The 288,358-nt window shown below is 42.3% G+C and overlaps 3 protein-coding genes across 7 annotated transcripts; 2 read left to right on the forward strand and 1 right to left on the reverse strand.

The window, feature by feature from the left end:
- Positions 1 to 5,998: 5,998 nt before the first annotated feature.
- On the reverse strand, positions 5,999 to 159,193 carry JMJD1C (jumonji domain containing 1C). Of its 4 annotated transcripts, XM_084290058.1 has the most exons (26): positions 158,857 to 159,193; positions 109,810 to 109,974; positions 61,808 to 61,921; positions 44,877 to 44,982; positions 39,922 to 40,046; positions 38,527 to 38,670; positions 38,216 to 38,408; positions 36,453 to 38,128; positions 33,238 to 33,410; positions 30,326 to 32,535; positions 27,157 to 27,358; positions 25,327 to 25,541; positions 24,374 to 24,526; positions 21,642 to 21,731; positions 20,136 to 20,263; positions 19,741 to 19,954; positions 19,041 to 19,255; positions 18,302 to 18,580; positions 17,723 to 17,891; positions 17,200 to 17,290; positions 16,952 to 17,082; positions 15,997 to 16,119; positions 14,856 to 14,995; positions 12,785 to 12,961; positions 7,492 to 7,623; positions 5,999 to 7,126 (listed from the first exon to the last, which is right to left on the reverse strand). In XM_084290058.1, exons 1-26 carry the CDS (start codon positions 159,007 to 159,009, stop codon positions 7,037 to 7,039), a joined length of 7,608 nt encoding a protein of 2,535 aa, XP_084146184.1. In that variant the 5' UTR covers positions 159,010 to 159,193; the 3' UTR covers positions 5,999 to 7,036. The 4 variants fall into 4 exon arrangements, with proteins under 4 accessions (XP_084146184.1, XP_084146183.1, XP_084146185.1 ...); XM_084290057.1 differs by lacking the exon at positions 5,999 to 7,126 and having other exon boundaries at positions 7,180 to 7,623; XM_084290060.1 differs by lacking the exons at positions 5,999 to 7,126; positions 109,810 to 109,974; positions 158,857 to 159,193 and adding an exon at positions 66,253 to 66,357 and having other exon boundaries at positions 7,183 to 7,623; positions 36,453 to 36,551; positions 37,170 to 38,128.
- Positions 159,194 to 176,577: 17,384 nt separating this feature from the next.
- REEP3 (receptor accessory protein 3) lies at positions 176,578 to 215,181 on the forward strand. 2 transcript variants are annotated; one of them, XM_084290481.1, is made up of 8 exons: positions 176,578 to 176,662; positions 193,238 to 193,310; positions 197,697 to 197,773; positions 198,298 to 198,418; positions 199,783 to 199,896; positions 206,863 to 207,010; positions 210,311 to 210,462; positions 211,184 to 215,181. In XM_084290481.1, the coding sequence occupies exons 1-8, from the start codon at positions 176,631 to 176,633 to the stop codon at positions 211,238 to 211,240; spliced, it is 774 nt and encodes a 257-aa protein (XP_084146607.1). In that variant the 5' UTR covers positions 176,578 to 176,630; the 3' UTR covers positions 211,241 to 215,181. The 2 variants fall into 2 exon arrangements, with proteins under 2 accessions (XP_084146607.1, XP_084146606.1); XM_084290480.1 differs by lacking the exon at positions 176,578 to 176,662 and adding an exon at positions 191,597 to 191,672.
- A 2,149-nt stretch (positions 215,182 to 217,330) lies between these two features.
- Positions 217,331 to 240,966, forward strand: LOC311211157 (solute carrier family 22 member 15-like; the record flags this gene model as incomplete). Its single annotated transcript, XM_084289706.1, has 12 exons — positions 217,331 to 217,420; positions 218,499 to 218,645; positions 222,442 to 222,574; positions 223,200 to 223,364; positions 225,022 to 225,151; positions 226,154 to 226,375; positions 227,160 to 227,300; positions 229,083 to 229,168; positions 233,075 to 233,183; positions 237,555 to 237,627; positions 238,114 to 238,272; positions 239,270 to 240,966. 12 exons carry the CDS (start codon positions 217,331 to 217,333, stop codon positions 239,294 to 239,296), a joined length of 1,482 nt encoding a protein of 493 aa, XP_084145832.1. The 3' UTR covers positions 239,297 to 240,966.
- Between the last annotated feature and the right edge of the window lie 47,392 nt (positions 240,967 to 288,358).

Raw genomic sequence — 288,358 nt, forward strand, 5'->3', positions numbered from 1 at the left:
GATACCACTCAAGAGTCAGACCATGGCCTAGCAAAGAAGTTGATGTGCTCCTGGTGATGAAAGAGCCCTCCCAGGCACTGCCGGACTCTTCCTCCCTCCCTTCCACGCAGCGCTGTGGTCAGCCAGCCACAAAGCTTGCCAGGAGAGAGATGTGGGAGCAGATGGGATCATCCCTCCTGGCACCATGGGACGTTTGTAAAAAACAGCTTACAGCTGAGAAGCCATGAATAATGACTTTTTACGAAGTGCTTTAAATTCTGGGCAAAAAGCCAAGTGTATGGAATAAGACAGAATGTCAACTTTTCTAAGAAAGGAATGTTTCAATATGTGTTTAGGGCGAAGCAGTCACATGGCCCATTTAAATAATGACAAGTCATATGGAGAATACTATGAGAGAACAAGTTTTAAGGATACATGGTGATACATCCAAGGAAATTCTCTTCAAGGTCTATCAGCAACTAGTTTATGCCCCAACAATTTAGAACTGTTTGAAATAATGACCACCTTTCAGCTTGTTTGGGCTGCACTGTGAAATGACAAAGAGCAGCACCCAATTTTCGTTCCCTGCGCCGCTGGGTTAGTTTGCATTGCTGTTTACACGCCTTCCTCCCAGGACAGCTGTCTTTTCCTACCACCTCACCAAAAGATGGGGTTTGGAGAGCTGTGCTTGGAGGAGCCACCGCTCAGCTGCAGATGTTCTCTCCTCCAGCCCCTGCTTGTGGGCGCCGCTCCGCCTGCTGGGCGTTTTGTTGCCACCGACTGCCACCTGGTGGCCGCGCGGCGCCTTGCTCGGCTCCTAGTGAGACACAGAGACCCCCCTTGTGTCTTACCGGGTCTTTGCCTTGCTATTACCATTCCCCATTCTTGCTTATTCCCCAGGTCCTTCAAGAATGACGAAAAGATGCAGTATGTGAATACTGTACAGAAAGTAAGCAAAGCAATTGTCATGCACTGTAGCAGCAGCAACAAAGTGGTAAGTTATAAATGGGCACACGCTGCAACCAAAGCCTCCCGCAGGAAGTGGAAGGGTTCCCATGGGCTTTAAATCGGATCTGCATTGTTTTATAGGACATAACAAAAGATGCTGCGGTCCATTATTTCAAAGTGTCTCACCAAGAACCAATTTTAACGTGTCCAGACACTGACTTCTATTCATAGACTTTGCTTTACCACAGAAACCTCTCTTGTCTTGGAACACAGAAATATTATCCCTGTTGAATATAGCCAACATATGCTTTGCGAAAAAGAAATTGTAATTACCTGGTCTCTGACTGTATCCCCACAGAACAGGAAACCAAAGAAAGGCAGCTGGGAAGCAATGTGGAGTCTCCTGGGAATAAAATCTGCAGACTGCGCCACCAGTTGATACTTAAAATGACAGCTAAAACCAAAATATGGAAGTGTTGGGTTTTACATTTCGGACTTACATAAAGGGAAAATTGGATCTTGTGACCTCTTCCTCTCGAGAGCGTTTTCATTTTCAGGAACTCTCTGGCCGTGAACTCCTTCCTACTCTCATGTCAACAGCAGCTCTTCACCCATCTGCAATTCCTTTTGACCTGTTTTCAGTGAGTGACAGGGACTGCCCTGTCAGAAACCCATACCTGACATGAGTCATCTAGAAAACTAGTGGCAGCCATATAAATACAACATCTCTTCCAGTCACAGCTTGGAATAAACCCAGATTTATTTCACATCTATCCTCCCTGTTTTAAGAGAAAAACATGTTGAAGGAGAGTTCTTTAAAGATATGAAAATGAAAACAGGCGAGAAAAATAGATGACAAAATCCCTTATTTGTTAAGACTAAAAATACTGCAGAAAACAAACAGTAAAATGTCTAAAAGTAACCAGAGCGGTAATGTGCTACCACAAGTCAGGTAAAGCCAGACAATGCTTACCAAAACTTTCTGCCTGAATGCAATGTGAAGTTTAACTGTATACAAAAAATCATTGCTTTCCAAAGGCTCAGAGCTACAGCCATCTTTTCCCACACCTCCTTTCTCTCCCATGTTTGTTTTACAATCCAGAAGTAACCTAAACTTACACAGACTTTTTCTCCTGTAATCATTTGAAATGTTCCCCCAGACTATTTGTTGCAGGAGTTAAGGTATTATTGAGATCAAACAACATAAAATCCTTAGAGCTGTAAAAATACAGGATTTCCTGCCTTAGAGCTACTAAAGCCTCCTCTTTAATTCCACTAAGGAAGCACAGAACTATGATAAAACCACATGCCCTGGGACTGGAAAAAGCAACGGGCATCTGTGTCAAGAATACAGTGTATGGTATGGCTGGAAGGTACCAGGAATGTTCACTTTGATGCGTAACAACAAAAATCCCATCTACCATTTAGTTTTAGAAAGGTCCATGTTTAAAAAGCAACTGTTTGCAGACAACGCGTCAGGTAAAACTTATCTTCAATTTGCTCTGAGGCAACATTTTCCTACTAGCTATATATAGATGGTAACTTCCTTTTCAAAACCTAGAAAAACAAATGAAAAAAGTACAGAGGTTAGGTTGTGTGCACGTCTAATGCTACAAATCATTTGCCCCTTGGTCAGAGTTTCCTAGGTCGCCCTGCTGAGATGGAAAGAAAAGGATGTGGCCACGTACGCTGCATCAGAGCAGCCCCCACGCCACTGCGTGCTCCCCTGGCCTCCGGGGGCACGCGCATCATGGGAACAAAAAGACAGAGAAGGACAACTGGCACTCCTGCGAACAAAGAGCAAGTCAAAAGGTGGGAAGCAGGAGCAGAGTGGAAAGCTGACGGTCTTTGAGGCAGAACTGGGGGAGCTAGGAGGAGAAAGCGTAGCAAAGCCCGAGTGTGAGAGTCTCAACGGGGAGAGGCAGTGTATCCAGTGCGGATGTGGGGGAGAGCACAAACATCCTGCACGGGAAAGCAGCAGAACGGGGCACGGTGGCTGTGGAAGGAGGAAGGAAGGGAAATTCCCAGTTAGGGCGCTGGGCGGAGACGGCTGTCAGTTGTGAGAGCAGGAGAGGGCTTCACAGGATGTCACGGGAGAGGGTACGAACAAAATTACCACCTACCGAGAAGGTCAGAGAGCATGAGAACGTAGCGCTGATCAGATGGAGGTTTGGTTTACACACACAGATCTGAGCAATTTCCGTCAAGCTGCAAGAGTAAACAGATTTTCAAATCAGATTGTTACAACCCCGTATTGTTTGACGTGTAACAGGGCCATTACACCGCCAGCGATTCCAGTAATCCAGCAACTTCTGTTTGAGCTGAAACATGTACACAGACATCCATCCGTGCCAAAATAGTTCAGGTCATAGCAGCCCTGCTTTGTTCTTCGCTGATTGCTTACTCTTTGCTTGTGACCTCTGCAGTTACGATAGGAAGTGCGCCCGTTTAATGTATGGCTCTGCCCCGGATGGCAACGAGGAGCTGGAAAGGGGCGAGTCAAGGAGGGTGTACATGGAGAGGAGGAGTTGCAGTTTGGATGAGTTTGAGATGTGAACTTTCACAGGATAGGGAAGAAGAAAAAGAAAGAGAAAGGAAGTTTCATGGAGAGCAAAGTAGATCAAGAGAGCTTGTTCTGAATAGGAAGGTGGTAAAAAGACAACATAGTACTTCGTGTTCTTGTTCTAGAAGTTGACAGTGTTCCTGCAAACAGCTGCAGCTGTTATCTTTGAGTACTTCTGGCAACATTAGAACTGTTCAGACCAGAAAACCTGAAAAGTTTTTGGGAAAGGAAGATGAGAAGAACATGCCCACCGGTGCAGCCTCAGAGAACACAGAAATGGTCAAGAGGAAGAAGCTAATCTGCAAACAACGCCTTACACACACACAGACACTTTCAGTCTCAGACATCAGCTATGACAATCTCACTTTGTACCAGCCGTAATGCTAACTCTGCTTCCTGCACTGATTTCCTGTATAGGAGCTTAACTTCATTGTGAAGGAGCCAGAAACCTTAGGACACTGAATAAACTAAGTTTGGGAAACCAAGTATTTAAGATAACAGAATTTTGGCCTCTTTTACTGGTACTGGGAGTAGCCAATTACCTTTAACAGTTCTTGTGGTCTGCTAATGCACACAGCATGTGACTCACAGTCTCTTTGAGTTGATGGCAGAGGCGCTTTACAGCGCTCCCCGTTGTGCTGTTTCTTTCACGTTTACCTTGTTCACTCGCTCCTGGCTTCTTCCCCTCCCATTAGTTACTGGGGAAACACTGTCGCTGTTGCAGGCAGTTCATAGACATCTCCACGTGCAGCACAAAGTCAATTCAGAAACTGATTTGCAAAATGCATCAGGTGGTTTTTACGCACTGCAAACCATCGGATATACCCATTCTCCATGTCTTTCAAACTATTTCTGGCATGACCACCCATCAATTTACTTCACATCAACTCTACTAAGCAAATCAAGTAGATAGTTAAACTCTACAGTGACTCTACGAGAAATCCTATTTACGCAGTTAAAACTACTTTTTTAATCTTATCAACTTATCTTTGCTAAGAAAGCAGCAAAGGTCTACTTACCCCAGTGGCTGTGCAACATGCCATGAAGCTTGATCCCATCAGTTCAGCCTCTCTCCAAAATGAGATTTTTATTTTCAAACCTGTCCATCTCCCTGCCTTTTCTTTAGGAGGATTCTCACTGCTTCTCCACCCATTTCAACCACGTTTTCGCAGTATAATGTCTTTGCCATATACTTACAGATTCACCAGCAAAGGTGGGAGAGGAACAGGTGGCCACAAAGAACTTTAATAGCCGCACGTGGAAGTAACCGTCAGCCTCTGTTCAGCTGCTCACTCAGATCCCAGCTGAGGTAAGAATTTACATCTTCAGCCTCGGTGCCCCAGGTGGGCACGGCTCCCCTGCTGCCCAAGTCCCACAGGGGCTCCCCACAGGGCGAAAGCTCAGGCCTCCAGAAGCACTCATGTGCTCTGTGCTGAGCAGTTCGGGACAGCAAAGCACCTGGGTACGATTAAGAGGTGGAGCAGGAAGCCAGGACAGACACAGTAACTGCTTTCTGTCAGGAGCTGGAGAAACAGCTCCATTCCATTCAGCTCCGCTACAAAGAGGAGCCCAGCACAAAGAGCGAGCTGTGATGACAGCCCATGGACCGTGCCCTAACAACTGCGCTTTGTGTGGGGAAAAAGAAGCGGGGGGAAGAGAATCTGACCTGCCGCTCTGCAGCAGGAATGCACGTTTCGGTGACCTCAAGACATTGCACAGATGTTTCATGTACTGCACCGAAGCTCAGAGAAGAAACACTTATACTTGAGATTAAAATTCACTCATTTACACATTCTAAACTTTAAAGGAAGTGCAGCAGTCTGGTTCTGTGCTATACACAGCTTAAGTTCATTTGCTGCATTTAACTGGGTATGAATTTGAGAATCAGCTGCCAAGCACAGTAACGTTAACCCCAACATTGCAACTTCAAATGAATTAAAACCCGTTCAACAACAAACTTTTGGAGCCCCAAATCACCTTTGTTTCTCTTAAGATACTGTCTTAAGGCTGTCTCTTAAGAAAACTCACAAGACTACTTTTATTTTTATCTATCAGACTTTGTCACCCTCATATGCAACTACTTTTTTTTTTTTTTTTTTTTTTTTTAATCTATCAGACTGTCACCCTCAGAGCAGTAAGTGGGATACTTCCCGTCCCTTTATGGCCAAACAAGCTACCTAATGGCTGCATCTAACAGTACAGAAAACGAAACATTTGGATAGTTTGAATAATTTAAAAAGTTTATGTACAATTTAGCTCTTCAGACAAACCCCGAAGAGCCGGAATGCTGCTCAACTGCCTAACAAAATTTATTGTTATTAAATAAAAGCAGACTGTTGTTTTGTTTTGTTTTTAATGTCATTATTTTGCTCTATTACTTGAGCTGCAAAAAGCCAAGATGCTATTTTTTTTCCTGTAGAAATCCCTTTCCCCCTTCACCCAAAATACGTGTTGGATTATTAAAGACAGAACATAAGCAATGTTTAAATTGTTTTATTCTGAGCGAGGCTCTTTTTGGCTCAGCCATTTGAACTGTGCTCCAGCACTTCCCTTCGCAGTTTTGTTTCAAACCCAGAGAGGGCAGAACGGCGCACATCAACCACGGCAGAACATTTCAAGCGTTACAATAAACGACATCGAAGCAGAGATGCACTGGCAATTACTGTGAATGAACGACTCGGGCTGTCACAAATATGCCACCAACATGAAAAACAAACACAACGAGACAACATTTGATAAAGTTCTTTTAATGGAAAATGTAAAACCCCTTTCAACTTCAATGTACAAAGCATGTGTAACACTTGCACTTTTAACAAATTAAAGCAAGCCAATGTTTTAAAAAAATACATCATTGAATGTATATATGTATATATTTACATAGCATATTAAGTTTAATATTTAGCTTTAAAAGTTCACATAAATTTTACCAAAATGAGACAATTTTTAAATAAATTACACCTTTTGAAAACGTTTAATTGTACACTGAATAGCTTCAATAAAATACTGAAGTGTCTGTATTTAATATCTACTTTATATACTTTATATTTTACAAAGTTTACAATTATTTGGCAGTAATTTTCAGATTATGACATGACTGCTGTGCGGACTCAGCAAGATCCCAAATGCAGGCAATAGCTGGTGTTTGTGTCCTACTCTCACAGTAACTGTCTCAATGTAGTGAAAAATATCTGAATTATTTTAGCAAACTGTACAAGTCACATTTACATTTGATCAACAATATAGCATAGAATTTTGTGTTTTTTTCCAAAAATAAATACATCATCTTAAATCTTTGACATTTCACAAACTTCATGTACATTATAATACAGGACAGCAGAACGCTGCTTCATTGTTTGCAAGTCTAACACGTAATCACAGTGGCTGTGATATGAAGCTCTACCGTTGCAGTGTCATTAGCAAGTAAATACGATGACTATATTTTCTTGGCACTGATGGTTTGTGAAGCTTAAATTAGTGTGCATACTGTTCATATATTAGAAAAAAAATAACCTCCATTTGATGTTAACACAAAAAAGCAGAGAGCGCTTAGTTCTCTTCCATATCTTCCATTTCACTTTCATGAATCTTCAGCGCTCTCACCATTTCTTTAACTGCATGATACAAGATATTTTTAACCTGCAAGAACATCAGACATTTTAGTAAGGCTTACTCCTAAGGAACTCCTAAAAGTAACTACGGTTAGGACTAAGCTTAATGGATGTTAAAAAAAAAAAAAAAAAAAAAAAAAAAAGGAAGGCTGAAGAATCAAGTCAGTGCAAAAGGAAACACCTTTTTACACATTTTAAAACATTATGTGAAATAAATAAATAGAAACAGCAATTCAAGGCAGAGTCATTTACACCCTGGCATTCATACTGCTGCTCATTGTTATTCTGTGTGAACAGCAGCGAGGAAGTAGCTCCACGCACTGCTCCGCATTTCAATGAGCCCGAGCATGCCCTGCCTTCACAACAGCTTCCAGAGCCGAATTCATTTCCTACCTGCAGTTTATCATCATAATTGATTTCTTCCTTTGACAGCCGCAGCTCCTGCGTTAAATGAAATGACTGTACAAGATGTTCTGGAGACACAAAGTCTTCAGTTACTTGAACGCAGCTGTGAAAATTTTGCACCTATCCAAAATAAAAATAAGAGTGATAATTAGTATTTTGGGGTTGTTCTTTGGCAGAGACACCTGAGAAAAGAGTGGGACTTGAGATCTCTAAAACCACGTGCTTATCAGACTGAAGGATGCCTTTATACATTTTATATCAAGAGCAATTAAGCCTATTCAACTTAGGTAAGCTGGCTTCTGGTAGAAGACGCTGAACAGTAACACGTTTGTCAGTGCTCTAGCACTTCTTCCTGCAGTCAGCTCCCACATTTGTTCAGCATACCCTGATGTGCGATTCCCCCCTCTTAGCAGCTGTACAGGAACTGCTGCTGTGTAGCACTGCTGCGCAGCCACTGCCAAAACACTGCGCAGGCACCACAGCCCGACTCAGCTGCAGCCCTGCCTGACAGACCCGGCTCCTTGGGCCACTTGGGCACGCTGCAAGCTGCCACCAAACTTGGCCAGGCAGAACTTGCTGTGCTCACTGACAAGTAATTCCTGGTCAAAATATTTAAAAGGAAAAAAGAAGCCATGGATAAAGCAGCAGGTCCACAAAGGACAAAAATGCTTCTTTTTCCCTTAATGTTTCCTTTACTGATGAGAGGAACCTGCAGAGAGAAATGGACACCATCTCCTGCCACCAGGTCAGATCTGGAGGGCAAGAAAAGGGAAACTGCTTCCTGGTTGTGACCCATTGGCTCCTGTTCGTCTTATTCAGAAATAATATTCGTTACCACGATTCACCCTCAAACCTCTACAAATTACACCACTTCTGTGGCATGTCAGAAACCTCCCTTCCCCAAGTTCTAACAGCTGCTCACCAAGTTGTGCAACATCAATTCTGCAAACTTAGCAAAGCTCTGGGGAGTGGGGAGGGGTGCCTCTGCTACTGGAGCAAACAACAATCCCACCCTGCTCATTACTGATACAGCTCCCAGATTTTAAGCTTGCATCTAGTAACATCCAGATTTTTTTAATGTGGTGTCTGAAGTTTCTCTTGTGCTGCCTGACGTTCAAACCTTCATGGCCTACACAGCTGAGGACACAGCACTTTATTTTGAAATTATTTTCTTTTTCAGAAACACTGCCAGAGTCTTTGTAAGGTGGCTTACCCCTTTACAGACGAAATCCTAGAGATTAACATGTAGCTTGATGCTAGCATTGCACATCAGGCTTCTGCAACCTCATACTCATCAGGAAAGACAAGGCAGTAGAGTTTCCTTCTGTGTATGCATCAGAAGTGAAGCAATCCAGGAACTGAAGAGGGCTTGTTGATGCCACATGGCCTCAACTTCCAGAGAGCAAAAAAGCCACGGTGAGGGAAGAGCTGCAAAGGTGCCGCCACGAGGCGCTCGGGGAGTTTCCTAGAGCTTCAGGTGAAATGTCTGAGCTCTGTGCAGACGGGTGGCTGGCTCCAGCCCCCTCTCCTCCCTCGCAGGCTTTTCACCTGTTTCAAGTCCATACCTGCCCTTGTTTTGCTTTTCACCCCATGCAAATCCCACACAGCTCGTTCACTTTCTCCTCACTGAGGCAGGATGTTACCAATTCCATCTCGCTGCCTCCCTTCATCACAGAGCTGACAGGATTCGCTGCTGTCACATCATTCATTTTGCTGTGCCTTAAACCTTCCCAGCCAGTGCCTGTCTTATCGGTCTTTGGGGGGAAGACAGATCTTACCTTGCCTGTCTGGTGCTTAACATGGGAATGCCCCGCTGACAGCCCCCAGGCAGTTCTGCTTACACGGATTGAGAATGCCAACCGCTATCATGACACACTCATAAATATGTTTAGCAACGATTCCCCTGAGGTTCGCAGGGCGAGGACTACAACACTCCCACGACTGTGCCAGTTGCAGCTGAGCTGAGAGCGTGGCTTCACCCTCAGCCCACGTGAAGCAGAGATTTCCCTGCAGGGCGCAGGAGATGGGTGAGCATCTGAACAGCCCCAGACCTCAGCCAGGCTGGAGGAAAGGGCGGTCCAACCCCTGCCTCCCTCCTGTCCTCATGCTGTGCATCAGCCATTTCCTGCACGGCCGGACCCCAGGGCTAGCACGCAGCCCGGCAGCTCTGCATACGCAGCTCCCAGGCCCTTCACATACCTGCTTATCCTAATATCTCCAGGATGTCCTATTACCTGCAGCATGTTATTTTGCAATATATAATTCCGCTGTTAATCAAGATAATACAGTTATAAAAAAACAACATTATAATAACCTGTTCTACTAAAGCAATTTTTGCATTTAGTCTGAACAACACATTTCCACCACTGACTCAAGTCTTGCTATCTTTCAATTTATCACTAAAATATTTTGCAAATTTGGGTAAGAATCGCCAAATTAAAACCAAGGAGGACATCCCTGGCAGAAGGCTGTGATACAGGCTGACCCAGAATGGAGCTGCAGAAAGAGCATATCCTTCAAAAGAACAAGAACAAAGGTGGGTTTTTAGCTAAGAATGTTTGCAGGAGAGCTGAGGGCGCGTTTGTTGCAAGCACTGGAGAAAGAATGAGACCCCGATCTTAGCAAAGCAGAGGACACTTCTGAGCTCCTCTACCTGTACAGCCAAGGGGACAAAAACCTACAGAGAAACACTCAAGGTACATTAAAGGGAAGCATCCATACAGCGGCAAATCCAACACTACACCCTAAATCCCCCCACCCTTTTTTTTTTTTCAGAAAGCAAGAGGAATTGTTTATGCTACTATAAAATACTAACAACAAGTTACTTTAAGCCAGATGTGAATCCACAGAAGCTGGAAAGAAAAAAGGAGATATAAAAAAACCTAAACCTCCCTCACATTAAGAGCGGTAAAATTCTAGACCAGCACATCGGAATAAGTATGAGACAACAAACCTAACAGGTTCCAGGCTAAAAGTGTCTGACTACACCACACAGTGATCACAGGCAACTGGGCTCCCTAGCTCCACACATTGCCCTTATTTCCTCTGTTCCACAACATTACAGATGAGCAAATAAAAATGCTAATTTACCACCAAATTTACTATCAACTGTCATCCAGTTTTAGTCATTAAGCATTCATGATATGCATGTAAATCTGAAACGCTTAACATGTAAACCTAAAATGCTTAACATGTAAACTTAACCTGGTACGTATTCTTGTTCAGACTTATTTTTAAGTGTTTAAATGTGCTTTGTATATATGAAGTGTTGGTGCTGCTCCCTAAGGTCAGTATTTATGCATCTCTATAGAGAAAGAGTACTGTACATGTACATGAAAGAACACGATGCTTTCATTTCCTCCTACGTGGCAGATTCACAGGAACTTACTGAAGATGAAAAGGTTCTCAGCTTCACCCACTACGGTTTTAAAAACACCATGTTATTAACTCCTTGGTGCCAGAAGCTAGAGCATTACCACTTCAAAAGCAATTTGGAGTTTGAAGCCAACGAGATAAAGATAACAGTGGTCTTATTTTTGGCCCTGAAACCTGCAAACTCTAGGGAAGCCTGGAACTGTCCCACAACTTCATGTTTTATATTCTGCATACCTTATATAAATGCCTCATGCTATGTAAAACAATTTTCCTAGTATGTTTATGATTTTCTGTGGGTTCCCTTTTCAGTCTATCTGGGATGATCTCCCTTGTTTCAAGAGATCAGAGTAAGGTTAATGGAGAATGCAACACAAATCCTACTGACTATGGGAATCCAAACTGCTTTAACCTGACAAGAGCTAAGAATATCAGCAACACCAGACATTCCTTCACCTTTTTGTAAGGGCTTAGAAAGTGCCAGCCACTGGAGACATGTCAAAGGGAAAGGCAATTTACAACCCAGTATTTGGGGTTTGTCTGTTTGCTTGCTTGCTTCGTTTGTTTTTGGTGCAAACAAATCCACGCAGATCATCCTGGGTTAACACAGCCAAGTGAAACTGAGTGATGAAGGAATCTAGTCTGGGTAAGATACCTGTTGCTTTCAACGGACAAGCAACTGCCATAGCCAGCAGACAGAGCAGGGACATGACACTTGTCATCACCACAACCCAGTCATCTTTTTGTCACGCAGAAAACCCCAGTGCTCTGGTCACGGTGACACAGCAAGCCACTGCTCCCTCTGTGCTCCGAAGAGCTGGAAGCTGATCTGCAGATCAGAAACCAAACCGTGGCGTCTTCAGAAAGGCCTCACCTCGCTTGAACCCAAGTGCAGATCACTGATGAATCTTTAATAACGAGATGGTTTACAACCCCTACTGCAGGGAGGGGATGTTCCTCATTCCTTGACTGTCAGCTACCTAAATAGTGGTGCTTGACAGCTGGCAAGGCAGCAAGAAAGCAGGTTCCCTTTCCTGTTTTAAAAGGACAAAATTCATATGGGGGAGGACAGATAGACAGACTGACTAGAACAATGTAAAAAAATCACATGTAAACAATCGTGCTTTCTTCCTCTTTCCACTAAAGAGGTGAAATTTGCAGACTGTGAGGGAAAAAAAACAGTAACAAGATTTATGTGCAGGGAGGACTAAAGCTTGCTGCACAAATTCATAAAACTTCCTGTAAGACTGCTCTACTGGTAGTACTTTCTCTTACAGAACTGAGAAAAAAAAATCAGCCAGCTCTGCCAAAGCAGAACCACTCCTGATGGCAAGAAAAGCTGCTGAAGGGACAGTGCTAACTCCTGGTGATTGATGTACCTTCTGTGGATAAAGGAACTCAATATGGTGCAGAAAACCAACACCCAAACCCTGTTGCATAACCATCTTGTTAACTATACACAAACTTTCTCTGCTATTCCCTGTAGCTGAAGGCAGAAAACAAGAGGACACTTGACATCTAGGTGTTTATCTTTTTGGGTTCCTTCCCCGTGCCTCTCCAGGGGTTAAGTTACCTTGGGTTTAGAAGAAGACAGGTTAACTTAATACTCTCCTAGCTAGCACCAGTTTATTTAGAAAGTTACTCATGAAATAAGGGAAAAAAGTAATAATGGTCTGATCATTTTTCATTTTAGAAGAAGAAATATACAGTATTTCAAATGTTTGAATTGTTTGTTAGTACTGGCTAGTTATCTATACAAACAGATAGAGCTTGTAACACATTCCTATACACTAACACTTACCAGTAAGAAAATCTAACCTGAAAATAAGTGCACTCTGTTTTTGAAAAAAGGTATTTGATGACATATATGTTATTTAATCCTTTATGTCTTTAAACCTGTGCATTTTACCTGATGAAGTGCTCCTGCTGGTAGAATAATAGCATCACCAAGGAACTGAATAACCGTACAGGTTTTTACTCCGTATTCTTCAAGAAGTCTTTGCCGAAGCTTTTTGTTCACATACCAACTCTGATCACGTATTGGATCATGCTCTGGTAAAACTTCTAAGCCTTGCTCTTTTGCTATCTGGAAGTACAGAAAGGATCCCAAGTTACTTTTATAAGAAGCTGAAACTTTTGCTACTTAAGTTGTACACGTACCTACATATACTTAACTTACAAAGCTACAGTACTGCTCATGATGGACAGTGAAAAATAATAAATAAAAAAAACAACTTCCTGACAAAGCATTAGACTTAACCATCAACAGCCTTTTCTTATGAGGTTAATCACAAGGGAAAAAGTATTACCCTTAATCAATTGCTAACTGATGAATCACAGTGACTACAGAAAAAAAAAAAAAAAAAAACATATATCCAATCCATCTGTCATGACTCCAGAGACAATTATCTCATGGAAAACATACATTTTTTATTCATAATAATGTTAAATATACTTAATTATGTGATGAAGGACTTGAAACTGTTCCTGTGTACTAATCACCTCTCTCCTGTACTAAACGAGTTACTGAGATTTTCTCTCTTATAAACAAAGTGGTCCCGTGGTCCATTCATCAATTGATCTGCAATTACGTATTTCAAAAATACCACCACAGCAAAAATAGAAGGCGGCATGAGATTCAGTTCTGGATACTGTGGCAAGCTCTGGTAGCAAATGACAAACCTAGTGACACAGCATCTTAAATACTTCTTTCTGTTTCTACCTGTTGCTCCAAGAGTTCCACAGTGTCCCTTAATTGCTCTAAAGAAGAAACTCCGAATAATATGCATTGCCCACCCTTCCCTTGTGTTCACTCTTTTGTTCACCACAGCCACCCCCAGCTTTCTTGTCCAAACCTAAGAGCCACCACCTCTACTTTAGGAGCATCAAGTTTTTGAATATACAGAAAAGCCTGGATGTACAATTCATATTTTCCTGGCATTAGCTGTAATTTTGTTCTTTAGTGCTAATTTTTCCCCACAGTTCAGCTTGCCAAAGAGCGAATGTTTGAGTCACCAGAGGATGGAGGCCATGGGACTGAAATACAGGTTTACAGTCCAAGAGAATTTTTACTGCTAGATTTCCTATGCTTTTCCTGCTTGTGGTAGAAACGGTCTCCAGATCATTTATGGCCCCCTTTTGTTTACCCAGCTAAAACTCATCTAAATTACTGCCACAGCAGAAGACAGTTAAGATTTCTTTTGATGATTTTTTCCTTGAGCAACTGCTTCAGTTTTATTATTGGCAATTTGAGGTCATCCATCAAGACCACCTTCTAGAATGTGAAAACTTGCTAAAAGCAGGGCTCAGAAAGTCAATTCCAGTATGGTATCTCTAAATGTACTGGCACTGATTGTTGCCAGTGACCAATGGTGACCATTGGTCCTACGTTGTAAGTAATGACCTGGGAGGTTCTAAGGTGGCTCTGACTTGTTCATCACACGCTGAATGAAGAGTAACCTGTGCAGTAGGTCACGTTGTAGAATTTTGTCCTTGGGTACGTTATCCCCACTGCTTTCAAGTTCATTAAGAGACAAGGCAGTTTTTTTGTCTGAGCTAATGAAGATTGGTCCCTAAGAAGATCAGTGGTTGTTGGACTGAAGGTTGTTTTTTTGTTTTTAATAGGAAAATTCACAAATATTTCAGCATTTGGTAACACAAGCATTTGGGAAAAGCATTATCATTTAAATCCTAATAAATAAGAATAACTTTAAAAAAAAAAATTACATTAGAAAAGAGTAAGAATAATCTCTATGTTCTCCTGAACCTTCGGACTACCTGTAACTCTTAAGACATGAGTACATACCACATTATGTATTTCATTCATTGACTGATGCAACAGTTGATTTTAATTTATGGATATAAAAAAGAGAATTTTGCTTCCACCCCTATGCTATGCAAGGTGGGAGGGTTTGGAGGTTTTGCCCCACACCCCCTTTAACAGTTACTTAAATTTTATAAACATCCACTGTAAATCTAACCTTTTGCAGAAATTCCCTTATCTTGTCAGCATCTTTGCCAGCGTAAATGTGCCATAAAGCACCAGGTAATTCACTTGAATCTTTCAACCGCTTCCTTAAGAGGTCATCCAAATCTTCTTCTTCAAACTTCTTCAGTACTCCTAGGATTTTACAACAATATTTTTCAAGAGCGAGACAGTGGAAGAACTGAAGCAAAACATCTTTCCAAATTTGTCACGTGAGACTACACAGATAGAAGTTTGGTGAACACAACAGAATGATCTTTTTGTTCATTTTCTTTAATTAGAACATTATAACACAAATGCTGTAATTACCTTTAAAGCCACATTTAATTTTTAATCTCCCTTTTACATCTCTCCAATTTGTTAGAATACATTTCTCCTACCAGAAATAAACAAGCAGGTTTGGGACCAAAAAATTAAGACGAAAAAGATGTTCTTCTGCAGTCAGTAGTAGTAGTGTTTTTCATACCGTTCTGCAGCAGCTAGTCAATAAACTAGACTTCCCTCCATTTGCTGAAGTTTTGCTGGTTTAACTTGGTGCATACACAAGCAACTCCAAAGCAAATCAAAGACAGCAAACCTTACACTGCAGTTCTGTTAGTTGCACCCTTAATCTACATTTGCTGATTATGGAATCAGAGGACAACAGAGCAGGGAAAGGAAATACAACTATTTCAGTGATTTAAGGATATTCACATAGGCAATGAACCTCATAGAGAGAGCTAACATACAAAAACTTAAGCTCCCCAGTGCTGAAAAATTACATTATAGCCCAAACAGAATAAAGCGAACACAGTGCATCCACAGGGAGCAGAATAAACAGAGGGTTTGGCAAATACATCATCTGACATAAACGTTAGAACTTTCTTTATCTCTACCAACCCACCACAGGAATGGAACATCAATTACAGGTAATAAATAGCATAAATAGATAAATAACTAAATAAATTTAATGAGTTTGAGATACCACGTCCTAATTCATAAACTGCAGTGTATTTTAGGCAGAATTTATTTGCTGACAATCTTGAGACAATGAAGCTCCCCAGTTTAAGCTAGTACTTCACGCACTTCAAGAAAGCAGTGTCAAATTTAAAAGTGACACCTTCAGTCTATTTACACCGATTTACAATGAGCTTTACCTGACTTGGAAAGTACTCCATTGCCTTTTGCTATGCCAACATACACAAGGATGTTCACTACATCAGAAACTTCAATATGGAGGTTTGTAGTTCCTATATCATGGTCTTTAGTAGCAGCCACACCTATGTTACAAATAAAAATTTGGGGTAAAATTAAAGTCAATACAAAAGCAATCAAAGCCTTAATTTTATGCCTGGCTATAAACCAAGTTCCTATTTAAAATAAATCCCCAAAGAGGAAAATTATTTTTAGTTCTAAGAGGTGACAAAATATATGCTCAAGTCAAAAGGACATGTCAGAACACTACACCTTAGAGCAGTATTACATATAATTGTCATTAATGACTCAGTTCTTCAGACCAATTCTTAATTGCTATCTTTTATGTGTTCATTTTAAAGGACATCTAGATTTATTTTTATTTTTTATTTTTTTAAATCAAAACCATTATGCCACAAATTACAACTCATTTCTTATGCCATTAAAACAGTTTGTAAACCAGAGTTGAACAAGCTTGTTTGCAAAAGAAGGAGCAGCTGGAAAAGGTCTGAGGGAAACAATCTTTTCTAAACAGATTTTTGAGTGTACAATATACAACACAGATAAAAATTACAAGAAAAGTTCTGAGATTTGTTTATGACTAGAATTATAAACACTAATATTTCATGAAGTCCTTTGTCATATGGAATTACTGAAGATGGGAACTCTGTGTTAAAGTAACTAATCATTTATCTCCTTCAGAAGACTGTAACAACACAAGAAAAGACCAACTCAGAAGCACATAAACTCTCATGGCTGAGGTACACGTACTGTTAACATCCCAGTCAGTAAAGGATTTCTCCAACGTTCAGTCAGTAACCATCCTCTATGCAAGTTCAGCTTTCTATCAAGCACTAACAAATGATATCTCTAATTTTAAGGGAAGAGGTAACTGCTACACTTCTAGGGCATACTCACCATATGCACTGCATAGTCTGGGTCCCAAATCTGGACGGACAAAAAATCCTGGCAGATGAGAAGCCAAATTTAGTTTTCCTTCTGGACTACAGTATTCAGGCAAGGGTAAACTTTTCAGTAAGTCCTCATATCTGGAGAAGAAAATAAAAAATAATTTGTGAATTTGTGTCATTACACAGAGAGAAAAAAAAAAAAAAAAAAAAACCAACAGATTGACTTAAGAATATCTAAATATTAAACTCCAATACCTTGCTGGCATCATAGCCTTGAAATCTTCACCAGAAGGCCAATCTTTCAATTTTAGTAGAGCTGTTTCCCCATTTTTTACTTTCTGCCGTTCTGCAAGTAACACAGAAATTACTATGAACTAATACACCACAGGTGTTTTACTTTATTCAACTAAAACATACAACTGAAATATTAAGCTGTATATAAAGGCTTCATGTGTAAAATGGGATTAAGTTAGAGATTCAAGAAAGACACAAAACACACTTAAGTAATTAAGGAACCGGTGAAGTTGTTCATTTTCTTAGTCAGACCTAACTGAGGAGATAGTATATTAGTACAAAATAGAAGTTTTCATCACATTCTCTTGAAACGGATTATCTACAGCTTTCTTTTTAAATTAAAATTTCTTCAAAGCCTTGAGATCCAAAATAATGCTTTAAATTGCAGTTTCTAACACTGACTATGTTTAGAATCTATGGAACAATACATGATAATAATTAAGCTTATAATAATCTTCCATGATAGTAATTCAAAACAACTTACTTGAAACATCTTCAAAACCATCCCAGAACTCTTTGACGCTGGAGTTTGAAATAATACTGTCTTTGCAATTCAAGATATCAGCCTGCTGGTTTCCAAAATCTAGACTAATTGACTCAGCTTTCCACAGGCTGAAGTTCATTTTCTTATGCATACCGGACACTAGAACAGGCTGTTAGAAAAAAAGAAAAAAAAGTAGTAATTATCCTTTATAAAGAAAACACCTCCTTGAATTAAAACTGTAATAGAAATCTATCTGAAAAGTACACTGAAGGTTTTGGTCACACTGAGCTGTTATAGAAACTTCCATCAACAGCAACCATACCCAAGACATCACACATCTTTTCAGAGGTTCTATCTCCGTAGCAGTGGCTCCTTATTAATTACTAGCAGTTAAGTGAAGTTTCAACTACACAAGGTTCCTATGTGGAATATACCTGACTAGCTTTTAGCTGTATTAGCTGTAACAAAATGTGCTAATAACATGTTTTCAGATGTGGGGTTACACAAACTTTGTCCTGTAACACGTCCTCCAGAGTTCATACTGAGGTCACTTTATAGACCAAACTGCTTAATACCTACCCTCCCCTGTTTCCAGCACTCTTTGAAAAGCTTCCAGTTGTTAATGTTTTTATGGTCTCTGAGCCACAAAACATGCTTATCGCAGATCCAAGAATACTGAATATCACTGTACAACTTGTTGCCGTCATCCTGAACACATTTCCTTTCATCCTTTGGCTCATCTTTTATTTCGGATTTTACATTTATCTTTGGTGCTCTATTTGGTGGAATCTTATTTTCTACCACTGAAGCAATTATGTCATCGAGAATGTTTGGCATAGTCCGACCACTCTTGCCACTCTATTAGAAAACAAACAAAAGTGTGTTTAAACAAAGTGAAAGAAAATAAAATTAATGTGGTACCTTTTTTTTCCAGATGAATGACATTTCATTGTCAATTAGAAGCTTACAGTTACATACTTCCTGTGTAGAGAACCACAAGCTTTCTTACATGGAACAAGTTAAAAATATACAGTTAAAACAAAACTCAGAATATTAGAATCTTCCTTCATGTTGCCAAGTAAATGCTTTATCTAGCTTCACAGACATTTTCTTCATAGTACGTATCAATTATCACTACATATATACATTTTAAGCAAACATGTATGTACATATATGCATATAAACGCTAATTCCTTTGAGAAAACTTGGGGAAAAAAAGGCAATTCACCTGTCACTATCACTATGCTTTAACTATCATAACAAGTGCCACACATTTTCAAATCCTGACATAAAAAACATGCATCTTGTAAACACTTACTGCTGTTCCTGTAGAGTAAACTGGAGCAAAAGCAATACCAGCATCTGTAGAACCTAGACGCAGTTTGCCTGCTGTTGTTGTTAACAAATCTCGTAAGGTTGAGCCCTGCTCATTGTTCTGGGATGCAGGAGGGGAGCTTCTACAGTTTTGGGACTCCAAATTATCCTGGTCTTTCTCCTCCTTTGAATGTTTTCCAGAAGGACACTCTTTGTTCTCTAAAACAAAAATAATCATTGGGAGTTTACACTGGTGTATCATGAGGCAGGCATAGGAACACAATAGTACCCTGCATTTTATAGTGCTCATTAATATACTGTAGCACTAGCGCACCTGAAAACACACCAGAGGATGAACTAGATCCTTCAAAATGCAGACAAACACTGTGACCATGAAAAGGCCTTCCTCAGCATCTCAGACATGCAGCTGAGTGAGTACCTGTCACAAATGAGAGATGCTGGAGCTGGAAATACTGCCATATTACACATGCATTCTACCAGTGGCTTCTCTGGTAACTAATTTTGATGCCACCAGGAGAAGGCATTGAAGTTTCAAGACTAAAATTAAGGGGAAAAAAGAGCATCACCTTTTCTTTTTGCTGAACAGAAAGTAAGAGTGATTTTTCTCTAGTGCATTGAATTACTTTGTTACTGGTGCCCCCAAAATCATGCACATGGTATAACAATATCAAGCATATACCTACCTTTCTTTTCTTCTCTGGCTTTCTGCTCTGCAAGATCAGCTAACCAATGCAGTGGTGACTGCGATTCAGGAGGTGTTAACTTGCTGTCTGTGCTCACATCACTCCTTGGACTTGTGTTACCATTTGTCTCAGACTTTTGAGGGGTATTCTGCTGTTGAGACTCAGGCATGCACAGAGAAATTTTATTACTGTGATTAAGGACATTCTGCAAAACCTGTAAAGAACAAATTTATTTTTAAGTATGTAACTTTGCCTTAATGTATTTCAAAGACACTGATATCATTTAAACATTGCATATGCAAACTAAAATGTGACTTATACTGTTCAAATACGAAAATCCACAAGTATCAGAACATCTGAACAGACAGCCGTGTCTACACACATTTTGGACTCACCTGAGACACACCATTCATTGCAGGGAGCTTGCCAGCTTGCGTGTTCTGCTTGCTGGTACACTGACAATGGGATTTAATTTCAAATTTTTCTCTAATATTGTGCATAGCATCTAGAAGATCTGTCAAAACTAGAAGACAATTGAGAAGGAAGACATTAGCAGTTCTTGTCAATCGTTTTGTGGCCTACTGTACAGTACATGCTGTGATAAGATGCTACCCACAAACCTTTTAAAAACATAAGCTATTAAAAATGCTAGATTTAACACTCAAAACTACTATAAAAGGACTGTAAAGCTCACACTAAAAGAGCCAAGATCTTTAATTAAATAATTGCATACTACTCTTTTGAATAATATGAACGTCACTCCACATTCCCATCATGTGGCACGCAACAAGCCAGCCATTCATTATTTACTCCTCACTGTTCAACAGGTGCAGTGTTGCTTCATTTAATAAAACCATCAAACTACAACAGACCGAAGCGAGCCATGTCTTGACAAAAAAAATTAGTATGTGATCATGTAATGTAAGACTGTTTGGTAATGGATATGCACAGAAGAAGAGAACTGAGGTTACACAGGCAGTCTTCTCTGTGCCATTTCCAGATGAGCGGTTCACTTCACAATTTAAAATTAAAACCAGTTTCAGAATGGAGCCTGTTCTGGGGAATGTCACAATTTGAATATATTATGGAATCTAACCAGCCTTTATTTCTACCTGAACTAACATGCAACAAACCATAAAAATAATGACTGGATCTGTATTTCCAGCTTAAAATAACTTGGGAATTTATTTAACAGGTTTAAAGGCACATTTGGGTTTTCTCTGCTCTGCATCAATGCTACCAGACATTACAAAAACAATGCTAACAATGACCACACCTAACCATGCTTCTTTATAAGGCTTGCATGTAAGAAAAATTCTGAACTTTACTAGGTTTAGAATCACTGCTGTTTTTCATTAATTGCAAGCTCCTTCACTGCTTTCTGCCTTATGATGCTCGATCAGACTTCCAACCAAAACTGTGAATTTTTTTATTTTTTTTTTAAAACCCCAAGGGCAGGGAGGAACAGAAAACAAATTTGACAGTATGTGATATAAATGAACAGTGAGAAACAAATCGCCCCTAAACTGGTGCCCCATAATGCTCCTTGACAGCACTGTTCTAAAATTTTCTTTTAATAGATGAGGTCAGATTCATTAGTACATTCTGGCTTCTTCATTCTGCTTCGGAAAGGTACAAACATTCTCAACAAACACCCTGAGTTTCCACACTGCCTGTCGCCAAACCCCTTCAGACACCTGTCAGCCTACATCTCCTCCTCTCTTCTTCATCTGCGCCCCTCACTGTTCAGCTGCCCAGAATCACTTGCCTTCCTGCAATGATTTGACACAATTTGCAGATTTCTAAATGGCAAATGAGAAGTTTCAAGAAGCTACTGTGGCCTCTCTTCACAGAAAGACCTGGGAGAAAAACACATCTTGCTTGTTCACAGGAGGTCTTACCAGAGCCTGGAATAATTTGTGTTGGCATCAGGTGTTTGTGATCATGAGGCTGTCCCTTCACACACTTCATCCAGGCATACAACTCCTTATCTGTAAAATAACATTGCCAATTGTTTTACTTTACTTACAATGATACACAGACAGAGATAACGTATTTGGATTGGTTTTAGTTAGAAACGGTTTTTTACACTCTGTAAGTCTTTTGTACTGGTATCCTGCATGACAGGTATTTGCATACAACAGCTACTTTTCAAAGAAAATAAAAGAATAAAGGCGTTTTAATACTACTAAAACCTAAAATAGCAGCATTTGTAATGTAGACCCTTATCAATAACCATGGAGCTTCCAAGTATATTCCACTTTATTGAATTTAGGGAGCTGCCAACTAAAAGTGGCTGTCCTCCACCCAGAGAGGGCTGACCACACCAAGAAGATGGATTTTCAACTGAATCGATTCTCTGATCTGGCCCTACTATGCAGCTGCATTAAGGTTACTGGTGGCACAAAGGAGAGGGAAGTTGCATCGTGGATTTCTGTCAGATTAAAGCAACCATGAAACCACAAGTGTGTATGTACTGGTTAAGAATCATTTGTGGCATCAGGGAGGGCCGAGTTGGTGAGAGAGAGAGGCTCTGTACAAAATTTCAGGAAGCCTGTCCCTGCCAGAAAAAAAGTGCAATGTAAAGACAAGACAGAGAAAGAATGAGAGTGAAAAATGTCTGGCCAAGCAACTGGTCACCGATCTGCTATGTGATTTTGGGCAGCAAAAGGAACGCAGTTTCTCTCTCAATTCCCAGTCTTACATCCTCCCCATTGAACTGCTACTTTTAAGAGATTCTTCAGATCTTTTTACCAGTTTGCTCAGCTCTTCACTTAGAAATGCAAACTAAAGAGAGTGCACCAAAAGATGCAGGGAGCATGTTTAAAGTATTATTTTCTTGCTGTAACATACACACATCCTATCAGATGTTCCTTTCAGACAGGTAGTAGATTCGTTAGCTATACCACTGAACATGGACATAAATCAAAACAACGTATCACATGCATGCACCTCCCTAATGAATCTGATCACTAAAATGCCGTAACACAGCATTCCACTTGATGGTGCCAGGAACTGCCCGAAGGTAACAACGGAAGCACATTCATCCGTGTACTGAAGTAATAAGAAAAGTCATTGATAAATACCTAAATATTGAATATTTAAACCTCTAACATTCCTGCTGAAGCAGCGGGAAACCAGTGTATTCTCCATTACATCTAGCAACTGTAAAAACAACTGCCAGTTCCAGGAAAAATGGTGTAATATAAAGTGGTATTATATAGAGAAGGGTGGGTGGTTCTCAACTTTGTAAGAGTGCCAAAGTAGAGGTCTGCTTCACACGAACCCTACAGAAGCATTAGAAATAAAACTGGGGAGAGGGAAGATATACTTCTGCCTGTAATGCTGTGATGAACAGTAAGGAGAAAGTCTTCCTGCTGGAAGACTGAAAAGAAGCCTGCTTCTGTATACTGTTTTTTTAAACTTTGAAGACATTTTACTAAAATTTTCCTGGCTGGTTAACACACACGCACTATAAAAAGCCTCTGACTGCATGTTCCCACTAGGGTAAATAGCGTTCAGAGTATATCCCAAGCCACGTCAGATGGATGCACACACATGCGCACACACAGACTTAAGCCAGTTAAGGGCTGTTGGAGCAGCCTCCCACATGAAAGCATTAACGACTGCACTCGGTGTTGGAAAACACCAGAGTCAGTTCCCTAGAAACTTCAGGCTTTGATGAAAATCTCAGGGAACATCTTACAACCGCGGTGTAGGAGGCCCCTCACTGACAGCCAAGGACAAAGTGGATGGGAGTCTCTCCATTTACTAAAGATTTGCCATCTAATACTTACACATTATTTTACTAACCTTTCACATATGTGACATTATGTTGCTATGACAAACATGGAAATGCTTTTCAAAACAGCATTATATTTTAATCTGTTCCTGGCACAGTATTTCACTGCAGTACTGTGCCAGGGCACAACGCCTGCCACCCAGGGGAAGGCAGCTCTTTCGAATAAGCAGCCCGAGCAGGAATGTTACAGCAGGGAGCTGAATGACCAGATCTATCTTCCAAGCCACTCCCTGTTTCAATTTTAAACAACCTGGGTAACTCAGAAAGCACAGGTTTGTAAGTCAGTCCTGTTACACCTCTCTACAAACCAAGTTAGACTTTTCCATTAAAACACAGGAATTAGATTAAAATGAGTACATGCATAGACTTTTGGTTTTTAAAACCTCCATTTACAGTCATTTTAAATTCTTTGCAAAGCTTTTCTTAATAATAAAAGGTAAGCTAAGGTGAAGATAAAGAATGCATTTCTGAAGGGAAGACTCCAGAAAGCCCTCAGATCAAGCCCTAGCAGCAATGAGTTACCATAAAACAGGGAGGTGGAATGCCAGTCCTGCAGTGGATGAACAAGATTCAACCCTGCAAGGCACACGTGAGCCAAGACAATGCACAGAAGACTGAAAAGTGGACAAAGACTTAAAGTAGCCCCACAGCAGTTACTTTCTGAATGATTTTACACTTACAAAAAAGAGGCAAAAAAGATTTAAGAGATACCAAAACACACAAGTAGTAATTAAATGCTTTACAGAAAGTCAGTTACATGTAGGGATCAGTAGCTCTACAGCAAGTGAGAATAAACAGCATATACAACACTCTAGTTCATAAAGAACTGACCTCTAGAACTTTTTCTTTCCTTTGCCTTGTAACAATCCAGGCAGACCACAAATCCACATTTTTGGCAGACCCAGTGAATGTTAAATAATGTGGCTTCGCATGCATCACACATCTCACGGACTCCTCTCACCGCTCTCTTCCATGCGATTTTGGCTGAAATACAAAATAAGCAGAATAAAAGGCCTGAAATTTAAATGCAAGACACAGAATGAATGGTCGTAATAGATGAAGCATTCGTGATTTTCCCCTCAGATGCAGCCAGGGGTGGAGGAAGAAAATGATCCCTCATGAACAGGCCATCAACATATACCCCCTTAGCTGCATTACGCAGCAACCCCTCAGTGTCCGTGTCAAGACACTAGAGAGAGATTAAAAAACAAAGACTAAAGTAATACAGGAAGAATACTGCTGCTCTACATGGGAGCTACAAGTACGTCCTCCTTGCACTGGGGGGAATTAGCAGAGCCCCTACCCAGCTCCCAGCCTGCACCCACGTGCTGTGGACCAGAACAGAGCAACCACGGCTTCGGTGGGGAGGAGGCCCATGCGCTGCAAGGCCCACGCTGTTGCATTCTGCTCCGTGCTTCTGCAGAGAAGGCACGTTGGAAGCACAACATCTGTTGGCAGGAAGCACTACTGGCTCGCTGCGGGCCTTGGCTTGGAGCTGGCTGGAGAGCTGGCGGCCACGCTGGGAAGCGAGGCTGCTCCAGCCCCAGCGGCAGCCTGGCCCTGGCCCAGCAGCACCACCCACCAAGGCCTGCAGCCCAGCCCCAAAGCCCACCGAGGGAGGCTGCTGCCCCTTCCCAACGGAACAACACGGCCTGTTTCAATCAAAAGGTGACAGCCTGGTACTGCAAGCAGCTCAGAAGGGGGCAGGGGGTCACGGCCAACACAAACACCTCAACAGAACTGCACAACACCAAAACCAGAAAGAGCATGTGAGATTTCCTTACCGTCTTTTTTCACCCAGGACATGGCTGTTTTCTCGGATGTTACCAACTGACAAAATTTATCTCCTATGATATCTAAAATATATTTAGAAGTTTCTAGGTCCAGTTCATCATCTTCATAGTTTTCGTGTGTCCATAAACTCAGCGCCTCATCATCATATTGATCAGGAGAGGAGAAACCATCTATTCTAACCACTCCATTCTTACTAAAAGATAACCTAAAACCGAAAACAAATAGTTTAACTGCACATCCTACAAGGTGGCTTAGTTTACCTACTAATTACAGAAATTACAGAAAATGGCCTTAAAGCAGACAGTAAGGAAACATGGAAATTAGGAGTAACTTTTTAGGCAGAACACTGGATCCAGTATAGTCATCACTCACTCTCTGTAACATTTACCACTGCTTTAACATTGCAGATGGAAAGTTATCTTCTCCTTCTTGTTTGGCCAAAGTTTGGGTCCACCTACTCCTCACCTTTAATTTTCACAGCATCTGTGTCAGCAATCACTCAGTCTGACTCATATTTTCAATCCTACTGCTCTCACTCTCAGAGAATAGGAGTTAAAACACTGCATTCAAGTCTTTCCAGGCAGAACAGATCACTACTACAAAATACTGTTTACATACCACCTTTAAAATAACTGAAGGTTTTCCTGTGATCCTACCCAAAGCCATTCTACTAACCCCACCTATAATCAGCAACAATTAATTATTCCATCTCTCTCACGTAATACGAGGTAATTCATTATTCACAGGCGATTATCACAGCAGTTAAGGAATTTTACAGTATTGTCAGTAAAGCAGTCACAAAAACAGAAGTATCAAAAATGATATCCAGATGGGTATTAAATGAACAATTTGAAGAAAAGATGAGTTTTCTTTTACAGTAACGACTTCCAACAGTAGTGCAAACTTCATTAGATTCAAGCCCTAGTATGCAATCATAATGAAAATTATTAAAATGCTGTGAACTGTACCCCACGAAATTCAAAACAAATTCCATGCCTGTGTTTGAAAATGTTGAAAGAAATTTTATCACTGATGTTCTCTTTTTCACACAGAAGCAGCAGCTCACAATCTAACTCTGCCACACTGGGAATCAAATATTTTTATACAGAAGGTATTCTGAGTCCAACCTTAAAACAAATCCTCGTAGGTCTACTGGCTCTTGTAACTAAAGCTTCAATCCAAAAGAATTAAAGTCAATTCAGGGAACAGCAATGTCCTTTCCAAAACATGTTGGCTCTATATTGCCAACACAGCCCACGTGCAAATTAACGCCATTTGGATCTGTGTTGACAGCCATGCTGCCTGTGCCACGCACGCTATGCTGCATTCTGGGAACTTCCTTCCCCATTTACGAGTTTCCTCGATTTGCCATAATTGTAAAAAGGGAAGGCAGAACTCCTCTGTCCTCAGAAAACTCCCATAAACCTCAAGCAGCATTCCCACCATCTACTGGCACAAGAACAATTATGAATTAGCGCAACTCTGTGGTTGTACAACTTGTCCAGAGTAATTGAAGCCTGCCTTTTGAAAATCCCACTTCAAATGTCAGACACCTGTGTGATGGTGATGCATTACATCTTCTGCTTGCCTAAGGTACACTGGGCAGCTGTTCTGATGTCTTTGCTATAAAGCTTCAAACAGCAATGAAGTCAATCCACAAAAGAAGTAAGAAATACAAATGTAAATACTGCTAAATTAGGCAGTGTCTTTTATCAGGCAAACTGAGCCAGAAAAATCAGACACGCTTTCAGGCACACAAGTCCTTTGTCAGTATTACTTTTAAGTTAAAACACCGCGTATCAGGAGACAGCTGCACTTACCGTCGAAAGTAGTAAAATCTACAAAACACTGGTGAGTGAGTTGGTTCTTCACCTTTCTTGCTTCTTATTAGCCTACATTCTCTGCATTTCTGCAAATTTGGTCCTATTTCAGAGCAGGAATCATCCTGCAAGAAGGACTCTCCTGTTTGCTTCAGCTTCTTCACTTTGCGCCAATCTTTTAACACTGAGCGAGGTATACCAGCTGCAAAAGCAAGAGTGGTGTCAGAAGATGTACCGCAGGCCCTTATACTCAGAACACAGTTAGATCACTCTGCATTCAGTACTTCTCAAAGTGCATTTGTTGTGTTCATAACATACTTCATTATTACTTCTGTTTTTCCACCCATTAGACTTATGCATGCAGGAGTACAGTTACCTATTTGCTGAGCTACAAGGAACACCCAGGACTTGCTATTTTCTCTTAAATTAGGTGTACAGTTCACCAAATATTCCACTCTACTTTGTGGAACTGCAGAGAGAACCTCACTCTTACAAACACGTAAAATAACACAATATGCCAAGAAGGAAAGGTTTGCAGTTTGTTTCAAGTGAAAATGTATGCAAGAAGGCAGTAATTTAATGAATTAAAGCAGAGCTTTAAAAAAAAAAAAAAAAAAAGACATCCTGCTTCTTTGGAATTTACTTTGCTGAGGGTTGTACAGTTATAATTACAGAAGAACAGTCCTATTCACGTGTAACTCATCTGAGCTTAGTGTAAAGTATCAGGCATAAGGAAACAGAGAATTCATTTACTTTCTTTCAAATTTGTTGGCTTTGGAAAACAAGAAGTAAAATTCTGTTTTCAATATCAAAGTCAGTCAGCCTGACCCTGAGTAACACAAGGAGCAGCTCTATTGAGTAATACGTGCAATTTTCACATACGCGTTTTGAAACTGAACCCTGTTGTTATTTAACCAGGCTTTCGATTTAATGACTTTTATAAGTGGCACCAGTTTCATCTGCAGATAGATAGGAGTATCTGTCATTTAATCTACTGCTACTCTTGAAAGTTCATGTCCTGTAAACACGGATCTGATGCAGGGTGAAAGAGGTTAGGGTGCTAACTTTGGACTTGGTACCTGGGTTCAGATCTGTATTTTGCCAGACTTCTTGTGTAAACTTTGCAGGTGACAGACTCTTTATGCCTCAGTTCATTGCCTAGATAACGCATTCCCAACTCACCTGATGAGCACAAAGGTAACTGGATTAAAGCTTGAGAGTAGAAAAGGCCAAAGTGCAGACTTGTTAGCCCAAAAGAAACTGTTTTCTGCCTTGGATCCAGAGACCCCTGGAGTCATCTGGGAGCTGCCAGACTTCACATTTTGGGGGCAGGAACTTGGAAGACCCCCAGTGCCTGCAGAAGTGTAACATTCCTCGCTTTGCGGGAGGGAGCCTTGCAGCCCGGAGCTCTGAGCACTCTGGCTAGCACAAGGGCTCCCAGGGCTTCCAGCAATGGCAGCGGGACAAAGCAGCTTTCAGCCCTGCCAGTATCCAGATACCACCCACGTGGCCACTGCCACCGAGCCCCAGATGCTGAAGCAGAATTATCTTCAGCAACCTAAAGGGAGCCCAGGCAGCCGCTCCCCGGGGACCTTCTCTTTCCTGAAAGCTCAGAGCTAAGTATGTTTTTGGGTAAACCTTTGGGGAAAGTCCTCCACTTAACAAGATCTCTGACCAGCTCTCTCAGAAATTGTAATGATGCTGACCCAAGACAAACTGCTAGAAGTATCAGAAATGCTCATCTATTTAATGGGTCATGGAGAAGAAACAGAAACCCCCCTGGGTCTATTGAGATGTCAGGAAAGGAAGGCAAGCACGGAAAACTGCTACCATGGGACAGACTCAATACGTCAAGGTACAGAACACATGCTGTGCTAGGGACAAAATAACAGAATACCCGAAACTCCTACCCATTTTTGGACCTGAATCCCATGAAACAATACCATAATGTGTTACAACATACTGCTTTCATACTCTTGTAACACTAGCCAAGGAGACACTGCCTTCCCTTAAGTTATCGAATGAACCCCTCTAAAACAAACCCATGAAAAAAATCCTTTGCAACAATACAAAGATCACAAAGACCTAGCCTGCTACACGTATATGTATAATATATGTATATCTACAGTTCACTTTTTTTTAAAAAAAAGAGAGGGTGTGTTCTCCTTGATCTTCCCCTTAAGTTGGAAGAAAAAAAAAAAAAAAAGAAAAAGTAATAATGCTATCACTGGACCCAAGCCAAAATACCTCAGACAGATTGCATCACTGCCAGGACACAGTAGGACTTCGGCATCAAGTGTTCTCGGATACTACAAGAACAACTTCATACACTAGGCAGTGAAAAGCCAAAGAATGTAATTACAGGGAGCAGTGCTCATTTTCTTCCTAACTGTACTTAAAAATTCTTGCAAAAAGTAGCCGTAGACTTTCTCATACTCAACTAAACCAGAACAAAGACAAAAGAATACTGCACGGAGAAGAATAAATTAGGATAAAAAATAAGGTAAGTTCTTAAATAAAATCACTCCGGTTGGCAGACCAGTTTCTCTTTTTTAGACAAATCTAGTTACAATGTGGTACACACAACAGCATTACATATAAATTGAAATTCCTATTTCCCTAAATTTCCTTAAACAAGAGGGATGTTAACACCATATAATACACACGCTAGTCGAGAGTGTGAAATGACTCTCCCTCAAACCTTTCATTAAATTAACCAAATTGTAGCAGAGCGGCATCAGGCTCTCAAGGAACTGCCTTTGGCTTTCTGATCAAAGGATGAATTCAAGTTCAACAATAGAGAACCTCTCCCCCTGTAGCACTCTAAAAATAAATGCACTAGACTTTAAAAAAAAAAAAAAATCAGTACAAGTAACATAACTCTCTGCGCTAGTCTGGTGAATTACGATGGACAGCATAAACCAGTTTGTTTGCTGCCTATTTTTAGGCCGAGAACCAGTTTGTACACATATACACAGAATGCTCAATTTCTTAACCCAAGATATTTCAGAGGACCTCAAGACCGATAAATCTGGATCCAGGCTTTTTCACAAGCATGCTCTTGAAATCTTTTCCCAGCTATTGCACATAGCGTGCACAAACCCTCCAGGATTAACGCTGCTGGAGTTCACATTAGTTTGTCTTTTCCAAATCAGATTAATATACTCACTGCTGTTACTGCTGCTCTGTAACTTCAGCTTGCTTTTTTCTTTGGCACTCCGGCTAAGAACACCATTCGGTTTTACTTCTTCCTCCGTATCACCCTTTTTTTTCTGCAAATCATTTTGTTTCTTTTTGTAAGTTGGCTTGGGCTGCCGTTTAGTCCTTTGCTCTGACTTGCTCTCACTTTCATCAGAGTCTCCACTTTCAGAGCCAGACTCGTAAGTTCGTTTTGCTTTTCTCCTAGGGTGCTTATCTTCCTTCACAAACTTATCTGCCAAGATTTTACTATCTATGTTATTTTGCAAATCATTTGATGTAGAAGCTATTAAATTGACAGTACATGGCTTAATAATTTCTGAAACACTGTTCCCTGAATTCTCCTTTTTATTAGTGTTTTTATCTTCCTCTGAATGCCTTGTTAGCCAAGCCTTTTTCAGTTTAGTGTGGTAGTTTGGCTGACTTGTCTGGGAAGTTTGCCCACTGCCTACAGAGTTTGCTTTGTTTATTGTATTGCAGACGATAGCACTGTCTAGGGGGAGAGAGGTTGAAAATGTCTGATTTTTCACAGAGTTGGCCTCTGTCTCACTGGTGTTACTACTTTTAAACTGAGCCGCAGCCAACGCTGCCTTGTGCTTTTTCAAATGGACGAAGTCGCTGGAGGTGGAGAATCCCGAGCCGGGCTGAGCAGCGCTGCCGGTCTTGCCAGGGGCAGGCGTAGCCGGCGCCGGGGCGCTGACCTTGCATTCCTGGGCCTGTGCCGCCGCCTGACTCGCCGCTCTCGAGGCAGCACACTCCAGCGGTGCGCAGGCCAGGACCGTGTTCGATAAGGAGTAAGTCACTTCGGAGCTGCCCCAGCTTGACACGCTGGTAGTCGTAGCCGCCGATGCGGTTACATCCGTTTTAGTACTGCAGATCATAGTTGTGGTAGGGGTGACAGAACGAGGAACGCTGCCTTGCGAGACAGCTGGAAATTTCTTTTCATACTGTGTGCGAGCACTGTCTGAGTTCATATTTGGCAGAATGATTCTTCCAGTCTCTCTGGCTTCCGCTGTTTTCAGGCAATCTGCTTGATTTGTCACAGCTGAAGATCTCTCACTGGCTCGATCTTTGGAAGCTGACTGCATTACGGCTACGCTATCATATTTCGTGCTAGAAGGAGGACGCACAATAACAGATGCCGTGGCGGACTGCGACTTTCCGCTCATTCTTTCAACATGCCAGTCCACTTTTTCATTATTTGGGGCGTTGTTAGACTTCCACATTTCAGATAAATTCTGTTCAGAAGCGCTCTTGTAAACAGTCTGAGCTTCCTTAGGTTCAGGGACTAAAGTCGGTGGTTTCTGCAATTCCTGTATTTTACCACCACCGGCATTAACGGGTTGAACAGGGGTCAGGGTGGGAGGCGAAAGGCTGCTGTAGCTGCTTTCCTTCTTCTCCAGGTTCTGGTGCACAGGGGGGTGAAACACAGGGGCTCTGTGCAAGGCAGGCATACTCCGGAGTGTATTTGAAGATGAGACTGACAGCTGAGTAGGGCTTCTGCTGTCATTTCTGAAAGAATTGACTGAGTGAGACTGCACTGACTGTGAAAGCTGCTCAGATATCTTGCTTGCAGAGCTGTCGCTCTCAGGTTGGTGCTTAATTAAAGGGGGAGGTTTTGAAAGAGAAGAAATGTAAGAAGGAAGAGACTGGGAACTAGCTGCTGTTGAAGGACAATTAGTCTGCTTCTCAACATACGCACTTGAAGCTTCCTTGGACGGGTATGATCTCGGTGGTTCATTTACTACGCTGTTAGACAAGGTGGTGAAATAGTTACTCTGCGGCAAGCTCTGTGGGACCGAATGCTTCATTTTATACAGTTCTGACACAGAGCGTTCTGCATCTTTCTCATATTTTACTGAATGGCTTTTGGGACTCGAGGATAAGGATGTTACCCTAGAGTAGTTCTCCCTCTCCCCCTCCAGTGCCTTTATTTTAGCTGTGAAAGGAGCAACTTCAATACTTTCTTGGAGTATCCGTCTATGTTCTTCTTTGTATTTGCTCAGTCGCTCCCCCGTCTCCTGCGGTGGCCTTGGCAGCTGGTTCAACATTGGATCTGCAAAATGTCTCTGCATATGGCTCTCCTTTGCTGTCTGTGTTCTGCTTTGCTCCAGCTCTGTCTTTATTGGTGCAGTTGTAACGGAACGTAAAGGTTCGATAAATGCTTTCCTCTCCAGCTCTCTGTTTGAAAAAGGTTACACAGTTTAGTTTGAATGTTCCACAACAAGCTACACAGAAGACCTTTCTTCCCATGCTCTGAACAAAGTTATCTATTAACACAAAATAAACTTTTCTTTATATTAGGCACAATTTTCAAAAGTCTTCAGATGACTCAGGAACCCAAGTACCATTCAAAGTCAACAGGGCAGAGTCTGTTTTGCAGCACACTGACAAGCTTTTCCCTATCACAGGCACCCACGTTTGCAAATAAACTAAAATGCAGCTAGAAGACAACGTCAGGGGCTGAAATACACCCTCTTGGACTGCACTCTGTTTACACCATGCACAGAGTTGGGACTGTTCAGCGTGGAGAAGAGGAGGCTCGGGGGGACCTTATCAGTGTCTGTATACACCTGAAGGTGCCATGAGGACAGAGCCAGGCTCGTTTGAGTGGTGCCCAGTGCCAGGACATGAGGCGACAGGCACACAAGAGGTTCTGTCCGAACACCTGAAGCACTTCTGTGCTGTGCGGGTGACCGAGCGCTGGCACAGGCTGCCCAGAGCGGTTGTGGAATCTCCTTGGGGATGGTCAAAAGCCACCTGGACATGACCCTGGACCCTGCTCTCGTTGGCCCTGCTCGAGCAGTGGTTGGCCCAGATGGCCTCCAGAGGTCCCTGCCAAGCCCATCCTGCGAGTCTGAGTTGGAATAACCGTGCACTTACTCTTTGTGATGCTCTACTATACTTTTGGACAACGGTGGGCTAGAATGCGCTGCCAGTTTGAGAGGTCGAAGGGGATCTGCACTGGACGGTCGCACAGGAATGTGACTCAGTAATCCAAGGCTGTCAGCTGAGGTCACAGGGGTGGGCTGGTGTAACCACGGGCTGGGAGTATTCTGTTAACACCAACACAGAAAACATCAGATTTCAACATAATCATGGGACCTTCAGCACAGCACCACAAGAGGTACTGCACCATGTCCTACCAATGAGCAGAGTGAAGTAATTTATTTTAGCATCAAATCAAATACAGTAAACACAATTTATTATTTTAAATCACTTTCTAATCACCTGGAACATCTGATTATACTTCCCTCTAGGCTTACAGCATACAAAATAAATTACATATTTCAGAAGCATTCCTAAAACAGTTTCCTATTTAAGTATTCAGTATGAATTGTCAATTACTAGAATGGGATCTCAAGGTACTTCGTCACAACTACCAAACCAATGACAGTCTGATGGTACTTTACTTCAGTTACTAATAAAAAAGACCATTAGCTGTTCAATGACTTGCAAGAAGTACTTCTTTTAAAGGAAAAATACAGTTTATTAGTTCTGGAAAACAATCTCCACGTAGGTAGCAAGTCTCAATATAAGGGACACAAACATCTCCTTCCCAGTTGGTTCCTCTCCTACTCCCAACCAAAATTAAGAATGATAATCCTAATTAATCTGCTTTATGTTGCCAGGTGTTTGTATAGGGTAATTTCATGATCAGCACACTATTAATATCATACAGGTACATATGTGCCAAACTTTGCAGTATGGCAAAAGCACAGAATGCACCATTTTGTACTGTACACCTAAATACATAAAAGCCTGGCAACGCAAATAAGCTTCTACTTGGGCATTTTCTCTGAAACTTGTAGAATAGCTCTGCAGAAGAGACCCATGAGCAGTTCTCAGGCTCTTTCCCCCTTCCCTCTCCTGTTTGAGGCTTGCTTAGGAGAAATAGGTGCTGGCTCGTGGTCTGGGCTGAAAGGGAGGGCACTCTGCTGGGGAGTGCTGGTCAAGTGCTAGGAACAGGCATGGAAGAAAGGGTGGGGACAAGAAAAAGCAGAACTCCCACTTACACCCCAAAGCCTCTCAGTGCCAATCCACCCCTAATTCCTGTTATTGCCCAGCGCTTCTTCCCTCCTCTGCTCCTCACCAGTACATCCCAGATGAGAAATGCTGCAGTAGAAGAGCAGCAAAAAGCTCTCATGGCACATGCACACAATACAAAATGGATCTGCAGGTGCTACAACTTTGAAGTTCTCATTTCTAGACTTCTGAATATTTAAAGAAACCGCTTGGGTTTTGTGCTAACAGTTTTAGTGCACACATTTGCTAGGCCAGGAGTTCCCACGCTGCGGCGAGTTCCCACGAATAGCCTGTAAGCTGCATTAAAGTATTATGCAAAAAAGACCCATCACCTTCTCCCTAGAGGAGCTGGGGAACAGCTGCTTGGGCACCAAATGTTGCCCAAACAGCCCCATGACTCCACCTGCAGCCATCCACGGCCCAGCCCAAAGCCAGGAGCTGCCCCAGTCCCCTGCAGCCACTGGGCCAAGGTGGGGTTGGGGCACGCTTCCTCCAGCAGCTCAGCACGGCTCGGCCCCGAGCCGAGGGTGGCTGCTGCTTTTGCTACAGCTGAAACACGGATTCCTGTCTACGATCACAGCAGCCATGCAAACTCTTTCTGGAAACGCCCATCCTGGGGTTTTAAGACGTATTTAAAAAAGGCCTCCAGTGCCAGAGCCAGAAGACAAGTCACCACAAGACAATTGCCACATATCAACATAATTAAAAAGCTACGTGCCTCGGTATGCATGGCTGCATACTTCAGGCAACCAAAGCGAAAACCGAGTCTATCCTACGTTCTGCAAAATGGACCTCAGTAGGGGGTGGAGCGAGTAGCAACATGAAGCAAGAAACCCATCTATAGTTTTGTCTTAAGGCTTTTCTTCCCTGCTGCATTTGACTTTATCACATTTTAGATCAAACTGACTCCGTATTACAAGGCCAACTCAAACTGAGTGTTTGGGAAAGACTCAGCCACAATGGTTTGGCTTTTCTCAAGAACGAGGCTGGGGAAGAATAGTTTTCCCCATGATGGAGAAGAAAAAAAAAATCTTTATAACCATTCAGAAACTCCCAGCTTTGACGCAAAGGCTTACAATTTGGCAGAAGGACCACTGTCAGCGACATGCCTTTTGTGGTCCCTGTGAAAATCTGCCCAAATTTGGCCAAGTTTAAGCCTCTAAAATCAGTATGCACATGCTTAGGGGAGGTTTCATGGAAGTTGGCAGCAAAGCCCTCCAAAGTTTCTGTCTGTGCTACATATGCTTCATCTTAGGCTATTCCTACAAGGTGCCTGCAATGAGCAAGCTGTATCCCAAGCCTGCAGGAGCTGAGAGAAGTTTTTCTGTAATTGCCGTGTCTGCCTGCCAACCAACACCACGGCACTGGGCACTATGCTGAAAAACAACTGATTTCTCCTGGGGCTTCAACAGTTGTACACAGTGCAGAGACAGAGGAATCTCCCTGACTCGAATACAGAGGAGTAGAAAGCAGATGAGAAGGCAAAGATGTGTGTAAACAGGAACAGAGAGGGAGAAAGGGATGTTCCAACAGAGGCTACACAGACAGATGTGTAAGGACAAGAGAAATGAGCACATAAGATTTATATATGCTAGAGTTTTTCTCCTCAGAATTTCCCACTTGGTTTAGGACTCCTTCAGTCCCAGCCTTCCCCATTATCCTGCAAACACACACAAAATTTCACTAAGCAGACAACTGCTGTACCTCTTCCAGCACTCACCTCACCTAAGGGTTTCCATAATTTAAGATGGCAAACATTCACCCCGAGGACCTTAGGTCCCAAATACACTGGCTGACCTCACCTGGTCATGAACTAAAACCAAACATTTCATCTTACTTGAAAATATGTTGGAAATCAACGTCCGGAGAACTCCCTACTCGTGGCACTGTGAAACAAAGGGTACCACTGGATCGCCACTTCTGGTTCTACGTCTACTCCCAACCACCTCCCTCACCGCACGCTTGGTGACGCGCTTGGCGTGCCCCAAACTGCTGAGCCTGTACCTAGAAAATTGCTCCTGGAAAAGACCAGCCTCAGCGAGACACGTACTCGAGAAATCAGCACAACTTACCCTTCTCAAGGAAGCCTCCGCGTTAACAGGAGTTTCCGGGTGGACCCATTTCGAGGAGGGCAGACCGAGTCCTGAGTAAGCATGTGTTCCGTTTGGATACTGCCAAATAATTGGATAAAGCCCTAGCTGATTATAGGAAGCAGAAGGATGAGCTTGTCCGAGAAGATGTGGAGACTGGTGTTGTAACATCTGTTGCTGCTGCTGGTGTGCTAATGCCAAATGGCTTAGGCTGCTAGCATGAGCAGTCTCTAGTCGCGGGTGGCCACCCAGCAAGGAGGCAGCAGGCACTCCGGGTAACACTGCAGGAAGTAGATGAGGGTGATGAACAGAATGGTGAGGTGCGCTACTAAGGGGGTGAGTGTTAATAGCGGACAAGGGAGTCTGAGTTGAAGACCCAGCTAGCAGATGGGATGAACCAGTTAATGCAGGATGATGAGCGTTTGGATTTAAACAGGCTCGGTGGGATGAGGAATGCAGAGGATAATTATGCTGATGCAAATAAGGTGAAATGTGATTAGTTCCTGTTTCTTGTCCAATCAGAGTGGGGTCCCTGTACACCGTGAAATGTTCATTCTTGTCAATGATAAGAGGACTTTTAGTAGCTTCTAGAGCACTAACTCTAGCTGGAACTGGATGAAAACTAGACCTAGGCAAATCATGATCAGTTTTATTGGCTGACCTTGTTACTCCAGTAGTATGGCTGTTTTGGGAACTAACCTTAGACTTCACAGTATCAGAAGATTGGGTGAATTTAGGCTTAACATCAGGTGACTTTGTTTTAGGATGATCAACTGAAGCACTAGGTTTGGACTTCACAGAATCAGGGACTGGACTTTGTTTACGCAGTTTACTCTCTTCTGCTAGAGAAGCTACATTTAACGAAGACATATACGAGCCATACTGCACTTTTTCCTTTTCAGGATTTAAATGTTCATTTACCGGTAATGCTTTCACAACCCCAGGTTGTATCAAATCCATTTTGTTAACAACACAGCTAACCCAACTTTGATCAGCATCCTGTTTTCGTGCTTCAAGGAAATTTGCAGCTGCAAACTGCTGTTTTAGATCACTACTGTGCGATTCTATTTTCTGAACCGTTTGCAAACCAAAGGTACTTGCAGCATTATCCTGGCTCTCCTTTTCAGACTTGTTTTCGTTAGTTATATCAACAACACATTTCGGAGTAGGAGGTCTGGGTACAAACTGCTCATTTTTTAATTCCGCAGCATGATGTTTTTCTGCATTGCACTCTTGAACATGTGGATCCTTGGAATTCTGCTCATAAGGTGTTGGCTGCTCTGCCGCATGGAGTGAAGGCTTTTCCTGCTGATCCAAGATGGATGACTTCAGTCTTTCCGTCTCTTCACGTGTTTTATCTTCCTGTGTTTCATCCCACGGAGACCGCCTATCTGTTAGTGTCTGCTCTGCTCCCTCAACAGTTTGGGATTTTCCTTCTTCTCCATTTATCTTTGAAGTGTTCTTGCTTTTTAACTCATTCTCTGAATTTTGCTCTGAGGACGAATCTGTTAATCTTTTATTTGAAATTTCTGAGTCACTGCTCTCAGAGTAATCTGAGATATTGTCTGTCCGCAGTCTCTTCATATTTAATTTCTTTTCATCCTCTTCAGGTTTTCTTCTTTTACTAAGGAAATGTTTATTTTTGTTTTTGGGGTTTTCTGTAAAAGACAAGAACATGTCTGTCACATTTTCAGGCTAGCACTGTTTTAAGCAGCTCTCCCTCCCTTTCCAGTAACCGTTCTTACCTCCTCGACCTATGTAATCATATCTTTCTTCCTTCATCTTCTCTTCATCAGGCATGCTGCTATCTGAGCCTTTCCTCTTATTTGGCCGAGTGTTCCTCTGCTGCTGGTGCTGGTGAGAATTCTGTTTTGGTGCTGCAGTTTGGGAATTCATTGCTGGTCTGGGACTATTTGCTTGTGCACGTGTATAATGACCCTAAAAATAGTTTTGTGATTAATAGACTTGAATACAACTTTAAGCAGCAACTTTAAACAGGTATTTTTAATATTCACAATATACAAAAGTATTTAGGTAAAAAGATAAATGTATCTACGTGAACTGTGTTGCTGTTCTGGTTGGAACGAGACCGCCGGCGTGAAGTGATGCCAATATTTTCACCTTTCAACAAAGAGTGAACAACATCATCTAGAAAGGTCATCTGAACCATAGAAGGATCAACATTCTGAGGTTCTAACACCTGGTTATTGAAAAAAGGGGAAAAAAATAATAACCATCAGCATATGCTCAGACATATCCAATCTATACTTTCTGTATCAGTATTCACCAGCCTACGTTGTGTGCTCAAGATTAATTAGAGAAAAGACTACTTAATCCTGACAAGCAGAACTGAAATGCCTTCTCAAAAGGCTGGGAATAGAGTAAAACCAAAGCAAACGTTATCTTTACATTTCATGGTAATGATAACTTTATTTTTTCCCTTCTTTATTTTTAAATTCCACTTCTTCACTGCTCCTTCCCTCACACTGACCTGAAAATTTGAAATTAAAAGATTCTGAGCTCTTCATAGGGGGTAATCCCTAAGTAGCAATTAAAATAAACAATCATTTTGGAAAATTTCCTGCAGAAGCACACTACAGTATTACTTCCAAATGAAGTAACTGCTGAAAGAAAGGAACCAAAACAACTAGAGAGAACTCTAAGAACAGAAGAGTGTTACTAGTGAGGGATTATCTTTCAGAAAGAAGAAAATGCTAAACAGATCTTTAACCAATATGCTGCAAAGCAAAAGGATTAATATTTGGGGACAATAATTAGAGCAAATGAAGGGAAAGAATGGACTTCAGCATGAGACTAGTCTTAAATTTCTACTGTCACACATGATTTAGTCAGTCATTTCAAGGCAGATGGGTCATTTACTATATTAATGTTGAGTCATTACTCTGGCCTCCTGAAACAGAATTAATTACTGCCACTAGAAATACCAGCATTAATTCTTTTTGTAATGTCAACTTCAGAAATACAACTAAAACCCACCATAGTAAATGCAAATTAGGGTGGCAGTAAATGCTTAATTCAATAAATGGTGGAAAGTGGGTATTTCAACTGCTTGGAAGAAGTAATTGTTACTGCAGCACTAAAGGATTTCAGCATTGAGAGAAGAAATTCTCAACAGAGCTGACAGGGAAGACCAGTTCTTAGAACTAGACCACTTTACTTCAAAGACTTAGCTCGTCTAATAGCGACAACGGAAGAAAAGCCAAACTGTAGGGCTGGAATTAATCATATCATTGCACATTCAGCTTCAGGATGGCATTAACCGCCAGTCCAGCACAAAGTCAAGCTGAATTTTCAGCAGAGGAAATAACAGACATGCCCCAATGGAAGCGGTAAGTTCAGTGCTTTCCAGGGTACTACCAAAAAGTGGAAAAGCTCCCAGCGCATGGTTTATTTAAAGGTTGTTTTCCAAGCATCACAGAGTCAAACTCACCTGGTCATTCATAACAACCATAGTGCGGGTGAAGAGATCATGATGAGTAATGATCCCAGTGAACCACTGGGTGGCAGAATCCTGTCTGTACACTCTCACCCTATAACCATTTAAGGAGTACGGACCTTTAGAAGGGGAAGAAATAAAAAAAAAAAGCCGTTGAGGAATTCAGCAAAAAAATGTATTAATAGGTTTTCCTCGGTTTTTAAGCTTCATAGCAATCATATGATGTGAATGGCATGGACAGCATGCTACAAGCTATTCTGGCACAGCGCTGCCTGTGGATTTTACGTTTATTGAGGAAGACATTTTGAAATGCAAATGGTACATTTTAAGTATGCTTTAAGGTCAATTATGCCAACATTTTCAACACACAATTTTCTTATCTAACTAAATCTTTTTGCAACCATAATGACAAATGATGGGAAAATTCCTGCCTACAAACAGCAACCATACAAAAGTAATCTGAAAGGCAGAAAGTGGCAGCAGCAGGTTATACAGAAGCTATTTAATAGGCTAGTCACATGCCCAGATGATTTGCTGGCAAAACAATTTAGATCTTGGTGTTTAGGCTCTGCATCTGCCAAGTCTTTCCCATAAGTGACCACAGAGCTTCTCTCTATTACAACAGTCAAAAGGCAGCTGAGCGATCCAAGCCCTGCTATGGCCCCACAAAACATTCAGAAATACACACACTAGTAAGACTTCTGGAGTCGCTGTGCCTTAAAACAGGAGCTAAAAAAAAAAACGCACACAAAGATCAGTTTAATTCATCTCCAAGATCCCACGGGGAAGGGATGAGATGGTATGACACAATCCTCATTTTAGAGTTAGTTTCAAGACCCAGAAATTGAAGTTCCACGGTTTTATTCACGTTGGGTGTCTCACTCGACCACCAGGACTGTAAGCTTCATGGCACTTGGTGTTTATACAGCACTTGGTTTATGTAGCACTTCATGTGACCAAGCATCACCGTCACCGAGTTCAGTTTGCTGTGGTTTTCGCTACTTCCGCAACCAAACCCTAGGTCAGGCACACAGGAACTGAAGTAAAACCAGTCAGTGTCAACCTAGGAAAAGCCTAGCTTTAAAGGCTGCCGGCTGCTCGGCTGCACAGGCAGGACAGGATTCCCCTGTCTTTCCTGATGAGAGGTGTTGCTGGCCCCTGCCCAGCAAGCTTCAACACCTGGAACAGAGCAGGGACCTCGCAGGTGACAGCTTTCTCCACTAAAATACCCACGTGCACACTTCTGGGGCTCTTCTGCACTCTGCACAACAAAGCACATGATCATGAAGACTGTTTTCGAGGCCAACATTTAAGAGGTCAATTGAAGTGCAAGACAGTACTAATTTAGACGTTTCCTACGTGTTCTTGAGGCTGAATTTAGGAACCTTAGCAAGACTTTATCTAGGTTTTCAAACAGCTGAGAGGAACAGAAACTCCATGCAACGGCAACCTTCTTCCACCCACATCCACATCATTCACTGCAGCGCTGCAAACTCGAGCCCCGCCAAGCCATCCGAGCTGCTGCACTCAGCTCGCCCCCAGAGCACGTTGCCAGCTACACAGCCAGGGCTCAGCACAGCACCAGCGCAGTCTCTGCCTCTCACAGACACGTATGGGCAGAAAAAGAGCAGGAATCTAAAAGCTTATGTCTCACATTCCTGCTCTCGGACTAGACGGGGTTCCCGTGGGGACACATTTCCTGATGGCTTCTCGCCAATCCTTGTTCTGAATGCCCGTGCAAAATGCCTCCAGCTCAGCTCCCACACTTCTGTCTGACCCAACTGCATTCTCCGTGTCTCAAGCCTTTCACAGCTGTCCCAAAGCTCTGCCTCACTCAGACAAGTCTCCGTTAACCTCTGCCCGTGTCTCTTCATGCAACGTTCCCATTCCTACTTTTCCGATCCCAGCTCTTCCTCTTTTCCACCCTCCTGCTAATTGCACGACAATTTTCAGTCTTGGTCTCTTGCTTAACCAGATCCAGCCTCTCCTCCCTCCCCAGCTTCTTGTCTCATTTTAGCATTTACGATTCCAGGCCACTGGCTTCCAAGTCCTTTCCCAGTCTTCTCAGTTTACAAGCTCCATCCCTCCCTCCTCCATCCACTGCCAGCTTCTCTCGTATTCATCTGCACTGACCCCGTGCCAATTTTTTCCCTCTTACTCCCTGTCCTAATCTGTGTCTGTCCTTCATCCCAGTTTTTATCCTACCTATTTTTAAAACCGACTTTATCTGCCTTTAAAAACTGGGTGTTTTTCTTTTCTTAAGTGCTGCTGGGGTGTCAGGAAGGGGAAAGATTAAACTGCGGTCATGCGACACAGGACAGCCCAGCCCAGCCCAGCCACAAGCAGCCATTACAGGAAAAGCCTGGCTTTGTCTCCGGCCCCTGGCTGAATCATGCTCGGCTACGCATCGTTGAAACAGCATGTGCAGTACTATCAGGAAGTATCTTCAGGGCCGAGGCACACACAGCCTTTCACGAGGATTGTTAAATATTCAGCCTCAGAGATTGCAGTGACAATAAACCTAATACGGAAAAAGAAATCTAAGATTTTAAACGTTAAAAATCAAAGGCACTTTACTGAGCAAGTTCCTTGAACTGGTTTAATTTTTCCCCAAAGCTTTCAGCTTAGCCAAGTTTGGGAGTTGTTTGTTTTAAACAAGGAACAAACTACTTTCCGGCCAAACCTCCAGTCTCTACTCTGAAGTGTGCTGCATACTGCTATCCAAGGAAAAGGTCACCTGGACCATTTTTTTTCCTTAGTCTCAATTCTTGTAAGGAAATGGACTGGTTTCGACTAAATTACCCCCTCCTCAAACTGGTGTGCTTCTTTCTAAACAGTTGGAACCAGATTTTAATGTTCTTCTCCAACTCTCCTCTCCCAGAAACGAGTTTAAAGTGGAACGGCCACATAGAAAATGTGGCTGCAGAACACACTCCGATATGAGATGACTTCGGTCAGCATCAGAGCCAATGAAGAAAAGGTTGGATACTAAAAATGCTGTGGAAGTTGAAGTAACTGAGTATGGCAGCAACCTTAGCAGAGGGGTTTGATGAGGCCAGAACTGAAAATGTTGCCCAAGCTGCAGGGAACAGGAAAATGGTGATAGAGAGGGTGATGAAAAAGAGAATGGAGGGGAGGAAAAAGGAAGGATTACGTGGCTAGATGACAGCAGCTAGCACTACGAGACAGAAATCTGTAAGTCACTGAAAGGTTTGTGCAAAACGCATGTCCTCCTCATCTGGGAGCAGTCTACATGCCAGGAGAAGGTGAGAGCAGTCCCTGCCAGCTGACCAGCACCATTGGGGCGGCTGGCACGTCACTGCCCATGGGGGCACACTGCTGCCCATGGGGGCACGGCTTTCCTCAGGCCACCCCATGCCATGGGAAGTAAGCAAGGGGATCTGAAGGGAAACTTCTCTGCAGATGAGGAGAGATGGTCTGTCAGGACACCGTTTGTTTCATGTCTTCATCTAAAATACTCCTACTTTGGTGCACTCGAAGCGTCTGTTCCATACATTTTATACATATATATATATACATACACACGACAAAAATACAGTTCCTGGAACAATGGGATGCAAGCGAGTGTTGTGTACGACATGTTGGCGGTTTCATTCAGATGACTATTTTGATGTGGCCGGGGCTTTGCTGAGGTACTGATTCTGTACCAGTGTGGACAGGGCTCGTTCTAATTGTCTTTTTATCGTTACTCTAATAAAATGCAATGAACAAGCTTAATCTTAGTTTCCTTTCCATACAACCCTAACTTGATTTTACATCACCTCCCAGTCCAGTTTTGGCTGCAATTCTCAGCCTATTAATTCACATTGTAACTGATGATATTAAGATAAAATCTCAAATGACTAATACTGACGTACCAACTCCCTATCTACACAGTTCCGTGCATTGCTTCTTCAGCATCTTTTCACTGTGGCCCATAAGAAAAAAATTATATCTAGGCAAATTAAAAGCTCCACAGCAAGGAAGATGAAGATATGGGATTTTTGTTTGGTTGTTGTTGGTTGGTTGTTTTTTTTTGTTACTGTAACTTCAGTATTATACTTACCATATTCCTTTGGCCTTCTTATCTTAGTTTATCTAAGAAACCTGACAGCAAGCAAACCTCAGTCCCATCCTTAAAATACCAGGTTATTTACTGCTCCCTTCCCAATCTTAATTTATAGAGTGACTGCTTAAGCATTTTTGTCCCACAGTTGCTTTACTGTTGAGCCAGGGATTTTAGCCCAGACCCACAAAGGTTAGCTTCTGTCTCCCATTGCTAGAAAAGCCTCTATAGAGCAGGCTGGCTGTCAGTTCTGCAAAAAGTTAATGAATACACTGCAAACATATATAATATTTAAAATGTTAGCAAGACTGGACCAAAATAATGTATCCTAATCCACACTAATTTTCATGTAACTTGTAACTATGCTGTAAAAACTACATGTTTGCTGCAACCTTTCAGCATGAGAATTGAGTTAAAAATTGTAACTGATTTGAAAGATGATTTTCAACTGGGGCCGGGTCAATCTGAAAGCATTCACCTGTGACAGAACTGTGAAGAACCAGAAACAAACAGGTAGCTGAGAAGTTATCACACAGAATAGTAACACTAACAGCGCAAATAACAGTTTTACACACACTAAAGAGGGTGTGGTTTCCCTTCATACTCTTCACAACCGGTGTTATAAAACATGTACATTAAGACTAATGATATTCAGCTGTCCTGTAATCACTAAGACATCAAACAAGTTAAGTACAGTCTGAAGAAGTCATGCACAGCTTCTTACATGGTCTTGTTTTCTCTTTTAAACAAATACTTCCCAAAGCACCAGGTTAGAAATATATTCTCCATTATACCGCAAACGCTATGGGAAGAGCCCCACGCAACTAATGGCCTTAAACTAGCTAACACAGAATAAAAATAACACAATTTCCCAAATAATTACCTTGCATAAAAATCTCCTGAACCTTTTGTTCCTTTACCCAGGCTTTTACTTCCTCATGTAACTGCGGGTTATCCCTGAGAACTGGGTTTAGACTGTCTACGTCGTCCTAAAGTAGAGATTAAAAAAAGAACCATATGTTATGTTTACTTGCAACATTTCTGGTTATTTTCCTAAATATATTTTAGAGTACAATATTAAGTAGCTTGATGCTAATTTTACCGATTCCCTATAAATCCCTGTGTTGTCTTCAGAAAAAAAAAACTTTTCAGTGCAACATAGCGCTAGAAGTTATTTCATGGGAACACAGTATGTCAGATCCTGCATGTGGCCAGACTTGTAAGCTATTAATAGGATCACACTTTCATAAATACTGTCTTACTACAAGCTAAAAATAGCCTATAAAGACTTCAGTGTTTACAGGTATGCAGAAGGAATTAAGCAATGATTAAATGAGTCAAATTTTTTTTCCTTGTTTTGCATATTTGAAAAATTTAATATGGACATATTGAGCATAAACACAGACTGAAAAACCCACAGAGATAAAGCATAAGAGATACCTGTATAGCAAGAGAAACAAACAGCATTACTGATTTTCCATAGGTAGGCCTTTGTTAATTAGGTAATTTCAAGTAAGGCATGCTTTAATTTTTATCTCACTTCTCCTGGATTCTCACTCACTATTTCAGTAAGACAAAATCTGGGAAATTAAGGCTTATTTAGCAGCATCATCCTTGTAGCAAGGGAAAACTAGGTACAAAATCCATTCCATATCCCTGAAAGCATGGCTTAAATCATCATTCGTCGCTGGACTCTTTGCATAACTATTTCTCAGAACTTCAGAGAAGATTTGCTATTTCTGCCTTTCAAGCAGTGGTGGAGAAATAAAGCTGCACTGCAGCTTGGTGCCTCCTCATGCAGAAGGCGGCCTTGGAAATCCAGGAGCTGCGGGAACATTCATTTGTGCTGAGAGAAATTCAGACAGCTAAAATAATCAGAGTGATTCTCGACATACAAAATGTAAAACGTTTTATCAGTACTGCAGCTGAGATCAAGTAATTTCTTTCCTTGATCTCCAACAAGTTCCTTGATGTTTCACAATTTATTATGAAGAGCTCTAGCCATAGAATATGAAGATACAAGCAACACTCAGAGAATCATGCATTGCTGCCAGGCCCTCGAGTGACATGAGCAATTTCTCTCCATTCATCTGAATGAGATTATTCCTGCTAACTCCCTGATCACAGGATGTCTATTTCAAATTCAGAATTCACTTCCTGACACTTGAAGATTTGCCGTGCTCCATTACGGAGAGTGCATCAATGCTCTGGCTATTAGAGAAAATGACTGTCTTTCCTCGCGCTTTTGAAAAGGATACAGCCTCAGATGCAAAAGGAACGGTCACGGTGCTCTTTGTAATAACACGTCACATGGAACAAAGTAAAAGTGAGGAGGAAGTCAACGGGGCCTCCACCACCAAGTTAGAAACACCGACCAGGCAAGCGTGTTGCTAACTTTGTCAGAGGCACAAGAGGGTCCACACCAGAATTTATTCAAGAATAGCAGACTAGCAAAATGCTTCCTCTCCTGGGGAACCTGAAATGGTTATATTAGCTGTTTTATTTTCCTTTGCAAATCCATCTCTGGATTGATCCTGCGTACAGAAGTAACACCACCACTGGAAAGGGGGAATGCTTTGCCAGGGGAGGCCAGCAGGCCCTGGAGCCGGGTGGCGACCAACCTTCTGTCCTCCTTCCCACGCGCTCTTTCGCAGTAGCTGCGGGAGATTCCCCTACTGAGAGTTTCACCTCTCAGGTCCACAAACATTAGGGCTAAGCAGTGGTCTGAGGCACTGCAACACTGGAGGTCTGGCTGACCTAAAAATGCAAATAACATGCAGAGCTTGTACGTTTTCAGTAACCACTTCAGTTCCTCTAAGAAAATCAGTATCTTTGTTTCAAGACTGCACATGGTGATCATGTACCCTGAAATCAGACCCGTTACCCTAACGATATTCTACTTCCCTGAGTTCTTTATGCAGTTTCTGAGCCTTTACTTTTTCTTCTAACACATTACTTTTGATTAGCCCTGCTTCTGAAGGCAAAATACACCGCTGCTGTTCTCATTTTTAGATTTCACACCCTTCCTAACGTCTTTGCCTTCTTTGAAATTAACACTGAGGATACTGCGAACCTCCTGACAATACTTTTTTGTTCTGTCCCCTATTCAGACGCATGACGTACTGGTACCTTTGATTGAATGCTTCATGTGAACACTTAGAAAACGAGACTGCAAAGTCCACTTTGTGTTTTTCTCCTCATTCTTGGAAGAGGATGAGCTCATGTCAAAAATGAGCTACAAAGAGCCCTAAAGAGGTTGAAGATCCATTACCCAAACTGCACGCAGGTATGACTCGGATTATGCAGAGGACATCAAAGTGAACCTAAGGTTTCTGAGCACCTGCACACACAATACACGTTTAACATGTTATCAGTCACCGCACTAGAGGAAGCGTCTTGCTTCTAGATGTGAGCATGCTACGTGCTGGTCAATGGAAATCAGAATAGCAAAGCAAAATTGTAACTGACAAGCAAAGCTCAACGCCAAGATACTTAAAAGATTCCTGAAATCTCAAAACATGCTTCTTTTGTGTATATATTACCTACATCTATGAAAAAACGTGCCATGACTGATGGTTTTTCAACGTTAACCTCAAATTTGAAAGTCTAGAAATCAGCAAATCCATTACATAATATAAGGTGACGGCCTTAAGCAAATGGGTTTACTGCATACCCCGATCTTCAGCAAAACCAGACAGGGCAACGAGCAGAAGGCTGATGACTCGCAGTCTCCTCTCTGTCATAGCACTGCAGATGAGCAAATGACTCCCCTGCAGCACGCAGTCTTTTCCCTTAACCTGCATGTATGTTGTTCAAGAAAACACAACTCTTGTCTATTGACTTAAACCTTGGCAATTAAGACTTTCAGTTTTCCCTTCCTTCTTGGCTGGACTGGAAAGATCGACAGACTAACCCACAGAAGAATTAAATGCCCTGCAGGGTTTTCCTCTGTAGCATGTTCCTCATTTGAAACGAGTTTTATTCGCAAAAATAAATACGGTGCCTCTTTCAGACTAGTTTTTCTACAAGGTTTGGAATATATCCTGCACAAAGATGTTCACGCTGATTTGAAGCCCTTATGAAATGCAAATCAAAATGCAAATACATGGGACTGCAATTTTATTTTTTAAATATACTGTAGAATGTTCTTTATATACTTCATCCAGCAGTGGTCCCTGCTCCAAGAATGACGATATACTGCAGAGAAGACAAAGGGCTTATGGGCCAGAAAAATACAGTAGGAGTAACTCTTCCTGCCCTTGTGGGAGCCAGTCACACGAAGCAATACAACTACCTGAAGTCTGCCAACCTATGCCAGGTCTTACAGATCTCTGCTGCTATTTTATTTTGCCTTTGTTCCAGATCGACAGAGGAATTCACTTCTGGTGGAATGGACTTTTCCACTTAATGATCTGAAGAATACTTGAATCTGCCTCAAGTCTCTTAAAGTGAGAATTCTCAGGTGCTGGCAACGTGCTGGACTCCTGGAAGTCATAAGGAGCAAAAAGAATGAAATTTTCCCAAATAAGTAAGTGATCCAGTGTTTTTCTGAGGATACCTTCTTCTCTCTTCTGGTGCATTAGAGCAGAGCAAGTTGGAAGCTACAGAGCACACCATCAGGTTAAGACACCATAATGCTTCAACCAGACCCACTGCTCGCTCCTGGCAGGAAGCAGAAATCTTTGTTTGGAGAAGCATTCTCAGAGTTTATTTAGCCAAACACAAGGTGTCATTCAAAGTCACAGGTGAACAAGTACAGATCACTCACAGTGCTTCTAAACTCCTTTCAGTCAAACTCAAACAGGAATTTCAAAGCAAGTATTCACAGAAAAAACAAGTCAAAATCTAAATACAAAGAGAATTCGCCTTTAAGCCCCATCCACAAACAAAATATTGTTTGAGATACTGACAGGCATCCGTGGATGACCAGAATCTGCATGCTGTCCAACAGGCAGCACACAAAGCTCCTTCTGAAAGGCTTGAGTGACTGCAAGCTCCTTTTCCTTTTTGGGTAGCCGGACATGTCTGTGGTGGGAACACTTCCGCAGCTCTCTAGCTCTCCAATAAGCCTTGTGCTATTAAACCAAGATGTTTCCTCAGCAATTTAAACTGTATTTTAAAGTCACTCTTCATAACCTTGAGGGGCGGAAACAAGTTCATTAAATTGAGAGGTGAAAGCCCAGAGCATGAAACAAAACCTCAAGAACGCATTCAAGTACAACTGCCACCCGCCCCCCCAAACACGCAGCCTGCGTGCTGCATATAGGAAGGTGTGGAAACTCCACCATCGGCTGTCAACCCTTCCTTTTCAGTGAAGGAGAGGAGGAGAACTGACGATATGTATTCCAGGAAAACCAGCCCTGGAAAAACTGTGGCTTTTGGCACTAAGAAGGCTTAAAGTGAAGCCTTGAAGACCAAGTCTCAACACACATCATGCAGTAAACCCTGCAAACGTTTACTTGGGAGAGCGCCTTCCTTAGCCACAGTGTCTACATTTGGCTTCAATGCATAAAAGGCATCTTTTTAGGATCAGTAGGAACTCATTTCAGCTAGTGTTTTACAGAGAACGACTAAGTAGATTTTGCAGTCCTCACAAAGGTCAACACCACATTAGTCCTCACCATCTGTGGCTTAATTAACTATAGCTTCCTCTGGCTGCTTAGAGGTTTTCTGATGATTTAGGACACGAATTAAATGAAAACTCGTACGTAACCAACCTGAGAATCATGTTTACAATGTTGACACAGTATGAGCTGCACACTAAAATAAGCATTTCATTAGTACTTTAATGGTAGAGGGACCACATTTAAATTCAAACAGTGCCCATGAAAAATTCGAGATCAAAGAGTCAGGAGCTTGAACCTTCAGTTTCCTGATCACATGCATTTACCCAGCTCAAATCATTTTCTGCTCAGATTTCCCCGTGTTTCCGACCACACAACTTATCAACACTGCTTGAGCTTACTGCACATTGAGAATTGCATTAAGTCATTTGACACACTGCTTGGCGTACTGCCCTTTGACTTTAGCCATACCTGCATACTTCAAAACGAAGTGAAAGATGCCTCAGAAATAGTCATTTCACCTTGAAGATTTCCCAAATGTATATTCATAAGAATTCCACGACCGTGCCTCCTTTTACTCATCCAAAACATGTGCACAATCCTCTCCTTTCATTCCTTGACAACTAGCCTTCATTTATTTATTCCCTCTTCCTTCCTCTTTTATCTTTCACTTATTATATCACCTGACATATATCTGATTATATCACTATCTGTAATAGCCTTTCTGTGGTTACAATTCTAACAAACCTTCAAACTTAATACTGATGTGCCTGATGCCAAGCTTAAAAAATAAATAAAACCACCAAGAAACAGTGACATAAAATCTAGACAGGCAGGTTATCAACATTCTTCACATTACCTATGAATTGATAACGTCCCTGTGCCATGCCACAAGTTTATTTTTTTTTTTCCAGTGGCAAAAGATGAGAATTCGTCTAGAGCAGAGAAACTAGCCGCAACTGGCACCAGCTGCATCCCCTGGAGCAGGCGGGGCCGTGGCCAAATGGACCACGGCAAATCCCTACAAAGCAACAATTAACTTTAACTGCAACTAAAACTAATAGATCTGCTGGGCCGCACATCTTTGTGAGCGCGTGCATCGCCCACCGGTGTGTTCTTTTTAACTCGCTGCTTTCTGACAAGTCCCCGGCCACCGGCAGAAGGCTGAGAAGTTCTGGGGGGAGATGCTAACTTCCCAGTTTACCTTAAACGGCTTTGTCTGAGCGAAGAGGAGAGGCTCAGGCTTACCAGGCGATGTTAGTGCTTTCTATGTAAACCCAGCCCACACTTGACCTATTTTCTGGTGCTGCTGAGTGCCCGGTCACCATTTGCCTCATTCCAACGCGGCAGCTGCTGGGCTATGTCTGAACCGGTCAAGCCAAGCCTGAAGGCGCAGCCCTGGCCCCTAGACCAGGACCAAAGTCAGGATGAGGCCGGCCGTGCCCGCAGGTGCACGGAGGTGACGCAGGGACCGTGCTTGCCCTACCTGCGCAGGCACAGGATGGGAACACCAACCATTTATCACTTTACAAGAGGCTCCGAACGCGCTGTTAACAAAGGGACAAACATGCATAGATATTTTAGACCACATACATTTAAGACTGCCGGTTATTTTCAGTATGTAACAGCAGTACCTATGAATAGAAAGTTGACGCTACAGGAAAAGAAGATGAAGCCTAAAAATTTAGTAATATTTCAACTGTCAGTGAACTTCACATCTGTCAGGAAAAGCTATCAATTTTTCTTTTGCTCCCCACTCTTCCTTATGCCTAATACTTGTCCCCACACACCCTTACTTCCTTCCTCATTTCATCTGTACAATTAAAGAGTTGACGCTGACTTTAAATTATAATTATCAGGTTTGAGAATTAGGGGGAGTAGGGCTGTGCACATTTCTCCAAATCATGATTTCAGGCTTGGAAAAGCATCATGGCACTGATTAGTTCAGTTCTGCTGGAATAATTAACATCCCTAAGAACAACAAAAAAATCTATGGAAAAAATATAAAACTATGAAAGATTATGCTATGAAAAATGTATTAAACTTGGGAACATAAATTATACAGGAGAAAATCTAGCTCATCGTCAAGTATTTTAACTTACAAACACAAAAACAGAGATACTTGCCTTCCTGTAAGAGTACTGATGTCTCAGGTGAAACACACATGTTGGAAAACCTGCTTTTTTACAAGTCAGCTCACTAATCCCATAGCTGTAGATGAGAATCCAGGATGGAAAGGCAAAAGGAAGACAAGAGCAGCACACGGAACAAGCATGCAGCAGGGAAGCAAGCAGCCATCAATGCAGAAGCAAAAGCAAACCTGAGCCAGGCAGATGTTGCAACAATCGACTTAGAAACCGCTCTGGTAACTTCTCCAACAGTCCCACATTTGAAAACCAGGGATTAAAGAGAAGAGATGACCCTTACGCTGACGGGTTATGTCACCCTCCCCCTGAGCAGCTGGGACGAAGTGCTGTCACTCTAATTCCAATCTGGGTCCTGATCTGATTTGCAGATTAGGAAGGAAACAGAAAAACTATTTGGCTGGGCTGAGTGGGATGGAAAGCGGAATCTCCTGACGTGACATCTCAGTTCGCATCTGATCTGACAACTTCCCCAAAGAAGGGGCTTCTACCCACTGAACTGCTGGCCTGACAGCTTGCCTTTAGAAAGCCACAGTAACCGTGTGGCATTTATGCACGGAAAATAACATAAAGCTCAAGTGCACAGTACTCCTCCATGCCCATTTCCTCCCTCATTTTGGGGAGGCAGCCACACGCTTGCTTTTCTTTCACTGTCCATGCCAACAGCCAACAACCCTCCAGTGACATGGGGACACCGGACCAAGCCTTGAAGTCACCTACCAAGCAACACGATGCCGCTACCACAGCTGTCTATGGGAAAAGAAACCTCAAAGCGCAGACATTTCCCTGAAGCAAACCATTAGCAGAGACAAGTCAATGCTAACAAGGAAAGTAACAAAATGAGCAGATAGAAAAAAATCTTTTGTACATTGATATTCAAATTTAAAGCTAGACCCAGACACCTCGTGAAGCATGAAGAGCGTTCAGAAGGTATCTAACAACTCTCCAAGTCATATCCCTTCAAGGACAAGCTGTATGGATGGAGATGCCTTTAGGCAACAAAAGGAGGTGTATTCCTTTGATCATCAGTGGTCTGAACAAATGGGCCGCTAGAGAGGCGGCCTAACATCCCTAGAAATCAAGCCACGAGTTCAGTTCTTGCTCAGAGACAGACAGTTTCATCAGACACATCTACCTGGCATCGGGGACAGAAGTCCCTTGCGGCAGCTTCTACTGGCCGGGCTGCAAAGCCACACGCTGTCAGCACAGGTAATGACAGAGCAGCTCCCTCACCTCTTATCTAAGGGTAGTTACCTCCAGCACGTCTTTTATACCTCGCATTACTCAGCAAGACGGTGTTCATTGACAAGACTACTGCTAACTAAAACCTTAAGGTATTAAAAAAGCAAAGTTCTCTCAATTCCAGTCTGCAGAACACTATCCAGTACACGGTAGATTGAGAAAAGCTCTTACCACCACCTCCTGAAACATTCATTCGAGTACACGTCACTGCTGTGAACCACTCGGCTCTGTAATTTGAACTGCCATTAGCTTAGCCCAGCAGCAGCTGCAGAACCTTCTGCAAATGTGCTCAATTTTATCTCCCAAACCTGAATTCTTCAGGAGCTCTGGGAAAGCTGGGTTGGGAAAACAAGTTGGACATTTTCTTGCAGACTTTCATTCCCAACACTGCACTTTCCTGGTGTCAGGGACACGGTGCAGAAGCTGGGCATGCAACACCGTGCAAACGTGGAAATGCTGCCTCTGCTCCATGACAATATTCAGAGCAGAGGAGCCATCATCAAGCACTTTTTCACGCTAAGGGCTCTGTTCTGACCTGCGGGAGCCATTTTAGGTGTTTTCCCTATAAATAACAGAGGCCTGACCAGCTGGGATGCACATCATATTTGGATCAACGCTGCAGCTCTGTCCAACTCCAGAGAAAGCAGTGGCCGTGCCTTTTTATGGAACAGATGAATAATGGTCTTGCAGACAGGAAAGATTAAATTGCTAATCAGAAAACGCGGGTATTTCAGTTGTTGCTGCAATAAACACGTCGGGGTAAACCTGGCAGAGTCATTCAGTGGTTAAAATTGACACAGTGCTCATCAATTTCACAACATCTGTCCGTTGATAGAACTACTTGCACTCAGAACCAAACCCCAACCAAAAACATCATTCAAGACTGTATTACATCACTTGAGGGGGAAAAAAAAGCAGCTTGTCAAGCACCATACTTTAGCTACAAAGTCTTATGTATCCTAAAATCTGCTTTAACCTGATTTTGCTCGTTGTATACCAATGCAGTGGGAAGAACGCATTCACACAGCCTCTGTGGGTGAAATATAATTTCTATATTGTGTGTTTACAACTCACTAAATAAAGTTATAAAATACGAAGTAGTTTGTGAGATACATGGAAATTAATGTGCTTCAAACCCACTTGCTCAGCAAAAGCATACTGAAATACTATAATGCTGGCAGACACACACAAGAAGAGGGGGATGCAAGGAAAAACAGGAATAGTTAATTTTAAATCCATTCAAAAGACAGGAAATGTTTGCTAGATTGAACAGGACAAAAAACCTGTATAATCAGTATTTACAAACAATGGTAGTAAAAAAAAAATAGAACTATATTTAATCTTGTAGTATACTGTTAGGAAAAAAAGCTTGATGAGGAAAAACACTGGAAACCAAGCTCTCTAACGTCAAAACAAATACCGCACTTTTATTGGCAAAGTTTTCCCAATGTCTACGCAAACAATAGTATTTGTACTTGTTTTCATTTTTTAAAAAGAAACCAAGTTCGGATAAAATCACAAGTTTCTTCAAAGATATCCGGCCTGAAAAAGGGCTTCCACTTCCACACTTTGTCCATTCCATCTGGAAGTGCTGCAGAGCTCAACTAGTACCATTGTAAGTTGCTGAAGGCTGCAGAGCACAAACCCGAGGCTGCAAATCAGTACATCTGCTAGGTGTCATTCCAAACACAGCAGAAAGTTATGAAGACACTACAATTAGCTGGGGTACTCCATTTCCCCTCCTACCATACCTCTGCAGAAGCTGATTGCACACACTACCTCGCAGACCTCTTAATGATAAAGATTGCACAACGCTGAGGAAGTCCAAGTCTGACCTCCCCTTTCAAGTAATTCATGGATCTCTGTGTAAGTGAGGTTTTCAACACGCACAGCCTCCTGCGAGGACAACGTAAGATGCCTGCCCATCACCGTTCATTACCTCCAATCTCTCAGCTGTACAGCCTGTCCCCCAGCTTGGAAAGGTGCTTGGTTTTCTCAATGCAGAGTTGTTCCCATAAAATACTGTACGTTCCCCGTTTAAAAGCATAATAAAAACTATGGAGTGTCGTACTGTTCTGCAGCACATGCATCAACAGTTCAATGTTACATCAGAGGAAGGAGCAAAACCAAACAAAGCCACGAACACCTCATCAGATCAGCTATATTTATCAGGTCAAATGCAAGATAACAATTTTTTCTTGTAAAAATTGAGTTCAATGAACTGAGAGTTCTCCCCCCAACTGAACTGCAATAAAGACTGCTCTTCCCCCCCCTACATAAGCACTCCCATGCAAGGGCTGCAGGATTTTACCCCCATTTAAGCTTCAGAGCTCCCCAGGGCATTGGAATTCCCAATCCCAGCAGATGGCAACTATGTGGCAAAGTGCCAGCTGGATATAAAAAAAAAAGTCAAACTGACTTTTGCAGGAGCTGTGTGTCTGCGTTATGAAAACGGGGGTGGTCACAGTGCCACCTAAGAAAAACACTCGTGAAAAAAAAAAAAATGGTTTTTAATCGATCGAATGTGAAGATTGGAATTGCTGAAGGACACAGAAGCAAGGATAAGGACTCCTCCTCCTTCTTCCGAGCAATATTTCCATGGGCTTTTACTGGTGAAAAAGTAATAATTTCTATCAAACAGGGAAGTTCCCTACCCAGGCTAAAGGGCTAAGTAAGCCCTTTCTCCTTAAGAGATCGAGCTAAAAGAGGCACACAGTTTCATTCCACCCACTGTGAGAATAAAGCCAGGTCAAGTCCTGGGGTACGCAGCAGCTTTGAAGGGAGGCCCAAATGCAGGCCGAGGAGACGACCTGCATCTCCTATTCTGCAAATGGAGGGTGCGACTCCCTCGCTCACTCCTCTCTCCTTGCGACTGCTCCGATCAAAGTCTTCTCTGTCCCACACTCGTAGCAGGCAGGGAAGACTGGCATGAGTCATCTGACCCACTTCTAGCTGCATTTAGCCTTTTGCTTCCCCTCACGTTGGAAACGTACACTGAAACATAGATGTGTCACCATCGAGCTGTTCAGACCGGCGCTCTTTACAAGGCTGCCAGAAAAGGCAGCTGGACTGCCGATGGGTGGTCCAGACACCAGAGACACGGAAAAAGAGGGAGGCAGCTCTTCAAGACAACGCTGAGAAGAGTTAAAGATGCAGAAAGTTGTGTGCTTCTCTGTCAGCCGTGGAGGAAACGAAACCGGGAGCGGAGCACATGATGGCCACGGCCGCCAGCTGGCCGGCACCCGGAGTTCCCGAGCTGCCTGTGTCAACCTCAAAGGGTGGGACAAGCCCAGCAGCTCCCGCCTGCCCGGTCAGAGGAGGTACAAGCTGATGGGAACAGCAGTTTGCAGCTGCAGTAGCTATTTTTAAGCCTGAAGGAGAAGTCTGAAAGAAGTCTGCACTGTATGATCATGGGCTGCTTAAAATACATGCAGAAAGATACCTTATTTTATTCCCTCTTTCAACACGCTTCAAGATCTTTTTCCATGTATACACGTTATTGCTACACAAGGCCTGCCACACCACTGGTTTGTTTGTATGAGCAAGGCAATGATGCAAAAGCATGCAGGCCTGAAATACCCACTACCTGTCCGTAAGAGACAGAAAAGGAGAGTAGTGGAGTTGCACAACACCCTTTTCTCACGCCTTACCTCATGGCGTACAGAACTGGGATTTGTAATGTATCTAGGAGTATTTCATTCCTCAATCTGGGGTTGTATTTCTTGATTAGTAGGCAAGTTTATTATTATTATTACTCGAACAATCTTCAAGGTGTGTTAGACATTTGATCTGTCAGCTCTCAAGTATGCAGTGCACATTTAGAAGACCGAAGTACACACACCTATCATTTTGCATGTAACACCTCCCACGGGGGATTTCTCGGTGCCATATCTTTACATCTGGAACCTTCAGTACAGAAGTAGACGGGCTGACCTTACCATTTTGAAATACTGAGGCAATCAGCCTTGTCTGAAAAAAAAAAAATTTACATGAGTTGTCCTTAAGGAGAAGGTGAGTAAGTAGGTTGGACTGAAGAAAAATTCCACCACAGAGAAGAACTGAACTGTGTTTGGTTTGATTCCTTTTTTTTTTTTTTTTTTTAAACCAATACGCAGGGGACTTTCAGAATATTGTGTGCACACCCTTCCACTTCCTTCCTTGAGTGGTGAAATACCCCCTTGCAGGAAGCGTAATGCTTGTGAAGGAACTTCGTTTGAATTCTCTGCCCTGCCTTACCCGTGCACGTTTGTTCCAGCGCTGTGTGCTCACAACCCCAACACAGACACACAAATGGGATGAGGCAGCACCACGAGCCCCACACCAGCGAGCAGCCACCCCAGGAGGCAGCGAGCCAGCACGACCGCAGCACTGGGCAAGCCACAGGCTCACCCCTGCCCGGCAGAGAGCTGTAAAGCACCAACTGCTGCGGCGAGGCACATTGACTGCTGGTCTTTGCACACTTGTATGGAAAAATACAGTGTAAACTGCTTTTTGTTATTCTTTATTTGCTTGGCCAAAGTGTAACGCAACTGGCTCCAGCTCTTCAGCTGGCTCCAGCAGCTGAGCGCAAAGCCCAGGCTCCAACCCACCAGCGCTGTGAGCGGTAGGACCCAAGGCCAGGCTGCTGAGATCGCGCACACCGTACACTGAGCTCCACTTCTTCACAGCCCCGTCTCGGGTCCTTCAAGAAAACTGCCACGCTTGAACAACCGAAGGCACGATCTGCTGCTTACCTTACTACATGTAACATAACTGACGGATATGTAGCTGTACCATTCTGGGGCCAGCTAAGTTGTTGCTATTGCAGAAAACAATTTTAGTTTTAATTATTTTTTTAAGTTATACCTGCATTTGCATAGGCTCACTGTGGTTTTGCTTAACATATTTTTACAAGAGATGTATTTGGAAGCATGTTTGTTTTCAATCTATAGCAAAAGCCATCACAAAACTCACCAAATTTGTTGAGTTTTATTTCCCGAGCAATCGCAAAATATACATGATATATTGTGAATGCAAAGCAGAACAATACTAGAAACCTGTAGTCTTGAAATGTGGTATGTAAGTCCACTCTTTCAGATGCTAGTTTAAGACCAAAAAAAATGCTTGTTGCAAATTTTATGTCTATCACTTCCTGCAAAGGAGCATTATTTGCTTAGCAATGACATGAAAATAACCACGGCAAACACATTTACATCTGCTTTCTCCTCAAGATCCTCTTGTCACCACCATAAAAAGAACTACATGACTAAATGGCCTGACCAACCCAGATTAATGAATGAGTCATTCTCAGTCACACACAAGTTTCACGTAGACAATAATACCGTTTGTATCCTCCGTGAAGCAACAGAGATAAAAGGCACCGGAAACAAGATGTAGGTTGGCATTTAAGGCACCGCACACCAATTCAGAGGCATTTTTGTGGAGAAGGGCACGATTCAAGGCAGACGTATGGGAAAAAGAAAAGTCGCATACCGTTTTTAGATGTAAAGTACAAGTTCACTCACCGGTGGAACACTTGCTACATAAAACATCGTGAAGATAGGAAAAATGGAAAAAGGCCGGTATAGTGCAGCTGCACAACCTGCTTTTACTAATGATATTCATCTAGCTCTTACGAAGGTTGCTGAATCTCTAACAATTGAAATATGTTTATTTATGCAAAGAGCAGACATGGCATGGGAATCTGTGGTTCATGATTCCCCAGCGAGTCCTGCCAAAGTTTCTTTACTCTTGTTCTGGAAGAACCACTTCTGGTAACAAGAGTAATTTACTTCTTTGCCTACTCCAACTTTGTTTTTCCTGCCAAGACTAGAAGCATGCCAAGTGTGCTGTTTTCTTTGCCCTGAGCAGTTGTCACCTTCAAACCGGACAGCACCACCTTATTCATGAAGCCCTTTAGCCCAGTGGTTACTTTACAGAGCACTGTGTTTTGATCAGAGCTCATCTGAGCAGAATTCATACCAAATGCTTGCCTGCTGCCCATTACTAATATTACAAGTACACGCAACGATGGGAAAAATTACTCAGTAGTTAAGAATTGTATCTGAAGTGAAATGGAGTCTTCCCACACAGATTCAAACTTTGTTTGCTTTGGCAGAAAGGTACTGGAATTTTAGGCACTAGCAGCAAAAGGCAATAAAAAAAGTGTTTAGATCACCATGGCCTCTGAGGACTTGGTATTGAAAATGCACAGCCATAAGAGCTTAAAGCAAAAACTAAATACATTTAGAAAGACAAAGTTAACTCATCTCTGCAAAAATTAGTCCCTCACTTTTGTTCTTCTGCTCAAAAACAAGTTAGCAGCGTTCCAGACCAAACAAGGAAACAAAAAGGCTGTTTTTTCTACTTTTGAGAAAACAGATTTTCACAGGAAATTCAACAAGGACTTATCTAGGATCTGTTCTCATGGCAAAGAAAAAGAAGGCCTTCTGGAAAAAAAAAAAAAAAAAAAGTGTACAAAACTACCTTACAGTGACTTAGGGTTAAAAATGTGCAGGCTGATTTCCAGAATTAACCAAAAATAACAAGCAAAACAGAGACAATTTTCCCATTTAGGAGTATTTTAGGAGAAAACAGTCCCATGATCAAATTCTTATTTCTGTCTAACGCATTGCTGGTAACATTCAGTTAACATTTAAAAAATGGTTTCTGTTCTCTTAAAGACATTATCATCCAGTGAGTTTCTCATCTGTACAATTAAATTGTAGAATTCAGCAATGGGACATTGGTAGGCCTGCAAAGAGACATTCCTAAGAACGTAGTTTCCAAAACTTATCGTCAATCAAATAATAATAATTTAAAAATCTCTGTGCTATTCATCAGTGAGCTCAACGTTCTTTCATGCATCTACATTTGATATCTGAGCAATATACAGCTAAGACACATTTTGGATGTCTTTTTACTTATAAGGAGTCTCCATCAGCAACCTTCTTGCAATGATAAAATGAAGAGAGAATTTAGGCTTCTGTTATCACCAAGCTACTTATAAGTGATACAGATCAGCAGTCTCCATCTCAGGCTTTAATAGGCAGCTGCTTGCTCCATGAAGGGTGGAACAACCTCACCTCTCACACAGCAGTTGCCCTCCGTGTGCCAAAATAAAAGGCACAGAGTTAGGCAGATGAAGCTTGCATTTGGAACATTTCTCACAAGTTTCTGCGTTCTACCAGCTTTTAGTGAACACCTCTTTTAAAACCGAAGTTGTTAAAGCTGTTAATTACAGTATTACCTACCGAGATGATATACAGCTAGCTGTTCACGACAGACACTTTCAAAAATGACACCTTCAATTTCTATGCACCTTCCCAAATTAAAGTGCTTTTGTGTCTAAGACTCCAGCAGTGAGCATTCCCTAAAATGAAGGGCCTAAAACGCATACAGCACAGTTACGTTACTGCCAGCCTGGCTTGGCAACGGGCTGTTTTTAAAAAAAGGCAGTCCTTCTCAGAGATTCAATTTGTTTTGCCCAGCTCGTCTTGTGAGAAATGATCCATTGCCAAAAGGAGACTGATTACTGTTACCGGAATGAACGTTATCAGAGACACGATCTTGACAGATTTCACACAAAGGACAGACGCTAGCGCAAGTATTTGCTTTGTAAAATGAATCTGTAAGATTGCGGCTGGACTCTGAGGGTGAATTTACACTTCATGGCTCAGCTGATTTAAGAGGCTGCCGCTGCCAAAGGAGGATATCCCACTCTGTGTTGCGTCATCCTGACCCCCCCCCAGGAGGCCGCAGCACTCCTGCACCCTCTGCTAATCCAGCTCTGCTCATTAGCAACACGCTTCCCCCCTCCTTTTTGCAAGTCAAGGTTGTGCTGCTTTAGAAGGCTGAACTAGCTAGCGTGGGGTCTGATAATGGGAACTGTCCTTTTCAGCAAGGCCAGGCTGTTAGAGCAGCTCGAGTCATAACATGTAACTTCATCCTGACGAGAAGCGATGAACTCCTTCAGCTTCCCCACCGTGGACACACAAAAGCAGCAGCCCTGCCACACAGCGAGCCTCCCTCTCCTTTCCCCAGCTTTCTGTCGCTTCTCGTTTTCTAGCTCTATATTTGGCACTGGGAAAAAAAGATCTTGGTGAAGGAGGAGGGAAGAAGGGGTGTCAGGACAAAATTACATAGCGTTTATTCAGGGCCATCTGTTATTCCAAGTCTCAAAGCACTATTTCTGTATCACTGCAGTGTACCATCCCAGCCGTGAGAAAGAATTCATGGCGATTCTAATTGCAATCAGTCCGGTGCAAGCTGAAATACCCACGGTTTTCTATTTGTCATAGAAGAGATTTTTTTTTTGGGGGGGGGGGGGGGGGTAAAAAATTCATTGCTTTTACTCTTCTTTAAATACATGCACATTAATATACAAATGTGTTTTTAATTAATGAAGTAGGCATTAAAATCACGGATATTAGAACTTTTAGTAGTCTTACAAACCACAGCATGGAGAAGTATTTCTCTTTTTTCAAAAAAAATAACATTTTCTGCTATCCATTCTCAGAGAAACAAGAAGTCAAACATCAATGTAGCATTGCAAAGGCCTAGAAATCAAAGCCTGGCTTCAGAAGGATGGCTACTATCTTTTATCTGCTCTACAATTAACTGCGCTGATTAACCTTTAAAGGGATCAGATAATTTCACTTGAAAGGTGGTTCAGTAATATTAGCTGCATACTACTCACTCCTCAGCATCATCAAATTCCCCAGAACCAGACATAATCTTTCACAGAACAAGGAATATTCACTGTCAATAATCAATAGGAAATCGTTCCTGTAACATAGGACTTGACTGTAAAAAGGACTTTTAACAAACACAAGAATATAAGTAAGCTAAATGAGCAGTACTTGCACAGTAACCAAATTTCTTACCTGATAGGGCTGAAAGGCACTATCTTCAGTTATAAAATCCAGCTGTTTGTCCACAAGGAATTCTACTGCAGTAATTGAATTGTATACACTTTTTCCAACCAAGGGCTTGAATGTCTGTTGAAAAACAAGAAAGAGAATTAACGAATTAAAAAAGGCTCAGCACATCAAGCCCCTAGGACTGTATAAACACTGACATAGCAGTTCTTCCATCAAAACAAGTTAAAACAGAGTAACAATTGCTATTTATACAAGAACGGAGAGTTAGGTGTTTTTCGGTTTTCCTCTGTGCCGTTGGTGGAAAAACTAGCAAGAAAAGGGAACTGCAACATACATTCTTCCTTTCCCTCATTGTTCTTGAGCAAGAGTGTTTACCACAGAAGCTCAAAGTACAGGAGCACGATTATATCTTAAACATACAGCTTAGCACGCAGATCCTCTCCTTCTGCCTGCAGGACTAGCTAGCGCAGTGGTAATTATACTGAGGACACTGAGGTGGAAACAACTGCAGACACGAAAACGCTCCCCTTCCTGTTCTGAAATCGTTCACCTTGCCTCAAGTCAACCATCTCATTTCCCTGCCCGTCTCTGCATCTATTCTGACTGCTGCCGTCCTCCCCCGCAGCCGCTCCTCCCTGCAGCACCCGGCTGCTCCGACTGCTCGCCTGACAGCTCGCCCCGTGCCCCCAGCCCCACGCCGAGGAGCGGGACTCCTCCTGATCCGCGCTGCCAAGCGAGGGCGAGCCGCGGGGAGTGGAGAGAGGCGAGCAGCAGGCTCTGGAGCAGGCCCTCGGTGCCATCTGGCCGTGTATTTGCACAAAGCGCCCTGCCTCTCGCGGCCCCCCCGCAGCGAGGCGCAGCGAGCTTTGCGCAGGCGAGTGGGCAGGGAGCGCGATGACGGAAAAAGCTCTCCCCGAAGAGGGGCCGAGCGGTCCCGCTGGCGCTGGCAGGGTTTCCTGGAACAGAAGCGCAATGCAAGCGCGACTGAGCGGGGATGTACCAAAAGGAGATGAGTCAGGTGAAAAGGAAATCCCAGCGGATGGAGGAGAGAAAATGCAGCTCTGAAGGCAGACGGCGAGCAGTAAGAGGAAGGCGCTAATGAACAGCAGAAAGAACAAGCAGGATGTAAGGAGAACAAACACAGAGGAACAGAAAAAACAGGAACCTTATTCGACAGGATGGAAAACAGGGATGGGGGGAAAGAGCGAAAAGAAACGTACCCTCTGAGCCCCGACTCTACGGCCAGAATTCAGGAGGAAGAGCCAAAGAGGAGAAACAAAGGCAGGTCAAACCAGACGCCGCGCCGCACGAGCGCTGCCCAACATCTGTGCGGTGCCGCCGTCCCCGCAGGACACCGCCGGCTCATGTGCCCGCCCGCAGCAGGAGAGCCGGGTTAGACAGGGGAGCCCAGGGTCGCCTCCGCCCTTCGCAGACGGGGAAACTGAGGCACGTAGCGCTTACGTAACTCGGCAGAAGCCACCTCAGCAGGGCAGCCGCAGAGCTGGTGACCTGCCTTCAGCCCGTCCACGTGTCAGCCGCAGAGACAGAGGTCGTCAGAGACGCACTCAACATTTTATCAGGCTTCATTACCTACTTTGCAAAGGTGTTGCCTTGCGATTAGTCCAAATATAACCCAAGTCCCTACGGAGCTTAAGCTGGGGCCCTCGTTAAACAAATGAGAGCATTTTATCAGAGCTACACAATACTTTCTAATAAATATATCCAACTCACAAACGTCCAGGTTTAACACGCCGCACTCTCATTTCTATTTTATTTAAGGTTTCACTTCAGTTGTTACCTTCCTTGTGCCAGCAAGGGGGGGGGGGGGGGGGGGAAACACCCAACAACCTATCAGGCAGCCAGCCAGCCATCTCAGTAACATGGTAACTAGATGAAAGGGCTGGGAGGGCAGAGGAATATGATAATATGCTAACTACCCAGTCCGAATAGCAAATAATTATTTAACCTCTAAGAGTTCAGAAAGGGCCTTTGCTCTTGCATCACTTTTCTAGAATGGATCTTGTATTGCTAATGGCTTGAGTTAAGAGAGGGTGGAGCTCACATGAAATCGCAAAGCATGAGTGCATAAACCCACAAGTGGATAAACTTTTCTTCAAAAAAGTCAGCGTTGTAGTCTTTCAGTTTTTAGTCTGCCCCCACATCTCAGCAGACACTGCTCTACTTTTTCACACCGATTCCCTTCTAACTTTCCGTCCTATTATTCAGGTCAGGAAACACGGTTCTGAGTACAAACAGGACATACCACATCATTAGCTGAAACGAAACCGTGTGGAATGCGGCTTGCAGTTATCGTTCAGGATTTAGACAACACGACAGATTAAGGTATGTGTGAGCCACCGGTTTATCTTACTGCTGGTATTAAAAGAACCAGTTCCAAATATAGATCTGTGAGCGTGATTATGCTGAGAAGAGAAACGTAATGCCTCCTCATTTGCTTTCATAGATCTAAGCCTCTAGACAGGCCAACGCCCCCAAAATACACATGTGAAGGATGCAGACTATCCCACAAGCACAGAGGAAAAATATGTAAATAAATAAAGCAAAACTATGCCATGTCACACACCTCCTCCTATGGGGACGGCTGCTCAGCTGCATGCAACTTGCCATTTTTCAGGCACTATTAGAAAACCTTCCCCCTATCAAAGACCAACAAAACCCCACCCTTTAAAAAAAACTGGCCTTCTGGGGAAAGCAAAGTCCAGACTCCATCAGCTCGGAGCGATACGCAGGCCACCACCGAGGTACCCAAAGAGGGACAGGCTGGGGACTGGAACAACCCTTGTACAAAAGACGTGACCAAACTTCACAGCACGCATCACATATGCACAAAGAAAAAACGACTAAGAGCACGGCAGGCAAGAGTCAGCTACCGGAGGCAAGCATGCAAGGCATGTAACGACATGAAACCCGAATTAAGAAGGTCCAACGAGCTCCCTGCAAGCTTTCAGGGGAAGGCGCTCCCTCTTTCCATTCCCAAAGCGGAGGACAAGTCTAGGGAGAATCAGGCATACTGGCTGAAACCAGTAAAAACCAAACGTCTTTAAACTCAAACCTCCCTTTCAAGCTTGCATAAAGCTTCCTTTTACCATCCACGTTAACCCAGCTCCCTCTAGACCACAATTAAGCAAAGGGCTCGAGCACACACTCAATTTTAAGTGACACTGGATTCCAGCACTCTCCTAAGCTACTACTTAAAGAAAATAATAATACTTTTTTTCACCAAATTAAAACTCCCACTTGGCCAAATGGCTCTCTGTGAACGCAAACACTCGGGCTGCTTGGCTAGCAAGCCCCCTCACGCCGCCGAGAGTTTCTTTCTTTCCTAGCACCTCCCCTCCCCCCCACCCCCAGTGCTTTTACCCCAGCTCACACGAGAAATAACCTGCCTGCAGGAGGCCCCCGGCCCGGCTCTCAGACAGCGAGGAACACTCGGTTTGGGACTTTCCTGAAACCCAAACGTGTTTTGAGAAAATCCTGAGCGCCGTCACTTCGCAGCAAGCCACCACAGCACATTTTGCTGGCGCTCGCCAACCCTTCCCCCGTGCCGCCGATTACTCACGGCCTGCTTCTCCCAGCCGAGCCGTCTGTTTATTTCTCCTCGCAGACGCCCCGTGGCAGCCGCGGCCCCGAGGGGCACGGAGCGGGCTCTGGGCCCTGCCCAGCCCCGGGAAGAGGCCGGGGCCGGGGACCTGGCGAGGGCAGAGCCCGGCCGAGCCCTGGCTGGCACCCAGCACCAAACGAGCTTCGGAGCCCGTCTGCCTTCGTACAGAGAGGGCGTTCGCTTTCTTAAGTTGTTTAAAAAAGAAAAAATTCCCTCTGGAGGGATTTGTACCACCGAGAAAACACCCCCAAAAAAATAAAAATGAACCCAAGGAGCCTCCCCCGGGTACTACCTGCAGCGTCGCTATCCACCAGCGCGGGCAGCCTCCTCAGAGCACCCCAAAAGCCGAGCAGCTGCTCTAAAGGTAATTTATGCGCGCTGTTAAGCAAACTTTTCCCCGGATCGTTTCGTAGCCCGGCTGCTCAGCCCGCAGCAGCGCAAGCCCTGGCCCCTTCTCGTTATGACACTGAACCACTGAGCTCCCCGGCAGCCCCGCTTCTCCCCCCCCGTGCTGCGGGCTGCCTTGTGCTCCAGTTGGGGCAGGGAAGCGAAACGCAGCTCCCCGGGAGCCCCAACCCTCGGGCTGCGGGCGCGGAGCCCCCCGTGAGGGGCGCAGCCGGCGGCCGCCCCAGCCGTTGCCCCGCACCGGCCGCCAACGGCCGCCCAACGGCCGCGCTCCCCCCACAGCTCCCGCATGGCCGGGCCCGGCCGCGGGGCGAACAAAGGAGCGCGGCCGGGGGGCCCCGGGGAGGGGCCGGGGAAGGGGAGCGGGGGAAGGGGGGGTCCCGCCGAGCCGCCGCCGTCCCCCCCCCCGGCCCCTACGCACCTGGCTCCGCGCCCCGCGGCGCGGCCCGGCCCGGCCCGCGGGAGCTCCGCGCCCGCCTCCGCCTTTGAAAGGGCAGGGAAAATGGAGCCGCGCCGCTTCCGGGTCGGGCCGGGCCGCGCCGCGCCGGGGGCGGGGACGGCGCAGGGGGAGGAGGAGGAGGAGGAGGAGGAGGAGGAGGAGGAGGAGGAGGAGGAGGAGGAAGGCCGGGTCCAGCTCCCACCTCCCCAACTTGCACACGCCGCAGCACGAGTTTTGATGCCAGGAAAAGCCAAGCGTTGAGTTCTGCCCCTCACGGAGCACGGCGCGCTCCCTCTGCCACCGCCACCCGAGCGGGCTGTGGCAATGTGGCGGTGGTGATACCCGAGGCAGACACCGCTAAAATACACAGCACAGGACCGCCTGCAGGGCTGCCCCTTGGCACAAAGCTTTATTAATAGCCTGCGACTCAGTAACAACGAGTATTAATACCCCGCGCAGCAGCACCTATTCGTTACCACGCAGGGATTGTGCTAAAAATTCCCAAGTGGCAGCGGCCCTGCCGGGAATACGAACCGGCCATCCCCATCTTCAATCAGCAATTCCCATCTTAAAACAGCAATTTTGAAAATGAGTGTCTTGAGTTAATTGTCCTGAAGCCTATGGAAAATAATTGTATCAGGTTTGGTTATGACATTTACAAAACAGCACGCTTTGGAGCAGCTCGTTTAATAGTCACATTATTTTAGCGGTGTTTCCAACTACTGTTTGCTTCGTCTCACAATCGGGCCTGAACTCTGCCAAACGAGCCATACTATAAGCTTGCAAAACAGAGCTGCCTTTGTTCTTGGGCACTGCCAGTCCCCTATGGAACAGGCAGCGCACAGCACTGCACTCAGCAAACAATCCATGACCTTCAATTACTGTCCTGGCTCACTGCCACAGGATACATGTATTGCTGCTAACACAGCCTGCCCTATTTTGCAGATAGTCGCTAGAACCACAGATAATCACTGAAATTGATGGAGAAAGGCAAACATTCCCTTCTTCAAATCGCAGTTGCAAGTTCAGCTACGGCACAGCCCTGAGCGGCTGCAGCAGCACCCCCGGGCTGAGCACGAAGCCACGTGTGCGGGAAGGGCAATACTGCGGGTTTTGTATTTTTAGAGACCACACGAAAAATTCCAGGTGACGTATCACTTCGCCTTCCTCGTCAGGAGGTTTTGGGTTTGTTTTGTTTGTTTAGAGGTGGAAAGCACACTGGCTTGCATTGGCACAGCCTCACGAGAGCTGCCTCCCCCTCTCCCTTCACCCCCTCTCTTCTGTTTTTGTTTGGATTTTTTGGCTTCCCCCCTCCCAGAAGCCCTTAAAAGCCGTGCAGCTCCTCCGCCGAGCACATGGCCGTGCGGTGGAGGCAGGCTGGGGAGCGGAGCCAGGCACGGGGCCAGCTGCAGCCCCTGCACCCGCAGGCTGGCCGCCCGCCAGCGCCCAGCCCCGAGCCACCGGCCTTCTGCTAGGCCACCGGCACGGCGCAGCCGGAGACACAACAAGGGCGCAGGGAAACGACAGCACGCACGCAGGCCGAGGGGGGTCTGGCTCCAGCCTGTTTTCGTTACTCGAACGCAGGGCGCAGCAGAGGGATTTACCCGTAAAACACGGTCCTTCCCCACGTGTAACCCGAGAAACGCATGCGTGGGCTGCTGCTGGCAAGGAAAGAACACATGTGAATGTCATGAATGAATAAATATTTAAACTTTAAAACAAACAAATGAAAGTTATTTAAATCGGCCCTCATGATTTAAATTAGCCTTTCTCTACTTATCTTCTCGCTGTGCACGCTGTCCCACATTTCCCTAGCGGGGCTGGCTGCACCGCAGCGCTGCTCCTGCAGAAAGAGCGCCGTGTGCGAGCAGAGCTACGGGCGGTCCCACCAGCTCTTGGATTACCTACCCACAAGTGCAAACGGCGTGCTTCCGTGCAGAAAGCAAAGTCCAAAGGAGGAATTAGCGTGCATGAAACAATCGTTACGACTCAGGCTGCGGCACGGAAAATAGAGCAACCGACATTTGGGTGCCATTTCCATTGGCAAACTCGCCTTTTTGGTTACGAAGAAGGACAAAGACTATTTGGAGACAGCCACACATGCAAGAACTTCACCGGGCCATCTTTAGTAATTTTTCACAATTGTGAAGCAGAAGACAACACGCACATGGAGGAACACAAGCAACAGCACAATACCCTACGCTACAAGAGTGCTGTTTTTACACTTACTTAAAATTGATCTGATTTCAAATTTGGTTTCTAACCTGTGCAAAATTTTCAGCCAACTTCTGAAATCACTTTCGTCCTTCCACAGGCAACCATCATGGCTTGTGGTGCTGCATGCATCAACGTGACTGTGCAACTTTCCCCATTACTTCATCTGACACCAGCGCTGTAATCGCAGCTCTGGCAATAAGCTCTGTTTGTAAACTTTGCTATTTTTGTGGTTGAATCAGTGTCCCTGCTGCAACAGACCAATAATCTTGGTAAAGGAAAAAACAAAAGCATGGCATTAAAGAAGAAAATAACAAAAGCCATTGAAGGCAATGGTATTGCCTGAGCTAGCTACCAAGGTTTAAATGATCAGCAAGCTTCAGAAACTACACATTTTTAATGTTCACAAATAATTTCAGAGATGGTTGCTTTCGTTTCTCCCATGACAAGTCACAATTCTTTAAACAAATTCAACTTGCTCTTTCAGGTCTTCAGTAGGTTTTTGTTTGTTTCTACAATTGCTGTAGTTTCGTTTCTTCCTAGCCCATTCGTACCTTCCACTGGCTCGGTTTCCATTTGCAGGCTGTCGCTAACATTTTCTCTACCTCGCCTCTGCATTATGCCATTTACAGGCACAAACCCTTTCTGTAGGAAACCTGCAGAACTGTGCTCTAATGCCAGATTTATGATTTACATCCAGAGACAAAATATTGAGCAGTTTCTCGCACTTCCCTTTGTGGATGTCTGTCATCTCAGGCCCGGTGCTGCTGTAGCAGACTCGCCTTTTCCTATTCCCTCTCTCTTCGTTAGCTGAACAGAAGTGCCACGACCTTGCCACTCACTCAAGTCCAACAACATCAGCGTCATCTTCAAGCGTGTGACCTCCTCTCCCTCAGTGCTGGGTCCAGATTATGTGAAAATTCTTGCAGAGCTTATAAAACACAGGAGATTTTTACCCATTCCCACAGGTAAAAGCACCATCCCATACATTCTGATGACTCAAGCCCCTGCTCTCTGGCCTTAATTAACGCCACGTGCCCAGCTCAGACCTGCCCAAACTGCTGCCACAGCCACCCCCAGCCCACCAAGCCCACTATTTGCCCTCCCATCGCATCAAACCGTGCCTTTGGAAGCGGTGTCTCCCGATCCTACTGGTGCTCATTTATCAATTTTGAGAACAGCTTGCTGGCAGCACTTGCAGAGCCGATTCATTAACATCTTTGTTTTCTCCTTAAAAGTCTTGCCTGCTGTAATGACCTCTAAAACCTTGAGGATGCCTTGGCCACTGCTTTATAGAAGCCTCATCTTCCCTCATAAGCAATGCCTGTTTCCCACCTGCCTGTCTACATGTGTTTTCTGCTCTTGACTTACTCAGGCATTTTAACTCTTTTGAGCAAAGAGCCCTTTTCATGCCACGTTCATTCTACAATTGATTGCACAATGAAATCCTGGGCTTTCATACGGGTTTCCAAGTGCCATGGTAACGTGCCACAACAGTAATTAACCTTGGGACTGGATTCTGTCTTCCACAAAGCCAGCACGACAGTTTCAGGATCATAATGTTCTTACCCACACTCCTTCTGCAATATTCATCAACCCCTTTTTAACTTGGGTGCCATCCATGTTTTTCAGTTTTCACACTTCTTCAGCCTTCTTGCTTCCCTCACAATAATGCCAAACTCCCTCCAGCTCATTTCTTGGCTTTATTCTCTCCTTCCAACCCCATCACCAACATTCACAACATTCTTGCATCCCTTCCCCTGCACTTACTGGCTGCAATGTGCATTTACAGGGCCTCCTTCCAGCCTCACCTCCAGCAAAACAACCCGACCCAGAACACCAGCGCTGGGCTTCTGACACGCGCTGGATTGCTGCTCGGCTGATTCAGCATCCGGCACTGCCTCTCATAGTTCCCACTAGCTGAAGTCCATTACAGGGCCGGACTCCACCTTTCCCCCTCCCACTGCTTCCTGCCTCCTCTCAGACTGCACTCCCCAGCGCTCCTTTGAAGTGCCCCGCGCTTCCTGAGAGTCACCCGAGCTGCCAGGCCGAGGCTCCCTCTGGTTTTCCCCCTGGAGCCACCTACCCGCCTCACTCACCTTTTACCATCTCACCCCCTACATCCTCATTAACGTCAGCTTCCAGAGCAGTATTTTTCCCCCAGTTGTGCTGCCCTGCCTCTCCCTCTGTCCTCCCCTTCCAAAGCCCAAGGCACACCACGGACCAGCTCGGCCAGCCTCCTCCCCGTGCCGTGGGCTGTATTCCAGCTTGCATTTTTCTCTTTGCTCTTCTCCAAAACAACCTGGGGGGCACCCTCGTGACGTAAAAGCCAGCTTCCCACTGCGGTGCCGGCTCTCTGACCACTCAGGCTGCCAGCAGCCCCTCTGACCCAGGGCCCTCTTTTGGGAACGGGCTGGGTGCTCCCCAAGGCAGCGCCTCGCTCCAGACATCCCTTCTGCTGGTACTGCAGCGGTGAGAGCACGCCCGTGCTGATATTTTCCATTCCCACAGTCTTACAGCAGTATCCAAGCAACTCTTGTAATAGCAAATGCTCCCCGTGAGCCTGACGCCACACCCAGGACACGCAACAGATTTTGACATCACGCTGTAAAATGGTCACTTGGGCCGGCCCCAACAGCTCTGGTAGGCAGAAAATCTCCTCAGGGAGAGGAACTGGCTCCTGAAACGTAGCTGGGATGAGGAAAAAAGGTATTTCCAATGGGAGCTCCTGTTTGGAGCTGTCTGGGATAACAAAAGCCTCAGAAGCACACAAAACGTGAATGTAAGAATCTCAAAACAAAGCTTAAGGACAGGGAGCAGGATTTCAGAAGAACACGTCCTTCAGAAGCTGCGAGAGGGAAAGACCTGCTTCGGGTTATCACGTGAAACAAGCTGTCACACAGAAATTCAGATTCAGTTGCTGTGAAGCCAAAGCCTCCGTACCAAGGCCACCCCTTCCCCCTCACTCCTGTACTGACAGCCGTGTGTTTCGCTGTTAGAAGAGGAAGAGCCGTGGAATCAGCGCACCGCATTCGCAATACATTCAGAAGGGCGTTGGGTTTTTTTTGGGAGTACTGCTGAGAAGGCTGCAACTTCTACTCCCTCCTCCTTCCCTGCCTCCCCTGTCCCCCCCAAAGGATCACAAATGGCATTCGCCAGTTCCGTACTTTCTATATGGGCCTCTCGGGTTCCCGTACCAGGGAATGGCCACTGCAGGTGGGCAGGGATTGCTCTGGCTTGGGAACCACCACCTCTGTGCTCTGGGACACTTCTCTGCTTTCCAACGCTTCTTTTTTCCTTTTTATATCCTGAGCACGGACACAAAGCACAACAGTATCTTGACAGTACCATTTTCCAATTTCTAAACACTGAGATTTAAATTTTAAGCCACACAGACACAGCACGTTTCAATCATCTTTGTAAAATGTCCCCCCTTGCGGAGACAACACTCCAGTCCGTACTCCTCAATAAAAACACCGGACGATTCACCTCACCTTCACGTGCCATGGAACCACGGAGAGATACAATCTAGTTTCGGATTATAATCAGAAACATCTTTTAACCTTTTTGAGCAGTGTTTTCCCTGCTATGTCTGTTCTATAATAATATTGTGACTGTGTCAGAATTCCTCCACCGCCACGCAGCTGTCAATTCGCTGCTTTGATGCCTGACTATGCCGTGTAGAAGGCTTGGGAGAACCTCTCAAAGAGGGAATTTATTTCTTTCAGGACAAATTATAAGCATAAACCACCAAGACGTCAAGGTTAAAAGTTTACGCTTGCTAATAAACAGTCTAACGGAATAGACAGTGTTTCAGTCAATAAAGGCCTGCATCAGAATAATGCTGAAATATGTTGAAATAAACACCAGCATTATCTAGTAAAAAAATAAAAAAAAAAGAAAAAGAAAAAAAGAAAATAACCTAGATATCATACTGGACTACCCCCTCTCCCTGTGTTATTTTTAGATTCTCACATCTGCCCTTGTACACGCTCATCCAGCAACAACCTTGATGGACAAACACTCTCTTTTCTTTCAGGAAAACACAGGACAGATGGTGTTGAAACTATTTCTCCCTGAGATAACAAGTTTTCCATTTTTTATAAATTCACTCATCTTCAAACTGTGACAGCTGTGAGCTTAAAGATAAAATCAAAATGATCCAGATCTTGTTCATCTCCTTTCTCTAGGGTCTCTGAAAGGTCACACGAGTGTGTCTCACTTCAGTTTCCCTCTAAATGAGAAACGCATTTCTTTTGCAAGCCCAAACGTACTGGTTAGTAGAAAGAAGCTATACAACCCTCTGTGTGTTTGTTTCGTTTTGGGGGGTCAGGTTTTTTCCTAATTTGTGTCTCCGGCCTGCACTGTAAATTCAGGATCTTCAAGATCCATTTGTGTAGGGTATCAGACAGTACTTACCTCCGACACCTATTTATAGTACTGACTACAGTGCCCCGTTCCTCCTATAGCAGCACACATGGCACTGTTACTATCCCACACCGAGTGCTCCCACCTAGTCCTCTTGGTCCCTGCAGTCCCACACCTGGTTGTCAGTCCTCCCGTGTATCCTGTCAAGTCTGAATTTCTCTCCCAGCAATGCTGACAGAATTATACATCTTACTTTAAAAACCAGTCTGGGGGCAGTTGTACGGGGGCACTGGCACACCCCTACTCCAGGAGCACATCTCGTGCACCGGGCGTCACGCAGCAGGCTCGCAGCCCTCCTCTGCCTGAGCAGAAGGGCCAGACCTCCACCGAGCCAGGGCTTCCAGTGCATAAGCTCTCATCTATGCTTGCCATCTGCTCCTAAATGCACGACTTGGTTTTATACAGCAACATTTTGTTCCCCTTCTATTACTTCATTTCTCAAGGACATTCTATTTTAGTTGCATAAAAAAGCCCTCAGCCTCTGCGTGAATGGATCCTCCTATTTCATGCCATCTGCAGATTGAATCAAATGTAATCAATTAGCCCAAACATTTTAGTGAAAACACTAAGCAAGTCATTCCCAAAATGTGTGAACAGCAATTGGTAGCCAGACCTATTTCACCACTACACAGCTCCACCTATTTCAACACTACATAGCTAATGTCTTGTAAGCTAATTCCTATCTCAGTTACTGTTCACACTACTAATCCCCGTCTTCCTCTGATTGTTCATCACTTGCCATATTGTGGAATGCATTACAGAAGTCATGATGAATGATATTAATCGCATTTTCTTGCCTCAGAACAAAGGCAACCAGCTTTTTCGTTCAAGTGGGTCCATGATACAGCTTTTCAAGTTGCTGATGACGAGAACAGCCCATGATTAGGGGGAAGGGGAGGAAATACACAGCAGATATAATCAGTCTATTAGTAAGCACTTGAAAGAAAACAAAGTGAAGAGTAAAAACCATCAAGAATTCAAAAAGAATAAAATAATCTCAAAGCAAATATCCTTTCTGAAGAGAAGAGCGGAGCTGAGAAGCAGATCTTTTCACACCATCTCCTGTGATGCTCACGTATGCAAACTGAAGAGGTTAGACCCCAATGAAACCACAGTAATGTGGGTGCACGTCAAGAATAAAAAACAGTCAGAAAACATCACTAGCTGTCACAGTGTCAAAATATGTATCCAGAACGGAGCTCCCAAAGTCACCTACACTGGGGCTGCTCTTATTTGCTATTTTCATTAGTGACCCAGATGATAGAACACAGACCACATTTATTAAATTGACAAACAACCAGCTTGGTGGGACTGCAAATTATACTGAAGGACAAAAAGACAAACTGGAAAAGGGTCTGAGCAAAAAATGAAAGGCAAAGCATTGCACATAAGCAGGAGCAGCCAGCTGGAGAACAACAAAGCAGCGAATGACTGGCTAAGGAGGAATTTCATGTGAACAGAGACAGGTTGTGTTCAACTCACGAGCTCCTCCGAGTTAGCAGTACAACGCTGTTGAAGTGCAAACCCAGTACTGGAACACATGAATGTTAGTACACCCTGTCCTCAGCACTCATAAAGCCTCAGTTTAGCGCTACGAAATGAGTTTTGGACATCGTTCTTCAGGCCAGGTATGTGTTCCAAAGGGAGCAATAAAAGTGATGAATACAGACTGAAGAGACTGGGAGGGGAAAAAGCACAGGGTGTGTCTTCATGTATGAAAACAGGATGCTACAAGGAATAATTTCTTAATCTCTACAGCAGACACAACAAGCTCCAACAGCCTTAATTTAGATTAGATGATCTCAAGGTCTTTTTCAGTCTTATGATTGCAGAGTATCTGCAGGGTCACTCACAAATAAACCAGCATTTGGAAACACATGCCCAAATTAATGCGGTATTTAAGGCCGCTTTTATTAAGCCACCTCCCTCTTGGCTCAGCTCCTCTGATCACCACCGCCTCCTTCGTGGCTTCTCCCAACAGCCACACGCTGCTGTCCTTTGGGGGCTGCACCGCAGAAGGACCCTATTCCCTGGCAGAAATACTCCGGCACTTCCCAATGTTTTGAGGTACCAGCTTCTCCCTGCTCTAATCCCATCTCTGGACTCCCACCGATGGAGCTGAATGCCAAGACCTACCTGCAGAGCTTGGGAAAGGTTTTGGCAGATCATGCCTGGCACGAAGGCCACCGGCTGGCCTTCCTTATCTAGAAAATTTGTTCTTCTGAATGGAAGGTACCGGGCCGCTAACAATCTCCTTGGAAGAATTATGCTGTATTTTACTCCATTTTCTTTAATCTCCCAAGCCCTTGATTATTCTTTCTTTCAAGCACGCTTTCCAAAGCTTTACATGTTTACACAGAGGGCGGACTGACAGTCGTTCAACTGCCTGCAGAAGTCTTCCCTTCCCCCTCCTTACGCAGGGAATGCTTTCTCCAATCACTGGTACCACCCTAGGGGAAAGATTAGCTAAAATAGTTACAATCAGGACTAAATCTTTCCTAATTCTGAGATGGAAACTTCTGTGTCTGAGTATTTTATGATCCTTAAGTTCCTCCTTCTGGTGGTACTAATTTCCATTCTCTTCTTCTCATTATGTCTTGCCTTTTCCTCCATAACTCTCATCATCCTTACTGAAAATTGAGCCAAAAATATTAAATGTTTTATATTGTAGTTGTGCTTTATCATTATTCTCTACCCTTCTCACCATACAAAAGCTTATTCTTTTTGTTTTCACATCTTTTTTAACATCAAGTTCAGCTTTTAGAAACAAAGATATAAAAAATAAGTCTGTTTTTTGTTGTTGTTGTTGTTTTGTTTTGTGTTTTTTTTCCTCCCATTTATCAGAGGCTTCCTGCGTTAGTCTTACTGGCCATCTTCAGGCTGGCTGTTCATCCATTTCGGCCTGCACATCGCATTCAGTTTCCAGACAAGCTGTAAGTATCTCTGACTTGAAAATACTGCATCCTTGGGCTCCTTATGTTGCTGGTCATTTTTTAACTTGTTTAACTTTGCCACTAAGATTCAAAACCCGAATTCCAACCAACTTTCCTTTATTTCCTCCATGCTTTTTATTCTGAGCCAACCCACGATTACTCGGGGTGCAATTTTAGGTTGCATCCAGCCTGGCTGCTGTCGATGGCCACTGGACGGGGGCCCCAGGGGCTGGCCCCACAGAGCTCCCTGGTGGACTCGTGGCTCTCGGTCACCTTGCTGGCATAACTCACATCTTGGCTGCACGGCTGCTGGGATCAGCTAGGCAGGGGCAGGAGCAGTGAAGCCAGCCCTTTCGGCAGCTGATTAAGCATAAAGTGAAACTGAATTCTCGATCCAAAATGATTTTCCAGAGTAACTTTACTGCTTTTCAAAATGAAGTCTGAAGCAGCAATGATTTCCTGCTGGTTCAGGGACGAGTTTAAGAAACCTGCCAGCAATCACATCCAGGAATGCCTCGGCCCTATCATTTCTTCTCTAATCTGTACCTGGGAAAGTAAACCACCTCCTAACAAGCAGTATTTATCTAACAACACTACAGAGATCGCTATCCCTATTCAAGTCTAACCCTGGGGCTAATAACAGATTCTTTACTCCCTCTGTCATCTTTCTCCAAAGTGATTTTGAGCCAAACTGATTTTGGTCTGTCCTTCTTACACCAAGACATTTTTTCTCGTCTACCATGTAATTACTACTGCACAACTTTTGCTTTTGATCAGCTATTTCTGAACAGCACAAAGCACCTTGATACACGTAGGCCAATTACTAGTAGCATTTTACCATACTTCTGATACTCAGCATTTTATCCCAAACTCTCAGAAGCTCCAACGCCTCCATTTTGTTGTCCAGGGTCTCTACATGTATACCAAACGTTTCAGTTGTTTCTTAGTAACTACATGCTATTATCCAGCCGAAACCTTTCCCTAGCTGCAATGCCTGACTGTCATTTTCCTTAACCTTGGAGCTTTCCCTTCTCCATGAGTTCTCCATGCCTTCTACCCACTGGCACCTCTCCATACGCCGAGACAGAAAGAAGGGTTTACCTGACAGCTCCCTGCTGGGAGCTAAAGACTGCATGCGAGTCACATGGGTTGAGCAAAGCTTTTTTCCTGACAGGGAGGTTCCCAGCCATCGCACTCACCGTCTTCTCTAAAGGCAACTTCATGGTATAGTTTGGATAGAGCCTGGCTGTGAGAGTGGTCTCCTCAGGGCCCTCCTCCCTCCCAAGGACCAGAATCCCACTTAAGATCACCCCAAGATCTACTTTCTGGCTTCCAGTACGGTTTGCACATCTGTAATCCACCATGGCAGAAAATTTGCTGTCATTTATCCTATCATGAATGCTAATGAGGGAGTCTTTCCTTCCCACTCCCACTCAAATCCCTTCAGGATCTTTCTCAGCTTTCTCATTCTTCCTTATCTCCTCATTCAGCAACATCAAAAGTCCCACCAAGCCGCCTGCTACTCCCCAGCCACATGAGCATCCTCTTAATGCCTGGATCTGGTTTAAGTGCCAGCATCAGCTCCGGTTGCATCTTGAGCCTCCCCCTACTTTCTGATTTTTTTCCTGCCACTTTTCAGCTCTATTAGTGATTTCATGCGTACTATATTTAGTCATCTTTATTAAATCTGCCATTCTTCAGGTTTCCTCCGCTGCTCCCTTGATTATAACTGTCACCCCTTTCATGTCCTTGCCTTCAAGAAGGACACACACTGAACTCCCTTGATATATTCACCAGTTACACAGCAACTGCTTTATCAGCTGCTTGACTTTTGAAACCTTTTGTCTGAAGCGGTCTGAACCCTTCAATTACTTTAGCTGGGATTAGCAGCAGGAATCAATTTCATATTCAAGTTCAAATGCTGTCCGTAAATTACATCCCAACCAAACGCCCGTCAGAAGATGCACTCGTGCACCAGTCCTCAGGAAACAGATGTGCCTTTTTCTCTCCCCCTGCAAAGGGGTCCTGTGCTGGCTCTGTTGACCTTTACTAAAACCTCAACGCTTGATAACAAACTACATATGTCAAAGATGTTTTGGCTACGCCTGGGGAAGTCTATCCAGATTTGGCAGAGTTAGAGGCCTCTGGAAAAAAAAGTAATTAAGAAAATATTTGAGTTCACAGATATTTACCTGAGAAATGCTAGTGAGGGGCTGCCTCCTCTCCTTGCAGTCACTGCTCCTGAGCAGCGAGGCTTGTCTCGGAGATCAGAGCACCGAGTGTCACACGCTGCCCTCAGCCAGCACGAAAGGAGTAAGCTGAGGAGAAGGCACAGGGGACAGGAAAAGAACCGCGAGAAGGACGAGGAGGAGTAAATGGGGACAAGAGCTGGTACTGCATTAATGAGAACAGAAAGCTCCGCGCGCTGCCACCACGGCGCCTCCTGGAACTTGGAACCGCACCGAGAAATCCCACGTGGCATCCCTCTGTTTTCTACCGAGATGACTTTCATGCTTTTTTTGTACCTGGGCCACAAAACCAACCAGCCGATTGATGTGAAAAACAACAAAAAAAAAAGCTTAGCTCTGTAAAACCCAGTAACTGCTGAGCGCAGGGACCAAGCTGCTCTCTCCTCACCTCCTCTCCATCACCCCAGACAGCCCTGGTAGGGAACACCCCTCCCCAAGCAGAGCAAAGGAGCGGTGCTCGACTTCCCAAAACTACTGCCTGTGTTGCGTAAGAGCAACAGAGAAACCACAAAACCAGACGTGCCCCCTCTGCACCCTCCCCACACACTGTTGTTTCACACCTTCCACCCTTCTCTGGCCCGCGTGGCACATCGATACTTTCACCATTTGCAAGATGCAGCGCATTGTAGGTGAGGACCAGCCTTTTTTTCTGCCTTTCAACTTAGTATAGCTACTGCACATTTTATTATTATTCTCCCAATCGTGTTCAACTTTTTGTACCAGTATTTCGATTCACTTCTGAAATTAAACTCTTCTGGTTTGCCCTACCAAACCACGCAAAGCTGATCCAAAACAATGAATAAATCAGCAGCAGCAAAGTTAGGACTATTCACAAGTTTTGTTGTTTCTTTTCTCCCATCCACTCAAGTTCCACTTATTCAAGATATAAAGCAAGCAATGGGTGGAAAATTAAAAACGAAGCATCCTTTTATATTATCATTTCTCCAAAATGATTTTAAGAACTTTATTCCCTCCCCCACAGCCAGAAGAGAGAGCTTCACATTAGTTAGGTACTGAGGGAACAAAAGAGTAACTCTCTCTGGCAGGTTTTTATTTTTCTGTAAAAGAGACCTCTTTCAGAGCAAGACCCACAAATGGAGCTAGACAACAGGGCAAGCACTAAATCTCCAGGACACTTTTTTCTCTCTATTTCATAGCTCTGTAACACCGCACAGTATATTACTTTAGGAGAATCTATAAAATGAATGACCCATTTCTGGTCCAAAATCCCAGCTGCGAATCACACAGCCATTTAGCCTATAAAAAGCAAAAATCATAAGGTTTTTTCACCCCAAAAAAAGCTGTTCTGGTACAAAAAAAAAAAAAAAAATGCAGCTATTTTCCAATGAATATAAAAGATAAGAAATTTGAGAAAGAAGTACAACTACTTTTAGGGCTTTTTTTTTTTTTTTTTTTTTTTTTACCCTATATAAAAAAAAACACTCCAGTTTACCTGCACAGGAGTGTTTCATTTCTCTCTCCCAGGCGCTATTCAGTTTCTGAACCAGTAAATTTCCCTATAAATATACCAAGATCCGTTAATCCCAAAAAGAAAAGGGGGTTAAGAAAAATATATCCACAAATATGAGTTTATTTCAGCAGAACAGGCTTTGTACTAAGTAGCTACACCAGTGGCTTTAATGAAAGCTTACATATTTGTCTGGTTTAGTGAAGTGAAATAGAATTATTCTGGCTGTGGAAGATACCTCAAACTCAAATGTACTTATACAAACTGCACCTTCACCCCCAGCTGCAAGTTCTTCTTCGACTTCAAGCTCAAAGCTGACTTAAGAAACATACCAATGGACTTCGGAAATAAATATCTCATCAACATAATGAAGAAGAAATGGGCAACTACTTGTCATAGCAAGAATCTAAATTAGGTTTCTATATTTAGAACACCACCTTTCTTTTGAGGACAGTAATATACCGCAGTTGAAGGGCAAGAGAATTTGGCCAAAGTTGGTGGAGGAGCTCCTGAACACGAGTACAGGTGGCAAAAGACAGGAAAGTGAAAGAAATTTGTATGTAATGACTGGAATTGTCAAATGTAATTATAACACCAAAATTAAAACTAATCTTGTAGAAGATGGGAGGCATATGAAATATGAAAGTGACGTTTAACTAGTTAAGTTCTAGATCTTTAAAGAAATTAAAAGGACAAAGCTATTCATTCCATTATGAACTTTTTATTTATGACCTGTCAAACAGAAATGAATTAAAACATGATAATGACACCAGATACCTGTTATAGTAGTAGTGTCGTAGTTATTAAGATCTACAGATGAAGATTGACACATCTATTTCAGAACAGAAGAAGAATTTGCATTATTAAAGCTTAGTGGTTTAATTCCTTCTACATCTGTCAATGCAGTAAAATATATTAACTCTTCCACAAGCCTTATTCCGCCTATTATTTTACAGAAACGTTGCGGATTCTTCTTCCATTGCATATTTATGTTTTTCCTAACCCTCAGTTACTCCTTTGCTTTTGGTCGTTGACAGAGACTTTACAAAACTGATTGTCTGTAAGCAAAACACAGTATTTTAAAGTAAACCCTTGGAATGAAAATTATTCCTACTTCATTTTTGTCTTTCATTTGGTCTTGTTCTCTTTGTCACACAAATGCTCCTAGTCTGCAGTTATTAAAAATAGTCAAGGTGACCCTAACTCATTTATTTAGTATCTACAACATCCAGCAACTCCAGATGTTCTGCTCCAAATATATCCAATACACTTTCATTTCAATTTTAACCAGATATCACATACTCTGGGCCAGATAAAGAGAAAAAATGCAACTTGTTGAGCAAAGCTGCAGTATCCGAAAAGATCGCACTAGGCAAACTGGGATGGACTTAATATTAGAAACTTCAACTCATACCTTCATATGCAGAAGGAAGGTAAGAAGTAATATAAAAGATATTGAAGTCACCACAAGACTGGTATATGACTATTAATTAGGCAAAAAAAAGTAATTCCCAATAGTATCCAACATGTATGTCATCTTAACACTTGACCATGAAGAGGAACTGAGCCGTTACCTAGGTGTTTAAACATTTAGCAGCACATTGGCAAGGTACTGAAATACTTCTCTGGCTTCTTTCTAAGCCTCCCTGCCAACTCTAATTTCAGCGTATGTTCTTCCAGCCATCATTATTTAGAGAAAAAATGAAAGCCATTCTTTTTGTCCTCCAGTCTGGTAATACCTTGCAGCTCTACTTCGTACACGTGAACACCGACAGCTTTGTCTCTTTCTAAGGGACAAAAAGGCTTTCTCTATGATGCACGGGCACATCTCACCGAACTGTAGATTATAATTGCTTTAATAATACAAAAGACTTCATTGGTGTTGGCATTCTGCAGCACGAGCTCGCTTTTCCAAACAGAGAACTCTTAACACGAAGCTGAGATCTATGGTTTAAGAGTCAAAGTAGCTCGATGAAGACAGGAAAGAGGAAAAAAAAAACACATTCTTGGAAACTTAGCTGAGGAGGCTGGTAAGCAGGACGCAGGTGGCCCACATGACCCCTTTCTCTGCTGCACCCTCCCAGAGGGCACGATGGCCATTTACAGGCGTTTATCAGCAGTGCAGCTCTGGAAGTGCAAGGAATTCACTTGGCTTTTTATTGCTCTTCTTCCCCGGTATTTTTGAAACACAACTCTCATTCAAGAGGAGGGCACTCCATACGAAAGGCTGATGTCTGTAAATGCTTCCTAAGAGATGCAGCTCAGAGAAATGTACTTTAATATATTTTAATTGTGTATCATTTTCAGAATTATAAAGCAAGGACAAAAACTTGAATTTAGCTTGCTGATTGATGAATTCAGCACAGGTTACTAGGAGCACTCCAACAAGATCCTGCATTATTTGCAAAACAGCCATTTAAGCATTGACCCGAGAGCCTCCTTTCCTGCCCCCTGGGATGGCTGGGGGGGAACGATGGTTGAATTAACAGAGCAAAACGCCACCCATTTCTTCCTTTTAGTGAAATTTGTTGAAAGAATTTAGAGAGAGGAAAAAAGCAAGCAAACAAATGAGATTACACAGAGACAGCACGCTTATCTTTCCTGGTACTGGTAACATCTCCTTTGCTCATTTTAGCAGCTACTAGAGAGGATAAGCTTCTCCCTTGAGACTGAGTAATGTGTAACACCTCCTACAATATAGGTCATTCCTCCTTTAGCTTAAGGAAGAGAAGCTTAATAGAAAAAGGTGATCAACTCTGTATTCTTGCACATTTACAGAGTTGGGATTCCTTCAAGTTTTATCTACTAGCAAAGCAAACCTGCTAACACACCGAACCTAACTCCTGCTCCACGCCAACCTCTGAGGCTCTGACGTTGCCCAAACCGCTTGCTGGCTGTTCTGCCCATTGCACAAAGGGCAAGGGAGCAGTGGGATACAGATGTCTGAAAAGGGAAGCCCGGTTTCGAGATCCTCTTATGTCTGCTTCAGAGATGTTTCACTCCTCCTGACCCCGCACTAGGAACCTGAACCTCTCTCCTCCTCCTCAAGGAAAGGGACTGCTGGACCAAGCAGCCTCTGGGTGAAGGTTTGCATGAGACTTCTCTGGGCTTTAACAACAGTTTATTTTCCAAAAAGTCTACTTCCGTGGCTATGTCGACCATCTAACAATGGCTGATGGTCTAATCCAGACTGGTTTACTAGCTTAAATGGACTTCTCTGTTGGAAACTAAAGATCTTTCGACCTCTACCATGTCATTACAGCTGACTGAGGGAGAAAAGAAGCCAAAAATGAAAATTAGAACAAAGAATATTATTCTCCATAGCAGAAAGTACTGATATTAGATGGTGTCAACCATCAAACCTGGGTTATGTACAGACTTCAGTGAAGGCTGGCATTTAATCCAGAGAAGAGAGATTTCAGACCAACTTGTACAAACCCATTTCCCATGGGTTGTCTGTTTTGACAACAGTTACCACACTGGGACATCTGCAATCACTACAGTCTTGCCCACACTGAAAGCGGAGCCTAGATGACCATCGATTTCTGAAATATTAATGTTTGTTAATTACTCATACGTTCATATCGACAAAGAAAGAGGGTTGAAATGGAACCCATCAAAACTCCCTGAACTTCTGAAAGCATGAGTTTGATACTGTGCAGAATATCCCTGGGCCTGCTGCATGAATAGAAAAGGCTTATTGTGTTATAGCATCAATTTAGCTAGCTAAAAATTCATGTATGTAAATGACTTTTTGTCCCCTAAAAGATCACAAAAAAGCATTAAATAAGATCTGCTGCTTCTCAGAAAAGCATGCCTGAGAAAAGATCTGTTCCTATACTAAGAAGCCAACTAGAACAGGTCTGGTGAAGAGTGACCAAGTTAAAACTTTTTGCAGACACCCTTCAAGCTTCAGGCCCTTGTAAATATACACGTGATATAAATTAGGAAGAAACTAACTTCTGCTTCAGATTATTTTCCTGAACTGCAAGTGATTTAACAGACTCGTGGCTCATCGGTACAAGCCTGTCCATGAAATTCATCTCTTAACATCCAGGTGGTGGAAGCAGACAGATGCATTCACTGCCTTTACCTCTCTGCTCAGAGCCAGGCTGACGGAGCTGCCAGCTTGGCACAGAGGGGACCTCAGGGACAAACCCCCAGGCCAGGCCCCACACGCCTGCATGCAGAGAGCCGTGCCAGACATGCTCCCAACCAGCTCCTGCCACTGCTGGGAGCCCAGGCCCAGAAGATGAGACAGCAGCAGCCCCAGCGAGCACACGGTGAGGATATGACAGCCTCCTCACCTGCCGTGCTGCTGGGACACACCATTCGCTCCCTTGGGCGCAGGCTCTGCTCTGATCAGCACCGCAGGGTCACAAGCTGCTCCCAGCCCCGAAACTGCACGGTAAGTGCTTCTCTCCTCCAGCAGCAGGCACGGCACCACGCTGCCTCTGTGTTCAACGCATCAGCAGCCCTCCCCTGTCTGCAAGTAGCAAAAATTCACATCCTCTTCAGTGGCACGCTTTTGATGTGAGGAAATCTTAACCTTAGCACAAAGGCCAGGAAGTCCCGGGCTAGGCTGGTAACTGCACACTTCTTGCTCCTACAAGAAGCCTTCTGTTGGGCTGGGGCTGGCAGGGCTCCCTGCGAAGCCACGTGTTTTGGCACTTACTTTATTGCAGTATATGGTTCCTCTTATAACTTCTCGGTCTACTGCTTCTGCTTCTCTGAAGAACCGAGCAGATGCCCCTGTATCCATTACCTTCACACCACACTGTGGGGTTTCATTTCCAAACACAAGATCTTTTTTCTTTTTTTTTTTTTTCCAGAAATAAAGAATAAAGACCCTGCCTTCCTCAAAGCTGCAGGTGTGAGGGAGCAGACCAAAGCACTACCTGCACCAACCCCTCGCAGTTCAGAGAAACCTTCTCCAGCCCCACAAAGATAATCACCCTGGCTGAGAAACCTCAAACATGAGAAACGCTCTGACTGACAAAGGTAACCCGGGGCGGGGCTGGAAAAAAGCAGCTTTTAATCACAGGTCTCAGCACGCAGCGCTGCTATCAAAACATCCACGCCGCTATCAGAAAACACAAGCCATGCCAGCTGGCACGGTTACTCACGGTACATGAGAAATGTGAACTGCCCGGGATCGTTCCTCCAGCGGTGGGGAGCTCGATGCTGCCACAGCCCCCGGTGGCTCCGCTGCCCAGCTTCTGGCCGTGGCTCAGCTGAGGAGCCCTATCAGAAAGGCTCTGGGTTTGTACACTACGCCCACCTGAGCTGACCAAAATGTGTTTATTCACCTACAACATACGTAGAAACCTGACCAGTGGAAGCATGTTGTGGTTGAGAGGACATCTGTATTTAACTGAGAGGCAGGATTCAGGTGTGGAGGTGGACTTGTGGTATGCTCCCTCCACACAGACAGTCAAAGCTGTGGGGGTATTTTTGTAGATCAGAAGTGTAACTGAGGACTGTACGTCACGTCTCTCCTCAGATCTTACAGATAAGGCTTCAAAATACTGACCTACAACTTCACAAGTTTGATCCCTATCCCTACTCTCCCCAGAAGGAAAAGTTGCTTCCCTCTATCAGTTTGATCAGTACCTGAGATTTCAAGCTGTCTTTTGGCAAGGCTTTGCTGCTGCTAATGCAGCGGTCACCTTAGCTGGTGCCTTCACCTGGCATCCCCTCCAATTCTTCTGCCTTCCTGATGCTTTCGAAGCAGCTGATTGATTGCCCAAGTCTGTTAACAGGGCCGGATGGCAGGAAGCTGCCTTCCAGTAGCTCCATTCTTCCCGTGGAGATGCACCCAGCAGTGGTGGATAATGGTGCATTCAGACCAGCCGCCCTCACAAAGTGCCCGAGGCTCCAGCTGGTGAAGCTCTGTGCGCCCTGGCCTCAGGGATGAAACGCCGGCTTTTATCCCTGCCCCACCAACACCTACAGGTACCGTAGCCCTCAACATAGACTGGATAGATGGCTTTGAAGCTCAGCCTCTGTAATGGCTTCTTCTTTCTTTCCACTCCCCTCCTCTGCCCCCCAAACTAATTCAGTCTGGAAAAGAAAAGCTCTTTTGCATCTCCAACGTTCAAAACAAAACCATATCTAAACTTGGTGATTATGTGGATTTCCCACCAAAATCACAGTGACCGCAAGCCAAAAACAACAGAATATTTTGTCTTGCTGTATGCATTAGTTTTTCAGCATACTTCTTCTAACCAGTTGCAGAAGATCTGAATGAGACTTATTTGCCAGAAAGCCAGGCTCGGATGTGTGTCACGCTTTGAGGTCTTAGGTAGGAAATTCTTCAGGCTGACAAATACCCAGGGCCCTGAACAGCAGCTAAAGCTAGGGAATTCAAGCTGTGATGGTCACGAGGGGGCTGGGGGAGTAATGGGCATTAACAGCCCAGCCGGCTGCTGAGGCAGTGCTAATAAACTTCTGCTTGTAGTAAGGGCAAGGAAGGAATATCGGCAAGGCACGGAAATTTGACTTTACAGCTTAATTTCTTGGCTTTGTTGATGTTGTCTATCCTGTCTTCATGGGGGAGGTTGAAATCACTACAGAGAGTTCTTCACTTTAATACAGGGGCACAAAGAGAAACTTCTGGGAGGGCAGAGAAAGAGCTGAAAAAGGCATGTCAAAGTGGAACAGCCCAATTCCCTCGCTGACCACACGTACAGCTCCCATAAACCACATCAAAGAACGTTAAGAGCAAGAAGTACCAGAAACCTAAAAGGAAATAGAAAAGGCAACCTTTCCTAAAGCAGCTACCTGATAAAACTTGTTGAAGTGGCATGTAGCAGCAGCAGGACCTGCTAGCTACTTTTATTCCCCTTTTCCTTCAGAGCAGGATGAGCCGTGGGTCAGAGCAGGTCCCTGCCTGGCCCCAGCCCTCCCCACACACAGGACCCCCCCGTTCGAGGCACAAGGGGGATGCAGGATGACCTAGCAGCTCCTGGCGCACAGCGGTTTACGGACCAACTTCCTGAGCCAGACCCGCATCCTATTTCATCGTCTCCTCCGTGAGTCAGCACAACCGCTTTCTGTATCCACCTACCTTTTTTTTTTTTTTCAACCACAGTAGCACAGCAGTCTGCGGCAAGGGCGACGTGACAGTAACTTTATTGCTCCCTCTCTGGATAAAGCACTTCCTTATGCTCCTTGTGAACCTGCTGCTCCACTGGCTGGCTGGGCATCCACCGGCACTTCACGGCAATTCATTGCAGGACAAAAGTCCGCCACCCCCCTGCCATCAGCTCTCTTCCAAGCTCAAGACTGCAAATCCATTTAAGGCTCCTGATGCGAAGTTATTACCTCCTCATTATTTTCTTTTCATCCTCTTCGCTTTTACAGTTCCGCTATACAATCCTTGAGGCAAGCAGACTGCATTCACTGTGCTGGGCAGACATGCACTGCTAGTTTCTGCAGTGGCATAATTATTATTTTGGCTTCGTTCCTTATTCTTATTCTATCCCTTGCTCTATTCAACTGATTACTAAAGCTAAAACCAAGACCAAAACAGCAGGCCACGATAAAGGTCAAATAAGGACACGCAACCACTTTATTTTCTAGAATGATGGTAAAATACTCGGTAAAACAATCAAATGTACATATAGACTTAATGATTTTAGAGGGCTAGTGGTATTCCACTACCAAAATATATATATTTTTTATGTAATCAGCCCACTTCAGAATAAAAAAGCACTTCACACAGCCAACACTTGCATGAAATCAATGGCTCATTTAGGAGACAGCTAACAAGCCAAAATAACATAACATTTTAAGATGATGCTATTACTCTATGCTCCTGAAATAAGTTCGCCTTTGTAAAGATCTACATTTCTTGAGACAGAAGTCTACAGTAACAGTTTTACCTCTCTTGTTAACGTCAATACTTAACAAGATTGCTTACATTAATATTTTAATGCATTTATTATATGCACGTTAAGAAGTCTCCAATAAAAGCTTTTCCCAAAGAAAAGCTTAATAATTAAATTTACTGTATAATCTTCATAATCTTACAGATTAGATATTAGAAGAAAACATTAGCAAGACAGAGCTGATAGCGAGAGACGGTATCAAAAGGTACTGCTATAAAATGGCAGCAAACCAACTGATGAGTTACACGAGGACATCACGCACTATCTTCAGACCATCACAAGTCCAGGTCTCTCTTCAGAGGAAAAAGCAATACTTTTTCCAGTTTCATTACCTTATTTTACAAACACATTTTTGTGCTGATAATCTTGCCTTCATGTCCCGCACAAACACCAAACAATGTTTTGATTAATTTTCTTGGGTGAACTTCACATGAGAATACTTCCTAGGGTGGGCTGTTCAAAAAGAAATTTGCCAACAAAGCAGTTTGTACAAATGCACACAGAACAGAAGAAAGAGACATATTATTTTCAATATCATACAAAAGACCCCTTTACACTTCAGCCGAGGAAGAGAAAAAAATCCTTTATGTTTCTGGAAAGTTTAAAGACAGCATTTATAAAGTTCTAGATTGTAAGAGCGCATTCCTAATGGCAGCAACACCCTGTCAAGCATCTATTGACAGAGCCTTTTGGAAACAAAAGGCAATGTACTTATTGTAGCTTATTCTCTACCAATGAGTTTTATATAAATAAAAAATATTTTTCTTTCGCAGAATTGACAAACGTACTCGATTCTGTGCTATGCTCGCTTAAAACAATCACTTGATCTGACTTCAATTTCATCTGGACACAAAGCGTTATTGCTACAAATTTTTATAAAGGGGGAACACAAAACTATAGCTGTCTCATTATTAATGCTTTTTGACCGGAAAACTACTCCATGCATTAGAAAGTAGAGCAGAAATCACATCTGAAGAATGCCATGGATAAGCCTTAAATAGCTGTTGACCTACAGTAAACCTTAAATAGATGATTGTCTTAAAAAGATACCAGATCATTTCTCCTTTTAGAGCATCAGTGATGGAACTGAACAACTGAAGTCTCAATTAATAGAAAATGTATCAAAATACTACCTGCTCAGCTTTTTCTTATTTTTTTTTTCCCTGAGTTCAGCAATAATACTATTTGTGTTAATTTTTCAGTGGCTGTCTTTGCAGCATAAACAGTGGCTTTAAAAGTGAGAGTTGTTTTGCCTCTGATCGCAAACTGAAAATAGAAACCAATAATACTGAAACTCAACCATGGGGAAGTCGACTGACCTCACAGAGATCACTAGTCTAATTTGAGCTTTAATATTCCACTTACCTACCAAGTGAAGTAAATGCAAAGTGTGGCAGACATCGGGGCCCCTAACTAGAACTACCTATATTCTCTTACTCCAAGAAACTCTCTCCTAAAACACAATGAGAATCAGAGGTTAGGATCTCCTTGCTCTTCCCCGACCGAATACCAAGTGTTTTGCTGCTCAGAAGCCAAGCAGCTATGCTCCTCCAAGCAACTGAGGAGCCGGAGACCCTGGCAGGCTGCCACAGAACACAAAGCCAGAAGACCTTGCTCAAAACCAACCTACCTGGTCAGCTGCCTTTTTTGCTAAGGAGCCTAAAAACCTGTGCTGCAAGGCAACCACAGAAGCTGGCACGGTGTTTAAGCAGAAGACTGTTCAGACCAGTCCCTAGAAGGAGATGAAAGACTATGTAAACGAGTTTCATAATTATTTGGTAGACAAGTTTTGGTACTCAGGACTTACAGGTTTTATTTTTAGTTCTGATAGGAAGTACGTTTTTTTTTTTAAGGTACATAACCCTTTGCCTGGTCAATCCCAGTCAGCCTTTTTCTACTTTCATAGCTCTTGCCACTTTAGCAAGGGAAATTACAGTACTTCTCAAAGGTATTCCCATACCGGTTACATGAAACTGGGATGACTTCATACTCACGTTGTTATTCACACGATTATATATGAGAGAGGTGCTGCAACCAGAATTAACGCATAATTAATTTTATACTTGTGCTTCCTACAAACTACTGGATTTACATTTAAAGAATTATCTGCTCAGCTCAGCTGACAAGACTGCACATGGTACGGGAGTTTTATTAGCCAGATTTAACATAACGAACAGCTAAGTCTCAGAGAAATGGAACGGCTAGACCGTGGACACAAGAAATCTTTCCACCTGCAAACGAGTCCCTCACGACCTAGAAATACGACATAACAGAGATATTCCCCCCTTACAGCCATTCATCTTTTTCTTTTGAAGCAATCACAGCACTTGACTCGTCTGTTAAATGATTTTCTTATGCCCCAGAGCCCCGGGGCTGGTGCTGCAGCCGCATGTGGCCCCGCTGGCTGGCAGCCCGGAGGCAGCAGCGGGTGACTCAGGGTCCCCGTCCCCTCACGTAACCTCCCGGCTGTTCCGACAAGGCGGGCGCTGCAGCAAACGCGCTGGCTGCTGACTCAAACAGATGCAAGACGCACGGCCCCGTTCCCTCGCAGAGCGCAGTGCCTGCTCTGTGCCATTAGCTATGATTCATCCGCAGCGCAGTGCCAGAATCAAAAGAACAGATCAACATTAGCAGACAGCAAATTCCAAGTCTGCTCCTCTCTGAATACTGCATGCAAATCACCTCCAGCACAATTCCGCATATAGCAACTTGCCTTTCAACCTCAGGAAGCACGGTACAAATTTACCACCTTCAGTTTGTACAAGCACACGTCTGTTTTGACCACGCAAGCACCCGAAGAAACACCAGAGATGCCTGACACCGAAGTAAGGTAAATAGATGTCAGCGTTTTGCATCAGCTGGTCCTTCCTAGCAGATGGTGGTGATATACTGACACTGAAAGACAAAGCTGAGTCCCTCCAAAGCAGACCTCATTTCACAGAATCGAACTTGCACTTGGTCCCCTCAACAAATGAACCGATACATTTGTTAGAAAGGGAGAAAGGAAGACATGGCACAGAAGAGCTTTTGAGCAATGCTGTCGGAGAGCGTGGCACGAAGCGGTTCCAGTCTTGACAAGCAAGCCAGAGAGAGACAGGCTTGGCGAGTAATCCCAGCCTTTTCAGCGAGACAGGATGTGGTTCCACAATAGAGCCAATACCGACTCCATTAACCAACAGCGCTGGAAACAAGTCATGAAAAATGTATTAATTTCCAGTGCTCATTACAACCCCCAAAATAGCTGCTGCATGCTTACATACATACCGTTTGCATTTTTTTTTTCCAAGAGAACTCTTGTCGAGAGAGCAGCGAGTTCTACCTAATGTTCTCTTTCAAATGTGCAAGTTAAATCAAGTCCTTTTATCCTTCTGATATTTATACACCTGAGGAGTTAGTCCCTTCCTATGGCAGAAAGCAAAGAGCCAAACTAGAAGAATCAAAGCTGCTGCCTAGAAGTTAAGGGCTTCATTAGCGACAAGTTTCATTTTTAGTTTGTACTGATGTAAAACTGTCTTCTCCCCAGTACCCCCACCCCCAAGTACAGCACTGAGTAACTGGGTCAGGACAAATAATTTGAGGTTGGTGAATAATTAATATGGCTACCAAATAATTAAAATGTGTATATATTTTATGTGGCTACAGTTTGAAATCTGTACCATAACCTGTAAATATAAATACATAACTCATTTTTTCCCCCAAAAAAAGTTAATTAAAGGATGATGTGAACCACATGAGTAATACATACTGGTCTTCAGCATCTTCATGGCTTGATAAAAAGAAAAATATACATACATTTGCATAGATATCTGTATACCTATCAGTATCTGTTTAGCCCTTCCCCTATAAATTTCCCCCATAAATTCAAAGTGTGTTAAGTCATCATGCTACTTCGGTATTCAGCTTCCTGAGCTTTTTCCTGCCTCCTCCTGCTTTTACAGTGAGTAAGAGCCCTGTAAAGTAAAGACAGCCTGCATATTGTAATATCCATTTACCATGCTTTCGGAATCAAAAGCATGTAGAGAAACTGTCGATATAGAGGAAAAATGTCTTCAAAAACAACAACCTGTTAACTTTTCTGATGTATTTCTCAGCCTTCTGTCCTCTTGGAGTAACTTACTCCCTGCCAACCAAATCCTGCTCCTCCCTCCCTTGAACTGAACATGACCAAGAGGCTTTAACATCACGTTCAGCATCACAGGACTGTGACGGGCTCTGTGGTCATACTCCAACGCACAGAAACTGCAGCGAATCCTCCTCCCAGAGCCGTAATTCGTTCCCGTTCCACGTCAGAGCACAGCCCTTCGGGGATTGCAGCAACAAGCCCGGGTGGGCTGCTGCGAGGAGTCAGCTCCCGCTGCGGGCTACCCGAGCGCCCAGCCCTGACTCACCGCGGGCGAGTGGCTCCGCCAGCACCCCAGCCACGCAGGGCCCTGGGTGCAGCGAGGTGAGCTGCTCACACAGCCCCAAACCCACTTCCCTCCGCCGGAGGCCCCGCGGCAGCTTTCTTACCAGCAGAGGCACACAGGCAGACCTGGGAACAGCCCGCGCCTTAGCCCTGGAGAGCGCAGCCGTCAGGCAGCTGAGCACGCACGCTGCCTCGTGTAAATGCGGTCCTTTCAGAGGAGGTTTTCTGAGCAGCTGCCCGTGGACCGGCTGGCTTGCCCACGAGCATGCTATTCAACTGGGAAAAGGAAACCACGGAGAGGAATTGAGCCGAATGACTGAAAAATTCTGTGCTCAGAAGGTAACCAAGACTACTCCGAAGAGCTATACAGTGCTAGCATGTCTGTACGCCCCAGAAAATGCAAAGGTTTTCTTCCACCGCCCCTGGGCTGATCAACAAAGGAGCCCCAGAGCCGAGGGGCAGCTACAAGGAGCCACGAGAAGCCAGCTGAAAGAGGGGATGGAGGACCCGGGGCACCGAGTAAATACCAAATGGCTCCAGGGATTTGTAACGGGAACGCGAGAGAAGGAACAAATGGCACACAGGCATGTTGCGTCTACGTGTCATGTCTGCTTTTTTTTTTTTTTTCTGGCTTTGTCTAGACTATTATTATGGCTCCTGAATTCTTAGTAGACTGTGGAACCAGAGCTCCCACAAGGGGAGCACTCTGAGAAGGAAGACCTGAAGCTAAAGAGGAACCTGTAAGGTACTAGAGAGGAGGCGTTAAGAAGTCCTGGCTTTAAGACAAAGTTCTGGCAAACGTGAGGGGGCAGAGGGCAAGGTCCCTGTACCCGACCTCAAAGAGCATATTCTACCCACAAACCACATTGCATACGAAGGATTCAGAAGCAATGTCCACAGGACCGGTGATCTGTTATGGCCACAGGAAGAAATTCATTGCAAGACTACACACCTCTGTACTTCCTTAGAAATGTTAGCCTCTTCTAAAACAATTTAAGATATTGAGCAGCCACTTTTCAGGCCCTGCAGGGCTAGGAACTACCAGGAATGAAAAGCTTTCTCTGTCTTATGTGAGGAAGATCTATCCGGCTGAGATGACCTCCCTACAGCCATCAGTCTTCTGAAACACATCCTTGCACGAGACCTGCCAAAATGAGGAAGAGAGCTGAGGATGAAGAAGACAACGGAGCAGAACAGTGTATCCCCACAGCATCACGTTTGTTGGAGGTGAAAGATACATAAAGAAGGGGTCAGTGAAGCCAGGAAAAACCCTCTGGACCCTATTTTCTTCTGATCAGCCATCTTCTGCGGCACCGATAATCCTCCTTTCACAGGTAAGATGGAGGCAACAGCTACCAGCAGCAGTACTTCACCCAGCTGGTAGGATCTACGTGCTGCAGTGAAGGAGCACAACCGAACCACCTTCAGTCTCTCCTTGATGTGAGCACAAAGACTCCCTCTTTCGACACCAGTGAGCTTCTGCATCAGTCCTCTCAATTTGGAAGACGATGACCCTATATTCCGGCAGTCACCTGCCTGAAAAATCTGCGTGTTAGCATATACCTCACTCTGGCTGCAGGTAGCAAAAGAAAGTTTACCAGCAATTCCTAGAGACTAAGTCTGATGAGATAAATTCAATCTAGACAAACAAAAGCTGATGCTGAAACAATAGAAGAAAGAAAAAAAAAATCAACCTGAAAAAAATGGTAAACAGCACAACTATGCTGCCATGTTTGCATTCCTTACCCAATACCCCTCACACCCACTTTTTTTTCCCTTTTTATTCCTTTGCTGAATTCCCAATTCCCTCTTTCCTGCCAGCAACCTCTATCCCAACACAAGCCCCTCTGGCAGCTCTAGAAGTGCTGATATTGCCTGCAGTTTTATCAAACAGCTGCAGAGAATTAGAGCAGGCACCAGTCAGAACGTGGAATCAAATATGGGCAGTTCAAGCAGACAACCCTACCACTTCCACACCTATCTCGTTACTGATGGTATCTCCTTTCCAGCAGCAAGACAGAGCCTCTTAGGTCAAAACAAGCAGCACATCCTGGGGGCAAAAGGAGAAGTGACTGAATCCTCCTTTCCCAGCTGAGCAGCCAGCCCAGTAGACAAAAGCAAAGATGCTGATTAACACAGTCAAATTTTTTGATGATTGCTAAAATCTTATCAAAACTGGAAATCAGCCAAGATAAAAGACAAAAAAGCCTTCCCTATTCCCATACCCAGGGATCCTAAGAAATGACAGCCCACCTCATGTCTTGCCACAACACTACTCAAGAAAATGACTGCTCAGTAATAAAATTACTTTTCCAGCCTTCAAGTTGCAAGCTGAGCCTGACACTCCTGACAGGCTGCAAATCATTGCTTGCATGAGTCTAGAGAAATGACTCAGATCTCAAACTTCCCCATTAATCTCAGGGCAGAGCACTACTGAGTCCACGTTCATGTGGCGAGAAGTCTGGCCTTTCTCCACGTAGAGCATAAAGATGAAGTTTTTGCTAAGGAGTTGGATCGCCTCGCTGCAGTCTGGAACAACCTTATTTCCCCTGCTCCACAACAGCTCCCACCTGCAAGCTTGTCCCTCAGACGGTGACTGACCTGCAAGACAGGTCGATGAGCAGTAAGATGTAAAAACAGAGAGTGCACGTTTTGTCTGCAAGGCAGGAGAGGCAGAAACATGGGCTGGTGAGCCGATCAAAGCCTACAAGGAAGGGGAGAGTGGGGAAAGATTCAGTGATGGGAGATGCAAGCTACAGTCAGTGACACAGGACACCCAAGGCACTGCTGAACATAAAATCAGTGCAGAATAAATGACTTGGAAGAGCATGATGATAAAGCCACTGGCCAAGAAATACAACTGATGAAAACACACAGGACTGAAAATCGTGTTGCATATGGTTCTTGTTTTTATTAGTATTTCTTATCTCAGCTACTCTGATGGGAAGGCTGTTTGAAGAACCCCCTGCTTTAACAAAAAATGGAAGACTAATTAGCCTTACTTATTACAGTTAATTTGTGGGTGGTTTATACCCATATTCTCATACCTAGCATAAAAACTGTGAAAGTAAGCCTCAGTTTCTGATAAATTATAACTGCTGTTTTTACCTACGTACTTGGTTAGCAGTACACTTTGGCTCTTCACAGTTTTGTACCATGGCTGAAAATAAGATTTCAAGTGAGCAGCAAGTATCTGCTTTGGCCTAATAAGTTATTTTCCATACGAAATTTGATACAAACAGTTACTGGTTTTTCTTCATTTACTTTTTATAGTCAAAATATTATTGCTGGCCAACGTAACAGTATTCAAAATTTATTGTGTTTTATAAATCTTGCAATGACTTTCCTGTTATCTCCCATCTTCATCTCTCACTTATGAAAATAAACAGATCTTTCAGTTCATTTCAGAGAATCTCTAAAGGCAACTAGCAAAAATCTGGATTACATTATATTAAGGAACTATACTGAAACTGTACTAGAAAAGCAAGCTATAGTTGACGCTTCAAATTCGTGAAGTATATGCTAAGACCCTGGTCAGAACCAGTGAAAAAACATCACTATATGTTAAAGGAAAACATTTCCCAATGGGAAGCATTGACTACCTTTCATAGCCTCACTGTGCCAAAAACTTCCACAGCTGATTAACAGACCTGTACTTTCTTTAAACAACAAAAACAAAAAGCAAACAAAACAAGAAATCAGTGCCACATTGTGAATACGTTAGCTAAAGCATATGTTAAAATGCCATGAATATATCCAGGGAAATGTCTTGAATCCTACAAGAACTTGCAGAGGGAGGAAAAAGGTCACTGTCTCCTGTGCTATCCAAAATTTGCTTAAAACAACACAAACAGAAACCTCTGCATAACAGGGGTGATAGAAGAAAAAAAAAAAAAAAAAAAAAAAAAAAGCTGGCAGAACCTGCAATCACTTCAAGTTCTACTAATTCTCTTGGTAGCTAAGGATGTCCTACGCTACATTACAAAAAAGGCAGACAGTTATGGCAGTGAAATGACAGCCAACAGAGCTAACCTTCCCTGTCTGGACACTTGGAGCAGTTGTCCTTTCTGCTTTCAGTTATACTTCGTGCGTGCATTTTGCATTCATCAAGTTTAAAGAGATGACACCGGTCACTTTGCCTCTTCAAAAACAAGCTTGTTTTAGATATTTGGAGGAGAGTTTTAAAAGCCCAATAAAAGGTACAGTGGTTATTCTAATAAATAATCTAGTATACAACGCTGTATGTGCCAATAATGTCATTTGTATTGAAGGAACTCCAAGTACGTCTATCGTTAAAATATTGTGCAATTGCAGCAGCCAAAGATGTCGAAATCGACATTCTACGGCAGTGGCAGTCATTTCAGAGCCCTGTGCCAAAACATGATTAATCACAGTTCACTGGGTATTTTGATAGTAACAAAGGAAAATAGCTCATTGTAGAAAAAACATATGATCAATTAGGAATGCCATCAAGCACAACTGTAAGCTTCATCTTCAAGTAATATGAATACCACAGCGCTTATATACACAGATCAACTGCCAATACAGAGAATATATATAAAACAAAGAAAATCAAAACTGTTAGTAAGGAAGCATTTGAAAATATGTAAATATTGTTTTCTTCTCTATGAAAATTTGTTTTCTTCTCTATGAAAAGCTCGTCTGAGACTAAGCGTGTCCAAAGGAAGCCTGAATCGCTGCACATTCAGAAAGACAACAGATCTGCATTTCTACCTTTTGGAAGAGGATGAAAAGAAGTGAAGAAAAAATCACAGCAGGTTCTCTACAAGCTGCACATACTGGTCAGACTGAATCATCTACAATCCCTTCCCCTGCAAATCAAGTCAACCACATCATCATTGTGCTAGGACCACACCAGCCCTGCCTACTCAGCTATTACTGCTGTCTGCTGCCAGCTTCACCAGCAAACTCAACGGTGCTAAGCTGAGGTTCATACAAGTCTTTCTAGGTGATGCCTGGCACGTTATTGTTTGCTACAAACAAATGCTGATGCAATCTCAACTCCATAATGCTTTTGCCACAGGACAGGAGCTACTATCTTACCAGAAAGTAGGAAAACATCTACAAGGATTTAAGTACCTGATAAAATAAATGCACAGTGATTCCACTTTATTTTTGTATTATTTCCAGCACAACAACATTCCATAAGATTACCCTGACAATGCAATTCCTCCACAATCTTTGGTAAATGGCCACGAATATTACTCAATTTCCACGTAGGAATTAATTGCACCATGGATCTTAACAGATGACCACACTCAAATACCTGTGGCTTCACTTAGCAATAAGAGATAAAAAGAGAATTCTTTACCAGTTCTGAAATTTAAAAAAAACATGTTTCTTGTCCCAGAATTAGAAGAGTATTGATTAAGTCTGTCCTAAGAAATCTACATCTGAAGGATACACTCTGAAAGCTGAAGGTGCTGCCCAAGTCTTCAGGACTAAAGCTATTAGTATTATGCCTCAAAATTTAGTAAGGATCTGATGCTACCAAATCTGTAGCCGCTGTTTACAGAGGTACTGAGACCTCTTCACGTACTCAATCCATTATTAAAAAGGTTTCTTAAAGGGAATGAATGCATTTTGATGCACCTTCAAACTGTCCTTTCTGTAAGCTACAAAGATATATCCTGGCATTTCAGTAGTACTTCTGATAATAACATGAAAAGAAAGCCTGCTGTAAATTTAAAAGCAATTTTTTAAGGTGTTTCATGAATCATTTAGAGTATTTAAAGCATGATGGGTAATAAAACTATTGTAGTTTAAAATAGTAAAGGTACTGTAAGTAATCCATACCTGGATGAATAGAAAAACCAACGCACTAGCTTGGTAACAGAGCCACTGGTAGCTGGTTAGAGAAAAATACAGCCTACTCCAGCCAAATATACCAAACTGCACGCAAACGTTCTCTGAAAAGACTCTTATACTCATAAATGCAAAATTAATGTAAAAAAACCTCTATACAGCACATTAATGGATTTTGGTTGTATTCATGTAAATACATAGCTTTATTATTATACTTTCAAAACAGCTAAATTCATCAACCAACTATAATAAGTACTATTGGGCTCATTTCAGGATTCAGCCAAGTGTTTCAGTGATTCCAAAAGGCATCTATTCAGTCAGCTCTACAAAACAGTATTGTATTCCTATTGTGATGGCACTAATACAGTTTGTACCAATTCAATATACGCCTTTAAAAACCCAGCAAAGCCCTTCACTGAAATACATAAGAATTTTTCAAAGCCATCTAAAACTGAAGCCATGAAAGGAAATATAATTGTGCATCTTTAAAAAAAAAATAAAAATAAATAAGGTACTTACCCAATGACTTAGTCTCAGAACCGATGAGAAATTTCAAATTAAAATACTTGTTCAAGAGTTTTTTAGAACGATGAAAAATCTTTCATTATACATAAGAATGGTTCGTTTCTTTTCTTAAATAATTCTGTTCAAAAATTGAATATTGAGAGGTTTCATATAAGTTTCTGACAATTGTTTAACTAATAGACCAAATCTTTTTCATAAAGAAATCAAAATGGAGGACAAAAGCAGCTAATAGAAGACGAAAAAGATTAATAAAATACTTTTTTCTGCCCATGACTGGTGTAGACCCTATGACAGTCAGTAGACAAAAAATAAACACTATATCTTTATTCACATTAATAATTCACCTATTTGTAAACAAGAAGTCAGACTCACTCAGGGTGAGTTGAGGTCAGTCATGTTTCTCTAGTAAAATATTAATTACTGCTAAAGGATATTATTTTCAAACAAAGGCCCATTCCCTAATCAATGGAATAAAAGAATCTGAACCTGAGACTAATGGACTATTTTGATTGCTTATAAAGTCATTCTGATGAATATTTTTCTGGAATTGTTTTGGTTCCTAAAGGCTTTATATAGCTCTACACTGACAGTTCTTAGCATTACATTGATTTCCTTACAGGTATTAAAGATGTTGCTTTATGTAATGGCTCTTTAAACCTGCAATGCATGCTAAAAGATTAAGATAAAGTAACTTATACAATTACCAATAACTATTGTAAAAGCAACCCCTATGCTTTACTGCAACTAAGAGCGGATATGACAGAAAAATATACAACATCTGATTTTATGTTCTGCCCTCGTTTACGTGGACATTCCTTGTCGAAGAAGGTAGAAAGGCAGAAGTGTTGTAAAACCACAGATATGACAGCGACTGTTTCACAATACCTAATGGGTCTTAAAGAAATTAAATGGTTTCAGCAGTGTTCTTCATTTGCTTAGGACAGACACCGTATCCTTGTAGGGAACACATTCCAAAGAAAAATGCAAACACCTTCAGTTTAACTCTGTGTGTTTTCTTTTAAGGAGTCACTGAAAGTGTATTTACCATGTGTAGCCCTTGACTCAACTTCCTGATTTGGCCCAGGGCTGGAAGGGTGTTAATCTGAGGGCACGAGAAAGGAAGTGGTAAAACAATACGCTCCCGGCCCCAGCCTCCAACGTGCTCACGGAGAAAATGGACCTTGAACCCATTACAGGTGACTGGATAGGGCACAAAGTAAAAACGTTTTTCTTCTTCTACTGAAAGAAAGAAAAAAAAATCTGCTCAGAAGAAACAAGTCTGCCTTCGGCAGCTTCCTCCTCCACCCTCCTCTCCCCATTAATACTCCTTCATAATTCCCATTAGCCGGTGGCCTAATCACCTGCTAACTCCTCCTCATTGCCAGGGGACTGACCTGTGCACAACCACAGCTTCTGCTCCTCCCGTCCAACTGGGACACGTGCAAACCCACCAAACCCGAAAAGGGCTTCCCAAACACCGATGAAATCCCTATCAACTGCAACACGGAGTTCAGGCAGTCACATATTTCCCTACAGACACACACCTGTTGGGAACAGGCACCTCTGGAGACTGCTGTTACGACAATGAAACCAGGCACAGAGGACATTCTGGTTTTACTACTTACAGCTCGGTTTTCAGGAGATAAGAACGAGTCACCTCGTCAAAAAATGAAGTTACCTGAAACCGTAGACGCCGAAGTCGTAAATCACTAATCCTATCCCAGCTAGCATCCTCATGCAGGTAAGTACCTGTAGCTGGCAGGCCCTTCCCGAACTACTTTCCTGTGTTCAGCCTTTTCCACGAGCTAATATAAACTAAAAATAATAACAGATGTACATCATCAAGTTATTGCCAGAACAACTTACACAGTATTTGAGGTTACTGTGGAGAATTTGTCTTCTTGTGGTTCACAAGAACCTGTCACATACGATGAAGAAAACACAGATCGTTCATGATAAATTCATCACGGAGAAGCCATTTACAATGCTTTAGCGTCTATGACAAAGAAGAAATTAAGACTGCCTTTTGCTACAAGCACTGGATGTAATCTGTTTTAATGTAACTGAAAGCCTGCAACATCTGCCAGCAGAGACGTTCCTGTTAATGGCAGCTAGCTGAGATCTCTTGCTGTAAAAGCTTTTTTTCAGCTGCAGAGCCCTAAGAGCACAGAATGGCACAATGAAATCAAAATATAATAAGGCAGAAATGATCAATATGATTCAAGTACAGACAACATGTAACAGTAATAAACAACAGGACCTCATTTTCACATACATCCCTGCCTACCTCACAAGCACTTGGTATTTTTTTTTGTTTGTTTGTTAGCAAAAGTACAGAGAAGTGGCAGTAGTAGCACTGTCCCTTTCAGCAGTGAGATAGGCTAAATTCACTGCAAAACCACATCTGTAGCAGATTGAACTGAAAGTTAATTCATTGATGATGATGTTTTTAACCTGTTTATGGAGCAGCATCACTTCAAAATGCCTACCATCGCATTACTGAGCTCCAGTTCTGGGCAGCAGAGTGAGATTTTTCCAGGCTCTGTCAAAATCACAGAGGACAAACCTTTCCCTCCAACAACATACCAGCAACCCAAGAAACACATTAACCCCATAAGGTGATGTAACTATCCTTTCAATTCAATTTTCTTGTTTTTCCCAAATAATGTCCTTTTTTAACACCACAAGGACTCAAAGCATCAAAGTCTTCCACAACCCACGTTGTCAACTCTCCTCTTCAACTGAGCAATACAAGATCCTCCACCACCACTTATCTTGGTTCTTCAAAATCATGAAGGATCCTACACAGCAAGAACACTCCTGTTGCTACTTCTGTAAAAAATATAAATTAAAAAAAAAAAAAGTGCTATGGAAATTCCCAGAAATCAAGAGAATATTGTTTCGTGGGTACTGGTTCTAGAGTGGACCGAGAAGCTGAAATACGGTGATACAATTATAATGTGACAAAAATGCCATATGGACTCCACAGAAACGATAACCTCAGAGCAAACTGTTTCCTTGTTTACGTGCTAATAACCAATACTCAGGTGGTCAAAAAGCTTCCTTCAGATTCTCGGTGCTTTGCACTATGCAGAACTTTTAACCTAGCCTCGTGAAATGGCCCTGACTGTAACGTTTTGACTTCATCCAGACACTGATTTTACCCGGCAGCTCGCACATCTCAGCTACAATAGGACAGACTCATTTGCACAAGGCCACATGTATCCAAATAGCGATGGACAAACCGTAGCAGTATTTTTTCAGAAGATGCACTTTGCATTTTGGGTGGGTTTTCCATGCTGCTATATGGTGAAGGCAGATATTGAGACAGCACACCATGGGATTCACAACAAAACCCAGCAGAAGCTGCTGAAATTCTGGGAAAGGAGAAAAAGAAACTCATAAAACTCTAATTATGCCTTCCATAAGTCATCTTACTCAAGTCAGCATGAAGAGAGCAGTGCTTCAGTACTGCACAGCTGACAAGTCATTAATGCACAGAAGCAGCAGTGGAGATTTTAACAGTGGGTGGCTTTCAAAATTAGCTGCCAAGTGGATTTGACAGGTGTAAAACCCAGCTGCTCCTCCCCGCTACCACAAGAAAAACACCGAGCAGTTGCTTGTCGATGGAAGTCTTCTGGCACAGCTTTGCTCATCCTGGGCAGCCACCATTTGGACGGAGGACAAGTACCATGCTGACATCCTTCCCTCGCTGTACAGCCTTCTCAACAGGTATGGGGCAGAGACTTCATTATCATTATTATTTATATACGTGTGTGTTTGTATATACACATATATAAAAACATATACATATGATATTATAAAAGTATAAGTTATGTATTATATATCTGTAAGTTAGCATTTATATAAACAGCAACAAACAGACTGAGTGACCAGACTGATGGAGATGCACAAAAGGCACTGCAAGCATTCAATTATTCCTCCAAAAAAGGAGAGTTGGATTTCCAAAGCACTGTGCTGAACCAGCCAGCAGTGCCCACGTGCCCTGTATTCTCTCACTACCGCATCTCCAAAGTTGAGCTGATGCTTCTGCTTCCAAGGAGTTCAGATGATCGACAGGGCTACAAAGTCGTTTGTTTCCTTCAGCACAAATGGAAAATCTGTTCTCATAAATGCTATGAAAAATCAAAGACTAAGACTTCCCAGCCCATCCCAGAGGCTCCAGCATAGCTTCTGAGTTTCAGATCTGACGAAGCTAACTTTGAGCCAGCTAACTGGGATTTCACCAGCAGGATAACCACCGCAATATAGGTTTTAGCACCAGATACAAAACCAACATGCAAGCAGGTATCCTGCACCGAGCTTCCTGCAACCGTGGCTGCTCTGCTACTGCAACCTGCGCTGCCCAGCTTGAAGATGGAACCTCATCAAACTCCATTTGTACCTTTTATAGGAATAGATACGAGGTACCGCCAGTATTTCATCACCATCTTTTGAACAGGTGCAAGTGACAGCAGCGCAGTCAACTGGGAGCACTGCTTAATGTTACAGTTGAAGGGTGATAAACAATATCGAGTTATTCTGTGTAATCCTTGGAGAACAAAATGAAATGCTTTACCTGCAGGAAGCAATCCGAACTATAGAGATCTCCAGGATGCTGTGACATACTAAAGAAGCTTTCTCTAGAGGAACTGCCAAAATGGCAACTCCCAGGCCGATGTGATCAAAGTGACTTGGGGTGCTGTTACCTTAAGGCTAACATTTTTTAAAAAACACGCAAACAAAACAAAGAGACCACCACACAATGTTTTCTTTGGAATTCCAGCACTCTTCTGGAATGAATTTGACATTAAAAACAACTCACTGCATAGAACTTAATTGAAAAACACAGCCTACATACTTTATGCATGGAAGCATGCTTTTAGAAAACTAAACCCTGTCCAAGAGCGGTCTTCGTTCCTTAGAAGTTCAAATTTAGCGATCAAGTAAAACATCACCCCTACCAAAAAGCACAAGCTTGCTGTTAGGCAACACCTTCAGACAGAACTTGGGAACAAACAATTGCTTGCAGCAGTGTGAAGTGAGCAAGAAGCAGGAGGGCCACCACGTACAACCCCTCCCCGCAGCGTGGCTTTCCGCTCTTCTCCCGAGTGGGAAGCCGTGGGACAACACCCGTATTTCACAACTGGGGAGACAGATCTCAGCTTACTGCTGTTCGTTTGGGGCACGTCCTGGGAAGGTAATGGCCTCTGCTTCGAAGCCTGTGTGGAGAGCACTGGCTCCCAGTAAGCAGTAGTTGAAAAGAGCAAGTGCCAAAGCACACAGGCGGGCTGTGGTACTGCTTGAGACGCTGATGTTGTGTGGGAACATTACAGCAACGCACACTCCAGCAAAATAATCTTTGAACCATCTCCAAGTGCTGTTTCTGCATGTTACTGTCTTTCACAATGCAGCAAAAATCAGGTCACTTATGCTCTGCTGAGTCAGTTACTTGAATTTTCTCTTCCCCAAACTCTAACTGTCCTAAATCTCTCCTAAGAAGCTGACAGTTTCCAAGCATTTTCTCCTCTCCTGCATATATCTCATCATGACCCCAGATTAGCAAGGGATACAAGCAATGAAATTCAGACACAGGGAATAGGGAAGCTGAAAAAATCCACTTGCAGTTTTTCCCTGGCTCCCCTGGAAGTATTTCCTGCCCTCAAATTTGAGAAATCCTTACATTTTTTCATATTTATTTAAAAAATTCACATGACTCCGGAGACTGAGCTTACTCTCTTCCCTACCTTCCACATACATAGTAATCCCTTTTGTGAATTTATTCTCTCTTACTGCTAGAATATTTTGAACGTCTACTGATTTACTTGCAGTATCTACCCACGTATACTTCATTTTTCATTGTGCAGAGGGAAGAGAAGAGGCCACAGTGAAATGAGTGAGCATGCAGGGGGGCAAGTGAGCAGTATCTAAATCAACTCCTTACTTTGAAAGGCATCAGTCTGATTCATGGGACCAACATGTAAAACAAGTTTGCTAAAAACATTAAAATTTGGCCATCAAGGCATTAAATAAAACAATTTATTGAGAGACTTAAATAGTTGTGAAAAACTTTTTCTCGAGCAAAAGGGTTCTGCAAGGGACAGCTAGGGCAGACAGAGAGGAGGGAGGTGGAAAAGGCTACATAAGGTCAGAGGACGAGTCTATCCTCAACACGTCCACAAACCTAACCTACATTTTGCCACCAAGTGCCATGGCAGTTAGTCAGCACGTGAACACGTGGATTTGTTCACATCTAATCAGAACAAATGCACGCAGAACAAATCTCATCTCCTGCTGCAGGACAACCTCATTAGGATGATGGTCAGACCCAAGGCCCATGGTCCCACAGGTGCCACCGGCACTGTCTGCTGTAAATCAGCTGTGGGTTCTCACCCTGCAAAAGAGTTACTGAGCACCAATGAAGAACCACTCTTTGTCCCTGGTTTTGTCCCAAGCCTGGCTAAAGCTCTGTATTCTCACACAGCCCTGGGCAGAGTCCCAGGAAAGGCTGTTCCCAAGCCACTGGTTTAGCAATGACTTCACTTCTTCCAAGAAAAAGTCAGGCAAGCACACACACACTTTCTTTTTGGTGGGCTGGGGAATTGAGTTGCTCCTAAAGCCATCCTTCCTTAGGCAATGAGCATATTCAGGGCCTCCTCATTAAACACATTTTAGTTTTAAAATACATATTCTTCAGAAAAACACCACTGGAAGAGAACTGGTTCTTGCTGTCTGCCAGCCCTGGAACTGGAAGCGATGGAGTTACTGCAGGACTTTGTACTAGCTGAGACCTCTTGGTTTGACAAGGTGAGTGCTGTAAAGCTGGCGAAGCTCAGTCTCCACATTCAAACCATTAGAGAATTAGTATGGATTCTTCTGATTTATTATACATGAGCTTATACTGAATCCACAAGTAAACTCTGGAGACAGCACTGTTTTATTTATAGCTATAACAGGCACCACGCACTTCCCAAAACAAGCTGTACTCAGCAGAACACACAAAGACCCCGACGACCACCTGTGCCCGTACGGAACCGCCCCAGGTACCCAGCTCTGGCCCTCCAGCTAAATGAACCATTCCCCCATCCCAATTCTCACTGCATCTGACTGTCAAATCATTCCTTCCTTCTTCTGGCTTCTATCCCACAGAAGGCTGCCAGTTTCTTCCAAAAGGAAATGGCCAAAATAAAATTACTTTTTATTCTCCTGTTCTGCAGAAGTCTCTTCCTTTCTTGCTGTAAGTGCAGCAGTTCCTCCCATGTTCTGCCATTCAATGCATTTGCTTTCCCTTGCCTCCAATTCCAATCCTTTTCTTCGCAGCCTCTTGCACTCTCCTGGCTCCTTTTCCTCAGAAACCTACCATAATCTATCCATCTTAAACTCATTTAATCTTAATTACTTTTTCAATTACCTTTCTTCCCTTATTTTCTTTCCAAGATGATAGAACATGTCCTTTAAGATGGATGCCTAAAACGTCTTTCGTTTCTATCTGTAGACCTTCAAAGATAAACTTTAATTTCTACACATTATTAAGTTTCCAATACTCTTCCTAAATAAAATCATTTGGAAAAAAAAGAAGAAATTTGGTCCAGTCCTTCCTACTCCTTGAATACAAAGTTGATGTTGTCAACTAAAAGAACCCACAGTTTAGTTTTCCACCTTGGTGTGCTCCCCCAGGTAGCCTATCACCTTAAACCTGTCTTCCACATTATTTTACCATTCTCTAAAAGTCTCTCGTGGCTTCTGTCCTTAATTCCCACTTTTTTTTCCCTCTACACTTTATTTCTAGATATTTTTATGTTCAGGTGAAGAGTGAATAATTAAATTAAAATTGACAGCTCACAAAAGCATCCTGTTTGGTCCATATTAATACCTTGGCTCCACGCTGTCACCCTGCCCACACGCTGACTTGTCTCCCTCGTTGCCTGCTAAGGAGACACCGTCGCACTCAAGCCTGAACTGTATCATAGGCATGACTTCATCACGGATCTGTAACATCCTAATACCCAGACTATTTCTAAACCAGGGAGAAGAAATTAATCACCCTAAAATACAACTCTTCTTTTCCACCCACAGATCAAAAAAAATTTATCATCTCAGTTGCTTCAAAGTTGTCTTCTGAAGAATTCAAAAGCAATTTCACCTCATTTATAAAGTATTAGCAATTCTCCTAGCCCGCCACTTTGAGCCTGTCACTTTTTTTTTTTGTATCATTGATTTGTAGCCCCCTTGTTTACCAAGCTAAGCTGATGCCTTCAATTTCAACATGTTTTACAGGCTACTTTTCTTAATCCTTTAATGTGCAAAGACACACTTCTACTACCCACTTGCTAAGTTCTCAAAATCTGTACTTTCTTCCCCATGCTACGCTGTTGGCAGAGTTTTCTCTGCACTGACATCTGTAGAGCATCTCCAGTAGTTACTTGCAATACTTATCCCTAATTTCTAGGCTGACATCACTTGTCATCACTGTGTATTTATGCTTCTCTCTTTACCTGCGCTAACTTTTGTTTGTTATATTGCCTGTAAGCTCCCTAAGATAGGGATAATCTTTTCTTCTGTGGTTGCATGGTACCCAGGAAGCTGAGCAGAGCTTGAACTCAAAAACACTGTGGCTAATGCTGCCTACATTCCTATAAAGCTATTTATGAGCCAGTGCCTTTAAAGCTTCATTTGTGTGAGCATTCACACGCTGTGCTGTGAGCGCTCACCTCTGTCGCTAGCTCCAGAAGCCACCCTGCAGGGTGGCTTGCAGTGACAGCAGTCAGCTAGGCAGCCAAGAAGTTCTTCTCCAACCTGTCCAGAAGAATCATCTTCACAAGAAGGAAAAGCATTTGATTAGGGCATGAACAGGCCAAGGCCTTCCACCTCCTTTCCTTTGCACACAGGTTTTCACAGGTACCTAGTCAACGTTGTCAGTGACCCCGACACGACGAAGCACGTTGATGCCAGTGGGACTCTAGGCTCATCTGCTGTCAATTTGCCACCTCTGGAGTGAATGAGGCAAGAACCCAACCATGAGAAAGGATAAACTCATAGTGAAAGAAACTGAGCTGAGAATCTATCCCTGCCTATGTTACAGTTTCTAAACAAGGCGAAAGAGGTGATACTTCTCATTTCCTTTCTTTCTCAGTACCTGGTTGAAAGGAATATAATCTTAAGAGCACAGCTGGACAAGGTCAGCAGAAGCTGTGCTCTCAGTAACAGCTACACCTCAGGCATCCCAACTAGGACGTGTTGTGACCAAGCTGCATTCTAGCAATTTCATCTATGAAGTGCTCTTTACATTGCATCACGCAATGAATACTAAAAGAAATCAGTAATTGAGCGGTGATGATTGCCCCCAGAAAAGCCCACAGGAAATTACAGACCTTATCTTCTGATCAGGTTTGAACACCACACAGTAAGTACAGAATATGTTGATCAAAGAAGAGCAAAACAAAAGGTGATTAGCATCTAAATAAACAAGTGCTTTCCATTCATTAATAAGGCAAAGATGATGTAGAAAATACTACATAACATACACCTCAATATTACTTTGCTGCATATATACTGCATCCAAAATAAAGTATAAGATTACAAAATTGTCAAATACATGAATGACTTCCCAGTATGGTTGCATGCATGAGAAAGGTTGAGATTTCTCATTCAGTAACTATTCCAGGACTCAACTTCCAGAAAACATGCATTATCATATCCACACTGAGGACTTCACACGGAAGTGCTGTTGGCAATCAACATTTTTAGTACTTTTTCCATTACTTCTCCATTTTTTATGAGAGTTCTTCTGACTTAAAAAATAAAAATAAAAAATGCCCCTTTAAAGAAGTCACCCACTTCGCTACAACAGAGTGTTCAGATGGTCTGGAAGCAACAGAATTATGATGGCCATCTGGGCACCCTCCCAGATTTCAGGCCTCCCAGAGGCCTGGCATGCTCTTGACAAGGAGCAGAGCTCCAGGAGGTCTCTGTGGAAGGCATCTGCTCCAATATGAGTTAATATTCTGTATCTGCACTTTCCCTCAGACATGGGTTTTCTGGAACGGGGATGGATGACCAGAGGGTTTGACTCAGAAAACAATTGTTAGAACAATTGCAAGCAGGCCAGGCACAAATGCTGAGACCTTGTCTTCTTTAGCATCTGGAAACTGCGACCTAACAAGCTGCTTGAGCCCCACTTTGGACTACGTGATTTCAATCTCTTTTTGAAATGTAAAAACAAGAGGTGGATGTAAAGTAACAAAGTACATAGATAATAAATTCTAGCTTGCTAGCAGATTTTAAAATACTGATCTCAACCAAGGAGACATGGGTAGTTTCAAAGAGCAAGTGACACGACTCTAAAACTAAAAATTCTTGCTCAAGGATTTAATAACATGAAACGGAGTATTTGCCTTTGCAAGCTAGTACGTGAAAGAGCCTGTACATCCAAAACATTATCATTTCACACATTAACACAAACATAATAAATGAGTCAAGTAGGAATATTAAGAGAAAAAAGTCCCATCCTGAACCATTTATGCATCTCTGCTACCAGCAACCTTGCTTGAACAGCTTGCCCCATGACATTCAGAATGATGGTTCTAGCCACAGCTCCAGGGAAATACACATAGATTTTAGAAAGTCCCCAGAGGCAAGAACACAAAACGAATACTTAAAGAAGCACAGAGACACAGCTAAGATCCAGAGAAAAGACATCTAAATCCATTACAACAACAAATTTATAAAAACCCAGGACTGAAGTTACAGATACTGAACTTCACGTCAAATATTGATAACACTTCTCCCATTCTCTTCACCATTTTGACAAACCTGGGGGGAGCTTCCTTTTTAACCGACGATTTTAGTGATCTTTCCCAACCCTCTACAGTGGAAAAATACCAACAGGTTCCTGAAGTCTCTTATCTACTGATCTTCTAAAGACTTTGACAGCACTACAATTTTTTTTGGAGCAAAAAAAAAGGAATACACAGTCATTCCTCAACAGATTATCTCATCAGATTCTTGATATTCATCAGGTCTACCTAAAGGCGTGTCAAAAACAAACAGAACCTCCTAGCAATTCTCTCAGCAGCTTTATATCTGGGCATTGATCCAGGGAGAGGAAGAGTCACAAGTATCACCTCATAAGCCAGGAAAACAATCGTCACAGTATTGATCTTTTTTTTCACTTTTCTCACCTTTCTGAACTTGGACCCAAATTCAGCTCCCACAAAAAAGGTGGGTTTTGTTTAAGGGTTTATTTTGCACCTCAGTTTCAATCTTCCAGACAACAGATCATACGTTGCCAGCTACTAAGTTAATATTTATAAAATGCTTTGACTACGCAAAGCGACAGTAATTCTACTATGTCACTCCGACTAGTTTTGCCATGCTCTAAGTCGATTCAAAAATGAATGACTTAGCGCATATTACACCCACCCTTTCAACCCAAGCATGATTTATTAATATCTTCTTATCCTTTTTTTCCTCTCTTCCCCCTCCATGCTCACCTCTTTCCACCACCACCATAACCAAAGTAAACTAGACAGTTTCCCAAGGAGGACAGCATTACAGAGATTAAAATCATTTAGTAAACAGGATTGCGCAAGTGTCTTACCAATGCAGGCCATTGAATTTGTTTGATCTTTGATCCCTGAGTCTGGCTTGGGTCCTTTCTTTTCGCCCAGACCAGCTGGTACTCCACCAAGAAGGTTGCAAAATCTTCATAAACTTTAACCCATTCTCGCTTTTCCCATTCAAGGTCATCAAATTCCACATATACCTGGAGGGATGTAAAAACAGGAAGATGTATGTTATCGTATGTACACAGCACGTGTGCATCTACATGCACTTTTGAAAGCATGTGTTGTAAAATGTAATGTAAGAGCTTAATATTATCCCTTTTAATGTTATGGTATTGAAATAATACCATAATTAATTCAGTTCCTGCATAGAATTTTTTCTTAGCGGAACATGTGTGCTAAAGAGAGAAAGGGTACATTTGCCAAAACATTACTGTGAATATTGGGTGTCTTATGCCATGAAAGAAAAGTGTACCACTAAATACTTACTAGAATAATTCAATGCATACAGCTATTTATATAAGTACGTTCAGAGAATACCTCCCGTTATCCATTCAAATATTTCTCATACTTAAAAGCAATTAATGCAAACTAATCAACCAAACAAAAAGCACAGTTTCAAAGAAAAAACCCGCCAGCTGGAACAGCACCAGAAAGGCCACCATAATCCTGCTGCTCCTGCAGCTCCGTGCAACTCCAACACGCAGTACCCAACTCCAAGCTCCACCAGCAGAAGCAGCTCAGTATCTTGACATTTCTGTCCTGCTGGGATCCCACTCACAGAATCCTTCTGGGTTAAAACAAAACCCTCCTTTTGGGTTAAAACAAAAGGAAAAGAAACAAACAACAACAACAAAAAACATAATTTTTGTCTCCAGCTAAATTAACACAGAGCCAATTTGCATCTATTTGATCTTTTGTCACCCCTGCCCTATACATTATACACTTCTCCCCAACACGTACTTGGAGAACCACCTTGGCTGCATTTACTAAGCTGAACATGCCAAGCCTTTTGTCTCCTCTAATAAAAAAAAGAAGGGTACTTGCAGGCCAAAAGCTATCCAAAGGTTACCCGCACTAGAATGCAAACTTTTATAAATGCATTGCATTTCAAAATTAGAGAATTAGAAAAAACACACGCATAATTTGGGAAACAGAATGATTAAGAGACATCAGTGTATTTTACAATGCCAGGAAGAAGAGACATCCAGCACTGTAACAAACATCACTGTTTGTCAGAAAGGGAAGATGCTCTGCTACGCTCCTCAATTTTGTCTCTTAGTCACACCCAGGGCAAATTCTGAAATTGGAGTTTCTTCCTCTATCTCCTTCTGAGAACTTACATCACTGCCACCAAGAAAATCGTCTCTTTAACTTCGGTTAATTTTAGGCCTGCAACATACTTCCTTGTCTAGACTTTCTGTCTCACACTTCCAAAATGTGTGCTATGTAGTGCTCCTTCTCATCTCTTCCTTCTCCCTTCTGCGTGCACAACTTCAGGTTATGCCAAGCCTCCTCGCACTCCTGCATCAGGATTCACCACCCCAGTCCTCCCCGCTCTCAGCCCTTCTTTTTTAACCCACACCACTTCCATCCTATTCCTACACGCTTCCCTCCTTTCTCTCTGAAGGCAGTGCTTGGATTACAATGACAACTTACTGCAGTTATTTGCTTCGTATCAGCTCTCCATCACATCTCCACTTAAAATCTGCCCAACCATAAGGGAAAACAGAACTGGTTTCTTCTCGTCCCACCAAGCTCCCCTCACTCCGGCTGTCCATGACCTGGGCGGTGGGAAGGCAGCCGCTGTCCCCTGCTCCTCCAGCCCTCTGCCAAACGCCGACAGCTGGACACCCGTCATCCTGAAGGCTCTTGGTCACCGCTCTCAGACCTGTGGCCGACTGCTCTTTTCACCCCTCATTTCATCTTACTTCTCTCCCCTTTGCCTCCTCGCCTGAACTCTGAGTCATGGCAGCGCGCACGGGGCAGCAGCCTTGCATCAAGTGTTCTTCCTTCCGTCTTTCCCAAGCGCAGAGTTTCCCCTCCGGACTCCCTAGATCCTCGTCTGGAGTTTCTGCTGCTTGCCCGCTGCCACTGCTCTGACATCTCAACCGCCCTGCTCAGCCACAGTCACCCCAAAACTTTGCATCACCTTGTCCATCAACACCCTACCCTTTGACCTTCTCCTTTGCCCATTTCACTCCCTGCAACTCTCCTACAGATAGAAGAGTAGTAGGAAACTACTACTAACCCTTGCAGTGACCTTTGTATCAGACCCACTGGGACAGGTCCTACAGAAAGTGATCCTCCTGCTTCAGCCTGTTCATTATTAAACCATCACCTGTTAACCCAGCAACCGAGTAGAAAGCAACAACAAAACCTCAGAAGTAAGAATTGTGAATTGACACCTCTCATTAGAGGGCACCATTCTCAAAACGGAACTAACAGAAGTTACAAAATGTATGATGAAGTTACAGAATTGTAATTTCACAACCGAAACAGATTCAACAATAAACATACTCATGCTTTAGAGCATCAGCAGAAAACCATGGTATCTCAATCATCTCAGAAACATTATCTTCAGTTTGCAGCTGCTTCGAACCCTTCTAAAGGGAAACTCTTGCAATGGAGCAAATGACAATATTTAAAGACATCCTTCAGTGAGAGTAGAGTCCAAATCATTCCCTATCATCATCTTCCTCTTGGCCCCTCTTGCCACGAATTGCACCCAACTATTCCAGGCTGGTCAAACCACTGCATTTTAGTACCTGGGAAGGCACTTTGCTTGGATAGCCTATAACAGGAGGTTGAGCGCAAGACTTCACACAGCAGCGAGTTTAAAAATAGGAGGCAAGGGGAATCGAGTCAGTAAATGTTTTTGAAAAACACAGATAAGCCTAAACTGGAGTTAGCAGTTTAGAAACCGCCACGCTAAAACATACTGCGTCTTCTGGACACTAGCCAGAGCTTGTGGATAACTGTGACACAATCTAGTGTTTGTGTGCAAGTTTTGCACCCCAAATAAACCGAAATCCGGTGCAACGGCAGTGGGAGTTATTGCTGAGCTATCTGCCGAGTCTCCTGGCACCGTATAATTAGATCTTCAAAGGAGCAGTTCCAAGAAAAGTGGAGAATGGAGCATGGCACAGAGCCAGTCTGCCATTGCCCAGGGCACCATATTCCTCCTCTAGCAAGGCACACACACAACCTTACTTGGGAATTGCTTCTGCCAGCTTTCACCACAGTCAGCTTTTGATGCCAAGACTATTAACTATATCTTCTGGCTTTTCAAAGTTCATTTCTGAAAGGCAGAAACAGCACAGACAAAACACGGAGCCCAACCCTTCACCCGTTCATTTTTATTTTTTATTTTTTTTTCGCTAGCAAATAATGGGCTTAAAACAGGAAAATGCATGACCAATTTTTCTGAGGCAAGAGTAAAGTCTCTGAAGAGAACAGGCTTCCTCTTTCTCTGGACACTGATCTACCACACGGAGAAGAGCTGTATGAATTTATGAAAGGGAGTAAAGGGAATACAAAGGGGAGAGAAGGAAAAAAGCAATCCAGCAACCTGTGCCAACAAAGCAAAACGTGCAGCCAAACTAACACCCACTAAGGAGTGTGAAGGCTGGAAATATTTGATCTCTCTTGCTTCACTGATTAAACTCTGTACAGCAAAAAAAAGTCTCCAACATCTGCCTCCTTAAGCATAGATGTTGATTTTGAGATTTTTCAGCCAAATTTTGCTTCCTTGCCTTGTCAGCTATATAGAAGTTTGTTTTGCCAGAGTGGCTCAAGCTTTCTCACCACGTATGTACTGACTTGCACAAAAAGGAGAAATTCCCACTGGGACGATATTATATTTATAATTGGCATTAATGTGCTAATTTTGTAACTCACTATTTTCCAACAGGAAGCAGCATAAGCCTTTAGCATGTTTTTCCAAGTAAAGCAAGACAACAAATTAATTTCCAGCGGAGTCAGCCAAACAATTGCAACAAACTATTGCTGTTTCAAAGCCAGAACACAACAATCAGGGGGAAATTTTCAACATCCAGCGCCGTGATCCAGACTTTTCCAGTCGCTTCTGCTCCAAATAAATACGCCTGACCAAACAAATCCTGAAACCTTTTCAAGTGGCATGAAACCAGCGCTGCCTTCCAGCGAGGTCCATGTGTGTCGCTGGGAAGCAGACCACGCGCCGTCCACTTTCTTGACCCCACCTGAGTCAGCGGCTGCTGCTCGCACCTCCTGCACACAATAGCAGCCTGTACCGCTGCCCATGGGTGGCTTTGTTTGGAAGAGGCCACTGCTAATGACCCAAAGGCTGCCTGCAAGTTAACTCAGCCCTAGCAATGGCTCCAGGCAGTGCAGCTACAGAAATCGCTAAAAATGTTGCATCATTTTAAGACAAAGCGTTCTCTATTGAGCAAATAGACTGCTGCATAACATTTGTTTACCAAGGTTCTAAGCCGATGTGTCAAAGTGATTCATTTTAGTGGATTGGTATTTAAGAGAGCACAGGTTATGTTTTCCTCCCTAAGCAAGGACAGCCGCCCAAGTCACCGTGCTTCCCGTGCCGTGCTGAGGTCTGCCTGGTGAAAGGTGACACACACGTCCCTGCTTCTCACCAAAGGAATGTCACCAAAATATTGACGTCTAGCACAATTATTATTTTTATTTTTTTTTTAATAGGGCAAATAAAACACTTACCCTCTTGTACCACACTGAATAGTCTTTCATCTACACAGATTTGACTACTGGCTTCAAGGTGAGTCCCAGGGCATATCCCACTGAGTTTTATTCTTAACATTTTCTAATTAAGAGAGATTATTACACTATGTACAACTACATTACATAAATGTAAGGGTTGAGAACTCAGAATTCAGGCGCTAAAAATTATCTGTGATAATCAAAAGTCTTCTAGGTCTATCTTTTAAGTTGTGTAACTAAATCCTAGCACGCAATTAAGCATCAAAAACTAGTTGCCAGATAGCCTGTTTCCCAACCCTGTGATACACGGTGATGCAAAAAGAAAAACATAAGCTTTCCATGTAATTTAGTAGAGGCTTGCCTGAAAACGTGTTAAGGATAAAATAGACATGTTTTCAGTGGTGATAAAAACTCAAGATTTTTATTTATTTTTATTTTTTTTTGCCACATGCAGCCATTCAGGCTTGAAATGGGCAGCGATGGTTCCCGAGGTACCAACTCCACACAGCTCTGACGTTTTGCTCAGCTCCCCTGGTCTTCCTTAGCGTTTTATGTAGTTGAAAATTAAAACCAAGTACGCTAGGCTCTGAGAAATTTCCCTGTCTACATATTGAAATGGATGCGATTGCCAAATATCTAACTGGTATAAACTAAAGCTACTCATAAGTACACAGGGAACAGAGCCAGTAAGAGTGTTTTTATAAAACTTAATCTTCCCATCCTGTTCCCAATATCCTTGCCTTCTCAGGTTTTTACAGATTGTTTCTTTGATAGCATTACCCAGCAGCCAAGACTTTCTAAATATATCTTTAACTAATCAAATGCAATCAAAGCACAATTTACTATAAAGCAAAACAGCTTAACACAGTAAAATTATTGCTCTGTTATACAAGTGCTACCCATTTCCGCATGGAAAAGCGATGAAATTGCAACCAAAGACAGCAGAAGGGTTTTGGTTTAATGAAGAGCTTGTGATGTAGTTACATACTACCAAAATTCCCCCAATCTTTCTCACTAGCATTTCAATTTTCGTAGTCACTCTACACTAAAAAAAACTTCTTAGAAGTATCATCATACTCCTTTGCTTTATATTTGAAGTGCTATATATTTATATTTTACAAACCCTACAAGCAAAACAATATAGGGGGAAAAAAAAAGTGTATTTGAAAACAGGTTGGCATCAGTCCACACAGCCTAACAACACCCTAAGCAAATGTTGGAATAGTAGCAATGGATTGGTCTTAAGCTACCACATTCTTTAGGATTAAAGGATGAGTTTTATTGCCTTTATTTATTCTTAAGAAGAGGCAGCATTTTCATTTTCACCACAAATCTGGAACAAATTTTTTAAGCACAAATATTTCACTTGTATTTGTATACCAGAAAGCATTTACTTTCAAGGAACAAAGCAATACTGAATGTACTGAGTATTTTTAGCAGGGGTGAGCAGACACCCACAGTGCCACAGTGAGCCTTTAGAAGATGTGAAAAAATTCTTGATAGAGTTAGCATACATCTATTAATCAGACTTCTGGAATTCTTCCCCCATTTAAGGAACATTATAGTTCATCTCAAAAATATAAGACCTCTGCTTTAACCCAATTACGAGGAAAAAGCTGTAGAGTAAGACCCACTTTACAGCGAAGAATGTGGAAAGTTTTTTCGAAGATGGGACAAAATAGTTACAGTCCTATGCTATTACATCACTTAATACATGTTATAGCATTAAGCCTTTGTTGTTTCAGAGCTCCCTGGAAATCTCCTTTTTAGCAAGGCGACGGCTCTAGGTCTGTGCAGCAGGAATGGAGCCCAGCACCCCACAATGAGAGGCTGCCCCCTGCCTTTTGCCACCTGCAAGAAGGAAGGAGGGTAGAGGGCATAAACACCCAGCCTGGGACCATCTGCTTAAAGCTAAGATCTATGAAAAAAACTGGATATGCACACTTGCTGGAACACATGTCAAATATATGCCATGCACAGGAGGAAACAGGAACAGATGTAGCTAAGAATACATGCTTCAATAAACATCAATTTTCAAGGTAGCTTCCTTATATCAAGCTTTAAAAATCCAACCCTGCAAATACAGAGAAGCATTTAAATAAAATCATTTATTTCATGCAACTAGTAGTCTGAAGATATACTGTTGGGAAATAATAAGCATAGAAACAATCAGCATACACAGTTTATGGTTAATTTTGAAATCCTGATTTTCCGTTCCCTGAAATGCATGCCTGAACATTGACAATAAAGTAGCTTTTGCAGAAATGCAGATAAAAATGGTTGCAAAACTGAAGAAAAATACCAGTAGTATTGCAACAACCTGCTGCAGTCTGTAGCTGGGATTGCTAAGCAACCAGCACATCATGTAGAGTGTAAAGTAGGATTGCAGGGAAGATAAGAGTACAAAAAAAGCCTCCTACTTGGACGCCTCAATGCCATCTTTGAAAAATAACAAAAAACATTTAAGACATGGATGTGTCTTTCATGCATAAATTTAAAATATGTATTCCAAACAGAATGCGGAAGAGAGAAAATATGAACTACACTGAATTGAAAAAAATATATTTATTAAATGCTGTTTAGAGTCCTCAACGCATTTCTCAGAAAGACTTTTCTCTCTAAGACAGTCCGCAGGAGTGCAAAATTTTATTTAAAAAGTTGTTTGAATCACTTATGTACTTAAAATATTTGACACATTTATTTCACAAACCTTTTCTCCAATTTCATATGGCAAAGTGAAGTGACGTGCAAACCAAAAATTAAATCATGACTGTACTGGGCTTACAAGCAAGCCTAAGCCAAGTAGTACTACTTTCAAAACGTTTTAGATGCCAAAACATACACTGAATTACTCATCTGAAATGAGAAATAAAAGTGACATTAAATTTTTAAGAATGCATTAACTATTAAATCATAGCAGCACCTAGTTAAAATATATCCATTACTCAAAAACTTCCTGGTCCTTCAGGTTCAAAAAAAGTCTTACAAATTCTTTGTCAACACACAATGTAGGGAAACTTTTCTATTATCTAAAAAACTGAATTTTTAAAAACAATTATTAGGAAACAAACACTATAGAAAGCCTGCATGCCCAGTTTAAAAACAATGTGAATTTTGTGTTTGAATCAGACAATTGCGAATTTGGATAAGGTAAGAACTGTTACACGTTTCTGTAATTACATGTATTATTTAGATGGCTAGTTAAAAGCACCATGTGCATAGAGGCCTATTTTGAAAGTCATACTACAGTTCAATTCCTGTCAGGTAATTACAAATTGAAATTTTGCAGCAATGACTTTTTAAATACATGATGCTGTTTTCAAGCTATATGCAGTATTTCACATTTGTAGATCTGACTGAGCCAACTGAGTGGGGTTTGAACCATTTAAGGCACTGGTAATTACTTACTCAATATTCATGGCTTTCAGCCCATTGTGACAGTGCAGTAGCTGGCTAACGAGGGTATGGTTAAAGTTTGTGTAGCAAGCTGTCAGGGGACGCAGAGCTCTACAGGAGGCTGGACTGAAGTGCATGGTAAAAGCAACTGGTTACTCTCCATTTAGATTTCATGATTTGCCAGTGTTCCTGAACCACAAAATCCAAGCTATGGCCAGCAGCATACCTATACATATTTATCAGCATCTATCCAGGCAGAGGTTCCATCAGTTTGGCACTGCTGCATGGAAAGTGATGTCCTCCCAAAACCACCGAACACACACCGATTTCCAACAACAAAGCTTTGTCTGAGGTTCAACCAAAACAGAGACTGTAAAAGAAAAGCAAGGGCTTGGGTTGAATTTTGGTACACGTGCCTTGAAATCCAGGCTAGAAAATGAAAAGAAAGAAGAACAAGTGCCTCAGCTTTCTGTGCATCCACACTGGTCTTAGAAGAGCAGGCCAAAGAAACCAGAAGGGGAGGGCTTGTTAGTGTTAGGTCAGAGGTTGGACTCGATCTAGAGGTCTCTTCCAACCTAGAAATTCTGTGATTCCGTGTCATTCTGTGAAATATTTGAGTAGGGAAGCTAATGTACTATATTAATTAAAGCCTAACTTTACGTCAGAGAAGAAATTTCTACCCACCGTCTTGACAATAACTTGCTGTGTCCTTTCTTCTATGTGAAGTGCTATTTATAACCCAAGTCTGCAATCTGTTTCTCCTAGTCCTGTCTAAATCAGGTCTAAGCCACCTAATAAAGACAACAAGTAGTTTCTAAATACTACCTAGCTAGGACCCTGTCATATTTTACTTCTTTTTTATTCTAGAAGTCTGAATCACAGCCTACTTACAGTCTTCCCCTCCAGCCCCGTGCCCGCCCTCAGTACCATCTCTCACGCAGATCCTCTCTCCTCGTTTTGGGCAGACTCCTTGCTGCCATTCCAGCCTTTGGGTTTCCATCTCCTCTGTAACCCATCTTTCAAAACCGCATCTCTGTTTCTTTTACATTATTCATCTTTGTCTACCCCTCTGTAGTGGCGAGCCATCCCTCACTCAGCAGTAAACGCTGATATAATCTTCCTGATCTATCTAAAAGCTCCAAGACACCTGCCAACAACGGACTGTAACCAAACTTACAGACGTCAACTTCTTTCCTATGGATTAACTTCAGCATTGGAAAAGAAAAAAAAAAAACTATACTGAAAGGCTGAAGTTTTAAAGGACCAAGATTTTTCAGGTGAGTTTGTTTTTCCTTTATTTTTCTGTTTGAAATTGAATCCCAAGGCTAAACTTCACACAGAGAAGAACTAGGTCATTACAGTTCCTATTACACCAGTGCATAAAGGTCCACAAACTGGGATCGAGGCTCATTCTAGCTCTGAACTGAGCTATCTGCAGTATTACCAAACTGGAGATGAAGACCAGGGGCACACGAGTAGATGACATCAGGAAACGTCCTGCCAAAATTAAGCACTATTTTGGGATCAGAATGAGGAGCACCAGCACAGCTTCTCCTTTTTCCTACGGTGTTTTAATCTACCTCTTGAGCCTCCTTGCCATAACAGCCACTGCTCAGTTACAGGTATCTGGCATTTGATCAGCTATCTAACCAAAAAAATGTAACTCTATAATTAGCATGTAAGCTATAAGGAAATGCAGCAGTACTATCAGTCAATTAGGCACCTTTAATCACCTTTTCCATCTCACTGTCCTATCGAGATGTTTTATATCAGAATGAAGACCCACTAGTAATGCACACAGACTGCTTGGTCCAAGTAAGTTAATCAAAGTTAATCGAATACTTATCTTTTATCAACATATTCCAGAAGACTTGTAATGGATTTGCTTTAAACAACAAACTTCAGAGATTCATATTAGAATTCAGATTTTTGGCACTGATTTCATGCCACCGAGCAAATCACAGTCTCTGCTTTAGCACCCATACTGTAAACAATCATTTCAACCCAGTTTTACCTGCTTTGACCACAAAAATTCTCTGGGAACTGACATTCTGTGTTTCTGTGACACCAAATGCAATGGAGAACTAAAGTCAGCGGGCTTCCAGGTGCTGCTGAGGTGTCCCAATCCAAGTCCCTTTGGATCACAGAAATACAAGGACTGGCTCCTCCGAACAGCTGGCCACTTCTCTGCTGCTGCTGCTGCTAAGGTCAGAGCGTAGGAAGGACTACTCCAACTAAATGGAGCTCTTAATGCATGTCAGCTGTAGCAGGGAAGGGGTGGAAAGTACTTAAGGTTACAAAAAACATTCATGAGACAGCCATGAAGACCCTCTCTCTCTCCCCACAGGATTGCCTGCTAGTGTTTTTCAGAAGATGCACTTTTGCACTCATCTTTTTTTTTTTTTAATCCTACGAATTTTTCATGTGAACAAGGCGGTTCAACATTCAGAGCCTACCTAATCTTTAGTTAGTTATTAACCAGTCTCAGTACCAAAATTCTCTGAAGTGTTTATAATTTTTGCATTAATTGCATTAAAAAAAAAAAAAAACTCAAAACATACCTTTTATTTTAGAATTACGAGTTGTCCAAATCCAGATGTGTATTACAGCTCAAAAAAGGGAAGAAAACATAATATGGGTTTTCTGCTCTCCTAGTAAATTTTTTTGCAGATTTTTAAGGCAGAACAATAGATCCATTGATAACATCAACAGTACAATAGATCCAACACATAACACCACCAAACTGTTAACACTTGAGCTCAGAAGTAAAGATGTAAGAACAAAACACTCACAATGAGTATACATCAAAAGCTGTTTAATGAATTCAACAAATAGCCTTAATTATTGCATTAGCTACCTCTGGCTAATTCACTCATGAAAACCTCAAATAGGCATTTCCCTATAACAACAGTAGGGAAAATGTTTTCAAGCAACTGGTGTTTTAAAGATTGCAATGTTAAATCAAAAGAAAGCTTGTTTATGCACAATGGTTTTATAGACTGTAACTGTAAGAGCCGTGCCTGTGTTTTAAAACAACAAAAAAATCCTCCCTGCAATTCAAAATGCATGCTAGAGAATAAAGCAGCATTAATTCAGAACTGTACATGATTTGCTCGCCATCTGTGCAAGTTTCTGGAAGAAAATAGCTTTTCTTTATGTCCAAGGCAGCTTCTAAACGCTAGAAATGATACACGATAGATTACCTACTGCACTGACTCTGATACTTAGGGAAGTTTCTTAAATCCATTAGAACTGAACAATTCAAATGTGAGGCCTGAAGTATGCGTATCAGTACTGGTACTTTCCGTCTTTCCCCTTTCTCCTCTGTTTCCCCAATAACACCTCGGCAGTTTAAAATCAAGATTTAGTTTTATGTATCCTTTGATTCAACCTTTGCTACATGCAGAAAATGCTGAACAACCTCCCCCAGATTTTTAGCACTCTGCATGTATCTGCAAGACCTTTTTTTTTTTTCCTGGGATGCTTCCCTGTTATTCTGATAATCACTTCACCATTTAGGCTTAGATTTTAAACAGAATCTTTAAGTTTCATCATTAGCAAGTTCTTCCTTGTGACAAATACCGTACCTCAGCTCCTCCAAGTTTTCTGAATGATTAAATAATGTTCCCTCCAGGAAAAGGAGCACACTACACGGAGGTATTTTTGACTGCAGCAGTCTCCAGCTGCAGAATTGTTAGTGGTGCAAGATAACAGAAGTATTTAGTGATAACAATAAAGATGTGAATCTGTTTTCAAAACAGATCAGAGAAACACACCCATGGTTTCTACTTGGCTTTACCAAATACCTTCTGCTTCACTGTACCAACAACTTAAAACCTGAATGTTATTTCTAGCAATCAGTCTCACTTCCTTCAAACTGTACATACAATAGACCACATGCTCCAGAAAACCTACTGTGAATGAAAGGAATTCATGAAATTTCACCTAAGCATCCAAGGCAAAAATATAGGACAGATGTCTTTCCTCTACTTACAACAAATATATTAATACTGTATTAAATTAAAAGAATGTGATAAATATTTTGAAGGTTATGTTCATGACTGGCTTTCCCATGGCTTTGGATACACTTGTTTCACTGCGACCTCTTGTATCATAACCTGTTAGAGGATTAAAAGCACAGCCAAGGCCCACAATCACTCAACTGTAACATGCTTGGACTAGATAATAGCTCTCACTATCACAGACAGATATGTACTCCAGTATTTTTATTCCGTGTATGTATGAAAAGCAACAGATGAAAAAAAAGACTATTTCTTTCTGTGCACTTCACTTCCCACAAAACCAGTAAGGCCACGATGCGTTACCCCCAGTCACTGGGCTGGAAAAAAGAGGGGAGGAGGGAACGCCACAGCTACAACCCGCTCCTAAATGCCCAAAGGCAGAGGTCACTGACGAAGCAGTCAGACAACAGAAACCAGTACGTAGCCCACTCAGGGAATCCCTCACAGGCGATACCATCGCTACCTCACGATCAGATCAGGAGATAAAGGTTGGACAAACAAGATTCAGAAGCAACATTAAACGTGAACACAGGCAAGGAGAGGTTTTCTAGTTTTGCCCTTAAGAAGTGGCCGGAGCACAGCGTAGAGCCAAAAACCCTTACTGTGGTTTGGTACATGAGATTATTAGATATCAAAACGAGCTGCCAAAGAACTTTGGCACAATTTCATGGGAATCAAAGAAACATACCCGGCGAGTCCCGTAACACTGCAAAAATGAAGTGTGCTTGAGCGCTGAGAGCAAAGGGCAGAGATTCCCAAGCTTTCTAACACGTGTGGCTTTTCTTACCATCACATCCCTTCCTTTCTACCTTGGATCAAAACAAACAAACGTATATTAACAGGACACACTTTGTCCAAAGGAGCCCACAATGGCAGAACTGGCTGCTTGGTTATGGTTACCACTAGCTTTCAGTACTGGCTGCTTTCCTAACATGCTTTCTGTATCCAAGATGTTAGGAAAAAAGAAATCTCCCCACCCCCAAAAAAGCACACAAAAAAGTATGCAAGTTGTCTAAAGCCAAGACGAGACCAATCCTTTTGCAATTACTTGATTTTAAAACATAAGCCCAGAAAACAGGCAAATTGGTCTTTTTTCTTTTTCCCCCTATTGAAGCTCTAATCCTTGAAATAATTTTTCTTCCCACATGCAACACACTGAAAAACAATTGTAAAGCTCTGAGGAAAGCCAGCACCTGCAGGAAAGGGCTTAATCTGGCAACTGCTGGTGTTGTTGAGTTATTCGTCACATAAATCTCTTATTAAGTCCCACCTCTTTCCTGTAGCTCTAACTGTTGGAGTTTGAGAAAACAGACCTCGTTTCATGCTCAACTCCCACCACTAAGCAGCTGAATCTCCTACGTTACTTAGAATACTGTTCGTGAGAGCAGACTTCACATGGAGTCATGCAACATCCTGTTCCAAGCCAAATGCTCCAGATGGGATATGTTTCACTGCTGCCTCCCCCTCCCCAGCCCGTTTAAGCTTGTTCTTTTTTCTTTGAAAGCATTTATCCCCAACTGATGCTCTAACAGCATGCTAAAACTGACCTTTGAAGAAAAATACAGGCGTATCACAACCTGCCTATAATCTAAATGTTCGTGCTACAAAATTAAAAAAAGAAAAGGACATTTAAATTATCAAAATATTTGCACCAGCTAATCAGTTATCAAAACCACATGTATAAGAAAATAAATTACTCGATGCAGCTCAAGAAAATCTGCCTTACTTCAGAAAGTTTGCTAATCATTTAAAAGCCTAACATTGTCACGCACGTTACTAATCTAATGGAAGTTCTCATCGACATAACAAGGAAAAAACTGTCTAGTCTGCTGATCACTCTGAATGCTGGCAATTTCTCAAACATCTGCTAAAGGTCAGATTTCCACTGCATGGAACCAATCAATGAAGCTACACAACACTCCCAGCGCCATTGGAAGTGCCAAACAAAGACCACTGTTTTACATAAGCAAAGAAACTCAGCCTGAAATCTTCCAAAACACTGCTAGCAAAGTCTTCTCTTCTGTCGCCACACACTGCTCATCTACCTGGCAAGGACTCCTAGAATTAGTGCAATTTTGCTTTTTTTTTAATCGCAAAAACAAGGCGCTGCTAACCCGGCTCTTTCTGCATTGTTTAATCGTGTGCAGCTCCTAACACGTACACAGGAACGTTAGGGAAGGAAAACTGAACATCATCTGATTTAAATGTAAAGGGTTTGTTTGGTTTTGTTTTTAATTTAAATACTAAGCATCGTATAAACGAGCAGTTTCGGAAAACTGAATATTCACAAAATTGGTGCCTTTGTTTCAGCTCAGCGACTTCAAACAAAACCCACCCCTGCTCAATTCTAAAAACAGATCTTGGAGTTAAAAATCAGGCTGAGCTCATAAAACTCTGCCCTAAAATCCTTACTAAGCAACCTCAGAAATATAATCCCAGCATCCTACCAGATTAGGGAGTTGTTGGCTCCTGCTATAAACAGCATGCTCTATATTTCAACAGCTTATCACATGCCATAAGACCGGTGTTTTAGCAAGAGCAAACACATAAGAAATAAATGATCAATTTCAATGCTGCTGAAAAGCTGAGCTTGTTCTATTTTTACAGATAAAACAATTTTATATATGGATAATCTGGCATTGATTTACAAGAAAAGCTTTCCACACACTAGATAGAAGGACCAATAACAAAACACTCTGATGCAATTTGGGGATTTCTTATTTATTCTATTTCAACTCCTGTGCGTGTTGCTAAGTGATCTTCAAACTACAATTGTACTTTTTTTTTTTTTTTTTTAAATCCACTTTACCTTCAGAGGAAACACGGATAAAAGAAGGGAGGCAGAAGTCCCTACTCACTCCAATAAATTCAACAAATGTTCCCTTGCATTCCTTCTAACGCAGCAGCTATTACAGTAAGAGCGTGGTGGTGCTGCAATCCCAATTGAAGGAAATACGCAATTTAGAATATATACCTACTAAAAAAAAACAACCAGTGAGGACATCTCCACGCAGTGAGAGCCTTGTGCCCATCCCCGGCCGTCCAACACTGCAGCCCTAGCTCTGCTGCCTCCCAGCTTTGCTCCCGAGCCTGGCGCTGCCTGCCACAGGATGGGGCACCCCAGGGGAGCCCTGCCAGGAGGAAGGCAGCTCCGAGGCGTGGGTCAGAGCAGGAGCACCGTGCCCTAAGCCAGTGCTGTCTGATGGATGCTGAAGGCTGTGAGGAAGATGAGGCCAGCTCCCCAGCCAGCCCAGGCCCACTGCAGAGCAGTGTTTCTTTCACAACAGCCATGGCGAGGCAACAAACGCACAGGCTGCTTCTGCTAATACCTACCCCAAAGCTCTAACAGCACAATGAAACTTGATGTTATCTGAGATATAAAAATGAAGTCATTAAAAATGAATTTAAATGTCTCAAAAAAAAACGCCTCTTCAATTGTATTTTATTTTATTAAAGCTGAAGAGGACGATGAGATACTTTAAGCGACAGTTATTTCTCTGCATTAGTTTCAGTTCGTGTTTGCCTTCAGGTCCTCTGAAGAGCTTCTTTTGGTGATTGTTTCTTACCTGGTCTGTTTGTGGGGTGCTCATGAGCACGGACTGTCACACTTACAGAACCGGAGGCAGCCAGCAGAAAGGCCCATCAGCACCCAGCTGCCTCCTTGCCATCGCTCCTTCGACCTTCCCCATTCAAGGGAAGCCAAGAAACGAACAAACATCTGTATGAGAGGCTTCAGGGAAGACAGCAATGGCCAGTAACAGTTTCCATCACTGCTGCTGTTTCTCCCAGCAGGTCTGTACAACTCGCCCTCACAAAGGGCTTGCTTTGAAGTCTGTTCAGCAGCAGCACATCACCCACAGGGGAAGCAGCGCAGCAGCACACGCTCCAGCAGCAATTCCGTGTAAGGATCAGGGCCCAATAACACACTGTAACCATGATGGCTTGCAGGACGGGGGTAGCTCTATTCAAACGTGAACGACCACATTCACATATCTGATGGTAGTTTTCTTCTCAACCTAAGCAGCAGCCTGGCCAGATGGGAATATAGACAACTGTAAGAGTCTAAAGCACATTGCTCACATCTCCTCACGTACAAGTGCAGGAGGGCACCGCTCTGCCACCCCCATCGCAAAGCCCTGGGCAGAAGGGAGGACGAAGGCACGGGTCAGCACCTCCCCGTACAGCAATGGCACTGTCTGCTGAAACACTTTTGGAAACCATCCCAAATGGGTTCATCTCTCCAGCTTTTCAGTTCTCACAGCACCACACCTACCTGACAGAGGTTTTACAACCTTCGAGCCAGCTTTTGGGGGGGGGTTTTGATGAAATCATACTACCCCCACAAAGCAGTAAGTTGGGGCAGCCAGCGGCTCCGCTGCCTGGCGCACCTCGATTACCTTCGCTGATTTAGCACGCAGCTTGGAGCTTGGCCAACAAGCGAGGAAGAGATGTTAAAAGCGAGCTCGAGGATCTGCAAAGACCAGTTTTATGAGCACAGGCCAACTGCCAAGGCATTACTTTGAACTCCAGGTTACCGTGGCTGCAACAGCTTAAACCCAGCTCAAGTGCATCTGCTCTGTGCTGCAGTGCACACCCAGAGACTCGTCAGCTCGCTCTGGTTTGCTCCAATTTGGGTCACTCCGGCTGCTTTCAGGGAACACACCGAGAAGGCAGTTCTGAATTCACCACAAAACCCCTTGCTGCTGTACCCGAGTTGCACTGCCACCTTATGCCGCTGGATGAGCCGTACTGAAAGGGCCAGAAATTTAGTAATTAAGCAGAGGAAACAGAAAGGAAGCTGTCTAAATGCTGCCTCCAAAAAGCTGCACAGCGAAGGACTGATCCACGCCCAGCACAACTTGCTACCATTAGGTAGACATTATCCCAAACTCAAATAGTTGGGAAGAAGTTCATCACTTAGGGTCAAGATTTAAAGCTTCTAGTCATGTGGTACTGAAGTTAACCCCTGAAGAATTACAGCATTACGTTCATTGTGTAGTGATTATTTTTTTTTTAAGCATTCTTATGAGTTCACTAGTTCAAAGCATATAAAATGTTCTTTGAAAATGTAACTACCATAATTTTTCCCCAAATCTTTTCCATGCACACAGTATCTGCGTGTACGTTTAAGATTAATATCTTCCAGTTTATGCAATGCCATGGAGAGGCCACAAAAAGAAATTTAGATTTAGCAGCAATCTTCTCCCATGGCACTTGAGAGGAAGAATACTGTTCTCCAGAGAAACTCTCAAAACAATTGCCCTTTTTCCACAACAGCTGCCATTTACTTACATTCTCACGAGGACTGAAGCCATAGGCTGCCTCTCAGCAAAGAATAACTGTCACCTCGCTTTCATCCTTTCTCAAAGTCATCATCTGTATCCCTACAGAGAGGAAGCCACTTTCTCCCCCGAGGGCAATTGGCTTCATTCCCAGTGGTGCAAACAGAAGGCAAGTGGTGGCCATCCTTGTTCAGGCAGTCGTGGCTTCAGCCCCACTGAGAAATGAGGAGTGGCAGGCACAAAGGAGGCAAGCACGCTTCTCGGACCCCTGCCCTAAAAATTCATCTCTGTCCTAAACGTCGTAAATCCCACTGCATCTGCATTAGCCAGCAAGATGGATAAATGGAAGGAGAAAGCATACGTATTGGATGAAAAGAAAGAAAAAAAATCTGGACTTCGGAAAACATCAGGAACAAAAATAAACTACAGGTCCCGCTGCCCCGAGTCAGCGAGGCAAAACAGCTGTAAATCTGTCTCGACTGGCTCTGCATTGTCCAGTTGCTTTGTGGCTGCAGAACGCATAAAGCAGCCATCAGCCGCCAGTCAATCTGCCCCTCGGAATTGTTCAAAGTCCACTTTATTCAACGTGGATTCACTCTTTAGGGATTTTCTTTTGTATGAGCTGGGTACGAACACTGCCTACACGGAGTGTGAAAGATGGGTCAAGGCAAAGAAACTGCCAGAGAGAGCTACAGGAAGACTGAGGCTAATCACTAATTTCGAATCAAAGGAAGCATTTTACTAGGGCAGACTGGGGGGAGGCGAGGGGGAAGGAAGGGAAGAGGGGATGATACGACTTACAAAACATCCTTTAAAAGTTTAAGAGATGTTATTAATTATGTGCACTGTAATTATCTGCAAAGTCAGGTAAACACAGGCTTTAAACAGAGAGACAGCTCATTTCATTTTCCTTCAATTTTTCTGTTAAAAACAAAAAAAAAAAAGAAAAGCTATGCCACAGTCTTTGAAGTACTATACTGAAGTGTATGGGCTTACTCTCGCAGTTGTTTGGGTGATGATTACATCCTCCCCCATCCTAAATTACTGATCACATTCTCCACCTTAACGTAGTAGTTCTTACTATTTCACTGCAATGCATTAAAACTACCAAGTGTGGCAGGTGGGATTATTCAGCTGGGCTGATAGCATTACCATTTCCTGACATTTTAGTGCTTCATTTTGCAACCTTTATCTTTAATTACGTTTCGCCCTGGAATAACAAAGAATACAAGACAATATGAAATGACATAAACGATACTCCTAACTAGAGCTGCCAAGATGCTTTTATCTCGGAGATGCCTGCAGGTTTTTTTGCACTTCAGTTTCATTGTTTTTTCAACATTTTCAAAAGCATGCGAGACAGCCAGCTAATTCAATGTTTTTTTTTCATTAAATATTCTGGTTGGATATTCGTGCATGTAGCACTTGTGATACTCTCCCCTCACTTGCAAGAATGTGAACAGTCAGATAGAAGAAAGTTTAATTGAAGTATCAAAGAAACAAATCAACGTAGAAAGCATAATTACACAGTAACCCTTGAGCATACAAGTGGTTAGATTTCTAGTTAAACTGTCAGCAAAAAAGGCAGTCTGTAAAGTTAATCAAGCATTACATAACAATTAGTCCAATATATTTCTCCAGAAGATTACAAAAAGCAGAACTGGAAAGAAGGAAAAACACCGCAGTCCCTGCACTACCCCTGAACTAGGAGAAAGTATTGCAGGTCCAGCAGCAGGGCAGAGCCAGAAAGCAGAACATGCTTTGGCTCTGTGCACACCAACAGGTACAGCCCCAGCTGCCACCATGCACGTGGTGCCTCTGATTTCCCTGCAGATACGATGGCTTTGATGCAGCATCTTCTGCTTATGCAGACCAGCAGAGTAAATTATCACTTTGTACGATCCACATAGTACAAAGAATATTCTCATCTTACAACACATGTACAATGCCCAGGTGGTATTCAGTGATCTCCCAGAGCAGCGTTGCAGAAACAACCTGCAAAGTGCAGTCCATCAACATAATTCATCTGTCTAAAGGAAAAAATCCCCAAAAACCGGTATTTCAATCCATTTTTGAGAGCTCTACTGTGGTATTTCAAAATCTACCTTCCCAAATTTTTGGCACTGAGCAGTTGCCAGTAACAAATGCAAGCACACAAATGACAAGGTATATCACACACAGTGAACGCTGGCCACCTTGGCAGATTTGCCTGGCTTGCATTTGTGCATAGCTCAAGCAGCAGCACAAACATATTGTGCAGTCATTAATTCCCCCAGAAATCCAGCGATACTTGAAGTTTTCAAGCTACCTGAAACAGAAAGCATCAAAGACTTCACAAACCCCACCACTCCATATAGTTGACTCTGTGCTCATTTAGGCTGTTTTGTCTCCATTTTCATTTTATGGCGCTATAACATGAAAGGCAATTTTCAGAAAGAATGAACAGATCTCCCTAAGTACACAATTCAGATTTCTTATTACATACCCTGAGCTCTCCTATGACATTTCAACAGTAAAACCTGATATTCTGTGATGTTTTCATGCCTGTATAGAGAGAACTCGTGGTAGTCCAACTTCAAATCACGTTACCTGGAAGCAGGTATTTAAAAAAAAAAAAAAAAAAAAAGAGCCCTCGATAACGTTCCCCACATCACGTACATAAACTGCTTTAGAGATTAGATCTTGCTTCATTGTTTATACTGATTAACAGCGGCTTATATAGGACAAACCTTTCTTATTGTTCCTTGCTTTATGACTTGTTTTTAAGAATTAACTTTTTCCAGAAGCTGAACTGTGGTTTCTTATGTTCCAAAATACACCCTCATCATATTACTCTAGAATCCCCCCTTCGGAGCTGCAACATTTTATTCCAGTACCTTGAGTTCCCTCTCATAATGCCCTCCAATTTCGTAGCACATCCCAGAGCTTCTTCCCCTCTCACCCTTGTAAAGGTAAGGAGACAAATTCCTGGAGATCCTTGCCATCAAAGGAGACGGGAGACAAGACCACCAGTACAGTCCTCCAGAACTGCCAGTAAGAGCAGCTAGTACGGCTGGAAGAGAAGGGCCAGAGAAAGCGAACCTCAATGCTATGGTTCGCTTCTCGTAGTTTACTCACTTGCTGTCACACGATAATGATAACCTAAAAAGATGAAAACAAATGTGAGAAGTGAGGGTTTTTCAAATCCCTCTGTATTTTTTCTTTCCAATGAAGTCTAGAAGCTTCTCGTTTCCAGGTTAATCACGATGAGGTGGAAGGGTTGTTGTTATTACATGGTTGGAACAGACTTCAAGCAGCGACAGGCCAGACACTCGTAGCCAACCAGTACCTGTTACACTACGCTATCTCTGTTTCAAGCCACACTATCACAGACTGAAATGCCTGTAAAAACGTAGAAAAGGGAAAAGGGGACAAACTTAGCACAAAAGGTCTGAATCCCTTCTTTCACTATATAACCATTTCCCAGGACAGTGCATCTACTACCTGGCGACTGACTCCCACCTACGTTAACATTTACAGAACAGGGAAGAACAGCGTTTCTCTGCCTTCTTGACAAATTCTTGGCCTGACACCCAAATACTTCCAGAGAGCAGACCTTTAAAATTATGTTTCTGCCAACTGAGAGGTGGGGAGGGCACCTTTTCTTCTTGTGAAGAATGTAGATGCGGTTCATCTAACTAATTGTTTTAAGGGGATGTCCAAGCAGCAACAACACAGGAAAATAAAGCAGAAAAAAACTAAAACAAAACAGAACAAAAAAAAAGCAATCATGGGTGATCGTACTTGGCAGAAGAGGTATAAACTCATTCAGTTACTCTTATTTGAGGTATACTCAAACCACTGTTAACCATCAAAACTATTTGCTATATAAAGACCTACATATAAAAGCCACTACTTGGAGCATCTTTCCCAACCAAAAACTCAAGTGTGACCTTCCAAATAGGCGAAAGGCCTGCCCAACAACAGCAGTGGTGATCCCACAGAAAAATGTGCTCCATACATCAGTGCTAGGACAGCAAGTTCAATTTACAGCAGCTTGGGGGGCCAGCTGGAATCAACAGCTTCTGTGTGCTGCACCAGCACTGACCCTACAGAGGGATCTGGGTATTTCTGAGACCACAGGCAGTTGTTCTGACACACTGTGAAGAAAAAATACGAGGCACAAAGAAAGCATTGAGTCAAACACTTTCTCCAAGAGGAAAAAAAAAAAAAAGAAAAAAGAAAAAAAAAAAAGAGTAAACAAACTAACAATAAACAGTAAAATTTCTGCAGCTAAAGAGCTTTTATAGCCTTCTAGAAAAGAGGGTATCTTGCAGCACCTAAAACACTCCCTTTTGTTAAAACCTCCAGGCATTTGGTTGCTACCAGTCACCTCACACACACGGGCAGGCATGCCCCAAACCTTTTTTACCCCTTTACAGCCTAAACCAGCCTCAAACAGACAAGGGCATGGTCTGAGAAAGCCAGAAACTTGCCAGAGAAGAAAAGGCAACAAGGCTTGTAAGAGCCTAGCAAATTTCCTTCTGAGATGACCGTGGCTTCCTTACCTAGGAACACTGTACCTGCCCAGGAGCACCAGACCCAAAAGACTGCAGTAGCTCGCTGATTTATCTGTGCAGAGAGATAATGCCGTACATCTGGCAAGTCAGGACTTGCAGGATGATTTACCCCCTTTGTGAAGCTGCCAAAACAGCAAGAGCCAGGCATCAGATTTCCTCCAACAATCAAATGGGTCAGACAGAAACTACCGATCAACTTTCTTCCAGAGAACAAAAATATCCCTAAAAGCAGTAGCTTTATGACCAAGAAATGCAATTTATTATTGGGTAAAAGCTCAGCATTTTAAAGTTAGATATATCGCTGCTTTAGTCTGCAAACTACCTTAATTTGAGAGCTCAAAGCAAAGGTTTACAAAGCAGTCCCTTGATAGCCCGATTTTCCTGCAGGCAGAAATCAACACAGGCATGCGACTGCAGTCAACAGGAAGAAAACATATGCCTGCATGACTAAGAAAACATCTAGGAATTGTCCCTTTAGGTGGAAAGAATTAAGCATGTTCTGGAACGACCATGCAAGAAGGCAGTAAGCATTCAGTAAACGTGCACAGGTTCTGCGTGTGAAAGTCAAAAATCATTTGAAACCGGTGAAATACGAAACTCCCGATACTAGAAAGATGGCTTTCTGTAATAAAAGTGGATATCCAAATGCAACTGGAAAGAACTGGATAATGCAGACTTCATCAGAAAAAGGGCTCATACAGCAAAACTACTGTCTCTTGAAAATGTTTGCAAACATTAAGAAGGTGGGGAAAAAGTGGAAGTGGCTAGCAATGCAAAACAACTACAGTTTAAGGTCAGTTTGGTTTTTTAGTTCCCTGCCAGTAGAAATTTGTGAGTGTCTGCTACCCTAACTTGTAAACCAAATGGCCTACCACACCTACTACACAACCTCCACGGATCAGGCCGTATTTCTTTGTCAATGTGAGCTTGAACCTTGTAAATAACATAACCTAAAGCAAGTAACATAATTCTTTAACTGGAGTAGAGAATAGCAACTGCAAGGGCCTTCTTCCAGTGCACTTGTATTTAATTCACGTGCCAGGATTGTCTTTAAAAACAAAACAAAACCCGCCAGACGTGGAAGCGTAACAACAAAGATTCTGCAGTTTCAGTAAACCTACTGAAACACTGAAACAAGAGCTTGCATCCGCTTCATTTCTGCCCAAACCATTTACACCGCAGCATAATGCCTTCAAAGCTACAAGGCTGTAATTACAATTGGGTTTATCTTACGGCTATGATTAATGCACGCACCCGATGCGAGGTCAGGAAATTCTCCTCGGCAGCCTCCGTCAGGGGTCACACTCGCTCCCTCCTGCCCTCGCACTCCTGCTCTGGAGCACATCGGGGTCAAGGCAACCCACGCTGCCGCGCCGCAAACAAACCCGAGCTGCACGAGCAGAGGGCAAGCTGCCGGATCGACAAGTACAGAACATTTCGAAGTACAATAGTTATATTAAGTAACAGCTTTGTGCTCAAGTATCCATGCATGTGACTCTCACTTAGCAGCTTGGTGGTGTAGGAGAGGGAAGCTAGAAACTCAGCTGAAAGATCAGAGCGCGAACTCTCGCTGCATCTGTTCTCAGTGCTTCCATCAGCACATTGCTCGGGGACTGCACACACGAAGGCCACGTAGCCTCTCTCCAACCCCTTGCTGCCGGGACCGTGCTGAAACGAGCTATGAAGAAGTCTGAGACGCTGCTGAACAACTTCCAGTATAGAGCTGAGCGTTTGTTAATATCATTTGTTGTTATGCCTCAGCCTGTAATCCCATTTAGTGCTGTGCGCCAAAAATTGCTCTTCCTACAGTCAAATGAAACAAAATAATCTAGGCATTAAGCAAGTAGATCTCGTTCTACACACGCACAGCATTTCAAACAACCAGACTGTACGATTTTGCTTCTGATATGAGCAAGAGACGGGTATGCTGGACTGATGGAAAAGATTCTCAGACAATTTGAAAAATAAATCTGAAGTTTGATTGTTACCTTGGCAGAAAAAAAGAACACTGCACCCTGATTTGTGTGGTTTATTGCATTTTAATGTTACATTTAATCCAGAGGTAACTGCAGTTTGCTTCCCTTGCATCAGGCCAACTGGTTATGGAAGAGAACAATCAGTAAGCTGGTCCCACGTTAAAATTGGGGCACTGGTCAGTGAAGTTTCCCTGGATCAGCCTGCAGAACAAACTCACATCACAGGGTTGGGAAATCCAACCTGAGAGAACACAGAGGGGTACGGGCCGGGAAGAAGCACCAGCACTTCTAGAGTAACCCCATACTTCCTCAGGTGCTGCATCAAACTAAGTAAAAATACTGCAGACAGCAGGTTAACTCCCAAAACCTCCCAGCCTCTAGACGCCTCCCTTGTTGGCCAGGAGCAAACAGCATCGATTCATGGGCGCTCTCACCGATTCAGTGCCATTAGCATCAAAAGTGAAGTAAACTCTGAATCGCCCTGACTAGAGGAGCCAGGTAACTAAATCTTGCTGTACAAGATCTAATCAACAAAAGCAATGAGGCCGTTCCAGAGCTGTGAGATTAGCTGCACCTTTCCCAGTCCTGCAGGAGGTGATCCATCAGCTGAGACAGCACCCACAGCCAACACCAAGCCCTTTCTGCCAGGCCACTGCTCTCTGTAGCAGAAACAGATCTACTGGAGGCATTACTCATTTGAGGGGCACTCTGGTCAGAGCAGACTGCTTGAGAGACTATTTAATGAGCCAGAGGTTTTACTGCAAAGAAGGTCTGCTGATTTGTTGATCTCTGCAGGGCTATGTAATGTTTCTGATTTACAACCCATCATTCCCATGCCTGGGCTGCTCCAGACAAGTTCCTTGCTTCCCTGCTCCCGTAACACCAGCCGACCCAGCTGTTCTTCACCTCCTCTCCATTTTCCACACTGAATCAGAAGGGAAGGTCTTTGTGTTTGCAACTGTTTCAAGAAGCTCACGTGAAATTTAATAATCATTGACCAAATGACTGGCAGGCAATCAAAGAGCCAATACATTTCCAAGACAAGTTTTCTCACAGTTTGTCCAACACCGAAAACACAATGTCTTGCAAGGTTGTTTGCTTTGGTTTTGGTTTTTAATTAAGCAGCTGACTGACCCATTCAACCCTTCTAAGTACCATTACACATGCATATATTTTAACACAGGGAATGCGATCTACTTATTGCTTGTTGTGGGTGGCTTGGAAGCTTAACAACAAATGGATTCACATGTGAAACACATCTTGATGGACACCTTTCATGCTCTGGCATCCCAAGACCACTGCAGCAAATTACACAGGCCAGGGCAGCCAGATTTGACCTTTTAGCACTGACCTGCCGGTCTCCAGGGGAAACAAATCAGGAATGACTCTGTTTTCTGACAAGACGGCTCAGGCAGCTTCGTGTCAATGGGTAACTATACCTGCAGACTTTGCTACCAACAGATAAGCCACAAAATTCTGTCAACTACGTAACCACAAAGCTGCAATGAACACATTTGAAATTCCAAACCATGCAAAAGTTTTACCCATTTTGGCACCAAGTTGATTCAAAGTTGAGTTACTGCATTACCACCTAACATCTCCTTGGGAATACCAAAACATTCCTAATCAGGAATTTCTCTTTGTAATGATACCCAGTACCTGCTACATCAAAACACTGAAATGATGCTCTGAAAATTAACCAGTACCCACAGCAATCTGGCGAAGTTTGCTATCAAGCTCCCCGTTGGTTTGTCAGAGGCATCAGTGATCGTTTCCCCAGTGCATTTTGATAGCACAGCTTAATAATCAACCATTCTGCCTGGAAAACGTGGGGGGAAAAAATAAAAAACCCTTATTGTTATCTGTCTGCCCACAAGATCAAACTTCTTTTATGCATTGTTTTCACTTCTAGTTGCCACAACTGCCAGAGTTGCAGATACTGTGAAAATACTGAAGTCTAGGGGAAGGCATCCCATTTATGTGGTTAGAACAGTGTGGTACATGGAAACAGAACATAATGGTGATCCTTGGCAGGCTTGAAAATACCCTTTTTCATGGTAAAAGTACTCTGTTTTGCACATCTGACTGCAAGGTGCTAATAACATGGTTGCTAAGAACAAAGGTGCTAACAACATGGGTTGGTGTCAGCTGGCACAGGGAGGCCTGCGTCATTTCTCAAAGAATTTCAAGGCTCTTGGTTCCTTTCAATAGCTCTTCAAAGTCCTCTATTTAAAGTTACCCAGCACAGGGGTCACCAATATACTGAGATTTCTCTCGAGACAGGATTAAGAAAAGCTTTTATGGAAATGGATCCACTCCATCTATTTTACTTCACTGATATCACTCATCTTACTGGAATCACTGCTCAGAACAAATAAATGAAGTCTTGATTTACCAGTCTACTCTGAGGGAACCATAAAATAAACTACTTTGGCAGCTACAGCCAGAGATCTGCTCTAAGGCCCACAAGAAAGGCAGGCAAAGATGCTCCTCTCCTAAAGAGGAAGACCTCATTTATATTTTCCTTTTACTAAGGACCTCAGTGCAATCACACAAAGCTTCTCTCTCATCTCAGCACTCTTCGATTCGATCTGTGTATTAATGTTCCCAGTCTATCCACTGCCACATGTTCCCCCAAGTCACAAACCCTCAGTGAGCAAACACCACCAGCCTCACTCACACCCTGTGCCTGAAAGCTAAACAAAAACGCAGCTCTTGGTAGAGTGAAAGCCAGAAAACCAGTACCAGACAAGACTTTTTGCCACACCTCTGAATATTGAGAGCCGTGGTGCTGATTAAAGCTGCTCCAAGTAAAAAGCAGCTGCACGTCTTGCTGCTGAACAAAGTTGTCTTAGATTAGGGCATGTCACAAATTAATGCAATACAAGCAGGTAGCAAACGCCCTCTCGCTGGCAATTCCAAATCTATGGGACTGTAACACCGCTGTCTGCAACATCAAAGCACATGCCAACGCTCCAGAGAGGATCAGGTTTTCATCATCTTTGTCAATGCAAGACGCAGCTTGCAATTCGCAGGTCTTCTCTTCCTTTGTCCTCGGGACAAAATTCATGATGCAGAAGATGATTTGTCTCCTCAAAACAAACAATCACTGATTACAAAAAAAATATAATTGTGAATGGGAACCGTTGAAGCCATCAAGCCAGCAGGCACAGAACCCTTTGCACACACCCTCCCAAAGCTTCTTGATGCCTCCCTGATCTGCCCTGATCTGCCCAGCTGGAACAGCCTTGTTAGGGAACACCGCTTGGGTGCAGCAGGTTTTCTGACTCTGAATCCAATTTCTTCCATTTTTACCCCTCCCTTCCCCCAAAATACCTTACTACCATAGACTTCTTGGCCTTCTGCACGTGTTCTTCTCAGAAATGAGAAGTCCACCTCTGAACTCTGCATGTCCTGGTACAGACCCCTGTTCTGGAAGAGGAACAGCGTACAAAATCTCACTGAGGGAACCAGCTACACCTTATTATTATCATCTGTTTCAGGTGGCTCCCAAACATTCTGGACCACTGACAGCATTCAGTATTTCTTCCACAGAGCACCTTAATCAAATTTAAGTTATTATCCAAATACAGGGGCAGTGAAGTTCCACAGGCATCTCGCTGCTTTTTTGGGGTCCCCCAGTGACATGCAGATCTCCGCCCTCAAACAGCCTTCCAGCCTGTGGGAGTGTGCTCTCTCTTCCTAGTCATTCACAAAAAGGACATGAAGCAGCAGCAGTCGCTGTAGCCACACAGCTTACAGGACCAAAGCCCACTGGTAGAAGGGACATAAGCTTGCTCCACCATGCTGCCCAAGCAGGTAAAACTCCCTGGCAGCTTTCCATGCCCCTCTTGTCCTTGTGAGCAGCACTCTGACATGGAGGGAGAGCCCACGTACAATCCTTCACGGAGAACTGCTGGTGAACACTTCCAAGCCTCCTATGCAAAGGGGGTCTCTCTCAAGAGTCGCCAGCTGCGACTCTTGACTTCCAGACTAACTGCACAATTCCTGTAGTAACAGCAAAGACAGCAGCTGAACATGTAAAAAAAATGATTTTTTCATTGCTTCTACGTATGGGAATGAAAGTATTTTGCAAAAATGTTCAAAGCATCGAAAATTTTTCTGCTTGAATTTATTTTCAAAATGCAAATAAGGAACTACACCCGAAGTCTGAACGCCACTGAGAACGTGAAGTCAGAGAACTAGAGAAAAACACTGATGGCCAACTGGTTCCAAAGGCTGTTTTGAAAGTCCTTCTCTTCACATGTTCTTTTTACAGCTCTTAGTAGGAAAATCTTCCATCTGGCAGCACAAAATAAACTTGTAGGACTGCTACCACGACTGCGAACATAATGCCTTTTTTCTTTAATTTCTGTTTGCAGGACAAGCTACAAATAGTCGCTTCCACAGTTTCATTGATGGCTCAATTATAGTTTACGTTGTCATGCACTTGGCACGACAATATCACCCATTCTCTGCTCTGTGAAGAGTTCACGCCTCCTCTGCCCTCAGGCCTTGAAAGAGATTGCTTACTCCTAAAAAGCAGCAGCAAAGCTGAAGTGAATCGAAACTGAAGAGATAAGAGGCGAGCACAGAGGTAAAGAAAAAAGAATGTATCGGACAAGCGGTTTTGGTGGCATTGTCCAACCAGCAAAGAAGAAAAAGCCGTGGCAATATGAAATGTTTTTCACTGTCCCCGTCCGGGGTTGTATTGTCTGCTTGGCTCCTGAAGGACAGGGAGCACAGCTGTCTTTTTCAGGGATGCCCTCGCTCCTGAAACTATCTTTAAAATGAAAGCAAATCAAGACAGCAGCGTTCCTTTTGCAAAAGAAAAAAAAAATCAATGAACGGTTTTACATTTTGTATTAATCGTATTCGTGGTTTAGAGGTTTGAGCTACCCCCCATTAGAAATTCAGATTTCCGCCGTGCTACAGCCTTTCCATAGACTTCTCTAAGTTACACAAACGATTTCTCTTCTTCCCTTCCTTCCCCTCCCCCCCGCCGCCTCTTGAGAACCGCCTGAAGGCAAATATAATTGGAACCTTGCACTCGCTGCAGACACGGCATGAGCAAGAACATAATCCAGGGTCAGCAGCAGGCTAAGGGCAGCACTGCCCTGCGAGCAGAGCAGCACGGGGATGCTGAGCATGCCTACAGGCCGGCCGTGCAGCCGAGGCAGCGCTAACAGACCTGAGAGCCAGCAGCCAGCATTGTTCTCCGGCAAGATCTGTTCCCACTCGTGCTGAGCAGCTTTCCCAGCTGAGCCATCGCATCTCGCATCTCTTCCCCCTCCGAGGCAGGAGGCTGCAACGCAAGGGCCCAAGGACTGGGAGGGTGAGGGGCAGCGGGGGGCTGAAAGCGAGGATCTGCTTCCAGCCCGAGCAGAGCATCATTAACTATTAATAACAAAAAGGCTGCAATGCAGACAGCTTGAAATCTGGTACAGCTTACTAAATCACAACTGCGTATGGGAGCGTCGTACTACAGGATACTGACAGAGCTCCACAGATCGCAGCCCTTACCTTGAAGTCTCATTGCAAATGAGAAATTCATACCTTTATATGGAGACCACACAGCGCATTTCTCCAGCCACACGGCACTTATTTGTAAGAAAGACATTTGGAAAATAATAATAAAAAAAATCTTCTGGTTAAAAATTCATTTTAAAAGCAGGTCTTTGTGAAACAGAGTGTTTTGTGCCAAACAATTTACAGACAATATTCAATAAAGCACAAGTGCAGATCTCAGGCTGCAATAACATCTGGGGAACAAAAAATGATAGCCATGCTTACCTAACACAATTCCTTCACTAGGAAGAAATGATGAGTGGCTGTCTTCTGAAAAGAGCCCTTTTAAAAGCCAGCCTGTCTCTCAAAGCCACAGTTCCAATTTCTTCCCACCCCACTTTAGCAAACCGGCAATCAGTAAGTAAATACTGCATTAATAAGCAAGGCATGGCAGAGCATTTTGCTTACTGCCAAATGGTTACTTTTTTTTTTTTTTTATTTTAATTTTATATAATGCCCAGCACACTTGTCTAGAGGGAGCCCTCTGCTCCCACCTAAGGAAATCAATTTAGCTGATCCCCACTTCCTTCCCATTCCCTGGACAGACACGTCAAAGCGTATTGACCTGCCTTTTGGGGCGCTCCTCCTTGCTGAGACACAGGATACCTACCAAGTGTTCCAGAATGACAGGAGGACAAAGGGCTAAAGGAAAACGGGGGAGACAGACTGGAGAGAAGGGCCAGATCACACTGGCACTACCATCAGCACGTAATTTGGGCAGCAGCAGGCCTCCAGAGCTCTGAGTAAACCACTGTGTTGGAGATAAATAAAAAAAAAAACACATTCAGCAAACTGTAAAAGCAGCAAGAGCCGCATCAAAACAGTCAGGGTAGAAAGCCACCAGGGCAGTGCTACAACGGCAGCTGGCAGGAGGGTGGTCCACATACTAAAACAGAAGTGAAACAAGAACCATGATAAATCTGGAGTCATAACCACATCAGAAAAAATGCTGCACGTGCTTGAAGTGTTAACTTGCCTTTTTTGGGTGTTTTATTTTATTTTGGGATTTGAATGTAGCAATTCACTACCTCTGGGAGTAAAAGTAAAAACCCTGGAAAAATATTAAAAGTTAATAAACTGGGGGAAAATTAAAAAAAAAACAAAAGCTTCTCAGGCATCAGAAGCCAGCACAGCTCACTGTTCCATTTCTTCTAGGACAGAAGCTGGCAACCTCTCAAAGCTTTCGGGACGGTATTATTTTTTCCCTTACACTTGAAGTTAAGCATGCTGGTAACATTTTTCCTCCCGCCTTCCCGATTCCCACCGAGTTTGGAACTCGGCAGGAGCCAGGAGCCTCCCTGCACAGACAGGAGACAGCAGAAGCCGCCCGTGATTTACAGGGCCTTGCCTTGGCGAGGGACGGTGCGCACCGATACCTCCTCTGAGCCCCGCAGGTCTGGGGCTCGGCAGAAGCCGGGAGGCAGCGCGTTGCAGTCGTGCCTGGCCAACAGCGGGTGACTGATGTTTCGAGAGAGCTCAGCACAAATCAGGACCTGAGAGCTGCTTCCAGTAAGAGATATGACCTGCTGCATGCAAGCCAGCGTCGGCTGGCACGCTGGAGTTGCCCTGTCAGAGCCTGCAAATTCCCTCTGGTGGGATCAAATGAGAGGGTTTGGCCTCCGTGGTCAGGGACGTTCCCGATTCCAACATACCCGGTGGAGGAGCACAGGCACACAGCCGAACACCAGAAATGCTTTATTTAGAATGGGGGATTATTTGTACGGAAAAAAAGACAAAACAGAAGAACTTCACGTTGGAAGTCGACGAACAGCTTATGCTCACCAACACTGCTCATGAGCTATTTATGTAGGGCACTGCTCTCTTGGGCTGCACAATGCCAAATGGATGAGATTTTGGAGAACAGCAGCAGATTTTTTTTTCTTATCCAACATATGTTTGTGGACTGAAGCTAAAGGACTGCAGCCATCTCTGATGCAGTCCACATTAAAAAAAAAAAAAACAAACTTGCTAGAAGTGGAGATGGACTCAGAAGAATACGAAAAAGTTACTGAATGTAAGCTGGAAAATCCATTAGTCCATATGCCCAGATCACTAACCAAGGGAGAAACTGGACTGAAACTTGCAAGTATTAGCAGGAAATACCTCACAGGAAAACAACAGACAGTAATAGGCTCCTCTGACCATGAAGCTGTACAGTCATGACCCTGGTCCTTTTCGATTTTTTATATTTCAACTCAATCCATACCCTCTGCATAAAACCAGGAGCAGGCTTTACTTCTTATCACCATGAAAATGTCTGCCTAGTCAGTAGTCCCCGAGTTACACATAGCTATTTAAGCAAGTTTCATAGAGAACTGATGTATGATTCATCTCTTCTGCTGTTTGTGAAGGCAAGGTATATTTACACGATCCAAACAAATCATCCGATGAGAATAAAAGTGATAATGCTGTCTGAGCTGCCAGGATCACAGACTTATTCAAAAAAGCATCTTCGCATGACAAAAAGCTAATGCTACGTTAGACAGCTTTTCATTAGCAGGAAGCTAATAAATTAATATCCTCAAGTAATTAATTACAAAGACTCCAGGCAACAGGAAGTCTCACGGCACACACGTACATTCGAGGTTCATACAGATGTTTAGAGTGTGAGCTCCAGTTTGGGGAAGACAGCACCAGATGCACTGAGTTTCTGAGGGGCTGCCAATCCGTGCCAGCAGTTCTCACCCTGAAAATCAAGCCAGGAACTAGTGTTGACCACTGATGCTTTGTTCCTTTGAAAAACATGAACAAAAGATTATTCATTTTAAAGCTCAGCTACGTTTTCTTTGCATCGAAAGCCTACCTCTGGACAGCAGTGGAGGTTTCCGAGATCTCATGGATTTTTCCATCTCTAAGTCACCAAGTTTTAGCACACGTACTAAAACCCAGACTCACAATAAGGTTAGGCAGAGCCTTCGTAGCATAAAGGAGAGCAGAGAGAGGAATCACAGGACCTGAAATTCACCCTGTTGTGCCTCTCAATAGGAAATACAATGCTATTTTAGGTACAATGATCAATTCCTAACAAAGGAAGATGGATTCACTGCTCAGAACCTTCAAACCAAGCCTGAATGCCTTTTGTGGAAAATATGCTTGCGTTAAACATACTCAGCAAAAAAACCCAGCAAGACAAGCAAGAATAAAACTTCATAGCTCAATTATTCAAGAGATCTTTATTACTAGATCATCTAAATGGATCACTTTTATTGCCAACAGTGCTGAACATTAATTACGATTCAGGACTTCACTCTGCTGTATGCTGCATTGACAAGAGAAAAGATACTTTTAACATAAGAAACGTTGATTTTCCTGTTTACAATTAGTTTCATTGATGTACCAGAACAGAACACACCAGCAAGTACCACTTACATTGGATCCGCAGCATCCGCAGCACAGCACTTCATTTACCTAACCAAGAGTTTGGGATCTTACCTGGCAATGGATTTATTAATCTAGAGTGCCACATCAGCAAAACAAGCAGCTAAGGAAATGTTTGAATGAAGTTGGAGGCACTAATCTGCAAACACCTAAAAATAATGCAAAGAAAATAAGCAGCAGCTGAGCATTCAAACCTACAAGTTCCCATGATTTAGTTCATCCAAATTCTCAGTCGATGCCTCACAACTGGTTAAGTTGTGTACAGGACCGATGGTGAATGAACTGTTTACTACTTACCACAAGAAACCATACATCAGTTTACCTTTTTGGTTTTGTTTTAGAAGGCTCTCTTTTGCACAAAATACTGAGCTGGCTCCTGTCCCAGCGCTTAGCAGCTCCATTAGCAGCAGACAGTGACCTGCCAACACATGTAGTGCCACCACAGCAAACACATGCTGCAGCACAGACACCAAGAGCCTGGGATCTTGCACCTGCACCGTCCAGAACGTAACGTCCCTCGTCCAGCACACGGCACGCCACGCAGAAGCTAAGCAGCCTCGGTGACAATGGAGCTCATTAAAGTGACTTTCTAAAGGACAGAAATACCCAGCTGCCTGAGCAGGACATCGCTCAGAAAATAATCATCTCTGCTCTCTCTGCCTTTATCCACAGGGGAAGCCTAAAAAATGCATTCCAAAAATGAGCCTGGGGACTAACTGCATTGAATACCAGAAACCTTGAACTCTGTAGATATGAAGTGCCATTAAGCCAGTTATTTTACTCCCCTCCATTCACCTCTTCGTGTTCCAAATGTCAAAGTACATTATTTTCCTTTCCCTGGAAGATAAACTTACTTTAGCACTTCTTTCACTCTCTCTTCCCACTCCCTCAGCTCTATTACTTCCTTTTCAAATACAAAGAAGGACTTGAATGCTGAAAAGCTTGTCCAGTTTTTTCGCCCCGCTACATCAAATTGTCTATTAATAGCTTCTCTACCTTTGAAACTTGGTTTGCCTGCACTCTAATAAAGTTAGGAAATAATGTCCGTCTTTCACGGAGTCCTGGGTTTTCTCCTCACACTTCTGCCAAATCTCCATGATCTCACTTCTCATTTGCCCTTTTAACTGACAGCCTGCACCATAAACAGAGGATACAAAACCTGGGATCAATTCAGTTCATAAAGGCGTTTCCTTAACGGATACATTGCCTCCCATCACAGCAGGGCAAGGTAGAAAAACTTGATAGATTCTCTCAGCAGTGAACTGAAAAAAAATAGAATTTGGGTTCAGTTACCGAATCAGCATTCTCTCCCAATCGTGGGGGAGCACACCTGCCTCTGAAGACACAGACACTGCAACAAACCTACACATCCATGCAATTCCCCCGATCCTGCCCTTTAACAAAACGCTCTGATACCCTGCATTAGTATCCTTCATCTAAGGGTTTAGCTTCTTTACCAAGTTTGATGCTTCAGATAAGCTTTTAAGGAACCTGTGAACAAACTGATTCCCTATTTCTCCTTAAGCACAGAGGAGACTGAGAAACAAGCCTAGAGAACGTTTTACCATCTCAGGATGACACCTAAGGCTATCTTCATTTTTCAGGCACACCCATTTTCAGGACTCCTACATCTCAGTCTGGATGCTTGAATTGTTACAGCCCACTCGTGTGAGTGGGAGTTGAAAATGGAAAAAAAAAAAAAAAAAAAAAAAACCTCTTTTTACATACTCAGCTTTGGTTCTTCTGAAAAACACCAGTCCTGCAGGCTGAATTAAAAACAAAACAACAACAAAAAAAAGCAAAGGGGAATAAAAAAATAAAATAAATAAATAAATTAAAAAAAAACAAGGGATGACAGAGTCACTGGCTTAGCAGCACTCTAATTCCCTGCCAAGACATAAAATTCTTTCTGTTCCTGCCTATTTTCCCCAGACACCTCCACCTCCTCTTCCCCGTTAAACTAAACCAATATGTTCACACAGTTAAGCGTTCCAATAACTTGGTCAATATAAAATATTCACAGGAGTTCCAAATCAATCAGACGAGGCTAATTCCTCCCTCTCCATTCAAGAGGCAGAAAGCCTCCGAGTATTGCAAGCACACTGCTGTTTCTGCCTCCCCTGGCAGCTCTGCAAGGTTGTCCTCCGGTGGAACAAATAAGAACTGAATCCTGAGGGTATTTAATGATAGCACGGTCCAGATTTCACCATGTTTTATCACTTTCGCAGGTTGGAGATGTTAAAACAAGAAGGTGTCACAAACCCTACTTAACACCTAAAATTTTGTTAGGCAAAACTGAATGAATACAGATCAGAACATATGGAGCATTTCTTCTGTCTTTCTTGATGCAACCCACAGAAGTGATTAGCTTGGCTTGTGACCAATTTGACATCTTGACAAATTAGTCAGCTCCTCACAGCAAAAGGATCTCAACTATTACATGCTTAGGCAATCCAGGTTAATTTGACTATTACTCAACTCTTCTGCCACTCCCAATTATTCAAACCTCTACAACAAGGGGAAAACCAAAAGGTCACGGCCACATCTACAACAGAACACAAGGCATATCACCACCGGCATACAGAGAAGCCTACTGGCAACCCAAGTTGCCACCAACCCTTGTCATCAGAATGCCAGTGACTGTTGGCCTGCTAAATCATCAGAAAAACATTCAAATGAAGTAATTCCAAAGCCTTTGGCGCTACAGAGCCTCGTTAGCATTCAAACTTTCTGAGATTAGCATTCACTGCAGCTCTGGCTACAAAGCTGTGAAGGCACCCCGGTTCCACTTACCACTCAGCTTCCCAGCCCACAAATGGGCTGCAGACAGCGGAGAACAGCACCAGGGGAATCCATTTCAGGAATGGCTTCCCGGGTTCATACCACAGAAACATCAGATGTGTGGTGGTGATGAAAAACACATTCTCAGTGCTGGGAGGAAAAAAAAATAACCAGACTGTCCTTAAAATAGGAGCTAAATCAGACTCCTTAGCAGAACCCTATGGTTAGGGTCACAGGCAGCACTTAAACTCACTCGCTGACACTAACTTGCATAGCTGGCACCCTCAAGCACAGCGTGGCTAAGACAGAGCTTTCAGTGTTCATCCCAGCACTGTTTCTATCAACTCCTCCAAGGTCCTTACACACAGACCTATATTTAAGGCTTACCTAGGTTCTTACCTCACTTATTACATCTTTGTTTTTTTCCCCGTGGACCTTTCTGCTCAACACACATCCTTTGACGAGGCTGCTACACAAGTAATGCTTGTATTCCGCCGCAGTGACAGCATCGGTCCCTTCTGCCTCATTCTGACTCCTTTCTCCATCAGCATAACCTACCGGGGTTGGGTTTCAAGGCCTTCAAGACGCAGCTACAAAATGCCAACGCATGCTTCTGATTCACCCTTAATCAAAACCTCTGTCATCATCTGCTTCAACAAAATTTTCCATGTGCCACCTTGGAGTTTTATCCCTGGCTATCCTGCAGGTTTGACAGATAACCGAGAAATAGCAGTAGGGCTACTTGGTTCTCCTTCAGAAATCTCTTCTCCCTCTCCTCTGTCACAAGATTTCCCAAGGTTAGGCTCCTGCACACAAACAACACATCATTATATTCTCATTCCAGCTCCCTCTCCTTGTGGATTTTGTAAACTCTGAGGCACAGATGATTTTAGTCCTGTGTTTGCACAGCACCTACCACAGGGAGGTCTTGGTCAAAGAGAGTCCTACAAAGCAAACAGAGCTGCACGGACACAGAAACACACAGAAATGGTCACCTCAGCAGTTCCAGCACCGAGGCTTGGCAGAAGCTTATCACGGGATTCGCAGGTTGTTTACCCTAGAACATCTCAGCCTTACCTTCAGACAAACAAAATGACAAATACCCAGATCTGGTTTTGAAGTTAACCACCCCCAATCTTTCAGAACCAAAATCACACCACCCCACTAAATCCGCGTTCTATTTATTGCCTGCAGGACCAAACAACCGATAGACCTGTGCAACACTCTGCTGCCAACACAAGCAGCCTTGGCGTCTTTTCTAAGATGAACGGCCACCAATTGCTGCAGTTTTAAGCTTCATATTAAAAATGGAGTGCCTAGCTGCAAATAGTATTGCCTGGGAGAAGGGAGGTTCACTGGAAGCCCTCCAACTGTAAGGACAGGATCAGATGTTTGTGAGACACCTGAAATGCCCTGACCATAGAAAGATGCAATAGACAGACCAGATCTAAAGAGAAATTAAATCTTTGCTCAGCAGGGAGGTACCAAGAAAATGCTGGACAGGCCTAGGACAACATCAGACGGAGCGTTTTGCACAGGATGATAAAAGATCCAAAGCAGGGTCAATAATTTTGACTCATGCATCTACAAGGAATGCAGCCTAAGCTTCTCCCTTTTACGCTTACATGACACAAGACATCTTTTTCCCCCGCACAACACTTGCCATTGCCAACAGTTTTATGCTACCTACCTTGGTGGTTTGCTGTTTAGAAGGGAAGTAAAAACACTGAACACAGCAAGGTGTGTGGCAATGACATTTCACAGCACGCATTTCAAAGCATCTTCACGATGCCTTCTAGCTGCAAGCGCAATTACATTAACTGCTCCATGAAGAAGTTTAAACATTTCTTTGTAATTTATTTTTACAGATAACCCGCAGAACAATTTTTGCTCTTTTTTCCTCAGGTATGCATTTCCCATAACGCACACAGAATTTAAGTTAGAAACTGCTGCAGGTTTAACCCAGACACACAGGATAGCTCCCCTTCGAACTGTTAAGCCATTTGGCATGACTCTGCTAAAGCAGGACTTCATTTCCTTTCAGATTGTTACAAAAATCACTCATTAGAGTACTTGACCGAGTATTTTCCATGCTAAATAATGTTAATAAAGTGTTAGGAAAAACTTTAAAGGTTTATACAGAAACAGCCAGTAGAGCAATAGAAAAATATTTTCAAGCACGATTTCACAGCAAACACTGCCCTTAGTCCATCATTGCTGCTCCCCGTGAGAGCCTTTACCACCACAAATGCTGTCCACCACAGAAGCCACAGCCCTGTTCTCTTCTCCTAACCACCAACACCAACAAAACCCAGCGGAGGTGAAGTCCTGCATGCTCTGTAGCATGAGCAGTACAGCAGCAATTTTCAAGTTCTCTAGCATGGCGGATACATTCATTTTTGTTTGAAATGCCTCCAACTTTTAATACCGTAAGTGCCAATTCCAAGAGACAATACCCTATTACCACACTTTTTTTTTTTTTTTACTACCTTTTGCTTCAGTTGCTAGATGTAGACTTCTTTCAAGCACATCTTCCACTCAAGACTCCCTAAAAAAATGTAAGCTACTGAACCAACTGCCTCCAAATTTCCTAAGATCTGGAAGTTTCTGTCCACAGCTGCATTTCGTATGAGAGGTGTGCAAAACACACACCACTTGCAACTCTGTTGGCTCGGCTGAGGGCGAGCTGGCTGCTGCCCCCAGGTAGCCCCTGCAGGTCCTACCTCGTGCTGCCCGGGGCCCAACTGAGGCCAAACAAAGAATGGCATGGGACGTGGGCACAGCTAACAGCAATGCAGAGAAAAAAGCTCTTGGTGTTCATTAGAAGTGGCTTTCAGTAGCACAGCTGCACGTTTAAGTTAGACACCATTGTCTTCTGAGCTCTGGAAAGAAAAAAAAAACCTCCACAGTAAGGAAGAGGTTAATTCTGCTGGTCCATCAGTTCAGACACTAAGCTCACACTCCAGAGAGATTCTGAATAGCCCGAGGGCGGATAAAGCTGCAGCCAGTTTGCACTTTACCAGCCATCTGATAAACTAATCCTCATCAAGGCTACCTGCCTGTTTGAGCTCTCGTAACCAACACAACTCAATTGCAGCCCTAGTTAAAAATCAGCTAAAAGGGAGACCCAGCAAGAAGCACAGATTCAGAGACAGCCTGACTGCATAGCACGGGCATGCTCCGAACCACCTCTCCACGTCCTGTGGGCAGTGCAGACACACCCCAGTGGCAGCCCCATCTGCCCCCAACACCATTTATTGGAGAAGCACCATCCAATTTATGAAACCTAACTTGCCAAGTCCCAGATTTAAGCTGCTGTGCTATCCTCTGCAGCACTTGGATTGCCAGTCAGCAGCCAACCATCCCAGCTACGCTGCTGTACAGAGAGCTGCGGGCTCTGCCCTGCAGACACAGCCCGTGGAAGAGAAGGGCACGCCTGCTGTGCTGCTGGTGAATCCCCCTCTCAGGGAAAACCTGCCAAGCAGATACTAGCAAGTCCTGGGAAGAAAAAATGAAACACAGCAATTAAGAAGAGCTGCAAAAATAGCTCAGTTCTACAACTGCCTTGAGAAATGCCAACCCGACAGCCTTAGCACCAAGGAGCGCCCATGGCCCTCGCTATGATTAATGGAACAGCAAATACCGGCTTCGCTGCTGCTCGGGCTCTTCGTGATCGATTCCTGACTTGAAATAATCAATGCTCTCGGAGACTTGGTTTTTCAGAGTTTTTAAGGAGCCATTACCTTTGAGTAAGACCGAATGCAGGTATTGAACTTCACAATTAAGACTTTTCTTCGCAAATTTCTCAGTATTTCCTTGTGCTAGAAAACAGATCCGTTGCTTAGAGAGCCATAAGCCTCACAGGGCGAGATGCTGCCTCTTGTGCAGAATACAGGTCAAAGAAGGAGCCTTCCTTTTGTCAATACACATCAAACTACGTATGGATTTCTACATCTGAGCTACCATGGTCCTTTCTTCTTCCTTCCTCTGGTGAGCACACACGCAAACAACCCCTAAGCACCAGTTACTCCATGTGCTTGCCCAGTCCTTCCCTAAGAAGCGCTGATCAAAGACAGCTCAAGAACTGATCAAAAGGCTTTCAGAAAAAGAAAAAATATTAAAAAAGCAAATGCAAAAAAAAATGCACCATGTTTTTTTCCCCACCCTCTCTCCCTCCAAATGCTGGCCAACTCAGTCTTCAAACCCTTAAGGGTCTTCAAACCTTAAGGGTTTGAAGATTGCATCCCCTTACATTGCCCTCTGCTCAGCTGAAGGCACGCTTGTTTAAGCGGACTTCTCTTCTGTAAGGGAAGGAAAAACACAGAAAGAGGACCAACGGCAGTGAACTCGTGAGTTCAAGGTGCCTGGAAATCGGTAGGCTGCCGTGACATAAAACACACCTCAGGAAACAGCCACGAGACGCCGTCCTTTTCCCTCAGCCAACAAACCTAAGGGCTCTCTGGAGATAGCGACGACATCCAAATGAAAGGCACCGACTGCAGAGCTCCGCCGTGTTCCCATACAAACTGCTGTTACTTGGCTTTTAATCGCTCAGTATTTCATCGGAAAAGTAACATATGGGCAAACTTCAGGCTTAACTTATATTCTGTATACCACATTGGGAACCAGTTGGTGAGCTGTGATCGACACTGCCATGTTATCCAAATGCGAGCCACACTCAAAAGCATCTGAAGGGTAAAACATTTTAAAAAAACAACTTAGATAACAGAAAATCCAATGCCAAAAGCATTTGACAAAGGAAAAATACGAGGCAAAAGGTACACACACACACACACCCCTCACTTAACCCAGACAGGACGGTATTAAAGAGCTCCCAAAAATTAAGAAGCATCAGTAAGCAATTTTTCCAACTGCCAACTGAAAGCCAAGCCTTTCCACGTTAAAACACAAAAATCTTCACCGTGTTTGATGAAAGTACTACATTCAGTTTAAAAAGAAGCCATCTGATGGAATTAGAAAGTAAGTTACTCAATGAATAATTCAACGTGCAGCCAGATTTTCCATGTTATATTTTATCGAGTTTGGGGCCTGACTGTCACCAAGTTGAAATTTTGTAAAAATCTACAGGCAACAAAAGGAACAGATTAATACAGGCAAAAATCTTCTAAAGGAAAAATACAGTCCAAAGCAGCAAAGTACTTGAACCATTTTCTATTTATACAAAGATATTGAAGCTTCTTGCAATGAGCCAAAATCAATTGTCTTTTTTAAAAGCTTATGCAGAAGCTAAGTACCCCATTACACGGAGAAGTTACCTATCAAATTAAGAAATAGTCCTGACATTGTCTAAAAATACTCACATGTCACATCCTGACCTATATACAAATGTTAAAATATGACAGTATACAGAAGGATCAGGTATATTTAGGACAGACCACCCAGATTAATAGTTCGCAAGCCAGAAGTATTTCATTATCCTTTCCCCCCCATTTTTTTTTTTTAAGCTTTACAAACTGCTTAGCAGTTATTAAACAGACCACCATGGAGGTTTGACCAACACCTGGCAGACAGAAGTACAAACGAGCCCACCACAGGCAATTCGGTACCATAATGGCCATCTCCGAGTCTCTCGGGTGAGAAATAGCGAAGGAAAGCTCCCCGTTCACATGTGCTGAGAGGGGCAGAGAAAAGCACAGCACAACGAATGAACTCATGGGCGGCGTGCAGATGGCAAACGAGGGATGACTGCTCACGTGCACCTCCCGACACAGGAACCAGATCGTGTCTGAGAGAGCTGCAAGCGATCCCACGCGCAGAGCACAGCTCCAGCCGGACCCAGCTTTGCCGCAGGACATTGATCAAGTCACCCAGATTCAAGAAGGATTCCTACAAATTCATTTAGGAAAAATCCAGCAAAGATAAGGCTCAGCAAGCTCTGCTGGATGAAGTCAGAGCTCTTTGTCCAGAAACTGCTCTCCCCACACCTTCGCTTGTGTGCACACCTACCTACACCGATCAAGCTGCCAAGGGTGACCAGGGCTGCAGAACTGAAGCCACCTAGATCTTTGTGAAGCAGAACTATGAGACAAGAAAAGCTACAGATTATCGGCAAACTCCAGCCAAAGGGAACTCCCCTTCACAAGATTATCGATAGCAACTCGTTTAAATCATCCATTTCCTATGGTTGTGCCAACAAATTTGTCTGGTTGGTAACAGTTTGGGGGCTGTTCTGTTTATTTGGAAAGGCAGTAAGTTCACATGCCGTGTTTCAGGAAGGAAGGGAAGCCAAGAAGAGGAAGAAGCAAGGAAACATGCTGGAGGACTGGCAAAGTGAGCCCCCTCTGCCAGTGTTCCTCCAAAACCCAGCTTTCTGTTCTTTCCTCAACAGCCACACGGGACTACCAAGATGGGGCTTGGGCCACCAGGCAACAACTCAGCACGTGGTCTGTCTTTCACACAGCAACCGCACGCCAGATTGTAGATGATCATTTCCTGAAGAGCCCTGTTCCCTTCACAAGGGAGTACAACCTGGTGAGCCAACATCACCGCGGGTCAGCAGCACCCATCACACCTAGCAGTGCTTGTACTGCTAACTGCAGGCACTGCGACGTCTGGGAACATGCAAACATCACATCCACGTACAAATATTGCATGCAGCACTTCACTGAGGCATCAGTGGCATGGGCTTTAACAAAGAGATGCTTAAGTTTCCCTCGGAGGGTTTGACTTCACATCTGTTTTTCCAAAACTTGCCTTTGCAAGCAAGTACAGCAGCAACAGACACGGAACGATCACGTTACACGTTGTTTGGAGATACATTTCCTTAATCGAGTGAAAGAAGAATTTATTCTTCCTGAGCGAACAAATCCCAATTCACCCGCAGCACCAACTCCCCGCGTGACAGCTGAGCAGGTTGGGACTCAAGGATTGGCTCCAGCAACCACAACTCTCAGAGGTATCTCCACCAGCTTTCAACCCCTTCGTTAGGCCACAGGTCCAGAGCCTTTTCTCCAGCTCACGCTGCTCCTGGCCTCAGCCACTTGCCGCCGGCTGATCCCACACCACCTCCCCAGCCTCGCTACCACAGCTTGGAGGGCCAGATGGTGAGCTGAAAGGAAACTGTTCAGGGTTAAAAAATTAAGCCAGCAGTGCCACCAAGAGAAATGTCTGTGGAACCACAGTCTCCAAAGCTTCTCAAAAGGTTGCCATGGGAGAGCCAAGCTAGAGGCCTTAATGTTTACCCTACATCTGCTGTGCCCACGAAGCTCCTTACGGAGCCCGTGAATTAGCACAAAACCGCTTTCTCTCTGAGGCAACAGAGGCAACTCCCTAACCACCAGGGTAAATTCCTCCATTCCACTCAATTCTGACAAGCAGTAACAGCTGCTTAAAGAGCAAAGTTAAAAAAGAAAAACCTCAGTCAATGAAAACATTCAAAAAAAAAAGTCTAGAAAAAAAACACAGCAAAATCTCTGAGATTCTTCTGGTTCCTCCACTCTCATCCTACCTTATAACGTGAAAGTTAATGGTATATGAGAATAACACACATCAACTAATGGCAGCAACTTCTGAGTAGGTCAACACGATGAAGGAACACGGCTTTCATTTAGCCACGAACGAAAGCATCTCCAGAAGGACTACACACACCCACGCGGTGCAGGCCTCAGTCCCTGCCTCAAAAAGCTGGGACAGAAAGCATTCCTGCAGCAGCACTGAACGCCAGCACCCACAGCATGAAGCCCAGCAAGGAAGTCACGTTACAGCACTGTGCCACGCTGCGACAGCCACCTTGTTGCCAGCTGCAGGGCACCTTCTGAAGATGGTCACCACTCACTTTCCTCCGGAGAAAGCAGAAGCAGCTTCTTCAGTCCTACTGAGAAGGAAGGTCAAGCCTGATCCCAGAAGAGCTTCAAGACCACTGGGGAAGTAAACATCTCTGCAGCTCGCCAAGAGTAAAGAAGAAAGAGCTGAGCTTATTTCTGGACACGTTTCAGAAGCACCACTTTCCCCTCCCACTACTTTCATTGCCATAAAAGCTCTGGTGTTCCCAAGCAGGTTTTGAGATCTCAGCATCTGCCCAGAATGAATGGCTTGTTATGAAGTGGCTGCCCATCTCTGAGAGGCCTAACGTGACTGTGCACCGGCCCGTCAAGACTCCTCCAAAACTTCACGTGAACTGCTGGAATGAGAAAAAATGATGGAATGTGAATATGGAATGACAAACTACCTGCATGCGTGGTACATCCACGCCAAGAGTGAATGCTTTCTAGATGGCCAACTACCTGATAAATCTCTATGAATGTCTTCTGAAAGATTTAAGTAGACGATCAAACCTTTCCCTTTCCACATCTCACTCTCTCACTCACTGCTGATCTACTGATTACTTTGAAACTATGTAGCAAATTAATAATCAAGCTGATTAATTAATCTGCCCCCTAGACTGGGGCACCTCAATTCTGTTTGCAATCTTGCTATTTACAAAAACCTTCCTCAAAATCCATCAGCATATTTATTTGTTGATCTACAGCCTCAAACTTCAATTAGCACAAAAGCGAAGAGGAAGAGAAGCAGGGCACAAAGCTCTGAATCCTTGCAGTCGGTAACAGGAACGCTCCCAGGTTTGATCTTTGTGTGAAATTACGAGGAAACTGAACACCAACTGGACTAACTCTGGAAGACAGATGAGGTGACATTCACAGACACAGGATGACAAACTCAATCTCATTAGAAACAGAAAGGAAAAAGGAAGTTTTCTTTACTGCTGAGCCAAGAAGAGATCACCCAGCTGATATGCACCGTAACTTACAAGACCCTGCTTGGCTTCAGCACTGATTCAGAACAGTAGAAACAACTGGTAATTGTCTAAATCCACATGGCTTTTTCTCCCACTCGTTTCAAACCAAATTCAGAACTAACACAAAATGCATCCTGCAACAATATCCCCGGTCTGGATGCAGAGGTGGCAGCGACACGATGAACCGTGGCAGGTTTTTAACATCATCTCCCCGAGCTGGAGTAAATAACGTGACAGGCTTCTCACCCACAACGTGCTCTTCATCTTTAACCCAGATGCTTGTACAGAAATATGTCGTGTTTTTAAATTCCACTAACCACCAACAAGCTATACACAACTACTTGAAAGCACATTGCTTTATTTACTTTATACAATAGTTTTATTGAAGATTTTTCTGCAGCCTTCAGATTATTACAAGGTTAACAAGTAAAAGCTGCTAAGCATGTAATACTAAAATAAGGAATGAAAAAAAAAATGCTCAATTTTAAACAGAATAGCTTAAATGCATTAAAAAAATATACTGTTTCACTCTAAATACTAGCTTAGTGAAAGGAAAACAGGAGAACATACAAACACCATGCTAAAAATGGCAGAAAACATAACACACAAGTGCAATTCCGTGCCTATGACAAAGCCATGCTGCATTCATGAAGTTTCAGATTGAACTCCAGGCCATTAAAAAAAAATGGAGAAGAACATCTCCATGCACAGGGAAAACAAATTTAACTTTTCATGAGAAACTCTCAGCATATGGAATACGTCTCAAAAATAACTCCTTTTAATTCAGAACTGATAAGTTTCCATTACGGGTTGTGAACTTGTGTTGTCCTGATGTGAGGGCAAGCCAGTCACACGACGCACAGCCCGCCACTATCCCCTTCCAATGGCTTCAGTAGGCAACTGGATTTTGAACAATTCCTTCTTAGCAAATTGCCAAAGACGAGATACCAAGAAAACATGGCTTATCCAAATCGTTAATGTATTTTGCCCCACTGTAGCTTATCAATTTTAATGTAAATGAAAGTGAAGCAATGGCTTCAAGCCCTGAATATCAGGGTTTTATGAAGGACGTACATACAAGATGTCTGACACAATGGGGATGATGACTTCTTGCCATAATGCAATGTTAAATGTTACCTCAGACCAACACGAGGCTCCCAAAGTGTTTAATTCTTTATTTTATCTTCCATTGTGTTGATGTCATGGCAGCAAAACTCACACATTAAGAGAAGCAAAGGCAATTAGAGATCACAACAACATAACTAATTCTTGTTAAGGGTTGCACGCCAGGTTTGCAAACCTGTGTCCATTCTCTCACACAGGGAAGCCATGGAGATGGATATACGACTAGATTCTATATGCGACTGCAAACCTTGAAAAGTCAAACTCTGAACTAGTTCCAGTAAGCAAAATAATTAAACTTACTTAAATATAAAAAAATATAAACACATTTTATGCACAACACAGGGAAACACATGCACCATGTTCATGTCAGACCCCAGCAGCAGTGATTAACTAGGCATTTTGTAACCTGTGCCCCAGAAAGCCATTCTTACAGGATAGCAAGGAGCAGGGAGATCAAATGGCATCAACTCCACCTCTTTCCTCCTGGCTATTTCTTTATTTGTGCAGATTTATCACTGCCATCATAGCCGTATACAGACTTTTCCAGGCAGTTAGCAGGAAGGAGAAATAAAGCTCCCAGCTACCTCTAATAACACCCACTGCTACTTGCAAACAGCAAAGTAGCTACGAATTCTCTCAATAATAATAGTGAAATATAGATAGATGGGTACACATAAATATGAGACTTCTTCCACCACGACCATCCCTCTTTAGTTTTAATAAATGCTCTCCATGCAACAGGAATGTCCAGGAATGAAAGATCAGGTGGTCTACAACTTGATCAGGATCAAGTTGAGATTCAGACCATGGAAATTATCAAGAAAACTCCTGGATTAAATTGCATCCATTGCACACGTACAGCAGGTGTTTTATCCATCTGTAAACACTACAGGATGACTAATGAAGAGGCACGGGTCCCAGACCCCGGCACAAAGGGTCTAAGCATTCAAGAACAGCAGCAGTCATCTTCCAAAGACCAACAGTACTCCCAACCAGTGCTACTTGTTCTCACTGTATTCCCCACTAGTGGTACCTCAATAGGAGAAGTGATAAACGCACATTTCAATAAAATAACGAGAGAAAAGACACTTTGGTATTTTCTTCCCCCCTCCCCTCTTTTTTTTTTTTTTTTTTTTTTTAATACTAAAGAGTACGTACCAACTATGCTGCAATCACAAGCAGCATGAGGAAGCAGTTACTTAGCATGCTTTCAGGGAGTTGGAGACACCTCTTCAGAAGAAGACACTGGGTAATGGACAATTCTTCTTTGTTTTACTACCAGGGCAGTAATTTCAACTCAGAAAATATTCAGGAATTTATTTATAAAACTACAGCCACGAAACTAAGTACCACAACTGGAGTCTCCATTTGCCTGCTCACCAGCCAAGGGGACAGTCCAGCACTCCAGGCTGCAGCTCGTGATGTAAGGGGTTGTTCTGCTGACAGCCCATCTAACAAAGCTTGGTTTCTGATGGCTTTGCTCCTACAAAGCCCTGTGGCCACTTCACACTAATTACGTCAGTTGCCTCCATGCGTTCCTAAATCCTCCACTTGAACAAACTCTCCGTTTGCCCATAAATTCCTTTCCAAGCACTCACGCCTACCCTCACGGCTTTGTTAACCCAGCTCTTTCTCGTGCCCTTCAGCCCACCTCCACCTAGCAGCAGCTCCGTCCCCCGCGGCCCACCTACCTGGGCACAGCACTGAGCGCAGGGCAGCATATGCCGGAGCGGTTTGAAGCTGTGCACATGCTGCCAGCCCAGCTGGAAGCCACCTTCGCTTCCAGGAGCAGCGCACGCAATGCCGTGACCTCCTTCCCTGTGTTTTTTTTTTTGGTGGAAAAGGGCACTCGCTTCTCAGATGTCAGCTTTCACAGGCTGAGGTGAAGGTAATCTTTTTATCAGACCACTCCATGCTCTTTACTTGGTTGAAACCAACAGAGGGGTTCACACTTACTAAGAATGAAAAGCCACCGAGATGGTGTAAATGATGCTTCCTTTTGAAGCCAGGACTAAAAAAGGTAACTCAGCTCTAGTTGCTTTGCAGCCATCTCGAAAATGCCCACTGATACCTTCCTCCTCTTCCCTTCCTGCAGAGGAGGGCATCATCTGTACTTCTGCAAAGGCCATCCAGCTCAGAGGGACCAGGAATACGCAAAATTGATATAAAAATCAGTTTTAACATCTTTATGCTGCGCCCTGTGGGCAGCAATGGAACTGTCAAGGAGAATTACCATTTCAGCCCAGTGATGAGTAACAGAAGGGTCTGCAGCTATTCCTAGGGACAACCACCTGAAAGGAAAGCCACGAAGGCTAGGAGCAGCTGTGGTGGTACGCATGGAACCGGGCCTGGCAGAAAAACACCCCTGTTCTTCACAGCGGGCAGGGGAAGCGGGTATGGCTACCAGCAAGTATCCAACTCATGAGAGCTTCACGTTAAGCACTGCTGCAGGACAGCCCAACCACCAGAAGCTACCTGTTGTTTGCAGAAACCTTATCGCTTCTCCCTCGGTGATTTATGCCCGTTTGCGCCTTGGGGACAGAGAACAGCTGAGAGCAAAACCCAACACTGCTCTCAGTGGGAGCAGCAATCCTCCAGCAGCTCAGGACGGCCTGGGACTCATTAGACCCAGACAGCATCTCCACAACCCTCGCAGGCTTCCGGCACCCCAAGTGGCCAGCAAACCCCTGCAGCGTGGCGTGGCAAGGAACCCGGGCACACAAGGAGCCCAGTGCTGCACTGCACCCAGGCACTGCCCCCAGGCTCCGTGCTCGGCTCGCAGGTAGCTTGGGTCCGTCCCCAGGGCGCTGTGCCACGCGTGGGCACACCCTGAGTCATCCTGCCCGGGGAGCCTGTCACAGCGTGACAGCTCTTCCTCCAGCATCCAGGGGTTGTAAGGAATGGGAATTTGAGGAGAAAAACCCCTCGGAGAGCAAAGTTGGGAGGAGAAGGGCAGGCTTACAGCAGGCAGCACACGTTGCCTGCTCAACGTAAGGGAGCCAAGCCCTGGGCGCCTGGCTCGAGCGCCCTTTCTCTCTTTATGGCAGCTCTGCTCGTGGAGTTTACAAATGACGGGTCTGACGTGTAAATGTTAGTACACAGCTCCCCAAACCTTACTCAGTGTTTCCATAACTGCGTGCAGCTCGTGGGGAAGACTCTCCCGCAGGAATAACACCCGGAGCAGGCTCTAAAAATAAGGTATTCTAGACTATTCTCACCGAGAGCCGAGGGGCGAACACACCGCATTCCACGCAGAGGGGCTACGGCTAGCGGGAAGGAAAAAAACAGCAGCACCACGTAGTAAAAATAAAAAATAAAAAAATAAAAAAGCGGCGATTCAAGTGCCACACGCGCTCTGCTGCACACAAAGCTCGGTGGCGGAATGCGGGGGTTGCCGGGCACCCTGCAGCCCGCCCGGCCCCCAGGCCCCGCGTCCCCGGGCGTGTCCCCGCGCCGCCCCGGGGGGGCCAAGTCCCGTCCCTGCCCGTCCCGTCCCGTCCCCCCCTGCCGCAGGCCCGGCCGCTTACCGCCAGCTCGGCGCTGCGCGAGTCCCGCTGCGACACGGCGCGGATGACCCCTGCCCGCCAGCGCCCGCTCTCCGCCGGCTCCTCGCCGCCGCCGCCGCCGCCGAGGCAGAGGAACCGCTTCCCCACCAGCTCCGGCCGCGTCTCCACCGCCATGGCCGCCGCCGCCGCCGCCGCCGCGCAGGCACCGCACCAGCCGCCGCGCCGCGCCGAGCCCGCTCCCCTACGGGCCGCCCATGGCGGGGGCAGAGCGGAGCGGAGCGGAGCGGAGCGGGGCTCGTTCGCCTCAGCCGCGGGCTCGGGTCCGCGCCCCTCGGCCGGGCCGGCGCCGCGGGGCCGCTCCGCCGCCGGCCGCCTGCCACAAACAGCCGCGGGGCCGGGGCCGGGGCCGGGGGCGCGCTCCCTCCTCCTCCTCCTCCTCCTCCTCCTCCTCCTCCTCCTCCTCCCCTCGCCGCCCGCCCTCAGCGCCGCGCTGCGGCCCCGACCACTCCGCCCCCGCAGCCCACTGCCATGGCGACCGGCACCACGCGCCGTCTCCCTCCGCCAGGCAGCGCGGGGCGGGGGGCGAGCGGCCGCCGCCGCAAAGAGTCCGCGCCCGGGGCTCCCCCCCCACCGCGGGGCCCTCAGCGCTCTGCCCGCCCCGGGAGCGGCCCCCTCGGCCCCGGGCTCGGCCCGCGGCTGCCTCAGGCCCCCCCGGGCCGCCCTTCCTCCATCTTCCCCGCACGGCCCCTGCTGAGGTGCCGCAGGCCCGCGCCCCTCAGCCGCAGCCCCCTCAGAGCCCCCCCAGCCCCTGTCACGGCCCCGCTGTGCCTCCCCCCGCTCCCCTCAGCGCTGTGCTGCGCAGCCCGGCATCAGGCCGTGGTAATCCCCCACTGAACGTATTTTCCTTCGCCTTATCTCCAGGCAGAGCTTTCACAAACTTCGGCCTTTCTTTGCTGGGCCGCTTGCTTTCAATAGAGCGAGTTAATCATCTCTCAGCCAGCACCGGGGAGTAAATTTGAACAGCGCACTTGTGAAAAATAAGATTAGGAGGCAAGGGCAATAAGTCAGGAGTGCCATCTTAGCACATTCCCAGATACTGCAGAGGGACAAATAACTTCTGGTACAAGTGAAGTTAATTAACAAAGCAAAAAACAATCAATTTGTCACCCAGCACATTTGTTCACAGCGTTGGAATAACTCGCACAACCCTCACATAAGAACCCATAGCTGCCTGAGATCGCCTCAGCAGCAGGGTAGGGATGCACATAGGACATCAGGTACAGATGTGTAAGGTGTGCTCCTTAGGATCTGCAGGACAAACCACAGCTAGACAAAAGGAGATCTTCATCCACGTTTCAAAGTAATGCTACCAGGGACCAAAAAAATGCAGTCTTGCAGAACGTGCAAAAATTATCCTTATAGACCAGTTACTCATAAGCAGTTTAAAAAAGCAGTTACAAGGACAACTAAATAAATATTAATTATATCCGAACTCTTTATAGTTTTATTAGATTCCCTCTTGTTTAGCCAAAGAGTAATTTGAGATTATTACAGAATTATACACTTAAGTAGATTACATTAGTGTGTAACAAACCATAAAATATGCCCCAAAAGCTGAGTTACATGATATAATAGACAAAGATTGGAATTTATCAGATACAACTGTATTATTAAATGTCTTCTATTCATTCCAAGAATTCATCTCAAAGTGATGACACCAGCATTACACCCTAGTATAGAGCAGAATTCACCACAGGCTATTGCTCACCACTCTATCACTTCAGTGGGATTTCCAGGCGATAAGAACTGTAAGACCAAGTTAGGTGGATGGTTAGGTGTGAATTCCCGTCACCAGCTCCCAGGTGCTGAGCGAGACGGGCAGGACCCTCGCTCAGCTCCCCAGCACACCACCGAGCACGGTGCTGCCTCTGACCAGCCTGTCACACAGCCCAGGAGAAAAAGGCTCAACAGAAGGTGTCATGGCACAGGACCAGGGCAGCCTCCATCTCCAGCCACCCTGCATCTCAAGCCCTTTTTTTTTTTTTTTTTTCCAAAGTCATCAGCCTTCAACAACTTTTGTTACCTGCCCATGCTTCGGGAATGCCAAAGTGACCGTGTTCAGGTGGATCAGTGGACAAGAAACCCCTGGGACCCGTTCTCCACCTTCAGTAACATTTTCTCAGCTCCTGTTCACTTACCCATTTCTTCTCAGCTTCTTCCTCCTCTCCTCTCCTCTCTGCCAGGTGCTGGAAACCACAGGAGCACAAGATGTTCAGGATGCAGATCAATCGACTCTCAGTCTCCAGCTGCAACCAAACATAAACCAGTAATGCTGTGCCTAAGCCCCAAAGATGCACAGAGACTAGCTTTTGGACAGCCAGTGCTCTATCACGCTGCAGTGGGATTTCTTTCTTCCTCAGAAGCTTTGCAGGCATCAAACCAATACATCAATCCCCCTTTCAAAGCAACACCTCCTCTATTTCCTTGCTTAGTATTATGCAATACTTGAACTGAAGATCCAAAACACCATAATCTGCAGGATTGAAAGGATTAAGGACAGTTTGAATTGATGCATCCTCTGAAGAAAATAGCATAAGGAAGCCTCCTCTCAAATTACTCTAAAAAGGCCAGAGAAATCATCATCCTTTTAGCTTAGCAGCAGCACTCAGAGCCAGGCACTTGCAGGCAACACCAAAACACAGCTGACATTTTCAGGTTTGGAGAATAGCAGGCAAAATCAAAGCAAAACGTCTAAACCCATAAATTAGGAGGAATCCTGACAAGCTCTCCCACTACCCCACCTTACTGCTTCTGCAGCTTCTCACTACAAAACAGAAACTAGTTGGTAAACTCTCCTGCTTCCCCAGGTCTCCACAGCTCTGGGGACCTTGGGCCACACGCCAGGTCCATGAGCCCGAGAGGCCCAGCTGTGCCCCTGTCAGCACACCCCAGATCACATTGACACTGGCTCTTGCCATTTCTGTGCAATCCCCACCCCACCTCAGGCCACCAGAACAACCCCCCCTCAGCTCACCTCCCACCCTAGCCCTTTGTAATTGAGGTGTCTGAGGCTGGACGCCAGGGTAGGGGGCTTTTCTCAGGGAGTCTACCACAGGGAAACTCTTCTGTTGTACTTGTACACGGTCCTGATGCAGCTTTAATGCAGCAACTGATTGCTTTAGGTACCAAGATTTACCGTTAAAGCAAAAAAAAAAAAAAAAAAAAAAAAAAAAAGTTCAGCCATCACAACAAAAGAAAAATCACAGTGATGCTAGGGATGCCTTGCTGGGTCAATCACTTCTCACTCAAGTCATATCTGCCCAGCATTAAGCACCTGAGCCAGTCAACTTTGCCCTGCCACAAAGGGACGGGAATAGGAAGGTGGGGGAAACCAGACTGTTTTCTATCCCTTCAAGCAACAAGAAAAGCTATTTCCATGATTTCAGAATCACAGCATCTTCCATCTTTTGCTGTAATTGGAAAGATATTGATGGTGCTGTTTCTATCTTCAGCAAATGGCTTCTATAGCTATTTACCCTACTTCAGCTGGACATTTAATCACCTGAAAAGGCTATCATGCATGTAATGTTATTAACAGTATCCTTTAAGTGGCACAGATTGCTAAATTACTTATTTATACCAAAATATTTTCAGTCCCACTTCCCTGAAACTATACACATAGGTCAGTTGCAAAATTAAGATCTTTATGAGGAGCTATTTCTAACTTTGAAGTTGAAGCATAGCACAGCCTGCGTTGGCAGTAATTGCACCTTCTGCATACGGATAAATACTACATTTAAAAATGGTTATTTCCACTTTGCAGTAAGGAAAGTTCAGCGAGGAAGGGAAAATGACTTGTCACAGTCACAACTCCTAAGCAGAACAAATGTTAGCTATACCTGAATTCAGCTATACCTGAAATTCTGTACTCTCTACTTTTAGATCTATTTTACCTTTCCTTGGAAGATAGTAAATGTCAGGTTCCTCTGAATCTGTAATTTATCAGAAACTTACCAGGTCACATTTAATGTTTCCAAAGGTTCACCACCAGGAAACCAGGAAATTAAGAATCTATACTTAGTAGCAACTTGTATTATCTGGTTTTAAAAAGTTTCCTAGCTTAAATAAAACTGTAGTCAAGATAAAAAAAAAAAAAAAAAAAAAAGTATTCCTCAAACACCAGTCATTTCCCCTAGAAAACTAAACCTAACTTCTGGTTTATACCTACATTACTTTTATGTTCTACATAGTGTCCAAGGGCTTTTCTGAATGCATCCTGCTGAAAATGCCTTCCTCGAACACGTAACAGAGTGGTGAGACAATCCTTGAGGACTTAATGGGACACAGGCTCAGTAAAAAAACATTATTTAAATGCACCGATTTAATGCATGTACAGAGAATAATGCAGAAAGTGCAGAGGTGTGTTCCCGTAAGACACGAGTCCCAGGGGATGACATCCCCAGCTCTGCCCCTAACACCCCGTGCAGTGATTCACCATGACTTACCTGGCTGACTGTCCACAGCTGCATTCAGGGCTACTGGTTGACCACTCCTGATCTCTTCCTGTCTCTTGACCTTCTTACTCATAAAATTGATGCAAATTTACTGCCGTATTTACACGACAGGTAACTACAGCACACACACACACACCCCATGCCTGGTATTACCTGCAGGACTTCCTCAACATCACCCTAGCTGTTGCCACAACACACAAAGAAAGAAGATTTCAGCTTATTGCTTTTGCAAATCACTCCAACCACAAGCGTACGAGAAAAAACTGCAGTTCACATGGTGCCCCTTTATCAACAATGACAACAGGAAGGCTTACAGTGAATTTGTAGTCTAGATTAATACTCAATATGCTGTGACTCCAGAATTTCTTTTTGTTCAAGTTAAGGAAGCATCTCCAAATGAGACCTGAATAAATTAATCTAACCTTTTATACAACCCCTTCCTCAAAAATTTGAGGACATCGTAAAACATTAACCCATCCATAACAACCCCTTTCTTCTTGTCATCCTCAAACATGTCCTATTGTTTTACAGTTGAGCCAACAAAGCAGATCTCAAGAGTACCCCCCATCTATTTTAAATACACAGTTGACCCAGCCCAACAAAGCCACAGGAGCAGTTTCTGTTGTTGCCTTGGACTTTTGCCCTAAAGCTGCAAAGCTCTGCTCACACTTTACCCACTGCTGTGGGGGCCGGCATCCTCCCTCCAGCTAGGGGACAGCACCATCTTTAGCACTTTCTGCGGTAATTATTTAATTGCAGCCTGAGGGTAGAGCATCATTAGACCAACATAAAACTTTAGTAAGAAGCAGTCTTTTGCTCCCAATACAACCAATAGAGACAAAAAAACAGGGCGGGAAGAATAGAGATAACAAAGTTGTCAGTCTGCACTTTTCCCTGAATACCTACAGGCTTAATTCCTAAGGTGAAACTTCCTGCTTTGGTCCCGCTTTGTCCCGAATCAGTGAGGCTGGATCATCCAACCTTTTGAATTTTGAATGACCTTCTGAATTTGCTTGGAGGGAAATTCTCAGGGGTTGGAAATGTTTTCATTTGCTTCAAGACAGAGATCTAGGTACTACTGTTTCGTAGCTGGCTTAATGTATGCCAGTGGAGATGGAAGCGTTCAGAGCAAGGACAGGCTGCAGCAGTGTAAAATTTGTGTGGCTACTCTGTGGCCATCTCAGTGATGTTAGGTTTCCAGGCAAGTTTCTTTCCTACCTTTCAGCGAGCTTCTGCTGCCAGCTTGAGGCTTTGGTAGTTCTTAGACACAGACTGAGCTTTAGGCACAGCACAGAAGGCATTCAGGTCTGTCAGCCCCTAACAGAGCTCTCCTACAACGTTCTCCGGGGACAATGCATGCTATAATACCCAGAAGGAAGTATAAGAACAAATTATTTTTAGCTGAGGGGATCTACCTACAGAAGTCCAGAAGAGTTGCAGCATATTCAGAGCCTGAGCAGCTTCAGCAATAGCAATGCACCAACATTCCTTCTGAAAAGGCCTTCCTTTCACCCAGCTGCCCCCAGGCACAATGCTCATTTCTTCTGTTGATTGCTCACACACCAAACCTGAAACCAATCACACTTAAAAATGAATAGATTGACTTCTCAGAAACCTTTAACTTAAGGAGAGTTTCTGCCTACGCAAACCTGAGCTGTTTAAGAACTATGAAGTGTTTCACTGCTAGTAACAGTGGATTAGGTAGCAGTATAGCTAGCTATGTGGAAATACTATTTTTCCTCACCAACTCCTAAAGCACCAACTTTGCGTTATCTAGAATGTATTTTTTATTTTTAAATAATACTAAACTTTTTTATTATTATCTCTGTATTTTTACAATGAGTAGATTTCTAATGTTAGCAGATGGACAACAATAAAAATACATGAAGACAAGTATTATTTCTACATGGTAAGCTGTCATATCGGTTTTAAGATATATCAGTGACTCAAACAGTATTGGAGAACTGAATTCTACAATGAGTGAAAGATGTTTATGTACATCACTTTATCAGTAGATACTATAGTTGCCACTAAAATAACTGTGCAGGTACTCTTTGAATTAATTAGGAGGTGGATCAGGTCTCTTCTCCTTGCTAGAGATCACTGGTACATGGTGTTAGACCCTGACTAATAAAAGCAATGTAGGAAAGTAAGCAACTAGAACCTTCTGTTCCAACTGCTTGAATTTGTAAGGTCTTAAGAGCACTTTCAACATCTCTAACATAAGGGGACAAAGCTTTATAACCTGATTAGCAGTCCATGTAAATCTCTGAATGTTTGTCCTAAAACTTCTCATGCACACTAAAAAAAAAGTCATTAGTAAGGATTGTACTGTTGTTCTCATACAAGTAACTCCCTGTCTACTGATTTTTCTTCTGGTTCATACGCATATTTCTGGGGGGTTGACGCTTGGAAGAAGGCCCTTTTGCTCACAGCTGCTTTAGGTTGAAATTGTTCTGCTGTTGTTATTACCCTGGTAAAACTAAAGCAGGTAACAGTTATAGCAAGGAAATGGCTTTGTATACTACTACACAATAAAAAGCTCATGAGAAGTTTGTGGGGCTGGCAAAGGTCTAAATCTGAGATGAAAAATAGCTGAGTTTAGCTATCGGTTATTATGTACTAACTAGGGAAAATTACCCGAACTTACTACTTATGGCTACTTCCTCTGGTGGGGGGGGGAAGAGAGGGAACAAAAATAGCTGGGTCTTTCTGAAATCAAGGTAGAAAGAGAAGTTAATAGGAAACCATTTAAAAAAAAAAAAAAAAAAGAGTTCCTTTAACACCTTTTTTTTTTTTTTAGGCTCTGTCCTATCACTCCTCCTCAACTTCTTTGTTCTGTTTGTTTTTAGCATCATTCTCTTACTACTTTGTTATACAAATCCATTTGCATTTTCTTAACGTAACTGTAGTGCTGTTGATATATCATAATCTATGTGTCATTACAAAAGGATTGGTTGATATCAGGTTTGTCCAAGCCAGTAACTATCACATCGGGTAACTACCCTTTTAACAAACCCCTCTGACTGCTTTTTTTCCAACATGAGATGATGCTTCTTCTTTCTTCCTGCCAGCAAACTGGCTCTAAATTGCATTAAAATTGATACAAGGGTTTCTTTCTTATATTCCAACTACCTGTCTTGTTAAATTTCTGTGTCAGAAAAGGCAACAAATTAGGGCTATGTTCTAGAGTTCAGTAATAGCCATTATTTAACAATGCTTACCTCTTTGACAAGGATACTCTTAATATTTCATAGTGTACAGGATGCAGCCAAATTGATGTTACTGATTCCATGCTGATTAAGCAACAGGGTTTCCTTATTTTTTTCCCCCTGGTACTGTTATCCAAATTAAAACCATCACAAATTTTCTACGGAGCCAGTAACTCCTTCAATTCATTTGCTGTTATTAGGAGTGTTCCAGGGTCTGTCTGTCACATTTGTTCAGGCTATACTTAAAACCAGCCCTGGAAAGGGAATTGATTTAAGGCTGTCCTTACTGCAAGAAGAGTAATGAAACATTACTTCTTCTAATGACAGCCTGAAAAGGTGCAGACCTACATGAGCTGAGAGATGAGGAAGGACTTGCCTGTCGTCTTGGACTAAAGAGCAGAAGATTGTGTTTGTTTGTTGCAGTGTCATTTAATTGAATAAAGAGATTGCCTCGGGGTTACAGACTAGATGATACTGGAAAGGACCTCTGGAGACTGTCTAGTCTGCCCCCCCCTGCTCAGAGCAGGACCACCCACAGCAGAGGTTGCTCAGAAACTTGTCCAGTCAGGCTTTGAATGTCTCCAAGACTGGAGACTTCACAGCCTCTCTGGGCAACCTGTTCCAGTGTTCAACTGCTCGCACAGTGGGACTTGTCTTACGTTGAGATGGGGTTTCCTGTATTTCAGTTTCAGCAACTGCTGCTATTTATATAAATATCTTCAGGTCCACATTATACAGTCCTTGATGCTGTGGTGTTGGAGACACCCACTGCTCTGTCCACATCACCACCCTGAGTTACATGTATATTCCATGTCTTCCTAGCCCAGAAATGCTACCTGCTTGCTACACCTATCCTTGCTGCCACTCTGCTAGTCTCTTATGCTTCCTTAGTCCTAGTGACTCTCTAGACTAGAATTAGTCTGTTTTCATGGTCTGGTTGGTCAAAGTTCAGCCAGCAAATATCTCTTCAGCAAACTAGCTCTGTGGATGCAGGAATAAAACAGGCAGTTATTTCTCTCCCTCAGGTAAGCCCTAACTGTAAAGGTCAACAACTTATAAAAGCATCTATGTTGCTGAAGCATCAACTGACAGTAAACATGACTGAATTGGGAAAAACCTTGTTGGATAGAAGGATTAGTGGAGAAAGAATTTACTCAGACCTCAGCAGTTGCAGGTATCTGCCTTGCTGTTTTACTCCCACAGTAAATGATGTGGGATCACATTCTTTGTATGTTTTTTTTTTTGTTTTTTTTTTTTTTTTCCTGTTGCGTGTGACTTCTGGACCTGAAATTTCTACTCGCTTTCAGAAATGGGTCTTCTCAAATTTCTATCTATACAAGCACTTATCTGGTTCCGTCCTGTGATATCTTAGAGAATGCCAAGCAGGAATCCAAAGGAACATGCTGCTTTAGGGTGTGTAGATTCTAATAGTCAAAAATTTTCTCAACACAATGTCTGCTGAAGAAACTTTAGCAAGGTGTGTGCAGGTGGCTGCGTGCAGGGCACAACCATGTGCAGGAGACCTCCCTCCCTTCAGTCTTCAGTGAGTGAACTGAAGGTGGGTTTGCTGCCAGTATCAAGCCCTAAATCTCAGAACCTGACTCCACCCTGGGGTCTGGAGTACTGTACTACTGATTCACCTCAACAACTTCTATATTCAGAATCTGATCATGCTTCAGCAGTAATAGGCCAAAACCAAGTAAGCCCTACTATTAAAAATAGCTGAAGGGAGGGAGGGGGAAAAAGGAAGAATAGCAAGTGGAAAAATCAATCTTGTGTCCTGGTTTGTCACATTTTTTTTCTTCCTTCTTCCTCTTAATCACAATGCAATTTCCACAAAACTTTGCTCTGGTATTATTGAGTTGTAGCAGTAATTAATGGGAACATTCTTCCGTATGACCACATCTAAAGAGGGCTCCAAATTATGAAACGTTGGGTTGTGATCTTAACTGCAATGAGAGAACACTTCCCTGGCACAAGCTGGCCTGTATAGAAAAGCTCTATATGCAACTTGGACTTCAGGAAATGCTTAGAGGTCAGTTCTGCTGGCATTGTAATTCCAGTGAAGCTATTTACCTGAACCAGAACTTACATGACTGAACTGAGCCTGGCTTGAGATGATTCAGAAAGGTAAAGGTCTGAGGAAGGTGGTGAGCCAGCTGGTGTGGCTACCCTGATGTCCTGGATTGGGAAGTGATATCCCTTTGTAGGACGAGGCCTCAAACAGCTCTTATTAAATCTGTAATTTGAGACTCCCTAATGCAATGCAAAACCACTGCCTTTTTTTCTTCTGAAATTACTGACAACAGAAGGACAAAATGCAAGTTCAAGGAAATGGTTATAACAAAGCACCTTGTGTAGGCCTCAAAGCCTCATGCCATTTCCCATTTTCTCATGTTTTATTCTGCTTTGAACCCTGTGCATAAGTTATATCCCAGCAATTCAATACTGTTTCATGTTGTTTACATGAACTTCATCATAAAAAATGAGGCTGAAAGCACACACCGGTAATTTCTAGTCCAACTGAAAACTGAAGTTGTTAATATAAGAGATTTTTGGTGGTGTTTGCAGTTGCAGTGCAACTCATCTGCAGGGAAATAAAGTAAAATATTAGCATCTTTTGATTTTTGTAAAAAGCAACATAACTTGTTCAATGACATGGTTCATGGAGCTTGGTACTTGTTTTTTATCTGAGAACCAAGTGGGTCAAACACTTAATCAAATTCAATGGCCACTCAGAGCCATAGAGGTGATTTCATGTTTCTTCATTCAGCTCATCAACACACCTGATTGTTGGACATCAATCGTTTGTGCAGATAGTGCTCCTAAATACTTCAGAGATCAGCTGATGAGGTTCCTGATTTTTGGGTTGCACTCTGAGATGTGTAATTGTTTTCCTGCATGCTATTTGTCTTAATATTTCTTGGTGAATTGTTCTACAGAACTGGGAGAGAGGATGGAAGAAAAAAAAAAAAAACGTGGGAAGAACTGTATCCACACAGCAATAGGGTAAAAATGAAACCATAACAAACCAGCTTCTGATTCTCATTTTGGACTTGTGGGACTGTGACTTTTGGTGTCAGTTGTCACTAACTGGCAGTTCTTTCTAGCAGCTTCTGGGAGAAAATCGGTATACAAAAAAGGGTGAACCTCTGTGGTAAGAAGTTGTGCTTTGTCTAGACAGAGCTTCCTTGACATAATCTAGGTAATTGTTCCCTAGCCTCTTGCAGGCTACCAGCATTGAGCAGCTAAAGCAGCAGAGTATTTACGCCTGTTAAACCAGAATTTCTGCCTATTGTTTTTCCTGCCTTCATCACTTTCCACTGCTATAGTCCAGCTATGTTATACCAGGACATTAAACACTCAGCATCCAGAATGTCTAGACAGGCTGAAAGACTGTCTGTGCTCCATTTTTCACGGAGGAACTACAGTCAACTTTCCTAAGAACTAAAAGGCTATTTGGAAAGAGAAGGTGGCAAAGTTCCTAGCACAAGACACATATTCTAGCTGCCTTCTGAAGCAAGTAATACAGTCTGGTATGGATTTCCAGCAATGCATAAAATTCCTGCGTGAGCCTCCCTCTGCTCCCCAGGCAGGCTTCAAACCTTGGACAATTACTGCTAATGTCTTAAACAGCTTGCAGTTGTATTCTAAGTACACAAGATTGTACAAAAACTTGCCATGTTAGCTGGTGATGTAATATTAAAATAACAGAGAAAAGAACTAAAAGGTGGCTTCCATGCCGATGAGGATGGTAAAGCAGAAATAAATTATTTCCATGTCAAGAATGGGACCTGTGAAAGAAAGATATATTTTCGTGTGCACGATCTGCAATGCTGTACAAGAAAACAAACGAAGTTTCTTTCCATATGGCCTCTGTTTTCTTCAGTGCTAGCCTCAGTCACTCTCCACAGAAGAAGTAAATACTTGTTCCCTGTGAGGTAGGAGTGAATGTTGACCCTCCAATTTTCGTAAACAGAAATTTGGACACAGTATAAGGGCAGATGATCCTGTTGCTGTTAACCTACCTGCACTCTGTGTGTGATTGTAATACATACATAGGCAAAAAAAAAAAAAAAAAAAAAGCTTTGATTGCAGACTGTCGTGGAGGTGAGCCCTCTAAGGAGAGAGATGACCAATGAAGCCTTGAGATGAACAGGCAAAGTACTGAGAAGCAGTACACAAGAAAGATGCCTGGATCATAAAGGAGAAAAAAAAAAAAGGAGCACCCAAAATGACAAAGTGATAAAATTGATAACATATTGTTACATCTATTAATGAGGGGTAAAAGGTGGGTGGTAGAACTGTCATTCAAAGTCATATGGAATCGACAGAAATCGAGTCACTGTGTCAGTATATGGAAGTGCAGTGGGGGGGAAAAGTGAATAGACCTAGGAATCTACCACAAAGCATTTAGGAACTAGAGGAAAAAAAAAAAAAAAACTGTTTAAAGATGCTTGCAGTTTACCTCATCGGAAAATTGAAAGGTGACTTAAGCATGCATAAATCATTGTGGAGAGATAATGGGTGCAAAAGCGCTCTTTAATCTATCACTTAGGGCATAGCAAGAACCCATAACTAGAAAAGACAGGCAAATTCCAAGTTTAAAAGCATGCTCCCAGTTTCCTCTAAGGGAAAAACAATTTACTGATAAAACACTGTGTTCTGATGCCTCAAATCAATATCCTTTGTCTGCAATAACTCTTCAGGAAAACAAAGGTGATCTGACTCAAAACATAAATAAAGGATTTCTGCGTCTTTGAAGTCAGATGAAATGATTTGATACTCACTTCCAGTTTTAAGATTTGTAGAAAGATCTTTACCCAATTTAGGATGGAACACAGAAGAAAATCCTTGGAACAAAAGGAACTTCAGAAATGAAGAGACAGAAGCACTGCTCCATCAAAAATCAGGATACTGTGTAATGAAATGGCTTCCTTAAATGCATTTGGTGGTCAGTAGTTTTGATTAGACCTCGTTAGGAAGAACAGGGCAGACATATGTCAGCTGGTTGAAGAGTAACTTTCAGTTGTACATAGGCTCACAGAGGTGTTCCATGTGAGTAACTCTCCTAGCTAGTTTTAAAGTTGCTGCGAAAGGAAAATAATCTTTGTTCTATATTTGTGGAAGACAGGATAAAAAGTTCTAAATATTCCTTGAGTCAGCTTAACTTTCATACTAAACCTTTCCAGCAGGGTAATGACTAGTAAATACAGCCTAGAAAAGGTATGTAATCTGTTGCTTCTACAGATATCTACTCAAATGGCATGGAATGATCCTGGTTGTGTTATTCATCAGATATCCTTTCTGGTTCTGGGACACTTCCCCCCTGCCTCGTTCGGGCTGATGGCCATGGGTTGGTGCACCGCTTAGCTGGAGGCTATGACTTTCTGCAAATGGATATTGTGCTGAACAAGGTTCTAAATGTTGCCAAAGAATGTATATCTCATCTTCATTTAAAGTAAAATCTATCAGCTAGTTCAAAAGGCAAACATTGTTCCTTGATAAAATGCAGCTGGTGTGCATATGAGCTTAGTCAGCAGACTATAAAATAGCATAAGCATAAGCATAGCGATCAGAAACATCAAAAGCAGAAAGTGTATTTAAAAAAAAAAAATCTCCAACATATTGCTATAATTATTAAATTTGATGCATCACAAGTAGCAGTGGAATATAGATGCTGAGATGATATTACCCAGACAGGAAGGAATAATGTGGCTTTGGTCTATGTCTCAGTATGCAGATTTCAAAACACAAAGAGAAGGCGGATCATCAGATACCAGGGTATGTGTATCCCATTTTTTAAAATGGGTTTGCTCTCATGAGAGGCATATATTTACTACAACATTCAGCTGCAGCTTTTGAACAAGTTGCTGTCTTTAATATCACTCTATATGGAGACAGAGGGAAAATAATTTATGCTAATCTGTTTTGTGGACAACCCTATTGAGATGTACTTGTATATAACCCTGGTGTGTGGTTACTCTTTACCTAATGAGCAATGTCTGCAGGTCTATGTGTAATGCATGTCAAAATCCTTTCTTTCTATAGCTTATCAATACTGAAGTAGGGGAGTGATAGGCATAGCAGCCTCTTGCTTTGTAAGGGTCTCTCAGGTGCTCCTGGCCATCTGGAAATGAGCTCCTCCCTGTTGCCTCTGCTCACCCTTGCAGGGCTGCATCTCACATGTTTTAAACTCCAAATGGAAGCAATAAGGTAGGATGGACATATGACTGCTGCCAGAAATACAAGTCTCAAATGGAACTGTTCTGAACTTTCCCCTTCCTTTTTAGATCACATTTCCCTCAAGAAAAAAAAAAAAAATCTAAGGGGTGCTCTTATGTTTCTGCTGGGAAACAAGGAACTGGACGTATTTAACCCATTGCAACCATCATAGCAACTGGTCTTTGAAAACTGATACAATTAATCAACACTTGTATGATATGCCTTTTAACAGCACAGTAAATTAGTTGTGCTTAAAAAAAAAAAGTACACAGAGGACATCTAATATTCGTTATTTTATACTCAGACCAGATTCTACCTGAATTGCCTGATTATATTCTATTGTGCTGCACTCAAAACCGTCTCGTGTTGGAATGATGGAAGTGATTTAGCTTTTTATTGACAGGAGGGCTGTTTTGGTGGATGAAGAGTGCTAGATATACCCCTCTGCATTCTTGTGGGGTGGGAGAAGGAGAGTGGAGAATCTCTGGGTCTGTTCTTGCATTTACTAACTTCCCTCTGCTTGAAAACAATTCCCAGTAGTATGCAGTTAGGTCATCCCATAACTTCAGTTTGATGCTTTTTTTTAACTCTAACTTCTGTATTGCTTAAAATTCAATACTAGTTAAAATTGTCAGCATCCCAAAATTCAGAAAAGTGAAGGGAAAAAAAAACAACAACCTAGACCATAAATTTACCAATATCCTGTACCTGTTGTTGTTTGAACTTTCAGATTTTGCATTTGCAGGTATATCTGCAAATATCAGGAGAAGAACTTAACTCATGAATACTGAGGCAAGAGCTTTAAAAGGAATGTCAGATGGTGAAAGATAAAATAAAACTGAGACAACAACAGTGGTTAAACCTACCAGATTAAAAAAATATGCAGAAATGGATCTCTTTTTTTTTTTTTTACTCCGTATTTAGATGTTTCTCTTTCCTAATTTGGAATATTAATACATTTCCCATTAAATAGATTTCACATTAAAATGTATTTCTGCATATAAGCTTACAGTCTCTTGGTACATTGTATATGCCTGTATTACACAAGTCCTTTAAGAGACAGCTGTGTTTGATACCAACTAGCTTTGCTATGTTCCACCGCTGTGCTGTGAGGATGTAACATATGTAAGCAAGAAGAGCCACATCCAGAATCTTTTGCAAGAGCTTCAGATGCTTTGATTTCATGAAATGCCCCCACTATTGCCCAATGGTTGCTCTTGGAGATGAAATCCCATTAAGGTAGTAGGACTACTTGGTCTGTGATCACAGCCAACCTTAGCTGTTTGTTTCATATACAGGAAAAATACATGGAGAGTTAAATATTCGAAGGTGGTACAAACCACAACCATGTTTTCATTATTAATCAGTTATGAAAAACACATCAGCCTAGAGGATTGTAAGAAAAAAAAATCATTTGTATGTCCATTTTATATTCTGTTGTTTTAACAAATGGTATAATCTGTTGCATATTCTGACTCCAAAATAACAAATTTCTCTAGTATGATTCAATGATTGTGACAAGTAGGGCTTATCTTTTTGTTTGGGCCTTGAATGAAAATTTCAAATAGTTCGGTATTTGAGACTTACTTAGAACCTGTTTATGTAAAACAATGAAGGTTATAAAAAAGAAAAAAGCACTGCAATTAACATACGTGTGGTTTGGAAGCTGCAAGGAAACGGTGTCTCTTCAGGGAGCTTATCCTCGCAGTGCAGAGACTGAACCCCATGAACTCCTTGGTCTGCAAACCAGTTTGTGTCTTCCTAAACGTTGCCCAATTCCTGTTTTCACAGCTGCAATGCCAGAAAAAAATGTTTGTTTACCTCTAAAAGAGGTGAAAGTTAAACACCATTTGTATACATACATTGTATTACACAGAAGTGGCTCAAAAAAATTGAGGGCAGCTGACCTTTACCAGTGATTTTCCAAACACTGTTATAACTATTTAAAGCGACTTCTAGCTATATTAAGTGGCTTTTGTGGGGGACTTAAAAATATCCTATAATGAGATAGCTGTAAGTCTTTTGCTTACATAAAAATAGACATATGGGTAAGACATCCCAGGTTTGAACGAGTACATGGCATGGTTTTAATTTGCTTTACCACTCCCTGTGTTTCTGCAGTGCAGGAGCATGGATTATCATTCTGTACAAAGTGGAAAACGAGGAAGTCCATGTGGTATCCTCATGCTTGTCTGCTGGGGGCCAGGCAAACATCACCAAGTTTGTTGCACTGAGTTAAGTCTCAAAATGTTCTATGAAATGAAGCATAATCTTCTTAGCAAAATAAATCACTCTTAGGAGCCATCTGCCCTTACCTTTTTCTTTTTTTTTTATTAAAAAAAAAAGCCTCTTTAAATGTAAATTTAGCTTTCCACCAGAGACAGTATTGCCATGGCAACAAACACAAGAAAAATAAATGTCTTCATACAAGAAAAGAGTGGTTTTCTCTTAACCATACTTCATACAAAATAAAATATGCAGCTATGGAATTAATGTATACACTTATCTTGGACAGTAGAAAAGAGTATCATTCTCTTCCTAGAAAGGTTCTCTGAGATACTATCAAACATAATTGCCTGGAGTAAAGGATTCTCTTATATATACTTATTTAATATGATATGAACTCAAGCTCGTGTCTTGCAGTTTGCTCTAGATGGGTTGCAATGCTACAAACTCCTGTAGAACATTATGCAGGCAGCAGGATCCACCTCTGCAGAATTGTTTACAGAAGTGGAGTCTAAAATGTCATCTCTTTGAGCCAATTCATATTTTGAATCCTTTGTTGTTCAAGTTTGTTTTGTGCGGTCTAATACCAGAAGGGCTTTTTATTCAAGGGGAATATAAATTCTGGTTCAGATTTCTGCTTTCATAGAATGCAAAATTAGGCCTGTTTCAATGATTCATGAGTGGTGTAGTCTCATTTGCCCACAACCAAACTCCTTTCTTTTTCTGTATCAGGTTCCCCCTGTAAAAGATCACAGTGTAGGGAGACACCCGAGATGGCCAGTATCATTGTCAAGATCTCAACACCTGCATGGTGAGCATACATTTGTTTTCACATTCCCGTGTACTCTTTCTGATCTCAAGCTTAAAATTTCACATTTTACAACTATAGCAAATATTTTGAGGTGTTACAATTGCTGAAACGCTCTGTGTTTATTTCCCCGCTTCTTCTTTTGATAAATCACTTTCAACCTTTTGATAAATCACTTTCGACCTTTTGACTGTGTGATTTGTGCCTGAAAGCAGCAGAGGAATGAAGATCCCTTCATTTTCTGGATTTTAGTCCTTTGAGCGGGTGAGGAATTCGGGCACTTGCCTGTGCAACAAAAACCACCTTACACTGACCTAGCGCATCTGACCTGGAAAAGCCAAAAGCTTATGAAGCGTAGGCCATTTCTTCTCACTGTATGGCATGCAAACTGTGTATTACCCCTACTTAAAGACATTTTAAAGAATTAACTCCTGTTACAGATTGCAATAGGGCCCTTGGAATGTTATTTACCATCTCAGCAAGAACGGTGGGGAGAACCACACTCTCCTGTTTCTCTACTCCAAACACTGAACGGCACGCTCAGGAGCACTGAAATGTTGGCATTTATCGCTTCTGCTACCACTTTGTGACATTTGTTAAGAGACTGAACAGAAAGGTTCAACCTCCCTCTCGGGGGGCGCTGCGGCGGGGCCGCCCTGAGGGGCCCGGCGGGCCGCGGGGCGCCTGCGCCGGGCCGCCGAGCTGAGCTGAGCCGAGCCGAGCTGGGCGGGGCCGGGCCGGGCAGGGCCGGGCGGGGCCGCGGCCATTGGGGCCCGGCTGCGGAGGGGACGCGCGGCCGCCGCCGCCGCCATGGTGTCCTGGATGATCTCCCGGGCCGTCGTGTGAGTGGGGCTGGGGAGCGCGGGCAGGCTCGGTCGGTGGGGGGCGAGCTGCGGGTGGAGCTCACGCGAGGGCTTTATCCCGGCAGGAAGCCTCCCGGTAGCGCCAGGTACGCGTCCTGGCTGCCTCCCCGCTGCCCTCCGAGGGGCTCCTGGGGTCACCGAGCCCTGCTGCGCGGACAGCCCGGTGGTTGGGGCTGGCAAGGGGCTGCGGGAAGAGCTGCCGGCCGGCCGCCCTGCCAGCGTGCTGTTCCCACGGGCAGTGCCTGGCACTGGAGGGGAGATGCATAGGCATGCTTGCTGGGAGTCAGATGTGGCTGCTGAACCTGTTCCTGCTCGGGAACAGAGGCACCAGCCAGCCAGTGCTTGGTGTAACTGCTTCGCCCACCGCGCTGGCTGTAAAAGCGGTATCAGCAGCGCTGAGCACCTCAGCTTCAGTGACCAGATTCATGTGAAGTTGCTTGGTTTCTCTGTGAAATAAGCCACTAAGGATTGCATTTGTATTTAAGCCCTTTGTGGGCCGAACCAGCGTCGTAGGGACTGCAGATCAATTTGTGCATTGGAGTACCTGTTACTGCAGGAGGTAATAAAGGACAACGTACCATGCAGTTGGGTTTGCTGGTTGATGTTGCTCCCTCGTTTGTGTGTGCTAATTATTTTTGCTAAAAAGGGAGTCTTTAATACTATTTATAAATCCTCTCCTCCTTCTTGTGCCCTTGTTTCCTAGCTGTGGGATTTAACCAGGTTGCCAGTGCCCCTCTGCCCAGGAAGAGAGGGGAGTGCTCAGTGCATCCAGGAGAGAGCTTCGTGCAGCTTGGAGTCTGTTGTTTAACTTTGCCAGGACAGGACTTAAACAATAGTCTCCAGACTGCATAAACTTTGCTTAATAAAACAACATTCACGTGGAAAGGACAGGTGAAATTAAATAGAGGCTGTGAGACGTAAGAAGTCTTCAATCAAGTGGTCTCGAGACTGCCCTCCTTGTCCTCTTTACTCAGTGTTCATTATGCAGTCTTCCTCCATCTGTTTTCCTTCCTGGTATCTTTCCAGTCTGTTCCAGTGGCTTTGTTTCCCTGACGTGTGTGTCATCAGCTGGGAAGAAGTATACTACCTTTTCCTTAAACCCTCTAAGAAAGATGAAAATACTTTTAACCAGCATATAGCCACCGAGACCAGAGGTTCTCTCCTACTTACTGTGATGTTTTAATCTTAGCTGGGTGACTTTGTCGTGTATGAGAGCCATGGAGATCCTGTGCTGTCCATGGCAAGTCCAAAAAGCTGTGTTGTCGCGTTTGTGTAGCCACCAGGATTACCTGTTTTCTTCACGAGTGCTAGTAAGGGGCAGTAGTTGCTCTAGCTGCTGCAGAATTCGTCCTCTTCTGACTGACCTACTATTTTCAGGGCCAAAAGAGCAGCAAAATGTGGATTTGTGGGGGTGTGACAGTGCCCTCTACTGACTTTTCACACGGAGGATTTTTGTGAGACACACTTGCCAAGGAAACTCACTTCTAGTTCAGTTTGAGAGTCTGTAATTTGGGGTTGATCAACTCCACTAAAAATAGTTTCCTTAAAACCTTAAGGAAGTAGGGAATAGGAGTAGTAGAGAATTAGAATTCGTAATTGCATGTGAATTGTCCTGAAGAGTCATGCATGGGGAACGGGGAGTGGTTAAAATTCGTTGCTTCATGTTATCTTTGGCAAAAGTTTGCTTTAACAATTTTTTTTCCCCTTCGCTCTCTAAGTACTTGGGCATATAAACGTGCAATACCTTGCACTAGCGTTGTGTCTTGTTTTCTGTCAAGAAGCCAAAGCCTTGAAGCACATAATTACAATACCTCCTCATTTTAAAGTTTTCCTTCTATGGGGTGCTGTTAGAGTAAGTACAGGTTATTAATTCTAAAGTACTGGCTATTGCAACAGTTTTAAGAACGATTACTGCAGTGTTTTTCCTCTTTAGCACTTCCAAAACCAACAAAAAGTTAGTAATTTGTTTCTCAGGGTCTCAGAAAGCTTCTCAAGATGGGACACCTTGTCAAGTACTTGGCCTTCAGTGGTGGGAACTTTTAAATTCGTGGCTGCCTGTCTTGTGAGCTTCTAATACAGCCTGCGTCTGACTTAGTCTGCTTTGATTGCTCATTCTTCTCGTTTGTAGGGTCTGAGCAATTGTGTACACATCAGTTGCTGAGACAGTGTATTTAATAGTAAACACACTGAGTACTTGTCAGTCACAGCCTGGTATGGATGAGATCAGACTCTTCTCTTGTGCCAAGCAAAGATGTGATGCATCCTAAATACAAAGTAGATGGCCATTTTGTTCTTGCAATCTGTTGAAGCAGACTGTCTGCTGTAATCTGTTAACTTTTTTCCCCTCCTCACTTAAAAACTAAAGTTTCCCCATCTGCGTTGCTTTGCAGCACTCTCTGCCCTTGTATTGAAGTTCTTTTTCTTTTCAGTCCAGTTATTCTGAAGTCTTGATATTTGGAAGGGGTGAGCTGTAGTAGGCCCCAGGAGAATGTGTTTTTTAGCTGCTTTTCTCTCTGCCTGTCTTAATTATACCTGTGTTCCCCACCTGCATTTTAGAGCCTTGCAAGGAGCAAGAGATGTACAAATAAACGATTCAGCAAGCGTTCCTTGGTTCTGGAGTAGTCCATAGCTACGTGGAGCTGGACCAAGACTGGGGCATGGGGGAGGTGACCTGAAGCTAAGTAGTGGTATCGGCCTTTCAGCTTCTGCTCCTTGACAGATTAGAACTGTTTATTTCATCACAGTTCCCCAGGCGTTGTCTTACTCTGCTTTTAGTATTGTATTTTTGTGTGAGTTGTCCAGACATCCAGCTGCCCCTGGAATTGCTAGACATCTGAGAGGGGACAGCTGAAGCTACAGCTCCTGTACTGATGGCACAGCCATCAGGAATCTCTGTTTTAGAGTGGTAGTGATGCTTTACGTAGCTGTGTACGCTTTGTAAACCTGGATTGTATCTTGCTCTTGAGATAGGAAGGGTTTTATTAAAAACAAGTACAAAAATACGTTCACTCAAGTTTGCTAATGAAATGGCTCTCAAACATGTTGCTTGAAGCAACGATAATTCATTATGCAGAACTGGGTAACGATACTGCCATGTGCTGTGTGGAAGTAAGAGCCCTGTACAGCCCGGTCCTCGGGGCAGAAGGGCCACTTGCGGGAGAGTTTCCTCAGCTGCTTGCAGCCTGCACTTCTTGTGGTTGGATGCTTCCAGCTGAACGAGGCCTGGAGAATGTACAGTGCTGTTGGATGCCGAGTGCCTTCCAGTGTGAAGGCCTATAAATTGCAGCTGCACTTGTTGGGGGGGGAAAGGATTTGCTGTCACAGTGAGTGACAGAGATGGAGAGAGGTGCTGAAGTTGCCGTCTGTCCACAGAACCGAGCGATTCGGTCATCGAGTGTTGGTTATCCTTGACCCTTACTGCTGTGACGAAACATCTAAGCAGCCTGTTGCAGCCTCTGCCCTCCCCTCGCCCTCTGCTCTCCGCAGGGTCCAGAAGTTGTGCGGCACAGGATGGTCCTGGTTGTTTGCCGACTGAAATGGAAGAGGAGCATCTTTGATCGGTGGCAGTGAACCGAACCGGCTCGTGCTGCTGTCACGGAGTTGCTAGGTGCCATGGAAGTGCCACGCTGAGAATGAGAAGTAGCAGGAGGAAAATAGCATTGTTTTTGGTGTCAGCATATTGCCAGGCTGCTTAAAACATGCTCTGGAGCTGCTTTCTTTGCTTGCACATTGCTGCTTATTCGTTCCTGTGCTGGATCTCGTTCCAGTAATAACAGTGCAGCTGCTCTAATCAAACAAGGTGTCAGAATTTTTAAAGGGCCTTAAATTTTATAGTGGGGAATCTGTAAGTATATCCAAGTCTAGGGATTAAATATATTGTCTATGTGAAAGTTTAAAATCCTTTATATAACTGAGCGATGAAATCATACGAGTGCTTCTATCTCTAGCTCAGCTTCGCAGTTAGGTAATCCGAATGTAGAGCAAAAAGCATGTGCTTGCTGAACTTGACTCAATACCTATTTTGCAGGCGAGTGCAGTGACAAACAAGGAGGTCTGGCAGTCTGTTGGAGATCAGTGTCCCCGCTGCCTGCCTGGCACACCTTTCCTTGTGTCAATGTTTGCTGTGCAGTCGAGCTGCTCTTTTCTCGGCCGTGCTTACGGCATTCTGCAGATGCGGAGCATGCGTGGTCAGCACTCGCAGCCTATGGCAAACTGCAGCTCGCTGGAAACAGATGGAGCACAACTAGAGGCGTGCTGCGGAGTCTGACATTCTTACTTAATGATCTTGGCATGTACTCTGTTACAAAACGTGCTGAAATCCACATCTGTGTCCTATGCGTTGCAGATAAAGGAATACCAAGAACTGCGTGGTCTGGCACAAAAGGACATTTCTAATTAAAACAAACAACCTCCGCTCTTGTATGTTCTGCAAACCAATGTCTGCTCTGTCAGAGCGTATTTTAGGATCTCAGGCAGTTCTGCAGCATAGATGGAACAGCTTGCCTCCTCGCTGGTTAGTTTGTGCATAGAGCCAACTCCTGATATGCTCTTATAAGGACATCTCTGGGGAAGGCCCCAGGCTGAATTCTGATAGTTTTATATATATGTATATATATGTGTGTGTATATATATATGTATATATATAAAAACTGCTTTGGATTAGTGCTTGTAATCCTTGATCAGAAATTCTTCAAAAATATATGTTAAAATGTGTCTGGTAAAACCTCTGTTCTGCTGTTTCACATGCAGAGCTTTCTCTGCCATTATTAATCCTTTTTTTTTTTTTTTTTTTTTTTTTTTTTCTGTTTCTGAAACTTCAAAACCTCCACCGTTGTGTGGAAGTACCTTTTAGCCCTTCTGGGTTTTTAGAGAACAAAAAGAAGAAAATACTTCAGCTGAAAATAATACGATCTGCTGTGAATCTTGCAGGCTTGCCAAAATAGATTGTAGCAATTTCCTAGTGCATAAATGAGATTAGGTATGTAAGGATCTAGGTAGGAAAGATATATTGCAGTTTTATTGCTGAACAACCTGACTTGAATCATGGCCGGCTTGGATGAGACAGGACAGCCGATGCGATGAGGTGCTTTCAGGCACGGTGGAGTTAAAACACCCCCGAGAGGCTCACTGATAGTTCCTAGCTGAGTTTGCCCCTGACCAAATAACAGGGCGTTACTTGGTTTCTGCTGCGCTCTGTGGCTAGTCAGCGAGCGTTGACGTGGAAGTAGGTTTAACTAGGTGGATGTTTTCCCTGTGTTAATCATCTCTGCTCGCATGTCCTGAAGACAGTTGGAACTTGTCTTTGGTGTTGAAAACTAATGCAGCGCAACTTCTTCAAAAAGCCTTTAACTCAGCAGTAAAATGCAGGGATCCACAGAAGGAGAACTTTCCTGAAGTGAGAAGCCTGACATAATGCTTTGCTTTCTTCTGCTAATAAAGAGAGCTGTTGGAACTTGCACTGCTGGAAGGGGAAAATCAGAAAACAGTTTGTGCTTGTGCCTTCCAACAACTGTCTGGTTTTTGTTATTTCTTCTCCCCAGCGCCTTTACTAACACATTGATCAAAACCATGTAAAGGAGGAAAATGGTCACTAGCTCAGGGATGTCTGGGTTAGTTTTGATAATAACATTACCTTAAGCTGTAATGTTAATGAGAACCTAATTCTTTGGCACTGTGCTCTTATTATTCACTTTTGTCTGCCAGTCTCTTTTTTTTTCCACACTAGGACTCAGTTTTAGAACACATGGTTTCCCTTATGTCTAAAAGCAAGTCTCCTGTTACTCAGATTACGCATGTTTACGATCAGACTGTTTTAGAAGCCATAGAAGAAGCTGACCTGTTCACATTGTTCAGCGGTGACCGGCTTAGAGTTCATTTAGAAGCCAGTAAGTCCACAGACACATAACATACCTAGCTTAGGGATGGCTTTTGTGGTCATTAGGTTGCCAGAGAAGCCATTTAAACAGTGTTGGTTTTACAGTTCAGCATATACCTCTTCCAGTGGTGGTACTTCTTGAATAATAATTAACCTTAAATGCTTCAGACAAAGTGGAATTTATATTTGTATAAGAAGATAATGTGAATTAGGCAAGTTACCTTTCCTTCACTGATGGAAAATGACACTTTAAACAGGTACACTTAAATCCACTCTGTCTTCTGGATTCCTGGCCTGTTGATACACTGCCAGTCAGGCAATAACTGAATTCTCCTCTCAGAAATGAGCCCCTGTTGGTTAGCATGGGATGCACTACTTCTCCTTAGAAACAAGATCTACTCTCAAGCCAATTTAATGCATGAGTCTCTAAAGAGAAGTCAATAAATGAGTGGGGTTCAGGACCAAGGAAATGAACTTATTTTTTAGCATGATATTTCTGACCTTAAGGTGAAGTTACTAATACAGCTATGTGAAGACGTTTCTTAGAGATCCTGCATGTTGTCGGTTCTTCACTTGGTGTCTAGCAGTATTCACAGTTTCCCTAAGCACAGGTTATAATTGAGGAAACACACATACTTAGGAACAACAAGTCCAGATGTTATCTCAGCAGTATCTGCCAATACAAATTTCATAGAAGAAGCCTTTTCCTGTGTACAATGGCAAGTTTGTTTTTTGAAGGCTCAAGGAGGCTTCAGAAATACCTTCCTGGGTCTTAATAGGAATAACAGAACTGCTTGGGAATCAGGGTCCTTAAGGAAAAAATACAGAGATAAGTAACTTCTGATGATTGAAGGCAAAAAATAGCTGTCCGAGGAAGAGATGAGACAGACTTATTTTACTTCAGTAACTGTGTGTGGTTGTGTCTGTTTTCTTTGCTCAAGTCATTGTCTTTTTTGCAGCATTTTCCTGGGAGAAACAGGACCTCGAGGCTGGTCTGCAACAGCATCTTTAGGTTATAAGATGTCTAATGATTAAGTTGGAGCATTTTGGCCTTCAGGGTATGAACTTTGCTTTCTTCTTTAAAGCCAAACATACGGATTCATGTTCCCCATATTGTGAGGTTTGTAGCAGTGTTGAATGCTTTAAATTAAAAACAAAACAGAAAACCAAACAACAACCGTATGGTAAAAGCATGGCTATGTGCAGTGTGGTTTGTCTTTCATTTACAAATGGCTCAGAACTAAAATGTGGTTTATCCTGGAACAAGCAGAAGCAATTCTTGGTTGGGACCACTTCTATTTTAAATCTCAGCTCCATATAGCAAAGCATTTTGATGTTGATGGTTCTTCAGAAATGCCAAGGGAAGATACTCTTAGAGCAGAAAGCTGTGGCATGATTGTGCATTTTAACTAGTGACGTTCTCTCAAGTTACCAGCTGATCCATTTTTTGTTAACTATTTTCTTCTGTGGTCTTGGAGGAAATGTGTCTAGGCCACAGGTGGTCTTCAGGCAGAGGCCAGGATGGTGAAACTCCAGCAGAGTGGCTAGCTTTAAAACCACATTCCAAAGCAGAAGAAAGCTTTAGACTACCCAAACAGTAAGGATAAAATGACTCTGAGAGTATATTGACGGGCTTCCTAAAATATCAACAGCGTTAGAAGTTCTAGGTAACAGAACTTCCATAGTTTCTGTGGGATGTCAGGTTTTTGCTTAACGCAGCTCTTGAGATGATAGAAGAGAACATGGTTGAACACTTAGTGCAAAGAATTTCTCCCCATCTCATGCAGTTGAGACTTGAACATCTGTGTTGTGTAATTGTGCACAGGGTTACTGTGATGGCTACCACAGCTTGATCTTGAAGATAATATAATTTAAGGTAAATAGGCCAAAGTTATTGCTGGGGAAAAAAAAATCCAGATGACCAAAATTTTCTTCTTCCCAGCACTGAAAGAAATTGCTCCAACAAAATACTGAATTACCTTGCTTTGGGACTTAGATACATTAATGAGTGAGGCTACTTGAACTGTTAAGTAGAATTGTTGTAATGATAATGTGTGTTTTGGAGCACAGTCTTATGAAATAGAGCTTATGCTACATGACTGTTTCTTTTTACATCTGTGTAGGTATCAGCTTTCATCTTTGAACTTGAAAATAATATTAATCTCAATTGTTTTCTTACTTACTCCATGGAATAAGCTTTTCCACGCATGTGCTAAATATAGATAACATCTGCTGAAAGCTAGTTTGATTTAGAAAACCAAAAACCAGCAACAATGAAAAAAGATCAACGGATCTCGTAAGTGACATCTTTAATCCAGCTGACAGTCCGAGTTGATTATTAAAAGAAAAGCATGGTTCAGTGCAAGAACACGTCTCTTGCTTGGAACAAAGTCATGCCAGGTTGTCATAAGAGCTGTGTGAAAAGCAGATGCAACCTCTCATAATTGTTGGTTAGTTCCTGGTGCTCAGTCATGCTCCTGTCTGAAGCCACAGCTGGCTGCTCTCAGGCCATAAACACTTTGGTGGCAAACAGTCAGCGGGAGGTGAATTTGGGGGGTATTAAGGTAGATACGAAGAAAGATAGCTTATTTGAAGTTCCAGTAGGTGTGAGCAGCTTTGGAAATCCCTGCGTCTCCAGCAGGGATGAAATTCTGCTTGTGAGCTGAGAGCTAGGTGGGAGATTTAAAGCTACTTAACAAGGATGACTTGGCATTGAAGGCTTTCGGTGTTGACTCTCTATCACGTGGAAATGTTGCAGGCGAATTCAGTTCCTCTGCGTGGCTGCTTGGGAGTTATGAAATCACCTGCTGAGTATTCTGCATAAATGGCTGATCTTAGTAAGCATGTAAACAGGAAGCAGTACGGGGATATTCAGGATGCTATTAGGTAGTAGTCAAACACGTCTGTTGGATCAGCTATTAGGTAGGCACGCAGAGAAGTGACTCAGGCTTGTATAACCATTTCTATTCCTACTCCAGTTTCTGTTGCTTTCCAGTACTGGCTTTTTGGAGTTTTCCATACTGCTGGGTTTGGGCTTTGGGGCTCTTCTGAACAGGATTTGAGAGGTGTTGTTTTATGAGGTGGTGATGGTATCTCCAGGCTGGTGCCTGGAGCAAGAGGTGAGTTGTTTCGCAGGGTTTATGTACAGGTAGTGCCCCGAGAAGAGAGACTGGCAGAGCTGTGCTGTCAGAGCAGGGATGCAGCACGTCCCTGTGAACGGCAGCGTCCAGGAGGACTTGGACAAGGAGGGGTAGCCTGGATTTTGCTCTGGGAGTGGTTTTGAGCTGTTCGTACTGCCAAAGGCCCTTAAGAGAGCTGTTGTAACATGCGTGCAGGAGGTTTGCTGGCAGAGTGGGACTCAGGGAGCTCGTATCTGGGGTGTGCTGCTGGCTGGCTGAACTGGCCTAGTGGGCTGCAAGCCACGGGCAGGCTCTGAGCTGGGAACTGCGAGCTGCTTCGCTCTGAAGGAGGCAGCACACCTAGTGTGGGTACAGGGATCGAGTTAAGTGTTAGGGCTTCTCTTTGATCTTTATTGTATTATCTACGGTTTTCTAGTAGCAAGTGGGATGAACAACAGGCAACCTCGGGAATGCTGTGCGAGTTGCCAGTGCTTTCAGCTCTCTGAGCATATGGGAGTTCTTAACAGAAAGCATTTAGAAGTGAATTGTAGGTGATAGTGGCAGGAAAGGGAAAGTCCTCAGGCTGGGCTCGAAGAAATTTCTCTGCAGAGTAAAGGGGTTAATTAAAGATATCAGTGTCCTCTTGGCATCTAGGCCTTGCTTTCTCTGGGAGAAACATGGCCAGCCTATGCGGATAGGCAGCCAGCCTTACTGCTGTGGGAGTAGGTCAGTAGCTCTGCACAGGTTCCAGCACAGAGCTCCCTTTATAGAAGGGTTTTTTGTTATATTTTTGTGCTGTTTTTAGACTTCTTTCGTGGTTCAGGCAGGGCTGTTTTCCGTGTTGAAAGAGCTTGAGGAGTATCTGGCAACAGGTTGCTTATTTTGGTGTAAGGCAATCCAAGAGCATTCCATACGCATGAGTGCATCGGATACACAGCTCCAGGCTCTCTTTAGTGTGTTGGGAGAAAGGCTTTAATAGTCTCCTATCGGACTGCTTGTGGTTGTTATACTCAGCATTTAACGAATGCTCCTGATACAGGAATCTCTGACTTTCTAGTGGGTTTGGTAGGGAAGTTGCTTTCCTCCTTAAAACTTCTAGGTGACTTCTGCCTGCTTGAGTAATTGTGCTAGTTTGGGTTATGCTGTGCTTTGGAAGAAGCTGGCACTTGTTTAGGAGGATTCCAGCTTTTTACACTGAAAGGTTAAAAGCCAGCTTGCTCAGCTCAAGAATGTGCTTTATTCAGACCTGTCAGTGCTTCTGGGTATATTCTTTAACTCTTGAGACTTTTTTTTCCTATGGCTTCTTGGGATATTCTCTCTGTAAGAGTGCCATGGAGGTTTTAACAGATCTGTTTCTGATTGCATTCCTGCCTTTCGTTAACTGCAGTCTCCCACAGGAGTTGAGGAGTTGAAGGTTTGCTACTGTTAACAGACGCATTCTTTCAGCAGATTTATGCGATTCCTGCGCCCGCCCCCCTTTCCCCTCCATATATCTCAGCCCTCGCATAAGGAGGGGGGAAAAAAGGGAAAAAATAGGATGCAACTCGGTGTGAAGTTCAGGAGCTTATCATCATGTTCCCCCTCCCTGTAACAGACCAGCATTTTGACCCCAAGTTGTTATTTGTAATTACTCAGGTACATGCTCTTTTACTGTAGCATGTTATGGCTAACGTCATGTATCTGAACCTGGTCCAGTAGCAAAATGCAACTCAATTCTGTCTGCTGTCGGGGATGAGTCTTTGTTTAGCGCAGTGCCTTTCAAAAGCATTCAGGACCAAAATGTCAGGCTGAGCTTTTGTTTGTCTGAACACGTGAAAACGGAGGCGAGAGCTGGCTTCGTCCAGAGCTTGCTGCCTACCCAGTCATAAACCTCGGGGGGTGCCAGGGAGGCGTGACGGAGGGGCTTGCTTTTTCCTTTGAGTTGTAGTTTTGTTCTTTTTCCTGACTAGAATTCTTACTCAAAATAAGGCATGATGAGTATTTGTATGTGTACCACACAAATGTTTAACAGTTGTAGCTTCTTTCATAACTAATTAGACTTAAATTTCACCACCCTCAAAAAAGAAAAAAAAAAATGATAGAAGTCTTAACTGCTCTCCTTTTATGAATAGCAGCGTGTAGTTTGAGCAAATGAGTTACTGCTTTTCCAGTCTGTGCTGACTGAAAACCTCAGTAGACACTTTGAGAAATATGACCATATCTTCCTCCTTAAGATCAAGAACAGCCAGCCAAAAACTCCAGCGTTGCTCTTCAGACTGTTTCATTCTACTATTTACTTTCCAGTAGGAAATTTTGCTTTCAGAAGGATTCTTGCTAAAATTAAACTCTGTAAACATGACGTGGAATAGTAGCTGTAGCAGAAGCAAAGGAAAACTAACAACATCAACCTAGTTTCTGCATCGATACAGTTCTGCAGTACAGGTAAGGCTTTGGTATCACACACAGCTGGGAGTCATCTACATTACTTGTGGTATTAGCTTGGTGCATTAGCATCTCTTGGAAAAGTTTGTGTGTGGAGGGAAGGGAAGATGCTCCTGTCGCAAATTGCAGGTAAAGACTCGTATTGGGAAGGGAAAATGGACAGGGCCAGCAAAGTAAGTGTATCAAGAATTTATACTCACTTCCATGGTGTTATGGAGACAGGCTGGATTTCTTTTTTTCTTCCATTCTCCAGCCTGCCAAGTGCTGTCAAGTGATCTTGAGGATGTAGGTACATATTTCTACTGTAGATGCACACATTAACAAATGTCTGGCTCTGTATCAGTCTGTGCCAAGATCGTCAATCTGTCAGTGGGTGGACAAATCAGTGTCATCTGTTATCAGACTTGTTAGGGAGCTTAGCAAATGGTGCTGTCCCCAAAGAATCTTACACTGAATGAGTGTCCTGAATAGCCTGTAATAGTAGGGAATAGTTGGGGCCCTTGTCTTTCTGCATTTCAGAGAAATAAATAAAAGAATTCCAGACACTTCCTTGCTTCTGGTAAGTCTTTGGCAATGTGAACAGACTGAAGTCATAAATGGACTGTTGGCTTAATGGCTTAGCATTTTGGGAGTCTCGATGCAAATAGTCCTTTTGAGAGACTTAGAGGCTTTCATTTCATATCTATCTATATTTTAGACATTAGCTTTAGTGTTGTTTACTAGCCAGACTAAATGTGTTTTGCGCTAAAGCTATGTGTGTAGAGGTGACTGTCTTGTTTTCCAGTTATCAGTCGGATGCAAACTCAGTTGCTTCACTTCAGAGATCAGTGTTTTAAATAGTTGTGCCCTTAAAAGCTATTTCAAGTATTAAAATGTACATAACCTACTGTCTTACACAACCACATGGATGTGTAAATGCATCATTCTCGGGTTTCAAGGGTTTGTTACTGGTTTTGCCTTGTTTTGATTTTCATCTCTTGGTACGTTTGAGAAACGTGTCTCTTTAAATGAGCAAAACGCCTGTAAAGGAGGTGGCTGGACCAAAAAAGGAATACTCCCCTAGCTGCTGAGTACAGCTGGAAAGCTGAAATAGCTCGGCGTACAACTGGCAGGGAAATTACATTGGTAAGCAGGATTATCCATATATCTGCTGGTGAAATACAGCAAATGACATCACGCTCAGCTGAAATCTGTTCCCATCTGTGGAAGCTGGCTTTGTTCTTATCTGCTCTGTTAGTGCAGCGTGCTAATATACACTGAGAAACACAAAGTGCCTTTTAAAAATAGCACTTGAGCTTTTACATTGGAAAAGCCTTGGGATAGTTGGGCACGTCCTTAAAGTGTGTCAGGAAGTCACTGTAAAAACAGCAGAGGAGGAGTGCGTTTATAATGTGTAGCAGGAGGTGCTGCTAACAGCTTTGAGATTTTTAGGGGTATCAGTGCAAGCAGAAGTGTTAGAAGATGCCCTGCTGTCATAGCTTTGTCTCCGAAGCTGATTGTGCCGAGGCTCCCTGCGGCTGCTCTGTGTGTTTCTGCCTCTGTCTTCAGCCAGCTGCAGCGAGCTCTCCTGCTCTTGCCTCTGTACTCTATCTGTGATTTATAGGTTGAGGGCAAATCTGAATTCGCTGACCTTCAGCCATGCTCCCTGGTGATGAGAGGGCTTTCTTACTGCTAACGTGCCTGGTAGCTTTAACCGAGGCTGAGTGACTTTGTGTGAAGGAGGTAGTGATGCCAGAGTTGACAGAGCAGTCATGGCACGCTCGATGTCAGCTCTAGGGAAGAGATAAAACTGTCACTGCACTGGGTCCTGTTATTACCAGCTAAACATGTTGATGCCTTTCTTTCTTGGTCTTATCCACCCACTTTTTGGGGAGAGGAGGAGAGAGATGGAAACTCTGTTTTTCCTCCATCAATGGACAAGTTCTGACACTTGCATTTTATGGCAGCATTGAGCACTAGTAAGTGACAGCATATTGTGTTACAGAGCTCTTTGTTCTCTGGTTTTAAAAATGAATTCCAGAACATTTTTTTTTTTTTTTTTTAAAGTTAATACTAAAAGCTGATAACCTTGCTGGCTTTTCCACCTTAACTTACTAGCTCACAGGATCTGAGTGGAGCCATGAATCAGTGATGTTGACTACTGGAAGTTTAATGGTATTTTAGATGATGCCTTACTGTTTTTAATTTCCCCCCCCCTTTTTATAATGAAAATAAGTACACTTCCCAAATAATAAATGTTGTTCCGTTTGAAATCTTCACTGTGATGTCCGTAATGTTCCCAGGCACGAACAAGTCACTTACACGAGGAGTAGGAAGCAATTCAGATTTTTCTGATTTGACCAGGTTTGAGTAAGACCGAGATTTGCTAGCTGGAAAAAACTCGCTATCGCTATGGTATTTGTCTTGTGCTCGTTACAATTCTCTTTTAACACGAGGTTGTCTTTAGCTTAGCTTTATGAACTTCTTACTCTTCCTGTAATAAACTCTCTTCTTCAAGATGGGTCGTTTCCAAAGCAGTGTACAGGAAAAAAATAAATAAATTTCACATTATCCTAATATGTTCTTCTAGCAGATTTTATAGGATGTCAAATTGGGAAAATTGCTGATTAAATTTAAAAATAAAACTAAGCTTTTATTTAAAAAGCATTATTACCTGACAGTCGAGTGAAGTGAAAACTATAGACCAAAATCTGTTAAGAAAAAGGTTGAAACTGTTTCTTTCATATGTTTTCTAGGAAGACATTTACGTGTGCATTCTTCTAGTAGCTATATAAATAACTTTGGTCTGGTTTTGAAAATCTGGGAGATGTACTTAAATGACCAGTATCTGCTGGCATATAATTATGGCATCTGGCATAATTATATTGTATTCCTAGGATGACATTCAGGAACCTCTTCTGTCTTTTCTGCTCAAAGGCATTTCCATACTTGAAGTCTTTGTTGTATTGTTTAATAAAGCTTTCCTTATGTCTGAAACCTAAAGGTTACAGTTTGAGCCAGAAGAAAGGAAGGTGAGAGGCATTGGAGCTGATGGGCTACTGAACAGGGCATTACCCAGGGACAAAGAAGAGAGGAAGAGCTCTTGTATACAGAAGTTCATCCAAACTAAGGCTGTTGGATCTAATAATGCTACTTCTGTTTCCAGATCTCACGCTGACTGGGTGAAGTGAGGTTTTTGACTGGTAGTGTCGATCTCCTAGTTAGCAGAAATAAAACCATTCAGGGTTTTTAGACAGTTGCTTTTCTTCGCCATAGGATGAAAGGTGTTTGGATTAAAGTAGAGTAATATTTAGGTAGGCTTTAACAGGTTATGCTGAACTGGAATTCAAATAGTCTGGGCTTTTTCCAAGAGACGTTTCAACATCTGAAATGTGTAGGTAAGCTCACCTGCAGTGGAATAGCAGCCTAGCCTGTTCTTGTTAAAGAGTTTCAAGATCCGCCCCTGCTAACTCCATTCAGTTAGCACAGACTGTGAAATTCTGACTGTCTGGGTCCAGATGGCAAACGACCACGTTAGGAGCTCTACTAATACCCCTCCTACCCCAGCAACAGATTTCTTTCCATAAGTTAACAGGTATGTGTTTCTTATCCTGGTGTATTTGACGTTGAAGAAAGTATCTCACCTTTGCTGTTAATAATTCCACATTTTTTTAAAAATGTAAGGTTCTGTATTCTAACTGTTGGGGATTATTTTAGTATTCAAAATGGAGTTCCTACCAAGCTGAAGACTTCTGCCTATGCATCAGAGGAGATTGGAAGATGGGGTGTATCAGAGTGATGAAACTCTCAACTGTACTCCGATGTCTTGTATACTACATGGCGGTATTTGCAATTAACATCTTGTAGAAGATGAAGGCTCTTGGAGTTTTCTAAAAATACAAAAATTGAGCTACAGTTTTTTTTTTTTTTTTTTTTGTTTTTTTGTTTTTAAAGATTTTGATTATTTTTTCAGGGCTGAAACACGAAGTAGGGCTTGGTAGCACCATGCAGTGTTCTCTGGTGGTTCCACAGGTAGAACCACTTATTTAAAGCTACCTGCCACAACTATGAAACATCAAATTTTAGTTGATTATTTACTTTGGTAAACTTGGACAATTTGAATTCAAATTTTACATGCTGCATCTTCCCCAGGTGGAGTCTTCTTTAAAATACAACATGATGCATCTTCCTACGCTTGGCTCTGAGCAGTTAATTACTGAAGAGTTCTGAATTTTTTGGGGAGATCTCTGGGTATTGTGAGATGTGCCAATTTCTCCCACATAACCATGCTGAGTGGTTTGGAAGTGCTGGTGCAGATGCAGCCAGACTTCTCCATGACTGCTGCTTTAGGCCAGCTGGAGCTAAGGGCAGGCAGTTGCCTGACTTTACAAAGTGTAACAGACTGGTGAAATGAAAGCAAAGACCTCCTGCAAGGAGGCAACAACCACAGCTGTGGCATTTATCATAAAGAACAGTGCCACTGGGCTGTGACCAAGATAGTTCTTCCTAGAAAATGCTGTATTGTAACAAAAGCTTGTTAGAGCAGATCTTTTTTCTGATGCTGCTCTCACTATGGATTGGTTGGCACGCTCCCACCTTGCTCCCTGCACCTTATGTTTGATGAATTATAGCAAAAATTGGTTGTCTGAGCAAAGTTGGATTAATTCCCATGTGCCTCCATTTCTATGTGTTGGTTTTGCAGTGTTTTAGCAAAAGGAGCTGAATTTGCTTAACTATTCTTGTTGTGTTACGATTGTTTTTGAATAATCTCCTGTTATCTGATAAAAGAAGATGCTTCTAATTTGCTATGGTAATGGTTAGAGGATTTTCAGGTGTGGGTGCACTGCTAAAATGGAAGCAGTCTTTTGGTATGGGCACAACTGGTTTTGCTCACAGCTAAACCAGAAGAGCTGCTAGTTCTGCATTATCTGCTACAGGCAGTCCTAGAAAACTGCTGTCTGTGGGGTCATACGATCTTTCTTTTGGTATTGCTTTCATTCCTGTATATTGCTAAACTTCTTCCAAGAAACCTGTAACACTGATTCTTCAAAGTATGTGAGTTTTTTTTTAAGTTGGTTAGTTTACAGTAACAGTGCATTGCCAGTCCTTTGCTACGTATGGTATAACAAGTCCTGAAAACTCTTTTTTATTTTCCAATAGGCTGGTGTTTGGGATGCTGTACCCTGCATATTATTCATACAAAGCTGTGAAGACAAAAAACGTGAAGGAATATGTAAGTCATTTTAATTGCTTAATTAAATATAGCAGTGACATTTTCATTATGCAGTGCAATAGAATATATGAAAGGTGACTTCGACTGTCTCAGTATTGGATATAAAACCTGTGTGAGTGTGATGCTAGTCCTGTGATTTCTGTTAGGAGTGCCAAAGAAGATGGCTCTAATTCCCTATGATAATGGTTAATGGTTTCTCAGACTTCCCGTATGGAAAGGCATCCAACATGCTATGCTGTATAAAGATTTGAGAGGATGTTTTTGAAACATAAACCTTAGTGTTAGCTGTATTTCAGTAGAATGCCCCAAATAATGCAATTTTGGGCAGCGAAGGGGGAAGCTTTCTAATTCTGCCAACACCTGTGGCATAAGCAATTACAGATTCAGTTCTCATTGGCGATGTGAACAGTGGCAGCATTTTAACCCTCATTGCATAGAGGTCAACAAGAGGTTCAAAATCCATCTGAGAAAAGGGTAGCCCTGGTTAATCCATCGTTCTTCAAAGCTTTAGATAAGATGATGTGGAGGAAAGAAGCAGAACATACAGAGTGAGATGGGGAAAGATACTTTTGCAGGTCAGAATTAATTTGTTAAATTGGGTACTTTCGGATGTGAACAATGATGATTAATGCAAGAATGGCATGCAGTTGCAAGCTTGGTCACTTTGTTACAGGTTAGTAGCTGAATATTAGGAAGTAGTATTAGTAGCTAAAATTAGGAAGTATTCTTACATGAACCTTCTTTTTTCCCTTCATATTTAACTCGGCTCCTTGACTTAAGACAGGGAGGCAATGCCATCGGTTATATTAATTTGGCAGTTACAGCTGTGACCTAATGCTGCTGTCTGGGGACATAATGTTGCTGCTCTGTACTTGTTGCAGTAGCAGAACACAGTAGATGTTGTTCGTCCTCTTATATCTCTTGCATTTAGCCAGGCCACTCCATCAAGGCTCTGAAGTGAGCATCATGTTCATACATACTTCTGCTTTTTTGTGTGCAAGCTGATTAAACCTTATTTGTGCACATAGGGCTACTGTCTGCCACAGGTAAGCTTCCGAGAGGAAAAATCATTGAAAATAAGAAGAGAATTTACTCTGTATTGTGTTTGCCTTACCCTGCCAGGAAAGTGTATAAATGCAAAGAGCTTAAAATCCTGTTTTCCTCCCTGATCCCTCAAAAGGGATTTGCAGGGTTAGTGGAAGATACCAGTTTTGAACTCTAATACAAGCTATCACTTTGAGGTTTCTGTTCACTCTAACAGTACATTTTCAAAAAATTAAATGTCCCTAGAATGCTGAGATTTTAACTCAAATAATCAGAACAGTTAACTGTGACTTAGCTTTTTTTTTTTTTTTTTTTTTTGAGATGTCTGTTGTTTCAACAAGACTGCTAGGAGGACCTGGAACTGTGTTTTTCCAGCTGCGTTTTCTCATCCAATTTGAAAACAATACCTTCCAGTGACCTGTGGTCTTTGACCAGTCCCTGCATCTGCAGTTGCATACAAAATGTTCATTGGGCTGAGATGAATGAAAAGCATCGCATTGTTTCTAAGCCCTCTTTATTTTTTAGCGTAACACTGTGATTTTTTTTTATAGGCAGGGAGTGACAGTGATTGCTCAGTGAATTACCACAGCGTTGCTGGTTAGGTTAAGTGTCCTGATAGATCTTAGAACGATCAATGTCTCGTCTTCCCAGCTGGATCATTTTCTCTGGAGAGGGTATAGGTTACTGCAGCCTTCCAAATGGCACAGCTCCGCTGCCAGTTATGTGCTGGCCCAAGCCCAACTTCCTTTCCAGGGCTGTGTGTGGCTCAGGACCATCTGTTTTTGTTTGCAGGATTGCAAGAGCTTTATAACAGGGTGAAATTTGGGACTTAGCCACTGCTTCCACTGGTTAACAACAATAAAAAAAGGAATCTTGATGTGATGTATATATATATATTTGCTGTCATGATGCAAAAGAATGTTCACAGAAATTTCTTAAAAATTGAGCTTTTACTGCTTCCATGTTTGATAATTTAAGACGTCTGTACTTTCAGTTCTAGAAGTTAGGATTTGCTCCTTTGAGGAGATTTATTTGTTCTTTTAATTACCCTGGGTTTAATGGAGTCGACTAAAATCTTTGAGGAATCTTTTCACTGTGTTACACCGAAGTGCCTGCAGTAAGGATCTGAAATGTAGTATGGAAGTCGACCGTCCAGTCTTCTCAATTCTTGGCTTCAAAATCCTGACTTGAAAGACTGTGATTCAGCCAAAGCCAACAAAGATGAGCTTAACACTTGATAGGAAAACACCCAGCAAAATAAATCTATAATCACCCTTTTAACATAAAAAGCAAAATCTGATCAAAGCTTCTTTAACTTTGTCTTTAAGAGTAGAGCAGCTGATGGTCTTCTGGGCAGTGTCAAAATATTTACAGAGGCCTTCTGTTTTTTTTTCCCCCTAATTTTTCTGGTATGAAAACCACTGTAAGTCACTTGCGTTCACTTGTCAGGGATACTTTTGTTACCTAATGCACTAGTTGTACTAGGGTATGATTTGTCCTGTGTTTTTGAGAGGCTGTGCCCAGACGTCAGCAGGACTCCTGGCAGATGTCACGTGCCCTTCTGCTGTGTTTGGTACTGTTCGTAGCATCCCCAGAGAAACTCCACGTCCAGTGTTGTTCGTAATTGGATAAACAGATTTAAGATTTAATACCTTGGGTAGAACATTTTGAAAAAGGTCAGTGTTTCAGGGCATTTTAAACATGCAGTTTCACACGTTTAAGATGATGGGGCAAGTGTGGGTGTTAACTTCATTTTTATTTCAGGTGTTGACTCTGGTTCATGGGAGGGTCACCAGTCTGAATGTCACATGGCCTGTCAGAGATGACTTCAGCTGTTGGGTACTTTTGCCTTAGCTTATTCAAGCCTGAAATATCTAAATCCTCTGAGAGATTGAAATGAAGAATGTCATCACATGACTGGGTTTCTTTTCAAATTGAAATGCAGAAAACTATTGAAGATAAACGGGTCTCATGACAAAGGAAGCAGTTTGAAAGCTTAATGTGGCAGCTATGAAATAAGCAGGAGTGTTGTGTTAGGTTTGGACTTCAGTTCACCACACATCCAAAAAAGTCTTAGAAGTATAGATTAAATCTGAGCCACATCCTCTGTGGGGAATCTTATCTATATTCCTCCCTTTTGAAAGAGGGTACCGTTAATTTAAGACTTCAGTTAGTGTCCCGCAAATTTGGTGGTCAATGCTTTGCGGGCATACCAGAAGAATTAGCAATCTGTATATAGCCAAAGAAAGGAAGTTATTGCATCTGTTTGCAGGAGTTGCTTTTCTTTTTCCTTTCTGCTTGTTCCTTTTTCATTTGTTTTAAGCATAGATAACATTAGAATTTAAAGAACGTGTGGGTGTTCAGTTAGTAGCAACTGAATACACGGTGGTGCTTTGCACGGATCTGTCTTGCAAATACATTTTTGTGGTTACCGATATTTTAGAAAAGACAAATGCACGGAACTACTATAATATTTGTTCTGAAATACGTAGTCAGTTCAGAAAACAAGATTTGAAACAATGTTCGAGAAAATAAGAGGCTTAATCAACTGGCTATTAAAATACAAATTTTAATTCTGCTTTTAAGACCATTGCCTGATTTTCAAACAGTGATGTATAGTCTTCATAAAAAAAAAAAAAGCACCCCCCAACAAATGAAAAAAACAAAAACCCTGAAGCATTAAGATGCTTAGATGTAAGTTCTTTTGTTAAAAAGAATTTTGTGGTTCTTGGCGTGTGAATAGAACTAAAGTTCCATGAAAATGCTTTTGTCTTGCCTTGTCCCAGTGTCAGCACCATAATGCCAAGCACACATGTAGAGCCTAATTTCAAAATATAGCTGAATTAGCTGGATAATGGATGTGGTACACTGAAAGCAAGGGCTATCTGAGTTACTGATGCTGTTTTTTTTTTTTTTTTTTTGTTGTGTGTGTGTTCTGGAAACACATGGATGAATGCTGAAGAGTGAAATATGCTTCAGTGCTACACTGGGAGTTGCACTTCACGCTTATGATAATCTACTGACTATTTACAATGTTTTGTTGTCATCATTAAAGCTTTCTAGCAGCAGAATCAAATCTGTGAAGTCGTCCTGGGTGAGGCTGTGACCCTGGAGATCCAGGCATTTCACTCAGCTCATTGATGCTGCCACCAGTTCTTAGGAACCCTTAAAACAGAAAACCCTTAGGACCTTTCTGTGATTTCTCTTGAAACCAATTTGATGCAGACCAAGACGCTGATGAAATTCTTGCTTTGATATCTTTGAACCAATGGACTGTAAAGTGCATTGTGTATTCTAAGGTGAAATAATAACTCGTACTGATGATAGTATTTTAATTTTCAGGTTCGCTGGATGATGTATTGGATTGTGTTTGCTCTTTATACAGTTACTGAGACAATAACAGACTTAACAGTCTCTTGGTAAGAGCCTGCTTTTTATGAACTCTGGATGTAACTATATTTGTTTCATATGTTCTTTGATTTGTACTGATATAATTTTATGAAGAAGTCATACTTGTAGATAGCTTTTTTTTTTCTTTCTCAGTAGAAGATTTCAGAGTGTGTATGAAGAACAACATCAGCTTCAAAGCTTGCTGTGTGCTGTTGCTTGAAGTAGTGACTATGGAATTTCTACCTTTGCTGAAGAAGCTTAGGAGGGGAAGGAAGCTCTTAGAAGTGTAGAAGATTATTCTGTTTATGATGGTGTTATGCAAAGCAGATATTTTTTCATGTGTTGCAGATAACAGTATATTTCATAAACTAAACCCATAAGTCTAATTTGTTTAATTTATTTAATATAGCTTAATATATGTGAGGAATCCTTTATATTAATATATAATTGTTTTTTTTTTTTTTTTTTTTTGAAGAGATTTCTTGTTGATTTAATTAGTACATGTCTTCTTATTCCTGGTGTTGATTTCATGCAACTTTTGGCTTGCCTTTAGGTTTCCACTGTACTATGAACTGAAGATAGCTTTTGTTATTTGGCTTCTTTCCCCATATACTAGAGGGGCAAGTTTAATCTACAGAAAATTTCTGCACCCTCTTCTTTCTTCTAAAGAAAGGGTAAGAAAAAACTTCTCATATTTTTAATGCCTAATATGGAAATACCATATGCTGAAATGCTAACCATTGCTAGATAAACGATCAGTGTGTTACTGGCTTGCAGGGCAGTGTGAACTTGGACTAGAGAAGTGCATATGAATGTCCATATATATGCCTCTGTTCAACTTGCATGAGCAGACAGTCTGTGACTTTCTATTGACATGAGATGACAGCATAGTGTTCCCTGATCTACCCAGTGCACATTGGGGAGCCCAGCTAAGTGGAAGTAATGCAGTTAAATGTTTCTGCTGGAAGAGCATGTGCAGTACTCCCTATGCAGAACCTGAGTACGAGTACAGTTTTAGCAATGGCTCTTCGTATCACCATTTTTTTCTAGCATACCTAAATAACGTAACTTCCCAGGATAAATTATGTTGGTGACTTCGGTGTGCAAAGTGAAAGGATGCGATGCGACTGAAGAATAAGGGAGGACCCATCTGCAACAGAAAATACTCAAATAGAGAATGGCTACAGGATAGTTAGATTTAGCTAAAATATGACACATCTGCATAGTTGTTTGGACATGGTGCTCAGGGACATGGTTTAGTGGGTGGTATTAATGGTAGGGGGATGGTTGGACCAGATGACCTTGGAGGTCTTTTCCAACATTAATGATTCTATGATTTGTTTTTCAGTATTGCTTCATGTGTGTAGAAAGAGCAATTAGCAAAGGTGTGAAGACTACTGCTGATAAACGTCACAGTACAGAACATAATATTTATTAATAAGGGTCAGGGCTTGACCAATATTAGGTAAAAACAGGTAGCTGACACAATTGGTACTGATTTGAGCAATCATTTTGACCGTCTGAAGGTTGAATTGCAAACAGTTTCCAACTACATAAGCTAAACGGATTTTTCTCTGTGTTTTGCTAGCTATTGTGAACTGTACTGAAGTTTTTATCTCCAACTCCAGGCATTTACCACAGCTAGAGAGAAGTGTCATGTCTGTATTGTCCTTGATACTTAACTGTGCCAAAGTTCTGGCCTCTGAAGCACTTTTTTACTTTTTTTTTTTTCTTGAACAACATTTGTCTGGCAATTTAAGCTTTCTCTGTGCTAGGAACTTGTTATGTAGCTGCAAATGTTTCTGAGTTGGACAAAACTAATCTGTTTTATCTTCTTGTTTGGTCAGACTTAATCCTTTTTAGATTGAGAGAGTGGAAGTGAATGAAAGACTAGTATACAAAGGCAAGAGTAATTGTTCCATTAAATATTTTTTTCTGGATCTCTTCTATATTCCCATATTGATGAAAAATAATACCGTGTGGGTAATATGCCTTCTATACGCACAGTCTTTTAATACTTAATTATGTTTTGCTTTAGGAAATTGATGAGTACATCGTACAAGCCAAAGAAAGAGGCTATGAGACCATGGTGAATTTTGGAAGGCAAGGCTTGAATTTGGCAGCAACTGCTGCAGTGACAGCAGCTGTAAAGGTAACCTTTTGCTTACGTTAATTGCTTTTGTCCTTGATATACTTATTGAACAGTGTGGTGGTACCAGGATTTGCCATTCCTGAATAAAAAGATGAATTCAACAAATGTGTTGAAAACCTGGAACACAATGAAAGGGTTGCAGCACTGTAGTACTCATACTATGTCTAGGATGGCTTGTAGTTACCTTTTCAATGATGGGGATCAGATCACTGTAATTCAGAAGATAGCATGCAATTTTCTATGCAGGCTTTTGGTAAAGATGACCATTGTTTCTTTTCTGTCTCCGTTGTGCTTTCTTGTTGATAAACAAACTGTTTAAAGGATTTCTGGCTTCTTTCTGCTGTTTTTCTCCAATCAACTTGAGGTAACCGCATATATGAAATAAGGCATGATAGATTACTACTACAGATAAGTTATCTTGACACAATTAACTTGTTTGCAGCTAGCTGATTGAATTAGTAAATTAATGCACTAAGCATAAGCTTGCATATTACTGCTTAGCATACTCTTGCTTTGTTGTCTAATTTCCATTAAATCATGAAGTACACTGTGGTTGTTACAGATCCAAGTTTGTACAAAACTCATAACATTCAGTTGAATTTCGAAGGGTTCTGGGTCTAGGAAAACAAAATAAGTGCTTAAGTAAGCTTCTGAGCAACTTGTGGCCCAACAGCAGGGAGTAGAACTGACTAGCATGATGATTATTTTGGCAGCGTGTATTGTACAATCATAAAAGTGTTTGGGTATCCTACTTAATACTCAATTAAAGCAAAACACAGAGGTGTGGAAAGTAAGTTGTGTATATCCTAGCTAAATGATAATCTTGAGACTATCAGGATTAATTTCCTCTAATGAATAAATGGAACTGCTGTGTTTGTAGTAGCAGGACTGAAAACTGTCAGTAGATAGCAGAAAGCACTGTAGAGATCCCAAGCTGTGACGTTGAAGGAAATACAGCTAGCGTTTAACTTAAATTTCTGTGCTCATCTGTAAACTTAGTTAATAAATCAAACTCACTTGTTAAAAATGCATTTTCAAATACTATCTTAAAAAGGTTTGGGGAAAGCCCCTGTATCTTCTTTGTTCACTTTATTTTTTTTAAGATGTATGTGGACAGTAGTTTAAAAAAAAAAACACAACACATTGTTTTAAAATATGGGCACAATGAGCCTGAAATACTGAAAACGTGGTTCAATTTGATTGCTGGCTCCTTTTTTTATTGTTCAAATTCTTAGCGTTACTTTGAGGCATGAAGTATACTCCATTTCATTCTACATTGGATACTATAATTCCTCTAGAAGTAGAGCGAAAGTAGGTTATTTAAAAGCAAAAAAAAAAACAGCAAAACCAACCTCAAAGTACTCTGGGGAAAATTTAAGAACTATGCTATTTAAACATGCCAAGAAGGTAAATTCTCTGCCAAACAGCAATCATAACTTACTCCAATGCGTGCTGTAATGATACTTAGGCTCTGTCTGTCTGGCTGGCTAAGGTAGAATATGTCCTTGTTAATTCTTATAGTGCTACAGATACATTGTGAAATAAATAATGCAAATATCTCCTCCCAGTTTCTTCTGAAGTATGAATAACTTTTGCCTAAATGTCATACATGTTTGGATTTTGTAGCTATTCAGCTGTGACTGGCAGGATGCCTGCTCTATTTTCTTAAAACTTGCTTAACACGCTCATGAATATTTGTACAGAATTATTTTGGTGCAAATGAGATGCTTGGTTAAAACAACTACTACAGTACCAGAGACCTAAAATAGACATAATTTAAACACTGAAAGAAGTGACTCTTTGAAAATCTTTATTTTGGCATGTTAAACCTCTTTTCAGTTTCTCATTCCAAAAAGCTGGGAGTGCCTGCTCTGTGCAAGCAAATGGAGACAATGCACGTGTTCTTGATTTTTGTTCCCTGTTTTTCAGGAGTTGACTGCTGCCTCCAGCAGGTGAAAAGATTATCCCTTCAGCATGAGCTGGTAGAGCATGCTATAGTATTTCAGGAATGGAATGCTATTAGTGAGGTCAGTTTTGATGGGAAGGAGACACATTCATCATCACTTTTTTTTAATAGACCAAGCATGCTTATTCTGACACATTGGATCTTAAATTAGGAGTAGAGAATGTAGGAGGTTAAAGATGAGAAGAGGTCCAAAGAAAACTTCAGCTCACTAAAGCGTTCAAGTAAATGACTCTAGGATCTCTGTGTTCTCTGACTTCAGTAAATTTGCCTGGACTTCAGTAAAATCGCTTAGAAAATCTGGAATATTTTCAAGAACAAAAGTGGGAAAGAGTGGCTTCTCCAAGGGCTGACAAAGGAAAATGGGATTAGCATTGAAAGGCTAGTTGGCTATGTAGGGAAGGCTGAAGCAGACAGGTCAGTCTACTGAAATTTGACATAGATTCAAGAGTGCTCAGCTGTAAAGTTGAAATATAATTGGCAGGAGCTGTGGCTTAGACTTTACATTCCTATACTGATATTTTTAGCTGCTGCTAGTTAGCCCCTGTTCACATAACATTTGTGTCCAGACAACACAATTTGATCGTAAAGCTACTTTTTACTTAATGTGTTGGTTAATCTACACCAGTTGAAATTCAGTGTTTCAAAACCGGCTAAATAGCATACATTAGAAAGTCAATTGTGTTACTGTCATGTTAATTTTAGAATAAAAATCTTTGAAAAATACAAATTTCAGGGTACTTAAAGATGAAGCACACTCCAGGCTAACTTTTTGCAGTGTACTAATTAAGAAAAATGAAGGTATGAAAGAATCAGCAACAAGATGCATTTAATGATATGAAAGCTGGTGGAGCTCTTCCAGCTCAGTTTTATAGGGGGGTTTGGAAATTGTCACAATGCTCAGTTCCACCAATATGTCTTGTATTTTGATGCATCTGCTTTCCAGATCTTCAGAGATGCAGCTTAACTGTACGCTGCAATTTCTGCCAACACATAAATTTGGACTTTGCAAACTACTGGGGAGCACTGTTTTTTTTCTATCACCACCAGCAGGATGGCTACTCATTATGCTCTGAAACACACTGTACTTTCTAAAAAGGTCACACAAACATTGTTCACGTGTAAATTATTTGAAAATAATTCTTATTTTGATGGCTGTATTTCTGCATGACTCTTAGTCATCCTGAATCTGCTACCTCTTTGCTGTTTTAATGCTCTTCTAATAGCCTTGCTGAACCTTCCCCTCCTTCCTGCGTAGTGCATGACAGAGGAAGGTGCCCTGCAGCCAGCTGTGGCATGCAGCCAGTATCACTATTAGCAGCTCAGCTCTCCAGCCATACTGCTTTCATCCCTCCTCCCTGCTGGGACTCCCTGGCACACTGCAGAGGTCAGTCGTGGGCCAGCAGTCCCTCTGCAGCTTGAGAGGGAGCAGAAGTCCTTCCCTGGCAGCCTGGATCGGAGTGGGGAGAGAACAGCTGGGAATGTGGGTGCTGCAGACCGCGGCTTTGCAGTCACGGCACTCCAGGCAGTTCTGTGAATGCTGAGGCCATTCAGCACTTGTCCCACTAAGCCAAGCAGCTTTGTTCAGTGATCCTGACCACTGAGGGAGCACAAGTCCAATTTAAACAACAAAAAATAGTCCCCGAGGCAGACATACTGTGTGGTGTCTGTTTACAGCAACTTCCCTGGGTTAAGTATATAGATTATAAAAATACAAGCCTAATAGCAAAGTTGAGAAGGGCATTTCATAGACGAGGGTCAGCTGCTGTGACTACATACTAATAGCTTGCTAGAATCCAGCTCGTCTCAAAGCGGTCCCTTTAGTAGGCTATCTTTGTCAAAAACTGGATTTAGAAACCCATTACAACTTTAATTGGTGCTTCAGATGTATCACTGGTAATGAATGCGGTCTCTGAAGAAGGCTTAGTATGTTTTAGGAAAAACTGGAGAATAAATAAGCGGACTCATTTTTAAGGCCTGCATTTTAAGTCTACACAAACTTCACAGTTCAAATCTCCAACATTGAAAAAAAAAAAAAAAAAAAAGCTGTAAAAATGAGCACTGGAGTCAGGAGATTCCCCATGTGCGACTGGACTGCTGTGGCCACTAATTATCTGAATTTTCTAGGCAAGGTATCAAAGGTCTTAGCATAATACAGTTCTAAATGAGAATGTTCCTTTGGAAATGGAGGATGGAAGAAGCTTCTTAAAACTTGGGATCTGTATTAGTATTTAATAAAGAACACAGCACAACAGTCCAAAAAAGTTAAACATAAAGAACATAGCACAACAGTGCACACACCCACACCCTCTCCCCTTGAAATTTGTCCTCTTTGTCTGTGTGGTGATATCAAACTGATCCTGATTTGGCTGAATTGGACCTTCCTAGGGGTGAGATGGAAACTGCTTCCTGGCAGAAGGAGACTGGTGGGGCTGTAGGAAGCATCTGCTGAAGATGCCATGGTGTGAGCATGACTGCAGCACAGTGCTGGTTCTGCAGCCTCCGTTCCTCCTCTAACTTAGGCACTTCTGCTGCTTCTCTTCTTTTTCCCTGACATCCTTCCAAAGTACTTAGTGCTTGCTCATTGTTATTTTAGGGCACGTTGGTTGACCTTTCTCCCACTTTGAAAAACACAATTCTGTATCCAAATACGCATTGAAAAATAAGGTCCAATGTTCACAGTTAGGATCTAGTCCTCTGCGTCTCCAACACAGAATAAGAAATACAGGGTTGTAATTTGAATTCTTAGCATGTTAATTACTATAATCTTAATTGTGTTACCCTGTACAATTTCAAAATGATTGCCTTGTAGTACGTGGCATGATCAGTGAACTCACTGTGCAACTTTTAAGCAAGTGTGCCTTCCTATACTGCTTAGGGCCAAATCAAGACTTTGTCCTGATGTTACAGTAGACTCTGGCCAGATTTAAAGTGAGCGGAGTCGTGCTGAATTCATACGGATTCTGCTGAGAACTGACTGGGTTTATTTCATGCATTCATCAGTGTTCAGTGATCGAGGCTGGAGCCGAGTTGCATCTGGTCAGGCAATGGACATACTCTGATCAACTGGTTTGTGTGTTGCAGCAGATAATGAAGGCTGTCCTTGCTGTCAAAAAAGCAGCCCTGTCTCTCCGTTTCTCTCTGTTTCTCTAGTGTCCTTGCAGCTGCCTGTCAGTCCTCAAACACAGCTGGTTTGTGAGTCACTTTACTGTGCAAATACTTCCTGATACAAGAACTGGGACAGTGGAAGGGCAGGATTCCTGTTGTAGTGACAGACCTGCCTTAAACACAGAATCACAGAATCACAGAATTTCTAGGTTGGAAGAGACCTCAAGATCATCGAGTCCAACCTCTGACCTAACGCTAACAGTCCCCACTAAACCATTTCCCTAAGCTCTAAACCGAGTCCTTTTAGGAAATAAAAGTAACTTTAGAGTATGTAATTTATACGCAGACCCTACCGTGTCTACAGACTGTACAGAGGTGTGTTTTAACTTAAAGGCAAGCAGCTATATCTGTGTTCTTGAGAACTGTCAGTAGGAAGAGCAAGAAAAGCAAAGGCTTCTGCTTCCCTCATAAGAGCTCCTTTCTTTTATTGTTTAATTGTGGGGTATGTGTGCTGTTGTAAGAATTAAATTAGATTATTTTTGCATGCGTAGGGCATTCAGTTTTACGTGTTGTACTAGTGAGTAGTTGTTAGAAAATGAATATCAGGTTTCAGCCACATCCTTACCCCCTCCTGCCTCCCCCCTAAGCTTTGGTGGCTGTGCCAGTTTGAGGAGTATCGCTGCACCCTCTTCACTCTATGTGGTTATTTTTAACATGAAATAATTTAACGCACTGGGCTACCATCTGCAAACAGTTGTTGGCATGAGAGTGGGAACAAATGGCTGGGGCTAGTGGTGCAAGACCTGCTTTATGCTGTTGCTGAGAAAGGTGTGTGGAACTGTATCCAAGTACATGCTACCGATACCTAACATAGCACTCAAATGAGGATTTCTACTCAAAATCTTGATTTGCAAGAACAAAATAAAATCTTGCTCAAGATGGGATTCATGCACAGGTTGGTCAACCATCCTCTGAAAGTGTGATTTTTTTTTTTTTTTTTTTGGCTTCATATGCCCAAGAATTAAATGTTGTTTTAACGTGATACTAAGTAATGTGTCTGTCTTAGTTACTTACATGCTTAAATTAATCTTTAATGCTATAATAAGATTGTATGATGTAAGATGAAAGAGCTGCTTGATGACCTTCCTTTCCAAAGGGGAACTTTCTTTATCTCCCATGTAAAAAAGATGTTAAAAAAAAGATTAGAAGAAATAGTAATGCTCAGATGTGTTAAACTATCCTTGAATGTAGTATTGGATGTTGGGTTAGTATTATGTCAGTAAAGATGCACCAGTAAGAGAAGCTACTAGTCTGTAGTCCAGGCAGGATCTCTGGTTTGTGGTTTCAGGTTTCTGTGACCTAGAGCTTTTGTAGTGCTGCCAGTTTCTCAGTTACTTGAGTTACTGTTTCAGAGTGTATTTTTAACCCTTTTTTCCCCTATGCATATTAAAATCTGGGGAGAGTAAAATAGAAAATATCTGAAGTCTTTGTCTTCAACAGCACTTCTTAAAATGGAAGTGTTAAAGCCACTGTCATGCTACCTAACACTGCGAGAGAAATATCATGTTTGAAGCAAATTGAGCATTTCTGATGGTTTTTGTTCTGTCAAACACTTCCCCTCACCCAAAAAGCCTTTATTTGTTCAGAGTAAGGGAATGAGATGAGACGTCTGTAATGAAACAGCTAGCTTATCCGTAAGTTTTTCCTCTAGAATTAACATATAGTTAAATTTGGGTAAAAGCAATACTTAAAGCAAATGTAAATTTATTGCATGCTTATGTTAGTGAATTTTGTAGTATAACAAGGAAACATGGACTTAACCATCATCAAGCCAACTTGAACATCAAAATTAAAACCTCTGCTTTGTTTTCAAAGATATTGTTGTTGTATTTCAGAGTCAGGGTGCGATAACTGAGAAACTGAGAAGTTTCAGTATGCATGATTTGACTACTATACAAGGAGATGAGCCAGTAGGACAGAGGCCCTATCAGACATTACCAGACACAAAAAAGAAAACCAGAGCCTCTGCAAACGAACCTCCAGGTAAGTATCACTCTAAAATAAAGGAATTCCATTTTCCAGCTAATAAACAATACATAGAAGACAAAAACCAGAAAGGAGTAATTTACCCCATTTAGAATATTTGAATGGAATTGGCTTGAGCATATTGCAATGTTAACAAATGGTGCACCCTGTCCCCCTAGCACAATTTTTTTGGAACCACTAACAGTTTAGTGGTTCCTCCTGTCTCTGTCAGTTAGCAACAAAAACTGGCCAAAGTAAAGCGTAATTGGAAGTTTAAAAAAAAAAAAAAAAAAGTGATTGTGTAGTGTTTCTGTGACAAAGGGACAAAAAGTTAAACAAGTTAAACATTAAAATTTATGGAATTCCATAATTAGGAAGAGAAAATCAATGGCAATGAATTCAGCAGGTCTGCAATCCTTGTTGGGTCAAAATGTAAAATCACGTGTGGTGATAGGAATAATGAAGGCATTAAATTGCCATAACATACTAATGCACATTGACACTCAAAAGATGGTGTGCAGTGACCAACTTGCTTTTGCAGAGATTTTTCTTCAGCCTGTGCTGCTTGAAGAAAGACTTCTGTGGAATGCTGTTAACCATATCTTCTTAAATGGAGAGGCTACGACGTAAAGTGGTTGATACTTCTCACAAAAGAAATAGCTCTGTTCTGCTTTCTTTTGGCCTTCCCCCTAAGTTTGTCCTTACTTCTCACCGCTCCGTTTTGGGGAGAAGTGGTGGCTATGGGCTACAAGGCATTCCAGGAATCACATGGTAGCTCAGTGTTTCTTGAGGAATAAATGGCCACCTGAATGACTCTGTGCTGAATTGCTAATTGAGCCCAGAAGGTATCCCGTGCAAGTCAGTGTAAAGTACTGGCCAGGGAAAAAGCCCGTGAATTCACCAAGAGTTGCGTTAGGGATGATGTCACTGCAGCTGTTGTGCATGAGCTGTTCCTCAGTAACAGACCATCAGTTATTTCTCTGAAGCAGCTTGAAAATGCTGAAAATTCAATTTTCAGTAAAAACTACTCAAGTACAGGTTATACCGTGTAAATAATCACCGACTCCGACATTCAGTCTCACATGTCAAAATGTTTTCTTAGAGATACTTTAACTATTTCTACTCCTGGACCGAAATCTAGTGTATACCTTTCCTGTTTTCTTTGAAGCTTCTTTAAATTAGGGATTAAAAAAAAAAACAACCACTGGTGGAGTTGGAAATGCTATGTAGCAGAATGTTATTTTTTTTGTAATGTGCGTGGGGGCTTTCTGTACAAGCCAGTTGAAAAGACCCATTTGTAGAAGGACCCTGATCATGAGGTGACTTGTGAAAAAGGCAAATGTCATTTTGATGAATCAGATGGGGTGTTAGAATTACACATAAGTATTCCTGCCATCGCAAACATCCCTAGTAAATAACTATACATAACAGATATGATTGAAAGCTTCCATGTTTAAGAGAAGGTTAATTGAAAATGTACTGGAGGCAGTGACAGGTTGATTCGAGAATGGCAGGAGGGGCAGGGCTTGATTCTAAGTTCAAGTAAAAATGAAATGACCAAAAGAAAAGAAAAAACCTGCTTAAAGAAACATTGTTTTCAGATGAAATGGTTATTGGTTGGGTTTAGTGTCCAAAAGCTGTCCCTAGGTGTTCCATCTTGTAGGTTCTGCAATGGCCTTCAAAAGTAGAGCTTGCCCAGAGCTTGACCAGACTACGTCTGGGAGCTTTACATGTTTGTGACGAGGAGTCTTGTTTTTCAGACCCTAATCTTTCCAGCACATGTTTTTAAGCAGTTTGCTCCCTCTAGTGAAAATGTTTGTTAATAACCTTGGTCTTAGTTTTGCAGGATTTAAGCAACCTTTAATAACTCACATTGGATAAGTCTAAAATGAACTTTGGTATTTAACATGCATAGAAAGATGCAAGCATGAAGAAAGATAGTAATATAAAATTAGTTTTAGATGTTAATTTCTAGTAAGTGTGAACTGAACTCTGGCAGTAAATATGAGAAGTGAAAGAGTAGGACTTGATTCTGTGGGGCAGGGAATTGGAGAAATGAAAGACTAGGATTTGTTTGAGGAGGGACGAGAAGGCTGGGTGAAGAAAAGTTATTTGGTATTGATCGATTTTATATAGAACTGAGAAGTAAATCACGAGGAACATAACATTCTTACTTTTCTTTTTAGACTTGCCACTTTTCATCTTAATGTCTCTTCTGGGGTTAAAGACAGGTCACTCAAAGTCAAAAAGTGCAGTTAAAAGATGTGTAAGTGATGTCTAAGTGAGAAATAAGACAAGACTCAGAATTCTGTCCTTGTTTTGAAGGCTGCTTTGAATTTGCCCTGAACTGAGTCTTTTGTATTAATCCCAGATTGCAAAAACTAAACATTCTTCTAAGGAAACATGAAACTTCATGGCTCCTGCTAAGATACATCAGCAAATCTGTTCTTTGGGGGGAGGGAGTCCTCTGAGAATGGAAAACCAGTATAGAACTTCTAATGGGAGTGGCAATGAGGAGGGAGGACTGGGAATAAACTGGGCAGCTGGAAACCTTCTGGCGTGTTCTTCGCGATGAGATAGTAAAACAAACACTGAAGGAAGGAATAACCAAGTAAACACATAAAGTGAAATTTAAAATGCAGCATAGATTGTAAAAGGTATAAACTGGTTTATTTCTCTACATCTGCCTGTACTTAATTATAAGTACACAGTAATTTCATAGTTCATAATAGGGCTGGTGGAGAGTCATGTCCCATTTAGTAGCCTTCAGTGTAAAAGTAGGTATTCTTTTTACAACAGATTACATTGAATGTGAAGAGGTTATTTTTGTCCAGATGCTTGGGCTTGGCATCAGTGTTACTCAGCACATTGAGTAGTGGCTGTGGAAAACTGTAAGGGACACATAAAATAAAATATAGTCAGGGGGTCAGAAGAAGCCCATCCATCTGCAAGTTTTGTTGTTGTTGTTGTTTTTTCCCCTAGAATAGCCTCCAAACAGCAGTGTCACCAGAAATCTTAAGTACTTCTCAAGAAGGCCAGTGATTTTTTTTGTAGTTCATTGTAAAGCAGAATATGGTGCCAAAGTGATGGTTTCCCTTTTGTAGTTAAGGGACTGCTGCATTACGTACCCGTGGAATGAACTGGCTTGTTTCTCACAAATGGCAGTGTGCTGCTCCTGGCAGATCACTAGATGCCTTGTTGGTTTGAAGCATCAGGAAGAGTGACGTGTCCTTTAGATGGATGCGTGTACTGCTCTCTTAGAAATAGAAAAGTTACAGGAACTTTTTATTAAAGTTTTTGTACAACTGCTTTTTAAAGGTTACAAAATTCCAATGGAAAAAAATCCTGGAGATGATAAAACAGATGAAGAGGTGGAGGGGACACATTCCGAGGATGAAATGTTTGCTCAGAGAGGCCTTCGAAGAACACAGAGCATGAAATCTGTGAAAACTATTAAAGGCCGTAAAGAGGCAAGTATAATTTTTCTTAAGAGTTTACTTTTAAAGATGTACCTTAGCATTTTTAATAATGTCAGAATTTAACTTTAATCTTAGAGGGTTTATCTGTGTTATAGAATGTGAAATGGAGAAGGAAGCGTGTGTGATAACAGTATCTAGGCTTGAAGATTTTGTACTTTGGGGTGCTTAATGAAATTATGCAGGAATTAAATGAACTACGCAAGGGAAGGGGGATGCTTGTAATCTTAATGCTGACACCACCAATCCCAAGTTCCAGAAATGGAGTACCTTGAAAGGAGTGTAGATAATGGTGTTGTCACCTGCAGTAGTGTCTTGATTGCGCATATTAAGCATCTGCTGCTTTAATGGTCTAAGATGATTCACAATTATTAGTTGGCGTAGGCATATGGCCTGCTTTGACTTGTAACCCACAAAGAGAAGATACGTATGTGGGATTCAAAGAGCTTTGTATTTGCGTATCACAAACTTAAGGACACTTCAGGATAAATATCTGTGGAATCTTGTCAAGTTTGGGAGATAACTCTGGGAACAGCTTCTTGCCTAATTCTGTTGAAAATGTCTATCATTCAGTCAGAGGCAGATCATCTGCCTGACTCTGTGGAGTGTCCGAAGCATGCTTAATGACACTATACTGGAGTAGTAGAAAGGTAAATATGTCTGTCTGAAGTGACCTTAACTCTTTTAAGTTCTACTTTTTTTTTTTTTCCCTCAGATACGGTATGGATCACTGAAATACAGAGTAAAGAAGAGACCCACCGTATACTTTTAAGTTTATTGCACAATGCCTGCAAGTCAAACTGCTGTATTATAAGAACTTGAATTCAGTACTTCAAGTGTTAAAGATCTGTGTATGATTCATATAATGGATATATATGGATAGATATGGTAGGACTTGGTTTTGTGAGCCTAAATGATTGGATAATGTATTACTCTGCTTTTCTGTAATTGCTTGTTGTTTAGACTTTAATCTGGAGAAGCTATAGGATGAATTTCATCACTGCTTAAATAAGAGTTAAATGAGTAACAGGAAACAGCTTGACTTTTTCAGAGGTACTGAGCAGACTGAAATAATTACAAGTCCAGGTGAATTAGCAGAAGCTGGAAGTGTTTGGAACTTGTGAAAGTTGAACCCATAGTGTCCTTTAGTTTACATGGAAAGTAGCTATACTTGAAATATTCTTCTGAACTACAGTTCCTGAAAAGACCTATGTGTAGTTTAAAAACATAGTTTAAAGGACAGCAGATGATATGGGGAAGGAGAAGGAAAGGTGAGATAGACAGGGAATATCCTTAAGATCATCTTCTCACATTATATTTCCAAGCTTAACAAACTTGTATAATGCTAACAGGTGCAAAATGGGGGTACGTTTAGCACTTTATGCAAAACTGGGTAGTTTTGCACACTTACTGATTTACAGCTGCACATGTCATTTTAGTTAATTCTTAGGTAGATTAGACTTATCTTTTGAATGCCAGCAATTCTGTAGTTCGTGGTCTTTTTATAACTTGATTGCTTAAGTACACTTAGGATGCTGTAGGTACATGTAAGTGCAACTAACACTTAACAATATAAGCAGGTGCCTTTCTGTGTCTTACAGGGCTGCGGGGTTATCTGTCTTTTTGGTATTGTTTTTTCTTCCCCCTTCAGCTGAGAAGATGTAACATGATTTAAGTCAGTTTTTGGTTAAAATTGTGGTAAATAAAACCTGTAGCAATTCTGGTGATAGACCTCAGGGATCTGAGCAACCCATCAACTGTGTAATATAAGTCATGCTGTCATGGTGGCACGTATGATAGATTATTCAGGCCCTGTTTTGGTTTTGCTCTGCATTTCTGTAAGAAAATATATATATATTTAGATTATGTATATGTGTATATTTCTTATCATGTGGATTCTAAATTTGGCAGTGTAGTATTTTATTGCTAAAGTTATTACTAAAATATTTACATACAAACAGCTTTTTCTGGAAGTCTAGCTCATTTACTCAGCCATGTTGTAACCTAGTGTCCATGGCATGGCTGTTTGCACAGATTAATTTTGGAATGTCATTCAAGGCAGGGACTTGTCAAAATATCCTTTTGAGGTTCCTGTTGGTTCCATTTTCTGTAATTCTGAGAAGCAGGCTGATTTTTTTTTTCTGCTGTGGATTTTGGCAAGACAGATCCACTTTCTGTAGATAGTTTTTTTTTTTATTACTTGGCATGGGTAGAGATGGTGTTAATTTTCTGTAAAGGAGTTAATTTTCTGTAAAGGAGAATGATGTGTTGTCCCTCCTATCCTTGAATCTCAGACGCCAATCCTTAAACTTTCTCCCAGGTATGACAGTCACCTGCAAGCCTACTGCAGTGCTTTCAAACGTTTTCTTAAGGGTCTGCTGCAGTGTTTTCTTTTTATTGTTACAGCCATAGCAGGTTTGCTGCTGGTGGGCACTTAATGGCCTGTTAACATAGACTGCCATTTGAAGTAGTCTTCTGTAGATTTCTTTGGGCCAGGGTTTGAATTTTATGGATAAAAATGCAGCTGGTCTGTATTGGCATTGCAATTGCAGGCATTTATAAGCAAAATGTAAAGCCTTGGAATGGAATGATACTGATAGCTTGGTGCTTATAGCATCTCCATAGAAGGTAAATGCTTTAGTAAGAAGTTGCAATATTCCATATGGGATCAGAAGGCCAAAGTTTGTTTTACTTTACTCAAAGACATCATTTCATGCAAGATGACAGGAAGCCTGCTCTCTCCCAAATGAGTATAGTGCAAAAATAAATACTGTCCTCTAACCAAAATGGCAATTTGTGATTTAGCTTTTATAAGGAACTGTTTTCAAGGGTGCGAGGAGTGGAGGGCAGTGCTCAGAAAGGGTGTGGTTCCTTGCTTCTGTCCCACAAATGTTTGCAATTCTCATCTGCTTCCCTGAATGGAGGAAACGCCCAAGCAGGAAAAGTCTGTCTGTGTGTTATGGTACGTAAGATGTTAGAGGAAACAGGCTTTTGTATTTGCATCTTGCCCCTCCTCAAAAACTAGAATAACCTGGACATAGAGTCGAATCTCTAAATGTTATTCTCCAGTTGAGCATCCTCCTTGAGCACTTGGTGCCACATCTTGCGCTAACTCATAATGTTTTTTTAATTAGTAAGCATGGCAATGAAATTGTCATTGCTTTACAAATGAGAATCCTGCGTGAAAGAGCTGGGAAAGCCCTTCTTTCAGAATTACAGTTTCTGTTTCAAGTTCATGAGATCCTGTTTCTAGGGTTGGATTCCTTTCATGCTTCCAAGGCTAGAAGACATCTGAGTAGAAGTTTAGGCTCTAGAAAGCTCGTGGTCAGTAAGTTGCTTTATGCAATGATACGTACTTAAGGCTGTAACTTCTGACAAATGTAACTTGCTAATTAAGTGGTGACAGGCTGAATAAACTCTCCCCTTTGCTGAAATATGGATGGGACTAGGGATGCTGGCAGTATTATTCATATTACTTACTGTTTGCATGTAAATGTGCGTGTTATTGCAGATACAGTCTTAAGTGATAAATCATCCAGTGTTTTCCTAGCTATTTTTTTTGTCTAGTACCCTGCTGTAGTGTCCCCTTTTTCTCCCCCCAGCTTGTTTTTGATCTTTGGATTCATCCTGAAACTGCTTCACTATTGTTATCTTAGATTTTCTTTTCCTTGCTGTTCATTGTCAGCTGATGCTTGACAGGGCACAATGGCATAATTAGCCTTCATCCAAATAATACATATTTCTCTCTGCATGTTAAATTTAGTTTAGTCTGGTTTTGAAATGTTACACTATCTTAAAATGTGTACAGAGAATTTTCAAACTTCTTTTTTGCCTTAGCAACTGCAGAGGTCATCTCTAGCTTTTGCCAGTGAACTTACTGGAAAAAAGTTAAAACATCAAAATTTGATTTAACAACCTTTTTGATTTTGGAATTTCAACTACCTACTCACGTCAAATACTCTCACAAAGTGTTTCCTGAGAATTGACTGACTGCTACCAACAGATGCTAGGATAGTTAAAGAAAAACTTACATAGGGATTAAAGTTAGTTTACAATAGGATATATATTTCTTGTAAAGTTTCGGAGTATTTCTGAAATAAATCTTAACTGACTTGGACTTCTTAGCAAGAGCCTACTGTACATGTTAAAATACACAGTTTGAGACGAGGCTTAAATTGATGGCCTCAGTTGCATATAAACTTAGGCTGGACTCTGATTACAAGGTAATTGCCAATATTAGCTACTTAATGCTAATTGCTTAGCTATGTGTAAGTAACTGAACATTATCCAAGATAGTTTTTGCAGATTATAATGAATTTTAAAATGAATACAAGATAATTTGGTTAAGCAGAACAGTGGAGTAAGTGCTAGGTGTATTTAACACATTGTTGATAACAAAAAAATGTGTTTTATTTTGGTGTTGGTTTTATTAATGGGAAGTTGGTATTTTAAAGTATTTTTCTACAAAAACACGTGTACGCAAAGGCAATACTTCAATGTTTTTCAAGAGCTCATATTTTTAAATTCTACAGACCAGAGACTGTCTACATTGAGACTGAAGTTAGTAGCTTTAAAAAATGCAATGTAAGCTTTATTTTTTATATTGTAATAATACCTTGCTGTCAACTTGTTTACATATTTGTAGGAGGGAAAATTTCATTATGCATTGACTTATCTTGATGCTGTCTTTAATAAATGCTGCTTTGAGCAGGATGCAGTGGATACTTTATTACCTGAATTATGATTTACAAACCAGTCACTCTGTAATTTGTATTTTATTATTATGATTCCTGTACTGAAACAGCTTATCTAAACTTCGATGAGACTTCTAAAATTGTTTGAAGTATGACTAAACTGTCCTTGAGGTTTTGCCATGGAGCCTGATGCTGTTTTAGACTTAAATTGAATTTAAGCTGCTAAAGGCAACTTCAAAATGCAGCAGCATTAAATATTTTCATTATATGTTCTTCTCAGAGAAAAGTTAAAATCAGATGTTTAATCTACCAAAAGAGTATGGCTTCCTAGGGAAGTGTTGGATTTTTTTTTTTTTTTAATTAAAACTTTTAAAACTTTTTCTATGCTAGCTTTTTTTTTTTTTTTTTTTTCTCCATGCAGCATTATTGTGCTTGTGCCAAAAAACAGACTTTGTTTTGTGTTTCCTAGTGAACGGAGTTCTCTGGTACACTGGAGGAGGCAGTGAATGGGAGAACTTGGGCCTTTCCTCCTTTAAATCTCACTTCTAGTAAGCTGTTAACATCCCTAGCAAAGCCCAAACAAAACACTCAATAACCTAGTTTTCTGGATCTTTTGTGCAAGGATTCACTAACTACTATTTATAGTTACCATGTTCTGTGCATTATGAAAGTATATCCTAGAAACACAGGCTATCTGTAAGGGACCCTGCAGTGATTCAATTCCCAATGTCAGAACAGTTCATGCAGCATAAACCCCCCACCTACTGAAGAAATTGTGGCTGTTGGAAAACAATGCTGATTTTTTCCTTTATTTGTTCAACTGATGTTTCACGCATAGCAGGAACATTCATGAAAGCAGCCTAAAAGCTGTCTTCCAGCTGTTCAACGTGATGCTGGTGAGACCTGCTCAAAACATGATCATGTAGTGATGTTGAAATTCTGCTGTACTTCTGTCCTAGGCTGAAGTGTTCAAGGAGAAGCAGATGCAGCGATGGTTGAGAGCTGTTTGGGGGTATTTTATGCAAGAAACCTTAAGCATTCTTTATTTTCCACAGTAAGCTGGGAACACATGACTGAGCAGGAGAAGAAACCTAACAGGTCCTGTAAAATCAGTAGACTTCGACAATTATTTTCATGCTTTCTGTTCTGCACAGGAGCAAAACGGGAGCCTGCCATGCTTAAGTCTACCTGTGGTTGCCAAGGTTCAGCAACAGGCTGCTCTGTTTGAATTAAGGTAGGAATCATGAAAGCAGATGGAGCAGAGAGACTAAGGACTATCCTAGTGTAAAACCTAGGATTTCACTACTGTCTGCTAATGTTTGGTGCCAAAAGGGGTGAGGAAGCTCAGAAATGTTTAGGAAGTCCCTGGTATCCTGCTGTCAGAGTTCCAAGGTAAGCAGCACTTTGACCCTCACTTAACGCTTCCTGGCCAACATAACCACAGTGTTGCATGGCACACACGGCCAAACCCTATTAATTTTAATTTTCCTTAACTAAGAACACTAAGGGGAGGTCATCCTAGCTTATTGCCTCAGAGGAAATGGACTTTATCATGGGGTTGAAGAGAGAGGCTTAATAGAGCAACAAAACCAAACACCTGCATAAAGGTAGTGTAATAGTAAAGCTGAATTTTCAAACCTAATGCTAGGAAAAATGCAGGCATAACCATGTGTGTTACAGTCCAGAAGGAAATCATTGCATTTAACATGCTTTTGTGTCAACTCCTCCTTTTCCCAGATCCAACTAAAAAGTAGTAGTGTCTATCCTTAATGCTAGAAAGGCCAACTTAAATAGCCACAGCTTCCTCTGTGGCCCATAGGGTTGGTCCATGGACCTTTTAGGTGCCACTGTGGAAACGGGATGAAAGCCCTAAGGGTACGAATGTTTTTGGTAGGGCTGAATGAGGCAAGCAGAGCTGACTTCCCAGGTCGGGCCCGAGCAACACTGCCCGTTGGTAGCAGCTGGACTAAAGCCTGGTGGAAAAACCCGATTTCTCTCAAAATCGCGGAGGAGGGGGGTTTCCCTGCCCTGAGAAGGGCTCCAGCCGTAGGCAGGTGGCGGCCCCATCCCGTCAGGGAGGCGAGGGGCCGGGCCGGGCCGTGCCGGGCGGGGCGAGGCGGGGCCGGGCCGGCAGCGCGGCGCTTGTGGCGGCCGCGGCCCGCGGGGCCATGGCGGCGGGGCTGGAGGAGGCCTTCGGGGCGGCGGGGGAGTTCGGCGGCGGGCAGCGGCGCCTCACCGCCTTCCTCGTGCTGCTGCAGGTGGGTGAGCCGCCGGGGGCCGGGCTGCGTGGAAGGAAGCTGCTTTATTTTTTTAATTAGCCGGAAATATCACGTCGGTGGAAGTGATATTTCACGGGGCTGTCCTTACACAACGCCCGCAGCCCTCCATGCAAACGTGGGTCTGTCGCTCCCGGCCCCGCTGTGAGAGGCGTCCTCCTGTCAGCGCGGTGCTGCAGGGGGGATTCAAGCACTGCTGGGGGGAAGGAAGCGGTGCTGCCAGGTTGTGGCTTTGTGTCTGCAGCTTGTTTCTCCGGGTACGTTCAAGGTAAGCGTCTGATAAAACAGCTGTGGAGCCCTCAGTGCAAGCCCGCCACCCCGAGATGCTCCCTGGACGTTCAGAACTGTCCCGCTGATGGCAACGTGCCAAAAATGATCACCGAGACCTAAGGGTGTCAGTTTAAGTCAAAAGAAAAAAGTCACACAAGTTGGAAGGCATTCACAACATCAAAGCCATAGGATGCGTGAATGTGCTTACAAGGATTTCTCTATGAGAATCTTTTATTCCTGAACTTCCTAGTTTTCCCAGTGATCAGGCAAGGGTTACACTCGCTGCAATGGAAAGAACAAGCAGAAGTTCAAAAACAAATGCAGGAAATCTCCCTCACATTTCTAGTACTCACTGACTTGTCACTGCAGGTTGTATTCTTTGAGTAAAGTAAGTAAAAAGATTTATTTTATTTTTTTAAAGAACCTTGGCCTTACGGTTAAATCTTAGCTGTGAAACTGTGCTGAAGTTCTTAATGCCTTCCTTTCTTATCCCTGGCTAAAAAAAAAAAACAGCAAAAAAGAGATAGAACAACTCTGGAACACACGAAGCAAGATGAAGCAGTCACTGAAGGTGCATCGGTAACTTTGGAGTGGTGCCTGTTGCTTCCAGCTGCCCTGATGATCAGGTCGTGGGCATTTAAACACAGTAGACTGATAGCACTTGGTTTGCGCTGCTGAATGAAGGGAAATTGTGCATTGTTAATTTAATGAAAAGCTTATGGTATGCCAACAGAAAGGGTGGTTTCTCTTTGGGACTGTTCAGGGTAAGTGATGTGTATCTTGTTTTAAGGTATACGTGGCTTGTCAGTCAATGCTCATCGTGCTGGTGGGAGCCATGCCTGAGTATCGTATAGACCAGGAAGGAATTCCAGCGAGCAAAGCTGAGCTTGCCAAGCATATCCATTTCACGAGCAACTTCACATCTATCGTAACTGAGGCAAGTACTTCCGTCGCGCCTGTTTTTTCTTTTCTTGGGATTTAGGCCACCAGTGCTTGAGGAAGTTGAGCAGGGCTTTCTTGTGCTATTAAAAATTACTGGAACCATCCATCTGGATCTTCTAATTTATTCTTATTTTGTTTAAACTGAAGTTTTATTATTAAATTATTAGTTGGGTTTTCCTAGTGTAAAACCAATACACTTAGTAGGTTCGTTAATTTGTTTTCAGTTTTCTTCATCTTCACATGTTTTTGAAAGTCATTGATAGTGAGAATAATCATTTAACTACTGTTTATAACTCCAGAATTTCGCATGAGATCCTCCTAACGTCTCTTTTCCACCAAGAAAAGCTTCTATTTGTCATGTCTGTGCAATCTGTGATATGTATTAAAGCTTTCCTCTGGAGTTGTTGAATTAGCTTCTCAGAGAAGATGCATCTTTAAAGATGAAAACGAGCATGAAAGGGCAGTATATGCACCACATGTCTGGGTATTCTCATGGACAGTGAGAGTGGGAGCTGGAACAGATTGATGTTCTCTGAGTGGGACAAAAGCTTGACCCTTCATCCTCATGCCTTGCGAATTCCACGCAGAAGGCTGCGTTCGCTTTTTGCTAGTCCCTGGGCTATAATCAGTCAGGGAAGTGCGAGTGACCTAAGCATTGCTGCCAGTGCCAGAAAAAAGATTGTGTGGGTGGCTTGGCTTCTAGCGTAAACTGTCAGAATTCTGCTGGCTGGGCTCTTGGAGCGGCTGTCAGTAACTTGCTAAGGCAGGATAGCTCTTGGCGTGGCTGGTGCCCAATTTTTGCTTCCTTCCCATTATCACGAATGTGACTGTGTAGTGTTTATCTTGGAAAAATGTAATGACTAAGAAATAAGAAGGAATGTTACGATATTGGGTCATATCCTCTGTCAGAAACAGATTTTCTTGATTAGCGTAATTTCCAAAATCACCCTTCAATTTGAGACTGTCAGCAGGATGCACGATATGGAGTAATGCTTAATTTACAGTCAGAAAAAAAGTAAATTTAATACTGTATTTTAAACGTAGGAGTGAGTGTGCCTATTTCCAAAAAATGTAGTGATTTTGAAGACTTCCTAAAAACAAATAAACAAACAAAACTGTTCCCATTCATTTTAGTAACTGTTTTTTTATTACATTGTTAATAAATGTGTATATATATTTTCATGTCTTAGATGCTGGCCAGCATTTTGCTGGATGTTAATGGTCTAGGAAGTAAATCAAACTGCTGTAGGGATTTTAAAGAGCTAGAGGATGGTCTGTTATGGTGATAGCAAAGTAGGCAATGTTATTGTTGGCAAGCTGCAGTTAATTTTGACAAATATTTAACCAGTTCCTTCTATGCCAGTAAAGTAGATGGATGCATTCTTTTAAAAGATATATTCTTCACAGATTATATCAGACTCAGTAAACTATGAGCATCTCCCAGTCACATACTAAGCAGCAGAAGCAACAGTTTGCAAATCAATCTTTTCTCTCGTCATCTCCTGAGAGGAAGCTGCTTTTATAAAATTTATTTCCTATATTTTGCTGACGTTACGGAGTTTAAATCGTAAATATTTTCAGTTCTGTTCTGGCTTGGCAGCAGCACCGTTCTGCTCTGAAGCTCAACAAAACTTCAGAGGAGCTCTTAAGATCTGGTTCAAGAAATAATCACTATAATCAGTTTTGGCGTAACTAAGATTTTGTAAATAACAGCTCAGGGTTTGTTTTTAGAAAATATAGTTGTTTGAGTTGCTTCTTGGATTGCCATCAGTTCAGTCCCCCTGCTTTATTTAACAGGTGATACTTAGGAAGGTGAGTTAAGGAAAATATTTTACATTGGTGTATAAATCATCCTTTAATTTTGAGAAGTTGAATTTTACAACCATATCTAGGACCTGAAAGGCTGTTTTCTGTCTCGTATCCGTCTGAAACACTGCAGATGAGAACTGGGAGTTTGAAATTTGTATGCTGTGGCGTGCTAGCACAGAGGAGGAGGACTCACGCCAGCAGTGCTCTGTGTCTTGGAGAGGACGCGCTGCAATATTTTTATCCCAGATGAAATTTCCTGAGGATTTGTGCCCAGGAATATTTTATTGCTTAAGCCTCCTCAGAAAGTTAAGAAAATGTAAGTTTTGTGAGTTATGTCTTTATCTGCCATAATAGGGTGGAATCTAATACTATACCAAGAAAGTACAGTAGTAGGAAAGTAGCTGCAAGTGCTGCTGCGCAGGAGTTTTACCATCCCAGAGTATCCAAAAATACTCCAAAACTCTGAAGTGTTGAAACTGGGTACATTCGACTAAAGTGAATGCTGTTAAGTCTCGTCCTACTCCTGCAGTCTGCTGTCTTGCAGGCTGCTGGATGGGCAGGGCACAGGTTACCAGAGTGGTGGGACAGATAGAGCCACGTCTTATCTCTACGCTGCCACTACGAGAGTCAGGATTGATGAATGAAAGCACAGGTTTCTTCAGATTGCTCTAATTACAAGTTTCTGAAAATGCCTGATACTCTGTGGGGATCTGTATTAATTCAGGGTTGAGGCTGTGGTGTGCTGTGTAGGATTCTGGTCATATGCCTCTTCCCTGATCCCTGTCACCCCTTTTAATCCTTCCATTTCTTAAAAACCAATCAAGCAAACAAACAAACAAAAAAAAAAAAACAACACAAAAACACTAAGTGGTATTAGGATCCTTCTTCCTTTAATGAAAGGAAACGCTGCAGATATCATTTAAAAAGTCAGCACAACATTGTTTTGGTTTGAATACTCATCCCCTTTCCTGTTAAGTTTCCTTGCACATTACATATAATTATTAAATATTTCTTTCTGTAAGGCTTTGCAGTGAATTAGTTAAATTGTTTTCCAGGAACATGACTTGGGATATTCTGATCACACTTCTTTCCCAGCTTCATGATGTGAGCAATATCTGTAAATCCCAGCAGCACGTTTCTGTTGCTGCTGATTGTTGTGTGTAGCAGGGGGGCTGCACAAGCCAGCTGCGTGCCTTGCCCCACCAGGACATATTTTGCTTCCTACTATTTCCCACCCACTGTCAGTTCATGCTGTTCTTTTCTGTAGAACAGATTACTTTTGCTTCAGTTTAGCTTTTGCATGAGGTAGAAAGTACATTTTATAAAGAAACCCATCATTTGTTTCTAACTCTTCTTTGTTTGGTCATAAATGTGTGCACACAATAAAATACTAAGAGGTATCCATGAGCAGTTAATAAGTATTTCGTGAAGTTCTTACAAAACAAGTCATCTTTAGGACACCTTTCCATACTCCTTTCCTGCTTCTCTTTAACACGTGTACAGTGCAGGGCAACAGCATCAGGAATTAGGGCTGCACAGCAGTAGCAGTCTCAGTACTAAAAGCATGAGCATGCTTTATTCTTGTTAATGAATAATTTTTATTACTTGTTCACTGAAATAACTAAGCTTACGTAGAAATGTCTGAGCAGTTTAAAAATTGAAAAACTAATTTTAACTTGTTACTTTGTCAAACGGGAATGGAGGTGAAAATAAGTACTTTTCGAAGAAATATCATCATAATCTAAGCTTTTGACTTGGTAAATTTAGAGGGAGATGTCTGTTAGGGAGGAAAAAATGCTAATGCTGGCCTATGCAGCAAACCTGGAACAAAAAATGAATTGGATGTAAAGAAAGCGATGGGAAATGGCACCAGGAGAATTTTGGTAGTTGTCCTTGTTTTGGAGAAAGCCAACAACTTGCTGTTAATACTTAGGACAATAAGAAAATTCTTTTATTACAATTATTATTATTGTTTTTGATAGTGGTATCTAATTGAACAAGAAGCCTACAAAGTGAGCCTTGCATCATCCCTATTTTTTGCTGGATTGCTTATTGGAAACATCACGTTTGGCCCTTTGTCAGATAGACTGGGCAGGAAACCAGTGTATATGTCAGGTAAGACTGTTAAAAGTGTTCTCATGTGTTCTGCACGGATAACAACATTGCTGGTTTGGCCCTGCCTGTGGGCCACCCTGCCGTGGCACTGATACGGAGTGCATGGTCTGGTCAAGTATTTCGTCTAGAGTAACACAGCACTAAAATTGCTTGATATGAGTGTGCTCAGCAGCACAGTGGGCTCTGGAATATCGGTGACAGATGAAAAATAACCAATTTTCGCAATGACTTTGCTATTTGAGTGCAGTGCTGCATGCATTGCCTTGCCATTTTGCACCCCAATAAAAAAATAATCACTTTTTGGGGGAGAAGATGGGGGAGAATCTGAATTTCTTTAGAGTGGATAACTTAGGTTCTGCTATTTTGTTTTCCAGCTGGGCTTGCAACAGCTGGAAAGGGGTCACTTTTAAAATTACAACATTGTCTCAAGGAAACCATATCTTTGTTATTGTAGAGCTAAAGTGTAAGACTTGCAGATGGTCGTAGTTTTCCCATAGTATGATTTCAGAAAGCCAAATGTGACAGATGAATACTGTAGACTCATTGCAGTCACTGTGCTCCATGCCTTTCTTCTGAGATCAGGCTGCATAGCATAAGTACTAATGTTATTTTATTCTCTCTGCAGGTCTATTTTTTGATGTCCTTTTTGGGTATGTTACAGCATTAGCTCCAAATTATGGCGTGTTTGCAGTTTCACGTTTCTTTGTTGGAATTGTGAATGGTGGAATGGCTCTTGTGTCTTTTGTCCTAACACAGGAATATGTAGGAAAATCATTTTGGTCATTTACAGGTGGGATTTGGGAATGTTTAATCATTATTACTCTGCCAAGTGTTGTTCTGACTGTCAATACCTTACTTGCTACAAATTAAAAAATATAAAATGTCGAGTTAGTTAGGATGTCAAATGAGCATGGTGCTGATTCATCGAAGATCTAATTTTTGTGCTTAAATAAGGAACATAGGATTGGGTTTGCCTGATAAGTAGCAAAAGTAGGGTTTTTAAGTGGTGTCCTGGTCTGTCCTAACTGAAACCACGACAAGTGGGTACACTGATTCCAAAAATTTCCTGTATTTGTGCATTGCATTACACTGAAAAAAAAAATAAATAAAAAGGCAGATCCTGCCAGTTCTGAATGGTGCTGTACAGTATCTTGGGAAAATATTCTTCAAAGTTTTCTTTGGAATTTCTCTGACCACAAAATGATTGTGGTTTTTACTTCTATTGGATGTGCTGACCCTCCAGTATTTTTAAATGTCCTTTTTCTATGCCACTGCCAAGACTTAAAGTAAATTTAACACTTGCGTGTTGTGCTGTTTTAAAACTGAAGTAGCTCAGACTGAAAAACCTTTTCAGCCAGCGCAGCATGGGGAAAAACTCGGTCCAAGTGCTGACTCGCTGTGACCGTGAGCGTATTCCTCTCTGTTCTCCAGTTACCTCATTCTGCTATTTTCTCATTTCTCCTCTGGACTCTTGGGGATGTAGGAGGCAGTTGTGGTTTGTTGATAGCTTTCTGTTTCAGTTGTGTTTTTTCAAGTACTGAGTTTTCTTCTCCCACATTCACTTTTTTGACTCACGTCATCTCTCTCCCTCCCCTCCTTCCCCCTTGCCCTTGTCTCTATCTCAGCTCTCCCCAGCCTTTCTCCCTGCAGGGCCAGCCTCCTGAAGGACCGACGAGACAGTCCGCTTCCTGCCGCTTGTCACTTTAGGTGCTTTATTCTAGTTCTGCTCAGCTGTTGGCAAAGAGGTGCTGCACAACTGATCAGGGGCCGAAGGAGAGGAAGCTGCTGAATGCTGCTCAGCAGCGTTAAAGAAGCTCTCCTAGGTGCTGCCTGTGAACTAGGCTGTGTGTGCGATAGCTGAGAGCTTCGGGGTTAGTACGAGACCTCCTGTGTTAGCCTGCAGAAGGTTTGCTGGTAGGCTTTTGGAATGGAAGTTGACCCTGTGTTTTTAAAGGTTTTATTTACACTTGTTCATCAGAAGCTTGCTGTAGCGTACCTCCGGTTTGCAGCTGTTGATATACTGACCTCAGTCCTTGTGTTTTCATAGCTTCCTTGCAATTTCTGTTCCAGCTTGCCACCTCTATTCAAGATTATCTTAAAGACCTAAATAAATCAGTTGCAATGCTTCCCCTTCCTGTCTTTGGGTTTTCTCTTTGGTCTGTAGGTTTTTGTTGGTTTCTTGATCTGTTCTATGCACCGCCCTTTATTTTTGAAAGGAAACCAGCCCTGCTCGCCTTCCCCCACTCACCCAGTTATACAAAGGCGTTCGTCAGTAGGATTGCACAATACACTTAAGCCAGCTGGTTCACAGAGTGCCATAAAGATACTGTAAGGATTGCAGTGCTATTTTATTTAGATCTATCAAGGGATAGTGATCTGAGGTTTCTACTTAAGTTTGGTTTTGGTTTTTGGTATCTGTAGTCACTTTTTTGCTCTTGTATTTCCAGGTTCATTAACTAATTTGACGTTTGCAGTTGGCATTGCTGTTTATGCTTTACTGGGTTACTGTGTAAGAGAGTGGCGTCACCTGGCATTGGTATCAAACACTCCAGGAGTCATCTTCCTTCTTCTTTCGTTGTAAGTAGTTCCCGTGCATTGTAATGATAAAAATTATGCACTGATTTAACGGTTATTTTTCTTATCATAGTTCAGAAGAGCGGTATAAACGAGGATGATATTTTTCTGTATGTTTTTATGAACCAAGCAGAAGAAAATCATGTAGCGAAGGAGGAAGCATTTTTAAACAAAGCAGAAGGTCAGGGCTACCCGGAAGAAAAGTTTGCATTTCTGTTTGCTGTTACAGTTGTGGCAGCCAGCATTGCGAAGAGCAGCTGTATGCCAGCTGTCTAATAAAGCTTGATTACAAATCTGCTTGGGGAAGGAAAGGCCTGCCAGAGGCCGTGAGCTGGAGCATCAGCCAGGAACACAGCCTCCTGCCAAAGATGGGTTTTGGTGCTTGAGAAGTTTTGGAATCCCTCCTAGAGGAGGGGTTTTAGAATTAATTTTTAAGACAGGCATGTGTGCAAAGGGAAATAAGTGAGAGCACTTGGAATTGTGTTTCTAGTGTGAGATGTCCTGTATCTGCATGTTTTTGAGGTCCCTTGTGTCTGTTTCTGTCACTATTGCATTTGCATTCTCCTTTTTAGAAATCCTCCATAGACATTGTTGTAAAAAAGGTTATGAAATATAGCAGTATTTAAAAAACTGAAGGTGCTAGCATTGTGTTGTTAGAAAATATGCTTTTAAAATACCAAATTATATCCTGTGTACACTTCTGATAGTTAGAGCTTCAGAAAAAATAAAAGCATTATTAGTGTAGTAGGTTCTCTAAACTTGTCTCAACATGACTGAGTGCTTTGACAAGCGTTTCCAACTATCTTTCTATAAAGTTAACCGTATATTATTATCAGAGTATGTGGAATTTAATTGTCAGAACAGTGTAAATAAAACGTATTTTTCTGAATTTTGCATTGGTAACATTTGTTTTGCTTTGATTATTGATTTGCAAAACAGGGAGCTTGATTTTAGTGCTTTGCTCATAGGCACAAACTTGTCTTCATTGACTTTCTTTCCTGTTAGTATGCTGCCAGAATCCCCACGATGGCTGTATTCCCAAGGGAAAACTGCAGAAGCTGAAGATGTGATGCAATATATTGCCCTTGGTAATGGAAAAGAAAGATTAAATCTAAAATTAAAACCAAGTGCAGGAACTTCACTGAAGGATGAATCGCCACCTGGTATACTAAACTTAGTAAAACACCCAGTCCTTCGGTGGCGAACCATCATACTTATGTACATCTGGTATGTAATAACAAGACACTGAGATGCTGTGAATGAGTCAGACATGAAGAAACTGTTAAGATTTTCATCATTTTCTCTTAAAAATGCTGTCCTAAAACTAATCATAAATCTGTCGGTTAATGAGGGCAGACAGTAAACATCTAAAATGGTGTATTGTAAAGCTGATGTTTCATTATTATTTCTGTTGCAGTTTCAGTATGTTATTTAGAATCTGTCTCAAAGCCTGCTAAGAAATCATCTGGTGAAAACATAATATTTACTTTCAGTGAAATGAGAAGCCAAAGCAGAAATTGAGAGGATATATATTTGAGCCGGTTTCAGTTAAAAACTATATGGACTATATGGAATAGAGATCTGGAGTAAGAGTTGGAATAAGTGTAAGAAATGAGATATAAGAACACGTGGGTCAGTGCAGGAAAACTAGGGGCGATATAAAACACAGGTAGCATATTAGGTGCTGTTTTTGCTTTTGCAACTTGTGGAAAAAATGATGTTAGCACAGAAAGATCAGCTAACTAACCTAGAAAAAAAAAAAACAAAGATCATAGAAAATTCCAGAAGTTATGCTGTGTATGTGTATGAGCATTTTTTTTTCTCTTTCACATCGTTCACTTAAATAGGAACTATTCTCTTTGTCTTATTTCTCCTTTTGGGCAAAATAAGAGCCTCTTCTTAACGCATTAACTGAAAATAGCTAATCTATAACTTGGAATAATTTGCCTTTTAAATCTTAACCTTTAAAGATTAGATATGCTTGTAATCTAACTTTTATGGTTATTTTTAGGTATGTCTGCAGCTTGGTATACTATGGGCTAACTTTAAATGCTGGTGAATTAGGAGGAAATCTTTATTTAAATGTGGCTCTTTATGGCCTTGTGGAAGTTCCAGCCTTTCCACTCTGCATGTTCTTTATTGAGAAACCTTGGTAAGAAAAACTTCCTTCCTAGTTTTCTGCATATATTTGTATACAGCCTAGAAAAACTTTAATGTTTTTCTTGGGAAGATACTTCACTGTTTTTCTAAACCAGTTGATTCTTTATGGAGTAAGTCAGCTGCAGGGGGTTCTGGAGTTGATATTGAAATGGGAATTTAATTTTCTGCCTTTTCCATTCTTTAGTTTTGTTTGTAGTTTGAATTACTCAAGGCATGGCATTTTCCATGATTCATGTTATTAAAAATAAGTTTGGTCTTCATGGAGAAAAATATGTGTAGTTCAGTTATTTAAGTATCTATAGCTTGTATATACCTATTACTTACTTTGTTTAGAGTGACTTTGACGTACTACAAAGTTTATAAACGACAACTGAAAACAATTTTTAGCATTGTTCATTTTTACTTAAATTTTTCAAAGAGACCTTTGAAGGGTGAACTGTTCAGTTACCATGAAGGCATGGATGGTGGATGCCCATGTCTTTTCATACTTGACAGTATTTGGAGGCCATCCTTTGGTTGGGCACTTCTTTTTTCTTCCAGCGGCTGGATAGTCAGTGTCAGGGCACAGAGCTACTTGGGGTTTCACCTAACCTTCAGCTGGAGCGTTTTTGTAATGGTGTCTTGGTCTCATTGAGATCAGTGGAAAAATGACTTTCTTCATCAAGGTGAGGATATCACATTTACAATTTGTTTGGCAGTAAAAGAAGCTGTAGGCTCTGCCAAGCAAAAAATAAATAACAAAAAAAAAACAACACCAACCTTCACCCAAAACCTAGAAAACTTAAGGACATTCATTTAAACCACAAACAGCACAAATCTTTTCCTACATGTTAATTTCTTTGTATTTTGAAATTTTTAGTTTACCTGGCAAAAGTTTTTTTGTTTGTTTGTTTTTGATTCTTGAAATAAGGAATATGTAGTTTTGTGCACTTAATGGGAAAAAAAAGGTGGCAAGCCAGCTGCTCTGTTTTTGTTCAGCTGTAGCGAACAGTTCCTTCAGGCACAGCTGTCTTGTTGCAAAAATATTTAGAAGATTTTTAAAATAAATATTTAGTTGCTTGTAGATTAACTGCAGTTCTTCTAATTAGGGATAGTAGATAGAAGTAGCTGTGAGAATTAATGAAATAATGAGCATAAATAGTTCTTGTACATGCTTGCAAATTGATGCTAAGGATGTATTTGTAGGCCTATGAAGGTGATTGTGAAATATTTAAGTATGGCAGATGTAGTGATGGGTTGGTGTTTTTCTATCCTGTCTACTTCTTTTTTATTTTATAGCTCTAGGTAGTAGAAACAACCTTTACTTATTTCTGCATGTATACTGTTACATGAAAAAGCTTACAAAGTAGTTTTGCTTTGTTGTAACTGCATATATTCATGTCAACTTGTAAAAATACAGATGAAAAAGCTCAAGAAGTACTTCTTAAATTGTTATGATGTTGGTGTACATGCACTGTGATACCTTTCAGTGGCAAAAACAAAGTCTGTGAATTCCTGTTGCTGAAGTAGATGGGTTCTTATTAAAAATCTGGAAGTTGGTCCTGTTATTAAAAATCTAGATGGGTTCTTCTTAAAAATCTAGAGGTAGGAAAGCATTTGTGGGAGACCTTTGGTACACAGAGCTGGGAGAAGTGTAGGATTTTAAGCACTTAATGTGGTAGGATAGGTACACAACTTAAGTTGCTGTATGTTTCAGCTGGTGTTTTGCAGAGGGATTCAAAATATCCTGAAGGACTTTGTTTCCGTCTTTATCTGGGTGCTCTTTTCCTTCTAGGTCTGGAAGACGTAAAACTATGATGTGCTTCCTGATATTTGCAGGATTTGCCTGTATGTTTACCATGTTCTTACCAAAAAGCTCTGGTAAGTATGTAGTGCTGCCAAAGTAGGTATTATATTGTTTTGTCAGCTTTTATTTGAATAATGACTATTTCCTGACTCTCCCCTCCAAGGCTGGTCAGGTAGCCAGGGTCCTGTCTGTGTTGCTTTTAACCTCTTGTAGACATAATTAGCCCTTACTAGGACCTGTTAATTGACTACGTTTGTCTGACTCCAAGCTCTTTGCTCTCAGAAGGTCAGAACAACCGATCATGTTCAGTTTCAAATACTGACACTGCATTCATTCATCCCTGTTAATCAGTTTAGCTTAAAATGTTGCTTTTAATAACAAGACTGCAGGGCTATAATTTAGTTAGATCTTGTTGGTATGAGGCACGAAGGTTAATTTTACATTTGTTTTAGTGGCATGCAGTGTTTTTAGAAATATAAACTGAGACTTCTGAATTAAAAACTTAACTCATCACTTAAAAGGAAAACAAAAACAAAACCCACTGAGGGTAAAAACAAAACAAAACAAACACACGCTTATTTTGTGTTTGGGACTTAGAAATAGAGGTTGCAATTGCAGTATGGAAGCCGTGGGATGGCAAGAAGCTTGTTGTCTTTCTCAGCTTTGTACTCTACTGCTGCAATGTGCAGTTGTGAGGACAACTCTTGGTAACAGAGTATTGTCAAATATTTCTGATCTCAAAAGATATATTTTTTCTGTCATCATTAGTGACCTTCACGGGTTTCTTTTTCTTTTCACGTTTCTTTCCATTTCCAGTGCATTTGTTCTGTAGTAGTATGTACCTTAACCACTGAAAATGTAGGTCTAAATGACTAACAGAAGTGGCCACTCAGATTCTGGTTTTCATAATATTGCCTCGGTAGAAATGTTTTAACTTCACCGGTCTGTTAACACCATAGAGCACCAGTGATGTGATTACAAAGTAGGTTTCTTAGGTTGTGTTTATCTTTAACAGATATAAATGCTGTCTGGCATCCACTTCAAATTAATTGCAGAAAAGCGTAAGGGGAAAAAAAAAAAAAAAAAAAAAAAGAAAAAAATATCTCATAATCCTATTTGCCATGCTTGCGCTAATTGAAATCCTCAGACATTTTGTTGTTCCTTTTATTGAGACCATCTCTTTCCTGTTCATACTTCTCATTATATATTTAAAAAAGGGCACAAAAGAAAAGCAGTAGTGACTAATCAGGATAGGGTAGTAATTGATAAAGAACTGCTAAATTCCAGGAAATCGTCTTTTTTTTTTTTTTTTTTTTTTCAGTTGAGTTGACTTTAATCCCATTAAAAGTTCTTATTTTCCTTTGTGGTAAGAGTAATCCTGGTTCTTGGCCCAGAATGATCTGTATCTCTCAAGCAGAAAGAAATTCAGCTCTGAGCATGATGAAGATGAGTCACTTCCGTGGATGCATCAAGGGTTCAGTGATACAAATATCGCATTGGGAGCTGCTGAGGGAGAGTGGCAGCGGAGGGGGAATTGAGCTGGAATGTTATTTTCTTTCAAAAGCTGCTGTAAAGCAGGAAGACTTTTCCATTTTGTGTTGCTTTATACTGTAGTAGACAAAGCACACTCCTAGCCCAGGGCTCACTCACTCAGAATTTACCTGGCTGTACTGAACACAGCCATAACCTTTGGTGACTTCCATTGATACGCTTTCGACTGAAGAAAGCAAGCTTCCAGTTCTTTAACTCAGTTTTGTCTCAACCTTTGTTGATGTCGGGTACTTTCTTTTGTGCTGAGAACTACCCTTTCCTTGTGGATACTTTTTCTAAAGTAAACTTGAAGACTCCTTTAGTCCTAAAGTGCTGTTTAACTGAACTTCTGATAAAGATGACATCCAGAGGGAGAATCTACATTATGACACTGCGAATGAGACTTAGTGACATTGATGGCATCAAACCCTGATCACTAACTCCTGTTCTAGAAACTCTTAAACATCAGCACTGTTTGTTACCATTTTACCTCACTGTGCTGCTCTAAATTCTATAATAGAATTCAATTAATAGAAGATAAGTCTTCAGAAATAAACTCAAATGCTTGAATTTAGTCAGAACTTGCAACTTTGTCTTTGACCAAAGTTTGCAAAAGTTGCACTAACTGCAGTATTTCAGACAAAATTGCATACATATTGTTACTACTGGACATTCAAGTGAGAGGATATTATACCAAATAGAAGGGAAATGTTAAAGAAGCTGCACTGATATGCTTGGCTGGATCTAGCAAATGACCTATAAATAACTGGTTGCCAGAATCCCCATATGAGAGAAGTGCATTCCTGCTTAGTGGTGGTACATATGTAGAGAAAATAATAGAGTGTTGCGTAAGAGTTGCTAAATATATTTTTTCAATGAGGAAGATGCAACAAATGTCTGAGCTTACTTACAAAGGATGCTGACGTGCAGTGAATTTACAGTGTGCTTCTAATCCTGCAGTAATTCCCCATGCAGACAGCCTTCAGCCTCCCCTGGGGGAGTGAATGTGGAGAAGAAAGTGCACTTTAAATTCACTCCTGAGCTTCTGGGTGCTAATTTCTCTGTCTAGACAGACTCTTTTTCTGTTTTGATAGTAAGACCAGAACTTCCTAAGTGCACTAATGCTATATTTCGCATATGTATATGGATATACAGCGTTTAACTTAAGTCTCCCTGGGAGAGAAGCAGTACATTTTAAAACACATTTGAGAATTACAGATCTCTTCTTCATTGCTTCATGTTTGGTTGATGAAAGAAAAGGTATGTCCCGGCTTCGTGATGGCAGCCAGCAAGGCTTTGAAGAGCAGCTTCGCAGCTTTGCATCTGGCAACTGTATGAAATACTTGAGTTCTTACTGAGCAAAAGGAGAGCTTGGGTGAAAAATATTATATCTGTTTGGCATGAATTACAGAAATAACTGCAAAAATGCATCACACGAATTAAATCAAGCTTCTGGATTTCAGTTTACATACAAATGAATTTCTGCTGCAGTTGAAATAAAGTTTGATTTGACCAGATGACTAGAATTGAAAATATTCAAGGGAAAGATTTCAAGGAAAAACAATAGAGAAGCAATGCGATTTTCACATTACTTAGCATCATTTGATCCAAAATGAAACATATGCTGAACTCAGTGCTGGGGAAGAGAATCTGAAATGCACCTAATCAGAGCATTCATCCTTTTTCAAGTTCTAACAATAAATAAATTCTCTACTTATTAAAATAGGTAGTACAAACATGATCATATCCCAAGTCAGAGTAACTGGAGTCAGGTTTTTGCAGAATTTTAAAATATCCACTCTGGTTCGGTTAACTAAAGGTTGTCTATGAGTCAAGGAGGCTGCGTTAGCATTCATTCTTCAGAATTACAGGGCTGCTGCTTCTCAAGTGCCAACAGGATGTCCCTGGGGAGCAGATAAGCTTCTGAGGTGAATCAAGTTGTAATGGTTTTAATTTAATATATTAGTTAAGGAGATTTTATTGTCTGCTTGTGCTTGTCAAAAGATGCAATTATGTGGTAAGGTTCTTCTGTCTGCAGAGCTGGAGGCCCTTCCTTCTGCAGCTATAGTAGTTCTTAGAATCCACCCACCCCTTAAAAAAAAAAAAAAAGTAAATGTTGCTTGTCTTGTCCCTAAATATACCTTTACATATTTGTTCTTCTGCTAGCTTTTATGCTAGTTGGGAAGAAAAGAAGTATGGTTATTTGTGTGTGTGGCTTAAAAAAAAGCACATAGATTAAATACTGTTTTTGCATGAAAGCCTCTTAAAAAGGACCAGATGCTTTCAACGTTGTGTAAAAAGAGTAAGAAAACAGTGTTTATATATTATTTTTATAAGATACCATTTTATATATGATGATACTTTTTATATAAAATATTTATGTATACATATATATATTATCTATATAGTTGTATGTATATGCTTAGAACTTATTTTCTTTTTCTTGAAAGGTTTGCTCCTCAGTCCCACTTTGTTAGCTTTGTGTGGAAAAATGATGGTCAGCGCTGCTTTCAACATTGTCTATATTTATACATCTGAACTCTACCCAACAGTACTGAGGTAACTGAACAGAGCTTGGAGGTAAATTCAAAGCCTTTCCATGCGCAGTGATCCTGATTGCTGCTGTGATTATTTTGACCTGAAATATCAATATGAGTTCTTTCTTTAGTTGAGACAGTTTGTCTCGGCTTGAAAGGGCTTCTCCTAGTACTTCTGTGTTTTGCAGCCGGGTGCTTTCTGGGGTGGTTTCTGGCAATCTCCACTAGGGCTAAATCAGAACTTAATAAATAAATAAATAAATAAATAATAAAGCAGCCTTCACGCTCTGCAATGGTATGTGCCATGTTTCTCATTTATGCTACTGATTTGGGAAGTGAAATTATTATAGGTTGCAGAACTGAACATACTGATGTGATGGAAGTGTATGCTAACTTAATTACAAATATAGAATGCGTAGTAAGGACTACTTACAGTGCTTCCGTGTACTTAAATTTCCAACATAATTATGTTTGTTTGCCTCTTGAAAAACAAGTGCTTTTATATATCTCTTAATTAGGTATTCATAATGCAACTCATTTCATACTTTCTGCATGGCAATGATTTGCTTTATAACATTTAATTCATGAACAAGCGGGCTAAAACCTTACTTTATTTTTCATGTTCCTAACGAACTTTGTAAGGCTGAGCTCTCTCCTTTTGTCCCGAGATAAACCTGAGACAGGAAAATAAATGCCTCCCAGTCCTGTTATCCTCAGCTGCCATTTCAGCTCCATGTGGTTTTCTGAATGATACTCCAAGTACACGTTCAGAGTTTGAGCCATATTGCACTAGTTGCTCAAAAATAGCACGTTTCAAAAGTTGAGCATTCCTTTCAGAGAGCAGGAAAATGAAATGCTGAGTGGAGTAGGAAGGTGTCCTGGCTGGTAGATGCATCCTCTAGCATCTAAGAAGTATTTCTAAGGATGGTGACACCCTTCACTTGATTCCAGGAAACTGGGGCCTTTGTGGGGAGAGGGGCAGGGAGAGTGGGAGACTGCTTGGATGGGCTTTTTATTTCTTTTGAAGTTCACCGTTTCCCATATGTTACAGAGGCTATACTGTGAATGCAGTTTTTGCAATAAAACTTGTGAGGATGGAGGTGGATTGGCTGTTGCTAGCTATTCAGCTTGTCATCCTTGGCAAAGGTTTAGCTTTAATATACAAGTCACAAGCATGCTGACTGAAACTGCATTTGGAGGTTTGCTTGCGTTCTCTCAATCCAAACTTCTGTGTCCTTCTGAGGTCTCATTCTTGATTTTTTTTTTTTTAAATGATTATCGTTTTAATTATTTTTATTATGTTTTTACTATTATTGTTTATTTTTATTGTTTTTGTTTACCGTCCCCTCTGCTTTTCTGGAGTTGGGAATTGAGAATCAAATCTGATTTTAATTTCTCAGCTTTTCTTTGTTTCACTGTGTTCTTGTAATTTATGTTAATGCCTTCTGAAGTTCCACTGGTGTTCAGGGCCAAGTATTGTACGTGTCTAACTCATACCTAGCTGGAATTGCAGTAGTGTCTCAGCATCTTTGAAACTAGATGTTAGTGACAAGGATGTTTGATTTTTTTGTTTGTTTGGTTTGGCTTTGTTCATCTGTGGAATTGCTGCTTCATTTGAGAATCTGCACTAGTATTGTGGTATAAAAGTCACTGCGTGTCAAAGATGTGGAATGCTAGTAGACAGAATGTGAGTTTATGTAAATGTAAAGTTCAGAAAATCATCAGCTTCTTTGAGACAGATTGTGCTTAATAATATGAAAAACTAATACGTTAGACAATATGAAAATTCCCCACATGTGGCACATTATACATTCAAAAATGTGTTTGTTATCTCTCTGGTATTTTAATTAACTACAAATATTAGAGTTAAGGCAAGAACAGTGATGGGAAAGTGGTTAATTTTAAGATAAAACATCAGCACCATCTGGTGGTCTTTGTAAAGCTTTGTTGTGATCCCGGCATTCCTCCAGCAGGGAGCCTTGCCACGCCATGCGATGAGACATGTCCCATTTCTGAGGTAGAAGAGAGGAGGTGGAATAAATTGGTTTTGTTTTTTTATCCAATTGGATATTGTGCAGAGAAGTTAAATGTCTTCAGTAGTACAACTCCTTACTTTAACCTTCTAATTACTTCAAGCATGAAGACCATGCTAAGCGTATTTTTTTCCTGATACTTGGTACTTGGAGGAATGAGGAATGCATCTCGTGCTAGAAATGAAGTGCTGCAAACTGAAGTGTGCACATTTGGGGCGTTTTTCCTCCCTTCTTAATGTGTCTTCAGAATACCTGTTGGGGAACAGAAAGTCAAAAATAGAAAGCATCACTTCTGTTTTTTGAACAAAAAGGAAGGTTATCTTGCAGTGTTTGGAAACAGAATGAAATCATAGCTCTAGTAATACAGATCTAAATCACAGTTAGTTGTTTTTTTTTGGAGAAAATGGTTGCAAAGTTATGCTATCCTTGTACATAATGTGTACAATCAGAGTGGGGGCACTGAACTGCCTAGGATGTCATCAGAAAGCGTATATGCTTATTTTCACAGCAGGGAAGCTAACATGTTTTTTATTTTTCTGTCAGTGGTTTCCCTTCTGCTCTCTGGCTTTCTCCACAAGGAGCGTTCAGGTGAACAATCCTTGGTAAGCACAGTGCAGTGTGCGAGCAGCAGACAGGCTTTTGCACCTGTGCGGGGCTGTTTGCTGTGCAGGCAGTGCTGGCGGAGCAGCGCAGCTAGAGGGGTGCTGCGTGGCAGATGGATTTAGCCAGGCAGCTGCAGCAGGACTAATTGGCTTGAGCAAAGCCCCGGGCTGATGTGATTACCCTGGCTGTGGAGCTATTTTGGCTGGCATTAGCTGAGCGCTGTGCTCCGTGGTGTGGTGGGAGCGAGGGCAGCAGTCAGGGTTAGCAGGGGAGAAGCGAGGCAGCGAGGTGAGAGCGGCGGTGGGTGGGCAGCTGCCAGCAGCTCAGCACCTCCTGGATGCTTCCCACAGCTCTTGAGCAGGAATGCATCTTTCCTCCGGGTTGCCATAACATTGTTCTGCATAGCCCAAACTATGCTGGGTTCTGGAGTAATGATGTCCCAAAGTCTTGTAACAACTGTTTGCCGTTTGCATTGGAATTCAAACAAAATGTTTTGCTTGTATGATCACCTTTTGCCATGCTTCCTCCCAGTAGGAAAAAAGCTGGCATATCTCTGGGTGTTGACAGACTTAAGGTTTGTGGGAAGGATGCTCCTAAATGGATGGTTTGGATTACTGACTGGAATCTCTCATCTCTTAGGGATTTTGACAGAGGGGAGGAGATAGGACTTGTCTTTTGGGGTTTGGATCGATGTTGCTTCAAAGTGAGGAAGTGTGGGTTGCTATTTTCCTTTTCCCAGGAGGATGTGATGAGAGAATAGGTTGCTTTTCTATTTATTGTTACACTCAAGTCACTAGCTTTTCATCAGCTCCTTCCATCATCTGTTTCCCGTAACCTGTGCAAAGGGCCATTAGGAAGGGTGGTGGATGTGGGTGGTTTTGGTGCTCTGGTGACCCGTGTCACCTCTCTGCTTGTCGTCTTTTATCCTGGCGCTGTCTTCCTGTGTTCAGAGAAGGAAAAGGAAATGGGCTGAGGGGGAAAAGCTCAGCTCAGTCGTGTGAGAGGAAGAAACTGGGAGATGTGGGAAGGAGAACAGCTGCTGTGAGCCGGTTCTTGCTGTCCAGCGCATGAGCGCTGCCAGTGTCAGTCTCCAAAGGAAGATTTTTAGGGGTGATACAAACATGGAAGGTTTTTGCATTTGTTCAGCAAATGAAAGACTTTGGGGCTTTTTATCCATTTCTTAAGGAGGGTCCTGCCATCCTAGGCCATGCTTTATTATCGTTTAGTCTAGATGAGATTGTTTCAAACCTGCCTGAAAATGGAAGGTTGTGCAGAATTCAGCAGTTTATAGCGACGCATCTGGGCAAACGTTTTCAAGCTTCAAGGTAGCATATACTTATTTTCTGTGTGGAGGTGAGCACTGACTCTTTATCTCTTTAACCTAAGGCAACAGAAGAGATAGGAGATGCCACTTGGGTTGTTCTGTCCGAAGGTCCTGCCAAATTGTGAAATGGTTCCCCATCCAGCACAGGGATGTCCAAGTATATTACCCTGTACGGTAGGCCAGAAAACCTAGCTCTGTTCAAGCTGTTGTGAAGGACTGCTTTTTGTTAGGGTTTTGAAAAGGTGTGACGGACCTTTTAGCAGTAGTAGAAGATCTTGAAGTAACCGCTGGAGGGCTTTAAAAACTTATTCTTTTTAATGTTAATACAGTCAGTAGCAAACTAAACAAAAGACAAGTCATTTCTGACAGTGCTACCACACGTTGCAGTTCTGTGTTCTGAAGCTGCGTATCTTTCATCCTTTGTTTGAAACAGAAATGCTGGCTTGGGTGTCTGTTCCATGTCTTGCAGATTTGGAGGCATTCTGGCTCCCTTTGTGCCATCTATGGTAAGACTGATTTTAATTTTTATATAACAAACGTGTTAGGTTCTCTCAAAAGCATGTTGCTCATTTTGGTACCACATACGTCTATGTCACTTGAGAAGATATTTTCAAGAAAAAAATAAATCAGCTTTTAGAAATGATGAACAAGATGTTTGAAAGTACCTAGTGTATTACCCTTTGTGGAAAGAATCTAGTTACTCTGTATTGTCTTAATATTTCATCTATTAGTGAAGTGATTACCATGTAATGCTTTCTGTACTGCTGAGGCCCACTCTGTAGCTGAATGCTTTTAGCGTGTAAACAATTAAAGTTTCCATGAAGCTATTTCTGAGAAATTACATTTATTGGGTTTCTTTGTTTTATTAGTACACGGGTAATTGCACACATGGAAGAGTTTTAGCTTTTCAGTGTTGACTGCAGTTCACATGGATCATGTATTTTAAGAGCAGGAAATTGTGATGTTTTTCTGTTATGGATTTGTAATTTCAGAAATCTCTCAGCCCTTCTGTACCATTGGTGGTGTTTGGAATCAGTGGGCTGTCAGCAGGATTCCTGACTCTCCTTCTGCCAGAAACACTGAATAAGCCAATTGCAGAGAGCATTGAAGATCTTCAGAGTCCCAAATACAGAGTGCTTATAAATGAAAAGGCAGAGTATTTTTTTTTTATGTTGTATTCCATTTTTCTCCCTTTATCTTAGGTAAACCATAATTTAGCACATATTGCCTAGGTTGTGCCTGAATGGACTTGCACATGAACATTTAAAAGCCATCTTTCTCTCACGTTAAATGGAGATGAAATTTATTCTTTTTGCTTGGCTTTTAAAGATGTGAAAGGCTAGATGCCTTCACATATATATATGTATTAAATTTTATGTAAATCAATACTATTCTGTTTGCTTAAAGAAAATCAATTTTAGGGCAATCTAAGATAATCAGGGACATCACATTCAATAACATGTCTGTACTCATAGTAAAACAACTAGATGTATTTTAAATTACTGGATTGTGCCTTTTTCTCTGTCATGATTTGTAATGGAATATAATCTAGAATTAATGTGTATTTGAGGAAATGTTTAATCCATTATTAGTCCTCTTGGTTAGAGCCATTTAAAGCATTTTCCCGTTGTAGATAGACATTAAATAATCTTTTGAAATGGGAAATTGAAGTTTTGTTTGTTTCAACAGGCAACAACCACAGAATAGAAAATGGGAGGTATATCTACTAAGTTGGGGAACAGCTTCATAGAGGAATTATTTTTTTTAAATAATAAAAAGTTAAAAGAATTTCCTGTAACAAAGAAATCATTAACTTAGAACAAAGGAGGCTTAGTATAGATAAAAAAGAACACATGCTTTCCTTGTGGTTTTTCTTTGTGCCAGTTTGTTAATTATCTGGTTGTTACTATATTCAATCAGTTCAGTCATATTACCCACAGTTTATGCTTACTGTATCTTAATCCACGTCAATACTGCATACAGCTGAAAGGGGGGAAAAACTAATTTCTGTGCTTTTTGAATGTCATTTCACTACTTTTTTTTATTTTAAATAATGGATTCTGTTTTTCACATTTAATAGCCTACAAAATTGGACAAGAAAAATAAGACATAATCTGTTTTTCAGTAATTATTTTTCCTGTCTGACAGGCAAACCAGCTGGAAGAAAGCACTTAAGTTTCAGAAGGTCTCCCTGTGCTGAAAAAATGAACCCTCCGTTGAGAAGGTGCTGTAACAGCTGAAGGGCAGAGTCTTGCTGTATATATCGGAGTGGAAAAGTTGGAGGACTCGTGTATAATGCTGTTAATAGCATGCTGAACAGTTTTATGCGAAGGCAAGTTGAGAAGATGGAAAAAGTTGATCAAAGCTTGTGAGGAAAGGAGTGATTAATCAGTGCTTTAATGTAATGACTTAACAAAACGATACTTTGGACTTCTCTATGGCTTCATAAATGAAGAATTCAATTAATTTATGTTACAAAATATAACTGCTAGCTTCAGATAATAAAATGTTGCAACTGAAGTGACGTGTATGATGTAAAATTCAGATGGCCTTACATATTCAGACAAGCTGTAACGGTCAAAAATAACAGCAATCCTGGATATGCTAATTTTCTCTACCAGGTTTTTGCCTGTAAATTACAGTATACCTCATTGTGTAGAGACCAAAGATTTTCATGTAGTTGGTCTTTGTATGCCTAACATAGGAAGACTGAACAGGAGATCTGAAAGGAGAATAAATGAGTTTCATTGTGGGAAGAAATATTTTTTTGATACAGTTGAAAATGAAAAGGCATGTAAAGTTAAAATAACACTATATGGGAAAAATGGTGTCAAGCCTTTAAGATGGGGAAAAGGTGCACTTAAAGGATGGGGTGAGTAGCCTTTTAGTCAAAAGGTTATTAGCTCCAGCTGTACATGTGAAACTGGAAATTACTGAATGTGTTATATATTGTATAATATATGTAATAATATATAATCCAAAATTATATAGATTTCCCATGTGACATTCTTTCGGGGGGAGGGGATAGTTTGCGTATCATTTAATATATTTATGGTGGAATAGATATATCAAAAAGGTTACAGTTACAACAGCCAACACAATTTTGTTATTTAAAAAAAAAAAGTTTACTGTTTGTATTACAGAGTGCTGCTGTCACCAGGACGTTTACCAAGGCATTTTGAAGAATACTTCTATCATTTTGGTTTTGGTCTATTATTTAATGAATCTGTAAGGAAAATGTTACAGAAGTGCTTGTGTATTTTGAGCAAGTTTCACAGTTAAATAATAGTTCTGCAAATAAGTGCACCCATGCAAATATGTGTGCGTTTTACGCATGTATGAATATAAATGTACGTGTGGATTGCTCTGCCTGGATGCCACGATGTATTGCACGTAGGTTATCTGTGTGTGCTTTACAAACAGCCAGATTAGGTCCCCACGAGGTGAAAATCAGCTGGCAATCAGAACACCTAGATAATGTTGACATAAGGGTGGATTGCGTGTGCATTTATTTATTTTCTGGGGCTGCAGCTTGATGGCAAACGGCCTGTAGAATATGCTGCAAACTTGTATCATTTATTTACTCATCATTTTTGTAATGTTTCACTGTGAGGAACTGAGTTGATGATTTTTTTCTTGAATAATATTAATGCTTTCTGTTGCATTAACATTTATAATCATAGAGACTAATTATACCACTTCTAAAGATAATTGGGTCAGCAGGGATATGGTAAAAAACAACATCTTTTGTTACTGTTCACTTATTTTATTTTTTTCATTATAACTAATAAAATTTAATATGGAATAGAACAATATACAGTTGTATTCCCAAAGCAGAGACAAGACTCTGGAGCAGAAGGATTGTGAAGGATTATGTGGTGAGAATCTGTTTCTTCCACATTAAATAAATCAGCCTATACCAGAGCTTTTTGCCTCTGCTGTTTATTCCTGAGGGGGGGGGGGGGGGAGGGAGTGGGGTGGGAATAATGGGAAACAAAAACCAGGAAACAAAGATCATTTGCATTTTGAAGTGCTTATTTTCTGCTTCATTTCACCTGGAATTAATGATTTCTTTACTTAGGGTGACTTCTGTGAATTTGGTGGATTGATGACCTACCTGAAGTTCTTTTTGTGTGTGTAGGCTGTTTGCATTGTTTGGTACCTTCATCTCCAGCATCCAAAAGAGAATATGAAGGGGAACATCAACTCCCATTTTTGCTTCTTATCTTTTAAGTTGAGTTTAACATGTGGTTTGCATTTTTAACTTTAGTTTATATATCCTTTCTATATTTTGCTTTTGTTGGATAAAAAGGTGCTATTGGGGGAGGATGGGGAGTGTTTTTCCAGTCATATGTTTATAAATAGAGAATTTATAGCTTTATTAAATGGATTTTCAGTTGGATTAATGTGATTAGTGTATTAGACTTCACAGGGTGCTAATGTCAGGAAACCAACCGCTCCCTTACTTTTCATTACTGTATATGTCACAGCAAATCAAAATGGCAGCATTTTTTTTAATAGGTATCGTCCCTTAAAATTTCTGGACTTGTAAAGTTAGAAATTCTTCATTTAGAACAACTTTTCCCCATTAGTTTTAATGAAGACAAAGCATTTTTGGTCGGAATGTCCTACTAAATTCTATACGCAGTGTGGGACTATTATCCATTGCTTTCCATTTCTCTGTAAAAAGAGCACGGAGCTGAGTTAATTTAAGTGGCTTAATTATACACATTAGTTCACAATCCCCATCTTTAAGTATCACTTTTAGCTCTTCTCCTGTGCTTTATTTGTGTGTAGAAATTTGAGTATAATGTTGCATCTGCACTGCTCATCTGTTTCTGTGTTGGAACAATGTCTTCAGCGTTTTAGTACTTAGTTGTGAAATTGCCTTTCTTTCTGTTTGTCTCTAAACTGATTTGAAGTCTTTTTTGTTTTTTCCCTTCAGCATATTCCTGCTCTTACTGTGTTTCAGCCGAAAGCCTTAAAAACGATATTAATTTATTCCACCTACATTTTAATGCCATTTCACTGTCATTGTGCAATCTTTGTCCTTTAATTCTTGGTCAAGTTTGGTTAGCCCTGAAGTGGTCAGACAGTGGGACTCGATGGTCTTCCAAGGACTCTTCCAGCTAACTATTCTATTCTAGAATTTAATTAAAACAAACATGATGCTGGTGAGTGAGAGCAATCAGAATTAGTTACAAAAAGAATATCAATTGTATGTATTGAAAAATATTTTCCCGTTTTTCTTCTAGTTCATACCATCTTTTTTCACCTTTTTCATTCCGTGCCTATCCTGATGACCGGCTCGCTGTGAAACATCATTTCCCTAGCAGGCAAATATCACAGAATCACAGAATCACAGAATTTCTAGGTTGGAAGAGACCTCAAGATCATCGAGTCCAACCTCTGACCTAACGCTAACAGTCCCCACTAAACCATATCCCTAAGCTCTACATCTAAACGTCTTTTGAAGACTTCCAGGGATGGTGACGCCACCACTTCCCTCTGTTTTACTTTCTCATCAGCCAGCAATTCATCTAAACATCCTCCTCCCCTTCCCCCATCATTTTTTAAATCAGGTCAGGTATAAAGGTAGGGGTTGGGTTCCTTTTTCAGAAAAGAAAACTTGGCACAGTATTCATGTTAAGCTCATCTCAGGGATCTTTTTCATTATCTCATTTGACGTTTCATCAAAGCTATTTCCTCCTTTGCTGGAGCACTGGATGTTATTGCTTGAAGTAAAGGCTATAGATTCATTTTTAGAATTTATCCTTTTTAATCTGAACAGTGAAGTACAAATAATCCTTTGCTTTGTTGACTAATACTCTTGCAGCTAAGCAGCAGAGAAAGGAGGAGGTGAACTTTTCACACTACCATCTGTAACCAGCTGGTTCTGCCATTCAATTTCAGTTTGCTTGAGGCAAATAATTGTATCGTGTATTACAGCATGCAAGATATCTATTCTTTTTCCATGCAGTGAGTTAGCAGCAGTTCATTGTGAAGGTCATCTTTGCATCACTTACTACAGGAGATGTAAAATTTCTTAGAGTTGATTTTTGATAGATGCAATCCTTCCATTAAATTTCTGAAAATAGTGGACAGATGTACAGCTATAGGCAAACTATATATAAAATCCGGTATTTTCTTGTAGTAGCAGCATTTCTTTCTACCGAGACTTCCAAGTTGGTGAAGGAATGTGCAGGCTGTATTATGTAGTGGGACTCCTGCTTGTGCCCACCTGAGAAGGGTGGTAGGTGACAGTAGCTGGAGATGTTTGTGAGGAAAATGGAAATATGTCTGAGAAGTCGATGGTGACTAGAAATTAAATAATGCTTCTAACTCCAGCACGCTTGTACTGTGATTCTGAATTATGTCAGGCCCATTTTAACTTGCTGTGAAATATTTACAATACTTTCTATACTAGGCGTGGTCCTGTTCCTCTATGTAGTCTCCTGGTTTAGAAAACAAGCTGCTAATAGGATGAATAAATCAGAAAACAAATGTTGAAGCAATTTCAGTTCAGTAGCTTTTAAAAGTAGAGTACAACTTTGCCTGGACTGTTTTTGACAGTTTGGGCTGCAGCAGTCCAAATGGATGTGAGGCTGTTTAGTTTTGTTTTGTAGCTTTTCTCCTAAAAAAAAGTCTGGGAAACCCTGCTTCAGTGACATCTTCCCACGTAACAGCAACCTAGTCATGCTAATGACAGGTAAGACTAAGTACATTGGTTGGCAAGTAACTTCATCAATAACTTCAGTCACTTGGGCTGTCCTTTTCTGTACTGGTTGGGCTGCCAGATAGCAGTATTGTCAACATCATGCTGGCTATATTTAAATGTCCTTGTGATGAATGACTCCAGGTAAAAACTGGTGATTACATGCTTTTTAACTCTGAAATTCTGCATCAGCAGCACCTCATTCCTTGGTTGTCACAGGTTGTCTCACATCATTTTCTACTTTCCTTTTTTTTTTTTTTTTTTAGCATATAGTCCACAGTGATCAAATGCCTCATGGAATTTTCATCTGTATCTACATGAGAAGGAAAAGACAGAAAAGACAGAGACTGCAGTATATTGCCAGCACACCAAAGCAAAGTAGAATCTGTGTACACCAAATGAAGTTGCTCCGTATGTGTCCAGGTTGAAGGAAATTGCTGTTTCTTTTCACCATCTTCTATCTTGTGGTTGGGCAGGTTTATAAATAGTTGGTGTTAGTAGTCAGTGGCAGTTGGCTCTGAATGCTGCTGCCACGAGACCCAGCAGCAGCGAGGTTACATCCTGCTCCTTCCACCAGGGTGTCTGCTGCAGCTCCGGAGGCCTTTCATCTGTTTCAAGTCCCTAATTTAATCTTTACAGTAGTGTATGCTGTTCATACAAATATCCAACCCTTTTTGAAGGCCCACTGAGTGCTTGATGGCAAGGCTATGAGATGACATTCAGTTCAGCGGTCTGTCACTGCGTTATGTTTGTTTCCTTTCATTATTTGAGATTTGCTGCCTCAGTTGCGATGGAGGTATCAGTGACTGGGAATAATGGCAGTGAATAGGAGTGTTTGACCTAAAGATACACCCTGCAATTTAACGTTGTATATGTTGTATTGTCAGATTTCTCTTCTTTTGAAAATATTCCAGTTATTTCTGTGAATGGATGCTTTTCAAAGGCCTCTCACTTTTACATGTCTGTCTTTTTAAATTGGTAAGCAAAAGGCTTGAAGTGCTGGTGTGAAGAAACTCTCCAAACATGTGCCCAGTTCCACTTGCACTAAGAGCCGCTGGTAAAGCAGCAGCTGTAGCCTCTGTAGGGGGTTACAGCAACCGCTCTGACTCACAGGAGCTTGTGCCTGGCTGTGTCTTAGGAAATGTCACCCAACCTCTGCGTTTAACGGATGGCAACTCAATTCCTGAGCTGCTTTAATGGGGTTGGAGGTGTTTTCAACTTCCACGACCAGTTCTCCGCTGGGCACAGTGACCCAGATGGTTGAGGTTAGAGCTGGGAAGCGGCTCTAGCTCCTGTTACCCTTGCAATGGGCCTGCTTGCTAACGTGGGAGCTGCAGGTGGCTGGGCTCAGCTGCCTGCCGGGCTGGCCAGACCAGGCACCTTTTAATCATTGCTGTTTCGCGCTGTCATGGGGAGTTCGTGCGCTTTCCTGGGGATTGTGCTTTTGCAGAGCAATTTCTTGGCATTTAGCTCTAGAGGAATTTACTTCAGCTGCTTTTTTTTGTTGTTTTTCTTTTATTTTTCTCCAATTTATGCAGGCTGTCAGAGTCCTTGGAGTGTAGAAATGGAAACACTGCGTGCATGCCCTGTACTGCACTGCCTCAGGGACTGTCAGGGTGTAAGTTTGTGCAGGGCCAGCTTGAAAGAAATCTTGCAACCTGCATCTTGATTTGCAGAATAGTCAGTCAGTTGCTTACACGTATATATATTGAGGGACGTGATCACCTCTCCCTGCTCCTCACCCAGAGGTAACCTTTTACATTTGACCTGGTAGTTCTTACATGTACACACACACACAAACACAGAACAAATAATAATAATAAATAAATGCAGATAAAAATTAGTTTTTGGAAATGAAAATGAAAAGCAAGGAGAAACAGTAAGTTAGGCAGGAGATGGTCATCTCTGCTGATGAATATATCACAGAAAAGTGAAACTGGCAGCAGACAGGCTCCTGTGATCATGTCTTAACAAACTGCTGATCTGAACTGTCTATTTATTATTTTAATCCTGGTGGAACACAAGGAAGGAAGGAAAATAATTATTAGTGACAGGTTTTAGTTAAAGTTAATTTATTGGTAGTGGAACTAATGACGTGTTCCAGGTGTTCTTCAGTTTAACAATACATTTAACTATCAAGTGTTCCAATTGTAATGTGGTTAATTGAACATGATTAAACTGCTGGATTTACAAACAGCTAATTATTTAATAATTACACTCGTAGTGGGTTTATAGTGTACTTTGTGATAGATACATGCGATTTTTAAAAAACTGCGTCCCATATGGCTACCTTGCACTCGTTAATTTCTAGGTATGGAGTAAAACACTTGGCTGTGTTATTAGACCAGAATTCTACTTTGGAAAAGTTGTAGTGAGATATTGAATTAACTGATCAGCTAATGATTGTGTGCTGTCTTATGCCTACTGAGATTGAGAAGGAAAACTGACAAGAAGAAAAAAATCTCTGCCCAGGGCTTTATCGCTTTCAATTCTGATTTCTTGTGGCGATAAGTGGATAGTCTGCTGGAAAGTTGCTGTTTCTGAACTAGAATAAAGCTGCTTTTGCATGAAGGAGAAGAAGCTCTTATTGTTAGTGCTCAGGAGAAAAAAGGACACCAAAACATCTTTCCATCTGCATTCAAAGCTCTCTCCCTGGGCTGTTGCCTATAAGTAGCAGTGCTTAAATCTGAGACAATGGCTCGGTGCCTCATGGCAGCTGCTGTAAAATTCAGAGGGTCAGTGCAGGCATAAACTTAATCTCTGGTTGAAGAGAAGGTCAACTTGGATGTGCAGTACTGAGTGGAAGGGTAAGGAGATGGTGATTAAATCTTCTTAGTTACCACCCATCCTTTTCTTCAACCTTAACACCTGTTATCTGGTGGTAGGGTGCATATCCTAGGTTAGCATAAGCAGGTATTCTCCGAAATCCTGCACGGCATAGAAAACACGGCATGAATTAAATCTTTGCTGTTTCAGCTTTGTTTTGGCTGCTAGTTATTACCCTTTTGATTAGCACCTGCTTGTTTCCTAATGCACAAATCTCTGTGGTAGTCCTTTCCATTTTAGTGCCTGTCCTGATGGAGATGCCTCATCTCATTACGAGTAATACTTTTGTTAGGAAAGCTATGCAGTACTCTAGGTGTGGAATAAACTTTTAATCTCTGATCTAATTTTTATTAAGACTATTTAATTTGAACAATCAACAAAAAGGCACCAGGGAAAACAGGGATTAGTGTGGTGACAGGGGTTGCACTGGCTTAATCTAGGAATACTGTGAAGCAGCCACCTATGTCAGTGCCCCCAGTAGCTGGTGGGAAAGCAGTCGTTCCCCCCTTGTCCTCCCTGTGGCTGAGATGGGACCAGCATGGTTGGGATGGGATGGCTGGAGAGCCCTGTGAAGGCAAATAAGAGCACATGTGAATTTTCAGTGGGCATCTCATCCCCAAGAGCCATAGTTGTCTCACAAGCAGCAATACTTAGCTTTTTCGTAGGTTTTATTGTAGCAGCGTACGATTTTGATTTTGTAGAACTTCAGCAAATTCTGAATTTAGGTTAATGTTACTGAGATAGAAAGCAGCCTTAAAGTAGCTAATTTGGAGTGACCAGGTGTCTTGCATATTGGAGAAATAAGTCTTCTGTGCTTAAATATCTGTATCTGCAGTGACAATGTACACATCTGCTCATCATTTCCATCCTAATAAATTTGCTCATCGTTGTCTGTGTAAGACTTGTAGGGAACGTTATTTTTGGTAAACTTTTTGAGTTCATTCTTGTACATCCTGAGCGTTCGTGGCGCTGTGGTGTTTGCTTATTACAAGATGTTTTGTGTGTGTCGTAAGTACCCATATAAATATTCTGGAGTTTATTCATGTTCAGTGTTTCTTTTCTTTGCATACAATGATACAACTATGCAATTGGAAATCTGCAATAAAATCAGGCAACAGTTGGAAATGTACAATAATACCAGCCATTCAAGTAAAAAATCACGCCTATTCCTCCCTAATCATCAATGAAAATTAGCCTCATCATTAATAATAAATTCCAATAAAGGTCAGTAAATATTTCTGAGTAACTTTAAATAATACTCTTTTATTTTAAGTCTAGTTTGTTTTCTCTTTCTATCTTCATGCATGCAAGAATATCCTAGAAAGAGAGAGAAGTTCCTCCTCTAATTGAAATTTATTGTTGTGCAGACATCCAGTGCTGGTAGGATATATCGGATGTAGTAAAACTGCACAGATTTATAACTGTCCTGGGATTTCTGGAGCCAGCAGAGCAGTGTGTGAAATGAGCTTGCTTTAATTTTCCTGTCTTGCATTGAAAGGCAGCTCAAAACAATTGCCTGGGCTGTTGAGCACAGCATTGAGAAGCTGTGAGTGTGTAGCCTGCTACGGCCTCTGCTTTGGGTAGGAAAAGATCTCTTCTACCATATTAGAGATAGTCCAGGGCTGGCCATTGGGTAGAGCAGGTTTTGCTCTTGCTCACTGGCCATGCTGGATTTATGTTTGTTTACCTATCAGTTGCTAGAGAAATTATTTTTGTTTAAATAACTTATTCCTGGGGAAAAGGGAAAAGTAGTTGCTGGAAAAAAAAAAAAAAAGATTAATGTTGTAGTGGCTTGGAGACTAAAGTGTTGGGACGGGGACTGTACCCTCATGCCGTTCCTGAATGAGTGCTGCTTAGGGCAGTGACACAAAATGGGAAAGAGAATGATTAAAGCTCATCCGGTATCTTCATGTTATTGTGAGAAATAAACAAACAAACCAGAAAAATTATCAGTCCTGGGGACAGCTGTCTATTCAGGTTTCCGTGCGGTGTGTTCCTGGACAGGTCTGTCCTGAGGTTGGTGAGTGACCCTGATCTCCAGACAGTGGCTGCCAGCTTGGTCTGTGTGGGTAAGACAGCTATTTATTTGCATTTGTGGGTGGTTGCCTGTGACACCCACATTAGCTGTGCTGGTGCCCATGGGGTTGTGCGGGGCACAAAGCACGGGGGATTTATGGCACCTGCTAATGTGCCCCTCTGCCTATGGGGCAGCTGAACCAGTATGTTGCAGCCCTGTGCTTGTTGCTGTGCTAGACACAGAGGTCTGGAAATGGTGTTAAAAGTTTATTTATTTTTATTTCGTGACTTTTTGCTCATGAAAAGACTATGAAAAGAGATTGAAAGTAAATTTATACTGTGCCTTTTAGGCAGTTTTATACTTCTCTCTGACAAGAAGGCTAAAAGAGCAAAAAAACATTGACTAAGTGTCTGGTGTTTATATAAGTGCTCTTGAAAGTTAATCAATCCACTTGTGCCCTAAACAATGTTAGCTCTTCAGTTCAGAGGGGATGGGGAAAAATCCACCTGGCTTTTCTGGCTTTGAAAGGATGGCAGGGCTAGAAGCAAACTATGATGAGCTTGTTTGCCTATGCCTTGGTGGGATTAAGATGGGATGCAGCACTGTCACTCAGATGATTTTTCTGTATATTTAATTGACCGTTGCAGCTTGCAAACAGACCCATTAGCTAATGTATTTATGCTGCAGGAGGCTAATGCCAAGTGGTGCTAGTGTCTCTGTGTTTCGTTACAGAAAAACTTAAGGTAATTTGAATGAGTTTGGAGGAAGAACGGCAGAAAGCTGGGTTTTCTTCTGGTAATAATAAATATGGCTCTATAATTTGTAGGCTTTACTGAAGAGCATTAAAATGCATAGACTTTTAATGAAACTGCAAAGGAAAACAAAATGAATCCCTCCGACTTAAGAAATCTATCACCTGATTTAAAGATCAAAGCCGAATTTCCTTAAGTGGTATATTCTTTATTGCAGCGCTGGATGCACGGGGGATCCTTCCGCCTATCGTGCATGTTTGAAGTGACAAACTATCTCGTATTTATACAGCGAAACAATGAATATTCAATTAGCACCTATACATATTCATTACCTAACCCAGCCTACCCTCGCTTCGTATGCTAATTAGCTTATCCGTCCTTGCGCTTGCGCAAAGCCTTCCAAGAATTGTGGGCCAGGGTCTCCAGGATGTGGGCAGTGGTCTTTGGGAGGAAGGCCGTAGGTCTTCCTCGTAATGCACTTTCTTAATCAGTTGTTTTCCAGGCTGTAAAAATGCTGAGTTGTCTTTCGGTTTAACTGGGGGTCGGCGGATAACAGGATGTCTCAGTTAACAGGACATAACAGACTCAAGTTATCTCAAGTCTCAGCCTGACTGAGTGTTAACGGATAATGGGGTGTTTTCAAATAACAAAATGCTTAAACGTAACAGAAGGTCTATGGATAACAAGATGTTGTTTACTTTGTCTTTGCTAACTTTTAATCACAAGTTCTATTCTATCCTAAAGTACGTTTATACACTATCATTTCACAAGTTTTATTCTATCCTAAAGTGAGTTTATACTATATCATTCCCCCCTTTTCTTGGAAAATCTAGTAAATTCTTTTACTTAATACGAAAATTTTTTTCCCAGTCTTTATGATATGTACCCCTCAATACCTTACCATGCACATTTGTCAAGGAGGTTAACATGGACATTCGTTGTAACAATTTCCAATTCCAAGCAAGTAATATAAAAGACAATATTAAACTTATACCAACTAATATCAATAAAACAATAATTGGGTGACTCAATGTGTTCAAAATTCCAGTTACAGTTGGCGACCATCCAAAAAGTGTATCCCACCAGTTGTGACTTGTGTCTCGTTTTACTCTTTGCAAAACTCTGCTTATTTCCTTTGTATCATGATGGACAGTAATTAGAGTCTTCTCTCCATTTTCCTGAATGCCTTTTAAAATTTTAATCAGGTCTTGGTGTTTAACTAGTTGCTTCACTAGTGTGAGGTTCATCCCAATAAGTGTAGGTAGTAACTTATGATACATTGTGTTGTTAGACTTGATCAGCTGGTGGGATACCACTGGTGCCAAATATAGAAAATCACACCCGACGATTCTAACAAAGTTACAAATACAGAAGTTAGAATGATTTTTGCTACGGAGAATTATGTCCTCCTTATCTACTTCTACAAAATCACAAGCAGTTCTTAAACACGCACACCCTTGACTAACATATACAAGCGCAGTCTTTTGACTAGTATTTGGATGAATTTCAAAGTGACAGATACCTTGCTTGGTGTCAAAACATACATCCTGAGCATCAATTGTATTACTTTCACAAATAAATCCTTGTTGTTCCCGTGTAACACATGATTCTAGATTTACAGACTGCCATTTCCCATTCTCCATTCGTGCCCATGTTCTATGCTCCGAAGGATAAAGCACTGTCTTCTCATGGTTTAATCCTAGTGCAAGGATCGGGTGAATAACATGAACTGTGGCATTACGTATAGTAAGCACGAAGGCAGTAGCCATGTTAACAACGGGATCATAAGTAAAATTCACCAGGGTCCACCAAGACTGGAACTTCTTTTCAAAATCATTGGTATTGTCCCAGACTGCCTTTCGGACTTCAGCTGGAAAAATGCCTTCACTTCCTTCCCTAATGATCAAGGCAGCCATTGCCTGTAACCATAACTGTGCTTGCATACAACTAAGAGCTAAGGATACATTATCTTGTGCTCCTAATTTTTGCCATTCTGATGGTTTACATAAATAGTTACCATTTGTTCGCCAGATGACCATAACTGCTAACTTTCCATTAAGGTTCTTATCCTCTGTTGTTACGGCTTTAGTTCAAGGCCACCCTCCATTCTCTATTATCACAGAGGCACCTTCTTGAATCACAATTACAACTATAAGCCATAAAAACAAAACAATTCTATGAACAAATTTTCTGCCAACCATATTACCAAATACTCCCGACCATAATGTCCTCATTTTGTTCGACTAAGCTTTAGTTTCAGTTCATCGTCACCTAGTGTTACTTTCCAAGGAGCTCCTGGAGCCTTCTTTACTCGGGAATAGTGGATCCAAGTGGCTTGTTCTTTAATCTTGATAGCAGTGTAAGTTGTCAGCAACACTTGATACGGTCCATTCCATTTTTCCTCTAGGGGTTGTCCTGAAAAAGTCTTTATATATATATAGTCCCCAGGCTTAAAGGGGTGGATTGGTTGATCCAACCCTCTAGCCCTGGTCCCTAAAACAAATTTATGTACTTTATTTAATTGTTTTTGAAGTGCAGTTATATAAGTATATAAATATTCAGATCCCAGCTGCATTAGATCATTTCCACTAAATAGAAATTGATATGGCCTTCCATACAAAATTTCAAAGGGGCTCAAATTCTCTTTTACTCTAGGTTTAACTCTAATTCTGAGTAATGCTAAAGGAAAGAATTGAAGCCATAACAAATTAGCTTCTTGTCCGATTTCAGCTATTTGTTGTTTAATCAAATGGTTCATTTTTCTACCTGTCCACTTGCCTGTGGTCTATAAGGAGTATGCAATTGCCAATCTGTCTTTAGAATCTTACTTATCTGTTGTACCACTTGCACACAAAAATGTGAACCTCTCTCAGAAGACATTGCTACTGAAATCCCAAAGCATGATATTATTTCATTTAACAAGACTTTAACCACTTCTCTTGCTTTGTTTGTTCGACAAGGAAAAGTTTCGGGCCATCCTGAAAACGTGTCAGTCAGAACCAGAAAATAACAATACCCCCCTTTTCTAGGGAGTTTCGAAAAAATCAATTTACCACTGTTGTCCCAGATAAATTTCCTTTACTGATTATTCCAAATTTTATTCTATTCCTGGTATTGGGGTTATTAAATAAACAGATGCTACATTGTTGAGTTACTTGTTTTCCCCAATGTGTTTTATTGTGTTCCGTAAGAACTATGGGCCATGTCAAATTAGAGGGTATTATTACACAGTTATCTTTTAAATATACTCATCTATCTGGTTTCATTTTACCTTTCAAATGTCCATGTATATAGTTTGGATTTTACTGTCTGGTATTAAAGACGATGCCTTCACCTCAGTTATTTCAGCTGCCTGTTTAGCCTCCTGATCTGCCAATTGATTTCCAATTTCAAAGTCAGCGTTCCCTTTTGGTGTCCTTGACAATGAATGATAGCTACCTTTTCTGATTGTTTTACAGCCTCTAACAATTTTAAAATTTCTTCAGCATGTTTTTTTTTTTTTTTTTTTTTTTTTTCTGTTTTCCCTGAGCAGTCAGCAATCCACTTTCTTTCCAAATTGCTCCATGAGCATGTACCACGCCGAATGCATATTTAGAGTCTGTCCAAATATTTATTTTCCTTCCTGCTGCTAGTTCCAGTGCTCGTGTAAGAGCAATTATCTCTGCTTTCTGGGCGGATGTCCCAGGGGGTAATGGTTTAGATTCGATTACCTGTTGAGCAGTTGTAACAGCATATCCTGCCTTACGTTGTCCTTGTTTTACAAAGCTGCTCCCATCAGTATACCAAGATTCATCAGCATCTTCTAAAGGTTCTTCCTTAAGATCGGGTCAACTAGAATACACAGTCTCCATTGTTTCTATACAATCATGAGTTATAGGTTCATCCAGAGTTCCGCTAAGGAAAGAAGCTGGATTTACGATGTTAGTGACCACAATTTCCACATCATCTTGTTCTACTAATATTGCTTGATAATTTAAAAATCTTTGTGGTGAAAGCCAATGATTTCCTTTTTGTTCCAAAAACTGTTGAGACCATATGGGAGACTAACACTGTCATTTTCTGTCCCATTGTAAACTTCCGAGCTTCTTGTATATTGATAACAACAGCTGCAACAGCTCGAAGGCATCCGGGCCATCCTTTACTTACTTCATCTAATTGTTTAGAGAAGTAAGCTACTGCTCGTTTATAGGGACCCAATCTTTGTGCTAGTACTCCCAAAGCTATCCCTTGTCTCTCATGAGAAAACAACCAAAAGTGTTTCGAGAGATCCGGTAATCCCAAAGCCGGAGCTTGCATCAATTCTCGTTTAAGTTGTTTAAAGGCATTTCGTGCTTCTCCAGTCCAGACTAACTTTGACTGATTACTCTTTATCAATTCATATAGAGGCTTTACCATTAGTCCATAATTATAAATCCAAAGGCGACACCAACCTGTCATTCCTAGAAAGGTTCGTAGCTCCTTTACCGTTTGGGGTTCTGGAGTCCGGCAAATGACTTCCTTATGTTCAGTTCCTAGTTCTCGCTGACCTCCCGAAATTCCAAATCCCAGATAGGTCACACTTTGTTGAACCAGCTGGACTTTCTGTTGAGAGACTCGATATCCATTTAAACCCAGAAAATTAAGGAGACTTATAGTCCATTGAATACAACTCTCTTTAGTCTTGGTAGCTATTAAGAGATCATCTACGTATTGTAACAAAGCCCCTTCAGTGTCCGGAGGTATCCAAGTTTCAAGTTCCTTTGCTAATTGGTTTCCAAAAATAGTGGGGCTATTCTTGAATCCTTGAGGTAGCACTGTCCATTGTTAGCTGCGTCTTTCTGCCTGAGTCAGGGTTTTCCCATTCAAAGGCAAATAGATTTTGGCTTTCAGTGGCTAAAGGTAGGAAGAAGAAGGCATCTTTTAAATCCAGTACGGTAAACCAGACTTGACTATTCCTTAATTTAGTCAGCAAAGTATAAGGGTTTGCCACTACTGGATGTATATCCTCAGTGATCTTATTTATGGCCCTCAGATCCTGAACTAGCCTATATCTTTTTCCATCTGCCTTTTTAATTGGCAATATGGGTGTACTATATTCTGATTCGCATTCAATCAATAATCCATACTGTATAAATCTATCAATTATCTCTTTAATTCCTTTCCTATCTTCTATCCTCAAAGGATATTGATTAAACTTAACAGGTTTCTCTCCTGGCTTTAATTTAACAATTATTGGGGTCACATTTTTAGCTCTTCCAGGAACTTCAGTGGCCCAAACTCCTGGATATACTTTATTTATGATCTCTAAGGGTATTTCACTTTTAAGGTCTGTTTATATTAGTGCCAGGCTTAACACATTTATTAGTTGTTCTTCTCCTATCCTTAATTCCATTTTCCCTTTTTCAAAGATAATTTCTACTTCTAATTGTTCTAACAAATCTCAACCTAATAGAGATTTTGGAGATCCAGGTGGATATAAAAACCTATGTATCCCCATTTGTTTCCTGTTATAAATGAGGTCTGAATTTTGTAATATTTATAAAACAAATATTTCTAAAAGGTATATAAAAGGCAAGTAAACAGTGCTGGATGTGCAGGGAGTCTATGCTCCACCAACACGCACACACAAACATCAAACGTTCTAAATACATGTATACAGAGTATACAGATATTATATATTATATATTATTATTACAATATATTATATATATATTATATATTGTTTATATATTATATAGTATTATTGCAGATTATTATTATATAATATATATATCATATAATATACAATATACAATCATATATATATATATAATTATATATTATATATTATACATCACATATTATACATTATATATTGCTTTACATAATAACCCGAGTATGACTATACATACATACAATCAGGATAGGTAACAAACAATCCTTTAAGTTCCATAACTTAACAGTCTCTATTCTCCCAGCCTGTTCCTCTTCACTTCTTTTTCCTGCTTCTTTACTGATGTAACTTCATAGTGTTGCTTTTTTTTTTTTTTTTTTTTTTTTTTCTCCTTTGAGGGCAGGCTCCCCTCTTATACCCTTCTCTCCACAGCAGTTCTTTTCAAAACAGCTTTTTTATTGGTCAAACAACTTTGAATGTAACAACAACAGCAAACACCCAGAAACATCCATGCCTTATGGACTGGAGAACAAGAGAACCAGCTGGAGAACAAGAAACCGGAGACTGCATGAAGTCTCCTGAATCACCCTTCGTTGTTAATATCAACCATTTTCTCGACACGAATTACCACTCCATATATAGCATTTCCCCAAATTGTACTTCAAAGGTTCACGAAAATAAGCCTTTTTGGTTGCACCCTTTTGCCCTAACATAATCATTCCATAAAGGCATTAATGCTTGATTTAGAACTGAATACGTTGCCCCATATCAATAAAAAAATTCACTTCTGTTCCTCTCCTAACTTCATTATAATCAGTGGAGGATTTGCTAGGGTAGATACCCCAGGTCTCCCTTAGACCTGTTGAAATCAGGGGCCGATGATTACCCTAGAAACAGGCTAGTCAATTTGTCGTCCGAAGCCAGGTCCAAACCATTGTTTTTTTGTTGTTGTTGTTGTTTTTTTTTTTTTTTTTTTTTTTTTTTTTTTTTTTTTTCTCTCCTCCTTCCCCATTATATTTCAGAGTTGGTTCAAAAATTCCACAGGGGTTTCTTTTAGACCTTATTGGAAGCATATTCTCAATTCCCAATTCGTCCAGATTTTAGTATTTACTTAACTGTTCATAATTTTCAGGATGATTAGGGTTTTAGTGGGGGTCGGTCAGGGAAATGCAATTGTCCACAGTTCCCTGAGCGATCCCATCGGCAATCTGAGCTCACACATGAACTCAGGTTGTTTTAAGAGTTAACTGCTTTTCTGTTTCTGTGACAACTCTCTGGGACCCATCATGATCCCTTTGCCCCAGAGGGCTAACACCCAAGATTTTAAGATCTCAGCCCCGGGCTGAGGCAGAACTGTTAACATTCCTACATCCTCTTTCCCTGCTCATTCAACTTCAAACAGCTCTGTCAAATACTACATGCCACACAACCTTTACCACCTTCAACAACCCTTTTAACACTTCCTTTATCTTTCTCCAGCCTGTACTTTTCTAATGCCAGCACCAAAGGCTCAGTCAGGGACCAACTTAATTCCGTACCTTTTCCCTCCAAGATGCTGACAACATTCCATTCTATTTTCCTTCTCAAAAACAACATTGACTGTAGCAACGTATTATGGTTTAAGGCTCCATTAAAAGGCCACTTTTTTCCATATTACAACTTATAAAGCAGCCACCATTGATAACAATATTTTATCAGAGTTTTCTTATTTTCACCTCCACCCGGGACCCCTCCTATATCCTTCCAATGACTTAAAATACAGCCCAACGTACTTTTCTTAGGAATTTCACTACTTTCTCGCCCCCCCATTTTCTAATTCACAATTTCAGAATATATGTATCACTTACAAAAATGTGGGCACGCAGGTATCTTTCAATAGCAATGTCACAAAACTACTATTATTACCAGGAGATATTGCCAAAGTCACAATAACAATAATCAGAGTCAAATTCCACATGCCATAGGTCAGAAAACCGAAATATGTAACACTGTAACGATATCTTTCTTATAACAACGTCACAAAACTTATTATTATCACCAAGAAAATAGCCAAAATCGCAGTAACGATAACCAGAGTTAAATAACACAATCCATGAGTCAGAAAACCAAAATAGGCAACACAATTCCAGATGGACCTTAAAGCGAGCTCTTTCCTTAAGGTCCCCAAATATACTTATGGTTCTTACCACAAAGTATATACCAAATACTGCCTTGCAGAAGATCACCTTCCGACTTACAGACAGTTCCAGATCCAAATGGACATCAAGGTCCCCAGATATACTTGTGGTATTATCCACAAAGTATATACCAAACACTGTCCTGCAGAAGATCACCTTCCGACTTATCGGACAGTTCCAGACGACCGGTCTACCAGAAAACCAAACCAGAATAAAGAATATACTCACTTACAATGATGGGGTCCTTGTCTGCCTCCGCAGTGATCCGGTGAGTCGAGGAGTCCCTCCGGGAAATCCCGGGGGTACCCTAGGGAGTCCTGTCCCCAGCGGGTCCTGCAGACCGGCAGAGAGGTTGTCCCATCTGGGGTGCCAAATTGATTTAAAGATCAAAGCCGAATTTCCTTAAGTGGTATATTCTTTATTGCAGCGCTGGATGCACGGGGGATCCTTCCGCCTATCGTGCATGTTTGAAGTGACAAACTATCTCGTATTTATACAGCGAAACAATGAATATTCAATTAGCACCTATACATATTCATTACCTAACCCAGCCTACCCTCGCTTCGTATGCTAATTAGCTTATCCGTCCTTGCGCTTGCGCAAAGCCTTCCAAGAATTGTGGGCCAGGGTCTCCAGGATGTGGGCAGTGGTCTTTGGGAGGAAGGCCGTAGGTCTTCCTCGTAATGCACTTTCTTAATCAGTTGTTTTCCAGGCTGTAAAAATGCTGAGTTGTCTTTCGGTTTAACTGGGGGTCGGCGGATAACAGGATGTCTCAGTTAACAGGACATAACAGACTCAAGTTATCTCAAGTCTCAGCCTGACTGAGTGTTAACGGATAATGGGGTGTTTTCAAATAACAAAATGCTTAAACGTAACAGAAGGTCTATGGATAACAAGATGTTGTTTACTTTGTCTTTGCTAACTTTTAATCACAAGTTCTATTCTATCCTAAAGTACGTTTATACACTATCATTTCACAAGTTTTATTCTATCCTAAAGTGAGTTTATACTATATCACACCGAAACTTTGATCTTGAGAAATGAAAAGGGATGTAAAAGTCCTTCTGACCTTCAGACTACCCCAGCTGCTGTCGCCCACCTCTGATCTCATCAAGCAGGCCCAGCACAGCAGGGCTGGACAGGGAGAAAGAAGAAAGGTGGCTTTGGGACAGTCCTGAGGAAACATGGGTGGCTTGGAAAAAAGCCTTGTGATTTCTGCTGCTTTGTCAGCAATTTGGATGAGAGCCCCATCTCTGGCAGGCCCACAGCCCAATGGTGAGCCATGGCTGTTGTGCCATCACACTGAGATGTTTGCTGTCATTTAGATGGGTTATTAGCTACAGATATTAGCAGTATTGAGGTGTCCTGTTTATTTTAAGGCACGTATTTGTGTACATGTGGTAAGACATTTAGATGGTTTTGGTTTGGAGGGCTTTTCTCTGGGTTAAAAACTCCACAGACAAAAGCATACCCCTAGATGGGCCAGCTGCAGTTATTTGGGGTTGTTATTAATAAATCCCCTTGGCAGTTGGGGTCAGTGCTTTCTGCTGGACGTCTTCTGGACATGAGCGGTGCCTTTGGGATTCAGGTTTCTGGTGTCAGCTTAGTGGTGGAGTGAGCACAAGGTTAGTGCTAGAACAGTGGGGAAAAGTACAATAAAATACATGAAAATCTTTAAGAAGCCTCAGTGATGCCACTTACTGACTTGAAAAAAAAAGGGCTAAGTAAAAGATAGAAAAAGAATTACTTGAGAACACCAAGCAAATTGCCATAAAATGGGTGTTTATGCAAGAGCAGGTTTGTGAAGCCGTGGTTTCTGCTTCAAGAATACGTTTAATCAACTCAACTTCGAGACAATTTTTGTTCAATTGTGCTTATTTCCCCGTTTTTCTGTGCAGACGGAGAACTGGCAGGCAGGCTCAGCCCCTTCCAGGAGGCTCAGGAACGTTCTGGAAGGCTTTGGAACGTTCCGCCGGGTTCTCCCCTCATCCCTCCGGCCCCCCTCATCCCCCGCGGCTCCCAGAGCCCCTCAGCGCCTCTGGCGGCGGCTCTGTGGGAGCCGGCAGCCGAGGAGAGAGGCTGAGCCCGGGGGAAGGGGGCTTGCAGCAAGTCTTTTGTGTGTTTCTCCCTGTGCAAAGCTATTTTAACTGGCCCCAGGGGTTTTATCCCCAAGTGCTGGGCCCAGGCCCTTTCCCCCCGGACATGTGGCCACCGGCGTGCTGCCCGCTGATGGGCCCTTCTCCAGGTGCGTTGGAAATACAAACACAAATGGTAGTGTAGGTAATGTTTAGCTAGCAAATTGGTTGGCTTGAAGCCATGACTGGATCACTTTCAAGTGCAGTAGTTTATTTTGGTGTTTATTTCTGTATGTATTTGCTATAGGAAGTCCTGGGGTGGCCTTGTGCTGTGTGCAGCAGGAGAGGTGATGGCCCTGCCAAAATTCACCCCAGTCTGGTGAAGGCAGAAAAAAAAAACCCTGGAAACGGACAGGCACTGTTGCCACCACCATTTGTATGGTAAAGTGCCCGCAATTCCCACACAAAAAGGGACAAAAATGCTGCAAGGCCGCCACTGTAACCCAGCAGGCTGAGTGCTGCTGACTTTGGTGACCTAATTGTCAGTTTTGGGAGCGGGAGGTGGGTGTTGGGCAGGATGTGGCACACTCTGTACAAGAAGCAGAAAGCAGCCCTATATTCATTGGGAAAAGGGGGATTGGTACCGATGGCTGGTTTCAGATGGCACCGTGGTTATATACCCTGGGGTGCACAGCAGCTTCTGCTTAGAAATGGAAACGCTTGGTGAGTGTGTTTTATGGGAACTGCAGGTGGCAGTAGGGGCTAAGTTATACAGAAAAAAATGTATTCCGTTTCCTTTTTCCACAGTAGCACTGCAAATGGCAAAAACCTGAATTTCTGCAAGAAGCCTTCCCTTAAAGCCATCACTGTATGTTCTTATGGACTTGTCAGCTCCTTTTAGGTGAAATATTTTCAGTAATTGTAATGACACTTTCTGATTTCCTTGGAATGTCCTGCACTGCTTTCTCTAGGGTGGGTTTCTGATGGTTGTTTTGTACAAGTGACACCATTCTAAAATTGTTCATTGAATTCTGCTTTTATTTAGCGTATTCTAACTGTGTGAGTCACATTATTGATAGGTTTAGCACAAAGGAGATCATGTCCATTTGAATTTAAGCAGTTGAATCTCTGCAAGTTAAATGCAAAACCTTGGAGTTGTGCTTGTTACACAGAAAAACCTCAAACAGACCTGGATGAACGTAAATACAGGAGACTTTATCATTCTCTGTTTGGTTTCTAGTCCTTGAGGAAAACTTAATTCAAAGGTTAGCAAACAAATAGTGGACAGACTGTTATCCCCCATGCTCTGTGTATTTTTTGGCTGTCTTCTGTCATCTAGTGTTTTCTCATTCGGAATGCACAAATGTATTTGGTATAGTCAGAATAAAGAATGTACCCGTTCATCACATGCTGTGGGGAACTTGAGAGAGACTGTGCTGGAGTAAGGATGGACTTTTGTGGTTCATATGGCTCAATGGATACCTGCATGCAGACTATGTGATGATACACATATATGATGTAACTAATAAGCGTGTTTTTTTTTCCTTCTGTTTTTTGTTTTTTGTTTTTTTTTCTTTTTTCCTACGTTACATAGCATTGGATGACAATTAAGCTGATGTGAAACTTCCCAAAACACCTAAGGCTATTTCAGAGCTCTGAGGTAAGGCAGAGTCCAGAAGAATCTTTAAAAAAATAATTTATTCAAAAAAAAAAAAAAGAATTTATTTCTAAAAATAGAATTTTTAGAAAGCTGTGATTGTCGTTACTAATAAAGCTGTACCATAGTGATGGTAAGTGAAAATCCTGGAAGAATTTATTCTGATGCCGTTGGCAGGGTCAGTTCAAAATCTGCAGTAAATGTTCTTGGTAGCACGTTTTCCAATTAAAAAGCAATAGCTAAGTACTTAAATGTGTGTCTGGGAATTAAATACTTCTGTAGAGCTAATTGCTTTTGTTGGTAGCTTTTCAGTTGTACGCTAGAATGACAACAGATATTTTGGACTGTGAACAACTCACCTTTTTTATAAAGGCCTGTGCTGACACGAAGCACTCAGATGTTGTTCTCCTACTTGTGTTTCTTCCTTGGTGCCCAGTGCTGCTGACAAGCCATATCTCTGTGCCCTTGCTCCTGGTCAGAGCAGGGGCATTGGTGAGGCACCGTACGGGAGCCAGTGCTGTTAGAGAGCATGTCCCAGCCTCCCAACAGGAAATACTAACATGCAGTACGATGTAGAACTGTATTACCTATTAAAACATAATTATTTAGGTCATGTAGGAAAGAGAGTATATTATAAATTAAACAAAGAACAAGGTGCATTGTAATAACTCTGCCTGAGTAGTGGGAAATCTCAGACAGCCCTTAAAGGGTTTTACTATGAATGTGCTACTGTTGGGGAGGATCCTGGGGATGAGGCTCAAGAGAAAGAGAGATGGTCTATCACTATTCAATCACAGTGTGAAGAGAATTAGCTCAAGATGCTCTTGTGGACCCCTCCTATTCCCTTATCACAAACATTTGTCTAAATTTATTTGGCTGCATGTCTGATTAAAGCAAATGTCAAGGTTGTGTTGTCTGCCCTGAGTGTCGATTTTGGCTTGCACGCAGGAGTGCGAATGCGCCTGTACTGTTCCAATCCAGGGAGAGCTGGAGCGCCCTGTGATTTACCTTAACAATTATAATCAAAGCTGCACAGCTCAAATTATGAATGTTTGATCTTCAGAACTTATAATCAACTCAGAGAAGAAACACCCCAGAAGCTATTTTATTGAATAAATTTAAATAATGCATTAATTTTGGAAAATAATCACACATGAGAAAATGGTGAAGTTAATCAAAGTATTAATTTGTTCAGCTCTCAGGGATGTGTAAGAACCTAAATAATGTGTAAATACCACATTTGGCATGTGCATACTTAACACAAAATACGAGTTAGATGTAGTGCACACAACTGAATGGAGACTATGTAAATGTATTTTAATGATGCTTATGGGGAATTGATATCTGTCAGGCTTGGAAGTTACATAGGAAATTGCACAGTTCCAGTTTTGGTGCACGGGTTAATGCTTAATTACCTTGTGATCAAGCTTGCAGTGGAGAAACCCACTCCTTGTGTGTGGAGTCAAGCTGGAAGCACACAGCCTTTTGACAAAACTTCTTGCATATGGTAAAGTAAATGCCAAATGTGTCTGCATTTAGGAGGTATCCCAAGCTGTGCAACTCAGCTGGAAAAAAAGTGACCAAGGGGAGAGGTGCTGTCACTGTGCGCAATGCCATTGCAGGTAGTGCTGCAGGCATGGTGAGGGGTGGTGAGCCACAACACCTCATGGTTTTGGGCAGGGCACATACAGCACTGACAGGCTGGACCAGAGCTTTACAGAGAGAGCTTCAGGAGCTGCAATCTTCTGTCTGAAATGGTGAACCTCATTTATGGGGGCTCTATAGCGTGTATTGGTTTGTTGGCAGAGGGCTGGCCGCAACAGGTGTAGCGTGGAAGGCTTTGCTGTAGCTTGGCCACATAACAGCCCATCAGGGTCTGCAACTGTACTGAGCGTGGTGTGGCTGTGGCATGGTGTATTAACATTCGTGCAGCAGTCTTCAGTGAGCTCAATAAAATTAATACGAGTATTAGTCAAATACTGACTGATAATTTTCTAAGCCTGGGCTCTGACAAGAGTAGTGGTTTGGAAATTATGATTTCCTTTGGTTATTTCATTTCACTTAATACTGATATGGGGGACACATACATATATATTTTAATTCTTACTTTTGAAATGGGCTCTTTATCCTGGCTCAGTCAGACACTGGAATCTGGTATTTGTATTAAACATTATATCAAGTGATTTGTAGTAGCTGTGGGGTTTAACAGGATGAGAGCTATTTGTTTTTTACACAGAAACTTGTGGTTCCTTTTGTTAGGGCTTTGAATTGCTTTTATGCTCCATTCTCACAGGAGAAATGCAAATGCTACTGAAAAATTATATTTTGATTACAGATGAAGATAGTGAAGAAGCGTTCCAACAGAAGTTGAGCGTCTGCTTTTTGCTTGATTTGTTGTTATGTGGAAATCATATTCCACTGCCCTCCTGCTGAACAAGTAGCGCGCAGAGGCTTTGGGAAGAAACGCAGAGTTGCAGCCACCATTAGCCTGAGCCTTGGTGCTCCAGCCCTGTATGAAGGGACAGGGGAAGGTGCCCCAGGGGGTTACTGGGGTCTTGGGAGTGATGAGGGAAAAGCAGGCTGTGAGCGGGCTGGACTGAGAGAAGCAAAGACTTGATTTTGATCCCCGGCAGGCAGAGGTGCTGCAGCAGCTGCTGGGCATGAAGGCTGTGTCCGAGTCGGGTGAGGAGGACCATGGTTGCAACACTTGCTAGGGCTGCTTTTCCCCGGAGCAGAAGTCAGAGGGGACTTTCTGAGCTGGTAGCCCCCAAACTGGAGCCCATGATGGCTTTCCCTGCATTTTGGTGGTGGCTTTCACTTGTTGTGCAGCACCGTGTTGGTAGCAGGGAAAACTCCCAGACAGCTTCATTGTGCTCGTTGTGCACATGTTCCAGTTTCTCCTTGGTTTATTTACCTTAATACGTTAAGATAAATGTGTGAACATAATGCTGCTACGTGCTAACCCTGTCCTTGGGCTAGACCGTGATCTCTGGCTGCATGAGACACTCGCTGAGTGCAGCACTGGCAACTTTGCAACTTGTCTGGCTTTCTACATCCAGAAAGGCTTCTGAAATATGTCCTGTGGATTTGCCTGTCACCTGGTAATCTGATCAGCGTACGGCACGGCTGCCAAAATTCACACAGGTCCTTGAAGGTGATGTGCAAAGTATATTGAATTACGAACTGACCTGTTGTACCTTAAGTTATTTGCTTGTGGAGGTCAGCAATTTTGTTCCATCCACTTGCAGCTCATGAGGAAGAGCAGGGAGGAATTACCAGAGCGTTTTGTGAAGATAAAAAGGCCTTTCCAACCAGCTGAAAAGCACGAACTTCATCTTGGCTTATGAAGCACTAGAAAAACGACCCAGTTCTGCTGTTACTTAGACCCAGTACATTAGGAACAGAAGGTAGCACACTTAATGCCACATGTGTAAATGTATTGGCATTTGTCTGTTCAGTCATGTTTACTAGAGTAATTACAAATCCAGTTAGGTGTGATGCTTGCTGACCTTTAAGGAAGGAACCAAAACAAAAGGCAGAATGCATTTTTCAAATGTTCGGCAGAACGAAACCCTCAATTACTTGCCAGGATCTCAGGGTATGTTCGTATAAGGGAAGTAAAAAAGCTGGACGTGGACAAAAGACATGCTGATATCAGCATGTGCTGATAGACATGCAGTAAAAATTCAGATGAAGGAACTTCATAGTTTAAAAAAAAAAAAAAAAAAAAAAGGCAATTTTTGTGTCTCATAGCTGGGGGGAGGAAAGGTTGCAATCTTCCAATTAGTTTTTGAAAATACAGAATAACCAGTGAGTGCTAGCAGCAAAAATAGGATTCTCCTGATATTTTTCTGCTGTGTCTCAACTGTTAAACCCTGATTAGCTTAAATATAAGTTTGTTATTTAAATGTGAAAATAATTTGTGGTGGCACAGGATAGAAATTGGAACTCAGAATATTAATGTTGGTTATTTATCTCCTGGTTGCCTCCCGTGCACGCGATTAATTTGAGTACGCAGGTATTTTCATGCGTTCTGTGGGATGCTTTTATGCAATTTACATAGAGAAATTGCTCATTTCAAAATTACATCTCATACACTGAAGGCATTTCCCCATATGGTGTTGCTGGTGTTGCCTGTTGCGGAATTTCTCTGTGGAGAGTCTGCAGTCACGTCCTGCTTGGCAGCTGCCCTCTGCCAGCACAGAGACCCTCTGCCAGCACGCAGTTTGGCACAGTGTGAGGGAAGCAGCTGTCTCTGGGTGCCCCCAACCTCTTCAGTCCCACTTTGCATCAGCACGTGCCCCAAAGGTGTTATTGGCTTTTGGGGTGAGTACGAAACCTGGGTGATCAGGGAGCTGGAAAACACACGGCTTCCACATGCAGCCAGGGCCAGGCGCTGCTGCAGCGGGGTGCTGATGCCCGTCTGAGGGTGGGTGCAAGCTTCTGCAGCTTTGGGGCAACTTCCTTCCACAGTGGAAAACTTGCCCAGGTGCCACTAATGCCATAAGATTGTTCTTGTTGGATGGTTCAGTCGTGGAGATTTGCTTGGTTTCGTCTCCCCTGCGCATCCATAGATGAGAGAGATGTTAGTAATTTACCTCCAGCAGTTGCAGTTGTCTCAGTGCAGGTCTTGTGTATGTGTGCCACCGTTTGATCTGCTTTAGTGACAAGGTGACAAAAGCCAAAATTTCGCCTGGGCAACAGAAGTGTCATGTAGATTTAACTTTAATAGTACTTTTAGGGTGTTTTCCACTTCCTGAAATAGCGTTCAGCAAAAAAGGGGATTCAGTGATGCCCACCACTGGTAGGTTATGGTGCATGTTGAAAACCAGCTCTGTAATATACCTCCGGCTTGGAGTGTTTATTGTGCTGCTTATTCTGGGCATGCTGATCTGTCTGAACACCCCCAGCTGAAGATTACGGGCATTGCAGCAGCAAAGCTGAGCAATTATATCCCCTTCTCTGTGCCAGCCTGGAGGCTAATCCCCATGTCCCTTTGTTTCTCTTCCTTTGTTCCCCAGTAGAAAGGATAATGCCCCTGGCACATCACCTTGGCTTTATGTTCTAAAAGTTTTTTGTGTTTTTTAAAGATCTTTTTGTCCTTTTTATAAATATTTTTTCCATGGGGGACAGGCACCACATCACGTCTGCAGGGCCTCTGTCCTGAGGCAGAATTAATATATTTCACAAGAGTGAGAGGCACATGCAGAGAGGGAGAGCAGATCAATGTTTAATTATGCAAATAGTCCTTTAGGCTTTAATATTTAACTGGAATAAACCTGTCAGAACTGCCATGCTGGGGACAGGCAGCGAGCAAGCTGTTGTGCCTGGGTGCTGCGGTAGTGGGGTGCTGGAGGATTGGGGTCTGCTAGAGGCTCCCTGCACCACTGGGGAGGTGCATCTGGGGCGTGAGCTGCCCCCAGTGCCTGCTCCCAAAGCGAGGGTGGGCATTCCTGGATGAAAACTCAGGATAGCTGGGTCTAGGAGAGGAGGTTTTGTGCAGTGGTGTTATTTAAAGCTTGTCAGCATTAATACAGGCTCTGCTTGGCTCACCTGATGTGGATGTATGAAGGCACTTGTCTCTAGTGCTCTCCTGCCAGCTGCAGCTGAGGTCTGTCAGCTGAGAGCTGCCATGCTCTCAGGCAAGCCTGTGTTTGAGCAGGGTTTTTCACTGCGAAGGCCATTTAATTCTCCTGGACTTGTTGAGCTTGTGCTGAAATCCAAGTCTTGAAGTTTCTTCTCGGTGGGTGTTACTCCAAGAGGGTGGGAGTTGGCTCCCTTCCCTGCAGGGCTTCTCTGCGGTCCCTCAGCTGGGGCGAGCGAGCCTCAAAGCTTTCTGAAGGATTCAGCTGCAGGTACAAGGGTGTTGTGGTGACTGAAGAAAACTGCAACCATTTGTCAAACTTGACATGCTTTAAAATGTTTTTCTTAACTAAAAAGGTGCCATAATAAAGGGTTTTAGCTCAAACCTTCACAGCCACGTTGGCATTTCTGCTCCTGTAACCCATGTATTTCAGCATCCCTGTGCCTCACAAAGTTGGTGGCGAGCCCTGGGGTGGAGGTGATGCAGCACGTGGGCAGGGTGTGCCTCCTGCAAGGGGTTGGGCTGTTGGAGCACTTGAGTGTGTGCTCAAATGGAGAGGAAAGGTAAAAGCTGCGCGTTGCAAAGAAGGTTTAAGGGAGCAGATCATTTTCCCTTCTTCTCCTTTTTACCCCTTTTTCCTTCTCCCCAGCAGGGGCTGCCTCCAGCCGTTGGTGAGAGATTTGATTCTGAGCCCAGGGAAGCTGCAGCTTCTGCAGTGGGTTGTGCCTTGCTCAGCACCTGGTGACAGGCAGGTGGGAAGCAGGGGTGGGAGCAGATGCTCCATGCATGGAAGTGGCTGTGCCCCAGGTGTGTTGGGGTGCAGCCGATATGGCTGGTGGTGCTTCTCTTGCTGAGAATGGTTTTGAAGATGTGTGCATCTCCCTTTCCTGTGCCCACTTTTGGGATTGCTTCTGCTTTTGTCCTTTTTCCCTCTTTCTTTTTTATAGTCTGCTGATCCTCTGTGGATGAGCACAGGTGCTAGTCCTAAGGTGCTCTGGGGATGTGGAAGGGAGAGCACGTTTCTTCAGATACCCTCCCTGCCTGGTAGCTGTGTTCAGCATGACTCTGTTACCTTGTGTAGTTGAGATAATGGTGCAAGAAGATGAATATTGCCTGCTGTTGGGTTAGATTAGGTAATGAGTTTCTAGCTCTCACAGTCTCTATCAGGTTTGTCTCAGTGCCCATACAGTGTCTTGATACACTATCAAAAGAAAGTCTTGAATTATGCAAAGAATAAGGTATGAGCAGCAGCGCCACTGCTGAGCGTTGTTTTACATTGCCACTATTGAATATTAATGGTAATCAAAGATCACACAACTTTGTTTTTTCATAGTTAAAATGCTTCTTTGGTAGCCTGGACAAATTGCGGGCTATGCAGTCGGTATTGTACAAATGTCAAATGGCTCTGCTACCTCCTCTAAAGCAATGGTTTTTAGGCAGTGGACAGAGTCAGGTTGATCTGTTGGGTATCGCCGACAAAACGAGCACTTCAGCATGTTTGTTTTCATTCTCTGCTAATTCTTAATGCAAAATTTGTTGATGCTCTAATAAAGTTCAAAGATGAGCGAGAGCATTCCCATCCACAAGCTGAGATAACAGAGGTAATTACCATATACCATATTTCCAAGTTACTACGAGAAAAGCTGTCATGAGGAGCATGGTAGGGTGGGAAGGCAGAAGATGAGTGTTTGTCATTGCAGGTTTGTAGAGCTACCGTGTGCTTTAATGTTTGCTGAGGGAGGGGGGTCTGCTTGTGTAACAAACCAGAAATACGTCCGGTTGAGTAGGAAGATGGTTAAAAGGGAAATAGGGCTGGTGTTTGCTTTTATGGTATGCTAAAGGGCCTGCTTTTCCCTTTGGGGTCTGCATGTTTCATTAGTCGAGTTTTGCAGTAGGGAGGGAAAGTAATTGAATACATTTTGCGACAATGAGCTCTTGCCTCTAACAGAATCGTGTTTTGCAGTTTTCACTCTCAGCTTGCTGACAAGATGATAAAAGGTAGCGTGGTGTGTGTGCCTTGTTAAATAGGCACTTTACTTCCATAGATAGGTAAATAATTTCCAAAATAACCTGCTTGAAAAAGGCAATGAGAAGAGAGAGCTGTGTAACATTAACATGCCGATATTTGGAGAGGGATTAATCCTTTATCAGGGAGTGGCTAAGGCAGCAGGCAGGATGCAAGGACCTCATTTGCAGCCATCTTTCCCTCTTGGGCCTCGGACAGGGGACAGTCTTGGAGGTTTTTGAGGCTGCAAATGAAGTATCCCTTGAAATCACTGCTCCTAATCTGGGGTGCAGATGCTGGGAGAAGTGTCAAGAAGGCACCATTGGTGGCTGGTTTCTGTAGTGCCATCGAGGATGGGTAAGACATTACGGAGGATGAGCACCATTTTTCTGGTGCTTGGTAGCTAAACGCTTAGACTGCAAATCCATGGTGGTGGAGAGGGAGGTGTATGTGGAGGTAAGGAATAATATAGATGCTGGCTGTGCAAGTATATGGAGACAGCAGAGAGGCTGGGAAGGGAGAAGGGATGAACAGATGGGAGGCAGAAAACCAGTGAACAAGGTGGAAGGGGAGGAAAAGCTTTTCTGCCAGATGCATTCCTGTTTTCGTGCCCGTGAGAGGCTGTTCCCCAAAGAGGAGCTGGGTACCTGCAGATGGCAGCTGCACCACAGGAGATGGAGTCAAAGGGAAAAGAGCAGCCACACTTGTCGACGGGCTGTGTCTGTGCCGCTGGCTCCCCGCTGCACAAGGGTTTCAGACAGCAGACCTGACGGGCACCGCGGGGCCACGGGGCTGTGGGGACGTAGCGACGCCCTCCATCAGGGCTCAGTGGGGGCCAGGAGGGAGCCACTGCTACATCCTGATGAGCCACATAGCTGAGATGGCTGAGAAAGCACTGAGGGAGTATCACGTACTGCTTCCCAGCTCTCTTGTGGCTGTAGCACAGGGAGTGGGATCTGGAGAGCTAGGTAAATAGATGCATAAAGCAAAGCCTCTGCAGGCTTTTGCTGTTGAAATGAAACTCCTTCCATCCAGCCTCTGGGTACAAGGTAGACCTTGTGGTGGTGGTGCAGCACTGCTTGCTTGCAAAAGCCAAATAATTAAAAAGAAAAAAAAAAGGTTTAAAACTTGAATAGGACAGATAGGACAGTGGCACAAATGTTTAAACAAAAAATAATAGGTACAACAAATGAAGGATAGCCAGGCAAACCCTACCTTGTCCTGCCATTGTTTCTCTTTTGCCTTTATGGCTCTTATGTTCCCGTTGGGGCCATGCAGACAACAGACAATCAAACAAGGATATTCAGGGAAGATGAGAAATTAGTGCTGCATTTTGTTTATTTCTTACAGCATAATAATGCCAGTGTTATTTTTCAAAAGCACCTCAATGCTTGTTACTCTTTATGTCAATCACTGAGGGTTAAAGTGGTCTGATTGCTGCCCTTTATATATGATGCATTCAAATATATTGAAACACAGTCGAGGATTGCAAACTCATGCTAAAAAACAAACAAAAAAACACAACAAACAAACCTAACACTGATGTATGCTTGGTAGCATGGAGAAAGGATCATACAATGCTCTGCTTTTCTCACAAGTGTCTTCAGTGTCAAGCTCTACGTTCTTGGCTTGTGGTGAACGGGCTGTTATGGTTCCTCGATGTTGTGACTGCCAGGGGTCTGTGCTTCTGTTTAAGTAGCCTGCACCACACGTGGCTTATTTACCCGTGTTTTGTGTGATGTGTGTTGGTATCAGGGGAGAGTTTTGAGTAAATTGAGACACCTGCACTGAGCAGGAACTCCTCTGTCCATCCAGACTGGGTTTGAACAGGTGCATGTTGTAGGCCAATTTTGATTCTTAGGCGATCTCTGCTGTGCAGGCTTGAGCTTACAAACTCAGCTGTTGTATTTGGTTAGTCATATAGCAACTTCTGTTGTCCTTCTTGGCTTCATTATGGTACCCGAGCAAAATGAGCTTGGAAAGAGCTGCAGTAAGCTGCCTTACGTGTTCCTGTGTGGTTCTTTGAATGTCAGAAGCAGAGCTTATCTTTGTGTTTGAAATTAAGTGTCTTACAATAACCTGAATTTACAGCAATTTGGAACGGATGCGGCAGAGCGGAGCAAGTTGGGGAACCCCTGCTGGAGACAGAAATTTGACTTCAAGTAGTAGGCGCAGCTCTCGCTGTGGATGCTAGCAAGGAGCTCACAGACTCTATTATTTGATGGCTAAAAGTGTCTTGCAGCTGTTTAAATTTACAGCAAATTGAGAAGAATGCAGCAGAGTGGAACAGATTGTTTGTACGTGCTGCGTGCGCCTGTGCGAACCTGGGCTGTGTGTCCTGGCTGAGCAGGTGTCTGTGCCCCGAGGGGTTTGTCATCTCCAGGGCTACCCGCCAGCCGCTGGGCTCGTCCCAGCAATCCCGAGCTGCGGGATCTGGAGTTGGGTGGCGAGCAATGTGACTGTAAAAGCAACAGCTTTAAGTAGAGGACACCAGTATTGGAAAAAATCAAGCAGAACTGCAGCCCAAAAATGCTTTTCTCTGGAGGAAAGACATGCCAAGGAGCTGTTCCTGCTGGAAGTATCAGCTCTGGGGAGCTCTTACGTAGGGCTGCAGATGTAGCTGTCAAGTTAAATGAGAGTGGCTGGGTCTGAGCAGTCTCCGCTGCAGATGTGTGCAGGTCCCTGATGTGGGACATGTCTGTTGGGCACAACAGGTAACAGGCAGCAGCGTGTCTGTCTGGAGCAGTGCTTTGCATGAGCTTAGCCAGGATGTCTTGGAAGCAAAAGCATGCAGTAAGAACAGGGCTTTTAATTCCAAGGATCGACTGTAACGCAATCTGCCTTTCGGAGGTAGGGTGTAGGGATTGATTTTGTGTCAGGAAGGAAGTGCTCTGCCAGCACATCCAGCAAACGCAGGGTCTTTGATTTCTTTTCTATTCCTTACAGTGGTCCATTGCTTCAGAATGAATGTGAGGTGCTCTGTACAGACAGTACTTTGGCCTTCAACCTTTTCAAACACATCACAATGCTTAAAAAATAAAAAAGCAAACCACAGAACAATAACAAAAAGAAGCCAGACAGTAATAGGTAGTTTTCCAGTGATCCATCACGTACTCTATCACAACTGGCAAGTGTATATTTCCAGTGCTTTCAAGCTCTTTCTCTCTGTGTGGATCAGAGGTTCCAGAGATGTATCTAGTTTCAAACGAGGCTGAGATTGTCTTTTACACATCTGGCCTAAGAACCCTGAACTGAAAGCAAATGCAGCAGCGTAGAACCACAGCGAATTTACAAGACCTGGAAACCCCTCCAGGGAGTATCATTATCCCCAGCTCCCATGTACAGTATGGCTGCTGTTATTAGGAGAAAACCTGAAAGCTTCTGCAGTGCCCCCAGTTTATTCTGTGTGGGGAGTTCAGAGTGCCAGGGACAGGTAATTTAAGGGATGTCTGCTGCTTAGTGGTGCCGACTCTCATAAATTTACTGGATTTGTGGCATTTGGTGCTAGTGCCATAGCTCCTGGAGAAATCCGAGTGTGTCAGAGTATCAGCATCTCTCTAGTTCATGGTTACATGGTAAAGGGGAAAGCTCAAAATGGGGCACAACTACAAGTTAAAGAAGCAGCATTCGGCGTGGAAAAATACACGTTTCCCCCAAATACTTTAGTGAGGTCTGGAGACTTGGTTTCAGAGCTCTGTTTTTGTGATGCACCTGCTAATAACTCCAATAAGAGATTTATTTTTGTTTTTGTAGAGATTGTTACTTGGGTGCAGTTAGTGATCTGATGTAGCCCTAAATCAGTCTGGGCGTGTGGCCAGTTACTCTCAGTTTTGTCTCTATAACTGACCTTGTTTTCTCCTCTCCAGTGTGGTATAAAATTTATATGTATTTCCTGAAAATTGAAAGATCCAACAGAGCTTTGTGAAGTGCTGTTGAGTCAATGTGCATGTAACACTGGCATTTGGGGGTAAAAGTTCTCTTAGAGGTGCAAAGGGTTATGGTCCTGCTGAAAGATTAGTGAGAGATTGAGCTACACATTTGTAAGAACCCACAAGACTTGCCAAGACTGCCAACATGTGATCTCTGGGCTTTGGTGGTGACTAAGCACAGAGCAAATACATGTGTGCACAAAAACTGGAAACAAGAAGTTATGAGTTTATATTGAAAAAAATCACAACAAAAACAACCCACAAATAAAAAAATCCAACAACAAGCCAAAACCGAAGATCAGGGAAGAGAGGAAAATGCCCTACAAAAAATACTTTAATTATTCACTGACAGAAAAGACAGCTTCTAGAGGCTATTGTTTTCCCTGATGCAACTGTGAGACGAAACCCTATTACTCAACCAAAATAGTACGTGTTGCAGGATGATGATGATGTATTAAGGATAAAATTCAAAAAAAGTCAGAAGCCACGCTGTATTTCCTTTATATTGTGGATTGCTTCTCTTCTAAAGATATTAGATGTTTACCTGCTTAGTACTAGCATCACTTGGATATATCTGCTGTTTGTACAGTAGGTATTTGAACGGGGGGTAAGTGCCCAGGATCATGAAGCTTTTCACTTCCAACAAGTGCTGAAGGAGCCAGCTGCGTGCTGTCTTGGCATGCGGGTGAAGCTACTTTCTGATTATGAGAGATGATTTAGGCTCTAAGCTATTGCTTGCCTCTTCATTGTCTCAGCATTGTACTGGTAGCAGGTGGGGAAGGGGTTCTTGTGTCCCTGTCCAGGATGCAAAACTGTGATTTCTGTTCTCCGTACCAGGTATGCGCCTGTGTGGATAGCTGGACCGGAGGTCTGTCCCTGCAGAGGGCAGCTCTTGGGGGTTTGCAGAGCATAATGCTGCCAGAGCCTTGTTTTCAGCTTTTGGCAGGGCTGCCTTCCCTTTGGTTTTCAGGGAGGAAGGCAAGAAAGCTTTCCAGCCAGGAGGGTGTTGTGCTGCCGTCCTATCCAGCTGCGGTCCTGAGGTCAGGGAGGGCGAGCAGTTGGGAGTAAAGGAGCCCTGCTGCCACTGTGGGCTGGAGGTGTGCAGCTTTTTGCCCCTTCTGCCCCTTCTCTGAAGATCTAACAGAAGAGATGCCTTTGAGAAAGGGCTTTCGACCTGCTTCACTGCAGTAATGGATTACTGAGGAGTAGCGGTGCCAGGGAGTATGAATGCAATTTTCTTTTGCATGATTTGGCTAAAGATCAGAAACCTGCTTCAGTGAATAGGAACATTGTTGATTAAAATGCCGTGACTGTTGATGCTGTATTACAGCCATATCTTGCAGTGCTGGTAGCTCAAATCTATCTTTTCTTGTTAACTTAAACTTTAAACTCAGAGAGGACTGTAGGACTTTAGAAATCACCCCCTGCAACCTATTGAGATCTTGAGGTATGGAGGCAGTGAGAGCAGGCTGAGAGACAAAGCTAAGAAAATGAATATTTGCTTTTCAGTCACACTCTTTTTTTCTTTCCCCAGTTGAAAGAACTCTGTACAGCTTCAAATGTCGTTGCATCTCATTTTGGTTGCATATAAGCTGAGGGTAATAGATGAGGCCTCAGATACCTTGAGGGGGCATATACCTGGCAATTATATATTATTAAAAATAGTTAAAATAATTGCAATTGTTTCAGAACGAAAAGTGGAAATGTATCTGTTTTTAACCCAAGTTTCTGAACTATCTGATTAGAACTGGTAGCACTGGGGAGGCCTTAAAATAAATACATAGTTTTCTTCATGGGTGATTGTTAGGGTATGACGGTTATTTTTGGCTGTTATTGTAAGATCAGGGAAAATGAAAGCTTCCCTCTCAACTAATTGTGGTTCTGTTTGTTTGTTTCTGGTGGTTCTATTTGTTTTGGAAAAGCCGAAGATGAAAATCATTGTGTAAGCATATGCACCCCTTCTCTGTGGCTGATGATCTTTGCAGAAATAGGAGCTGCTTAGGCCATTTTTGAGGCTGTTCCCTTCATGTGGGACTGGCTGGAATCACATTTAAACAGCCTTTTCTGACCAGGCTGCTTGGCTGAGCACCTTACTTGGTGTTTTTATTTCCAGATCAAACTGATTGCAAAGTGGTTAATTTGGTTGGGCAGGAATTTTGAAATTTCAGCTACCTCAAGCCAACTCCTGTCAAATTTGCTAATTCAATTTGGTAGATTCAGTATAACATCCTCCCTGGTGAAGGAGGTGCTGTGCAAATAGATCTGGGAGTAGGAGAACACACCTGCTTCTGTCTCTTTTATTGTGACTTACTGAGAAGGATCCCGCTGCTGGTGGGGTTTGTGTGTCTGCTGTCAGGTTTTGCCTGCTAGTGCTGTTAACTACTTAGGAGATTGAAGCGGAGTGAAACCCCATAAAAGTTACCATTTTAAGGTCACTAGTGTTATTGTTTAGTATTTCTAACCTTAATTCTGGGAATGAGGTGCCACATGGAGCTGCAGGGAAGCTGCATCGCTGCAGCAAGTCCCACACAGCAAAGCCCAATGTAGGGAATAAAAACTCGCAGGAGAAAAAGCTGGCCTGCAGCTAGGGGGCTGGGTGAACCAGGCCACGGTGCTGAGACTACCTCAGAGAAGAGCTCCTGTGTGCCTTTATCCTGGTATCTGAGAGGGAGGGGCACAGTGTTTGGGTACCTTAGTGGCCCCAAATATTTGCAGAAAACACAGCAGATCCCCTCCAGGGAAGGGGCAGGGGCTTGGTAAATCAATATTTAGAAGAGGTTCTCACCAAACCGGACTGATCCACTCCCTTACTGCTCTGTTAACACGGGGAGGGATCTGCTACCACAGATGCCTCTGGTGTTTGCTGCATCAGGAAGGTTGTCAATGGGCCATACTGGGAGCAGATTGTGGGAAATAAGAGTCCATAATAGTCAGACTTCAGTGCTACGAGATCTTACAGTAATGCTTGTGCTGCAAAACACCAAAGGCCAGAGAAGAAAATTGCAAACCAACTTCAATTAATAACGGAGAACAGGAATTACTGTCACGATGTGTCAGCCCCTCCAAGCCCTACAGGAGGCTGCTGCCTTTCTCTGACGACAGGTAGTGGTGCAGCAGCAGCTCCTGCCTGGCCAGGAGCAGCAGGTGGATGCTGCACAATAAAATGAGAACGGACAGCAGGGCTGTGAAGGATCTGCCATCCCATAATTCATTTCCTGCTCTTATTCACCTGAAGCTGAACGTGGGGATCTTTGTTCACTTTTTAATTCTGAGATTAGTTTAGGAGAACTGAATAAGGTGTGTAGAAAAAAGCTTAGCGATTTGAGGGATCTGTTTTCAGTTGGTCGTGTTGGGAAATGTTTTTGTTTGTTTACCTCTGGGATCCATTGCAATTTATGGGTATTACTGCTTTGGAAAGCAGCAGGAGTTCCTGGGGTGCTTTCTGCCAGCCAGCCCTGTGAGAACTGGGGGAGGAGACCAAAAAGAGCGAACAGCTGCTGTGGAAATCCAGGTGAGCAATTGAGATACGTAGGGGGGATCAGTAGAACAGTTTCAAGGATCCATAGAGGGATGTGCTTACAAGTGAAGATGGGAGATGGGTAGGATGGAACAGGTGCCAAAATCAAACACACATGCAGTGAAGAATGATTGTGCCAAGGGGCGTGTGCTGCCATCCCCTTGTGTATGGGGACTCCTTGTATATGTTGTTGCAGGAGATAACCAACACTTGATCGATTTTAATGATACAGCAGCAATTCAGCTTATTTTAGTAAGTAGATTGATATCATTAATTCAGTATGATGACAAGAATTGCAATGTGTAGTCTATTGCATATTCAAGTTGCTAAACCTTAACCTAAATCAGGACCCTGTAAAATGGGAGTTGGTGTGGGCATGGCTGGGAGCACTCGGCAGGTGCTCTGTTACTGGTGAGCTGCCCAGTTCAAGGAGCAGCCACGTCGAGGCCTTCTGTGCTTCGGAAGCCTGAGCAAAACTTAAGTACAGGAATTGAGCATATCCTAAACATGCGTGCCCTGACATGATTACCTTTGCACACTCACAACCCCAATCCCTCTTCTCATGGGGGACCCCAAATGGTAACACTGCTTTGGCTTTTCTTCCTTGTCTGGTGGGAATGGACAGTGGCAGCATGAGGGCCTTATGCTGTCCCTTGGCTGGAGGACTTGGCCTCGTGCTGCCAAAGGACTCCTAGAGCTGGCTGCAACAAAGGCACAGTGTCATGCTGAGATGGCAGAGCTACAGCTGGATGTCTCTACCTGAGAAGTTAGAGCAAAAGGAAATAGAAGAATGCAGGATAATTACAGTGTGTTTTGTCGTTATGACAGAGTTTAAATTGCATGGTATAAAAGGAGTGATCAGACAATGTTAATTGCTTTTGACAGTGGTGTCGTTTAAATTCAAATCCAATGTTTTTCTTGTAAAGTTCTGAGGAAGCTTTTGGTTATGTTGGACTTCCCAGCACAGAATGACGGGAACACTGCAGTGTCTTGAAGACAGGACCTTATGAAGCTCTGAGTTTTAGAAACAGTCCATGGAAGAGACCAAATGAAAACAAAAGCCAGAACAAAGAACCAACAGAACCAACCAAGAGCAAAGTCATCCGTCCCTCCCCAGAGCAGTAAGTGTTCATAGAAACAGCAATGGCACTTGGACTAACCTGGGCAAGAAATTTTCTATGGAAAAAGAATTATCAAAGCAGCTTGGTATTTTTTTTCCCTTTGCTGCAGCTGTTTGGATTAGAAACAATTTGTATGGTTTTCAAAATAAAATAAAATGCTTTTGTGTGTAAAATCTAGATCTTGTAAATCAAGACTCAAGCAGGACAGGATTATGGATGGAAATATTTGGTTTAATAGCATAACGAGTTTGGAACAATGTCATCTGGTTCCGGGCTCAGCAGAGAAAGGTGAAACATCACTGGAGTCAGGGTGCTGCTTGTTTCCTCTAAACACTGCTAGCACAGTGTACATTTTAATTTTTCTGTTCTTGTAGTTTTGTACAGATGTTTCTCTGCCTCTTCTAGTGATTAATATTCACATGCTGGAAGAGTAATTTAAACAGGTAATAGGTACAGAGTGTAACCATTAAATCTTGTTCATAACAGAGCAGACTATTGGATGGCAATAATTAAAAATATGTGCCTGGCTTTGCAGGATGCCAACCTGTTGGCTTGGGACCCAGGGCTCACCTTAAGTGACAATAAACATTTTATATTTAGATGCTCAGAGGTGAGCCAGATGAACACAAAGAGCTGTAGCAGTTGATTTTTATTTTTTTTTCTTTTTGTTTTCTGTAGAGGCCTTATGTATACTGACGGCAGTCCTGGAGAACAATCCAGCTTTGCTCGAGTGGGATACACATGCAGCTTTTAATCAGAAATGACAGCTATAAAGCGGCGCTATGTACAGTACCTCTGAGACCTGTACTCTTGCATGGAGGAGGAGGTGAGCAGGATGCCTAGCAAAAACAATGGTAACATTTGAAATATCTGGAAGAAATGCAGGTATTTGCTTTTTAAAAAGAGCTATTTCTGCTTGTTCTTCTTCATTCCTGTCTTTTCTGCTGCTTCTGATAAGCAATGTAGGTATGTTGTCAGAAGGATAAGCTCTGGAAAAAAAATGCAAGTGGCTTGGACCCATATTTTGTAGTTAAATGGATTCTAGCTGTAAAATCGTTCTGTAGGTCACAAACTAAGGAAAGCTGGGGTGACTGAGGAAATCCTGAGGTGTTCTTTGTTTTTGTTCTAAGAGTTTCTGGAGAGCTGGGTAAATTCAGGAGTGACACGAGGTCATCTTTCTCCTGACCAGCCATGTCCTGAACACCCGGGATAACCAGGAAAGTGGCTGTAACCTCAGAGGTTGGGGGTTGGAATCAAAATTCAGCAACCACATTGTCAAATTCTCCAGCTCCCTGGATTGCTGGGCTCACTTCTAAGCTTTCTGTAAGTGGAACTTCCAAGTCCCTGATGGAAGGAAAACCTCAGCAGCTTTTAGCTGTCTTTTTGGCAGCTTCCATCAACATTTCTGACTAAATTTCACAGCTTCCAGCTGTCTACTTGGCACCGGCTTTAGGGAGCTGAGCTAGCACTAATGCTGGTCCCACTGGTGTGTGTGCCTTTGTTTGGGCTGTGATGGCTGATGGTACTTTTGGTGCAGAAAAGGAGTCTTCCCACAAACGCAGAAGGAGATGGGAGTCAGTCAGCACTCTCACCTCATCCTACTGTAAATAAGGTCAAGTTTCCCAAAGGCTGGCCCCAAAATGACAGCCATTCCATTGCACGCATCAGTATGAAAGGCAGCAGTAAAGGCTGTAAAGTAACAGAAGTCCATAGTGAAGCTGTCATCCTTGTGAAGACCAAAACAGTAACCCAGGCGAGGAGTACTTGTTCTCCTAGCCTTAATTTAGTGGAGAGAAAACACATCAGTTAGCATTTATAGGGTGACAATATTCCTATTTATATTGATTGCATACTTATCTGGGAATTACAGCAGAAGATTCAACTTAAAGGGGGATTTGGAAGGGTATCTGTCGGAAAAAAAAAAAGGTTCTGTTTATCTATACATTTCTCTGAAAATAAACACCTGAACTCCCTATTTCTTAAACTTTTATTCTCTTTTTCAATTCTGCCATTTGTGAAAACTGGAAAACATTCATTTTTCTTGTTCAGTCAAAAGGACTTCCTAGAGGAAAGAAGTGTTAAGAAATGTCTCAAGTGGAAAAACAGCAGGTTTTCTTGCAAACAGGGACAGGACTTCTATTATGCATTGCAGAAGCCTGGCCATTTCACTCTCCCACGGTTTAATAGAGGGCTAGGACTTACCTGAAGCTGAATCAGGAGAACTGGATTTGCCCCAAACCAAGAAACAAGATTTGTATTTGTCTCAATAGATACCTTGTGATGCAGCACAGGGGAGACAAAAACACAGAAATGTGCTGATGGTATTTTAAATGCAGAAGGAAGAAGAAAAGCAAGCTGAGAGAGAACCAGATATTTCCAGATAATGGAAATATCCAGTTGTGATCTTACTGTTTGCAGTAGGGTAAACTGCAGATACTCCGAACAAATATAAATGTCAAAAGCCTGTGGGAGAGATGAGATCACCCAAAGGTTAGGTACAAAAACAAAGCAGCTTCAGTGTATTTAAATAAGTGGTCCTCGTATCGAATGTTAAAACATTTCCCTCCTGTCAGTTCAGTGCTAAATGGAAACTATAAAATCGAATGCTAAAGTGAAACAGAGCAAATGTGTGTTTGGCTGCCTACGTATCGCTGACAACTGGCCGTGGTGAAGACTGAAGTGGTTTGGTGGGTATCAGCAGGCTGCTGCATTCCTACGGTTAATGAGCTGTTGGACTGTTGTAAGGTGCATAAACACCCCCCTAGTGCTGTATCTATATTAGCAAGATATCTAGGTCAGTAAGAGATGGGGAATGATAAAATCAGAGTGAAGGTATGGAACTTGGAAACAGGGATGTGCATTATGGAGGTTTTGTGCATTTACTCTCCTGCTTACATAAAATGGAGATGATTTATTATGGAGTCCAAAATGCCATTAGTATGCTGCATTTGAAATGCAGACCCTAATCTTTCTTACTGTTGTCCTGCGTGAGGAATTTTAATTATTCTCTAAGGTTGAAAGGAAAAATACCCCCTGGATAAAAAGAAATAATACTGTAGTAAACAGCTTTTCTGAAATGTAAGCTTTCAGAAGTAACGAAAGAGAAAATGTGGAAATGTTAGAGCAACACTCATTTTTTTACTACATTACCTTGTGGAAAGGGTATACAAGAGCTGTTAATATTTTATTACAGAGATGTGTAACTGTGTTTGCAGTTGACTGATCTGACTGTATGCTAAGAATTATGTTGACAAACAGGCATTTCTCAACTACAGCACTGGCTTTTTTGTTTGTTTTAATGGCCAATTATTTAGCAGTATCAAGTAACCCAGTGTTCTGCTATGCAGTATTTCTTTTTCACATCATGTGTTTTTATGCACACGTTCTGTGTGGTGGGCTGCTCAGGACAGGGAAACCTGCAGGAAACACATGACTTGCTCTGATCCTCCGCTGGTACCCCTCTCAGCCATCATGGTTTATAGGTGAGAGAAGAGGTGATATTTGCTAAGAATAATTATGGTGGTGCAACTTCAAAAAATTTGTTATTATCTCAGTGTATCGTACATGCATTTTAAAAAAATGTTAATAGTTTTCACTGTTTTGAGCTATCTTCTAAGCAATTGTCTCGTTCCAAAAATTTATTTGATAACTTTCACTTCTTCCTTCTTAAATGTTAATATAGAAAAAAAAAAAAACACACAGTATTTTTCAAAATTTTACTTATACTTTAGCATTCAATCCCAAGCCCTTGAGATACAGTTAATTTCTCTGGCTCTGTATCACTGCTTTTCCAAGGATGAGAGCACTAGATGGCTGATTTGAAAAACAGCAGCTGACAGCTGCACTTAGTTTCAGACAGTGTTAACTTCTGTTCCTGTTACTTGAGTCTGTTGAAGATGGGTTTGATATCGAAGACCTAATTCTAGTACAGTCCTGTATTTTTAAGGTTTAGACTGTGCTGAAGCAGAGGCTGTCACATATATACCAAGTTATTCTGATAATAGTGGAGGGAAAGTAATTTGAAAGAAATGCCACAAGTACATGATATACCCAAATATACTTGTATTAAATTGAGTCTGATTGTTAGAGGTTTCAAATGGGAAGGAAATACCACAAGCTCAGCAAAACCAGTTATATGCATATTTACCACAGGGACCATCATGGAAAAATTGGAATAGAGTTTTATGTTCAGATACTTTTAATATTGTGCTGATTCTTCTCTGTCAATGTTGAACCACTCTTCTTTCATGGAGATGAGAAGGCTGAGAGTGCTCTCCTCTTGCATAGTTCTTTTTTTGCTCAGTCCCTATTATATTCCCCAAAATGAATCTTGGTATGGTGATAACATTGCTCGGAGCTCAGAGGTGAATTTTATTTTTGTTCTTAGTCATCAGGCTGTCTTAAGATACTCAGGATGTGGAGACAAATGACTGTCACAAGCAATAAATGTGATGTTAAGAGACCTCGATCCTGCACTTACCCAGATAAATTCCTTCTACCAGCAGGTTCAGCGGAGGATAGTGAGTGGCCCTTACATGAGCAAAGGTGTCAGGAGGTCTCTATCTTGCTTTAAAATCTGCTTTTTTGTCCATAGGCTTATGGAAGAAAGAAAAGTCAGGGTGTGAGTAAAGGCAGCAGCAACCCTTCGTGCCCAGTGCGACACAGTAAAGCAATTTAGGCCCAGATCTGCAAAGAGTTTTCATGGCAATAAGATAGAGATAGATGCATTGAGTCAACAGTACTCCTATGTCTCCCTTCTCTTCTTTCTAAATCAAGGGAAACAGCACTTCCTTACCTACAGTTCCACCTGTCCTGGGAGTAAGGACATAAAAAGCATTACAGGTTGCGAAGTGCTTGAATGCTAGAAAATGTGGCTTCCCCATGTGCCACTAAGGTATTTATAACACCCTGCTTGCCATTACATAGGAATTCCTTCTTGTCGCATACCTCTTGAAGCTTGGGCTCTACACAGGAGGCAGCACTTACTGTTGGTTAAGAGTTGCTCTGACATGATGGAAAACAGCCAAGCCCCCTATTAGACCAAGGCGGAATGAAGGCAGCTGCTGGCGCCGCACATTTCAAGGGCACCACGTGCATCTTGTCATGGAAATGTAATCTAATGCTGTGACACTGCTTTCCTTCAGGCTGTCTTAAATGTCGTGGGGGCAGCACTTCTTTACTATTAGGGAAATACTATTTTCTTTGACTTCATGTTTTGCAGTGTATGTTCCACTGTTCTCTGCAGGAAAATTAGTAAGGATGTGTAAAAGAGAATCTAGATTGGTATCTGGGTGGGAGGTGGGTTCTGGACCTCTCAAGAAGCAGCTCGCAGCACCCATGGCAGGCAGGGAGATGGGCTGATATTTTTAGTGAGTATTAAAGGTAGGAAAAATTTTCCTGAGTGTAATTTTGGTGTTCTGGTCCTCAGTGGAGTCTGAGTGAGGCAAGGGCCTGTCCTGGGAGCTGGGCTCCTTCTGGGACCGTCCCTGGCCGGAGTGTGGGCGCTGGAGGGATCAGGAGCACCAGCACCTGAGCTGGTTTCGCACTGGTGAGGAAGGGAGCCCAGGGTATCCATCTTGCCATCCTGCAGGGCTGATGGAAGGACCACGTGCCTCAGGCTCTCGCTGCATCCTCTATCAGAATGAATGCTGTGGCCAAAACGGGTGACACACTTAACACGAGTCTAAAACCACGGCATGTGCAGCGCACTCAGAACTCACTGTACAGTTTATTTTTATTTTTTTAATTTTGCAGCAGCATAGTGTGCAAGTTACCAAAGCATCCTGGAGCCCACCCACAACTCCAGCCCAGAATGGATTGTTTTCATCACTTTTTTTCTATTTTTCCTTCCTGCTGAGTTGTTCTTCCACACTTGAGTGAAGCAGACATGTACCTTCCTCCCCTGGCATAATGCAGTGTGGCTTAGCAATACTGAACAAATACATCTGTAAAAATTGGGAAATTGGATAGAACTATTAAAAAAAAAAAAAGTTTCCATGCAAGGGTATCTTATACTCTCTCTTCATTTGAGTAAATGCAACTTACATAAATGACCTTCAACATAAAGTGGAAGTGAACATTGGTTACTTTAGGCATGGAATTGCTCATTTTTAGCTTGATATTGGTGTATCAAATTGCATGCAGTTTGAGTTTTGCTAAGGTATTTGTTTTTCCTTTAGACTGTAAATGAAGCACGGTTTTCAGACACTATTAACTCCTTTAAAAAACTCCTTTAAAAACAATTCTCTGAATTTCGTGCTTTTGAAGCATGGCAGAGAATTTCTTCTGAAAGTAGCTGCCACATAATACTTGCTTACACAAATCAGGTGATACATTGGGAAGTTAAAATAACAATGCAACACAGAGAGGCAGGACTCCATATTTTTCTAACCTCTCTTCACTTAACATTGCCAGTAACAGCTCTTCTTTTTCCTCTTGGGAGTACATTTCACAGTGACCTTGTGACATCACATTTTTTTCTGGGCTGCCACAAAGAAAATGGATGACCTGATGGAGGTGCTCCAGAACCTCTACAAATGAAATACTGTTCAGACACTTCTTGTTGTTATCTCCCTTTCTCCTCTACCGTCTGCAATCCATGTTGTACTCATGCATGAATTACCAGTACAATGGCTTGCAAAAATATTGGCTGTTACAGAATAGCCTTAGTTAGTAAGCAGAGCCGCAAGGCCCGAGAGAACTGGGATTTCTCCCCTTCTTCTCTGTAGCGTTGATAAGTTATTGATTCCAATTCCTGCGTTTTAAGGTGATTTTCTGTAGGTGTTTTTCATGCATTGGTCCGAGCTGCTATCCTGAGGCCAATAATTTCTTGCTTTCCCATCTGTCAGTGTCAGTAGCCATAAAGATACAGTTTCCCGAGCAGCTATTGGCACAGGCCAGGGCGGCAGATGTGGGGGGGCCTGCTGCGTCCCCTGGGGCGCGTCCTTCCCTCTGCTTGAACGGTTACAGCCGCGGAGGCCGTTCTTGCACGCCGCCTGCAAATGCCATATGACCTTGCCTGCAGGATGCCTGCAAATAGGCTGGGCTTGAGTCTTCTCAGATGGCCCTTTGGCTTGCCCACTCTGTCATTTCCTTCATCAGTAGGCTGCCGCGTTCCCCTGTAATGCTCTGGTATGCTGACTTTTCAGGATGTGGCCCAAAGCGTACGTATACTCCTCTCAGCATCTCCTGTTCAAATGGGGTGAAGCCGGGCTTGCTGCCCATGAGCCGTCTCCTGGTCAGGGCAGCACAGGAAAAGACTTTACACAGAGAGCTCTTATGATGCTAAGCTAGCAGAGCTCAAGGTCCTTTCTTGCCATCTCTAGGTTTGCTGCTACTTCTGGCATTGCAAAGGGGCAAATCCTCTTGTGCTTACATGTGTCTAATACCCATATCCTGCACCATGGAGAACCCCCAGAGAAGTAGCCTGGGTGCTGAGCCACTTCAAAAGAGCAGCTTCTCTTCAGAGAGAGGTTTCCACAGCTTTCCATTTCCCTCACAGCTCTAAGCAGTACGTTTCTTGCCTGGTAAGCCCTTGTGCATTTTGCAGTTGTGGAGTCCACCCCAAAGGCTGAGATCCAGGAGGAACCTGTGGCAACGTTGGCATGCAGAGGCAGAGCAGACCTTCTTCCGATGTCCTCTTGAAGATGCGACAACAAAATACCCTCACCCAGCAGAGATGTGTTTTTGTGTCACCTCTTAGGAAAGCTGCTCCCTGCAAAGGTTGCAACTGTAATGCCTTCAGTGCTGGGAGTTTTTCTGTAGCGTACAGAGAATGCAGTAGTGACTCCTGGGAGGTATCACTGCGATGAATGTGGAAGTAGTGCCTGGCCTCTCTGCTGAGCAGGTGAATGTTTAGTCCTGCAGCTGGCTAGTGGGATAGTTTAAAAAAAAAAAAAAAAAGTGGGGTTGTCCCAAGTGATTTCTCCTATCTTAAATCAATAAAACCTTGACACTTCCTTCACTGATGTAGTTAATATTTTCTCAGCCATACACCAGAGTGCGAGTGATCAGAATCTTGTTCCTCTGAATTGGGAAGTGGAGCGTCTCAGCAGCAAACCTTGCTAGCTATTAAGTTGACCTAGACCATTTTTGACACAGGAACGTAGAGGCAGAAGGCACTTCCATATACGTTGCTATATCCAGTCTCATCCATGCTTGTTCTCCTCATAGTTGCACCATGTCATTTTAGTAGAAGTACTATAGCTGAAGCATTACACTCAGCTCCACAAGTTCTTTGAATATTCTTATAAGAAAAGATTTCTTTATAAGAAAATAGAAAAATATTACCAGTCTGGAGCTGACACAGAGATTGGGCACTCCAAGTGGAGTGCTTGCTTTCAAGAGGGTTTTCTATAAATTCTGCCCTGTTCCTGATGAACAGACCATCTCTGTTGTCAGTCTCAAACCGTACACTTGTCAGATGTGATGAAGGCAGAGGAATACACACAGTGTGCGTTACCTGATTGCACATTGTCTGGAGCTGTAGAATTTTCCTACACTGTTATTGCTTTCTGGTGATTTATTTGTGCAATTTCTTGAGGAAAGTCATCCGCAGGTTTCAAAATGCATAGTGTTACGGTCTTAGGGATTTATTCTTCATGTGTAAATGGGGACTATCAGTGTCATCTGTGAAACTACACTAACATAGTATGGAAAGATAATCAAGACCGCTTTTTGAATATGGACCTCAGCAGAATGACTGCAGTTTTTATTAACGTGCCTGAGGTATAATAATGTGACTGGAGAGCTGTCGATAGTCTAAGTAGCAGCACTACTTTTGGATAAAAAATACTGAACATTAGGGGGCAGAAAACAGGTTTTAGCAGTGTAGTGTGTAAAACTTCCCCACATCTTTTGAAAGTAAACGTCTGTTTTCATGCGAAGTACTGTCTTTTTCATCCTCTACAGGAAATATTTCAGCTCTCATGGAAATAAGTAAGAAAGAAAATTACAGTTTCTTAATCATTTTCACCACCAGAGGAAGGAGATGAGTTTTTATTTTAAGACTATTCTGACTGTAATTGAACCAGGGTAATTACTGTGCAAACAATACCTGGTTTTCTCATAGCTTCAGGAAATTTGTGGCTTCATGAACTGGTTGCTTATTTATTTTCCGCTGCCTTTAAATCACTGGCTAGATAAAGTCAAGGCAGGCTTGCCTTGGTGAATCTGTAGATAATTTGGACGTCACATTCAATATGCAGAATGCCGAGGTCCTGGCTGTAGGAGAGGCTGGGCAGTTTAAGGTGGCAGCTTGTCACTCTTAGTTCATTACTTGGCTGTGAGAAATAACCACCTTCCTGGCTGATGTGGTAGAGCAGGCCCCGTGGCACATACCTCTTCTGTTGGCTGGAAGAGACCACAAAGCAGTGGCTATATTAATGTGTTTTCTTTATGCTGAAATTGCTTGCAATTGCAAAACTGAAAGTGACTTGTAGTCCAGCTCGTATATTGGCGAAACCCTAGAGTCAATGCACTTGTGTCTGGGCTGCAGGATGGAACCTGTTTCTGGGTGTGTAACAACAGTGCTTAATGTGAGGACAAAAATCTTTCCATTTGTAGGACATGTCTTTAGGTAAAGAGAGCGGATTCATCAGGGTCACAGGGACACATTAGAAGTTAAGTCTTCTTGCTTTCAGTCCATAGTCCAGAAATGGAGTACTGTGACATAGGGAAGCAAAATCTTGTAATTTTCTGAAATGGTTGTTTGAATTCAATTTATCTTAGGAGTCCAGCTGCAAGCTCTGCCCTTGAGCTGCTGGCAAGGCTGTTGTGGGGGAGCAGCTAACTGGACCCTGGCTGTCTGTACGGGCTCCTTCTTAAAAACAAAACCCACATGAAACGTGCTGCAGCTGTGGCTGACATGGCATTTTTTTATTTACAGCAGGAAGGAGAAATACCCATGTCACATTTGGTCTGACTATCTCAAATCACCCCCGCCTGTGTTTTTTTGTCTTATTGCTCATGGAAGTGTGGTCTCTTACTGTTTTGTCATTGTTGCTCTGTAAATTACTGAATATTGCCACATTTCATCAGTTCAGCGCCAGGCAGTTGTTGCAGTTACAGTAAGCATGTGTTCTGCACTTTCATACCCTTTACTTTCAAGCTAGAGATTGTATTTTTTTTTTTTTTTCTGATCTTAAAAAGAAGTCAGAGGCATGTGGCATTCTTTGTATGCTGAATGCATGACTCTTGCCCCAGGTAGTAAATGCAAATGAAAATATGGTATTTATAAAGGCATTAACTGCTGAAGTAGCAGTGCTGAAGCCCAGTGAGGGGTCGTGCTATAACTGCAGGTAGCAGAAGCCCCAGGAGAGCTCTGTCACTTAGCGTGGAGTACCTGAAACTAAAAAAAGCCCAAGTAACTTACACTTAGTGCTACTTCATATTTCCCTTTGCTCCATCTGGCAAGTTCTTTTTTTACTCTGAGGGATTTCTGAACTGCTGTCAGGTGAGCAGAAGAAACAGCTTTACTGCATAAAAGCAGAAGGTGTGAGCATCCTTCAGTTTTTCACTGCTATATTGATCAAGATCTTTCTGCTCTTTAGCATTCACCCAGATACCTGTACTTTCTCATCTGAGGTCTTTCTGTTAGCCTACAGGAAAGGACAACTCCTACTTCACTGACTGGTGCAACCAGAAGTCTTCTAAACACCAAGGAAAGTGCATTGTGTCCTCTGTTAGCATCTTCTGGTGCTGGGCGTTGTGCTTGTGAGTTCTTGGATATGGGGTGTCCTTTGGCTCTGTACATCTGTATGTTCTCTGTCACTGTTTTCTACACCGGATATCCCTCTCTGTTTTCCCAAGGTGAGATTTTTTTTTTCCTTACACATTCCCAGGTGTGCTGATCCCCAACTCATTTTGTCTGCAGTGAATCAATATTTGAGAGAGACAAAGCAAATGCCATCCTACATTACGCGTGTGCTAAACAGAGAAAGAAGCAGTGTTCTCCATGTGTGTATTAACTGAAAGCACAGCCTTTCCAGCTGGTTGAAGTCCCATCTCAAACGAGGAGCAGACTACTTAGAAACTGTCTGCATCAAAAGTACTTCCTGGTGACAGGGCCCTTCCCCGGGGACCTAGCTTGATCCTTCCTGACAATGAGCAGAGCTGCAGGTATCGGCAGGGAGAGCTCAGCATTTCCCTTGATTGATTGAGTGGCTAAGTTTCAATCTACCTGTGCCATCAGCAATCTCTGTCCTTTTTACTGTAGCAACTTTAAGCTTAC

The sequence above is a fragment of the Netta rufina genome (assembly GCF_964035555.1).
Source record: "Netta rufina genome assembly, chromosome: 7".
Classification (NCBI taxonomy): domain Eukaryota; kingdom Metazoa; phylum Chordata; class Aves; order Anseriformes; family Anatidae; genus Netta; species Netta rufina.

Coding starts and splice junctions, on each gene's coding strand:
- JMJD1C (XM_084290057.1), bottom strand. CDS start 159,009: ATGGCGGTGGAGACGCGGCCGGAGCTGGTGGGGAAGCGGTTCCTCTGC. Junction 44,983..61,807: donor GTGCCTTTCAGCCCTATCAG/GTAAGAAATTTG, acceptor TCTCTACTTTAG/GACGACGTAGACAGTCTAAA. Junction 25,542..27,156: donor AGATTTTACTACTTTCGACG/GTAAGTGCAGCT, acceptor TTTCGGTTTTAG/GTTATCTTTTAGTAAGAATG.
- REEP3 (XM_084290481.1), top strand. CDS start 176,631: ATGGTGTCCTGGATGATCTCCCGGGCCGTCGT. Junction 176,663..193,237: donor ATGATCTCCCGGGCCGTCGT/GTGAGTGGGGCT, acceptor ATTTTCCAATAG/GCTGGTGTTTGGGATGCTGT. Junction 207,011..210,310: donor CTCTGCAAACGAACCTCCAG/GTAAGTATCACT, acceptor TGCTTTTTAAAG/GTTACAAAATTCCAATGGAA.